General features: G+C 43.8%; 1 protein-coding gene across 3 annotated transcripts; it reads left to right on the top strand.

The window, feature by feature from the left end:
• The first annotated feature begins 21,740 nt into the window (after window positions 1–21,740).
• syne3 (spectrin repeat containing, nuclear envelope family member 3) lies at window positions 21,741–180,380 on the top strand. 3 transcript variants are annotated; one of them, XM_059963121.1, is made up of 13 exons: window positions 21,748–24,710; window positions 25,317–25,477; window positions 42,257–42,429; window positions 61,838–62,147; window positions 67,190–67,354; window positions 73,763–74,089; window positions 79,797–79,930; window positions 100,265–100,439; window positions 125,133–125,315; window positions 137,674–137,823; window positions 162,326–162,481; window positions 164,440–164,475; window positions 177,786–180,380. In XM_059963121.1, the coding sequence occupies exons 2-13, from the start codon at window positions 25,331–25,333 to the stop codon at window positions 177,978–177,980; spliced, it is 2,151 nt and encodes a 716-aa protein (XP_059819104.1). In that variant the 5' UTR covers window positions 21,748–24,710; window positions 25,317–25,330; the 3' UTR covers window positions 177,981–180,380. The 3 variants fall into 3 exon arrangements, with proteins under 3 accessions (XP_059819114.1, XP_059819119.1, XP_059819104.1); XM_059963131.1 differs by lacking the exons at window positions 162,326–162,481; window positions 164,440–164,475; window positions 177,786–180,380 and adding an exon at window positions 141,221–141,409 and having other exon boundaries at window positions 21,741–24,710; XM_059963136.1 differs by lacking the exons at window positions 162,326–162,481; window positions 164,440–164,475; window positions 177,786–180,380 and adding an exon at window positions 153,173–158,640 and having other exon boundaries at window positions 21,746–24,710.
• The last annotated feature ends 36,610 nt before the right edge of the window (window positions 180,381–216,990 follow it).

Genomic DNA, 216,990 nt, shown 5'->3' on the forward strand with positions numbered 1-216,990 from the left:
ATTCCTCCATTCTCTGGAACTCCTCCTTTGCCAGTCGGAGCTTGTCCGGGGGAAGCCGCCGAGCACGGGCATGGAGGGGTGGTCCCTGTGTCGGGATGTGGTGCTGTACGCCGTGCCTGGGCATGGCTGCTGTGAACTGCGGTGCCAGAACCGATGGGAACTCCGCCAGGACCCTGGCGAAATCGTTGTCGGACAGCGTGATGGAGCCGAGGTGAGGGGCTGGCAACTGGGCCGCGCCCAGGGAGAACGTCTGAAAGGTCTCGGCGTGTACCAGTCTCTTCCTGGGCAGGTCAACCAGCAGGCTGTGAGCTCGCAAAAAATCCGCACCCAGAAGCGGTTGGGCTACGGCGGCCAGTGTGAAGTCCCACGTGAACTGGCTGGGGCCGAACAGTAGCTGCACCTGACGGGTGCCATAGGTCCTTACTGTGCTGCCATTCACGGCCCTCAGGGGGGGACCCGGTGCCCTGCTGCGGGTGTCGTAACTCGTCGGAGGTAAAACGCTGATCTCAGCCCCAGTATCGACCAAAAACCGGCGTCCCGACCTTCTATCCCACACATACAGGAGGCTATCCCGATGGCCAGCCGCCGTAGCCATCAGCGGCGGCTGGCCCTGGCGTTTCCCGGGAACTTGCAGGGCGGGTGGCAACGGCGGGCTTCTGCGCCCCACCGCTGGTGGTAGAAGCACCAGTGGTCATTGGGCCGGGGGTTAGTGGGCTCTGCGGCCGGGCCTGGACTGGTTTGCTGCCGGGAGCGTGGCTGGGAGATCTGTGCGATGGACGCCCCGCTCACCTTTTTGGCGTTCCACAGCAAGTCCGCCCGGGCTGCCACCTTCCGGGGGTCACTGAAATCCGCGTCGGACAGCAGCAGGCGTATGTCCTCGGGCAGCTGCTCCAGGAATGCCGGCTCAAACATGAGGCCTGTGTGTCCCTCGGCCAGAGACAACATCTCATTCATTAAAGCCGATGGAGGTCTGTCGCCCAAGCCATCCAGGTGCAGTAAACGGGCAGCCCGCTCGCGCCGTGAGAGTCCGAAAGTCCTGAGGAGCAGGGCTTTGAATTCCGTGTACTTGCCGTCTGCCGGGGGCGACTGTACGAACTCCGCGACCTGGGCAGCTGTTGAGGGAGCCCACCACGTAGTAGTAGCGGGTGTCTTCTGAGGTGATCCGGCGAACGTGGAATTGGGCTTCGGCTTGCTGGAACCATAGGTCCGGGCGCTGTGTCCAGAAACCCGGCAGTTTCAACGAAACCGCATGAACAGAGGCGGCATCGGTCATTTCTGGTCCAAAAATCGTTTGGACCGTCGGGGTCACCAATTGTAGCGGTGTGCTACAAGCAGCGCTAAAATTACGACACGGAGTCGGTACTGCAGTCGAAGGAAAAACTTTATTCGAAAACTTCAGCCTCACTTTTAAGCCTCTGTCAACCGGCCCCCCATGGCGAAGAGGCTCCAAAGCTCTGTGCTCGCAAACCCCCGTAGGCTATCTAATTGTGAGTCGGTTCGGATACGCTAGGAAATGAGGCGCTACACCCTAATACAATTTAAGGTTGTACATAGAGCTTATATGTCTAAGGATAAACTTGCTCGATTTTATTCTTATGTTAATCCAACCTGTGACAGATGTCGTTCTGATGTTGCTTCATTGACCCACGTGTTTTGGTCTTGCCCTTGTTTGCAAAATTACTGGAAAGATATTTTCGGTATTATTTCAACAGTTCTGAATATCAATTTTCAATTGTATACTATTACTGCAATTTTCGGTTTACCAATGGCAGATAATAGTCGTTTATCCCCCTTATCTCAACGGATGATTGCATTTGTTACATTAATGGCTAGAAGATCTATTTTATTGAATTGGAAAGAAATTAATCCTCCAACTATATTTCAGTAGTTTTCTCAAACTATCTCTTGTTTGAGCTTAGAAAAAATTAGAAGTGTTGTCTTTGATCCTTCAGTTAAATTTGAAGAAACTTGGAGGCCATTTATTCAATATTTTCATGTGAGTTAAATTGTCTTTTCCTAAACCTCACTTTTATTATCCCGAATTACTTGGATGGAGGTTCGGAGTTTTTGGCACGACTGTATGTATTTGACATAATGCTATGGCCCATGTTGGTTAGTTTTTTTCTCTCTTTTTTTGGGTTTTTTTTACTTCTTTTGTTCACAATTACCATGAGTTTGGGAGGTTATTATATATTGATTATCATCTATTTGAATGGTTATTTAAACTATTAACTTTGTACTCTCAAACTCTCTGTATTCATGTTTCATTTATGTTTGTTTAAAAATTAATAAAAAGATTTAAAAAGAAAAAAAAGAAAGCAAGAAAGAGGGTTACCTCAAGCGGAGTGGCCTGTGGAAAGCGGCCAGTGAGTGAGTGGGCCAGTGAAGGAGTGGAGATTTGAGGCTTTGACTCGAGAGGCTATGATGAGAAAAGGCGGAGGACGAGCTTGTTCCCAGTTAGTCTTTACAATGCCTGCTGAGATGGTGATGTGCCTCTCCTGTGAGATGTGGCAGTCTTGGGGGAGCTCCCCTCTCCCGCAAAGTCACATCTGCCAGAAGAGCTTGCGGCTGGGCGATCTGGAAGACCGTGTGAGGAATCTGGAGCAGCAGCTGGATGACCTTCGACTCATAAGGGAGGATGAGGCAGACACAGATGAGAGCTACAGGGAGGTAGTCACACCTAGGCTGCCGGAAGCAGGTCGTTGGGTGACAGTCTGAGGGAGGAAAATGAAAGAGAGTAAACAGGTAGTGCAGAGCACCCCTGTAGCCATTCCCCTGAATAATAAGTTTACAATCCTGGATGCTGTTGGTGAGGACGACCGACCAGGTGTGAGCCACGGTGGCAGGGCCTCTGGCAATGAGTCTGACCCTGTGGTGCTGAAGGGTGGGACAGAGAAGAGGAGAGCTATTGTCATTGGAGACTCGATAGTCAGGGGAGCAGACAGGAGATTTTGTGGACGTGAGAAGGACACCCGCATGGTTTGTTGCCTCCCAGGTGCCAGGGTCCAGGACGTCTCTGACCGGGTGCATGACATCCTGGTATGAGAGGGAAAGCAACCAGAAGTCGTGATACATGTTGGTACCAACGACATAGGCAGGAAGAGGGATGAGGTCCTGAAGTGTGAGTTTCAGGAACTAGGCAGATGGCTGAAGAACAGGACCTCAAGGATGGCATTCTCAGGATTGCTGCCAGTGCTATGTGATAGTGATGGTAAGAATTGGGAGGAGATGGCAGTTGAATGCATGGCTGAGGAGTTGGTGCAGGGGGCAGAGTTTTAGATTTTTGGATCATTGGGATCTCTTCTGAGGAAGGTGGTACCTGTACAGATTGGATGGGTTGCACCTGAACTCAAGGGGAGCAATATCCTTGCTGGTAGGTTTGCTAGAATGGTTTGGGAGAGTTTAAAATAATTTGCAAGGGGGATGGGACCCGGAGCAATAGATCAGTGAAAGAAGTGCATAGAGTAAAGCCAGATCTAACATATAGAGAGGCTTTGAGGAAAGAGCAGCAGAATAAAGGGTATAAAGGTAGTAAGGTAGAAGGGCTAAAGTGTGTGTACTTCAATGCAAGAAGCATCAGGAACAAAGATGATGAACTGAGAGCTTGGATACATACATGGAATTATGATGTAGAGGCCATTATGGAGACTTGGCTGGCACCAGGGCAGCAATGGATTCTCAATATTCCTAGATTTCAGTCTTTTAAAAGGGATAGAGGTGGGGGATAGGGGAGGAGTGGGGGCATTACTGGTCAGGGATACTATTACAGCTTCAGAAAGGGTGGGTAATGTAGCAGGATCCAATTTTGAGTCAGTATGGGTGGAAGTCAGGAACAGGAAGGGAGCAGTTACTCTACTGGGGGTATTCTATAGGCCCCCTGGTAGCAGCAGAGATACCGAGGAGCAGATTGGGAGGCAGATTTTGGAAAGGTGCAAAAATAACAGGGTTGTTATCATGGGTGACTTTAACTTCCCTAATATTGATTGGCACTTGATTAGTTCCAAGGGTTTAGATGGGGCAGAGTTTGGACCAGGATGGATTCCTGTCACAGTATTTTGACAGACCGACTGGGGGAATGCCATACTAGATCTAGTATTAGGTAACGAACTGGGTCAGATCACAGATCTGTCAGTGGGTGAGCATCTGGGGGACAGTGATCACCGCTCCCTGACCTTTAGTATTATCATGGAAAAGGATAGAATCAGTGAGGATAGGAAAATTTTTAATTGGGGAAGGGCAAATTATGAGGCTATAAGGCTAGAACTTGCGGGTGTGAATTGGGATGATGTTTTTGCAGGTAAACGTACTATGGACATGTGGTCGATATTTAAGGATCTCTTGCAGGATGTTAGGGATAAATTTGTCCCAGTAAGGAAGATAAAGAATGGTAGGGTGAAGTAACCATGGGTGACAAGTGAAGTGGAAAATCTAGTCAGGTGGAAGAAGACAGCATACATGAGGTTTAGGAAGTAAGGATCAGATGGGTCTATTGAGTAATATAGGGTAGCAAGAAAGGAGCTTAAGAAGAGGCTGAGAAGAGCAAGAAGGGGGCATGAGAAGGCCTTGGCGAGTAGGGGAAAGGAAAACCCTAAGGCATTCTTCAAATATGTGAAGAACAAAAGGATGACAGGAGTGAAGGTAGAGATAAAAGTGGGAAGATGTGCCCGGAGGCTGTGGAAGTGAGCGAGGTCCTCAATGAATACTTCTCTTTGGTATTCACCATTTAGAGAGAACTGGATGATGGTGAGGACAATATGAGTGAGGTTGATGTTCTGCAGCATGTTGATATTAAGGGAGAGGAGGTGTTGGAGTTGTTAAAATACATTAGGACGGGTAAGTCCCTGGGGCCTGATGGAATATTCCCCAGGCTGCTCCACGATTGCTGAACCTCTGGCTAGGATCTTTATGTCTTCGTCCACGGGAATGGTACCGGAGGATTGGAGGGAGGCGAATGTTGTCCCCTTGTTCAAAAAAGGTAGTAGGGATAGTTCAGGTAATTATAGACAAGTGAGCCTTATGTCTGTGGTAGGAAAGCTGTTGGAAAAGATTCTTAGAGATAGGATCTATAGGCATTCAGAGAATCAAGGTCTGATCAGGGACAGTCAGCACGGCTTTGTGAAGGGCAGATCTTGCCTAACAAGCCTGATAAAGTTCTTTGAGGAGGTGACCAGGTATATAGATGAGGGTAGTGCAGTGGATGTGATCTACATGGATTTTAGTAAGGCATTTGACAAGGTTTCACACAGTAGGCTTATTCAGAAAGTCAGAAGGCATGGGATCCAGGGAAGTTTGGCCAGGTGGATTCAGAATTGGCTTGCCTGCAGAAGGCAGAGGGTCATGGTGGAGGGAGTACATTCAGATTAGAGGGTTGTGACTAGTGGTGTCCCACAAGGATCTGTTCTGGGACCTCTACTTTTTGTGATTTTTATTACCGACCTGGATGTGGGGGTAGAAGGGTGGGTTGACAATTTTGCAGACGACACAAAGGTTGGTGGTGTTGCAGATAGTGTAGAGGATTGTCAAAGGTTGCAGAGAGACATTGATAGGATGCAGAAGTGGGCTGAGAAGTGGCAGATGGAGTTCAACCCGGAGAAGTGTGAAGTGGTACACGAAGGAAGGACAAACTCCAAGGCAGAGTACAAAGTAAATGGCAGAATACTTGGTAGTGTGGAGGAGTAGAGGGATCTGGGGGTACATGACCACAGATCCCTGAAAGTTGCCCCACAGAGTAGTTAAGATAGCTTATAGGGTGTTGGCTTTCATAAGTTGAGGGATAGAGTTTAAGAGACGCAATGTAATGATGCAGCTCTATAAAACTCTAGTTAGGCCACACTTGGAGTACTGTATCCAGTTCTGGTCGCTTCAGTATATGAAGGATGTGGAAGCATTGGAAAGGGTACAGAGGAGATTTACCAGGATGCTGCCTGGTTTAGAGAGTATGGATTATGATCAGCGATTAAGGGAGCTAGGGCTTTACTCTTTGAAGCAAAGGAGGATGAGAGGAGACATGATAGAGGTGTGGTGAACTACATATACCTGTCTGGACACGCCCCTCTGCTGACTGCTCCTCTGGATCCTCTCACAGACCCCTGTATAAAGGCGATTGGAGGAACTGCTCCTCCCTCAATCTCCAAGATGTTGTGTGGTGGTCTCTTGCTGCTAATCGTGGTCTCTTGCAGCTAATAAATGCCTATCGTTCACCTCACGTCTCCGAGAGTTATTGATGGTGCCTCAATTTTATTAGCTGCAATTTTAAAACATGGAGAGCATTTTACAACCAGACAAATTGGACATTGATCCTCAATCTCCTGAAGCAGCCATTGCCTTTGAACTCTCGCTTGCATGCTTCCAAACATACCTGGAAGAGATTCGCGTGACTGACTCTGCTATCATGCACAGAGTTCTCCTCTCCAGAGTCAGTCCGCGGTTATACTCCCTAATCAAGGACCTGCCGACCTACCAAGGGGCGCTGGATGCCCTCAAAAGACAGTACTTGCGGCCGGTGAAAACCATCTACGCAAGGCATTGCTTAGTGACGTGGCAGCAGCAGGCCAGAGAGTCGAGCGCTGAGTTTGTTCGGGCCCTACAGACACTCGTGTGGGACTGTGACTGCAGGGGACTGACGGCGGAACAGCATGCGGAACTCCTGGTACGAGATGCCTTCGTTACGGGGATCAGGTCAGTGTACGTGCGCCAGCAGCTGCTGGAAATCGCTGATCTTACCTTACAGTCAGCGATCGAGCTGGCTGACATGCTGGAGGCTGCTCTGCACAACGCTGATCCTGTCCAGCCATGTGATCTCCCGCTGGTCCCATGGACGCTGCAGACCCCGCCACCCGCTGGCGAATCGACCACAGCTGCTGCCAGTCGTGAGCCTGTGAAGTCCCCGCAATCAACCATGGCTCCTGCTAGTCGCAAGTCCGTGCAGTGTTATTTCTGTGGACTCGAAAAGCACCCCTGAAAATGCAGCCCGGCCCGAGAAGCTATCTGCTCCAGCTGCGGAAAGAAGGGCCACTTCGCCAAGGCCTGTAAGCCTAAACCACAAGTGGGGTCGAGCAGCGTCACATGCGAGGCATGAGGGTCGCCATCTTGGTCACAGCCATCTTGCCTGCCTGTCTCGTGCGAGGCATGGGGGCAGCCATCTTTGTTGGCACCACCTCGCCACACCTCTGACCCATGGGTGCTTACTGGGCACCAAGACGGCGATTCAACTCTGGCCTCCGTAACCCTCGACCAAAGCGCTCCACACCAGCTTGCAAGGTCAATGATGGACATTCTGGTAGAGGGGCACTGGACTAGCTGCCTGTTTGACACGGGCAGCACTGAGAGTTTTATTCATCCCGACACAGTGCAACGCTGCGGACTCATGACAAGGTCGGTAAGCCAAAGGGTCACCATGGCTTCTGGATCGCATTCCACAGACATCCGGGGGGGTTGTGTAGCGACATTGGTGGTGCAGGGCACAGAATATTGGGACTTTGCGTTACTGGTCATGCCTCAACTGGGTGCCCCTGTGCTATTGGGGCTCGACTTCCAGAGCCACCTGAAAAGTGTGACAATGGAGTATGACGGGCCCCTCCTACCAATCACTGTCAGAAATCCTCAGTTTTGTGGGGCTTCATCATATACCCTGCTACTGACCACACACACACACACCGACCTGCACATCCCACCCAGCACCATACCAACAGCCGCGCTATCCTCAAGATCCCTCCCCCACCGCTGTTCGCCAACCTGAACCCCGACTGTAAACCTGTGGCAACTAAAAGCAAGAAGTACAGCGCGGGGGAGAGGGCCTTCATTAAGTCGGAGGGGCAGCGGCTGCTCAGGGAGGGGATCATTGAGCCAAGCACAAGTCCTTGGAGGGCCCAGGTGGTCGTTGTTCAGACAGGGCAGAAAAATAGGATGGTGGTGGACTATAGCCAGACCATCAATAGCTTCACGCAGCTTGACGCGTACCCCCTACCCCGCATCGTGGATATGGTTAATCAGATAGCTCAGTACAAGGTGTTCTCAACAATAGATCTGAAATCCGCTTACCACCAGCTCCCCATCCGCCCAGAGGACTGCCCCTACACCACCTTCGAGGCGGGCGGCAGGCTCTACCACTTCCTGTGTGTCCCCGTCTCTTCTTCCAGAGGGAAATGGACTGGATGGTGGACCAGTGCCAACTGAAGGCCACGTTCCCATATCTGGATAACATCACCATCTGCGGTCACGTCTGGCAGGATCACGACGCTAACCTCCAACGATTTTTCCAAAGCGGCCAAAGCTCTTAACCTTACCTATAACAGGGTCAAGTGTGTGTTTGGAACCACCCAACTTGCTATTCTTGGGTATGTCGCGGAGAACGGAGTCATTGGCCCTGACCCCGACCGTATGCGCCCCCTGTTGGAACTCCCTCTCCCCACCACCCTCAGAGCCCTCAAACGGTGCCTGGGCTTCTTTTCCTATTATTACGCCCAATGGGTCCCTCACTACACAGACAAGGCCCGCCCCCGGTCAAGTCCACCGTATTTCCCCTCTCAGCCAAGGCCTGTGCGGCCTTCAGCCACATTAAAGGGGATATTGCCAAAGCAACGATGCATGCGGTGGATAAGACCTTTCCCTTCCAAGTAGAGAGTGACGCCTCTGACTTTGCGCTGGCTGCTACCCTCAATCAGGCAGCAAGGCCGGTAGCATTCTTCTCTCGTACCCTTCAACGCCCTGAAATTCAGCACTCCATGGTGGAGAAAGAAGCCCAGGCCATAGTGGAAGCTATTAGGCACTGGATGCACTATCTCGCCGGCAAAAGGTTCACCTTGCTGACTGACCAGCGCTCAGTCACGTTCATGTTTAGCAACCAACAGTGGGGCAAAATCAAAAATGATAAAATTTTGCGATGGAGAATGGAACTCTCCACTTACAACTATGATATCCTGTACTGGCCTGGAAGGCTCAATGAGCCCCCTGATGCCCTATCCCGGGGAGCATGTGCCAGTGCGCAGCTCAACCAGCTTTACACCCTCCATGCAGATTTTTGCCACCTGGGGGTCACCCAATTTTACCATTTCGTGAAAGCCCAGAACCTGCCTTACTCCCTTGAGGACATCAGGACGATGACCAGGGACTGCCGAGTCTGTGCAGAGTGCAAACCGCACTTCTATCATCCTGAAAAGGCACAACTTATCAAGGCCACCCGCCCCTTTGAGCGACTGAGTGTCAACTTTAAGGGCCCCCTTCCCTCCACAGACCGCAATGTCTACTTTCTCAACATAATCGACGAGTACTCATGGTTCCCTTTTGCCATCCCTTGCCCCAATACCACTGCCACGTTCGTCATAAAAGCCCTGCGCCAGCTCTTCCCTCTGTTCAGATATCCCTGCTATATCCACATTGATAGAGGGTCCTCCTTTATGAGTGATGTGCTGCGCCAGTACCTGCTGGCTGGGGGTATTGTTATACTAGTAGGACCACGAGCTATAATCCCCGGGGAAATGGACAGGTGGAAAGGGAGAATGCCACTGTGTGGAAGGCCACACTCTTAGCCCTTAAGTCAAAGGGATTACCGGTCTCTCGCTGGCAGGAGGTCCTCCCCAAGGTGCTCCACTCCATCCACTCTCTGTTACGCACGTCCACCAATGCCACACTTCATGAGCCACTCTTTTCTTTTCCCAGGAAGTCTGCCACTGGGACAACCCTACTGGTTTGGCTGACGTCCCCAGGGCCAGAGCTGCTCTAGAAACATGCGAGGAGCAATAAATACTTCCCGATGGTTGAGAGGGTTCACCTGCTTCATGCAAACCCCCAGTATGCCTACGTGGTCTTACCTGATGGGCGGGAGGACACGGTCTCCGTCCGTGACCTGGTGCCCACAGGAGCACCAGACCCCTATGCCGAACACTCCACGGTGACTATGAACCCCATACCCACCGACGTGTATACCCACTAGACACCACGCACACCAAGCCCTACACAGACTCCTCACGACACTCCCATACCGGGCGCCTCGCACACGCATGAGGGATTGCTGATGCCTAATGGGCTGACACCTCAAGTCAGGCCGGAGCCAGCACAATCACCGTCACCGGTGCAATCACCACCAGCACTGGTGTAATCACCACCGGTGCTACGTAGATCGCAGCGACAGATTCGACCGCCTGATAGACTTAACCTGTAAATATACTTGTAAGAAACTTCGCCCCATGGGGACTCTCTTTTAAAACAAAGTGTGTGGGGGGGGGGGTGAATGTGGTGAACTACATATACCTGTCTGGACACGCCCCTCTGCTGACTGCTCCTGTGGCTCCTCCCACAGACCCCTGTATAAAGGCGATTGGAGGCACTGCCTCTCCTCAGTCTCCAGGATGTTGTATGGTGGTCTCTTGCAGCTAATAAAAGCCTATTGTTCGCCTCCCGTCTCTGAGAGTTATTGATGGTGCATCAAGAGGTGTACAAGATATTAAGAGGAATAGACAGAGTGGACAGCCAGTGCCTCTTCCCCAGGGCACCACTGCTCAGTACAAGAGGACATGGGTTTAAGGTAAGGGGAAGGAAGTTCAAGGGGGATATTAGAGTAAAGTTTTTTACTCAGAGAGTGGTTGGTGCGTGGCATGCACTGCCTGAGTCAGTGGTGGAGGCAGATACACTAGTAAAGTTTAAGAGACTACTAGACAGGTATATGGAGGAATTTAAGGTGGGGGGGGGTTATATGAGAGGCAGGGTTTGAGGGTCGGCACAACATTGTGGGCCGAAAGGCCTGTATTGTGCTGTACTATTCTATGTTCTATTTAACATAACATATTTTTCCCTCTGCAAGGCTTTTCTATTTTAGGGCCGTATGTTTTTTTTTTGTAACGGGGGAGGAATTAAGGAAAGCTTTTAAAATCACTATTATAAAATAGGCAGCTCACAGAGTATCTCTGTCCTTTACCCTATGGGATGCATTTCGGCTTTTTTTGTTGAATTTTGGGTTTTTTGGGGTGATGGGAGGTTTGGGGTTAGTTTTGAGTTATAGGATTAACTGTAGGATTAATTTTAGTTTTCTTTTATTTATTTTTTCCCATTACAGAGTTCCACAGCATGCATGTTTTGAATATGGTTATACTTATCACCACCAGTTTTGATTACCCCGCGCTGGTATGCGTGTATTTATGTGTTAAATGAAATAAAAATTTTTGATGGTAACTAAACAGATAAATGTTATAAGTTGGAACATACGTGATGGAAATCATCCTATTAAGCGAAAGAAGACTTTTAAAATCATTAATCGATTTCAACCCTATATAATTTTTGCTCAAGAAATGCATATCAAAACAGGCAATCAAAATAGATATTCTTAAATGTGGAAGGGCCTTCAATTTCACGCAACTTGTCAAAATAGAACAAGGGGTGTATCTATTTTTATTAAATCTAATATTTTATTCATCCAAGAAGACATTGTGTCAGATATTAATGGTAGATTTTAAATTGTTAAAGGAACAATTTGTAATAGAAACATTGTTCTGATTAACCTATATGGACCTAATGTAGATGATCCTACTTTTCTTAAAAATGTATTTGCTTTATTGCCAGATTTAAATGAATATATGTTGTTAATGGGGGGTGATTTTAACTGTTGTTTAAATCCTTTGATTGACAAAACTTCAACCAATCAGCGACTTCCAAGGTGTTCTGCATCACTTATTAACTTTTTTTAATTGATTTTGGCCTGGTTGAAATTTGGAGACATTTACATCCTAATGATAGCGATTATTCTTTTTTTTCACATGTTCACAAAAAGTATTCAAGAATCGATTATTTTATAGCTGATCCCCGATTTTTGTCCAAAGTCCAGAAATGTGAATATGATGCTATTGTTCCCTTGGATCATGCACCTTTAAGCTAAGCTTTTGAATTGAATGATGTCACTATTGCAAATTTGCCTTGGCGTTTTCCAGAAAATTTATTACAAAGTTTGGACTTTGTCAAATTTATTGAGACTCAGTTAAAAGATTTTTTTTCTTTTTAATAATACGGGAGATCTGTCAAAATTGATTATATGGGATACATTTAAAGCATATTTGCATGGTCAGATAATCTCCTGTGTAGCTAAGCTTAAGAAACAGACTAAAACAGAGTTAGATAAGATTTCCAAACAAATTAAAGACTTGGACAATATTTATGCAATCTCTCCTAACATTGACTTATTCAAAGAGTTGAACTCCAGTCACAATATAATTTATTATTAACATCCTATTGAAAGAAATTTGCTTAAATTGAAGAGTCAATTTTATGTGTTTGGAGATAAAAATAATAAGCTATTAGCATCTCAATTAAAAGCAGCTGGAGCTAAAAGACAAATTTTAAAACTTTGTAAGGGAGATGGAAGTTTAGAATGTAATTATGAAGATATTAATAAAAATTTTCAAGTCTTTTACATTGAACTTTATAAATCTCAGTTTCGAGTTGATTCTTCTAAAATGAATGCCTTTTTACAAAAGATCGATTTTCCTCGAATGTCTGTTGAAGATCAACAAACTCTTGATGCTCCTATTACTGAAAATGAAATTCAGAAAGCTATTTTTTCAATGCAATCTGAGAAAGCTCCTGGACTGGATGGTTATTCTGTAGGATTTTATAAACATTTTGAAAAATTGCTTTTTTGACAGACAGACAGACAGACATACATACTTTATTGATCCCTAGGGAAATTGGGTTTCGTTACAGCCGAACCAACCAAGAATAGTGAAGAAATATAGCAATATAAAACCATAAATAATTAAATAATAAGTTAATCATGCCAAGTGGAAATAAGTCCAGGAACAGCCTATTGGCTCAGGGTGTCTGACACTCTGAGGGAGGAGTTGTAAAGTTTGATGGCCACAGGTAGGAATGACTTCCTATGATGCTCAGTGTTACATCTCGGTGGAATGAGTCTCTGGCTGAAAGCACTCCTGTGCCTAACCAGTACATTATGGAGTGAATGGGAGTCATTGTCCAAGATGGCATGCAACTTGGACAGCATCCTCTTTTCAGACACCACCAACAGAGAGTCCAATTCCACCCCCGCAACATCACTGGCCTTACGAGTGAGTTTGTTGATTCTGTTTGTGTTTGCTACCCTCAGCCTGCTGCCCCAAAACACAACAGCAAACATGATAGCACTGGCCACCACAGACTTGTAGAACATCCTCAGCATCATCCGGCAGATGTTAAAGGACCTCAGTCTCCCCAGGAAATAGAGATGGCTCTGACCCTTCTTGTAGACAGCCTCAGTGTTCTTTGACCAGTCCAGTTTTTCCATATATGTTGGAAATGATTGAAGATTCTTTTTTGATAGGAGAGTTACCTCCCACATTTTATAAAGTTTCTATTCCTTTAATTCTTAAGAAAGACCCTACTGACTGCGCTTCATATAGACCTAGTTCATTATTAAATGTGGATGCTAAAATTCTTTCAAAAATAATGGCTAATTGGCTGGAAAATTTTATAGCTAAAATGATCTCTCAAGACCAAACAGGTTTTGTAAAGGTCAATTATTCCTTCTCTAATGTTCGGAGACTGTTAAATGTTATATATTCATCCTTTTCTAAGATTCCCCAATGTGTTTTCTCTCTTGATGCTGAAAAGGCATTTGACAGAGTTGAATGGAAATACTTATTTAATGTTTTAGAGAAGTTTGGCTTTGGTATTAATTTTAATAAGTGGATCAGAATGATATATAAAAGCCCTATTCAAGTCAAGTCAACTTTTATTGTCATTTCGACCATAACTGCTAGTACAGTGCATAGTAAAAATGAGACTTTTTCAGGACCATGGTGTTACATGACACACTACAAAAACTAGAGTAAACTACATAATAAAAAAAACCAACAGAGAAAGCTACACTAGACTACAGACCTGCACTGGTCTGCATAAAGTGCACAAAAACAGTGCAGGCATTACAATAAATAATCAACAGGACAGTAGGGCAAGGTGTCAGTCCAGGCTTTGGTATTGTGGAGTCTGATAGCGTGGGGGGGGAGGAACTGTTACATAGTCTGGTCATGAAAGCCTGAAAGCTTCGGAGCCTTTTTCCAGATGGCAGGAGGGAGGAGATTGTATGAGGGGTGCATGGGGTCCTTTATAATGCTGTTTCCTTTGCAGATGCAGTGTGTAGTGTAAATGTCTGTGATGGCAGGAAGAGAGACCTCGATGATCTTCTCAGCTGACCTCACTATCCGCTGCAGGGTCTTGCTATCCGAGATGCTATTTTCAAACCAGGCAGTGATGCAGCTGCTCAGGATGTTCTCAATACAACCCCTGTAGAATGTGATGAGGATGGGGGGGGGGGGGGGAGATGGACTTCCCTCAGCCTTCGCAAAAAGCAGAGACGTTGCTGGGCTTTCTTTGCTATGGAGCTGGTGTTGAGGGACCAGGTGAGATTCTCTGACAGGTGAACACCAAGAAATTTGATGCTCTTTACTTTCTCCACCGAGGGGCCGTCGATGTTCAGCGGGGAGTGGTCGCTCCGTGCCCTCCTGAAGTCAACAACAATCTCTTTTGTTTTGTTCTGTTTGCTACAATTGCTACTGTCATTACTAATAATTGCAGATCTCCTTTTCTTCGGCTTTTGCTGTGTATGAGACAAAGGTGTCATTATGTCCTTTGTTATTTAATTTGGTGCTTGAACCCTTGGCTATTGCACTTCGTGAAGCTAAAGATATTCATGGAATTCTCATAAATGGGACTGTTCATAAGATCTCCCTTTATACTGACAATCTCTTAGTTTATATTTCAAATCCTGAAGAATTCATTCCTAGATTACTGAAACTATTAAACAATTTTGGAAAGTTTTCAGGATATAAACTAAACCTTCATAAAAGTGAATTATTTCCCCTAAGTGACTCTGCTTCTATATATGTGATGACATTCCTTTGAGAGTTATGGACTCATTTAAATATTTAGGTATTATTATTACTAAAAATCATAAAGACCTTTATAAAGCTAATTTGGCTCCTTTAGTCGATTTTATGAAGCAATTATTTTGTAGATGTAATCCACTTACACTTTTGTTAGCTGGCCAAATTCATGCAGTTAAAATGGTGATTTTACCAAATTTTTATATGTATTTCAATATGTCCCTTTTTTTTAAAACTAAGAAGTTTTTTGATCAGGTTGATTCTATTATTTTATCTTTTGTTTGGAATAATAAAAGACCAAGAATTGGTAAATATCATTTACAAAAATTAAAATAACATGGAGGTCTTGCTCTGCCTAATTTAAGAATGCATTATTGGGCTGTTAATGTACATTATATGTGTTTTTGGTTATATTGGGCTGATAAAAATGAATGACCATTTGGGCTGATTCGCAACTGAATGCTTAGATTCTCTACCTGCACAACTGGCCAAAATTACTAATTTAAATTTATACTCTGTGATTAAACAGTCATTACGAATTTGGTTCCAATTTCGTAATTTTTTTAATCTTAAAAAATTTAAACTTTTTACTTTATCAAAATTATTTATTTAAACCTTCATTAAGTGATCCTACCTTTCTTCTTTGGAGGAATAAAGGAGTTTATTCCTTCATGGATCTGATCCAAGATGGCCAATTGATGTCTTTTGAGAAATTAGTAACTAAATATTCTCTCTCGTATTCACATTTCCTGCAATACCTTCAGGTCAGACACTTTTTACAAGAATATTTAAGTAATTTTCCATATATACAGGATTCTGACCTGTTAGATATTATCTTAAAAATGAATCCTTTAGTGAATGGTTTTATTGGAAAAAATTATAATTTATTGTTACAACAGCACAATTACCCTTCACTTAAGATTAAGCAAGATTGGGAGAGAAAGCTTAACGTGACCTTGATAACAGAAGATCCGTTGCGGATTTTGAAGTCGGTCAACTCTTTTTTAATCTGTGCCAGTCACTCTTTAATTCAATTTAAAATTGTAAGTCATTACTAATTGACAAAGGAGAGACTGTCTAAAAGGTTATCTAATGTTGATAGTCAGTGTGATAGATGTAAAACCGAGGCAGCCACATTGACACAACTGTTTTGGTTGTGTTCTGTATTGAAACATTTTTGGAAGTCTATTTTCTCTACAATTTCTAAAGTCTTAAAATTAATTTACAACCTAATAAGTTGACAGCTTTATGTGGAATAACCCCTCAATATATTCATGGTATTTCTCCATCAGACCAACAGGTAATTGCATTTGTTACATTATTGGCCAGAAGTTCCACATGGAAGGTTAGTTAAGAAGGTTCAGTCGTTAGGTATTAATGCTGGAGTAATAAAATGGATTCAACAGTGGCTAGATGGGAGATGCCAGAGAGTAGTGGTGGATAATTGTTTATCGGGATGGAGGCCGGTGACTAGCGGGGTGCCTCAGGGATCTGTTTTGGGCCCAATGTTGTTTGTAATATACATAAATGATCTGGATGATGGGGTGGTAAATTGGATTAGTAAGTATGCCGATGATACTAAGGTAGGAGGTGTTGTGGATAATGAGGTGGATTTTCAAAGCTTGCAGGGAGATTTATGCCGGTTAGAAGAATGGGCTGAACGTTGGCAGATGGAGTTTAATGCTGAGAAGTGTGAGGTTCTACATTTTGGCAGGAATAATCCAAATAGAACATACAGAGTAAATGGTAGGGCATTGAGGAATGCAGAGGAACAGAGAGATCTAGGAATAACTGTGCATAGTTCCCTGAAAGTGGAGTCTCATGTAGATAGGGTGGTGAAGAAGCCTTTTGGAACGCTGGCCTTTATAAATCAAAGCATTGAGTACAGAAGTTGGGATGTAATGCTAAAGTTGTACAAGGCATTGGTAAGGCCAAATTTGGAATATTGTGTGCAGTTCTGGTCACCGAATTATAGGAAAGATATCAATAAATTAGAGAGAGTGCAGAGACGATTTACTAGGATGTTACCTGGGTTTCAGCAATTAAGTTACAGAGAAAGGTTACAAGTTAGGTCTCTATTCATTGGAGCGTAGAAGGTTGAGGGGGGATTTGATCGAGGTATTTAAAATTTTGAGAGGGATAGATAGAGTTGACGTGAACAGGCTGTTTCCATTGAGAGTAGGGGAGATTCAAACGAGAGGACATGATTTGAGAGTTAGGGGGCAGAAGTTTAAGGGAAACACGAGGGGGTATTTCTTTACTCAAAGAGTGATAGCTGTGTGGAATGAGCTTCCTGTAGAAGTAGTAGAGGCCAGTTCAGTTGTGTCATTTAAGGTAAAATTGGATAGGTATATAGACAGGAAAGGAGTGGAGGGTTATGGGCTGAGTGCGGGTAGGTGGGACTAGGTGAGATTAAGGGTTCGGCACGGACTAGGAGGGCCAAGATGGCCTGTTTCCGCGCTGTGATTGTTATATGGTTATATGGTTAAGTGCTATTTTGTTGAAATGGAATGATGCTTCCGCTCCTACTTTGATGCAATGATTTTCTCAGGTGATGCTATGTCTTCCAGATGTTCCAGATGTTGGGAGAGTCCAGTACCAGAGGGCATGGATTGAAAATAAGAGGTCAGTTATTTAAAACAGAGTTGAGGAAGAGCTTCTTCTCCCAGAGAGTTGTGGAGGTGTGGAATGCACTTCCTCGGAAGACGGTGGAGGCCAATTCTCTGGATGCTTTCAAGAAGGAGCTAGATAGATATCTGATGGATAGGGGAATCAAGGGATATGGGGACAAGGCAGGGACTGGGTATTGATAGTGAATGATCAGCCATGATCTCAGAATGGCGGTGCAGACTCAAGGGGCCAAATGGTCTACTTCTGCACCTATTGTCTATTGTCTTAATTTGGAGAAAATCATAAGTCAAACTTTTGATCCTCAATTTGATTTTCAGAGAAGGTAGGGTTCATTTGCCCACTATTATCATCTGATTTGAGTTAATTAATATGGTTTCCTTCCAATTTTTCTTTAAATGGATTTGAGTTAGCAGATTGATGTTTTTCTTTTATGGAAGCTTGTATGATGTATAGCTCTGGGGTTGTGCTCCCAATGGGTATTTTTTTCTTTTTTTTCCAATTAGTACGGTTTTTTTTCTCTGAGTTAGTAGGGGTTCTTTTTTTCTTCTAAACATTTTTTTTCTTATTATTATTGATATATTGCTTAGCTTTGTTAATCAGTTATTTGCTAATTTAATTCTTCATTGTACATAATGACATATTGACTTAATGTATTTTTTGTTGATCTTCAATAATAAGTAATAAAAAAAATTTTTAAATGGGAATAAAGGAAGCCTTTTCTGGTTGGCTGTGATGACTAGTGGGGTTCCACAGGGGTCTGTGTTGGGACCGATTCTTTTTACATTATATGTCAATGATTTGGATGATGAAGTTGATGGCTTTGTTGCAAAGTCTGCAGACAATACAAAGATAGATCGAGGGGTAGGTAGTTTTGAGGAAGTAGACAGGCTACAGAAGGAATTAGATTTGGAGTATGGGATAAGAAATGGCAGATGGAATATAGTGCTGGAAGTGTATAATCATGCACTTTGGTAGAAGAATTGAAAGGGTTGACTATTTTCTAAATGGAGAGAAAATATAAAAAAACTGAGGCATAAAAGGGACTTGAGAGTCCCTGTGCAGGATTCCCTAAAGGTTAGTCAAGAACCAACTGCACAGGCACATGGACATCAGCAAGTTAGACCAGCAGAAAGAGTTTAAAAAGAAGACAACTTTATAGATCAGGTGATGTAGGAGCAGGCGACAAAGTAATGGGAGTCAGAGTAGGAGGGCTTTGTCTCAACGGGGCTTCGGCGATAACGGGTTGAGGTGAGGTAACTTACTTGTGAAGAATAGGAAGTAAGGCCTGTGTTTGGTACTGGGTGTTAGATGTAGGATGTCTGGGAGACTCCCAGCCTTCAGGATGGCCATATCTGCACCAGGTGCATCGAGCTTCAGTTCCTTAGGAACTGTGTTAGGGAACTGGACATGCAGCTCAATGACCTTCATCTGGTCAGGGAAATGTGAGGAGGTGATAGAGAGGAGCCATAGGCAAGTACTCACACTGGGGCCTTGGGAGACAGATAAGTGGGTTAGGGTTAGGAGTCAGGAGAGGGAAGGACAAGAGTCAGATACTACAGAGTACCCCTGTGGCTGTCCCCCTAAACAACAAGAACTCCTGTTTGTGTACTGTTGGTGGGGGAGGGGGAACCTACCTGGGGGAAGCAATAGTGGCCATGCCTCTGGCACAGAGTCTGACCCTGTGGCTCTGAAGGGTAGGGAAAGGAAGAAGATGGCAGCAGTGTTAGGGGACTCTATAGTTAGGGGGTCAGACAGGCAATTCTATGGACGCAGGAAAGAAACACGGATGGTAGTTTGCCTCCCAGGTGCCAGGGTCCAGATGTTTCTGATCATGTCCATGATATCCTGCGGTGGGAGGGAGAACAGCCAGAGGTCGTGGTATATATTGGTACCAACAACATAGATGGAAAAAGGGAGGAGGTCCTGAAAACAGACTACAGGGAGTTAAGAAGGAAGTTGCAAAAGGATTTAGAAGGAGTGGATTGGGACAATTTGCAAAAGGATTTAGAACGAGTGGATTGGGACAATTTGTTTTATGGGAAGGATGTAATAGAGAAATGGAGGTCATTTAAAGGAGAAATTTTGAGGGTACAGAATCTTTATGTTCCTGTTAGGTTGAAAGGAAAGGTTAAAAGTTTGAGAGAGCCATGGTTTTCAAGGGATATTGGAAACTTAGTTAGGAAAAAGAGAGAGATCTACAATAAATATAGGCAGCATGGAGTAAATGAGGTGCTCGAGGAACATAAAGAATGTAAAAAGAATCTTAAGAAAGAAATTAGAAAAGCTAAAAGAAGATACAAGGTTGCTTTGGCAAATAAGGTGAAAATAAATCCAAAGGGTTCCTACAGTTATATTAATAGCAAAAGGATAGTGAGGAATAAAATTGGTCCCTTAGAGAATCAGAGTGGACAGCTATGCGTGGAGCAGAAAGAGATGGGGGAGATTTTGAACAATTAGGGATTGTTCACTAAGGAGAAGGGTATTGAATTGTGTGAGGTAAGAGAAACAAGTATGGAAGTTATGGAAACTATGATGATTGAAGAGGAGGAAGTGCTGGCGCTTTTAAGGAATATAAAAATGGATAGATCTCCAGGTCCTGACAGGATATTCCCTAGGACCTTGAGGGAAGTTAGTGTAGAAATAGCAGGGGCTCTGACAGAAATATTTCAAATGTCATTAGAAATGGGGATGGTGCCGGAGGATTGGCGTATTGATCATGTAGTTCCATTGTTTAAAAAGGGTTCTAAGAGTAAACCTAGCAATTATAGGCCTGTAAGATTGATGTCAGTGGTGGGTAAATTAATGGAAAGTATTCTTAGAGATCGTATATATAATTATCTGGATAGACCGGGTCTGATTAGGAACAGTCAACATGGATTTGTGTGTGGAAGATCATGTTTGACAAAGCTTATTGAATTTTTTGAAGAGGTTACTAGCAACGTTGACAAGGGTAGAGCAGTGGATGTTGTCTATATAGACTTCAGTAAGGCCTTTGACAAGGTTCCACAAGGAAAGTTAGTTAGGAAGGTTCAATCTTTAGGTGTTAATATTGAAGTAGTAAAATGGATTCAACAGTGGCTGGATGGGAGAAGTCAGAGAGTAGTGATGGATAACTGTTTGTCAGGTTGGAGGCCGGTGACTAGTAGTGTGCCTCAGGGATCTGTATTGGGTCCAATGTTGTTTGTCATATACATTAATGATCTGGATGATGGGGTGGTAAATTGGATTAGTAAATATGAAGATGATACTAAGATAGGTGGCGTTGTGGATAATGAAGTAGGTTTTCAAAGCTTGCAGAGAGATTTAGGCCAGTTAGAAGAGTGGGGCTGAAAGAAGGCAGATGGAGTTTAAAGCTGATAAGTGTGAGGTGTTACATTTTGATAGAAATAATCAAAATAGGAAATACATGGTAAATGGTAGGGCATTGAAGAATGCAGTAGAACAGAGTGATCTAGGAATAATGGTGCATAGTTCCCTGAAGGTGGAATCTCAAATGGATAAGGTGGTGACGAAAGTTTTTGATGTGCTGGCCTTTATAAATCAGAGCATTGAGTATAGGAGTTGGAATGTAATGTTAAAATTGTACAAGGCATTGTTAAGGCCAAATTTGGAGTATTGTGTACAGTTCTGGTCACCAAATCATAGGAAAGTTGTCAACAAAATAGAGAGAGTACAGAGGAGATTTACTAGAATGTTAAAACAACACACACAAAATGCTGGTGGAACACAGCAGGCCAGGCAGCATCTATAGGAAGATGCACTGTCAACGTTTCAGTCCTGACGACGAGTCTCAGCCCGAAACATTGACACTGCTTCTTCCTATAGATACTGCCTGGCCTGCTGTGTTCCACCAGCATTTTGTGTGTGTTTGAATTTCCAGCATCTGCAGATTTCCTTGTGTTTACTAGAATGATACCTGGGTTTCAGCACCTAAGTTACAGAGAAAGGTTGAACAAGTTAGGTCTTTATTCTTTGGAGCATAGAAGGTTGAGGCGGGGACTTGATAGAGGTATTTAAATGTAACCCCTAGTAAGCCTCAGGCTCACTCAGCTCGCTTCCGTCTGCCGAGAGCAACCTTTGGCTCCGCCAAGCTGGGAAATCAGCTTGTGTGGATGCTGTGTGATGTCCCCAACACGCCAAATAACAGACAGTCACCATATACTATTAAATGAGTTTACTTTATAGATCTTATTGGAACTATGTACTTAATAGAGATACAATATAAAAGGAAAAGTAAAAGGCACCAAACTTATCAAAGTCCAAACCACTTCGTGCACAACCGTTGGAGCTCAATTAATGAAGTCTTTCGGCCACCATTTAATTCCTTCAGACCTCCTCGACTCATAGCTCAGAACCACCCGAAGTGATCAACCAAGCACCCCCGGCACATCCGTCTTCGTTTCCTCTCCTCGCCAAAAACCCTGGCCTCGGACCCCCACTCGGGGTCTGTTCTGTCGCCCAGCTTACAGCATTGTGTCCTCTCTCTCTCATCCCCTCGCACTGACTCCCTAAAAGCCCGCCAACAATAGATTACAGACCCAGAAGAGAGAATAACATCTATCCCAATTGGTTAACAAATGAATACAATTCTCGTTATCAGTAATTTTAACCCAAACAAGCTGCGAGAGAAAGCACTCTCTCTCCAGTTATCATAACAAAGAAGCATTCTTACTTTTAATAAAACAAAGAAGCCATTTTGATTAACATACACAGTAACATAAAGAAGAAACCCCTTACATAAAATTATGAGGGGGATAGATAGAGTTGACATTGATAGGCTTTTTCCATTGAGAGTAGGGGAGATTCAAACAAGAGGACATGAGTTGAGAGCTAGGGGGCAAAAGTTTAGGGGTAACATGAGGGGGAATTTCTTGACTCAGAGAGTGGTAGCCGTGTGGAACAAGCTTCCAGTATAAGTGGTAGAGGCAGGTTCGATATTGCCATTTAAAGTAAAATTGGATTGGTATATGGACAGGAAAGGAATGGAGGGTTATAGGCTGAGTGCAGGTAGGTGGGACTAGGTGAGAGTAAGCGTTTGGCACGGACTAGAAGGGCCCAGATGGCCTGTTTCTGTGCTGTAATTGTTATATGGTTATATTGAGAAGCAGGACAGCAAAGGTAGTAATCACAGGATTATTGTCTGTGCATGGCAACAATGAGTATTGGAATAGCGTGAGGTGGAGGATAAATGCGTGGCTGAGGGATTAGAGCAGGGGGCAGGAATTCAGATTGGGACCTCTTTTTGGGCAGAAGTGACCTATACAATTTGGACCAGTTGCACTTGAATCCAAGGGGGACCAATGTCCTGGCAGGGAAGTTTGCTAATGCTATTGGGGAGAGTTTAAACTAGAATTACTGGAGGGTGGGAACCAAACTGAAGAGACAGAGGGAGGGGAGTTTGTCTCACAAATAGAGAAAGCTTGTAGACAGTGTGAGAGGGAGGATAGGCAGGTGATAGAGAAGGGATGCTCTCAGACTGATGGTTTGAGATGTGTCTATTTTAATGCAAGGAGTATCATGAACTAACCGTGGAACAGTACTTGGAGTTATGATGTTGTGGCCATTACAGAGACTTGGATGGCTCAGGGGCAGGAATGGCTACTTAGAGTGCCAGGCTTTACATGTTTCAGAAAGGACAGGAGGGAGGCAAAAGAGATGAGGGCATAGCACTGTTGATCAGAGATAGCGTCACGGCAGCAGAAAAGGAGGAAGTCATGGAGAGGTTATCTACTGAGTCTCTGTGGGTGGAAGTTAGAAACAGGAAGGGGTCAATAACTCTCCTGGGAGATTTTTATAGACCACCCAATAGTAACAGGGACATCAAGGAGCAGATATTGAAACAGATTCTGGAAAGATGCAACAATAACAGGGTGGTCATGGTGGAAGATTTTAATTTAGAAACATAGAAAAACCGAAAAACTACGGCACAATACAGGGCCTTTGACCCACAATGTTGTGCCAAACATGTACTTAAGTTAAAAATGACCTAGGGTTACCCATAGCACTCTGTTTTTCTAAGCTCCATGCACCTCTCCAGGAGTCTCTTAAAAGACCCTATCATATCCACTTCTACCACCATTGCCGGCAGCCCATTCCTCACACTCACCACTCTCTACGTAGAAAAACTTTCCGACATCTCCTCTGTACCTACTTCCAAGCACCTTAAAACTGTGCCCTCTCGTGATAGCCATTTCAGCCCTGGGAAAAAGCCTCTGACCCCACAGTCCTCTGTATCCAGCATGTCATTCTCTAACATCTCCAGCAGGATCCTACCACCCCACAGACTGCTTTCCATAGGGATTACTCTCTATGTGATTCCCTTTTCCTCCCCACTTATCACTCTCCTGACACTTATCCCTGCAAATATGACAAGTGCTACACCTGCCCCTGAACCTCCACTCTCACCACTGTTCGGGATCCCAAACAGTCCTGCCAGGTGAGGCAACACTTTACCTGCTAGGATTGTATCCAGTGCTCCTGATGCAGTCCGGGGGACTGCTTTGTCGAGCACCTCGTTCTGTCCACTACTAAAAGGAGAATCTCCCAGTGACCACCCATTTTCAATTCCAATTCTGACATGTCAGTCCATGTCTCCGCAAGTCTCAGGTTAGAGAAGTTAACACCTCATATTCCAAATAGGTAGCCTGCAACCTGATGTCATGAACATTAATTTTTCTTACTTTTCATAACTTTTCCCCACTTTCCCTTCTTACTTTTATTTTTCCATTCCGGTTTCCACTCTTAACCCTTCTCCTCAATTGCCCATCACCTCCCTCTGGTTCTCCATTTTCCCTTTCTGCCACGTTCCTTTCTGTCCTCTCCTATCACCTCCCAGCTACCTTCCCCCTCACCGCTCACCTTCGCGCTTGTACTCCTTCTTGCTTTTTATTCTGGCATCTTCCCCCTTCCTTTCCTTTCCTTTCCTGTCCTGATGAAGCATCTCCGCCGGAAACATTGACTGTTCATTTCCAAAGGTACAGCTTGACCGACTTGAGTTCCTTCAGTATGCAGCCGCTCCGACTTTGCACTCCCATTACTCCAAAACTGCTGCCCTCCGCAGCAGTCCTAACCATCTCCTCGGCCCCAGCCCTCTAGTCCCGCCCACTGCTGCCCCAGCCCGGCCCCGACTCTACGTCCCCGGCGGAAGCGACGCGCTGGGAGTGGAGGAGTCGAGGCTGATTCGGTGGGAAAGGCCGGGAGTAACAGACGATATCGGAGGTCGGTTGGTCAGTCTGCGTCTTCCGGGAAGCGCGCGATAGATGCGGTGAATCCCGAGGTTGTTGCCGTTACATAGAGGGTGGGCCGTAGCTGTGGCTGTAGACGGAGGCAAGGCCGGAGAGAGGGAGGTGGATGAGGGCCGGATCTTTGGCCTTGACTGGTCAGGCATAGGCGAGACGCGCGGGGGAGGATGCTTCAGCTCGGACTGGATGTATTATGCCTCGATTTCTGCGGATTATTGGAGGAGTGGATTGGGCGGAGACTTTGTCCTTATGTTTTGTCTTCTGCACTATAAGCCCGAATTTCTCTTTGGATTCCGCTGCTCCCTGACTTCACTTTCCTTCTGGCAGTTGTTGTATTGGCTGTTTGTTCTGTTCTTCACACAGAGCCCCAGAAAACAGCACGTTGCTTTCCCATAGTAAACTACATCTGGCTGGAACACCTGGTTGGTAGGTGTGGACCCTATTCATCCAGTACAGTATGAGCATTCTCAACATTTTAGAAAAAAGCTTCTTCCCTTCCACCATCGGATTTCTGAATGGCCCATAAGCACTATCTTGGCATTCCTCAATGACAATAAATCTGGTTCTGATTCTCTCTTTGCAGTTCCAGTTACTGAAATGGTTGTGCAGGGAGAAGATGATGATTTTGAAACTTGCTACACAAAGGCTCAGTCCTGGATACAAACAATCCATGAACGTTTGCAAACCTGTGACAAGGTACAAGGGTCAAAGGAAATTCTTGAAGCCAGGCTGAAGGAGACAAAGGTGAGTAGCTAGTGCATTGTGGAGTTGCCTCTCCTGCATCCACGTGGATGTGTCTGATGTATATATTAGACTAAATAAAAAGTTTCTAGCACTTGAAGCAAATCATTTCTGAGTTTTCTCATGCTACATGGTAGGATAAGGATTAAAGTATGTCACTTGTACACAAAGACAGAGTATTTGTTAACATCAGCATTCAGCTGATGGCGTCGGAAGCCTAAAGTAAAGCAGACAGGGTGTTGTCTGAACCTTGTAGTGTTGTGCGATACAATAGCCCTCCATAATCTGGAAGCATACCCAGAGACACGTGCTTTAATATGATTTTTGTAAATGATTATATTATCTTTTATATGACAGAAATCTCACTGAATGTCTGGTCTCTCAATCCACCAGTAGCTTCTTCAGATGCCAAGTGGCAAAATGAAGTAACCCCTGCAAAAAAAACTCACTGGGTATGCTGTTGTAATGTCCCGTACCTCTGCCCTCACCCCATCCGCCCACCACGCCACTCGGGATAGGGTTCCCCTTGTCCTCACCTACCACCCCACCAGCCTCTGGATCCAATGTATAATTCTCCGTAACTTCTGCCATCTCCAACGGGATCCCACTACCAAGCATATCTTTCCCTACCCCCCCCTTCCTGCTTTCCGCAGGGATCGCTCCCTACGCAACTCCCTTGTCCGTTCATCCCCCCCCCCCCCCCCATTCCTTCCCAACGATCTCCCTCCTGGCACTTATCCTTGCAAACGGAACAAGTGCTACACCTGCCTTTACACTTCCTCCCTCACCACCATTCAGGGCCCCAGACAGTCCTTCCAGGACACTTCACCTGTGAGTCGGCTGGTGTGGTATACTGCTCCTGGTGTGGCCTTTTATATATTGGTGAGACCCAATGCAGACTGGGAGACCGTTTCGCTGAACACCTACGCTCTGTCCGCCAGAGAAAGCAGGATCTCCCAGTGGCCACACATTTTAATTCCACGTCGTATTCCCATTCTGATATGTCTATCCATGGTGGTCTCTACTGTCAAGATGTAGCCATACTCAGGTTGGAGGAACAACACCTTATATACCGGCTGGGTAGCCTCCAACCTGATGGCAAGAACATTGACTTCTCTAACTCCCGTTAATGCCCCTCCCCTTTTTACCCCATCCCCATATTTAGTTTTTTTCTCTCTCTCTGCCTGTTCTCCATCTCCCTCTGGTGCTCCCCTCCCTCTTTCTTTCCCCTTAGGACTCCCGTCCCATGATCCTTTCCCTTCTCTAGCTCTGTATCCCTTTTGCCAATCACCTGTCTGGCTCTCAGCTTCACCCCACCCCCTCCAGTCTTCTCCTGTCATTTTGCATTTTCCCCTCCCCCTCCTACTTTCAAATCTCTTACTATCTTGACGAAGGGTCTTGGCCCGAAACGTCGACAGTGCTTCTTCCTATAGATGCTGCCTGGCCTGCTGCATTCCACCAGCATTTTGTGTGTGTTGCTTGAATTTCGAGCATCTGCAGATTTTCTCGGGTATGCTGTTGTGATGTGTTCCACGGTTTAGGCATCATGGCCACAATTGCTTTTATGGTTGTTTTATTGTGATTCATAGCACAGGATGGTACATCATCCCTTCTGTCTGGTGTTTATTTCCCTTCACCGATGTTGCTTGACCTACTGAGTTAACTTAGTATTTGGGAATCCTCGTGCAGGATTCTGTAATGGTCAATTTGCAGGTTGAGTCAGTGAGGAAGGCAAATGCAGTGTTAGTCTTCATTTCAAGAAGACTATAAATAATCAGAATTAAATTTATTATCACCGGCATGTGACGTGAACTTTATTAACTTAGCAGCAACAGTTGAATGCAATACATAATCTAGCAGAGAGAGAGAAAAAAATAAAACATAATAAATGAACAAGTAAATCAATTACATATATTAAATATATTATAACCATATAACAATTACAGCACAAAAACAGGCCATCTTAGCCCTTCTAGTCTGTGCCGAACGCTTATCTCAGCTAGTCCCACTGGCCCGCACTCAGCCCATAATCCTCCATTCCTTTCCTGTCCATATACCTATCTAATTTTACTTCAGATGACAATGCCGAACCTGCCTCTACCACTTCTACTGGAAGCTCATTCCACACAGCTACCACTCTCTGAGTAATGAAGTTCCCCCTTGTGTTACCCTTAAACTTTTGCCCCCAGGTCTCAACTCATGTCCTCTTGTTTGAATCTCCCCACTCAATGGAAAAAGCCTATCCACGTCAACTCGATCTATCTCCCTCATACTTTTAAATACCTCTATCAAGTCCCCCCTCAACCTTCTACGCTCCAAAGAATAAAGACCTAACTTGTTCAACCTTTCCCTGTAACCTAGCTGCTGAAACCCAGGTAGCATTCTAGTAAATCTTCTCTATACTCTCTCGATTTTGTTGACATCTTTCCTATAATTCGGTGACCAGAACTGTACACAATACTCCAAATTTGGCCTTACCAATGCCTTGTACAATTTTAACATTACATCCCAAAATATATTATTTAAAAAATGTGCAAAAACAGAAATACTGTATATTAAAAAAGTGAGGTAGCGTCCAAAGCTTCAAAGTCCATTTAGGAATCGGATGGCAAAGGGGAAGAAGCTGTTCCTGAGTCCCTGAGTGTGTGCCTTCAGGCTTCTGTATCTCCTATGGTAAGAGTGAGAAAAGTTCATGCCCTGGCTGCTGGAGGTTTTTAATAATGGACGCTGCCTTTCTGAGACACTGCTTCCTCAAGTTGGCCTGGATACTTTGTAGGCTAGTGCCCAAGATGAACATGACTAGATTTATAACCCTCTGTAGCTTGTTTTTGTGCAGTAGCCCCTCCATACCAGACAGTGATGCAGCCTGTCAGAATGCTCTCCGCGGTGCAACTATAGAAGTTTTTGAGCATATTTGTTGACATGCCAAATCACTTCAAACTTCTAATAAAGGCAGCAAGACATAGAACATAGAATAGTACTGCACAATACAGGCTCTTCGGCCCACAATGTTGTGCTGACCCTCAAACCCTGCCTCCCATATAACCCCCCACCTTAAATTACTCCAAATACCTGTCTAGCAGTCTCTTCAACTTCACTAGTGTATCTGCCTCCACCACTGACTCAGGCACTACATTCCACGCACCAACCACTCTCTGAGTGAAAAACCTTTCTCTAATATACCCCTTGAACTTCCCTCCCCTTACCTTAAAGCCATGTCCTCTTGTATTGAGCAATGGTGCCCTGGGGAAGAGGCTCCACTCTATCTATTCCTCTTTATATCTTGTACATCTCTATCATGTCTCCTCTCATCCTCCTTCTCTCCAAAGAGTAAAGCCCTAGCTCCCTTAATCTCTGATCATAATCCATACTCTCTAAACCAGGCAGCATCCTGGTAAATCTCCTCTGTACCCTTTTCAAGACAGTGGCTATACTTTATGACTACATCAATATGCTGGTACCAGGTTAGATCCTTAGAGATCTTGACACCCAGGAACTTGAGGCTGCTCACTCTCTCTACTTCTGATTCCTCTATGAGGATTGGTACGTGTTCCTTCATCTTACCCTTCCTGAAGACCACAATCAGCTCTTTTGTCTTACGTTGAGTGCCAGGTTATTGCTGCAGCATCATTCCACTAGTTGGCATATCTCACTCCTGTACACCCCCTTGTCACCACCTGAGATTCTATCAACAATGGTTGTATCATCAGCAAATTTGTAGATGGTATTTGAGCTATGCAAATAAAAGCAAAGGTGTAACATTGAGACGTCACTTGAGTGTTGTGAGCATTTTTGGGTCCCTTATTTGCTGATTAGATCCTGAGGATCTACTGTAACCCCACTTTTTAAAAAAGGAGGGAGAGAAAAACTGGCAAATTATAGACCAGTTAGTCCAATATCGGTGATGGGGAAAATGCTAGAGTTGGTTATCAAAGATGTGATAACAGCACTTTTGGAAAGAGGTGAAATCATCGGACAAAGTCAGCATGGGTTTGTGAAAGGAAAATCATGTCTGACAAATCTTGTAGAATTCTTTGAAGATGTAACTAGTAGAGTGGATAGGGGAGAGCCAGTGGATGTGGTATATTTAGATTTTCAAAAGGCTTTTGACAAGGTCCCACACAGGAGATTAGTGTGCAAACTTAAAGCACACGGTATTGGGGGTATGGTATTGATGTGGATAGGAAATTGGTTGGCAGACAGGAAGCAAAGAGTGGGAGTAAACGGGACCTTTTCAGAATGGCAGGCAGTAACTAGTGGGATACCGCACTCAGTGCTGGGACCCCAGTTGTTTACAATATATAATAGTGATTTAGACGAGGGAATTAAATGCAGCATCTCCAAGTTTGTGGATGACACAAAGCTGGGCAGCAGTGTTAGCTGTGAGGAGGGTGCTAAGAGGATGCAGGGTGACTTGGATAGGTTAGGTGAGTCGGCGAATTCATGGCAGATGCAATTTAATGTGGATAAATGTGAGGTTATCCTCTGGTTGCAAGAACAGGAAAACAGATTATTATCTGAATGATGGCCGATTAGGAAAAGGAGAGATGCAATAAGACCTGGGTGTCATTGTACACCAGTCATTGAAGGTAGGCATGCAGGTACAGCAGGCGGTAAAAAAGGCAAATGGTATGTTGGCATTCATAGCAAAAGGATTTGAGTACAGGAGCAGGGAGGTTCTACTGCAGTTGTACAAGGCCTTGGTGAGACTGCACCTAGAATATTGTGTGCAGTTTTGGTCCCCTAATCTGAGGAAAGACATTCTTGCCATAGAGGGAGTCCAGAGAAGGTTCATCAGATTGACTCCTGGGATGGCAGGACTTTCATATGAAGAAAGACTGGATCGACTAGTCTTATACTCACTGGAATTTAGAAGATTGAGGGGGGATCTTATTGAAACATATAAAATTCTAAAGGGATTGGACAGGCTAGATGCAGGAAGATTGTTTACGATGTTGGGGAAGTCCAGAATGAGGGGTCATAGTTTAAGGATAAAGGGTAAGCCTTTTAGGACCGAGATGAGGAAAAACTTCTTCACACAGAGAGTGGTGAATCTGTGAAATTCTCTGCCACAGGAAACAGTTGAGGCTGTTTCATTGGCTATATTTAAGAGGAAGTTAGATATGGCCCTTGTGGCTAAAGGGATCAGGGGATATGGAGAGAAAGCAGGTACAGGGTTCTGAGTTGGATGATCAGCCATGATCATACTGAATGGTGGTGCAGGTTCGAAGGGCCAAATGGCCTACTCCTGCACCTATTTTCTATGTTATCTAAGAAAGGATATGTTGACATTGGAGAGAAATTAGAGGAGGTTCACAAGAGTGATTCTGAGAATAAAAGGGTTATAGTGGATCTTTCCTATAGTGAGAGAGTCTAAGACCAGGAGGCACAGTCTCAGACTAGGAAGACATCCATTTAGAACGGAGATGAAGAGGAATTTCTTTTTTTTGTAATTTATTTTGAGATGAGGAGGAATTTCATTAGCCAGAGAGTGGTGAATCTGTGGAATTCTTTGCCATAGGCAGTTGTGCAGACTAGGTTAATCAGTGTATTTTAAGTGGAGATGGATAGGTTCTTGATTAGTCACAGCATGAAAGGTTACGGGGATAAGGCAGAAGACTGGGAGTGAGAGGGAAATGGATCAATCTGAATGGTCCATGACCACCACCTTACAATTCTTTTTCACTCATTTATTTATTGTAACTTATTTTTTATATCTTGCACTGTACTACTGAAACAAATAGTCAGTGACAATAAACTTGGTTCTGATTCTGAGATTTGAGGCTCCAGGGATTGGTGCTAGTCCCACTGTTGTTTGTCATCTATATTAATAACTTGAATGATGTTGTTAATGTGGTTAGTAATTTTATGGATGATACTAAAATTGGTGGTGTAAAGAACAGTGAAGACTGTTGTCATCAGGATCTAGACGGACTGGGAAAGTGGGCCAAGGAATGGAAGATGGAATTTAACTCCAAGTGTGAAGTATTACTTTTTATTAAGTTAAACCAGGCAGTACTTGCACAGTAAATGGTCAAGTCTTGGAGAGTGTGATAGAATAGAGAGACGTATGGGTTCAGGTCCTTAGTTCTCTGAAAGTGGTGGCACAGGTTGACAGGGTGGTGAAGAGGCATTAGCGTACTTTCTTTCATCAGTGCGGACACTGAGTACAGGAGTTGGGACGTTATGTTGATGAGACTTGGAGTATTGTGTGTTGTTCTGGTCACCCAGCAATAGGAAGGATATCTTTAAACTGGAAAGAGTGCAAAAAATTCTGTAGAATGTTACTGGGACTGGAAGGCTTGATAATGAGAGGCTGAGGATGACCTTATTGAAGTTTATGAAGGTCAAAGTTTATGGTGGCCAGAGGTTTTTAATCACCAGGGTAGGGGAGTCAAACCACAATTGAGCTTTGACCAGTGACCAATCTGGACATCAGAGGTTTGAGAGGAAGGGATTTCACTCAGGTCCACTGATTTAATGAAAAAAGGCAGTGGCAAATCGAGGAAGTGTAATTGATCTTCGACCGATGAACATTTGGCATTTGGAATTGATTAGCAAGAGCAAATTTAAGGAAGGCAGGGCCGAGTGCTGTGGCCATCATCTGAATGGACAGATGATAGTGGTGATGTTGAGGCTTTAGCTCTTTGAGGCTTCAGTTTAAAACAAATAGTTCTATAACCATATAACAATTACAGCACGGAAATAGGCCATCTCGGCCCTTCTAGTCCGTGCCGGCTCTTACACTCACCTAGTCCTACTGGCCCGCACTCAGCCCATAACCCTCCATTCCTTTCCTGTCCATATACCTATCCAATTTTACTTTAAATGACAGTACTGAACCTGCCTCTACCACTTCTACTGGAAGCTCATTCCACACAGCTACCACTCTAAGTAAAGAAACTCCCCCTAGTGTTATCCTTAAACTTTTGCCCCCAACTCTCAAATCATGTCCTCTTGTTTGAATCTCCCCTACTCTCAATGGAAAAAGCCTATCCACATCAACTCGATCTATCCCCTGATTATTTTAAATACCTCTATCAAGTCTCCCCTCAACCTTCTACGCTCCAAAGAATAAAGACCTAACTTATTCAGCCTTTCCCTGTAACTTAGGTGCTGAAACCCAGGTAACATTCTAGTAAATCTCTGTACTCTCTCTATTCTGTTGATATCTTTCCTATAATTAGGTGACCAGAACTGTACACAAAAACTCCATGTAAAGTTTTTTTTCCTTCTCTTTATTATTGCTTAGTTAGGACAGTAGAGATGCCAGGCAGAATAGTCAAATGCTCCTCTTGCCGGATGTGGGAAGGCAGGGAGACCTGCAGTGTCCCTGACGACTACAACTGAGATATGTGCATCCAGCTGCACATGCTGGAACTGGACATTCGGGAGGAGGAAGGAGTGACAGTTAAGACTTTTAGAGAAGTAGTTACATCTAAGTTGCAGGACAGGAAACTGGGTGACAGTCGGCAGGGGAAAGAGATTAAGGAGCCATTGCAGAGTACTCCTGCAGTCATCCCCCTTAAAAACAAGTATACCACTTTGGATACTGTTTGGAGGATGACTTAAAGTCAAGCGGTTGGGTGTCTGGCATTGGCTCTGTGACTTAAAAGGGAAGGAGGTAGAAAAGGCATGCTCTGGTGATAGTGGACTCATTAGTTAGAGGAATGGACAGGAGGTTCTGTGGGCAAGAACAAGATTCCCAGATGGTATGTTGCCTCCTGGGTGCCAGGGTCTGGGATGTCTTGGATTGAATCCTTGGCATTCTTAAGAGGGAGGTTGAACAATCTTCCAGATAGAATTTGTCAGATGTATTCAGGAAAGTTTACTTCATCAGTACATGGAAGTCCTAACGAGAGAGTGTGTGATACTGGATCTGCTACTGGGGGAATGAGACAGGGAAGGTGACAGAAATTTGTGTAGGGGAACACTTTGCATTCAGTCACTGCGATGTCATTCGTTTCAAAGTAAATATACAGAAAGATAGGTCTGGACCATAGGTTGAGATTCTAAATTGGATTTTTTTCATAGTATAGAAAAAAAAACATAGAATAGTACAGCACAGTACAGGCCCTTCGGCCCACAATATTGTGTTAGAATATTGTATTACCAGTATATAGTATTAGAAATGATCTGGCTAATGTGGATTGGGACAGGCTGTTTTCTGGCAAAGATGTACTTGGAAAGTGGGAGGCCTTCAAATAAGAAATTTTGAGGGTACAAAGCTTGGATGTACCTGTCAGAAAAAAAGATAAACAAGTGCAGGGAACCTTCGTGTTCAGGAGATAGTGAAGTCCTGGTTAAGAGAAAAAAGGAGGTGCACAGCAGGTATAGGCAAGTAGGAATAAATGAGGTGCTGATGGAGTACAAGAAATGCAAGAGACACTTAAGACAGAAATCAGGAAGGCTACAAGAAGGTATGAAGTTGCTTTAGCAGACAAGGTGAGGAAGAATCCTAAGGGATTCTACAGATATATAAAGAGCAAAAGGATTGCAAGGGACAAAATTGGTCTTTTGGAAGACCATGTGTGTAGCCAAAACAGATGGGAGAGGTCTTAAATGAATTCTTTGTATCAGTATGATACTCGAGATGAATACAGAGTCAATAGGAGTGAGGCAAAGTAGCAACAACTTCAAGGGCCCTGTACAGATTACAGAAGAGGAGGTGTTTGCTACCCTGAGGTAGATCAGGGTGAATAGATCCCCAGGGCCTGACAAGGTGTTCCCCGAGACCCTATGGGAGGTGTGCAGAAATTGCCAGGATATTTAAAACATCCAGACCAACTGGAGAGGTACCAAAAGATTGGAGGATAGCCAATGTTGTTCTACAAGCCTACAAGAGGAGAGGCTGTACTTGATGTGGTATTGGGAAATGAACCTGGTCAGGTGTCAGATCTCTCGGTGGAAGAGCATTTTGGAGACAATTCTATCTCCTTACCATAGCATTGGAGAGGGATAAGAACAGACAAGTTAGGAAAGCATTTAATTGGGGTAAGAGGAAATAGGAAGCTTTCGGGCAGGAACTTGGAAGTGTAAATTGGGAACAGGATCTCAGGAATATGTATGACAGAAATGTGGCAAATGTTCAGGGGATATTTGTGTGGAGTTCTGCATAGGTATATTTCAATGATGGTAGGGTTGTCAGGAATGGGGGCCGAATGGACCCAAAAGCAGGATGCAGACACTGAAGTACTAGGGGGAGGACAGGATGGGGATGCCATGGCATGTAAGGGTTAATGCAGGCGGGGCTGGATCCAAGAGTTCAGACGAAGCAGGCAGGCAGGCGGAGCCCAGAGTTCAGACGAGGCAGGCGGATCCCACGTTTCGGGGCAGGCAGGCAGGTGGATTCCTCATGGCGGGCTGCATGGATCCTGGGCAGGGCCGCCTCCCAGGTGGCAACACAGAGGCCTGGGCCAGTCACGGACACCTGGGCAGGTGCGGGGCACAACCCACGGGAAACGAGGGGAGGAAAGGGTAGGAGTCCTTAGGGCGGGCCGCATGGATCCTGGACAGGGCCACCTTCCAGGCGGAAAATACGGAGGCCTGGGCCAGTCGCGGATACCTGGGCTGGTGTGGGGCACAACCCTTAGGGAGCAATAAGTGGAAGGGGCAGAACCTCTGCCAGGCAGCGGCAGTCCTGCTAGAGCCGCCCGACAGAGGCAACGGGTAGGAAGGGGCAGAACCCCTGCCGGGCAGCGGCAGTCTGGTCGGACCCACCCGACGGAGGCAATGGGTAGGAAGCTGGGTCCAGGGTAAGCAGCAAAACTACAGTGATCCGCCGGGTACATTGGTAGATTGGGAAAGGCAACCAACAGCATGGTAGCGCAAGCAAGGAGAATAAGGCAGAACAGCAGGGCCAGCACACAGGAGAGAAGCAGGGGAACAAGATTAACTGGATAGGGCATATACAGAACAGTCCAGCAACCAGGGCAGAGCAGGATTCCAAGCAGGGCAGCAACCAGGGTAGGACAGGATTCCAAGCAGGGCAGAACAGGATACAGAACAAAACAACCACCCGCCCAGTCTCCGTCCCACGGCCCCTTATAAACACTTGCAGCCAAATTGGCCACAGGTGTGCCTCCTTGATCCAGGCTGATCTTAACAGGCTCAAAGGGGCAGGGAAGGACAGCTGCAAGACCCGGAGTCCGGAGCACTCTTACCGGATCGAGACCCAGAATGCGGATTCTGGACCGGACCAGACCCTGACAAGGATAAAGGAACCGTGATGTACAAAGGCAGTTGAAAATCTAGTCAAGAAGAAAAGAAAAGCTTACGAAAGGTTTAAAAAAAAACTAGGTAATAATAGAGATCTACAAAATTATGAGGCTAGCAGGAAGGAGCTTAAGAATGAAATTAGGAGAGCCAGAAGGGGCCATGAGAAGGCCTTGGTGAGCAGGTTTAAAGAAAACCCCAATGCATTCTGCAAGTATGTGAAGAGCATGAGGATAAGATATGACAGAATAGGACCAAGCAAATGTGACAGTGGAAAAGTGTGTATGGAACCGGTGGAGATAGTGGAAGTATTTAATGAACTGCTTCAGTATTCACTACGGAAAAGGATCTTGGTGATGGTGGGGATGACTTACAACGGACTGAAAAGCTTGAGCATATAGACATTAAGAAAGAGCTTTTGGAAAGTATCAAATTGGATAAGTCACCAGGACCGGATGAGATATACCCCAGGCTACTGTGGGAGGCATATGAGGAGATTGCTGAGCCTCTGGCAATGATCTTTGCATCATCAGTGGGGATGGAAGAGGTTCCAGAGGATTGTATGGTTGCAGATGTTGTTCCCTTATTCAAGAAAAGGAGTAGAAATAGTCCAGGAAATTATAGACCGGTGAGTCTTACTTCAGTGGTTGGTAAGTTAACCATATAACAATTACAACACGGAAACGGGCCATCTCAGCACTTCTAGTCCATGCTTACTCTCACCTAGTCCCACCGACCTGCACTTAGCCCATAACCGTCCATTCCATTCCTGTCCATATACTTATCCAATTTTGTTGGAGAAGATCCTGAGAGGCAGGATTTATGAATATTTGGAGAGACATGATTAGGAATAGTCAGCATAGCTTTGTCAAAGGCAGGTCGTGCCTTACGAGCCTGATTGAATTTTTTGAGGATGTGCCTAAACACATTGAAGGTGGAGCTGTCGATATAGTGTACATGGATGTCAGCAGGGCACTTGATAAGGTTCCCCATGCAAGACTTATTGAGAAAGTAAGGAGGCATGGGATCCAAGGGGACTTTGTTTTGTGGATCCAGAATTGGCTTGCCCATGGAAAGCAAAGAGTGGTTGTAGATAGGTCATATTCTGCATGGAGGTCGGTGACCACTGGTGTGCCTTAGGGATCTGTTCTGAGACTCCTTCTCTTCGTGATTTTTATAAATGAGCTGAATGAAGAAGTGGAGGGATGGGTTAGTAAATTTGCTGATGACTAGATAGGACTGTATTCTGTAGAACTAAAAGATTGAGAGGAGATTTGATAGAGGTTTACAAATTTTGAGGGGTATAGATGGGGTAAATGCAAGCAGATTTTTTCCCTTTTGGGTGTGACTACAACTGGAGGTCATGGGTTAAGGGTGAAAGGTGAGAGGTTTAAGAGGAACATGAGGGGATATTTCTTCACTCATTGGTCATGAATGTGTGGAATGATACATGTGAGCTCAATGTCAATGTTTAAGAGAAGTTTGGATGGGTACATGGATAGTAGGTATACGTGGATATGGAGGGCTAGTGGCATTTGGACAGATACACTGATAGGAAAATATTGGCTAAATGCAGATAAGTAGGATGAATCTAAGTAACCTACTGTCAATTTGGGCTGAAGGGCATGTTTCTATGCTGTGTAACACTGATTCTACCTCCCTTACGGAACCCACAGAAGGCTGCTGGACCAGACAACATTCCTGGTAGAATGCTCAGAGGATGTGCAGACCAGCTAGCAGATGTTCTCACTGACACCTTCAACATCTCCCTGAGTGTGGCCATAGGGAGATCCTGCTTTCTCTGGCGGACCGAGCATAGGTGTTCAGCAAAACGGTCTCCCAGTCTGCGTTGCCCAGTGGCCACACATTTTAATTCCTTGTCCCATTCCCATTCTGATAAGTCTATCCATGGCCTCCTCTACTGTCAAAATGAATCCAAACTCAAGTTGAAGGAACAACACCTTATATACCGGCTGGGTAGCCTCCAACCTGATGGCATGAACAGTGACTTCTCTAACTTACGTTAATGCCCCTCCTCCCCTTCTTACCCCATCCCTGACATATTTAATTGTTTGCCTGTTCTCCATCTCCCTCTGGTGCTTCCCCCCCAACCTTTCTTTCTCCTGAGCCTCCTGTCCCATGATCTTTTCCCTTCTCCAGCTCTGTATCACTTTCGCCAATCACCTTTCCAGCTCTCAGCTTCATCCCACCCCCTCCGGTCTTCTACCATTTCGCATTTCCCCCTCCCCCCACTACTTTCAAATCTCTTAGTATCTTTCCTTTCAGTTAGGCCTGACGAAGGGTCTCGGCCTGAAACATCGACAGTGCTTCTCCTTACAGATGCTGCCTGGCCTGCTGTGTTCCACCAGCATTTTGTGTGTGTTGTTTGAATTTCCAGCATCTGCAGATTTCCTCATGTTTGCACATACATTCATAGACTTCAGTTCAGCATTCAACACAATCATCCCTCAGAAATTGATTGGAAAGCTGAGCCTACTGGGCCTGAACACCTCCCTCTGCATCTGGATCCTAGACTTCCTGACTGGGAGACCTCAGTCAGTCTGGATCAGGAGCAGCATCTCCAACACCATCAAACTGAGCACAGGCCCCCCCCCCCCCCCCGGGCTGTGTGCCCAGTTCACTGCTGTTCACTCTGCTGACCCACAACATCATCAACCCCTAACCACATCATCAAGTTCGTTGATGACACCACCGTGGTGGGTCTCATCAGCAAGAACGATGAGTCAGCTTACAGAGAGGAGGTGCAGCGGCTAATGGACTAGTGCAGAGCCAACAACCTGTTTCTGAATGTGAACAAAACAAAAGAGATGGTTGTTGACTTCAGGAGGGCACGGAGCGACCACTCCCCGCTGAACATTGACGGCCCCTAGGTAGAGATCGTTAAGAGCACCAAATTTTTTGGTGTTCTCCTGGCGGAGAATCTCACCTGGTCCCTCAACACCAGCTCCATAGCAAAGAAAGCATCGCTGCCTGGTTCGGAAATTGCACCATCTTGGATCGCAAGACCCTGCAGCGGATAGTGAGGTCAGCTGAGAAGATCATCAGGGTCTCTCTTCCCGCCATTATGGTCATTTACACTACACACTGCATCCGCAAAGCAAACAGCATTATGAAGGACCCCACGCACCCCTCATACAAACTCTTCTCTCTCCTGCCGTTTGGGAAAAGGCACTGAAGTATTCAGGCTCTCGCGACCAGACTATGTAACAGTTTCTTCCCGCAAGCTATCAGAACTCCTCAATACCCAGAGCCTGGACTGACACCTTACTGCCCTATTGTCCTGTTTATTATTTATTGTAATGCCTGCACTATTTTGTGCACTTTATGCAGTCCTGGGTAGGTCTAGTCTAGTGTAGTTTTGTGTTTTTTTTCCCCCTGTTGTTTTTTTACGTAGTTCAGTCTAGTTTTTGTACTGTGTCATGTAACACCATGATCCTGAAAAACGTTGTCTTATTTTTACTATGTACTGTACCAGCAGTTATGGTGGAAATGACAATGAAGTGACTTGACTTACTTTTCTTCTCAATTCTCCTGATTGTAACATTTCCTCTGAATGTCACCCCACCCTGGTCTTCTGCCTGCTCTGAACCTTTTTATTGCCAGCTGCCAGTAGGACATAATCCGTGTAGACTTTAACTCTCCTCTCTCCTATTCCAACCTCACTCCTTCCGAACGTTTGACTGTCCACTCCCTCTGTACCAATCCTAATCTCACCATCAAACCCACAGATAACGGAGGTTCAATTGTAGACTGGCGTACTGACCTTTACCTTGCTGAGGCCCAGAGCCAACTCTGAGACACCTCCTCTTACTTACGCCTCAAACAGAACCCACTCAGGAACACCATACCATTGTCTCCCACACCATCACCAACCTTAATGACTCTGGGTATCTCCCATCCACTGCCACCATCATCATTGTTCCTGCACCCTGCACCTCCCGTTTCTACCTCCTACCCAATATCGACAAACACGCTTGTCCAGGTAGACCCATTGTTTCAGCTTGTTCCTGCCCCACTGAACTCATATCGGCATACCTTAACTCTGTTTTATCCCCCCCAGTTCAGTTACTTCTTACCTACATCCATGACACCTCACGTGCTCTTGAACTTTTTGAGGAATTCAAGTTTCTGGCCCCCATCATCTTACTTTAACTATGTATGTCCAGTCCCTATACACATCCATCGTCCACCAGAAAGGCCTTAAAGCTCTTTTTTACTGGACATCAGACCTAACCAGTTCCCCTCCTCCACCACTCTCTGCCTAGTGGAACTTGTCCTCAATCTCAAAAATTTCTCCTTTGGCTCCTCCCACTTCCTTCAAAAAACGGGTAGCTATGGGCAATTGCCTGGGTGCCAGCTATGCCTACCTGTTTGTTAGCTACGTGCAACAGTCTGTGTTCCAAGCCTATACGGGACCGTCCTGCACTTTCCCTATGCTATATCAGTGACTGCATTGGTGCTGTTTCCTGCACCTGTGCTGAACTCATTGACTTCATCCACTTTGCCTCCGACTTTCACCCTGCCCTCAAGTTCACCTGGTCCCTTCCCTTTCGCAATCTTACTGTCTCTATCTACAGAGACAGCTTATCCACCAGTGTCTAGTACAAACCCATAGACTCTCACAGCTACCGGGACTAAACATTGTCCCACTCTGCTACTTGCAAAAATTCCATCCCATAAGACGTTATTAGGAGCGTTATTAGGCCATCTGGCCCATTGAGTCTGCTCTACCATTCAATCGTGGCTGATCCTTTTTTTTGCCTCTCCTCAACCCCAGTTTCTGGCTTTCTCCCTGTAACCATTGATACTATGTCTAATCAAGAACCTATCAATCTCTGCCTTAAATACACCCAATGACCTGGCCTCCACAGCTGCATGTGGCAACAAATTCCACAAATTCATCACCCTTTGGCTAAAGAGATTTCTCCGCATCTCTGTTTTGAAAGGGTGCTCCTCTATCCTGAGGCTGTGCCGACTTGTCCTAGTCTCTCCCACCATGGTAAACATCCTCTCCACATCTACTCTGTCTAGGCCTTTCAACGTTCAAAAGGGTTCAATGAGATCCTCCATCCTTTTGAACTCCATCAAACATTCCTCATATGATAACCCTCTCATTCCTGAAATCATCTTTGTGATCCTCCTCTGGACCATTTCCAATGCCAGCACATCTTTTCTAATATGAGGGGCCCAAAACTGTTAACAATACTCAAGGTGAGGCCTCAGCAGTGCCTTATAAAGCCTCAGCATCACATCCTTGTTCTTGTATTCTAGACCTCTTGGATGAGGCTTTACATTCCTGAACAAAGGAGATATCCTCCTTTTTCAAAGATAGGGGCTTCCCTTCCTCCACCATCAACGTTGCCCTCAACCGCATCTCTTCCATTTCATGTGGTCTACTCTTTGCCACCCTACCAGGGATAGGATTCCTCTTGTCCTCACCATCACCCCACCGACCTCCCCATCCAGCACATAATTCTCCAAAACTTCCACCACCTCCAACAGGTTCCCACCGCCAAGCACATCTTTCTCTCCCCACCCCCACATTCTGCATTCTGCAGGGATTGCTCCCTACGAGACTTCCTTGTTCATTTGTCCCTCCCCACTGATCTCCTTGCTGGCACTTGTCCTTCCAAGCAGAATAAGTGCTACACCTGCCCCTGCATCACCTCCCTCACCACCATTCAGAGCCCTAAGCAATCCTTCCAGGTGAGGTGACACTTCACCTGTGAGTCTGTTGGGGTCATTTACTGTGTTCAGTGTTCACGGTGTGGCCTCCTATATATCAGTGAGACCCAGCGTAGATTGGGAAACTGTTTAACCGAGCATTATGCTCAGTTCACCAGAACAAACAGGATTTCACAGTGGCCATCCATTTTAATTCCACTTCCCATTCCCAATCTGATATGTCCCTCCTCTTTTTCCTTCCATGACCTTCTATCTCTTTCACCAATCGACTTTGTGGCACTTTACTTCACCCTTTCCCTTCCATGTTTCACCTATCACCTTGTGTTTCTCTCTCCCCTTCCCCCACCTTTTAAATCTACTTCTCAGCTTTCTTTCTGCAGTTCTGCGGAAGGGTTTCGGCCTGAAAGGTCGACTACGTTTTTCTATAGATGCTGCCTGGCCTAAGTTCCTCCAGCATTTTGTGTGTGTTGCTTGGATTTCCAGCATCTGCAGATTTTCTTTTGTTTGTAACATTCAGCCTGGTTCTCACTAGAGTTAATCAGTTGTTAAAAATTGGCAACTTTTTATTTATGGCAACACAATAGCATAGTGGCCAATGATCAGGGTTCAATTCCTGCCACTGTTTGTTAGGAGCTTGTATGTTCTCCCCACAACTGTATGGGTTTCCTCTAGGTGTTCCAGGTTCCTCCAACATTCTGGTTAGGGTTAGTGTTAGTGTTGGTGCTGGAAGCATGTTGACACTTGTGGGCTGCCCCCAGAACACCTTGGAATGGTTTAGTTTATGATGAAAATGACACATTTCCATATATGTTTTGATGTACATGCCAATCTTTATCTCTTCCCTTATTTTTTGTTTGATAGGAAATTTTGGCTAAGGAACCTGAAGGAAGCATGTGGATACATAAGGTGCAGGTGAAGGCAGATTTATTGCTGGACCACATCAGTGAAGCCAAGAAGCAAGAGATCCATAGGGCACTGAGAGAGATCAAAACCACCTGGGAAGATACCCAGACCAATATGGTTCATTGTCACAGGTAGTGGTTCAGTGTCTGCTGTTCACTTTATCTCATTCACTCTGTCACTTGTTTGGCTTCCACATTTAAAACCAGAACAAGGTTGAGCTTTTACTGTTAGTTAAATGCATGCAAGGGGTGGGTGTGAGTGGATGCAAACTCTGGGGAGTTGAGAATTAGTGCATGAAACAGTGCTGAGTGGAAAGTTGGGGAAGGGTGTGTGTGTCTGTGTCTTTCAGTTTAAGATGATACTGGCGATGCCCAGCGATTACTGCAATGGAATTAAAATGACTACAATATATGCCTTTTTACTTTTTTTTCTTTTTTCTTTTTAAATCTTTTTATTAGTTTTAAACAAACATAAATGAAACATGAATACAAAATGTTGGAGAGTACATAATTAATAGTTTAAATAGACATTCAGATATGTAATAATAAAAATATATAACCTCTCAAACCCAGAACAATAATGAACAAAGAAGTAAAAAGAAAAAAAAAGGAAAAACCCCTCAAAAAAAAGAGAGAGAAAAAAACAAAAAAACACTTACCAACATGGGCCATTGAATAATATTAAGTACATATACAGTAGTGCCAATAACTCTGAACCTCCATCCAATTGATTAAGGATAATATAAGTAAGGTTTAGGAAAAGACAATTCAACTCATGTGAAAATGTTGAATAAAAGGTCTCTAAGTTTCTTCAAATTTAACTGAAGGTTCAAAAACCACACTTCTAATCTTTTCTAAACTCAAACAAGAAATAGTTTGAGAAAACCACTGAAATACAGTTGGAGGATTAATTTCTTTCCAATTCAATAATATAGATCTTCTGGCCATTAATGTAACAAATGCAATCATTCGTTGAGATGAAGCAGATAAACGATTATTATCCATCATTGGTAAACCGAAAATTGCAGTAAGAGGATGCGGTTGAAAATTAATTTTTAAGGCTTTTGAAATAATACTGAAGATATCTTTCCAATAATTTTGTAAACAAGGACAAGACCAGAACATATGAGTCAATGAAGCAACATCAGAATGACATCTATCACAGGTTGAGTTAAGATGAGAGTAAAATCGAGCCAGTTTATATATGCCTTTTTAATAACACTTGATTAATAACAATGGAGAGGCGAGTAAAGAGTTATCATGGCAAGCAGAGACAAGTGGTGGCAGATGTGCAGGGAAGAATGCTCTGCCAAGGACAGTGATGGAGGCCAAGTCCATGCGTATATTTAAGGCAGAAGTTGATTGTTTCCTGATCAGTCAGGCCATCAAAGGATATGGTGAGGAGGCAGGTGTTTGGGGTTGAGTGGCATCCAGGATCAGTCATGATGGATGGTGGAGCAGACTTGATGGGCTGAATGGCCAAATTCTGTTCCTATGTCTTAAGGTCTGGTTATGGCAAGTGTAATCAGGGTCAAAGGGGATTCAAGGCAGAATCATGGCACCCTGAGAGTGAGGAAATTAGTGACGTCTGATTCATTTGAACACTGGGCTGAATTGGAATGGTCAGGTACAGACTGGCAAAGTGCTCTGGGAGCAAGGAACAGCCCACTGTTTAGCCAGTTTAAGCACTGGGCCAGATTGAATAGGTCAAAGTGCTGGGACCAGAGGCGAAGGATGGGCCGGTTCTGCTTGCCAAGTCACGGCGTCTGCTTGGCTGTATGCTGGACTGCAGTGCTGGCTGCAGTAATGCCTGGTTTTGCTTCCATAGTCTAACAATGCTTACTTGGCTTTGGAATGGTTATGGCTGTTGCCTGCGCCTGTGCCAGTTGCAGTGATGCCTGGCTTTGTATCTTTCGTAAAACTCCAGTTCTGAAGCTATTCACTTGCTTTTGTTGTTTGCATGGTTTGTTTGTTTTTTCTTTCTCTGTGCACAGGGTATCTGACGCTTTTTTCAGGTTTCTTTGTTTTGTGGCTGCCTGTAAGGAGAGGAATCTCATGGTAAAATTGTGTATATGTGCATTAATGATAAATGTACTTTCAACTTGGAACTTTGTGTGTGCTCAGGAGGAGTGTGTGTGTGTAATTGTGTTACGGTATCAGTGAGGTGTGTGGGGTGCTTTCGGAGTGTCTGGACTTTTGGGAGGGGTGTGTGTGTTATGGTATTGAATGCCCATGTGTCAGGGTCTTGGCAGGGGCTAGGTGTACATGTATTAGACAAGTGAAGTAACATGCTACTTGTTGGGTAAAAGTAACTTCTCAACTCTCCAACCCTTGTAAAACTTTTATAGATCATGAGACCGTAAGACATGGAGCAGAATTAGGCCACTCAGCCTATCAAGACTGCTCCGCCATTCCATCATGGCTGATCCCGGATCCCACTCAACTTTATATACCTGCCTACTCGCATTATCCTTTGATGCCCTGACCAATCAGGATATGATCAACTTCCGCCCTAAATATACCCACAGACTTGGTCCCCACCATAGTCTGTGGCAGAGCATTCCACAGATACGCTACTCTCTGGCTAAAAGAAGTTCCTCCTTACTTCTGTTCTAAAGTGTTGCCCCTCAATCTTGAGGCTGTGCCTCTTAGTTCTGGATACCCCATCATAGAAAACATCCTCTCCACATCCACCCCATCGAGTCATATGAGTTTCAATGAGATCCCCCTGTATACTTCTAAATTTCAGTGAGTACAGGCCCAAAGTTGCTAAATGCTCTTCATATTTTAACCTCTTCATTTCCAGAATAGAATCATCTTCATGTACCTCCTTTGACTGACCCGAATAACAACACATCCTTTGAGATATGGGGCTCAAAACTGTTGTCAGTACTCCAATTGCCATCTGACTGGTGTCTAGAAACATAGAAAACCTACAGCACAATACAAGCCCTTCGACCCACAAAGCTGTCCCAAGCATGTCCTTACCTTAGAACTACCTAGGCTTTATCCATAGCCCTCTATTTTTATGAGCTCCATATATCTGTCCAGGAGTCTCTTAAAAGACTCTATTGTACCTGCCTCCACCACAGCATCCCATTCCATGCACTCACCACTCTCTGTGTGTAAAAAAAAAAAAAAAAATTACCCCTGACATCCTCTCTGTACCAACTTCCAAGTTCACTCAACCTATTGAGTGAATAGGTTGACAATCAAGATTTGAATAGCTCAGACTCAGCAGAAAGCAGCTGATTGGGCAATCGAGGTAAGGTGACCAAGCAGTTTGAAAAGCTCAAAGAAATAAATAGAGGGTTACCTCAAGTGGAGCGGCCTGTGGAAAGTGGCCAGTGAGTGAGTGGGCCAGTGAAGGAGTGGAGATTTGAGACTTTGACTCGAGAGGCTTTGACGAGAAGAGGCTGAGGACGAGCTTCACTAAGGCCGGGTAAGCTCCTTTCAAAGGAGAAAGTTTCAAAAGTTGAAGCAAGTATTGGGTAGGTCATGGCAGCTGAGATCGGCCCCATGGTTTGTTCATCCTGCAGCATGTGGGAAATCAGGGATACTTCCAGTGTCCCTGATGACTACCTGTGCAGGAAGTGTGTCCAACTGCAGCTTTTGGCAGACTGCATTGAGCGTCTGGAACTGCGATTGGATTCATTCTGGAGCATCCACGATGCTGAGAAAGTCGTGAATAGCATGTTCAGTGAGTTGGCCACACCGCAGGTAAAGGCTACACAGGCAGAAAGGGAAGGGGTGGCCACTAGACAGCGCAGCAGTAGGCAGGTAGTGCAGGAGTCCCCTGAGGTCATCTCCCTCCTAAACAGATATACTGTTTTGGATACTGTTGGGGGAGATGTCTCATCAGGAGAAGGCAGCAGCAGCCGAGTTCTTTGCACCACGGGTGGCTCTGCGGCACAGGAGGGAAGGAAAAGGAGTGGGAGAGCTATAGTGATAAGGGATTTGATTGTAAGGGGAACAGATAGATGTTTCTGCAGCCGCAAACGAGACTCCAGGATGATATGTTGCCTCCCTGGTGCAAGGGTCAAGGATGTCTCTGAGCAGCTGCAGGACATTCTGGAATGGGAGGGTGAACAGCCAGTGGTCATGGTGCACATAGGTACCAACGATAGGTAAAAAATGGGATGAGGTCCTACAAGGTGAATTTAGGGAGTTAGGAGATAAACTAAAAAGTAGGACCACAAAGGTAATAATCTCTGGATTACTACCAGTGCCACGTGTTAGTCAGAGTAGAAATAGGAGGATATTTCAGATGAATATGTGGCTTGAAAAATGGTGCAAGGGGGAGGAATTCAAATTTCTGGAGCATTGGAACCAGTTCTGGGGGAGGTGGGACTGGTATAAATAGGACTGTCTGCACCTGGGCTGGACTGGAACCAATGTCGTAGGGGGAGCATTTGCTACTGCTGTTCAGGAGGCTTTAAGCTAATGTGGCAGGGGGATGGGAACAAGTGCAGAGAGACAGAAGGGTGTAAAATGAGGGTAGAAGCAAAAAGTAGTAAGGTGAAAAGTAAAAGTGGCAGGCAGGCAAATTCAGGGCAAAAAGCAAAAAGAGCCACTTTTCAACATAATTGTACAAGGCTAAGAGTATTGTAAAAACAAGCCTGAAGGCTTTGTGTGTCAATGCGAGAAGCATTCGTAACAAGGTGGATGAATTGAATGTGCAGATAGTTATTAATGAATATGATAGAGTTGGGATCACAGAGACATGGCTCCAGGGTGACCAAGGATGGGAGCTCAACATCCAGGGATATTCAATCTTCAGGAGGGATAGACAGGAAAGAAAAGGAGGTGGGGTAGCATTGCTGGTTAGAGAGGAGATTCATTCATTCATGTTACACCCATCATCTACTTGTAAACCAGCTGGCTCATCCTTGGCTCTTTCATACTAATTCCCTTCCCCTTCCCATATTAGTTTAAACTTATAGATCTGGGATCCTTTGGTCTCTGATCTCTTTGCGAGGAATGCTCACCATCAGACATAGGAACAGAATTAGGCCATTCGGAATAAGTGATATAATGATCTAACTTGTGGCCTGGTGGAGGTATTACCATTCAAATAGGGTAACTAAACATTCTAATAGTTTTCTAATTATCGATCTAGTTAATAACAACCCAATTAGCGGTCAACAACAAAAAATCATTCCCGACTCACTCCTCAACTAGGCTAACTGACTAAGCATGAAAATGTAACTATGCTAATCTGCTTTTATCATGCCTCAGTCCAATTAATAGATTACCATACTATGTATGTGATGCACTATTAATAACTCCAAAAGACTGGAAGTGGAGTAAATACTGAAAGGCTTTTATTAGCCAGTAAAACGGAGCACGTCCATGCTGGATGACTGTGGGAGGAGCCACATGAGCAGTCAGCAGAGGGGCGTGTCCAGACAGATGTACATGATTTACCACAGTATGCTACAAAATACAATATAGATAGAAAACAAATACATAGTTCCTACATCCCAGCCCCTAATTATTACACTATAATATTGCAACTACATACTACTAAAATAGACATGAAATCTGCAAAGGCTAACATCTTAACATTAATGCAAATGCCCACTTTTTCTTCCTCCTCCTAGTCAAGTCATATAACAGTCATCTAGGCCAGAGGTTACTAGAACTTAGCCCAGTACAGAGTGTTCTTTACTACCACTCTAGCACTTAGCCTAGTACAGAGTGATCTTTACTACCACTCTAGCACTTCACCCAGTACAGTGATCTTTACTACCACTCTAGCATTTTGCCCAGTACAGTGTTCTTTACTGCCACTCTAGCACTTCACCCAGTACAGTGATCTTTACTACCTCTAGCACTTCGCCCAGTACAGTGTTCTTTACTACCACTCTAGCACTTCACCCAGTACAGTGATCTTTACTACCTCTAGCATTTTGCCCAGTATAGTGTTCTTTACTACCACTCTAGCACTTCACCCAGTACAGTGTTCTTTACTACCACTCTAGCACTTCGCCCAGTACAGTGTTCTTTACTACCACTCTAGCACTTCACCCAGTACAGTGTTCTTTACTACCACTCTAGCACTTCACCCAGTACAGTGATCTTTACTACCTCTAGCATTTTGCCCAGTACAGTGTTCTTTACTACCACTCAAGCACTTCGCCCAGTACAGTGTTCTTTACTGCCACTCTAGCACTTGGCCCGGTACGGAGTGTTCTTTACTACCACTCTAGCACTTCACCCAGTACAGTGATATTTACTGCCACTCTAGCACTTAGCCCGGTACGGAGTGTTCTTTACTACCACTCTAGCACTTCACCCAGTACAGTGTTCTTTACTACCACTTTCTCTCAAGTCAAAGTCATGAAGCTTCTGGAGCTGTAGCTCCTTAAACCTTTGCCTCCTGTTGAAGGCAGATCTTGATTATAGGCCTGTCCAGACAGCTGGTCTTTGTCTAGATGCGCATCTGCTGCACAACTCTTCTGTCTGGAAAGACTTGTGTGACTCTTCCCATTTCAAGGCCCTGTGTCATCAACCATAATATCTCCTGGGAGGAAATTGCACTTCTCACACTGAGCGCCAGCAAAATTTGTTGCATTATCAGAGTGTAGTTCACAAACGTGTCCTCGTCTTGCTATAAAGCGTCAAAGTGTATTAACAACGGAATATACGTCTAAAGAAGATGCCATTTCAGTATGGACAGGTCATACAGATGGACAGATAAATGTGACCCCATACCTCTTCACTGTACTCCTCTGATTTTTACCTTAAAAGCTCCAAAGTAGTTCCCTCCTGCACATGTAAACGTTCATCTGGAGAGATCCTGTCCAAAGGTACAACACACTTACACAGGATTCTTTTCACAGCTGTACTAGTACTGGGAATCCAGTATTTTTGGCGTAAACTGGACAACATGTGATTACAGTATGAGACTTACTCTTTGCAGATGACTGAGCTCTTGCAGTACCCAGTGAAAGGGACCTGCAGGAGCTGGCTGACTGCCTCGCTGTGGCAGCAAGAAAATTTGACCTAACCATCAGCCTGCAGAAGACAGAAGTTCTACTTCAACCTGCACCCTACAGCAACCTGGCAGAACCATGAATTAAGTTTGAAGGAACACAGCTCAACAATGTTGATGCCTTCACTTACCTGGGAAGTTGCCTCTCCACTTCCTGCAGTCTAGATTGAGAGGTCTGAAATAGACTTGCAAAAGCTGGGGCATCCTTTGGACATATGTGTGGGGAGAATATGGCATCTGGCTGAAGACCCAATTTGGCAGTCTACGGAGCAGACATCCTGACTTCCCTGCTGTATGGCTGTGAAACATGGACCCCATACTGCAGGCACATCAAGATGCTTGACCAGTGCCACCTGCGATGCCTTGGCAAGATCATGGGCATCTCATGGGAAGACAGAGACCCACCAAAGAAGTGCTACAAAGGGCTGATAGCTCTAGGACAGGCACTGATCATGAAGGCTCAACGTTGATGGGTTGGACATGTAGTCTGGATGGAAGACAATCACCCCACAAAGATCAGATTCTTTTCTGAGCTGGCACATGGCACCAGAAAGCAGGGAGGTTGCACAAAGCCCTATAAAGACTGTGTGGAAGCATCCTTAAAGGCATCCAGTATCCCTGTGACCAGTTAGGAAGTCATGGCCAAAGATCACAACACCTGCAAAGGCACCAGCACATTCAAAGAACAATGGCTGAAAGACCTCAATCAAAAGTGCCAAGACCGCTAGGAGAGACAACCTGACCCTTCAATGGCTGTAATGAATCGGACCTGCACTTCCCAGTTTTGACTTCGCTCTCATCAGAGACGTCACTGATGTAATTGTTTCCAACGGCTTCCAAGAAGAAAATGGCATGTCCCACTTTTTGATGTACATGCTTCAGAATGATGTCTGAGATATGAAGGTCCTTTGCCAGTATAACAGGATGTTTAGGCATGGCTGCTTTACTAAGCCATCCACCAACTCACAAAACACCATCTTCAAGTTCTAGATTGAGCTCGAAAATATGGCTGTACCTTTTCACATTTCCTCCCATTTGCAAATTTGAGAATTCACCTGGAAATCTATTTCTTTTTTATATAGATATTTTTATTGAAGCAAAAAAAACTGTATTTTTATAAACAGATTGTTACGTACCCTGTAACTGGGTTGTCAAACCAGCAGAAATGGAACACTTGTTGGAGTCTGTAATTACTAGAAACTAATAATGTTTATTAATAAATTAAGTAATACAGTACACTAAATACAAGGATATAAATGTAACAGGTTAGCAGTGATAATATACACATGTACACACAAATATTAGAATAGGAATCCGCCAAGCTCTATCGAAGTCTAGGGGTAAATGATCAGTTTTCAAGTGAAGCAGAGTTCAGTTCAGTTTAGAGAAGTTCAAGGTAGTTGTTGTGGAACCGTTGGGGGGAGAGAGAGAGAGTGAGAGATACAGTTGAGATTTCAGGCAAACCTTCCGAATGTGTCACCAACTGTGACTCCTCTGTTCTAGATGCGACCGTTCTTCTGTGGTGAACCCGTCACCCATCCAAGGGTGGACACACAACAGGTCCCCACCGGTCGTACCTTTACACCCTGTGAGCCTCTGACCGATTCCTGCGAATCGGTCCTCCAAACTCCCACCAACTTGTGGAGGCACAATGCTCTCTTCAGGGTCTTGTGGTGTGTCTGCAGTGTCTTAGCAAACCTGCTATTTTATTTCCCCCCCCCCCCCCGATGGGGTATCACCTGTCCCTCAAACTTCACCACTTCCTTTTGTCTCAACAGAAGTGTTAATGAGCAATTCATGTTCAAAGCAAAGTGTCCGTGGGAGATGCCAAAATACTGAATTATCTCTCTCTCTCCCTCTCCCTCTCCCTCTCCCTCTCCCTCTCCCTCTCCCTCTCCCTCTCCCTCTCCCTCTCCCTCTCCCTCTCCCTCTCCCTCTCCCTCTCCCTCTCCGTTATCTCTCTCATTAGCAGTTTTGAATGGCTCTCCCTTATCTCTCTCTTTTTAGCAGCATCTGTTCTGCAGCTCTGCTTGGCTTCACCCATAACAAGATACACATAAGAGAAAAAACAAACAAAACACAGACAAAAAACTCCCACCCACAACCCTGGTATGGTAAAAATTTCTTCCTCGTTCACAATTGAAAAATAGCAAAAATGAAATTGATCAACTAAGGTATGAGGTCCTAATGTATATTAATAAAGTATATATTACTACATTAAGCAAATAGTAGGAGCACAGGAAGACAGGTATCCATACTAATTCAGTAGCCAAGGAGGTGTAATGATGGTAATAAGGCCAAAAAGGAGCCCCATGTTTTTCATATGTTGCTGGTTTCCTCCTCACACTATACAAGATCTTTTCAGGTTTACTACTGGATGTTAACTCGTTTAACCACTGCCTGTGTGAGGGAGGAAATTAAGATTTCCAGTTTTGTAGGATACATTTTTTTCCAACTGCACTAATTTTAAACAGTAACTTGCCAATCTGTACTACAGAGTGATATTAAAAATAAGTGGGAATCAGATCTTGAAATGCAATTACAATGATGCTGATTGGTGTAATATCCTTCAAATGTCTCAAACTATATTAATTTCAACTAAACATAGACAAGTACAGTTTAATATCTTTAACAGGACCTACTACACCCCACATAGACTGCACAAAATATACCTTAGCAGCTCTCCTGATTGTCAGAGATGCAAATCTTGTGACGGAGACTTACTTCATATGCTTTGGAATTGCTCTTAACTGGAAGACTTTTGGAAATACATTGTTAGAATAATCTCAGATATTATAAAAACCGAAATTTCATTTGATCCTAGGGTCTGGATTTTGGGAGATCTATAAGGTCTTAATGTGAACTACAATAAAAAAAAACTTTATATTGCTTGTGGCTACAGCCTGGAAGTCTACTTCTTTGCCAAAACCCAGTGACCTACATTTCAGACTTTCTTAGCTCCTCCACTGAAAGTTAGTCTCAGCCGATCTGACCTTATGAGTTTCTGAAACTCTGTTTGCAATAAAGTTTAGAAACCTGGGAGTTTCATTCTTGATGTACTGCAGCACAGAAGTACTATCAGTCCAAAACGCTGAATCATTAAGCTGCATCTCCAAATCCTTCCTCCACAATGTGTCCAAATGGTTTGTCATTGCAACAGCAGTGAGCTCTATATAAGGGATGGAAACTGACTTCAATGGAGCTACCCTGGATTTTCCCATGCTAAAAGCACTGCACATCTGAGAGTGACTGTTGTGCAACTATAAGTAGATCACTGCTCCATAGCCATCTTCGTTAGCATTTGTAGAGTGGTGTAACTTGCAGTCATAACTTCTCCAAAATCCAGGGGTTTCAAATATCTCTAACAACCTTGAAGTCTCCCAACAGGCAGGGTTCTTCCAGCCAGCTTGTCCACTCATGAGCAATTGATGTTGGTATGGTGTCATCCCAGCCAAGCTCTTTCTTACATAGATCTTGTAAGATCTTCTTAACAGAGAGCACCACCAGACTCAAGATTCAGAAAGGGTCATAGATAGAACTAACTGTAGAGAGGATTCCCCTTCTGGTGAATGACCTATCTTGGATTGTGATCTTAAACTTTAAAGAATCAGAGTGAATGCATCATTGCACACCCAGTACTCTCTTCACTGAAGGAAGATCTTGATCCAAAACCAATTCCTTCATGTCTTTCACTCTGTTCTTCTGGTATAACAGTTAGCACATTATGTTTGTTGCTCATCCACTTTGAAAGCTGCTTTTAGCACAAATGGATAAAAGTTTATGATAAAGGCACAACTTCTTCCTCAGAGGACTGACACATGGCAGTAATTAACATAGAAGCAATTCAGCTCTTATCCATCATCTCACAGTTGAATTGTTCTTCATTGCCTTCTGCACATTTCTTAAGAGCAAAGTTGGCATAGCTTGGTGATGAAGTTGCTCCAAAGAGATGTACCACTATTCTAAAGTCCACCGTATCTTGGCTGAGGTCACCATCAGGCCACTAAAGAAACTTCAATAGATCTGCATCTTCCATTGGTTCTTTAATCTGATGAAAAAATTTATTTAATATCCACTGTGGTCACCACTGGCTCTTTTCTGAATCTGGTTATGACTCCAACCAGTGAGCTAGTATGATCTGGTCCCTGTAAAAGCTGAACATTAAGTGATATTCTTGGAAAGTCACTCCACAGTCAAACACAGCATGAAGTTTCCCTTTTCTAGGGTGATAAACACCAGGATGTGGAATATATCAAACTTTTTCATCATGGCGTTCTAGATCCTCTGCTAGCACTCAGCACAATCTTTGGAGATGACATCATTCATAAAATTGAATTGAATTGACTTTATTTCTTACATCCTTCGAATACATGAGTAAAAATCTTTGCATTATGTCTCTATCTCAATGTGTAATGAGCAATCATAGTAATTTATAATAATTTATTATAAATAGAACAGTCAATGTAATATTGAGTACACTCAAATCAGCTTGAGTTCATCAATCTGATAGCCTGCTGGTAGAAGCTGTCCCAGAGCCTGTTGGTCCTGGCTTTTATTCTGCAGTACCGTTTCCCAGATGTAGCAGCTGTAATAGATTGTGGTTGGGATGGCTTGGGTCCCCAATGATCCTTCTGGCCCTTTTTACACACCTGTTGTTGTAAATGTCCTGAATCATGGGAAGTTTACTACTACAGATGCGTTGGGCTGTCTTCACCACTTTCTGCAGAGTCCTGCGATTAAGGGAGGTACAGTTCCCATACCAGACAGTGATGCAGCCAGTCAGGATGCTCTCAACTGTGCCCCTGTAGGAAGTTCTTAGGATTCGGGGGCCCATGCCAAACTTCTTCAACCATCTGAGATGAAAGAGGCACTGTTGTGCCTTTTCACCACACATCTGGTGTGGACAGACCACTTGAGGTCCTCAGTGATATGGATGCTGAGGAACTCGAAGTTGTTTACCCTCTGAACCCCAGATCCATTGATGTTAATAGGGGTTAGCCTGTCTCCATTCCTCCTGTAATCTACAACCAGTTCCTTTGTTTTTGTGACGTTAAGGGAAAGGTGGTTTTCTTGACACTGTGTCAGAGCTGTGTAATCAGTATGAAATGACAATTCCGGTTTAATCCTCTTCCTTAGGTTTAGAACATGCTGTTCAGCAATCTTCCTATTATTTGGCATATCAACTTTCTTTCTCAAAGGTAAACTAATCTGGTAGTGGCCATCCACTAGTTTTGTGGAATTAGTAACCTGTTACATGAACTTGTGATCTTTTCTTGACAAGCTAGGTTGTTTATCCTGATTGCATTCAGAAATGTCTGCCTTAAACTGCTTCTGCCAAAGCTCATCCAAGTTCAAAACAGAGATCCTGTTAATTGTCAGCTCTGGCTGTGCACAGTCTCTTCCATCACCATTGTCTCCTTTCCACAGTGTATTCACAGTCCAATCTAATGTTGTTCTAATTGCATAGGTTCCGTCATTAACACTGCAAATCACTTGCAACAGCTCCAGTACTTTAGGCACATTTGTCCCTATCAGCAGCACAGTTTCTGAATCAATCTCTGGCAAATGGGCATGTTTCAGGTGAGACCATCCTTGGAGATCTCTCTGTCATGGAATGTTCCCTTTGTGGGCAGGCATACTTTTTTGTATATAGATATTAGGTAGTTCACAATAGTTTTCACCATCTAAGCCAACCACTTCCAATGCTGAAACAATGTTCCTACTCACGATCTTCTCTTCACCCATGGTAATAAGGAAAAGCGTGTCATTTATCCTGTGAGGTTGAGTTTGTTCATGAGTCCCAATGTGCAGAACTCTGCTATACTTCCTTGGTCCAGGAAAGCATAAGTAACCACTGTCTTTGTTACCTTTCTTAGACTTCACTTGTACTGAAACAATAGGAAAATCACCAACCCCTGTAAGACCATTAGTTATGAGAACACTACTCTCTACCAATTCTTTCATAGCTTGTTTTGATTCTGCAACCTTTTCATCATTGTGAATATGAAGTATGCTGGGATGCTTGCCACTGCATACCTTGCATGAAAGACACTCCCTACAATCCTTGTTGGTGTGCCCTGTCCACAATCAGCTAAAGCAGACATCGTTTTCCTTTAGTAAGACAATCTTCACACTATGAGTCCTCTTCTCCACCTGCGGGCATGAACCCAATGTGTGTTCACTCTCGCAAATCAGTCAAACCTTTTAGGCTGATGAACCATTTCCCTTCTGTTAGTTCCAGGTTCAGTTTTAGCTCTACTTTGCACTGTGGCCACAGCAGTGGCAAAGCTGCTGCCTTTAGCCTTAGAATGAAATTGTGACTTAGATTTGTTCACACCTTTGCTTATTGCTGGTGATGGAACTTCCTGAATATTCCCAAACACTGGGTGTGTAGCAATCTTTACTTGCGACACATGTAATCAACAATGTTAGTGAAAGAAGTTTTACGACTTGCCTTTTTTGCTGTTCACAGACCACAGTACTCCATCTACAGTGCCAATAAAAAGTATTCATTCCTCTTGGAAGTTTGCATGTTTTATTGTTTTAAAATATTGAATCACTGTGGATTTAATTTGGCTTTTGTTGACACTGATCAACAGTCAAAGTGAAAGCAAATTTCTACAAATTGGTCGAAATTTGTTACAATTATTAAACACAAAATAAATAATTGCCTAATTACTCACCCCATTCTATTAAGTATTTAGTAGATGCACCTTTGGCACCAACTACAGCCTTGAGTCTATGCAGATAGGTCTCTCAGCTTTGCACATCTGGACACTTTCTCCATTCTTCTTTACAAAACTGCTCAAACTCTTATCAGATTGCATAAGATCGTGAATGAACAGCCCTCTTAAGTCCAGCCACAAATTCTCAAGTGGGTTGAGGTCTGGAGTCTGATTGCCACTCCAGGATATAATTTTATTGTTGTTTTGGGGCTTGGGGCCATTGTCTTGCTGGAAAAAAAATCTTCTCCCAAGTTGTAGTTCTCTTGCATACTGTATCAAGTATTCCTCCAGGATTTCCCTGTATTTTTCTGTATTCATTTTACCTACTACCTTCACAAGCCTTTTAGGGCCTGCTGCAGCAAAACATCCCACAACATGATGCAGTCATCACCATGCTTCACCGTAGGGATGGTGTATTTTTGACGTGCGGTGCTTGGCAAACATAGCATTTACTCTAATGGCCAATAAGTGCAATTTTGATTTCATCAGACCATAAAACCTTCTAGCTGACTTCAGAGTCTTCCGCATGCCTTCTGGCAAACTGTAGCTGAGATTTCATTTGAGTTTTTTTCAACAGTGGCTTTCTGTTTGCCATTCTCCCACAAAGCTGCGACTGGTGGAACACCTAGGCAATAGTTGTTGTATGCACAGTCTCTCCATCTCAGCCATTGAATCTTGTAACTCCTTGAGAATTATCATAGGTCTCTTGGTGGCATCCCTCACTAGTCCCCCTTCTTGCAGTCACTCAGTTCTTGAGGATGGTCTGCTCTTGGCAGATTTACAGCTGTGCCATACAGGTAGTCCCCAAGTTACAAACGTCTGACTTACAGACAACTTGTACTTACGAACCGAGGAAGGAGAACACCATCTGCCATTTTAAGTCAGATCACGACGCCATCCGCCATTTTAAGCCGTTGCCGTTGATACTGTATTGAGTGTGTCACTTTGTATTTGGCTTAAATTTTTCTTAGCAAGATTCACCCTGACCCCGCCACGCCCCACCCCAGTGTCCGGTCAGCGCTGGGCTGGAGAATGGAGTTTCCTGAGTTCAATCCAGTGACAGACCGCTCCCGTGCTGGGCTGATATTGATCCAGTGACTCCCGTACCATCCGTGCCGGGTTGATGTTAAGCTCGCAACTCGACCTCGTAAAAAAAACCACTGCCACCTCCAGTTTAAATTCCCACGCGGAATATTGTGGAGGATCAAATACCCAAACCCAGCCCCCACTTGTCCCATTTAACCTGTGTCAGTGCAGTGGACTTTCGGACCTGGGGAATTCAGTGCGATAGTCCTTAGGACCTGGCGGAGGTGTGGACCCGCTGCCCGCAGTGTTTCTTTTCCATTGATGGGAAGCGATCGCGATTGAAAATAAAGTGGCAATAATAAAGTGTTTGGAAAGAGTTGAAACGCCATTAGTCATTGGAAAAACGTTAGGCTACAGTCAGTCAACGATCGGAACAATTTTAAAGGATAAAATGAGAATAATGGAGCATATGAATGGCCCTACCCCAATGAAAGCTACAATTATTACTAAGTAACGCAGTGGTTTAATTATTAGAATATGTATGTCTCTTAAGTGTTTTATATGCATAGAAAGATAAAATATATACCATATACTAAGACAAACATTTGACTAACTGGCACTAAATAATACTGGATGTTCTTGTTCCGACTTAAAGTCAGACTCAGGAACGGAACTTGTACGTAACCCAGGGACTGCCTGTATTCTTTACATTTCTTGATGATCGACTTAACTGTACCCTAGGGGATATTCAGTGACTTGGAAATTTTCTTATATCCATCTCCTGACTTGTGCTTTTCAATAATCTTTTCACAGAGTTGCTTAGAGTGTTATTTTGTCTTCATGGTCTAGTTTTTGCCAGGATACTGACTCACCAGCCATTGGACCTCCCAGATACAGGTGTATTTTTACAACAATCAATTGAAACACTTTGACTGCACACAGGTTTATATATAGCTGGGACACCTTAACTAATTATGTGACTTCTAAATCCATTTGGCTGCACCAGTGATGATTTGGTGTGTCAGATTAAAGGGGCTGAATATTTATGCAATCAATTCTTTTGTGTTTATATTTGCAATTAATTTAGATCACTTTATAGAGATCTGTTTTCACTTTGACATGAAAAAGTATTTTTCTGTTGATCAGTGTTTTAAAAAAAAGCCAAATTAAATCCACTATGATTCAATGTTGTAAAACAATAAGACATGCAAGCTTCCTTGGCAATGAATACTTTTTGTAGGCACTGTATCCTGAAGTATATAGGGCAATTCTCAAGAAGAAATTGCCCTATTGCCCTAAATTCCTCAAGGAGGAATTTCTTTTGCCAGAGAGCGATGAATGTATAGAATTCATTGCCACAGGCCAAGTCATTGGGTATATATAATGCAGAGTTTAATAGATTCTTGATTAATCAGGGCTTGAAGAGATACTGGGAGAAGACAGGAGATTGGAGCTGAGAGGGAAAATGGATCAGCCATGACAAAATGGTGGAGCAGACTCAATGGACCAAATGACCTAATTCTGCTCCTTTATCTTGTGGTCTTATGGACAATTGACATATTGGCAGGCATGTCCAGCACACATATGTACTGGCCCTCTACCATGGCATTGTAATAGCCTTTATGAAAAAGTCTGTAGTCTTGAAGAATTTTCATGTCTTCAGCTTTGATAGGTACCCAAGAAAGAGCCTTTTGCATATAGGTGGATGTAATTTTCTGTTCATTACTAAAGTGTTCCTGTCATGAAGGTTTAGCTTTTGGATATCCTTTCTTAGGGTTGACATCCTGGAAACTTCTGACGTTCTCTTTAGTGTACTGTTCAAGGAGATAGAGGCAGTCACTCCAGCTTTCTACTGTTTTCAAAACCCCTCATGAATGCATGATACTGAAATGGATGTCCATAGAAGATTTGAATCTCTCTTTTAGGCAATGATGAAATGCATTGCTGTTGTACCAATAAGGTTATTATTTCATTTTGCTTCCTCATAATATCTATAGTATTGTTTTGACCTCTATCATATAAAGCAAGTGTGTTTCCATGCTGTAGGTGAATATCCACATGAGCTATGGGATATGACATAGGTTGGAGTGCAGGCTGAGAGTAAGCACCCTGAACTACCTCATAGGGGTTTTGTTCATGTATCTCAACACACAAGGAACAAATGAATCAACATTGATATTAAGTGTATTGGTTTTTCTTTGTGCCTTTTCAATATAAGAATTCACACCATTGGTCTGACCTGCTGGAGCACTTTTAGCAGTTGTGACACTTGAAGCCCAAAGCACATAAACTTTAGCCATTTGTGTGGCAATGTCTTCCTCCAACTTAAGCTAATCCTTCCTTTTTCCATAGCTGTTCCTCTTGCTCTTCCATTGTATGCTTGTCCTTCAACTTAACCTGTTTCTTCCTTTTCTGTAGCTGTTCCTTTTGCTCTTCCAGCGCATTTTTGTCCTCAATAATCATTGATGTGCCATTAATACAGCTAAATCAGCCTCTGTTTTAATGTGTGCAGAGGAGGTAGTAGATGCAGAAGATTTCTTCCTGCAACAGAGCTTCAAGTGCTGACATTTGACACACTGTCATTCGGTTTCACATCCTGTTGTGGGTCATCTGTCAAATGCATAGTCAAAACATGCATTGGAGTTTGAGAAACATCGTCAGTTGGAAGGTGAGACACACATTCACTTGTTGCATCAATTTGACCTTCAATATAACATGTTAGGGTCAACAATTGGTTCTTATCCTCTATGAATGCACTGCAATCGTGATCAATATTTTAAAATAATGGTTTGGCACAGCCAAGAAGGGCCAAAAGGCCTGTTTCTGTGCTGTAATGTTCTATGGTTCTAAAAACGTTGGTTTTGTTTTCCTTGTTTGGCCTTGGGGAAGTAATGAATTAGCATGTGATGTTGCTGAACAACACTTCACAGGGATTAGTGAAGCCCTCAAGATGAGTTTGCATGTGAGGCATTTTCTTACGGTCATTAATTGATGTTATTAAACCTTCAATTTTGTTCACATTTGTTTCGTACTTTTGAAGTCTTTCAGTTAGATTAGCCGTAGCTTCAGTTTTAATTTCTCTTTTGCAAGCCCCAACTACAGAGTTGTTGCCACTTATTCCATGCTTTGATACACTCGTATTACTTTCTGTAGTTACTTTCTGTTTGTTCACTCGCATTGCTGGCAATATGTAATTCAATTAACGTAGTTAACAAACAAACAGTCGGTACTTTGACAACACTTAAACCAGACTGAACAAACAGCGTTGGCAAATGGAATATTTCAGCAGTTCAGTACAACAAAGTGATGAACCCTGAGGCAAACATCACGTAATTGAGGAACAGTCCTAATGGATGGACAGAGCTGACCATTCAAAAAGGTGTTCAAACTACAAACATACAGCATGAATTAACAAAAGGACAAAGATAATCCTACAGCAAGCTGCTCTTGTTTCTGACGTGTTATTCTTGGTGTTGCGATTTTAATTTTGCCAATGCGTCCAAGGCAGTCCTTTGTTGTACACTGGTGTTCATTTGCTATAACTTTTTTTGTTGACAAAATGTAGCGGTTACTTGAAAACAAACCAAAACCACTGAGGGACTAAGCCAAGATATGCAACACTGTGTGATGTTTAAGGTGTGTTTGATCCCTTGTTACATAACCAGCAAAGACAAATGATCTTGTAGCGACTTAAAAAAAATCTGACTAAACTAAATTACTGTTATAGTGATCTCAGTGTTCTAATTAGCAGCATCAGAATTAGCGTTTGGTATGTATTTTAGTGAAATTAGCGATCAAGTAAGCATTCTAATAACATCCCAGTTAGTGGTCAACAAAACAAAATATTCCCCATGGTTCAACCCCTCTCCACTAGACTAAACTAAACAACTAAGAAAGCAAAAGCATGAATACATGACTATGCTCATTCACTTTAACAACAGCCCAATTCATGTAACGGATTACCATAATAAAATGTGCCTCAAAATGAAGTACGGGCAGACACATACACATAGACACATGGCTCCTACAAGTCCATCGAGTCTTCTCCATTGTTCCATCATGGCTGATTTATTATCCCTCTCAACTTCATACTTCTTTCCATAATCTGTGATGCCCTTACTAATCAAAAACCTATAACCTTCTCTTTAAGTATACCCAGTGCTTGGTTTCTACAGCAGTCTGTGGTCATGAATTCCACAAATCTGCCAGCCCCTGGTAAATAGGAATTACAACGCTGTCCAGTCCCAGTAACATTCTGTTGATTTTTTTTTTCACTCTTTCCAGCTTAGTGATAGCCTCCTCTCTGTTTTATGTAAAACAAGCTGCCAGTGCAAGTGTAGATACAGGATTTAAACATTTAAGAGAAATTTGGATAGCTATGTTGATGGAGAGAAATGGAGGGCTGTGGTCCAACTGCATGGTTTGGCATTTATTAGATGAGCTGAAGGGGCTGTTCTTGTGCTGTGTTCTATGACTTTATGACCATGGCTAAAGAAATTCCTCCTCATCTCTGTTCTCAATGGATGCCCCTCTATTTTGAGGGTGTATCATCTGATCCTAGACTTTCCCCCACTTTTGTAAATATCCTCTCCACATCTACTGTCTAGGCCTTTCAAAGATCCTGTCAAAACAGCTGATTATTTTCATCATTATTAAATTCCATGCTGGTCTTCATTGTTCCAACAAAACAGCAGTGTGTAACCAGTCTCTCCCCCCAGTGAACGGCATCTCTGGCAAGGTCAGGAAGGACAAGTTTTGATTTCCACTGATGCTATCCTTCATTCCCTTGCAGTCGGATTGAATGGGTTTTACTGCACTGGTTGGAGTATTTGAAGGCAAGGGAAGACTATTTCTCGTGGTTGGTAAATATGAAACGAATGCTGGAGTCTGATCTTGAATTACAGCTGACCTTAAAGGAGAAGAAATTTCAGCTAAGTCATCACCAGACACTGCTCAGTAGCATCTTCAACCAGGCCGCTCTACTGGAGCGTCTCCTCCAAGAATCGGGCTCCTTATTTGCCACAACTGCAGATGAGACTCTCAATGAGAAAGGCCAACAGGAATTAAAAGCTAGTCATGAGGAACTTGAGCAGAAAGCAAAGGTGAGAATCTCTCCTTGCTTCTGAGTGTTTGCAAGGACGAATGTGTCAGCTGATGGCTGCTTCTGTGCTGTAAATTTCCAAGCAACTATTTGTTCTCATTTCTATCAAGAATCACTTAGATCACAACTGAAGCATTTTAAGATCTTGCTGCAACATTCCACCTTGTTCTGTCAGTGTGTTTCAGTGAGTATGTCAAGTCTTGGCAGTGCAGAAGAGATCTCCTGGGGTGGACCAGAGATGTGGAGGGGTGACTTGTGAAAAAGTGATAAATAGAAATGTTCATATTAAGAAGGATCAGTGATCACTGAACACAGATTGGCAGAGAACATCAAGGCTCCAAAGACATTTTATGTACATTAAGGGAAAATGTAGCTAGAGAGAGAATAGGGCCCCTCATGGTTAATGGGGATAGTCTGTATTAGTACAGAGGAGATGTTGGATGTGTTAATATGTATGAAGGTTGATAAATCTCCAGGGTCTAATGTGGTACAATACTGTGCAAAATTCTTATGTATATGTAAAAAAAATTCTGTAAAGCTTTCAAAATAATGAAATGATTTTTTTTTGAAATATAATAATCACAATAAAGACCAGAAAACAAAAAGAAATGAAATCAATATTTGGTGTGACCACCCTTTGTCTTTAAAACTGCATCGATTTTCTTACATATACTACTGTAAGAGAATCAGCTGGTAGATTGTTTCAAGCATACTTGGAGAACTTGCACAGTTTTTCTGCAGACCTTGACTGTCTCGCTTGCTTTCGTGTCTCCAGGTAATCCCAGACAGCCTAGAAGGTGTTGAGATTAGGGCTCTGTGGAGGCTATACCATCTGAAATCATATAAATAATCCAGGGCGCTCAAGACTTTTGCACAGTACTCTATATCCAAGAACATTGTAGGAAGTTAAAGAAGAAATTTCAGGAGCCTTGGCTGAGATATTTGTGTCATCATTAGAGATGGGAGGGGTGTTGGAAAACTGGAGGGTGGTGAATGTGGCTAATGTTGTGCCTTATTTAGGAAGGGTTGCACAGAAAAACCTGGGAACTATAGAACAGTAAATGTAACATCTGAGGTAGGTGTTAGTTATCCCTACCTCAAGAGATATGAAGGATAAGATGCATAACCAAGTTGACTAGGGGGAGTCAGCACAATGTTGTGCATGGAATATCGTGTCGCATGAATTTGAGTGGGTTTTTTGAAGTAGTTAAGAAGGATGATGAGGTGAGAGCAGTAGTTGTGCCTCTGTAGCCGAGCCTGAATCATATGTTCCACTAAAAGTTTGTTTTTTTTTGCTTCTTCTTTTCCTTGCCTATTTGTGTCTGACCAAATGCCTCTTTAATATAATGATTGAATATGATTATCATATAATGATTATTAAATATTATGATGTCCATAATGCACAGGAGCAGAATTAGGTCATTTGGCTCATCGTGTCTGCTCCACCATTTCATCATGACTGATCCATTTCTCTCTCAGTCCCAATCTCCTGTCATTTCCCTGTAACTCTTTCTTCATGCTCAAAATAATCAAGAACCTTTCAACATCTGCCTTAAATATACCCAATGACTTGGCCTCGTCAGCTGCCTGTGGCAACAAATTCCACAGATTCACCCCTCCCTGGCTAAAGAAATTCCTCTTTGTCTCCATTCTAAGTGAGAGTTCTACTATTCTGAGCCTGTGCCTTCTGGTCTTGGACTCCCCCACCATAGGAATCATCTCTCCATACCCACAGCATTAGAAACAGAAAATCTACAGCACAATACAGGCCCTTTGGCCCACAAAGCTGTGCTGAACATGTCCTTATCTTAGAAATTACCTAGGGCTACCCATAACCCTCTATTTTTCTAAGCTCCATGTACCTATCCAGGAGTCTTAAACAACACTTTTGTATCCACCTCCACCATGGCAGCCCATTCCACGCACTCACCACTCTCTGCGTTTTAAAAACAAAACAACTTACCCTGACATCTCCTCTGTACCTACTTTCAAGCACCTTAAAACTGTGCCCTCTCATGCTAGCCATTTCAGCCCTGGGGAAAAAGCCTCTAACTATCCACGTGATCAATGCCTTTCATCATCTTATACAACTCTATCAGGTCACCTCTCACCCTCTGTCGCTCTAAGGAGAAAAGGCCAAGTTCACTCAACCTATTCTCATAAGGCATGCTCCCCAATCCAGGCAACTTCCTTGTAAATGTCCTCTGCACCCTTTCTATGGTTTCCACATCCTTCCTGTAGTGAGGTGACCAGAACTGAGCACAGTACTCCAAGTGGGGTCTGACCAGGGTCCTAAATAGCTGTAACATTACCTCTCGGCCCCTAAGCCCAATCCCACAATTGATGAAGGCCAATGCACTGTATGCTTTCTTAACCACAGAGTCAACCTCTGCAACAGCTTTCAGTATCTTATAGACTTGGACCCCAGGATCCCTCTGAACTTCCACATTGCCAAGTGTCTTACCATTAATACTATATTCTGGCATCATATTTGACCTACCAAAATGAACCACCTCTGGGTTGAATTTCATTGAAGAAAGGCTCACTGGTCTATAATTCCCTGGGCTATATCTACTCCTTTCTTGAATAAGGGAACGACATTCGCAACCCTCCAATCCTCCGGAACCTCTCCTGTCCCATTGATTTTGCAAAGATCATTGCCAGAGGCTTAGCAATCTCCTCCCTCACCTCCCACCGTAGCCCGGGGTAAAGCTCATCTGGTTCCAGTGACTTATCCAACCTGATGCTTTCCAAAAGCTCTAGTACATCCTCTTTCTGAATGTACACATGCTCAAGCTTTTAAGTCTGCTGCAAGTCATCCCTACAATCGCCAAGATCCTTTTCCGTAGTGAACACTGAAGTAAAGTATTCATTAAGTACCTCTGCTTTCTCCTCCGGTTCCATATACACTTTCCCACTGTCACACTTGATAGGTCCTGTTCTTTCACATCTTATCCTCTTGCTCTTCACATACTTGTAGAATGCCTTGGGGTTTTCCTTAATCCTGTCTGCCAAGGCCTTCACATGGCCCCTTCTGGTTCTCCTAATTTTATTCTTAAGCTCCTTCCTGCTAGCCTTATAATCTTTTGGATCTCTATCTTTAACTAGTTTTTTGAATCTTTCATAAGCTCTTCATTTCTTCTTGACTAGATTTACAACAGCCTTTGTACAACACAGTTCCTGTACCCTACCATCTTTTTCTTGTTTCATTGGAACGTACCTTTGCAGAACTCCACACAAATATCCCCTGAGCATTTGCTATTTTTCTTCTGTACATTTCCACGAGAACATCTGTTCTCAATTTTTGCTTCCAAGTTCTTGCCCGATAGCCTCATATTTCCCCTTACTCCAATTAAACACTTTCCTAACCTGTCTAATCCTATCCCTCTCCTTTGGTGCCTTTCAATATTCAATAGGTTTTAATGAGGTCCCCACTCATTCTTCTGAATTCCAGTGGGTAGAGGCCCAGAGCTTTCAAACGCTCCTCATATGATAGGACTTTCAGTCCCAGAATAATTTTCGTGCACCTCCCTTGAACTTTCTTCAATGTCAGCACATCCTTCCTTAGATAAGGGGCCCAAAATTGCTTACAATAGTCTAAGCGAGCCTCACCAGTGACTGTAAAGCCTCAATATTACTTTCTTGCTTTTATTTTCTAGTCCTCTCAAAATGACATCATGTGCTAACATCACATGGCATGATTGTATCTGATTCTACAACCATCATCTTAAACAACTTCCTCTTGTCTTAAAACTCGTCGATGTTAATTGGGTTTTCAGAAGGCTTTTGACACGTTCTGGCTCACAAGACTGAAACAAGGTGGGCGTAGCAAGAAAATTTCCTTTTGTAAGAGAGGATCTAAGGGTACGACCTCTGAATAAAGGGATGACCCTTTCAAAGCAAGATGAGGAGGAATTCCTTCAGCCAGAGAGTGGTGAATCTATGGAACTCATTGCAATGAAGGGCTGTGGAAGACAAGTCATTGGGTATATTCACAATAGAGATTGACAGTTCTTGATTCGTAAAGGGGAGAATAAAAAAATAACAGCAAATCAGCCAGGAATGCTGGAGCAGGATCGATGGGCCAAATAGCTTAATTCTGCTACTATGTCTTATGCTGGTATACAGACTAAAGTACTCTTACGATGCCTGTCTACAGCACCTTCATGGAATCAGAATGAGAATCAAAATTAGGTTTATTATCACCGGCATGTGCCGTGAAATTTGTTAACTTAGAATGTGTAGAATGAACAGTCATGTTGATATTAATTCAGTCATAAGTTTATTGAGTCATTTCATGTAATGGTTATGGCTGAGTGATGCTTAACACTCAAGATAAAATAGCTGTCATTTAAAATTACAGAAGGGCTGGTGTAGCAGTTGAAACAGTAACACAGCTATATGTGCAAAGTATTTTGTGGCTGTGCTAAGTTCGATTGCTAAAAACTGAAGACTTCAAATATCGTTCTTTTCTCTTTTTGTTCAAAGATTTATAATCCCTATGATTGGATGATTAAAAAAAACTGATTATTATCTGCAAAACAATGACAGATCTGTGTACAACATCACACACAAAATGCTGGTGGAACACAGCAGGCCAGACAACATCTATAGGGAGAAGTGTTGTCGACGTTTCGGGCTGAGACGAAGGGTCCTGACGAAGGGTCTGGGCCCGAAACGTTGACAGTGCTTCTCCTTGTAGATGCTGCCTGGCCTGCTGCGTTCCACCAGCATTTTGTGTGTGTTGGTTGAATTTCCAGCATCTGCAGATTTCCCCGTGTTTGCTCTAAAGTACAACATGTTTAATTTCACAGAATAGAATGTCTAAAAATGGAAAACAATCAAAGTGAACACTTGATGTGAGTGATACAGGTGAGGAAGCAGGATCTAGCCTTTGTGTTTGAGAGAGAGGTGTGACACTGAGGAATGATGGGGAGTGATCCACATGACTGAAAGTGGGGAGACTTCTCATGGAAATAAAGAACCAGGTTGATGTTGATGGTAATTAATTCTGTGAGATTTCACAAAGTTTTCATATCTTAGCAAAAGGTGACTGTTTTGGAAGAAATAGTGAGAGATCACCAGCTTTACCTGGACAGTCTGGAGAAGTTCCAAAACTGGCTGCAGTTAATGACAGAAAAATATAACAGTTGCATCTCACACAAGAACTGCAAGGATCACGTGGATGGATCACTTAAGGAACTGACGGTAAATGATGCAACAGTTAATAATCATTTCTATCTGTAAACTAGATGAAGATTAAAGATCAGGAGAGATTGTGCAAGGGTGCTTCAGTTTTTGACCTTGTTCCTGGGATTGATCAAGGTATCCAGTAATGCCTATCTGTGAGTTAAGCAAGACAGTGACTTTAGGCAGCTTCTCAGTTTGACCTGCCAACTAGGCAGGCATTTCTGATCTCCAGCATATGTTGTGAAGCCACACTTTTCTTTGCATAGTAGAAAATGTTCCTCAACTCTCCTTAATCTTTTCACTCACTGATTTAAATCTATACCTTTGTTAATGGCCTGTGCTGGGGAAACGTCCTGCTGTTTTAGCCTTCTTTTATTCCATCTTTCACAATAGATTAGAGCAGTTCCCTACCACTGACCGTTGGCTTCTGAGTCCATAATCCTTTGCTTTTTTTCCTTTCTGAGGTGAGGCTGGATTGTATAGGAACTGGCCCTTCAGCCCAACTCATCCATCCTGATCAAATCTTCCTGAGCTTGTCCTGTTTGCCTACATTTGGCCCATAACCCCCTAACCCTTTTAATTCCATGTATCTGTGCAAGTGTGTCTCTACATCTTCCTGTGGCAGTTTTTTCTATATACTGTCCACCGTGTGTGGGAAATCTTGTTGCTTACCTACCCTTTTAAATTTTTCCTCTTTTACCTTTCACTTATGCCCTCTAGTTTGAGACTCCCCTACCTTGGGAAGAAGATTGTGACCATCCACCTTATCCCTGTGCTCAGGATTTTATAAACCTCCATATGTCACCATTCAGCCTCTTTCACTCTAGGGATAAACAGTCCCAGACCGTCCAGTCCTTAAAACTCAAGCCCTCAGTTCCTGTGAAACCTTTCTGCACCATCCCCAGATTAATCATATCCATTCTATAGAATGGCAACCAGAAAACACAATATGCCAGGTGTGGTCTCACCAACATTTTATACAGCAGTAACCTGACTTCCTAACTCTTGTACTTAGTGCCAATTGATTGAATGCCACTGTGTTATATGCCTTCTTTATCACCTTTCAAATGCTTTCAGGAAAGCCTGTATCTGTACCCCTCAGTCTCTCTGTTCTACAACACTTCTCAGAGCCCTGCCATTCAGTGTGCAAATCCTGCCCTGGTTTAACTTCCCAAAATGCGTCACCTCTACTTGTCAAAATTTATTTACTGTCAAAATATGTATGCAGTATAGGATGGTAAATGGAGATGCATCTCTGCCAAAGGATGTATAAGGTCCCTTTGCCAGCCTGCAGGTCACCTTTAGCCAAGGTGGAGCACCTTTGTAGCACCCCTTTTTCCACCCCCCACCCCCCCCCCCCCAACCCCACCATTCAGGGTTATGTGAATCCATGGTGGATGGTCATATGAGCAGCTGTTGCATATCACAAGTCCTAGTCATGCAACCACTGACATCAGGTAGACAATTTCTGAAGAGTAGTGATAATGACTAGGGTCACATGCCTTGTAAAGACACTGCCCAGAAGAAGACAATGACAAACGATTTCTGTAGAAACTTTTGCCAAGAACAATCATGGTCATGGGGTCATGATTGCCTACGTCATACAACACAGCACATGATGATGATGTGTGCAATATACAGCCTTGAGATCTGTCTTCCAGGTCACAGCCGCGAAACAAAGAAACACATTGGAACCCATTCAAAGAAAGCATGAAACATCAAATTCCTTCTGCCATTGTTCTCCTGAATTTTCCAGCTGATTGAGATATACTTGTAATCTTAGACAACCTTGTTCACTGTCAACCACACCACCAACCTGCATACTTATTACTAATGCCATCGATATCCTCATCCAGTTCATTAATGTAAATGACGAACAGCAGAGACGTAGAAACATAGAAAACCTACAGCACAGTACAGGCACTTTGACCCATAATGCTGTGACAAACATGTTCTTACTTTAGGAATTACCTAGGGTTACCCATTGCCCTATATTTTTCTAAACTCCATGTACCTATCCAAGAGCCTCTTAAAAGACCCTATTGTATCCGCCTCCACCACCATCCCCAGCAGCCCATTCCATGCACTCTGTGTAAATAAAAAACTTACCCCTGACATCACCTCTATACCTACTTCTAAACACCTTAAAACTGTACTCCCTCATGTTAGCCATTTCAGCCCCGGGAAAAAGCCTCTGACTATCCACACGACTGATGCCTCTCATCATCTTATACACCTCTATCAGGTCACCTCTCATTCTCCTTTGCTCCAAGGAGAAAATGCCAAGTTCACTCAGCCAGTTCTCATAAGGCATGCTCCCCAATCCAGGCAACATCCTTCTAAGTCTCCTCTACACCCTTTCTATATTTTCCACATCCTTCTTGTAGTGAGGTGACCAGACCAGTACGCCCAAGTGCGGTCTGACCTGGGTCCTACATAGCTGTACCATTACCTCTTGGCTCTTAATAGAAACATAGAAAATAGGTGCAGGAGTAGGCCATACAGCCCTTCGAGCCTGCACCATCATTCAGTATGATCATGGCTGATCATCCAACTCAGAACCCTGTACCTGCTTTCTTTCCATACCCCCGATCCCTTTAGCCATAAGGGCCATACCTAACTTCATCTTAAATATAGCCAATGAACCGGCCTCAACTGTTTCCTGTGGCAGAGAATTCCACAGATTCACCACTCTCTGTGTGAAGAAGTTTTTCCTCATCTCGGTCCTAAAAGGCTTCCCTTTTATCCTTAAACTGCGACCCCTCATTCTGGACTTCCCCAACATCAGAAACAATCTTCCTGCATCTAGCCTGACCAATCCCTTTAGAATTTTATACGTTTTGATAAGGTCCCCCCTCAATCTTCTAAATTCCAGTGAATATAAGTCTAGTCGATCCAGTCTTTCTTCATATGAAAGTCCTGCCATCCCAGGAATCAATTTGGTGAACCTTCTCTGGACTCCCTCTATGGCAAGAATGTCTTTCCTCAGATTAGGGGACCAAAACTGCACATAATATTCTAGGTGCGGTCTCACCAAGGTCTTGTACAACTGCAGTAGAACCTCCCCCCTGCTCCTGTACTCAAATTCTTTTGCTATGAATGCCAACATACCATTTGCTTTTTTCACCACCTGCTGTACCTGCATGCCCACCTTCAATGATTGGTGTACAATGACTCCCAGGTCTCGTTGCATCTCCCCTTTTCCTAATCGGCCACCGTTCAGATAATAATCTGTTTTCCTGTTCTTGCAACCAAAGTGGATAACCTCACATTTATCCACATAAAATTGCATCTGCCATGAATTTGCCCACTCACCTAACCTATCCAAGTCACCCTGCATCCTCTTAGCATCCTCCTCACAGCTAACACCGCCGTCCAGCTTTGTGTCATCCACAAACTTGGAGATGCTGCATTTAATTCCCTCATCTAAATCATTAATATATATTGTAAACAACTAGGGTCCCAGCACTGAGCCTTGCGGTACCCCACTAGTCACTGCTAGTGACTCAATCCTACGGTTGATGAAGGCCAGTATATCAGCCACTGTGCCGCCTTAGCCACAGAGTGAACCTGCGCAGCAGCTTTGAATGTCTTATGGACTTGGACCCCAAGATCCCAATGATCCTTCACACTGCCAGGAGTCTTACCATTAATACTATATTCTGGGATCATATTTGACCTACCAAAATGAATCACCTCATACTTAGCTGGGTTGAATTCCATCTGTCTGTTCTCAGCCTAGTTTTGCATCCTATCGATGTCCCACTGCAACCTCTGACAGCCCTCCAAACTATCCACAACACCCCCAACCTTTGTGTCATCAGCAAATTACTAACCCATCCTTCCACTTCCTCATCCAGGTCATTTGTAAAAATCACAAAGAGTAGGGGGTCCCAGAATAGATCCCTGAGGCACACCACTCGTCACCAACCTCCATGCAGAATATGACCCGTCTACAACCACTATTTACCTTCTGTGGGCAAGCCAGTTCTGGATCCACAAAGCAATGTCCCCTTGGATCCCATGCCACCTTACTTTCTCAATAAGCCTTGCATGGGGTACCTTATCAAATGCCTTGCTGAAATCCATATACACTACATCTACTGCTCTACCTTCATCAATGTGTTTAGTCACATCCTCAAAAAATTCAGGATCAGGATCTTCTCCATCAGCTTACCAACCACTGAAGTAAGACTCTGGTCTATAATTTCCTGAGCTATCTCTACTCCTTTTCTCGAATAAGGGAAAAACATCTGCAACCCTCCAATCCTCCAAACCCTCTCCTGTTCCCATGGATGATGCAAATATCTTTGCTCAGTAAACTCCTCCCTCACCTCTCACAGTAGCCTGGGGTATATCTTGTCTTGTCCCAGTGAGTTATACAACATGATGCTTTCCAAAAGCTCCAGCACATTCACTTTCTTAATGTATTTATGCTCAAACTTTTTAGTCCGTTGTGTCATCCCTACAATTGCCAAGGTCCTTTTCCATAGTGAATACTGAAGCAAAGTATTCATTAAGTACCTCCGCTATCTCCTCTAGTTCCATACACACTTTTCCACTGTCACACTTGATTGGTCCTATTCTCTCAGATCTTATCCTCTTGCTCTTCACATACTTGTAGAATGTCTTGGGATTTTCCTTAATCCTGTCCACCAGGCTTTCTCATTGCCACTTCTGGCTCTGCTAATTTCATTCTTAAGCTCCTTCCTGCTAGCCTTATAATCATCCAGATCTCTATCATTACCTAGTTTTTGAACCTTTCGTAAGCTCTTCTTCATGACTAGATTTACAACAGCCTTTGTACACCACGGTTCCTGTATGTTACCATCCTTTCCCTATTTCATTGGAACATACCTGTGCAGGATGCCACGCAAATATCAGACAGACAGACATACTTTATTGATCCCAAGGGAAATTGGGTTTCGTTACAGTCGCACCAACCAAGAATAGTGTAGAAATATAGCAATATTAAACCATAAATAATTAAATAATAATAAGTAAATTATGCCAAGTGGAAATAAATCCAGTACCAGCCTATTGGCTCAGGGTGTCTGACACTCTGAGGGAGGAGTTGTATAAGTTTGATGGCCACTGTTCAGGTGAAGTTTGATGACTTCCCTGAACATCCCCTGAACATTTGCCACATTTCTGCCGTATATTTTCCTAAGAACATTTGCTCCCAATTTATGCTTCCAAGTTCCTGACTAATAGCTTCATTTTTTTTCCCTTACTCTAGTTAAACATTTTCCTACCTTGGCTGTTCCTATCCCTCTCCAGTGCTATGGTAAAGGAGTTAGAATTGTGATCACTATCTCCAAAATGCTCGCCTACTGAGAGACCTGACACCTGACTAGGTTCATTTCCCAATACAGGATCAAGTACAGCCTCCCCTCTTGGAGGCTTATCTACATATTGTGTCAGAAAATCTTCCTGAACACACCTAACAAACTCCATCCTGTCTAAACCCTTCACTCTAGGGAGATGCCAATCAGTATTTGGGAAATTAAAATCGCCCACCTTGACAACCCTATTATTATTATTACACCTTTGTAGAATCTGTCTCCCTATCTGCTCCTTGATGTCCCTGTTCCTGTGCTGTACTGTTCTGTGTTCTGATAGAGTCATAGGAAAGTACAGCATAGAAACAGGCTCTTCGGCCGTGACAAAACTGCCAAAGTAGAAACTGCCTTAACTCTAACCTGCACGTGGACCATAGCCTTCCCTACCCCCTGCCAATCATGTATCTATCCAGACTTACATAATGAAATGGAGCTCACATGTACCAATTGTGCTGGCAGCTCATTGCATACTCTCAAGACCCTCGGAAAGAAGTTTCCCCTCCGGTTCCCCTTAAACTTTTCACTTTTCACCCTTAACTCATGACCTCTATTTGTAATCTCAGCCATCCTCAAAGGAAAAAGTCTGCTTGGATTTATACTCTCTCTACCCCTCATAATTTTGTATATCTCTATTAAATCTTCCTGCAATTTTCAATGTTCCAAGGAATAAAGTCCTAACCTATTCAATCTTTTCAACTCTGGTCTTCTGGTGCTGGCAATCACCTTTGTGACCTTACTGTTATCCTTATTTTCTTTTTATGTATCCCAAAAATGTTCATTTCTTGACTTATTCCCATAAAATTTAAATATGCCTTATCTTTGCTTTCTCCATGCGAGATGTGAATTGTCCATGGGTAGAGGAGCATGTCCTGGTTTACCCAGATAAGCACCAGTTTACAATGGCTGGAGGGAGGGGTGGGGAGAGGGAGTAGTGCATTTGTGGCTTTGTTTATAGAGCCATAGTATCAGAGGAAATACTGTAAATTTATTTTGTGAATGGACATAATGAACTTCAGCTTCTACATTCACAAACTGAGTTCTTCAGTTACTTAATTCACGTAAACTTCACCTTAAACACTTGCAGGAGTTGAGTGATGCTATCAGCAGTAAGGAAGGAGAGCTAGACAATCTGAAGAGCCAGGCTGAAGCTGTAATAAAAAACACATCTCCCAAGGGTGCTGAGGATATCAACAGAGACTTGGAGCAACTGAGGACAGACTGGGAAGACCTGCAACGGAAGTGTGAACAGCATCAGGCCCCGCAACAACGAGCACTGCAGAATGTGTTAGAACACCAATCCAGGACTCAGCAGCTGGAGAGAGAGCTGTCTGACATATTAGACCAATTACAGGCTCTGAAACTCGAGCCTCTAGATGAGAATGAACCTGAAATTGTGTGGCGTAACTGTCTGGTAAGTTGTGCCCAAGGGTCAGGGCTTTTTTGGTCTTTTTCCTGGTTGTGCCCCTTCCTGGTTGATGATCTGAGCTGGACCACGACATTTTACTTCACCTTGGAACTACGTTTCTGAAGTTTACCATCATTTTGTGCTCTGATGTTTAACACTTTTAATGTTCCTGGCTAGTCTCTTGTGTTTGCCTCCCAATCAACACCAAACACTTGGCCAACTCTCTCTGCTCCACTTTAAACTTTTGTGTAATGTTGATCATCCTTACATCTGTTCTCTTGCTTGTGGTGTACCTGTTCTGCTTCTAAATGTTGGCTTGTTCTTGCTTTCATTGTCGTGTACTTAGAGGAAATGGTTTTATTTTTTGAGGGGATTGAGTGTGTGGATACAATATAAATCCTCAATGGCTGTCGGGTGTTTTTAAGAATATTGTCATTTGAGTTGTCTAAATTGGCCAATGAAATCTAAAACAAGGCAATGCATGCTAAGATTTTACAGAACAATTGCTGAATTTAGAAACAAATAATACAATCCATTTTAGGCTCTTAGTTTTTGAGAAGTATTTCAAGACCTTAAGGAGGATGTTGAGGATGAGAGATTGCAGGGTCAGTAAAGATTCATGACTGTAGTAGCAGGTCTGAGTGAGAGTGTTGTCAAAGTGCAGGAGAGCAGTAGAAATCATAGACAGTGGGGGTAGATTTGTCACACACAACTCATGTCAGGGTTGAGGGAATTTGGGTATGCAGAGTTGCGAAGATCTAAGATTGTTCACTAGGAACAGGAAAAAATGTGAATATATTGTTCTACCATGAGCAGGAAATATTTACTGTTTTATCAGGAACAGGGAAGTTTGTGGATTTATTGTTCTACCAGGAACAGGGAAGACTTTATTTATCGTTCTTCTAGGAACAGGGAATACTGTTTATTTACTGTTCTGCCAGGAAAAAGGAGTACTGTATTTATTGTTCTACCAGAAACAGAGAATAGTAGACCATAAGACCATAAGATATAGGAGCACCATTTCATCATGGCTTAATTATTTTTCCTCTCAGCCCCAGTCTCCTGTCTTCTTCCCATTTCCATTCATGCCCTGAACAATCAAGAATCAATCAGCCTTTGCCATAGATGTACTTAAAGACCATAAGACATTGGAGCAGAATTAGGACATTTGGCTCATGAATCTGCTCCGCCATTAAATCATGACTGATTCTTTTTTACCCTTCTCAACCCCACTCCCCGGAATTGGCCCCATACCCTTTGATGCCATGTCCAATCATGAACCTATCAAGCTCTGCCTGAAATACACCCAATGACCTGGCCTCCACAGCTGCCTGCAGCAACAAATTTCACAAATTCACCACCCTTTGGCTAAAAAAAAAATTCTCTGCATTGGTTTTAAACGGATGCCCCTCTATCCCGAGGATGTGTCCTCTTGTCCTGGACTCCCCCACCATTTTCCACATCTACTCTGTCTAAGCCTTTCAACATTCAAAAGGTTTCAATGAGATCCCCATTCATCCTTCTAAATTCCAGTGAATACAGATCCAGCTATCAAATTTTTCTTGTATGATAACCCTTTCATTCCTGGCATCATCCTTGTGAACTTCCTCTGAATTTTCTTCAATGGCAGGCAGTCCTTTCTTAGATGAGGAGCCCAAACCTGTTCACAATACTCAAAGTGAGGCCTAAGTAGTACCTTGTAAAGCCTCAGCATCACATTCCTCCTCTTGTATTCCAGACTTCTTGAAATGAATGTGAACATTGCATTTGCCTTCCTAGTTGCAAGTTAACTATTGGGGTGTTCTGCACAAGGACTCCCAAGTACCTTTGCATCTCAGATTTTTGGATTTTCTCCCCATTTAGAAATAGTCTGCACATTTAGTTCTACTGCTAAAATGCATGAAGTTGCATTTTCCAACATTGAGTTTCATTTGCCACTTTCTTTCCCATTCTCCTAATCTATCTAAGTCCTTCTGCAGCCTACCTGTTCCTCAATACTACTTGCCCCTCCACCAATTTTTGTATTATCTATAAACTTGGCAACAAAGCCATCTATTCCATCATCTAAGTCATTGATATTCAGCAAAAAAGAAGCAGTCCCAACAGCATCCTCTGTGGAAAACCACTAGTTACTGGCAGCCAATCAGAAAAGGATCCTTTTTATTTCCCCTCACTGCCTCCTACCAATCAACCAATGCTTTAACCATGGCAGTAACTTTCCTGTAATACTTGGTAAGCAGCCTCATGTGTGGGACCTTGTCAAAAGCTTTCTGAAAGTCCAAATATGCAACATCTATTGCATCCCTTTTATCTATCCTACTTGTAATCTCCTCAAAGAATTCCAACTGGTTCGTCAGGCAAGACTGTCCCTTAAGGAAACCATGCTGACTTTGTCCTATCTTGTATATCCAAGTAATCCATAAAGATTTGGCCTCCACAACTGCCTGTGGCAAAGAATTATCTATCCCTAGCTGACCACCTTGAGCTCTATAGCTCTTCTGGTAAAGGTGCTCCCACAGTGCGGTTGGGTTGAAAGTTGAGATGAAGGAAAAGCAATTGAAGTTTCAAGTTTATGCTTAATTATTATTCAAACATACATGAATATAGCAGAACAGAACAGCATGACTCTGGGCCAAGGTGCAAAACACACATAGCATACTGCACATAGCACATACGGTTTAGATTTCTTAAAACATACAGTCACAAAAAAAAGAATAATATAGCCCAAGTCCCTGAGTGGCATTTTGTAGAATTGATGATAAGTTGTCCTGATCCAGCTTGTTCTTCCACCAAGCAAACACCAGATGGCAACACTGAATAAACACTGGAGAGCAGCACTAATTAGAGGGGCCAATTCCCAACTGCAGGCCCACACCGCTTCAGCATCTCCTCAACATCACATCCTTGCTCTTATATTCTAGACCTCTTGAAATGAATGCTAACATGGCATTTGCTTTCCTCACCACCGACTCAACCTACAAGATAACCTTCAGGATATTGTGCACAAGGACTCCCAAGTCTTTCTGCATCTCAGATTTTTGGATTTTCTCCCTGTTTAGAAAATAGTTTGCACATTTACTTCTGCTAACGAAGTGTATGACCATGCATTTTCCAACATTGTATTTCATTTGCCACTTTCTTGCCTGTTGTCCTAAATTAAGTCTTTCTATGTCTTACCTGTTTCCTCAACACTACCTGCCCCTCCACCAATCTTTGTATCATCTGCAAACTTGGCAATAAGGCCATCTATTCCATCATATGACTCCTTTATATACAGCATAAAAAGAAATGGTCCCAACACCAAGCCCTGAAGAACACCACTCATCACTTGTAGCCAACCACAGAAAAGGATCCTTTCATTCCCACTCTCTGCCTCCTACCAATCAGCCAGTGCTCTAACCATGTTAGTAACTTTCCTGTAATTCCATGGACTCTTAACTTGTTAAGCAGCCTTGTGTGTGGCACCTTATCAAAGGCCTCCTGAAAGTCCAAATATACAACATCCACTGCATCCACTTTATCTACCCTATTTGTAATCTCCTCAAAAGAATTCCAACAGGTTCGTCAGGCAGGATTTTCAATGAAGGAAACTATGCTGACTTTGTACTATCTTGTCCTGTGTCACCAAGTAGTCCCTTGCCTTTTCCTTAACAATTGACTCCCAACATCTTCCCAGCCAGTGAGGTCAGGCTAACTGGTCTATAATTTATTTTCTGCTACCTTCCTACTTAAAAAGTGGAGTGACATTTGCAACTTTCCATTCCTCTGCAGTATTCTACGTTACCAATATCCAACAGGGACTTGCGATCATAAACAAAACGCCTGAGACAATCACTTGAACATGTTAAGGTGACAACACAAGAATGGTACACTGTAAGTCCAGCTCCATCACTATTGGACAACTTGCTGATGAGATTGTCCTGCAGTACTTGCTGTTCTTAATGTCCATCAGTGACTTGCAATTTATAGGAAAGACATACAAGACAAAGAAATACACTTTTGATTAGACCTGGAGTAGCTGCTGAGTTCAAGTGCACCACCATCTTTCTAGAAGATCATTTCTGAGTTGGATAGAGTGGAAGTGGAGATGGCGTGAAATAAAAGCAAAAGTTGCTGGTATTATTCCACAGGTCAGATAATGTGTGTGGAAAGAGAAGCAGGTAGTGATTTGGTCCTGTTGTGCCACCATGCCTTTTGGATAAGTCAGTCCGGATCAGGAGCTGCATCTCCAACACCATCACACCGAGCACGGGGGCCCCCCCAGGGCTGTGTGCTCAGTCCACTGCTGTTCACTCTGCTGACCCATGACCGTGCTGCAACACACAGCTCAAACCACATCATCAAGTTTGCCGATGACACGACCGTGGTGAGTCTCATCAGCAAGAACGACGAGTCAGCTTACAGAGAGGACTGGTGCAGAGCCAACAACCTGTCTCTGAATGTGAACAAAACAAAAGAGATGGTTGTTGACTTTAGGAAGGCACGGAACGACCACTCCCCGCTGAACATCGATGGCTTCTCAGTAGAAATCGTTAAAAGCACCAAATTTCTTGGTGTTCACCTGGCAGAGAACCTCAACACCAGCTCCATAGCAAAGAAAGCCCAGCAGCGACTCTACTTTCTGTGAAGGCTGAGGAGAGTCCATCTCCTACCCCCCCCCCCCCATCCTCATCACATTCTACAGGGGTTGTACTGAGAGCAGCCTGAGCAGCTGCATCACTGCCTGGTTCGGAAATTGCACCATCTTGGATCGCAAGACCCTGCAGCAGATAGTGAGGTCAGCTGAGAAGATCATCAGGATTTATCTTCCCTCTATTATGGACATTTACACTACATGCTGCATCCGCAAAGCAAACAGCATTATGAAGGACCCCACGCACCCCTCATACAAACTCTTCTCCCTCCTGCTGTCTGGGAAAAGGCACCGAAGCATTTGGGCTTTCACGACCAGATTATGTAACAGTTTCTTCCCACAAGCTATCAGACTCCTCAATACCCAGAGACTGGACTGACACCTTTCTGCCCTATTGTCTTGTTTATTATTTATTGTAATGCCTGCACTATTTTATGCACTTTATGCAGTCCTGGGTAGGTCCGTAGTCTAATGTATTTTTTTTCCCTCTGTTGTTTTTTATGTAGTTCAGTCTAGTTTTTGTACTGTGTCATGTAACACCATGGTCCTGAAAAAACGTCTCATTTTTACTATGTACTGTATCGGCAGTTATGGTTGAAATGACAATAAAAGTGACAACTTGACTTGGATGATAGAGAGAGATTGAATGTGAGGGTAGGTGTCAGACTGATGGAAATGGCCATTGTGGATAATAGAGATTAAACATGAGGGTGTCAGACTGATGAAAATGGGCATCACCTAGCACTTAATTGGTGCAAATATTCTAGGCACATGTCTGCCCATGCCTGGACCTACGCTCTACTCCATTTGCAAGTTTTGTAAGTCCGGAAATTATTGGAAGAAAATTACATAATTAGCAAGGTAATGGGTGTGGGAATAAATTCCAGACTGTATCTTCTTGAACTCTAATTCTTGCCAAACCTCCCACTTCTGTTCCAATCATGTTGACAGACCTTGTCCAAATTAATGACTAAGCAGGAAATCAGGTCCAATGAGGTCTTTTTTTTTCGGTTTCGCCACCACAAACTGTCTGTTCTTAGTAAGATATTTTTACCTCACCCTCTTTCCTTCCTGATTTAGATCACCAGGTCTTCAATTTTAGCAGTGGAATCGCGAGTGGAAGAACTTCAGATGAAACTGAAAAATCTTGGCATATTCTCGCAGAACGACACTCTCTCTGCCAAGGTCCTGAATGTCATTCAGGAATTTAACAGGTAATGTTGCAGGCTTAGTTTCAAAAGCTAGATGTGCTAAAATTCTTGTGTGATGAATTTTCTTTGCACCTGTGTGGCTCAGAGGATTTAGAGATGTTCATACTTCAAAGCACATTTCTTATCAAAGTACGTGTATTTTATACAACTTTGAATTTTGACTCCTTACAAAAAGTCACAAAACAGAGAGAGTCGGTAAAACCCTGAAAAAAAGACTGCCATGGGTGTATTACAAATCCCTTAGTCAATAGGTGATAGAGGAAAAGATGTGCAAATAGCAAACAGATGCAATAACGTTAGGGTTGCAGTACTGGGGGTTTCAGTTCACTGAATATTAACTGGAAGTGCCTTGGCCTTTAAAGGTTCAGGGAGTGGAAATTTTTGAAATGTTTCCAGGAGAGCCTTTTGAGAGACCAACAATGGAAGGAGAATTACAGAACTTCATCTTGTGGAAATAGAGCTGGTCAAGTAGTGAAGGTTGAGGGCCTCCATTGGTCAGATTTGACCATGGATATTGCATCCTAGCTGTCTAGATACACAAGCCTGGGCAGTACCAAATGGAGAGCATGCTGTTGCTCATGCAGCAAGTTCCCTCTCTCCATGCATCTGATGAATCCGAAGGAATGACAGAGACCAATACAGTTTGGTACCAGCAGCATCGCTGGAGTTGCCAGTCAGCATTGAGCTCAATGTAGGACTGCTTAGGGACTCCAGCTCCTGATTTTTTCCTTGGTGTTTACTCCTAAAGCCTTCCCCATGTGTGGTTATAGACGCAAGGCAGCAGAGGCTTGAAATCAGTTTCCTTCTCCCAAATGAGCTGCTAACCTTGGCTGATGAACCGCATCTGCCTGAAGTGACTCGTTTTATGGTCTTCACGTACTAAGCTTGGTGGAACCATTTCTACTGACACAAGAAAGGGCAAAGGTGGGTTACTGGTGCCTTAAAACCCTACTTGTACATAGATTTGTGAGAATAAAATCAGGCCCTATGAGTCATTATGTAGTTAAACCATTTTTCCTAGTATGAATCAAATTGCTGCAGCTTATGATTAACAGATGCTGTTATCTTCTCCATTTTGTAAATGTCCATTGTAACTTCCATCCATGCATTTAAAGTTGGGCTCTCCTGTGATAACCATTTCCTACTAAGAGTCTTTTTACCAGCCATCAACAGTATATTCATTAAATATTTATCTCTTTTCAACCATTCTTGAGGTATATACCCAAAATATATGGTCTTACTCTCTAAGGGTATTTCACATTTAAAAATGTCTTGCAGGGCATTGTGTATCCCCCTCCAATAGTCTTTGATATCAGGGCAGTCCCAAAAAATATGATAATGATTTGCATTTTGATTGTCACAATTTCTCCAGCAAACAGAGAGATTACTATCATAATGGGATTTCTGAGAAGGTGTAATAAAATAACTTATCAAGTTTTTCCATCCGAACTCCCTCCATTTCTGTGAACTGGTACACTTCCATTGATACCTCCATATTGTTGTCCATTCTTCCTCAGATATAATTATCCCTCCTTCCTTCTCCCATTTTGTTTTAATGTATGAAGTTGAATGTGTTTTAAGATTTGACAGACCCTAAGATTCTACTACCGTTATCTGAATTATATGCTTTTCTAAATAGCTCTATCAAGCATGTACTTGCCTTGGTTACATTTTTAAGCGTCCTATTAACATATTGTCGCATCTGTAAATACCGATAAAAATCTTGTTTTTCTAATAAGTGTATCACTTTAAGCATTTCAAAACTGAACAGTGTTCCTTCTTTCATTATGTTGCAAAGAACTGTTATTCCTTTAGCTGTCCAGTCCTTAAATCTAGCATCTAATTTATTTGGTGTAAAATCCGAGTCATATGCACACCATTTAAGAATTGCAATATCTCCCTCTAGATTATATACTTTTATAGTAGTTTTCCATATTTTAAGAGTCAATTTCACCCATGGGTTATCAATAGTATTTATGTACTGTAACGTTCTCCTTCGCGTATAACGATAACGTCGAATTTAACGTCGAGATAAACCACAGTCAATGAAACCAGATCGCAGTAAGATTAACCATTTACTGTTCACTCTTCACATTAACATATGGTGAAAACTGTTGATAAAACAATACAAGATTGATACAGTATTTGTTCCTTCCTTAATATCACATTTCAAGTGTAAATACTTGCAAAGGTGACTATAACTACATTACACTAAGGTGCAGTATACAGGGAGAGTTTACCTGCTCCATTGACTACTTTAAATACACTTCCATGCAAACTATCCGCGGCTTTTTAACTAACGAAAGCATAAACATTATCTACCGTCGTTACTTCTAACAGGATCGGCATTAACATCTTAGTTCAATATATCGATTATCTATTAACTTACAGCGTTGCTCTCACTGTGATTTCTCATGCCTGCAAAACTACTTGTGCTCAGGTGAGCCTCGTGGAAAGCCCCCACCCTCGCGCTAATTTCAAACCGGTATTTTCCCACAAGACGCGGCGAAACCGGATGTGACGTCATCACATGCCGATATATTTTACATGCAATGAATATACTTTAAACACTCCTAATTCTAACTAGAAAATACTATTGAATGAATTACTAAGCGAAAATATTATAAACTAAATAACTGTCGTAAAGACAGCACATGTACCTTTGCAGGTTGTTATCAGCCAGAATTGCTTGTATGGGGATGGGAAGTACCCACTCCTCAATGTTTTTCCATTGAGCGTCATATGATGGGTTGCACCAACATATCACAGCTCTTAACTGTGTTGCAAAATAATAATCTCTAAGAGAAGGTAGGCCCCGTTCCCCCTGTTTTCCTTTGCTAATTGCAAAGTTTTGAAACAAACTCTAGGCCTTTTACCCTGCCAACTATACTTTGATAACATCTTGTTCCATTCATTGAATTGATTTTGATTAATCTCTATTGGCAGGGTCTGAAAGAGATATTACAGTCTGGTCAGTATATTCATTTTAATAGACTCAATCCTTGAACTGAAAAAAGGAATCAGGTTCCATCTTGCCATATTTTCCTTAATTTTTTTATATAAAGGCTTGTAGCAGTGTGCTACACGCAGCTCTGCAATAAACGACACGAGTCGGTGAGCTGCGGTTGCAAAACAGATTTATTCAAACTTCGCGGCTTCGCTTTAAAACCTTCCTGATCCCGACCTCCCCGGGCGGGAATGCTTTAGGGGGTACCTATTCACAGTCCTGTCCCGCGCGCGGGCTTTTCCCCTTGCCGATGAAGCAGGCTTGGCGCCCTTTTTGGGACTGGCCTCTATGCCGGCGCGCTCCACTTTGTGAGCCGGTTCGAGTGCGCTGGGAAGTGGGTCGCCATATAACCTCCCCCCTCCCCAAAGAACTGGCGATACACCCCCAATGTCCACAGTCTGGGTCGGACTCTGTTTGGGAGGTCTGCCTCTGCGCCGCGGTGCCAGAATCTCAACCGGCTGCGCCAAGTCCACATGGGCTGGTTTGAGACAGTTCACCGTGAAAACCTCCTTTTTCCCCCCACTGTCCAGTACGAATGTGGACCTGTTGTTTCTGATCACCGTAAATGGCCCCTCGTAGGGCCGCTGTAGCGGTGCCTGATGTCCGCCCCGTCGTACAGAAATGAACTTACAGTTTCGCAGGTCTTTGGGTACGCAGGTCAGGTTCTGCCCATGCTGCAAAGTGGGTATGTGGGCCAGGTTACCGAGCTGCTCACGTAGTCTGCCTAGGACTGCTGTGGGTTCTTTCTCTTGCCTCCTTGGGGCTGATATGAACTCCCCTGGGACGACCAGGGGTGCGCCATACACCAACTCAGCCGACGAGGTGTGCAGATCTTCTTTGGGCGCCGTGCGGATTCTGAGCAGGACCCAGGGAAGCTTGTCCACCCAGATAGGCCCTTTGAGGCGGGCCATGAGAGCCGACTTCAGGTGATGGTGGAAACGCTCCACCAGTCCGTTCAACTGTGGGTGGTAGGCAGTTGCGTAGTGCAGCTGCATTCCCAAAAGGCTGGCCATAGCTGACCACAGGCTGGAGGTGAACTGGGTTCCTCTGTCGGAGGTAATGTGGGCCGGTACACCAAAGCGAGATACCCAGGTGGCAATCATTGCCCGGGCGCAAGATTCAGAGGTGGTGTCGGTGAGTGGGACCACCTCTAGCCATCAGGAGGTGCCGCGCTCCTTGCGACACTGGCAGGGGGCCCACGGTATCCACATGAATGTGGTCGAAACGCTGGTGGACGGGGTGGAACTGCTGCGGCAGGGCTTTGGTGTGCCGCTGCACCTTGGCTGTTTGGCAGTGCATGCACGTTTTGGCCCATTCACTGACGGGCTTGCGGAGTCCGTGCCAAACAAACCTGTTGGAGACCATCCAGACTGTTGTCCTGATGGAGGGGTGCGCTAAGTTGTGAATGGAGTCGAAAACACGCCACCGCTAGGCTGCCGGGATGATGGGGCGGGGTTGGCCGGTGGTGACATCACAGAGTAGGGTCCTCTCACCTGGGCCTACGGGGAGGTCCTGGTGCTGCAAGCCAGAGACTGCAGTCCTGTAACTAGGGATCTCCTCGTCAGCCTGCTGCGCCTCCACCAGTACTTCATAGTCTATCCCCTGGGACAGGGCTAGGATGTTAGGGCAGGAGAGGGCGTCCGCCACGACATTGTCCTTTCCCAAGACGTGCCGGACATCCGTCGTGTATTCGGAGATGTAGGACAGATGTCGCTGCTGGCAGGACGACCAGGGGTCGGATGCCTTCGTGAACGCAAAGGTAAGCGGTTTGTGGTCCGTGAACACGGTGAAGGGCCTACCTTCCAAGAAGTACCTGAAATGCTGGATTGCCAGGTATAGCGCCAACAGTTCCCGGTCGAAAGCACTGTATTTGAGCTCGGGTGGTCATAGGTGTTTGCTGAAAAATGCCAGGGGTTGTCAGCGACCCTCGATGAGTTGTTCCAGCGCCCCACCGACTGCCGTGTTAGATGCGTCCACTGTGAGGGTGGTAGGGACATCCGTTCTGGGGTGCACTAACATCGCGGCATTTGCTAAGGCTTCTTTGGTTTTAATGTCCACCATCCTTTCCCAATTCAACTTTGATAGATTTTTCTGATATGATTTTTACCTTGAATCCTTGTCAGAAGGAATTTGTGGCTCTTATTTATAATATGATCATGAAGATACAACCAGAAGTATCAGGTAGAATTAAACAAGAGTGGGAAAAAGAACTTCAATATAATATATCAACAGAAAAAAGCAAAAAATTTTACAAATGGTTAATCCTTCTTCTATATGTGCTAAACATGCTTTAATACAATTTAAGGTTGTACATAGTGCTCATATGTCTAAAGATAAGCTTGCTTGATTTTATTCTCATATTAACCCTCAATGTGACAGATGCCATTCAGATGTGGCCTCATTAACCCACATGTTTTGGTCATGTCCCACCTTACATAACTATTGGAAGAACATATTTGCTACCATTTCCTCAATTTGGAATATTGATTTTCAACCTCAATTTATCACTGCAATTTTTGGTATACCAAATGAGGATGGTAGTCGACTTTCCCCTTCAATTAGACGAATGATCGCCTTTGCAACATTAATGGCCAGAAGGTCTATATTACAAAATTGGAAAGAATTAAATCCTCCTACCACGTTTCAGTGGTGCTCTCAAACTATCTCTTGTCTGAGCTTAGAAAAAATTTTTTCTAAAAAAAAATAGAAGTACTATTTTTGATTCATCAATTAAATTTGAAGAAACTTGGGGATCGTTCATTCGACACTTTCATATGAATTAATTTGGCCTCTTCCAGACCTTTTCTCTTTTTATTCTTGTTCTGGTATGGAGTTCCGGAGTTTTTGACACTATCATATACATATAAACTATTATTATTGCCCATGTTAGTTTAGGTTTTTTTTTTAATATACATTTTTTCTTGCATTTTTATATTTTTTTTCTTTTGATGACTATTCTTATTCTTTTTCATGTATAATCAATATAGGTTTGATTGATTATTGTACGATTTTTTTTGCTGATATTTTAATAAGATATTGTTATCTTATTACTAATTTAACTTCAAGTCTAGTGTATTGAGAACCTATTTAATATAATATTATGTTATGTTTTTTTTAATATATAAAATTTAATAAAAAGATTGAAAAAGAAAGAGGTTTTAATGAAAGCGGCAGCGGACTCCTTTCTTTCTTTCTTTTTCAATCTTTTTATTGAATTTCATATATAAAAGAAACATAATATAATAATAAATAGGTTATAAATGCATAAGACTTGAAATTGAATTAATAGTAGGATAACAATACCCTATTAAAATATCAACAGAAAAACATAGTACATTATCAATCAAGCCTATAATAATTATATGAAAAAAATAAAAATAATCATCAAAAGAAAAAGAAAAAATTATAAAAATACAGGCAAAAAATATAAAAAAAATACTAAACTAAACTAACATGGGCAATAATAACAGTTTATTTGTATATGATAGTGCCAAAAACTCCGGAACTCCATACCTGAACAAGAATAAGTAAAGAGAAGGTCTGGAAGAGGCCAAATTAATTCATATGAAAATGTCGAATGAACGGTCCCCAAGTTTCTTCAAATTTAATTGATGAGTCAAAAATAGTGCTTCTAATTTTTTCCAAGCTCAGAAAAATAGTTTGAGAGAACCACTGGAACGTGGTAGGAGGATTTACTTCTTTCCAATTTTGTAATATAGACCTTCTGGCCATTAATGTTACAAAAGCAATCATTCGTCTAATTGAAGGGGAAAACTGATTATCATCCTCATTTGGTATACCAAAAATTGCAGTAATAAAATGAGGTTGTAAATCGATATTCCAAATTGAGGAAATGGTAGCAAATATGTCCTTCCAATAGTTATGTAAAGTGGGACATGACCAAAACATGTGGGTCAATGAAGCCACATCTGAATGACATCTGTCACATTGAGGGTTAATATGATAATAGAATCGAGCAAGCTTATCTTTAGACATATGAGCTCTATGTACAATTTTAAATTGTATTAAAGCATGTTTAGCATATATAGAAGAAGAATTAACCATTTGTAAAATTTTTTCCCATTTTTCTATTGATATATTATATTGAAGTTCTTTTTCCCATACTTGTTTAATTCTACCTGATATTTCTGGTTGTATCTTCATAATCATATTTAAATAAAAGCCACTAATCCCTTCTGATAGGGATTTAAGGTAAAAATCATACCTAAAAAGTCCATTGAATTGGGGAAGGATGGTAGAATTTTATGTAAAAAATTTCTAATTTGTAAATATCTAAAAAAAGTTAGATTTAGGTAACTCAAATTTGTTGGAAAGTTGGTCGAAAGACATCAAACTACCTTTAAAGAAGAGATCACGAAAACATTTTATACCTTTCCTTTTCCATATGCTAAAGGCTTGATCTGTCAAAGAAGGTTTGAAAAACAAATTAAGTAAAGTAGGGCTATCAAGAACAAAGTTTTTCAGAGTAAAAAATTTACGAAATTGAAACCAAATTGGTAATGTATGTTTGACAACAGGGTTGGATATCTGTTTATTGAATTTAACTAAATCAGCAGAAAGAGAAGAACCCAGAACGGAGAATAGAGAATATCCCTGTGCCTCATTGCATTCTAAATTTACCCACTGTGGGCACAATGGTGAATCCAAATCTGATTTCCAACAAATTAAGTTACGAATATTATTCGCCCAATAGTAAAATCGAAAGTTAGGTCGAGCTAAACCACCATCTTTTTTAGATTTTTGTAATTGCCTTTTACTTAACCTAGGATTTTTATTTTGCCACATAAATGAAGAAATTTTTGAATCAATGTTATCAAAAAAAGATTTAGGAATAAAAATTGGTAAAGCTTGAAATAAATATAAAAATTTCGGTAGAATCATCATTTTAATAGCATTAATCCGACCAACTAATGATAAGGGAGACCATCTTGTAGTAAGTTGTTGAATTTGATAAAGCATAGGTAGAAAATTCAATGTAAATAAATCTTTATATTTCTTAGTAATTTTTATACCTAAATAGATAAAGTTACTCCTCGTCCCAGGTAATGTCCTTGCCCTTACCCGACATCAGGGCGAACAGGGGGCACATGATTTGGGCAGCTGAAGGGAGGAAGTAGTGGTAGAAATTTACCATACCCACGAATTTCTGAAGGCCTTTGATTATGTTGGGTCAAGGGAAATGGCGAACTGCGTCTACCTTGGCAGGCAGAGGGGTTGCCCTGTCTTTAGTAATCCTGTGGCCCAGGAAGTCGATGGTGTCGAGCCCGAACTGGTATTTGGCCAGGTTGATTGTCAAGCCGTATTCATTCAGTCGGGCATAGAGTTGATGGAGGTGGGACAGATGCTCCTGACGTCTACTGCTGGCTATGAGGATGTCGTCCAGATAGATGAAAGCGAAGTCCAGGTTGCATCCCACCGCGTCCATTAACCGCTGAAACATCTGTGCAGCATTCTCTAGGCTGAACGGCATGCGGAGGAACTCGAAAAGGCCGAATGGGGTGATGAGTGCCGTTTTGGGGACGTCGTCCGGATGCATCGGGATTTGATGGTATCCCAGGATGAGGCCTGCCTTGGAGAAGATCCGTGCACCGTGCAGGTTTGCTGCAAAGTCCTGAATGTGCAGCACAGGGTAGTGGTCCGGTGTTGTAGCCTTGTTCAGCCTGCCGTAGTCGCTGCATGGTCTCCAGCCCCCTGTTGCTTTGCAGGGGGGAGGCCCATGGGCTGTTGGACCACTGTATGATCCCCAATTCCTCCATCCTCTTGAACTCCTCCTTCACCAGTCGGAGCTTGTCCGGGGGAAGCCTTCGAGCACAGGCGTGGAGGGGTGGTCCCTGTGTCGGGATGTGGTGTTGTACGCCATGTCTGGGCATGGCTGCCATGAACTGCGGTGCCAGAACGGATGGGAAATCTGCCAGGACTCTGGTGAAGTCGTTGTCGGACAGAGTGATGGAGTCTAAGTGTGGGGCCGGCAACTGGGCTTCACCCAGGGAGAATGTTTGAAAGGTCTTGGCGTGGACCAGTCTCTTCCCTTGCAGGCGGACCAGTAGGCTGTGAGCCCACAAAAAATCCGCGCCCAGGAGCAGTTGGGCTACGGCGGCCAGTGTGAAGTTCCACGTGAACTGGCTGGAGCCGAACTGTAGCTGCACCGCATGGGTGCCATAGGTCCTTACTGTGCTGCCGTTCGTGGCCTTCAGGGTGGGACCCGGTGCCCTGTTGCGGGTGTCGTAACTCGTCGGAGGTAAGATGCTGATCTCGGCTCCGGTGTCGACCAAAAAGCGGCATCCCGACCACTTGTCCCACACATACAGGAGGCTATCCCAATGGCCAGCTGCCGTAGCCATCAGCGGCGGCTGGCCCTGGCGTTTCCTGGGAACTTGCAGGGCGGGCTACAGCGGCAGGTTTCTGCGCCCCACCGCTTGTGGTAGAAGCACCATTGTTCGTTCATTGGCCTCCTCACTCCTGCCTCTGGGGTTAGCGGTCTCTGCGGCCAGGCCTGGTCTGGTTTGCTGCTGGGAGCGTGGCCTGGTAATCTGTGCAATGGACTCCCCACTCTCCTTCTTGGCTTTCCACAGCACTTCCACCCGGGTCGCCACCTTCCGGGGGTCGCTGAAATCCGCATCGGACAGTAGCAGGCATATGTCCTCAGGCAGCTGCTCCAGGAATGTCTGCTCAAACATGTGTCCTCCGGCCAGGAAGAGCATCTCATTCATCAAAGCCGATGGCGGTCTGTCTCCCAAACCATCCAGGTGCAGTAAGCGGGCAGCTCGCTCGTTCCGTGAGAGTCCGAAAGTCCTTACGAGCAGGGCTTTGAATTCTGTGTATTTGCCGTCCACTGGGGGAGACTGTATGAACTCCTCAACCTGGGCCGCTGTTTCCTGGTCAAGGGAGCTCACTATGTAGTAGTAACGTGTGTCATCCGAGGTTATCTGCCGAATGTGGAATTGGGCTTCTGCTTGCTGGAATCATAGGTGAGGTCGCAGCGTCCAGAAGCTTGGCAGTTTTAACGAAACTGCATGAACAGATGCGGCATCGTTCATCTTCGGCCCAAATATCGTTTGGGCCATCGGGGTCACCAATTGTAGTGGTGTGCTACACGCAGCGCTGCAATAAACGACACGAGTTGGTGAGCTGCGGTTGCAAAAGAGATTTATTCAAACTTTGCAGCCTCGCTTTAAAACCTTCCTGATCCCGACTTCCCCGGGCAGGAATGCTTTAGGGGGTACGTATTCTTTTCTTTCTTTCTTTTTCAATCTTTTTATTGAATTTCATATATATAAAGAGAAACATAACATAATATAAATAGGTTATAAATGCATTAGATTTAAAGTTAAATTTATAATAGGATAACAATATCTTATTAAATATCAACCAAAGAAAAAACTTATAATAAACAATCAAACCTATTATGATTGAACGTGAAAAAGAATAAAAATAATCATCAAAAGAAAAAAAAAGTAAAAATGCACGAAGAAATGTATATTAAAAAAAACCTAAACTAACATGGGCAATAATACCAGTTTATATGAGTATGATAGTGTCAAAAACTCCGGAACTCCATACCAGAACAAGAATAAAAAGAGAAAAGGCCTGGAAGAGGCCAAATTAATTCATATGAAAGTGTCGAATGAACGGTCCCCAAGTTTCTTCAAATTTAATTGATGAATCGAAAATAGTACTTCTATTTTTTTCTAAACTCAGACAAGAGATAGTTTGAGAAAACCACTGAAATGTGGTAGGAGGGTTTACTTTCCATTTTTGTAATATAGACCTTCTGGCCATTAATGTTACAAAGGCGATCATTTGTCTAATTGAAGGGGAAAGTCGACTACCATCCTCATTTGGTATATCAAAAATTGCAGTAATAAAATGTTGTAAATCAATATTCCAAATTGAGGAAATGGTAGCAAATATGTCCTTCCAATAGTTATGTAAAGTGGGACAAGACCAAAACATATGGGTCAATGAGGCCACATCTGAATGACATCTGTCACATTGAGGGTTAATATGAGAATAGAATCGAGCAAGCTTATCTTTAGACATATGAGCTCTATGTACGACCTTAAATTGTATTAAAGCATGTTTAGCACATATAGAAGAAGAATTAACCATTTGTAGAATTTTTTCCCATTTTTCTGTTGATATATTATATTGAAGTTCTTTTTCCCACTCTTGTTTAATTCTACCTGATATTTCTGGTTGTATCTTCATAATCCTATTATAAATAAAAGCCACTAATCCTTTCTGACAAGGATTCAGGGTAAAAATCATGTCTGAAAAATCTATCAAAGTTGAATTGGGAAAGGATGGTAAAATTTTATATAAAAAATTTCTAATTTGTAAATATCTAAAAAAATTAGATTTAGGTAAATTAAATTTGTTGGAAAGTTGGTCAAAAGACATCAAACTACCTTCAAAAAAGAGATCACGAAAACATATTATACCTTTCCTTTTCCATATGCTAAAAGCTTGATCTGTTAAAGAAGGTTTAAAAAAGAAGTTAAGTAAGATAGGGCTATCAAGAACAAAGTTTTTCAGAGTAAAAAACTTAAGAAACTGAAACCAAATTCGTATTGTGTGTTTGACAATAGGATTGGATATCTGTTTATTGAGTTTAACTAAATCAACCGGAAGAGAAGAACCAAGAATGGAGAATAAAGAATATCCTTGTACAACATTACATTCTAAATTTACCCACTGTGGGCACAATGGTGAATCCAAATCTAGTTTCCAATATAATAAGTTTCGAATATTATTCGCCCAATAATAAAATCTAAAGTTAGGTAAAGCTAAACCACCATCTTTTTTAGATTTCTGTAACTGTCTTTTACTGAACCTGGGATTTTTATTTTGCCACACAAATGAGGAAATTTTTGAATCAATGTTATCGAAGAAAGATTTAGGAATAAAAGTTGGTAAGGCTTGAAATAAATATAAAAATTTTGGTAAAATCATCATTTTAATAACATTAATCGGACCAACTAATGATAAGGATAAAGGAGACCATCTAGTAGTAAGTTGTTGAATTTGATGAAGCATGGGTAAAAAATTCAATCTGAATAAATCTTTATACTTCTTAGTAATTTTTATACCTAAATAAATAAAGTTATCAGTAACAACTTTAAATGGTGTCCTGTCATTCAATAAAGTTTGCTCATTTAAAGGAAATATTTCACACTTATCCAAATTTAATTTATAACCAGAAAAACTACCAAATTGAACCAACAAAGATAGGATAGCGGGAATAGACCTATCAGGATCAGAAATATATAACAACAAGTCATCAGCATAAAGTGATAACTTGTATAACTTTTCATTACGAGTAATACCAAAAATATTAGGAGATTCACGAATACCAATGGCTAAAGGTTCTAATGCGATATTAAATAATAAAGGACTTAAGGGACAACCTTGTCTCGTACCACGAGATAATTGAAAAGAAGAGGATCTATAATTATTTGTAAGGACAGAAGCAACAGGTTTATAATATATTAATTTAATCCATGATATAAAATTAGAACTAAAATTAAAATTTTTCAAGGCATTAAATAAGTATGTCCATTCAACTCTATCAAAAGCTTTTTCAGCATCTAATGAGATAACACATTCTGAGGTTGTGGGTGAAGAAGTATAAATTATATTAATCAATTTTCTAACATTAAAAAGGGAATACCGATTCCTAATAAAACCAGTTTGGTCTACTGAAATAATCTGTGATAATACTTTTTCTAACCTAATCGCTAAAATTTTTGTAAGAGTCTTAGAGTCTACATTTAAAAGCGATATAAGGCGATAAGATGCACATAAAGTAGGATCTTTATCTTTTTTAAGAATTAGAGAGATAGTAGCTTCATAAAAAGACTGAGGTAATCTCTTCTTAGTAAATGCATCATTAAAGATTTCACATAACCAAGGGGAAAGCAAAGAAGAAAAAGTTTTTTAAAATTCTATAATAAAATCATCAGGACCAGGAGCTTTCCCTGAATTCATTGATGAGATAGCCTCTCCTACTTCGGCCATAGAAATAGGAGCATCAAACACACTTCGATCTTCATCTGTCAGTTTGGGAATATTTAAATTGTTAAAAAAATTATCCATCATGGACAGATCGCCATCAAATTCTGATTGATATAAAGATTTATAAAAATCTTGAAAAATATTATTAATTTCTTTATGATCAGTAGTCAGATTACCGTCTTGTTTACGAATTTTAATAATTTGTCGCCTAGTCGAATTAGCTTTTAATTGGTTAGCTAATAATTTACCAGTTCGATCACTATGAATATAAAATTGAGCCCTGGTCTTGATTAATTGATTCTCAATTGAAGAAGATAATAATAAGCTATGTTCCATTTGAAGCGCAACTCTCTTCTTATAAAGTTCTTTGGTAGGAGTAACGGAATAAATCTTGTCAATTTCTTTAATTTTATCCACCAATAAAGCTATATCTAAATATCTTTGTTTTCTTTTACCAACGGAATATGAGATAATTTGTCCACGGATAAAAGCCTTGAAAGAGTCCCAAAGTATTCTTCTGTCAATCTCTTCGGTATAGTTTGTTGAAAAAAATAAGTCAATTTGTTGTTTTATGAAGGTAATAAATTCTGGATCTTGAAGCAAAGTAGCGTTGAGTCTCCAAGATCTAGTATTAATGGAAGAGTCCGAAATCTTGATAAATAACTTCAAAGGTGCATGATCCGAAATGGCTATAGAATCATATTTACAATCAATAACATCTGTTAATAAACGATGATCAATAAGGAAATAATCAATTCTAGAATAACTATGATATACATGTGAAAAAAATGAAAATTCTTTATCTTTAGGGTTCAAAAACCGCCATATTTCAGTAATTCCCGAATCAACCATAAAAGAATTAATAAGTAAGGCTGATCTATTCGGAAGAGTTCGAATATGTTTAGATCTATCCATCAAAGGATTCAGACAACAATCAAAATCTCCACCCATTATCAACATATATTCATTTAGATTAGGAAGGGAAGTAAATAAACATTTAAAAAATTCAGAGCAGTCAAAGTTTGGAGCGTAAATATTAACTAGAACCACTTTTCGATTAAAAAGTGAACCAGTAATCAACAAAAATCTGCCCTGTGGGTCAGAAATAATTTCATGATGTGTAAACGAAATTGAGGGGTCTATAAAAATAGACACACCCCTAATTTTGGCGGTACAATTCAAGTGAAATTGTTGACCCTTCCAGAACCTAAAAAAGCGTTGATTATCCTCCCTCCTAATATGGGTCTCCTGTGCAAAGATAATATTAGCATTCAGTCTACGGAATACTTTAAATATTTTTTTCCGTTTAATCGGATGATTTAAACCATTAGTATTCCAAGAGATAAAATTAATAGACTTATCCATCATGCCAATATTGATTGTGTATATCATAAAAGGTTAAGAAGACACATAACCCATAATTCAGGAAGAAGAAAAAATGATTCAGGAGCAACCGGAGTAAATGACACCTCAACAATATTAATAATTTAAAGTTGGCCCATAAACTAAATGCAAAAAAATAAAAAGCAAAAGCGTGAGAAACGATCCCTACCCCCTCCCCCAACCCCTCGAAAAAAAGCCAAGCGGCAGGCGCACAAACTAATACTAATATTATCCCCATTTCAAGATGGCAACTCCATGAAAAGATAAAAAGAGATTATAAAACACCCAGATTTAAGTACAGGGTTGCAAAAAAAAAGAATATATATCAATCAAAATGGAAAAAAAGTAATATAATAAAGTAAAAGATCATTAATTAAAAAAGGATAGACGTTAAAGTTTGAAACAGTGTAATATGCCTTTAAAAAAAGATTCCATATTCAAATACAAAAAAATGACGTTTCAAAAGCAAAGACTTATGGAAAGAAGAAACGACATTTTGAAAAAGCCATATTACAAAATATAAATGTAAATTCACCAATCTATTAAAAAAAGTTTTAAAAAAATGTTATCAAAATAGAATTAAAAAAGGATTCAATAATCACTACAATATAAAAAAGGGTCCAAAAATCCAAAACATTCGTCCCATTCTCAAATACAAGCAAAGAAATGAATGCTTACGGAAAGCAAAGTCTTATGGGAAGAAGAAACGACATCTTAAAAAAAGAAATCATTATTACAAAATATAAACATGTATATCCAATTCAGAAAAAAAATAAGAAAAAAGACATTATAGTAAAATTAAAAGAGCATCTATAAACCATGATAGTAAAAAAAAACCGGGTCTACAGACCAAAGTAAAAAACTATAACGCAGCTTCACAAGTTAAAGCCCAAAACGAAATGGCGTCTTCTCTCCAAAAATTCTTCAACATAACACATAGTTCAGTTTATGCTGGAAGATCGATGTTCTTCAACGAATTTCTTCGCATCTTCCGGAGTATTAAAAAAGCGCTAAGTGTCGTCACTCAACGTAACTCTGAGATTCGCTGGGTATCTTAAAGCTTGTTTAAATCCAATCGAATGAATCTCTGCCATCACTGGTTTAAAAGCGATTCTTGCTTTCATTACTTCAAATGAATAATCTTCAACAATACGAAATGTGTTGCTTCTGTAAGAAATCATACCTTTCTGATGAGCTAGTCGGATTAAAAGTTCTTTCTCCCGAGGATAATGGAGGCGAACAATCACAGCTCGTGGCTTGTCTCTCGAGATCGAAAATCTCGAAACTCTGTGGGCATGATCAATAGTAGGTTTAGCTTTCAAAACATCAGCGCCAAAAACTTCCCATAATAGGTTAGAGAAAAATTCAGTTAAGTCACCAGATTCAACATTTTCGGGAAGCCCGATGATTCGCAAATTCTGTCTGCGAGATCAGTTTTCAAGATCGGTGATTTTAAACTTATAATGCTCTACTGTTTTAGCAGTCGACAGTACCTTCTTCTCCAGTGTTTCGATTGTACGTATTTTTTCACAAATTAACTTATCAAGAGCTGCGAACTTTTCTTCATGTCGTTCAATATCTGCTGCTTGCGATTGTAACTTGGTATCAAACGATCTAACAACTTCTTCGAGCCCAGACAATTTCGCAGTAAGCTTATTTTCCAGACTTGTTATTTTACTTTCCAAACTTGCAAGTTTAGTATCCAGAAGATTAGAAATTGCATCAATAGTTAGAGGCTCTTTAGACGATTTCTTAGGTGCAGACATTTTAAGTTTGGAAAGATTAAATCAAGTATTATTTTAGAAAAGAAATAAATCGTAAGTATCAACCCATGTAATAAAGATGAAAAGATTTGATTAAAGGGTGATTATAGTTTAAAAAATGAAGAGCGCCTAAAAGGCAGATGTTTACGTCGCCATCTTGAAACTCCGCCCCTAGGGGGTACGTATTCACAGTCCTGTCCTGCACGTGGGCTTTTCCCCTTGCTGGTGAAGCAGGCTCGGCGCCCTTTTTGGGACTGGCCTCTATGCCGGCGCACGCCACTTTGTGAGCTGGTTTGAGTGCGCTGGGAAGTGGGTCGCCACAGGCTGATAATTACATTCTGATAATTTTGCCAAATCTTTCGGCAAAATGATGCCCAAATATTTGAAAGACTCTGTGTGCCATGCCCAGGGATACCTACTTTCAATTTCTCTTGGTGGGCTTATAGTAATATGAAAGTAATTGGGTTTTATCTGTGTTGATCTTGTATCCTGATAATTGACCACATTGTTCAAAGGATTGCATCAATTTAGGTAAAGAGTATGTTGGTTGCCCTAGATAGATCAAAATCTCATCCGCGTAACAAGCCAATTTATGCTCTGTCCCTTTAATAGTAATTCCCCTGATATCTTCATTTTGTCATGTATTGAGCTAATGGTTCCAGATATAATGTTAAGAGTAGCAGTGACGATGCACAACCCTATCTCGTGCCCCTTTCTAGGGTAAGACTATTTGATAAATATCCATTGATTTTAATCCTAGCAGTAGGGGTGTCATATTGTGTCTGTATAGTTTTAATAATTGTGTCTTGGAAACCAAACCTATGTAAAACTCTGTAAAGAAAATTCCAATTAACTGAACCAAATGCCTTTTCAGCATTCACACTTATCACTATTGCTTCGATTTTATTTTTTTGTATATGATCCATAATGTGAAGTGTCCTTCATATATTGTCTTGTGTTTGGCGTTATCATATAAAATCTATCTGATCGTTACGTATCAGTATGGGTAGAAACTCCTCTAATCGTTTGGCCATGATCGAGGTAAATAATCTAAAATCTACATTAGGAACGGATATTCGTCTAAATGACCCGCATTCCATTTTATCTTTGCCTTCTTTTGGTATAGCTGAGATTATCGCTTCCTTCCAACTGGGTGGCATTTGTGCCTTTTTTAGAGCCCAGTTCAGTGTGGGGAGTAAAACAGGAATTAACTCATTTTTGAATTTTTTGTACTGTGCTGTATACCCATCTGATCCTGGTGACATGCTTAATTTAAGCCTACTAATTGCAGCTTTTAATTCAACTTCAGTTATGTCAGCAGTCATTATTCTATTTTGTTCTTCACTTAAAGTGGGTAACTCTAGAGAATTCAAGAAGGTGTCAATTTGGGTTATGCTTCCCCTGGAACTTTAGAATATAGAGTTTTGTAAAACACTTCAAAAGTTTCTTGTATTTCACTTAGCTTATTTTTTATCATTTTCGTTCTTGGGTCCCTAATGCTATGAATTGTATTTTCTGCTATCTTTTTTTTCAGTTTCCATGCCAGTATTTTCATAGATGTTGATCCACTTTCATAATGTCCGTTTCAGAAACATTAAATTTTTCCTGATTTCTTGCGTAGCCAAACTATTAATTTCATTCCTAATTCGTTTAATTTCCCCTACTGTATCCTGTGCCAGATTCAATTTGTGTTTTTTCTCTAGTTCCTTCAGCCTATTTTGTAATTCCTCTAATATTTTATTCCTTATTTTTTTCTTATATGAAGATAATGCTATAATTTTCAATCTTAAGACAGCCTTCAGAGTATCCCATAAAATGGGAGGTAAAACCTCTCCATTATCATTAAATTCTAAGCAGAGACCAATTTCTTTTTTAATTTGTTCCTTAAAGTACGGATCATTGAGTAGACTTGAATTTAGTTTCCAAATAGTATTCTTTGGTTGTAGGTCAAAACCAACAGATAAATATATAGGTGCATGGTCACTTACATCTATTGTCCCAATTCCACAGGTGTTTATTTTGTCTTTGTCTTTTCCAAATGTTATGAAATAGTCTATTCTTGTATATACAGAATGGGGAGCAGAATATTCCTTCTGTCGGGGAAAAGGTCCCTCCATATATCAATTAGACCAACATCCTCAAAAAGTGTATTAACTTTCTTATGTAAAGATTTTGTTCCATTGGTTTTTCTATTGGAAGAGTCTAAGTTTGGTTGTAATTGTAAATTTAAGTCTCCCCCACATATCAGGATTCCTTCTGTTTCCGTTACCATAATATCAGTAATATTTTGAAAGAAAGCAATATCACTTCCCAGGGGTGCATATATATTCAATAGAGTAACTGAATTTCTGTCTATATTCCCCCTTACCAGAACATATCTGCCCTCGTTTTCAAAATTTAGCTTACTTGAGATAAGAATAGCAAATCTTCTCCTATGTCCTGACTTATATGAGGAGAAAAACAAATTAGTGAAGCCCATTCTCTTTATTTTTCTATGCTCATTATCACTTAAATGAGTTTCCTGTAAATATACTACATAGGCTTTTTCTTTTTTCATTTTGGATAAAATTCTATTACATTTAATTGGATTTAATAGCCCATTGACATTAAAAGAAATGAATTTTGCTTTGTCCTTAGCCATCTGTATTTATCTGTCAATGTATCATTGAAATTAGCGGAATAAAACATAATTGATCTACTCCCTGAACAAATAAGAACCAAGAAATGCAAATAATAACAAAAATGGCAACGAACGTGTAATTCCAAGGCTGAGGTCTTTAGTAGATAACCCTGCGTTGAGCTAGAGGAAATGTCTAGCTGTGGGGGATAACCCCTCCTACTTGTGAGTTGAGGGCCCCCATTGCAGTATTCGTAAGTCAGTGAACAAATCCATTACACAGAAAAGATTTCCCTGTGTACTCGTATATATACACACACATACACACCCACGCACTTATATGCACACATATATATATTCTCATTTTGGTGGGGAAAAAGGAGTAAGTGAGCAAATAACAACTAAGTAATATAAAATCCACATTATAATAAGTATTTCTTGAGATAAGTATATCACCGTGTACTTTTGCTTCCGTTTAGCTTCTCAACATTTTTAAAGTTAGCCAAACCTTATGGCTCTTCTGGAGGGGATGAGGACTGTCTTTTGAAAACTCCCGGTCTCTTTCTGATATACTTCTCTCGGCCTTCTCCCGTTTCCTGCCTTCTCGATTCTCGCAGTATTTCACAAGCGGAGCGGGATAATCTTTCCCCTGCCAGGCTTTCCCTTAGTTTGATCACACTGATGGGCAACCCTCTGGCCTTCATGTCTGTAGTCGCCTCTTCCGCTGTCTGGTACAACCGCGTCGCGTCTTCATAAAACACTTGAAGTTCAGCAGGGTACGGAGTTTGAAATCTTGCTTTACTTCAGAATATTCTTTATGTTTCTGCAGGACCGCGTTGGGGGGGTAATCTTGGTTGAAATATATTAATTTATCGCCTCAAAAACCCTCTTCTTACCCCAGGCCCTTCATAGAATCTCCACCTTGGTACTGTACCAAAGGAATTTAATTATTATTGAGTGTGGCTTATCTCGGGTAGACTTCGGGACTAGCACGCGATGTGTTCTCTCGATTTCCAGCTCCATAGTTGAGAGAAGTTCCAGCGCGTCCCACAGCAATTTTCCGACAAACTCCGTCATAGACAAGCCCTCCACTCCTTCGGGAACGTTGTATATTCTGATATACAAGCCTGCATCCATCTTGACCATGCCTCAACCTCACTCCAACCACTTATCATCAGACATGCTGTAACCTTGCTCTGAATTTGCATTGTACCCGCATGCCTCAATTCTCAAGTCATCTTTGCATCCACTCATCTTTACGTTATTTACAGTGATCATTTACCACAGTTTTCCACAGAAGTGTTACTAATAAAGTATTTAGTTGTATTTCTTGCTTTAAGCTGTCGGTTGTCCTCAGTAGTGCTATCTTAAACCAGAACCTATAGGAGGTATGTCAGTTCAGATGGGGAATGTTATGATGAGTATTTGTGAGGTTGCACAAGGTCAGAGAAGAGGCTAATGTTCAGCATTGCTGGAGCTATGGTCTTCCAGTTTATTGTTATCACAAATTAGGTTTAATGTTTGCCTTTCAGAGTAAAAGGAAAGATAATGAGGAGGTGCAGCCAGTTAGTAGAGAATCTTCGCCAGGGCTTTCAGGAGCTGCTGAAAGAGTTTAAGCAATGGAAGAACAACACCAGGAATCTGCTGGACTCTGCCCTGGATACCAATGATGAAGCATTTGCCAACCTTTATCTACAGCGCATTGAGGTAATTGACAAACACGTACCAGACCTTGTATACGGTGCATTGACCTACAGTGCCTATAAAAAGTATTCATCCCTCTTGGAAGTTTGCATGTTTTATTGTTTTACGACATTGAATCACAGTGGATTGTATTTGGCTTTTTTTGACACTGATCAACAGAAAAAGACTTCCATGTCAAAGTGAAAACAGATCTCTACTAAGTGATATAAATTACTTACAAATATAAAACACAAAATAATTGCATAAGTATTCATCCCCTTTAATATGACATACCAAATCATCACTGGTGTAGCCAATTGTTTTTAGAAGTTACATAATTAGTTAAATAAAGACCATGCAAACTCTTCTCCCTCATGCCATCTGGCAAAAGGTACCAAAGCATTGGGGCTCTCATGACCAGACTGTGCAACAGTTTCTTCCCCCAAGCCATCAGACTCCTCAATACCCAGAGTCTAGACTGACATCTACATGATTTATTATTATATTGAAATTTGTCCTCTACTGTGCCTATTGTCTTGTTTATTAATTATTAATTAATTAATTTTTGTGCTGCCCTGAACTGTTTTCTGCACTTTATGTAGTCCTGTGTAGGTCTTAGTCTATTGTAGTTTTTGTGTTGTTTTATGTCGTCTAGTGTAATTTTTTGTTGTTTCATGTAGCACCGTGGTCCTGGAGGAACGTTGTTTCATTTTTACTGTGTACTGTACCAGCAGTTTATGGTCAAAATGACAATAAAAAGTGACTTGACTAGATGTGTGTATAGCCAAGGTGTTTCAAATGTTGTAAAAACGCACTTGTATCTGGAACGTTCAACTGCTGGTGAGTCAGTATCCTGGCAAAAACTACACCATGAAGTCAAAAGAGCACTCCAAGCAACTCCGTGAAAAGGTGATTGAAAAGCACAAGTCAGAAGATGGATACAAGAAAATTTCTAAGTCGCTCGCATTAGAGTTAGGGTACAGTTAAGTCGATCATCAAGAAATGGAAAGAATATGGCACAGCTGTAAATAGATAGATACCTTGACCTTGTCTTATGGTCTAATGGTCTTGTACTTTATTGATCTCAAAGGAAATTACAGTGTCACAGCAGCAGTACAAGTCCACAGATACAAATATTAGAAGAGAAGTAGAGAGAATAAAAAAAGTAAGCTATCACAAATAATTCTAATGGGGGGTGGGGGGGGGGGTGTCATCACTTCCCCGGCTATAGATTGACTCATAATAGAGCCTAATGGCTGAGGGTAAGAATGACTTCATATAACACTTTATAGAGCAGCACAGTTTTCTTTGTCTATTACTAAAAGTGCTCCTCTGTTCAGCCAAGGTGGCTTGCAGAGGGTGAGAAACATTGTCCAGAATTGCCAGGATTTTCCATAGGGTCCTTTGTTCTATCACACTTCCAGTGTGTCCAGTTTGACTCCTATAACAGAGCCATCCTTTTTATCTTTTTATTCAGTTTATGAAGCCTTTTGGCATCACCTGTGTTGATGCCATTGAACCAGCACACCACCGCATAGAAGATTGTACTGGGGACAACAGACTGGTAGAACTTGTGAAGGAGAGGCCTATATACTCCAGTCTCCTCAGGAAGTAGAGGTGACTCTTGCCATTCTTGTACACAGTTTCTGTGTTGGTGCTCCATTCCGATCATAAGACCATAAGACATAGGAGCAGAATTGGGCCATTTGGCCCATTGAGTCTGCTCTGCCATTCAATCATGGCTGATCGTTGTTTCCCCTCCTTAGCCCACTCCACAGCCTTCTTCCCATAACCTTTGATGCCATGTCCAATCAAGAAGCTATCAAACTCTGCCTTAAATACACCCAACGACCTGGCCTCCACAACTGCCTGTCATAATAAACTCCACAAATTCCCTACCCTCTGGCTAAAGAAATTTCTCTGCATCTCTTTTTTAAATGGATGTCCGTCCATCCAGAGGTTGTGCTCTCTTATCTTAGACTCACCTCCATTGGGAAACATCTTTTCCACACCTACTCTTCTCTAGGTCTTTCAACATTCAAAAGGTTTCAATGTGATCCCTCCTCATCCTTCTAAATTTCATCAAGTGCAGACCCAGAGCTATCAAATGTTCCTTGATTGATAACCCTTTCATTCCCAGAATCATCCTTGTGAACCACCTCTGAACCCTCGCCAATGCCAGCCAATCCTTTCTTAGATGAGGAGCGCAAAACTATTCACAATACTCAAGGTGAGGCCTCACCAGCGCAGTGTCACACATTGCTGTCCTTGGATTCCAGACCTCTTGAAATGAATGCTAACATTGCATTTGCCTTCCTCACCGCTGACTCTACCTGTAAGTTAACCTTCAGGGTGTTCTACACAAGGACTCTCAAGTCCATTTGCTTCTCAGATTTTTTTAATTTTCTCCCTGTTTAGAAAATGGTCTGTACATTTAATTCCACTATCAAAGTGCATGACCATTCATTTTCTAACATTGTATTTCATTCGCCACTTCCTTGCCCATTTTCCTAATCTGTCTGAGTCCTTTTGCAGACTACCTGTTTCCACAACACTACCTGCCCCTCCACCAATCTTCGTATCATCTGCAAACTTGGCAACAAAGCCATCTATTCTTTCATCTAGGTTATTGATAAGCACATAAAAGAAGCAGTTCCAACATTGACCCTGTGGAACTGGCCACTGGCAGCCAACCAGAAAAGGATCCTTCTATTCCCACTCGCTGCTTCCTATCAATTAGCCAATGCTCTAACTACGCAAGTAACTTTCCTGTAATACCATGAGCTCTTAACTTGGTAAGCAGCCTCATGTGTAGTGCCTTGTCAAATGCCTTCTGAAAGTCCAAATATACAACATCCACTGCGTCCCCTTTATCCATCCTACATGTATTCTCAACATTCCAACAGAATTCCAATAGGTTCGTCAGGCAAGATTTTCCCCGAAGAAAGCCATGTTGACTCTATCCGATCTTAGTCACTAAGTACTCCATCACTTCATCCTTAACAATTGATTCTAACATCTTCCCAACCACTGGGTCAAGCTAACTCAGGGGTCGGCAACCTTTACCACTGAAAGAGCCATTTGGACCCGTTTCCCACAGAAAAGAAAACACTGGGAGCCACAAAATCCGTTTGACATTTAAAATGAAATAACACTGCATACAACGTTTTTTTTTGCCTTTATGCTATGTATAAACAAACTATAATGTGTTGCATTTATGAAATCGATGAACTCCTGCAGAGAAAACGAAATTACATTTCTGCATGCAACAAAAACATATTGTTTTTGTTTGTCCGAAAAAAAGACGTTGGGTTGAAGGTTACTTTTAAGTAAAATACTCAATGCCTATTTGAGTCCTTCTTGTATTTCTGAAAAACGCCGAACTTAAATTGTCCGCCAGCAGCAAACCAAAAATAACGTCAGCCAGCTGTCAACCTGAAAAATAAAAGGACTATTTCACTGAACAATGAAAAAATATGGATGTACGTAAAATAATAGGCAATTAAAATATTTATCATACTTGGTTAATGGGATTTCTGCTCCTGGACCTCAGCGCACAGTGTCTGCACATCAGGGCTGTATGACGTCACAGGATCGCAAGCTGTCATCTGTGAGGCGTGCGTGATGTTTGTTTTTAATAAAGTTCATGTTGGAGAACACCTGCTCATATACATATGTGGATCCAAAGATCGACAGGACTCCAAGCGCGTACTTTTTAATGTTTAGATAAATGTCGGGGATAGCATTCCATGTTTCCAACACAAGTTTGTCCGGTTTAGGGAGGTTTTCAATATCACTCCATTTGTGATTCTGAGCAAGAACGGCCTTCTGACGGGCAACATCTTCAAGGTCTGCTGTCAAGCGTCTAAACTTGGACACCCATATGTCTTTGTCAGCTATGTCGGCCAGTTCCATCTCAAGATCAGGTTGACTCACACCTGCCAATGTAGTCGTATTCAGTAGGGATGAATCGATGCTTAGGGGAGTGACCGGGAAGGATAATGTGTTTTTTTCCTCTCTGAACTTACAGAAGCGTTTCCCAAACAATGTTTGCATTGCGATGATTGCAGAATGTAAATACTCCGAATTTATCATGTCGTGAGCTTGTTTGAACTCTCTCAAATTGGGGTAGTGAGACAATGTGCCTTTCTGTAAATCTCTGGCAAGCACTGTCAACTTGCGCTCAAATGCCAAAACATCCTCCAACATGTGCAGGGCTGTGCGTCCTTTCCCCTGAAGAGCTGTGTTCAGGTGCGCTGTCATGTCTACCATGAAGTGTAGCTTTTCCAGCCACTCTGGCTGTTCCAGCTCAGGAAAGGTGAGCCCTTTGCTGCCCAGGAAAGTTTTCACTTCTTCCAGACACGCGACAAAGTGTTTCAGCACCTCCCCTCTTGACAGCCACCGGACTTTGTTGTGCAGCAAGAGATCAGAATATGCGCTTTCCAGTTCGTCCAGTAACAAACGGAATTGATGGTGATTTAAACTTTTTGCCATTATTTTATTGACAATCTGAATGACAACATCCATTACTTCTGTACATTCCGGAGGGAATGTTTGAGCGCACAGTGCCTCTTGGTGCAAGATGCAGTGAAAAGTCAGCAGCTTTCTGTCCAGCGACTTTTGCAGTAAAGCCACAAATCCTTTGTGCGCTCCTGTCATACTTGGTGCCCCATCAGTAGCTACTGACACCAGGTGGGTAGTCTTTATTCCTTTGGCTCTTAAACAATTCAAGACAGCCTCACAGATGTCCTCCCCCCGTGTTTGGCCTTTGAGAGGTATCAACTCAATCATTTCTTCCTGTGGCCCGACAGACCGGCAGAACAGCGCTATTTGTTCAATATCACCTTTGTCTTTAGACTCGTCACAGGCAATCGAGTAGGCCACAGCTAAATTGATGTCTTTAATTTGCTGTCTTGTGATGTCTTCTGCCATTTTTATGGTTCTGTCTTTGACAGTCTTTGCAGAGAGGGGCATATCCCTGATTTTCTGCACAATTTCACTCTTGTTTTTAAAGTCCGTGAATAGATGTTCTGAAATCTTAATGAAAGATTCTTATGTATATTCACCATCTGTAAACTGCTTCCCGTGCCTGACTATTTCCTGAGCGGCAACAAAACTAGCATATGTAGTTGATTTTCCAGACTTCATCCACTTCTTGAAATGATTTTTGCTCAGATCAACCTTCCACATCAGTTCCGAAACGGCTTTTTTTCTCTCATCTCCATCCGGATATTTTTGAGCAAAGGCTGTGTGTTTATTCTGGAAATGTCTTGCGACTTTTGACTTTTTGTTGTTTGCTATTTTCTCATTGCATATTAAGCATACCGGTAAACCAGTCTCATCAGCAGTGAAAGCAAATGAATCTGCCCATGTATCATTAAATGTTCTGTTTTCTTCAGTCATTTTTCTTTTTTTAGAATTCTCCCATAGTTAGCCTATCTCGGATCGAAAAATTAAAGAAGTCGCACACTGGCGGGTGTCAGGCATTGGCAGTGGTGATGTATATTAATAGCGACAAAAAACACGTTTTATTTAGATTGTACAAGATCACCATAATCTTCAAATTTAGAATTACATTTCAAAAACTAACATAAAATACATTTTAATTAAATACTCATTTATGTTCCAAAACCACAGGGAGCCGCAGCACAGAGATGAAAGAGCCGCAGGTTGCCGACCTCTGAGCTAACTAGTGTATAATTTCCTTTCTGCTGCCTTCCTCCTTTCTTAAAGAGTGGAGTTACATTTGCAGTTTTCCAGTCCTCTGGCACCAGAGTCCAATGATTTTTGAAAGATCGTTACTAATGCCTCCACAATCTCCTTTGTCTTACCAACGTGGCTTCCAGGCATATCTAGATAGCAGTGATAGGATTGGGCCGAGCCAGCATGGATTTACGAAGGGTAAATCATGCTTGACTAATCTGTTGGAGTTTTTCGAGGATGTAACCAGGAAGTTAGACGGGGAGATCCAGTGGATGTAGTGTACCTCGATTTTCAGAAGGCATTTGATAAGGTCCCACATAGGAGATTGGTGGGTAAAATCAAAGCTCAGGGCATCGGGGGGAAGACATTGACATGGATAGAAAACTGGTTGGCAGATAGAAAGCAAAGGGTAGCGGTGAATGGGTGTTTCTCAGAATGGCAGGTGGTGACTAGTAGGGTGCCACAGAGCTCAGTATTGGGACCACAGCTGTTTACAACTTACGTCAACAATTTAGATGAAGGCATCGAGAATAACATCAGCAAATTTGCTGATGATACTAAGCTGGGTGGCAGTGTGACATATGATGAGGATGTTAGGAGAATTCAGGGTGACTTGGATAGGCTGGGTGAATGGGCAGATACTTGGCAGATGACGTTTAATGTAAATAAGTGTGAGGTTATCCACTTAGGGAGTAAGAACAGGAAGGCAGATTATTATCTGAACAGTGTAGAGTTAGGTAAGGGAGAAATACAAAGAGATCTAGGAGTCCTTATTCATCAGTCACTGAAGGTAGATATCTCCAAATCCGACACTTTATTGCTCCTTTAATTCCTAACTTTCCTGAAATGCCTGCGAAAAATGCTATGGCCCTATTTCTTTCCATGAATCCACTAGGTAAAGGCTTAATATCAATCATCCGAGATAAACTAGCAGCCTTACGACGGGCCCCCATGGATAAAATCAAAATGGCCTCGGAGCAGGATTTAAATATCTCCTTATCTGAGGAGAGCTGGGATTCAGTTCTCAAATCAGTTAACTCAACCTCTCTTTGTGCTCGCCACTGCCTTTTACAGTTTAAGATTGTTCATAGAGCCCATTTGTCTAAATCTAAACTATCTCGATTCTACCCTAGCGTTAGTCCGCTCTGTGATAAATGCAAGAGGGGCGTGGCCTCTCTCATCCATATGTACTGGTTCTCTCCTAGCTTGGAGAAATTCTGGAAAGATGTCTTCACTACGTTATCGTGTATTCTGAATCAGCACCTAGAACCAAACCCCTTAATTGCTCTGTTCAGTTTTTGGGGCGAGACAGATTTATGTCTGGGTCCGACCAAATGCCGAATATTATCCTTTGCCTCTCTCCTGGCTAGACGCTTGATCCTCCTCAGATGGAGAGATGTTGCCCCGCCCACTCATGCTCAATGGCTTAACGACATCATGGCCTGTTTGGACCTCGAAAAATTGATTATTCAGTTCTCAATTCGGATCTAAAGTTCCATAAGGTCTGGGGACCTTTTATCGAGTACTTTCATAACCTTCCTCTTGACTAGGGTTTTTTTTTCTTTTTGGTCCCTTGCTTTCAGCTTTTTTTTTCTGGTAGAAGGCATTATTACCCTCTGTTGCTGAGTGTATTCACAGTCTGGGAGTTTGGCTGTCCTGACTTATACTCTCTATATCGTTTTGTGGTTGGTCTGGAGTTGCTGTTGTTTTTTTCTTGTGTTGTGGGGCTGGGGAGGACACTAAGCTTACTTGTCTTTAATTCAGGTGCTTTTTTTTTGCTAAATTCTCTTCCTTTGTAGCATATTGTTATTGTATGCTTAATTTTGCACTGTTTTAATGTTCCTCATTGGGATTTGGTGTTTTTAATTTGTAAAATGTTTTGAAAAACTAATTTAAAAAATTTTTTTAAAAATCAGTCACTGAAGGTGATGAGCAAGTGCAGCAGGCACTGAAGGCTAATGGAATGTTGGCCTTTATTACAAAGGGAATTGAGTACAAGAGCAAGGAAATCCTCTTGCATTTGTACAGAGCCCTGGTGAGACCACACCTGGAGTATTGTATACAGTTTTGGTCTCCAGGGTTAAGGAAGGACATCCTGGCTGTAGAGGAAGTACAGCGTAGATTCACGAGGTTAATTCCAGGGATGTCAGGACTGTCTTACGCAGAGAGGTTAGAGAGACTGGGCTTGTACACACTGGAATTAAGGAGATTGAGAGGGGATCTGATTGCATCATATAAGATTATTAAGGGATTGGTCAAGATAGAGGCAGGAAGTATGTTCCAGATGCTGGGAGAGTCCAGTACCAGAGGGCATGGTTTAAGAATAAGGGGTAGGTCATTTAAGACAGAGTTAAGGAAAAACTTCCTCTCCCAGAGAGTTGTGGGGGTCTGGAATGCACTGCCTCGGAAGGCAGTGGAGGCCAGTTCTCTGGATGCTTTCAAGAAGGAGCTAGGTAGATATCTTATGGATAGGGGAATCAAGGGATATGGGGACAAGGCAGGAACCGGGTATTGATAGTAGATGATCAGCCATGATCTCAGAATGGCGGTGCAGGCTCAAAGGGCCGAATGGTCTACTTCTGCACCTATTGTCTATTGTCTGTTGAAAGACTGGATGGCAACCAAGGAAGGTCGGTGATGCTGGAGAGACAGCTGACCTCCAGGAAAGACTGGCATGGGCTCATAGGGCTAGCAACCTTGTGGGCAGCACTCGCAAGAGGGCACCACTCAAGCTATGATTGAACATGAAGAGCAATACCCCCAGAGTCTCCCAGGGGGCGGGGGGGAGGAAGAGGATGAAAGACTCAACAAGATGGTGAGAGGGCTCAAGATACACCAGAGCAGGTCTAGATGTGGATCAATGGTGACCCAAGTGCAGCCCACGGACTTAGTATCCGATGTGACAAAGGAGAATGTCAGCCAGGAAGCACCCCACAGAGCTGAAGGTCTCTCCGCATTTGAGTCGCCTCAGCACCAAACAACAGACCAAGTGAGTTCCCCTTTGGCTACCCCAATCCATTTGTCAAGGAAAGATAGGATCAAATGGCCTAGATTGTCAGACAATGTTACCTGGATGCAGTTCGATAATGATCTGGATGGCATCCTGGAAGTTGCCTTAGAAGGTCCAGTGCAAAGAAAGATCGACTCACTCACAGCCATAGCATACAATCTAGCTAAGGAACGATTTGGCCAAATGGAGTGGAGAAGCCAGCCTGAGTTACTGTGGCAACCAAGTTAATAAATAACTAAGTTAATGTCTTACAGTGGCCATGTCAAGTTCCAGACTTCAATCCAATTGAGAATTTGTGGTTGGACTTGAAAAGGGCTGTTCACTCATGATCCCCATGAAATCTGGCAGAGCTTGAGTGGTTTTGTAAAGAAGAATGGGGAAAAATTACAGTGTCCAGATATGCAAAGCTGATAGAGACCTATCCACACAGACTCAAGGCTGTAATTGCTGCCAAAGGTGCATTTACTCAATACTGACTTGAAAGGGGTGAGTAATTATGCAATGAATTATTTTGTGTTTAATAAATGTAATAAATTTAGACCAATTTGTAGAAATTTGTTTTTACTTTGACACAAAAGAGTCTTTATGTTGATCAGTGTCAAAAAAAGGTCAAATTAAATCCAGTGTGGTTCAATGATCAAAAACAATAAAAGATGAAAACTTCCAAGGGAAATGAATTCTTTATATAGGCACTATAATTGACAGACGCTGACCAGACCTTACCTATGGCACATCGAGGTCATTGACAGACAGCAAAAACTCAAAAGCTGACAACAACTAGAGCAATATACAGTGGCATGCAAAAGTTTGGGCAGCCCGATCAAAATTTGTGTTACTGTGAATAGCTAAGCAAGTAAAAGAGGACCTGATTTCTAAAAGGCTTAAAGTTAAAGATGACACATTTCTTTAATATTTTAAGCAAGATTTCTTTTTTATTTCCTTTTACAGTTTCAATATAACAAAAAAGGAAAAGGGCCCAAAGCAAAAGCTTGGGCACCCTGCATAGTCAGTACTTAGTAACACCCTCGTTGGCAAGTATCACAGCTTGTAAAGGCTTTCTGTAGCCAGCTAAGAGTCTTTCAATACTTGTTTGGGGGATTTTCGCCCATTCTTCCTTGCAAAAGGCTTCTAGTTCTTTGAAATTCTTGGGCCATCTTGCAAGCACTGCTCTTTTGAGGTCTATCCACAGATTTTCTATGATGTTTAGGTCGGGGGACTGTGAGAGCCATGACAAAACCTTCAGCTTGTGCCTCTTGAGGTAGTCCATTGTGGATTTTGAGGTGTGTTTAGGATCATTATCCTGTTATAGAAGCCATCCTCTTTTTATCTTCAGCTTTTTTTTTGTACAGACATCTTGTTTGCTTCCAGCATTTGCTGGTATTTAATTGAATTCATTCTTCCCTCTACCAGTGAAATGTTCCCCGTGCCACTAGCTGCAAAACAAGCCCAAAGCATGATCGATCCACCCCCGTGCTTAACAGTTGGAGAGGTGTTCTTTTCATGAAATTCTGCACCCTTTTTTTCTCCAAACATACCTTTGCTCATTGCGGCCAAGAAGTTATGTTTTAATTTCATCAGTCCACAGGACTTGTTTCCAAAATGCATCAGGCTTGTATAGATGTTCCTTTGCAAACTTCTGATGCTGAATTTTGTGGTGAGGACACAGGAAAGGTTTTCTTCTGATGACTCTTCCATGAAGATCATGTTTGTGCTGGGATCGCTGCACAGTAAAACAGTGCACCACCACTCCAGAGTCTGCTAAGTCTTCCTGAAGGTCTTTTGCAGTCAAACAAGGGTTTTGATTTGCCTTTCTAGCAATCCTATGAGCAGTTCTCTTGGAAAATTTTCTTGGTCTTCCAGACCTCAACTTGACCTCCACCAATCCTGTTAACTGCCATTTCTTAATTATGTTATGAACTGAGGAAACAGCTACCTAAAAATGCTTTGCTCTCTTCCTAAAGCCTTCTCCTGCTTTGTGGGCATCATTTATTTTAATTTCCAGAGTGCTAGGTAGCTGCTGATTGTTGGGACAAGGTTTGAGAAGTCAGGGTATTTATAAAGCTGTGAAATTTGCATCACCTGGCCTTTCCTAACAATGCCTGTGAACAAGCCATAGCCCTAACAAGCTAATTAAGGTCTGAGACCTTTGTCAAAGTTATCTGAGAGCTCAAATCTCTTGGCTTGCCCAAACTTCTGCATGGTGCTCCTTTCCTTCCCCCCCCCCACTCTAAAATTATACAAAACAAAAATAATACACTAATCTTGCTTAAAATGTTGAAAAGAATGTTTCATCTTTAACCTTGATTTTTGGAGATCAGTTCATCTTCTACTCACTTAACCATTCATAGCAACAGCAGAAATCTTGACCGGAGTGCCCAAACTTTTGCATGCCACTGTATCTGCCTTGCACTTCCCTCATTTTCTCAGAAATTCCAGCCATTGCTGCTCTTCTGTCCTTCCTGCTAGTATCCCTTTCCAGTCAACCTTGGCCAGTTCCCCTCTCATGACATTGTAATAATTTCTTTTTAATACTGACACATTTTAATTTAGTTTCTCCTTTCAGACTTCAAAGTGAACTCCGTCATATTGTGATCACTGTTCTCTAAGCGTTCCTGACATTAAACTCTCTTATTACCTTCGGATCATTGCACAACACCCAGTCCAGCATAACCAGTCCTCTAGTGGGCTCAGCAACAATTTGTTCTAAAAAGCCATCCCATAGACATTCAGCAAATTTTCTCTCTTGAGGTCCAGTACTGACCTGGTTTTCCCAATCCACTTTCATGTTAAAATCGCCAACGATAATCATGACCTTTCCCTCCTGATGCACCTTTTCTATCTCATGCTGTAATTTGTAATCCACATCCCGGCTGCTGTTTGGAGGCCTGTATACAACTGCCTTTACAGTCCTTTTACCCTTGCCATTTGTTAACTTAACTGATAGAGACTCTACACCTTCTGATCTTATGTCATTCTTTTCTAATGATTTAATATTATTTCTTATGCACTGGGCCCCTTCTGCCTACTAACCTATCTTTCTGATATACCATATCTGAAATGCTTGAGTATCTAGACATTAAGAAAGATTATTTCATCAGCAGTTTGAACGGGGCACAACTGCACAAGTGAGTGGAGGTCGGCCAGTGAAAATAGCGGGAAGAATTTAAAAGGAAGACAGAGTTTACAGAGCATGGGAAGGCTTTGGCTCAACAGGACTTAGGTGATAAAGGGTTGAGGCCAGATAGGTAATCTGTTTAAAGTAAAGACAGAAAGTATGTGTGTGAGACCAGTTTTCTGTGCTTGGTGTCAGATGTGGGAGGTCCTGGAGACTTCCAGACGACCACATCTGCACCAGGTGTGTCAAGCTGCAGCTCCTCAAGAGACCATGTTAGGGAACTGGAACTGGAACTGGTCAGGCAAAGTGAAGGAGGAGATAGAGAGGAGCTATAGGCAGGTAGTAACCTCAGGACCACAGGAGACTGAGAAGTGGGTAACAGTCAGGAGAGGGAAGGGCAAGAAGCAGTTACGAGAGAGTACCCCAGTGGCTGTCCCACATAACAATAAGTATTCCTGCCTGGGTACTGTTGGGGGAGAGGGGAGCGGCCTACCTGGGGGAAGCAACAATGGCCATGCCTCTGGCACAGAGTCTGGCCCTGTGGCTCGGAAGGGTAGGGAAAGGAAGAGGATGACTGCAGTGATAGGGGACTCTATAGTTAGGGGGTCAGACAGGTGATTCTGTGGATGCAGGAAAGAAACACGGATGGTAATTTATCCCCCAGGTGCCAGGATCCGGGATGTTTCTGATCGCGTCCACAATATCTTGAAGTGGGAAGGAGAACAGCCAGAGGTCGTGGTACATTTTGGTACCAATGACATAGGTAGGAAATGGGAGGAGGTCCTGAAAACAGACCACAGGGAGTTAGGAAAGAAGTTGAGAAGCAGGACCTCAAAAGTAGTAATCTTGGGATTACTGCCTGTGCCACGTGACAGTGAGTATAGGAATAGAATGAGGTGAAGGATAAATGCATGGCTGAGGGATTGGAGCAGGGGGCAGGGATTCAGATTTCTGGATCATTGGGACCTCTTCTGGGGCAGGTGTCACCTGTACAAAAAGGACAGGATACACTTGAATCTGAGGGGGACCAATATCCTGGCAGGAAGGTTTGCTAAGGCTCTTGGGGAGAGTTTAAACTAGAATTGCTGGGGGGTGGAAACTGAACTGAAGTGATGGAGAAAAGGGAGGTTGGCTCACAAATAGAGAAAGCTTGTAGACAGTGCAAAAGATAGAATAGGCTGGTGATAGAGAAGGGACGCGCTCAGTCCGATGGCTTAAGATGTGTCTATTTTAATGCGAGGACTATTATGAATAAAGCGGATGAGCTTAGAGCGTGGATCAGCACTTGGAGCTATGATGTTGTGGCCATTACAGAGATTTGGATGGTGCAGGAGCAAGAATGGCTACATCAAGTGCCAGGCTTTAAATGTTTCAGAAAGGAAAGGGAGAGAGGCAAAAGAGGTAGGGGCGAGGCATTGTTGATCAGAGATGGTGTCACGGCTGCAGAAAAGGTGGAAGTCATGGAGGGGTTGTCAACGGAGTCTCTGTGGGTAGAATTTAGGAATAGGAAGTTGTCAATAACTCACTGAGTGTTTTTAATAGACCATCCAATAGTAACAGCGACATCGAGAAGCAGATAGGGAGACAGATTCTGGAAAGGAGTAATAATAACAGGGTTATTGTGGTGGGAGATTTTAATTTCCTAAATATTAATTGGCATCTCCCTAGAGTAAGGTGTTTAGATGGGTTAGTGTTTGTTAAGTATGTTCAGGAAGGTTTCTTGACACAACATGTAGATAAGCCTACAAGATGAGAGGCTGTACTTAATCTGGTATTGCGAAATGAACCTGGTCAGGTGTCAGGTCTCTCAGTGGGAGAGCACTTTGGAGATAGTGATCACAATTCTATCTCCTTTACCATAGCATTGGAGAGGGATAGGAACAGACAAGTTTGGGAAATGTTTAATTGGAGTGAGAGGAAATATGAGGCTATCAGGCAGGGACTTGGAAGCATAAATTGGAAACAGATGTTTTCAGGGAAACATATGGAAGAAATGTGGCAGATGTTCAGGGGATATATGCGTGGGGTTCTGAGTAGGTACGTTTCAATGAGACATGGAAAGGTTGGTTGGGTACAAGACCCGTTGTGTACAAAGGCTGTTGTAATCTAGTCAAGAAGGACAAAAGAGCTTATGAAATGTTCAAAAAACTAGGTAATGATAGGAATCTAGAAGATTATAAGGCAAACAGGAAGGATCTTAAGAATGAAATCAGGAGAGCCAGAAGGGGCCATGAGAAGGCATTGGCGGACAGGATTAAGGAAAACCCCAAGGCATTCTACAAGTACGTGAAGAGCAAGAAAATTAGACGTGAGAGAATAGGACCAATCAAGTGTGGCAGTGGAAAAGTGTGTATGGAACCGGAGGAAATAGCAGAGGTACTTTATGAATACTTTGCTTCAGTTTTCACTGTAGAAAAGGATCTTTACGATTATAGGGATGACTTGCAGTGGACTGAAAAGCTTGAGAATGTACAAACTTGTAGATTTAAACTAGAATTGTTTGGAACTGAACTGAAGAGACTGGGGAAGAGGTAGTTGGCTCACAAACAGAGAAAGCTTGCAGACAGTATGAGAGGGAGGATAGGCAGGTGATAGAAAAGGGATGCACTCAGACCGAAGGCTTGAGATGTGTCGATTTTAACGCAAGGAGTGTTATGAACAAAGCGGATGAGTTTAGAGCATGAATCAGTACTTGGAGATATGATGTGGTGGCCATTACAGAGACTTGGACGGCTCAGGGACAGGATTGGTTACTTCAAAGTGCCAGGTCTTAGATGTTTCAGAAAGGAAAGGGAAGGAGGCAAAAGAGGTGAGGGCATGGCACTGTTGATCAGAGATAATGTTACAGCTGCAGAAAAGGTGGATGCCATGGAGGGATTGTCTATGGAATCTCTGTGGGTGGAGGGGAGGAACAGGAAGGGGTCAATAACTTCATGGGTGTTTTTTATAGGCCGCCTGATAGTAATAGGGATATCAAGGAGCAGATAGGGAAGCAGATAGAAACATAGAAAATAGGTGCAGGAGTAGGCCATTCGGCCCTTCGAGCCTGCACCATCATTCAGTATGATCATGGCTGATCATCCAACTCAGAACCCTGTACCTGCTTTCTCTCCATACCTCCTGATCCCTTTAGCCACAAGGGCCATATCGAACTTCCTCGATCCCTTTAGCCACAAGGGCCATATCTAACTTCCTCAATCCCTTTAGCCACAAGGGCCATATCTAACTTCCTCAAGATCCTGGAAAGGTGTAATAACAGAGTTGTCATGATGGGAGATCTTAATCTCCCTAGTGCAAGGGGTTTAGATGGGGTGGAGTTTGTTAGGTGTGTTCAGGAAGGTTTCTTGACACCGTATGTAGATAAGCCTACAAGAGGAGAGGCTGTACTTGATTTGGTATTGGGAAATGAACCTGGTCAGGTGTCAGATCTCTCAGTGGGAGAGCATTTTGGAGATAGTGAACCTAATTCTATCCCCTTTACAAAAACATTGGTGAGAGATAGGAACAGACAAATTAGAAAAGCGTTTAATTGGAGTGAGAGGAATTAAGAGGCTATCAGGCAGGAAATTAAAGGCTTAAATTAGAAACAGATGTTCTCAGGGAAAAGTATGGAAGAAATGTGGCAAATATTCAGGGAATATTTGTGTAGAACTCTGTATAGTTACATTCCAATGAGACAGGGAAGTTCTGATAGGGTACAGGAACCATGGTGTACAAAGGCTGTTAATAAATCTAGTCAAGAAGAAAAGAAAAGCTTACAAAAGGTTCAGAGAGCTAGGTAATGTTAGAGATCTAGAAGATTATAAGGCTACTAGGAAGGAGCCTAAGAAGGAAATTAGGAGAGCCAGAAGGGGCCATGAGAAGGCCTTGGCTGGCAGAATTAAAGAAAACCCCAAGGCATTCTACAAGTATGTGAAGAGCAAGAGGATAAGACGAGAAAGAATAGAACCTATCAAGTGTGACAGTGGGAAGTGTGTATGGAACTGGAGGAAATAGCAGAGGTACTTAATGAATATTTTACTTCAGTATTCACTGTGGAAAAGGATCTTAGTGATTGTAGTGATGACTTGCAGCAGACTGAAAAGCTTGAGAATGTAGATATTAAGAAAGAGGATGTGCTGGAGCTTTTGGAAAGCATCAAATTGGATAAGTCATTGGGACCAGACAAAATGTACCCCAGGCTACTGTGGGAGGCGAGAGAGGAGATTGCTGAGCCTCTGGCAATGATCTTTGCATCATCAGTGGGGATGGGTGAGGTTCCCGAGGATTGGAGGGTTGTGGATGTTGTTCCTTTATTTAAGAAAGGGAGTAGAGATAGCCCAGGAAATTATAAACCAGTAAATCTTACCTCAGTGATTGGTAAGTTGATGGAGAGGATCCTGAGAGGCAGGATTTATGAACATTCCAAGAGGGATAATATGATTAGGAGTAGTCAGCATGGCTTTGTAAAGGGTAGGTCATGCCTTACAAGCCTGATTGAATTTTTTGAGGACATGACTAAGCACATTGATGAAGGAAGAGCAGTAGATCTTCAAGATGGCGGCACGACGTAGTTTGCAGCAGCCTCTCCAGAGTTGATATCAGTTCAGTTTCAGTTTATTGTCAACTGAATTGCAGTTGTGGTTTCTAAATGACAATAAACCGAAATTCAATCAATTCAGATGTAGTGTATATGGATTTCAGCAAGGCATTTGATAAGGTGCTCCATGCAAGGCTTATTGAGACAGTAAGGAGGCATTGCCTTCTAAGGGGATATTGCTTTGTGGATCCAGAACCACAGAAGGCGAAGAGTGGTTGTAGATGGATCTTTTGGAAGAGGACAGCGAGGCTTTGAGAGGAAGTGTGGCGGCGGCCATTTTCAAATTGTCCAATTGCGTCTCAGATCGGAGTTCTGAGAGGTGGGACTGCGCAGGCGCGTGAAAGAGGCCTGGGAAGGCGGGAAGATATAAAAAGGAGAAGACTGAGTGAGGTAGTTCTTTTTTGGAAGAGGACAGCGAGGCTTTGAGAGGAAGTGCGGCAGCGGCCATTTTCAAATTGTCCAATTGCGTCTCAGATTGGAGTTCTGAGAGGCGGGACTGCGCAGGCACGTGAAGGAGGCCTGGGAAGGAGGGAAGATATAAAAAGAACGCAGCCTTAAGAAGCGGGCAGCAGAGTGCGCCGGGAGCAGAGTGTAGGGCTTGGGCTCAGGGGGCTTAGGCGGAAGAGGGAACAGTTGGCTTATCTTTTAGTTCTTGTTATTTTCAGTTATTTGGGAAGTATGAGTGTGAGGGCAGCTTGTTGTTCTCGGTGTCGGATGTGGGAGGTCCTGGAGTCTCCGAGCCTCCCGGAAGTCCACATCTGCGCCAGGTGCGCCGAACTGCAGCTCTTGAAGGACCGAGATAGGGAACTGGAGCTGCAGCTCGATGACCTTCGCCTGGTCAGGGAGAGTGAGGAGGTGATTGAGAGGAGTTACAGGCAGGTGGTCACTCCGGGGCCACGGGAGGCAGATAGGTGGGTCACGGTCAGGAAGGGGAAGAGGCAGGTACTAGAGAGTACCCCAGTGGCTGTACCCCTTGACAATAAGTACTCATGTTTGAGTACTGTTGGGGGGACAGCCTACCTGGTGGAAGTGACAGTGGCTGGGCCTCCGGCACAGAGGACGGCCCTGTAGCTCAGAAGGGTAGGGATAGAAGAAAGAGGACCATAGTAATAGGGGACTCGATAGTCAGGGGTTCAGGCAGGCGGTTCTGTGGAGGTGATCGGGAGTCCCAGATGGTAATTTGCCTCCCTGGTGCCAGGGTTCGGGATGTTTCTGATCGCGTCCAAGATATCCTGAAGTGGGAGGGTGAGGACCCAGAGGTCGTGGTTCATGTAGGTACCAATGACATAGGTAGGAAAGGGGAAGAGGTCCTGAAACGAGAGTAAAGGGAGTTAGGAAGGCAGTTAAGAAGAAGGACCGCAAAGGTAGTAATCTCGGGATTACTGCCTGTGCCACGCGACAGTGAGAGTAGAAATGGAATTAGGTGGAGGATGAATGCATGGCTGTGGGATTGGAGCAGGGGGCAGGGATTCAAGTTTCTGGATCATTGGGACCTCTTCTGGGGCAGGCATGACCTGTTCAAGAAGGACGGGTTACACTTGAATCCTGGGGGGACCAATATCCTAGCGGGGAGGTTTGCTAGGGCTACAGGGCAGACTTAAAACTAGTAAGATGGGGGGGCGGGAATCAATTTGAGGAATCTGTGGGAGAGGAGGTTAGTTCACCAGTAGAGCAAGTAAAGAGACAATGTGTGAGGGAGGAAAGGCAGGTGATGGAGAAGGGATGCGCTCAGCCCGAAGATGTAGGGGAGAAGAAAGAAAAGGATAATAAATTTGAATGCATTGTTAGGGATGAAAAGAGAGGAGGAGGTGGAGAGTATCTTAAATGTATCTATTTTAATGCTAGGAGCATTGTAAGAAAGGTGGATGAGCTTACAGCGTGGATTGATACCTGGAATTATGATGTTGTAGCTATTAGTGAATCATGGTTGCAGGAAGGGTGTGATTGGCAACTAAATATTCCTGGATTTAGTTGCTTCAGGTGTGATAGAGTAGGAGGGGCCAGAGGAGAAGGTGTTGCATTGCTTGTCCGAGAAAATCTTATGGCGGTGCTTTGGAAGGATAGATTAGAGAGCTTCTCTAGGGAGGCTATTTGGGTGGAGTTGAGGAATGTGAAAGGTGTAGTAACACTGATAGGAGTGTATTATAGGCCACCTAATGGGGAGCATGAGTTGGAAGAGCAGATGTTGGATTCAACAGTGGCTAGATGGGAGATGCCAGAGAGTAGGGATTCAACAGTGGCTAGATGGGAGATGCCAGAGAGTAGCAGTGGATAATTGTTTATCGGGATGGAGGCCGGTGACTAGCGGGGTGCCTCAGGGATCTGTTTTGGGCCCAATGTTGTTTGTAATATACATAAATGATCTGGATGATGGGGTGGTAAATTGGATTAGTAAGTATGCCGATGATACTAAGGTAGGAGGTGTTGTGGATAATGAGGTGGATTTTCAAAGCTTGCAGGGAGATTTATGCCGGTTAGAAGAATGGGCTGAACGTTGGCAGATGGAGTTTAATGCTGAGAAGTGTGAGGTTCTACATTTTGGCAGGAATAATCCAAATAGAACATACAGAGTAAATGGTAGGGCATTGAGGAATGCAGAGGAACAGAGAGATCTAGGAATAACTGTGCATAGTTCCCTGAAAGTGGAGTCTCATGTAGATAGGGTGGTGAAGAAGGCTTTTGGAACGCTGGCCTTTATAAATCAAAGCATTGAGTACAGAAGTTGGAATGTAATGCTAAAGTTGTACAAGGCATTGGTAAGGCCAACTTTGGAATATTGTGTGCAGTTCTGGTCACCGAATTATAGGAAAGATATCAATAAATTAGAGAGAGTGCAGAGACGATTTACTAGGATGTTACCTGGGTTTCAGCACTTAAGTTACAGAGAAAGGTTGAACAAGTTAGGTCTCTATTCATTGGAGCATAGAAGGTTGAGGGGGGATTTGATCGAGGTATTTAAAATTTTGAGAGGGATAGATAGAGTTGACGTGAATAGGCTGTTTCCATTGAGAGTAGGGGAGATTCAAACGAGAGGACATGATTTGAGAGTTAGGGGGCAAAAGTTTAAGGGAAACACGAGGGGGTATTTCTTTACTCAGAGAGTGATAGCTGTGTGGAATGAGCTTCCTGTAGAAGTAGTAGAGGCCAGTTCAGTTGTGTCATTTAAGGTAAAATTGGATAGGTATATGGACAGGAAAGGAGTGGAGGGTTATGGGCTGAGTGCGGGTAGGTGGGACTAGGTGAGATTAAGAGCTCGGCACGGACTAGGAGGGCCGAGATGGCCTGTTTCCGTGCTGTGATTGTTATATGGTTATATTCTGCATGGAGGTCGGTCCCAGTGGAGTGCCTGAGGGTCTGTTTTGGGACCCTTACTTTTCGTGATTTTTATAAATGACCTGGATAAGGAAGTGGAGGGATGGGTTAGGGGTTAGTAAATTTGCTGATGACACAAAGGTTGGGGGTGTTGTGGATAGTGTGGAGGGCTGTCAGAGGTTACAGCGGGATATTGTTAGGATGCAAAACTGGGCTGAGAAGTGGCAGATGGAGTTCAACCCAAATAAGTGTGAAGTGGTTCATTTTGGTAGGTCAAATATGATGGCAGAATATAGTATTCATGATAAGTCTCTGGCATTGTGGAGGATCAGAGGGATCTTGGGGTCCAAGTCCATAGGACGCTCGAAGCAGCTGCGCAGGTTGACTCTGTGGTTAATAAGTCGTATGGTGTATTGGCCTTCATCAATCGTGGAATTGAATTTTGGAGCTGAGAGGTAATGTTGCAGCTATATAGTACCCTGGTCAGACTCCACTTAGAGTACTGTGCGCAGTTCTGGTCACTTCACCATAGGAAGGATGTGGAAGCCATAGAAAGGGTGCAGAGGAGATTTACCAGGAAGTTGCCTGGATTGGGGAGCATGCCTTATGAGAATAGGTTAAGTGAACTTGGCCTTTTCTCCTTGGAGCAAAGGAGGATGAGAGGTGATATGATAGAGGTGTATAAGATGATGAGAGGCATTGATCATGTGGATAGTCAGAGGCTTTTTCCCAGGGCTGAAATGGTTGCCACAAGAGGACACAGGTAAGATGGTGGGGAGTAGGTACAGAGGAGATGTCAGGGGTAAGTTTTTTACTCGGAGAGTGGTGAGTGCATGGATTGGGTTTCCGGCAACAGTGGTGGAGGCGGATACGATAGGGTCTTTTAAGAGGCTTTTAGATAAGTACATGGAGCTTAGTAAAATGGAGGCCTACAGGTAAGCCTAGTAATTTCTAAGATAGGGATGTGTTCGGCACAACTTTGTGGGCTGAAGAGCTTGAATTGTGCTGTAGTTTTTCTATGTTTCTATATTAAGGAAGAGTATGTCCTGGAGCTTTTGGAAAGCATCAAGTTCGAGAAGTCACTGGGACATAAGAACGTAAGGAATAGGAGTAGGCTATCTTGCCCATCATGCATGCCCCGCCATTCAATAAGATCATGGCTGATCTGTCCATAAACTCAGCTCCATCGACCTGAATTTCCCCCATAACCCTTAATTCCCCTACTATGTAAAAATCTTAAATATATTTAGTGGACAAGTGTTAACTGCTTCCCTAGGCAGAAAATTCCACAGATTCACCACTCTCTGGGAAAAACAGTTTCTTCTTAAATCCATCCTAAATCTTCTCCCGTGAATCTTGAGGCAATGTCCCCTAGTTCTAGTCTCACCTACCAATGGAAACAACTTTCCTGCTTTCATATTATCTATCCCTTTCAAAATTTTGTATGTTTCTATAAGATCCCCCCTCATTCTTCTGAGCTCCAGGGAGTATAGTCCCAGGCGACTCAATCTCTCCTCATAGGTTAACCCCTTCATTCCTGCAATCAACCTGGTGTACTTCCTCTGCACTGCCTCAAAAGCCAGTATATCCTTCCTCAAGTATGACCAGAACTGCACACAGTACTCTAGGTGTGGCCTCACAAGTACCCTGTATAGTTGCAGCATGACCTCTGTGCTCTTGAATTCAATCCCTCTAGCAATGAAGGCCAACATTCCGTTAGCCTTCTTAATTACCTGTTGTACTTGCAAGCCAACTTTTTGCGATTTATGAACAAGCACTCCCAAGTTCCTCTGTACAACAGCATGCTGCAATCTTTCACACCATTTAAGTACTAATCTGCTCTTTTATTCCTTCCAAAGTGGATGATCTCGCACTTACCAATGGTGTATTCCATCTACCAGACCTTGGCCCACTCACTTAACCTATCTATATCCCTCTGCAGACTCTCCACATCCTCTGTACAATTGGCTTTTTCACTCAGTTTAGTGTCACCAGCAAATTTTGCTACACTACACTCAGTCCCCTCTTCCAAATCATCAATGTAAATGGTAAACAGCTACAGGTCCAGCACCGACCCCTGCAGCACCACACTCACCACTAACTGCCAACAAGAGAATCATCCATTTATACTAACTCTGTGCCTTCTATTGGTTAACCAATCCATTATCCATGCCAATACACTTTCTCCGACTCCATGCATCCGTAACTTATTTATAAGTCACTTGTGCGGCACCTTATCGAACGCTTTCTGGAAATCCAAGTGTATGACATCTACCTGTTCCCCTCTATCCACTGCACTCATTATGTCCTCAGAAAACTCCAGCAAGTTTGTCATATAGGACCTGCCCTTTCTGAATCCATGGTGCGTCTGTCTAATGGAACCACTCCTTTCTAAATGTTTCACTATTTCTTCCTTAATGACAGCTTTAAGCATTTTCCCAACTACAGATGTTAAGCTAACTGGCCTATAGTTGCCCATCTTTTGTCTACATCATTTTTTAAAAAGTGGCATAACATTTGCTGTCTTCCAGTCTGCCAGGACCTGCCCAGAGTCTAGAGAGTTTTGATAAATGATTACCAACGCATCTATTATAACCACCATCAATTCCTTTAGCACTCTGGGGTGCATCCCATCAGGACTAGGGGACATACCTACCTGCAGGCCTTCTGGTTTGCTTATCACTATCTGTTTAGTGACAGTGACTTTATTGAGGTCCTCACCTTCGTCCATAACATCCTTCTTTGGTATATTAGATGTGTCCTCCACCGTGAAGACTGACACAAAATAGTCATTCAATTACTCAGCCACTTCCTTATCACCCAATATGAATTTCCCCTTATCGTCTTCCAAGACTGGATGCGATGTACCCCAGGCTACTGTGAGAAGCGAGGGAGGAGACTGCTGAGCCTCTGGCAATGATCCTTGCATTATCAATGAGGGCAGGAGAGGTTCCGGAGGTTTGGAGGGTTGCGGATGTTATTCTCTTATTCAAGAAAGGGAGTAAGGATAGCCCAGGAAATTATTGGCCAGCGTGTCTTACTTCAGTGGTTGGTAAGTTGATGGAGAAGATCCTGAGAGTCAAGATTTCTGAACATTTGGAGAGGCATAATGTGATTAGGAATAGTCAGTATGGCTTTGTCAAAGGCAGGTTGTGCCTTACAAGCCTGACTGAATTTTGTGAGGATGTGACTAAACACATTTGATGAAAGTAGAGCCGTAGATGTAGTGTATATGGATTTTAGCAAGGCATTTGACAAGGTACCCCATGCAAGGCTTATTGAGAAAGTAAGAGAACATTGCTTTGTGGATGCAAAACTGCCTTGCCTTGTAGACAGGTCATATCTGTTGCCAGTCACACCCCTCCTGCAACCATGTTTCACTAATAGCTACAACATCATATTTCCAGATATCAATCCATGCTGTAAGCTCATCCACCTTTCTTACAATGCTCCTAGCATTAAAATAAATGCATTTAAGAAATTCTCCACCCCTTCCTCTCTGTTTATTTCTAACAGTACAAAGAACTTTACTGTCTTCTTTTTCTTCCTTCTCCCATACATCTGTTCCTACACTCCTCGTTCCTCTCCCCCCTCGTATCTAGTTTAAATTCACTAGAGCTTCTGCAGCAAACCTACCTGCAAGAATATTTGTCCCCCTCCAGTTCAGATGTAAACTGTCCCACCAGAACAGGTTCCACCTTCCCTGGAAAACTGCCCAATTTTCTATAAATCTGAAGCCCTCCCTCCTGCACCATGTCTTCAGCCACGTGTTGATCTGCACTATCTTACTATTTCTAAACCCATCTGCATATGGCACTGGTACCAATCCTGAGATTGCTATGCTGGAGGTCCTGTCCTTTAATTTGGCACCTAGCTCCCTAAACTCAACTTTCAAGACCTCCTCACTCTTCCTACCCATGTCATTGGTCCCTACATAAACCATGACATCCGGCTGCTCACCCTCCCTCTTGAGAATACTGAGAACTCGATCCGAGATATCACGGACCCTGGCACCAGGGAGGCAACAAAACATCTGGGATTCTCGATCTCTTCCACAGAACCTCCTATCTGTTCCCCTAACTATCAAATCCCTTATCACTACTGCTCTCCTCAACCCTCCTTCCCTTCTGAGCTAAGGGTCCAGTCTCGGTGCCAGAGATGCAACCACTGCAACTTGGATCTTTCCCTTCCCACTGCAAATTCCTCTGCAGGTCAGATAAGATGTCTCAAACCCAGGCACCTGGCAGGCAACACAGTCTTCGGGACTTCTATCCTTGCGACAGAGAACTCCAGCACTGTCTTTTGGATCCCAGTACCCACTTCACTCACACCCTCTTGCCACTGACCACAGACTGAATTTGAGGCAGCTAGTCTAATCTATCTTCTGAAACAGAGAATCCAGGTAACTCCCCCCAACCCCACCAACATGCTACAGTGTTTGAAGCTCAGATTTCAGGTCATCAACTTTGAGCCTGAGTTCCAGGAGCAGCTAACACTTGCTGCAGATGTAGTCACCAAGAATCACAGTGGGGTCCACCACCTTCCACATCATGCAGCTACAGCACATCACCTGAGCCTGCATTATCTCTTTATTTAATTAGCTGTAATTTAGTGACTTTTTATTCAACCATTTCAGAAGCCATACTTGCTACTTACCTGTGCCTCCTCACCAAAGCCTCAAGATCGTACTCTTACATTGGTCCCCTCATTCAATGGCTGCTCTGCTTTATTTATACTTGCTCCTGCCAATGAATCACATATTGATTGGTCTGCCACTAATTCGGCAAGCCCTACGAAACGCTCCTTTTATAAACTTTTCTCCCCGGCCTGTGCAAATCTCAATCAATCTCTCTCCCACTCCCGTTCCCTCTCCCGCTAATGTAATTGTGGGCTGAAGGGCCTGTTCTGTGCTGTTCATTTTAATTTGCAGAATTAGTATGGAGCTGGACTCGTGATTGTAATTCCACCTGAATGTTGACTTTCGGTTCATTCCTTCAGGACCAGTTGACCTGTAGCAGTGAACTACAGGTCAAACTTGACAGATTTCGGGTACTTGAGGGGATGCTGACCAAGGTTTTCAACAGTGAGCAGGCAGCAGCATTTGGAGCTGAACTGAGGGAAGCTTCGTGGCAGCGAGAATTCTTCACTGATCTCCTGATAAAGAGAAGGGGGCAGATACAGGTAATAACACTATCCAAAACACAGCAAGTAAGAAACCAATACACCTGTCTCCTCAGTGACTACAGCAGCTCGGTCACGCACATGAGTTGCTGATGTTTATGGTACAGGCTCACAAGCTGCTGATGCTGGATCAGTAACAACACAGAAAATGCTGGAAGAGCTCAGAACAATCAAGGTTTCTGGTTGAAATCCAGAAAAAGGATCTTGACTGGAAATGTCAACTATGATTTTCCTCCATCAATGCTGAGCTCCTCCAGTTCTTTAGTTTTGCTCAAAGAGGGTGTGGCCTGTCAGAGGACCAGACTTGGACTTTGTCCATTTCATCTACAGCAAAAATCTTTTGGCTCAAATGTTTTGGGAGCATGCAAGAAGCACAAAATTTATTTCTTGCCTTTCGATTCAGTGAGGCAGAGGTACTGCCCATGATCCCATCATCTCTGTGTGCTCTCCATATGTTGTATGTGTCCAGTCTCTGGAGGAGAATCTACGTAAAAACCTTTTCCCAGCATCAGTGTTAGAAACATAGTAAAATAAAACCTGACTTGCACTAACAGGCAGCACAAATTATGTGTACCTTTTGGAGTTCCCATTCTATTTCACAAGGATTTTGTGGATTGCAGGATCCATTGAGCCTGGCACTAATACTGATGCAGTAGAATTTGCCAGTGGTAGGACATCAGTAACCTGAGAATAGAAAAGGAGAAAGGCAGAGGGCAGTAAATTTGTAAAAAAAAGAGTTTGAAAAATGGAGAGAAAAAGATCCCAGTGAGCCTCATGCAGCAGAGAAGTACAGTACACCAACAGCCTTCAGCCCATGTCTTAGACCACATGTGAATTAGCAGGGAAGAGGTATTGGAGACTTTAAAGAAAATTTGAGTATGAGGTTAAAAACAGACGTATCAGTATTATAATGGAGTATAAGTAATTACGGAGGCATGAGAGAGGACCTGGCCTAAACTGGCTGGAAGGGAATACTTGTAGGGATGATGGCAGAACTGCAATGACAGGTGATTCTGGGGATACTTCAGAAGGCACAGGAAAGAAACAACTCAAATAGAAGAAGTATTCTAAAGGAAGTTTGGGGCTGACAAGGAATGTCAACGACAGCAGAAAAGCAAACGAGGGCATAAAATAAAGCAAAAATTATTGGGAAGTTTTTAAATACCAACAGAAGGCAACTAAAAAAGCCATAAAGAGAGAAAAGATGAAATATGAAGGTAAGCTAGCCAATAATATAAAAGAATATACTAAAAAAATTTAAAATATGATGAGTTAAAGAGAGGCGGAGGTGCATATTAGATCTCTGGAAAATGACACTGGAGAGATGACAATGCAGGGACAAAGAAATGGCGGAGGAACTTTTTAAATATTTTATAAGACCCTAAGATATAAGAGCAAAATTAGGCTGTTTGGCCTATCAAGTGTACTCCACAATTTCTTCATGATCCATTTTTCCTCTCAGCCCTAATCTCCTACCTTCCCCCCCCCCCATCCCTTCTGACCAATCAAAAATGTATCAACCTCTACCTTATATATACATAAAGACATGGCCTTCACAGCTGCCTGTGGCTAACAGTTCCACAGATTCGCCACTCTCTGGCTAAAAGATTCCTTCCCATCGCCATTCTAAAAGGATGCCCCTCTATTTTGAGGCTGTATCTTCTGGTTTTAGACTCTCCTACCACAGGAAGCGTCCACTCTACCAAGGCCTTTCAACATTTGATAGGTTTCAATGAGTTCACCTCTCATTCTTCTGAATTCTAGTGAAAGCAGACCCAGAGCCATCGGATGTTCTTTATATGACAAGCCATTCAAACCCAAAATCATTTTCATGAACCTCCTTTGAACCCCTATTTTTCTAAGATAAGGGACCCAAAACAGCTCACAATATTCCAAGTGAGGCCTCACCAGTGCTTTATATATAACATTTTTGCTTTTATATTCTAGTCCTCTTGAAATGAATGCTAACATTGCATTTGCTTTCCTCACCACAGATTCAACCTGCAAATTAACCTCTGGGAATCCTGCACAAGGACTTCCAAGTCCCTTTGCGCCTCAGATTTTTGTATTTTCTCTTCATTTATTAAATAGTCCACCCCTTTATTTCTTCAATGAAAGAGCATGACCATAAACTTCCCGACACTGTATTCCATCTGCCACTTCTTTGCCCATTCTCTTAATCTGTCTGAGTCCTTCTGTAGCCTCTCTGCTTCCTTAAAACTACCTACCCCTCCCCTATCTTCATAGTGTTTGCAAGCTATCAATTCTATACAAATCATTGATAACCTATCTTTGTCATCACAACCTTTGACTGCTCACCCTCCCTTCAAGAATATTCTGCAACTGTTCAGAGACATCTTGTACCCTAGCACCTGGGAGGCAACACACTATCCTGGCTTATTTTTTACTGTGCTGCAGAATTGCCTATCTTTCGAGTCCTGTATGACTACTGCTCTGTCTGACTTTATACTACCCTTCTGAGGCTCAGAGACAACCACAGTACTATTGGTATGGCTGCTGATGCCTTGTCCAGATAGGTCATCCCTCTCAGCAATATCCATACGGTTAGAGTTCCCCTGTTGTTGAGGGAAGTGGCCACAGAGGTACCCTGCACTGACTTCCTTCTCCCTTTACCTCTCTCAAGTCATAGGAGAGGGGTAGAGGTCCGCGCAGTAAGTTTAGGGAATTAAGAAAGAGACTGAAGAGCAGGACCTCCAAGGTGGTAATCTTTTGATTATTCCCTTTGCCATGAGCTAGTGAAGGTCAGAACAGGAAGAGACCATAAGATGTAGGAGCAGAATTAGGCCATTCAGCCCATCAAGTCTGCTCTGCCATTCCATCATGATTAATCCCAGATCCCACTCAACTCTATACACCTGCCTTCTCGCCACATCCTTTAATACCCTGACTGATCAGGAAACAATCAATTTGCGCCTTAAATATACCCATGGACTTGGCTTCCACCAGGTTCTGTAGCAGAGCATTCTACAGATTCACTTGTCTAGCTAAAAAAAACCTCCTTACCTCTGTTCTCAATTTTGAAACTGTACCCTCTAGTTCTAGATACCCTTACCATAGGAAACATTTTCTGCTCATCAACACTATCTCATCCTTTCAACATTTGGTTTTGCCTTCTCCTTGGCTTTTATGTTGGATTTGACTTCTCATATTAGCAAAAATTGTGTCATCTTTCTATGCATTTAGAATACATATATATACCCTGTGCCTTTGGAATTGTTTCCAGAAATTCCAGTTTGCTGCGCTGCCATCATCCCTGCCAGTGTTCTTTTCCAATCAATTCTGGCCAGTTTCTCTCTCATGCCTCTGTAATTTCCTTTGCTCTATTGTAATGCCAAATTATCTGACTTTAGCCTCTCCTGCTCAAATTCCTGAATTATATATATATTTAAGTTTAAAAAAAAAAGTAGTGAGGTAGTGTTCATGGCTTCAATGTCCATTCAGAAATCTGATGCAGAAGGTAAGAAGCTGATCCCAAATCACTGAGTGTGTACCTTCAGGCTTCAGTACCACCTTCCTGATGGTAGCAATTAGTAAAGGGCATGACCTAATTGGCTGCCTATGACTAGTGGTGTTCCTTAGAGGTCAGTATTGGGACTGCTGCTTTTCACACTGTTTGTCAGGGATTTGGATCATGGAATTGATGTATTTGTGGCAAAGCTTATGGATGATATGAAGATAGGTGGAGGTGTATGTGTTGCAATCGCAACAGGAAGACAAATTGGAAGAATAGACAAAAAGGTGACAGATGGAATGCGTAGAAGCATAGAAAACCAATAGCACAATACAGGCCCTTCGGCCCACATTACTATGCCAAACATGTACTTTAGAAGTTACCTATATTTACCCATAGCCGTCTATTTTTCTAAGCTCCATTTACGTATTCAGGAGGCTTTTAAAAGACCTTACTGTATCTATCTTCACCACTGTTGCGGGCAGCCCATTCCACACACTCACCACTCTCTGTGTAAAATAAAAAACAACTTATCCCTGACATTTCCTCTATACCTACTATCAAGCACCTTAAAATTGTGCCCTCTCGTGTTAGCCATTTCAGCCCTGGGAAAACGCATCTGACTATCCACACGATCAATGCCTCTCATCATCTTATACACCTCTTTCAGGTCACCTCTCATCCTCCGGCGCTCCAAGGAGAAAGGGCCAAGTTCACTCAATCTATTCTCGTAAGGCATGCTCCCCAATCCAGGCACCACACTTGTAAATTTCCTTTGCACCCTTTCTATAGTTTCCACATCCTTCCTGTAGTGAGATGACCAGAGCTGAGCACAATACTCTGTAGGGTCTGACCAGGGTTCTGTATAGCTGTAACATTACCTCTTGGCTCTTAAACTCAATCCCACGGTTGAAGAAGGCCAACGCACCATATGCCTTCTTAACCACAGAGTCAACCTGCACAGCAACTTTAAGTGTCCCATGGAGTCAGACCCCAAGATCCCTCTGATCCTCCACTCTGCCAAGATATTACAATTAATACCATATTTTGCCATCATATTTTACCTACCACAATACATGTTGAGAAATGTATGATAATACATTTTGGTAAAAGGAACCTCCTCTGGACTCTGTCCAATGACAACATTTTTGGGAAAAGGAACAATAGTGTGGACTGTTATCTAAATGGGGAGAAGGTTCGAACCTCAGAGGTGCAGGGGGACTTAGAAGACCTTGTTCAACACTCCCAGCAAATTTACAAGTTTACAGGTTGAGTCTGATAAAGAAGGCAAATGTAATTTTGGCATTTATTCAAGAGGAATTGAATGTAAAAGCAAGGAGATTATGCTGAGGCTTTATAAGGCCCGAGTCAGGCCACACTTAGAAACAGAGAAAACCTACAGCACAATGCAGGCCCTTCGGCCCACAATTCTGTGCCAAGCATGTACTTACTTTAGGAATTACCTAGGGTTACCCATAGCCCTTTATTTTTCTAAGCTCCATGTACCTATCCAGGAGTCTCTTAAAAGACCCTATCATATCCACCTCCACCACCATCGCCAGCAGTCCATTCCACACACTCACACTCACTGCATAAAAAAACTTACCCCTGACATCCCCCCTGTACCTACTTCCAAGCACCGTAGAACTGTGCCCTCCATGTTTCTATGAACTTACAAGAATGGGGGGAGATCTCTTTTGAAACATGCCAAGTGTTGAAAGGACGGGAAATGTGATTTTTTTGAGTTAATCTCCAATAAGATTGACAAGGGAGAGGCTGTGGATGATGTGTATTTGGATTTTCAAAAGGTCTTCGATAGGAGGCTGCTTAATAAGACGAGAGCCCATGGAATTACAGGAAAGATATTGGAATGAGTGGAGCATTGGCTGATAGACAGAAAGCAAAGGGTAGGAATAAAGGGATCCTATTCTGGTTGGTTGCTGGTTACTAGTTGTGTTCCGTAGGGATTGGTGTTGGGGCCACTTTTACACTGTATATCGATGACTTAGATTATGGATCAAATGGTTTTGTGGCTAAGTTTGCGGATGACACCAAGATAGGTGGAGGAGCAGGAAGTGTTGAAGAAACGGAAAGGTTGCAGGGAGACTTAGTCAGTTTAGGAGAGTGGGCAAAGAAATGGCAGATGAGATACAATGTTGAGAAATGTATAGTTGTACATTTTGGAAGAAGAAATAATTGGGCAGATTATTACTTAGATGGGGAGAAAATACAAAAATCGGAAGTGCAAAGGGACTTGGGGGTCCTCGTGCAGGATACCCTAAAGGTTAACCACCAGGTTGGATCGGCAGTAAGGAAAGCAAATATTATGTTGACATTCACTTCAAGAGGAATAGTGTATAAAAGTAAGGAGGTGTTGATGAGGCTCTATGGGGCACTCTACTGGTGAGACCTCATTTGGAATACTGTGTGCAGTTTTGGGCCCCCTATCTTAGAAGGGATATACTGATGTTGGAGAGTGTTCAGAGAAGATTTACAAGAATGATTCCTGGATTGCAGGGGTTAACATATGAGGAGCGTTTGTCAGTTCTTGGACTGTACTCATTATAGAAGAATGAGAGGAGATTTAATAGAAACATTTCGAATGTTGAAAGGGTTGGACAGAGTAGATGTGGAAAGGCTGTTCCCTTTGGTGGGTGAGTCCAGAACAAGAGGCCCCAGTCTTAGAATTAGAGGGTACCCATTTAAAACAGAGATGAGGAGAAATTTTTTCAGCCAGAGGGTCATGGATTTATGGCATTTGTTACCACATACAGCTGTGGAGGCCCAATCATTGAGAGTGTTTAAGGAGGAGATTGATAGGTATCTAATTAGTCAGGGTATATGGGGGAAAAAGCCGGAAATTGGAACTAGATGGGAGAATAGTTTAGCTCACGGTGGAGTGGCGGAGCAGACAATGGACCGAATGGCCTACTTCTGCTCCTTTGTCTTGTGATCTTGTGATTAGATGGGGTGGATATGGAGAGGATATTTCCTCTGGTGGGGGTGTCCAGATCTAGAAGGCACAGCCTCAAAATTGAGGGGTGGTCTTTTAGAACAGGTAAGGTGAGTTTTTTTTAGCCAGAGAGTAGTGAATCTGTGTAATGCTCTGCCTCAGAATGTGGTGGAGGCCATGTCTGTGGGTATATTTAAGTGGGAAGTTGATCATTTCCTGATCGGTCAGGGCATCAAAGGATATAGTGGTAAGGCAGGTATATGGGATTGAGTGGGATCCGGGATGGAATAGCGGGGTATGCGCAATAGACTGAATGGCCTAATTCTGCTCCATTGTCTTCTGGTCTTATGCTGCTGGATAATGGGGGTAGGTGATGATTGATGTCGCCTTTTTGAGGCATCACTTATTGAAGACGACCAGGATGATAGGGAGTCTATAGTGCCCACGATGGAACTCATTGAGTTTACAACTTTCTACAGATTGCTTCGATCCTTTCCAGTGCCCACCAGATGCTAGAGCAAAGATGCGTTCACCCAGATAGTTTAAGATGTATCTATTTTAATACAAGGAGCATGGATCAGTACGTGGAACTATGACATTGTAGCCATTAGAAACATAGAAAATAGGTGCAGGAGTAGGCCATTCGGCCCTTTGAGACTGCACCGCCATTCAGTATGATCATGGCTGATCATCCAACTCAGAACCCTGTACCTGCTTTCTCTTCATACCCCCAATCCCTTTAGCCACAAGGGCCGTATCTAACTTCCTCTTAAATATAGTCAATGAACCAGCCTCAACTGTTTCCTGTGGCAGAGAATTCCACAGATTCACCACTCTCTGTGTGAAGAAGTTTTTCCTCATCTTGGTCCTAAAAGGCTTCCCCTTTATCCTTAAACTGCGACCCCTCATTCTGGACTTCCCCAACATCGGAAACCATCTTCCTGTATCTTGCCTGTCCAATCCCTTTAGAATTTTATACGTTTCAATAAGATCCCCCCTCGACCTTCTAAATTCCAGTGAGTATAAGCCTAGTCAATCCAGTCTTTCTTCATATGAAAGTCCTGCCATCCCAGGAATCAATCTGGTGAGCCTTCTCTGTACTCCCTCTATGGCAAGAATGTCTTCCCTCAGATTAGGGGACCAGAACTGCACACAATATTCTAGGTGCAGTCTCACCAAGGCCTTGTACAACTGCAGTAGAACCTCCCTGCTCCTGTACTCAAATCCTTTTGCTATGAATGCCAACATACCATTTGCCTTTTTCACCACCTGCTGTACCTGCATGCCCACCTTTAATGACTGGTGTACAATGACACACAGGTCTCGTTGCATCTTCCCTTTTCCTAATCTGCCACTGTTCAGATAATAATCTGTTGTCCTGTTCTTGCAACCAAAGTGGATAACCTCACATTTATCCACATTAAATTGCATCTCCCATGAATTTGCCCACTCACCTAACCTATCCAAGTCACCCTGCATCCTCTTAGCATCCTCCTCACAGCTAACACCGCTGCCCAGCTTTGTGTCATCCGCAAACTTGGAGATGCTGCATTTAATTCCCTCGTCTAAATCATTAATATCTATTGTAAACAATTGGGGTCCCAGCACTGAGCCTTGTGGTACCCCACTAGTCACTGCCTGCCATTCTGAAAAGGTCCCGTTTACTCCCACTCTTTGCTTCCTGTCTGCCAACCAATTGTCTATCCGCATCAATACCGTACCCCCAATACTGTGTGCTTTAAGTTTGCACACAAATCTCCTGTGTGGGACCTTGTCAAAAGCCTTTTGAAAATCTAAATATACCACATCCACTGGCTCTCCCCTATCCACTCTACTAGTTACATCTTCAAAAACTTATATAAGATTTGTCAGACATGATTTTCCTTTCACAAATCCATGCTGACTTTGTCCGATGATTTCATCTCTTTCCAAATGTGCTGTTATCACATCTTTGATAACCGACTAACATTTTCCCCACCACCTATGTCAGACTAACCAGTCTATAATTCCCTGGTTTTTCTCTCCCTCCTTTTTTAAAAAGTGGGGTTACATTAGCCACCCTCCAATCCTCAGGAACTAATCCAGAATCTAAGGAGTTTTGAAAAATTATCACTAGTGCATCCACTATTTCTTGGTCTACTTCCTTAAGCACTCTGGGATGCAAACCATCTGGCCCTGGAGATTTATCTGCCTTTAATCCCTTCAATTTACCTAACACCACTTCCCTACTAACATGTATTTCCTTCAGTTCCTCCATCTCACTAGACCCTCAGTCCCTTACTATTTCCGGAAGATTATTTATGTCCTCCTTAGTGAAGACAGAACCAAAGTAGTTATTCAGTTGGTCTGTCATGTCTTTGTTCCCTATGATCAATTCACCTGTTTCTGACTGTAAAGGACCTACATTTGTCGTGACCAATCTTTTTCTTTTCATGTATCTATTGCAGAGACTTGGATGTCTCAGGGGCAGGAATGGCTGCTGAGTGTGCTGGTATTTAGGTGTTTCAAAAAGGACATGGAGGGAGGCAAAAGAAGTGGGGGAGTGGCATTGCTCATCAGGGATAGTAACTCAGCTGCAGAAAAGGAGGAAGTCATGGAGAGATTGCCTACTGAGTCAGTGTGGGTGGAAGTCATAAACAGGAAAGGGGCAATAGCTCTACTGGGTGTTTTTATAGACCTCCAATTGTAACAGAGACATTGATTCTGGAACGGTGCAATAATAATAGGGTTGTTGTGATGGGTAATTTTAACTTTCCTAATATTGAATAGCATCTCCTTGGCAATCGTGGGGATGACTTACTGTAGACTGAAATCCTTGAGTGTATAGGCATTAAGAAAGAGGATGTGCTGGAACTTTTGAAAAGTGTTTAGTTAGATAATTCACTGGGTCCATACGAGATATACCCCAGGCTGCAGTGTGAAGTGAGGGAGGAGATTGGACAGTGCTGTGGGTGTTAGCAGATCCAGCTAATGAGTCACATTTGCATATGAGCCTTGTGGCGGGGGGTGTTACACAGCAAGTGTATATATGTCTGTTAAATAGTTAAGTTAAAATATGTAGTGCAAGAAAGATTAAAAAGTAGTTGGCAACACACATAAAATGCTGGTGGAACACAGCAGGCCAAGCAGCATCTAAAAGGAGAAGCACTGTCGATGTTTTGGGCCGAGACCCTTCATCAGGACTGACTGAAAGGAAAGATATTAAGAGATTTGAAAGTAGGAGGGGGAGGGGAAAATGCGAAATGATAGGAGAAGATGGGAGGGGGTGGGGTGAAGCTGAGAGCCAGAAAGGTAATTGGCAAAAGGGATACAGAGATAGAGAAGGGAAAGGATCTTGGGATGGGAGGCCTAGGGAGAAAGAAAGGAGGAGGGGAGCACCAGAGGGAGATGGAGAACAGGCAGAGTGATGGGCAGAAAGAGAGGGAAAAAAAGGGAGGGGGGAAGAAAGCTAAATATATCAGGGATGGGCTAAGAAGGGGAGGAGGGACATTAACGAAAGTTAGAGAAGTCAATGTTCATGCCATCAGGTTGGAGGCTACTGAGACGGTATACAAGGTGTTGTTCCTCCAACCTGACTGTGGCTTCATCTTGACAGTAGAGGAGGCCATGGATAGACATATCAGAATGGGAAAAGTAGTTAGGTAGTCTTTACGGGTTCAGTGTCCATTTAGAAATCAGATGAGTATTGCAGGTGCCCTTGTCAATCCATGTTGTTAACAATTTGTTCAAACAGGATTACGTCTCTCACTGAGCCATGCTGTCTATATTTTTTTTTAATTCCTGCATTTCCAAGTGTATCTTAGTCCCATCCCTCATAAGGTATTTAGTAATTTCACAATAATGTTTACAGGTGGCAGTGTAGAGATCCATATCTACCAAAGGAGATAGAAGGCTCTCCTTCCCTCCACTAGCCTTCAGGTCACCCTTGGGCAAGGTGTAGCACAGGCATGGGCAAACTACGGCCCGCGAGCCATATGCGGCCCGTTAAGCTTTTTAATCCGGCCCGCAGAACTTGATGAAATTATATTAATAAACCTTGTTAATGTTTTTTCCCCGCAATTCTGGCATTTTCCCAATAGATGACGCACTCTATATACAGTTGTGGCGACCCATTTCCTGGCACATCCGAACCTACTCACAATTAGCCAGCGTTCCGGCTAAGGGAGATAGCCTGCAGGGATTTGCGAGCACAGAGCTTTGGAGCCTCTGCGCCACGGAGGGCAGGTTGAGGGAGACTTAAAAATGAGGCTGGGAATTTCAAATAAAGTTTTTTTCTTCGACTGCAGTTACCAACTCTGTGTCGTAATTTTAGCGCTGCATGTAGCACACCGCTACACATTGACCTTTGTCGAGGTGCAGCGTATTACTCCACATTTGCGCTTTACTCTTTGTTCGACTCGACCTATCTGTGTGAACAGGCGTTCAGCGTCATGAACATCAACAAAGCCAGCCACAGATCCAAGTTAACTGACCAACACCTCAGATCCATCCTGAGAATCGCCACAACAAAACTAAATCCAGACTTTGATGCGCTGGCTAAAAAGGGAGACCAACAACACTGTTCCCACTGAAATTAAAAATAAGTTTCTTCATTGTGTTATGTAAAAAATGCATTTGAAAATATTTTTTCCAATAAGCCTTACATGTTACATGTCAACATGTCATTTCTGTTAAGTGATAGACATGAGTAGTGCGCAGGTGCACGTGCGTTCTCAAAATAAAAAATGCGCTCCAGATCAAATAACGCGCTCCGCATACTGGCGCGCTGTCACTGTTCTGTCATTGTGCTGGTCGTTGTTGAGTTTTGGCACAGGGGATAATTGAATAAGAAGGAGCAGGACAAGTAGACCTGCATCTCCTACCGTTTTTGAAATAAAGACAGGCAGGAGGAGAGTGATGATGATAATATCTTGAAGGATGACAAAATTTTCAGTGCTTTAAAATAATAACTGTTACTATTAAAAAAGCTGTATTTTATTCATTTAATTTTCAGTGTTTTAAAAGTCATTTCAATAAATAGCTAAATACCATGGGACTTCAAAGACAGATATTTTGTTGTAATGCATTTGTTTATTTTCTCTTATGAGGTGTATTACCAAAATACTCCATCCATCTGCTCCTGGTCCGGCCCCCCTGTCAAATTTTAGAACCCTTTGTGGCCCACAAGTCAAAAAGTTTGCCCACCCCTGGTGCAGCACCTGCTTAGCCCCTGATCAAGGTCACTTGAAGCCATGGGAGCAGGAGATTGATGGTCATATGAGCAGTTGGTGCATATCACAATTCCTGGTTATCTCTTGAACAGTATTGATAGTGGTTGGAGTCACCCACTTTGTAAAGACACTGTGCAGAAGAAGGCAATGGAAAACCACTTCTGTAGAAAAATTTGCTAAGAACAATCGTGGTGATGGAAAGACCATAATTGCCCACGTCATTCAATCACTCAAGCTACACATTCTCCAAATTATTTTCACAGATAATAATGGTAATGATAATATTTGACTCAAAGCCCTGAGAAAGTTTCCCCTCTGTGAGCAAAGCCTCAAGATACCATCATTGGACTGAGATGAGGACTTTCTTCCTTCTGAGCTTTAAGATACTCTGGAGAGAAATTGAAGGCTCTGGATGAAGCTTGGGAATGTAACTGAGGCCAAATCTCATATAAGTAAGGTTCTAACTGAAAAGATGGAACAAGCAGGAGGAATGGAGAAACATCTTTTATACCGAATGAATGGTTTGGATATGGGAATGGTTTGAAGGATCACAGTGGAAGCATGTTTAATCAGAACTGTATTTCCATCCGAAGGAAAAGTGTTCAGGGCCATAGGGAGCAGCGGGGAGTGGAACTGACTGCACACTCAGAAGGAAAAGATATTAGATGAAATAGAACTGAAGAAGCCATTCAGCCAATGACAACTTCTCTTATTTTATTTCAGGCAAATAATCGAGACCTTGCTAATTACAAGCTACTGATGAAGAAGTTTGAAGATTGGCTAAAAGGTGAAGATCAAAAATTAACAAATATTTTGGCTGCCAACAATGCCAGGAGCAGTAGGGACAGGAAAAGAAGCAGACACATTTTGAAGGTAAATGAGGTTTTATGTTATTTTAGTGGCCAGCTGTTCACTTGGGCATTTTGTGACGGTGTATTCATCTTTTATTTCCATGTAACGTTGGCTATCTCTTAAATATTGAAATCAAACCTGCCAGTAGTTTGTTCCACACTCTTAACATCCTCTGACAGAATAAGTTCCCTCATGTTTCCCTTAAATATTTCTCCTTTCAGAATCAGATTTAATATCACTGGCATATGTTGTAAAGTTTGTTGTTTTGTGGCAGCAGTACAGTGCAATAAATAATAAAAACTATAAATTACAAAAAGAAAAATATCTGTAACGCCCTGTAATCTTAAGATTTCTACAGTTATGCTGGTTCTGTGCTGTTGTGTTTCATTTTAGCAGTTCTGTAAAAATACTGTGTTCTGCAGGTAGACTATGTTTGGTTTTGGCTAAAAGGTAAGGGGCAATGATGTTCAACTTCAGAATATTGTCTTAGCCATTCAGGATAGTGGAGTTGAGAGAAGGTTCTAGAGACAACTGGGCAGAGTGAGATTTATGACAGACAGTGTGATTCACGTTTTTTTTGGCGGGAGCTGCGGAGAGGACAGAATGGAAGATCGCTGAGGATGCAGTGGGAAGGAGCTTTGTGCAGATGAATGGCTCAAAGGAGGAAGGGCCAGTATCCCTGAAGAGTGGCTGTTGTTCAAGATGGATTTTGAGTGACTTTCAGAATCTGTGTGCTTTCAAGCAGACCATGGGTCCAGCGCGTGAGTAACTCGACAGCTTCAAGATGAGCTCCAAATTTATGTGCACATCAGCACTGGGTTAACTGTAAAGGGCCCTTTTATTTATTTTTTCTTTTTCCAAACTGTTCAATAAAGCTCAAATTTGTAAATATACTTTCTTTATAATTTGATGCGGTGTTCCATCTGTTATTTCTTGCCAACCAACAATTGTGTATGGGCCATATTTACAGAGGATTCTCAAATAGAGGATTCTTCAATTTAAACATGACTGCATTCCTGCTTGGTTGAATCCCTCGTGTGTGTATGTATGTGCAGAAGTATTGAATCCCTCGTGTGTGTATGTATGTGCAGAAGTATTGAGACCCAGCGTCAGATTCAGTGGCTGGGGCACGTGATAAGGATGCCCCCATGTCAGCTACCTCGTGGAGTGTTATACAGCCAGCTACATCATGGTCGCCACTCAGCTGGAGGGCCGAAGAAGAGCTATAAGGATTAGATGAAGAATGCTTTAAGGAAGTGCAAGATCAGACCTGAGGACCTGGCGGATGTTGCTGCTGACCGTAACACTTGGCGACAGCTGTGTAGGGACGGGGTTCATATTCTGGATATGGAAAGAACAATCAGAAGACAGCAGAAGAGAGCCAGGAGAAATGCAGCCATGGTTGCCATCACTACTACCCCTACCACATATACATGTCCCACCTGCAATAGAACTTGTGGGTCCAGGATAGGACTGTATAGTCATCAAATATCTCGCCGTTAAAAGGAGTGGAGCTCCATGTACCTAATAATAATACCCTATTGTATCATCCTATACTACCTTCACATCCACCACCCTCTGTGTGAAAAACTTACTTCTGACATCCCCCTTGTCCAGGCACCTTAAAACTATGCCCCCTTGTGTTGGCCATTTCAGCCCTGGGAAAAAGCCTCTGGCTATCCACATGATCAAAGCCTCTCATCATCTTATACACCTCCTTCAGGTCACCTCTCATCCTCCATCACTCCAAGGAGAAAAGGCTAAGTTGACTCAACCTATTCTCATAAGGCATGCACTCCAATCTAGGCAACGTCCTTGTAAATCTCCTCTGCACTCTCTCTATAGTATCCACATCGTTCATTCACTTTAGCCACCCTTCTCCATTTTATATAATTATACAAACTTTTACTATCTGTTTTTATATTTTGTGCTAGTTTATTTTCATAATCTATCTTCCCCTTCTTTATTGCTCACTTAATGGTTCTTTGTTGCTTCTTAAAGTTTTCCAAACTTTCAGTTTTCCACTACTCTTGGCAAATTTGTATGCACAAGTTTTTGGTTTTATGCCTCCTTTTATGTCCTTAGTTATCCAAGGCTGGCTCTCCCCACCCTTACTGTTCCTGCTTTTTTTGGCTCAGCATAACAAAACTTTCAATTTCCAGATACATTTATATTTATATATCTAGTATAGCAGACAAGTTTATCTCAAGTCAAGTCAGAGTAGAACAGAGTGATCTAGGAATAATGGTGCATAGTTCCCTGAAGGTGGAATCTCATGTGGATAGGGTGATGAAGAAAGCTTTTGGTATGCTGGCCTTTATAAATCAGAGCATTGAGTATAGGAGTTGGGATGTAATGTTAAAATTGTACAAGGCATTGGTGAGGCCAAATTTGGAGTATTGTGTACAGTTCTTGTCACCGAGTTATAGGAAAGATTGAGGAGATTTACTAGAATGTTACCTGGGTTTCAGCACCTAAGTTACAGAGAAAGGTTGAACAAGTTAGGTCTTTATTCTTTGGAGCGTAGAAGGTTGAGGGGAGACTTGAGAGAGGTATTTAAAATTATGAGGGGGATAGATATAGTTGACGTGGATAGGCTTTTTCTATTGAGAGTAGGGGAGATTCAAACAAGAGGACATGAGTTGAGAAGGGACAAAAGTTTAGGGGTAACATGAGGGGGAACTTCTTTACTTAGAGAGTGGTAGCTTTGTAGGACAAGCTTCTTGTAGAAGTGGTAGAGGCAGGTTCGGTATTGTCATTTAAAGTAAAATTGGATAGGTATATAGACAGGAAAGGAATGGAGGGTTATGGGCTGAGTGCAGGTAGGTGGGACTAGGTGAGAGTAAGCATTCAGCATGGAATAGAAAGGCCGGGATGGCCTGTTTCCATGCTGTAATTGTTATGTGGTCACTTAAGTCACTTGTTATTGTCATTTCAACTATAACTGCTGGTACAGTACATAGTAAAAACGAGACAACATTTTTCAGGACCATGGTGTTACATGACACAGTACAAAAACTAGACTGAACTACGTAAAAAACAACAGAGGGAAAAAAAACACACAACAACTACACTAGACTACAGACCTACCCAGGACTGCATAAAGTACACAAAACAGTGCAGGCATTACAATAAATAATAAACAGGACAATAGGGCAGTAAGGTGTCAGTCCAGGCTCTGGGTATTGAGGAGTCTGATAGCTTGTGGGAAAAAACTGTTACATAATCTGGTCGTGAGAGCCCGAATGCTTCGGTGCCTTTTCCCAGACAGCAGGAGGGAGAAGAGTTTGTATGAGGGGTGCGTGGGGTCCTTCATAATGCTGTTTGCTTTGCGGATGCAGCATGTAGTGTAAATGTCCATAATAGAGGGAAGATAAATCCCGATGATCTTCTCAGCTGACCTCACTATCTGCTGCAGGGTCTTGCGATCCAAGATGGTGCAATTTCCGAACCAGGCAGTGATGCAGCTGCTCAGGATGCTCTCAGTACAACCCCTGTAGAATGTGATGAGGATGGGGGGCGTGGGAGATGGACTCTCCTCAACCTTCGCAGAAAGTAGAGTCGCTGCTGGGCTTTCTTTGCTATGGAGCTGGTGTTGAGGGACCAGGTGAGATTCTCTGCCAGGTGAACACCAAGAAATTTGGTGCTTTTAACGATTTCTACCGAACAGCCGTTGATGTTCAGCGGGGAGTGGTCATTCCGTGCCTTCCTAAAGTCAACAACCATCTCTTTTGTTTTGTTCACATTCAGAGACAGGTTTTTGGCTCTGCACCAGTCTGTTAGATGCTGCCCCTCCTCTCTGTAAGCTGACTCGTTGTTCTTGCTGATGAAACCCACCACAGTCGTGTCATCGGCGAACTTGATGAAGTGGTTCGAGCAGTGTATTGCAGCACAGTCATAGGTCAGCAGAGTGAACAGCAGTGGACTGAGCACACAGCCCTGGGGGGCCCCTGTGCTCAGTGTGATGGTGTTGGAGATGCTGCCTCCCATCTGGACTGACTGAGGTCTGATGTGATGGTGTTGGAGATCTAGAATCCAGTTGCAGAGGGAGGTGTTCAGGCCCAGTAGGCTCAGCTTTCCAATCAGTTTCTGAGGGATGATTGTGTTGAATGCTGAACTGAAATATGTAAACAGCATTTGACCGTACGTGTCTTTTTTGTCCAGGTAGAGGGTGATGGCAATGGCATCATCTGTTGAGCGGTTGGGATGGTACTCAAACTGCAGGGGGTCCAGTGAGGGGGGAAGCAGGGTCTTGATCTCATGATGAGCCTCTCGAAACACTTCATGATGATGGATGTGAGTGCAACAGGATGGTAGTCAGTTAAGGAGGACACTGAAGACTTCTTCGGCATGGGGATGATGGTGGCGGCCTTGAAGCACGTTGGAACGGTGGCGCTGCTCAGGGAGATGTTGAAGATGTCAGTGAGAGTATCTGCTAGCTAGTCTGCACATCCTATGAGCACTCTACCAGGAATGTCTGGTCCAGCAGCCTTCTGTTGGTTGACCCTGCACGGGGTTCTTCTCACTTTGGCCACGGTGAGACACAGCACCTGGTCATTTGTAGGAGGGGTGGACTTACCCACCCCAACATCATTTTCCGCCTCAAATCGAGCATAGAAGTTATTCAGCGCATCTGGGAGGGAGGCATCACGCGCACAGTCAGGTGATGTTGTCCTGTAATTGGTGTTGTCCTGGATGCCCTTCCACATGCAGCCAGTGAGTGAGTGGGCCAATGAAGGAGTGGAGATTTGAGGCTTTGACTCAAGATATTCTGGCTGTTTTGGCAGTTGGACTGTGCAATCAAGATAATCAAGATTTGAATAGCTCAGCAGAAAGCCGTTGATGAGACAATCGAGATTTGAAAAGCTCAGACTCAGCAGAGAGCAGCCTGTGGAAAGCGGCCAGTGAGTGAGTGGACCAATGAAGGAGTGGAGATTTGAGGCTTTGACTCAAGTGGCTTTGATGAGAAGAGGCGGAGGACAAGTTTATTCCCAGTTAGTCTTTGACAGACAGACAGACATACTTTATTGATCCGGAGGGAAATTGGGTTTCGTTACAGCCATACCAACCATGAATAGTGAAGAAATATAGCAATATAAAACCATAAATAATTAAATAATAAGTTAATCATGAACAGGTAGGAATGCCTTCCTATGATGCTCAGTGTTACATCTCGGTGGAATGAGTCTCTGGCTGAATGTACTCCTGTGCCTAACCAGTACATTATGGAGTGGATGGGAGTCATTGTCCAAGATGGCATGCAACTTGGAAAGCATCCTCTTTTCAGACACCACCGTCAGAGAGTCCAGTTCCACCCTCACAACATCACTGGCCTTACGAATAAGTTTGTTGATCCTGTTGGTGTCTGCTACCCTCAGCCTGCTGCCCCAGCACACAACAGCAAACATGATAGCACTGGCCACCACAGCCTCATAGAACATCCTCAGCATCGTCCGGCAGATGTTTACAATGTCTCCTGAGACAGCGATGTGCCTCTCCTGTGAGATGTGGCAGACTTGGGGGAACTCCCCTCTCCCACAGTCACATCTGCCAGAAGTGCATGCGGCTGGGCGATCTGGAAGATCGTGTGAGGAATTTGGAGCAGCAGCTGGATGACCTTCGACTCATAAGGGAAAATGAGGCAGTCATAGATGAGAGCTACAGGGAGGTAGTCACACCTAGGCTGCCGGAAGCAGGTCGTTGGGTGACAGTCCGAGGGGGGAAAGCGAAGGTGAGTAGACAGGTAGTGCAGAGCACCTCTGTAGCCATTCCCCTGAATAATAAGTTTACCGTCCTGGATACTGTTGGCGAGGATGACCAACCAGTTGTGAGGGAAAGTGGCAGGGCCTCTGTGGTACGGAAGGATGGGACAGAGGAGAGCTTTCGTCATTGGAGACTCAATAGTCAGGGGAGCAGAAGGGCAATTTTGTGGATGTGAGGACACCCGCATGGTTTGTTGTCTCCCGGGTGCCAGGGTCCGGGTTGTCTCTGACTGGGTGCATGACATCCTGGTATGAGAGGGAAAGCAACCAGAAGTCGTGATACATGTTGGTACCAATGACATAGGCAGGAAGAGGGATGAGGTCCTGAAGTGTGAGTTTCGGGAACAAGGCAGAAGGCTGAAGAACAGGACCTCAAGGGTGGCGTTCTCAGGATTGCTGCCAGTGCTATGTGATAGTGATGGTAAGAATTGGAGGAGATGGCAGCTGAATGCGTGGCTGAGGATTTGGTGCAGGGGGCAGGGTTTTAGATTTTTGGATCATTGGGATCTCTTCTGGGGAAGGTGGGACCTGTACAGATTGGATGGGTTGCACCTGAACTCGAGGGGGAGCAATATCCTTGCAGGTAGGTTTGCTAGCATGGTTTGGGAGGGTTTAAACTAATTTGCAAGGGGGACGTGACCCGGAGTGATAGAGCAGTGAAAGAAGTGCATGGAGTAAAGCCAGATCTAGCAAATAGAGAGGCTTTGAGGAAAGAGAAAGGGCTAAAGTGTGTGTACTTCAATGCAAGAAGCATCAGGAACAAAGGTGATGAACTGAGAGCTTGAATACATACATGGAATTATGATGTAGTGACCATTACAGAGACTTGGCTGGCACCAGGGCAGGAATGGATTCTCAATATTCCTGGATTTCAGTGCTTTAAAGGGGATAGAGAAGGGGGAGAAGGGGTGGCATTACTGTTACAGCTACAGAAAGGGCGGGTAATGTAGCAGGATCCTCTTTTGAGTCAGTATGGGTGGAAATCAGGAACAGGAAGGGAGCAGTTACTCTACTGGGGGTATTCTATAGGCTCCCTGGTAGCCTCAGAGATGCTAAGGAGCAGATTGGGAGGCAAATTTAGAAAGGTGCAAATATAACAGGGTTGTTATCATGGGTGACTTTAACTTCCCTAATATTGATTGGCACTTGATTAGTTCCAAGGGTTTAGATGGGGCAGAGTTTGTTAAATGTGTCCAGGACGGATTCCTGTCACAGTATGTTGACAGGCCGACTAGGGGGAATGCCATACTAGATCTAGTATTAGGTAACAAACCTGGTCAGGTCACAGATCTGTCAGTGGGTGAGCATCTGGGGGACAGTGATCACAGCTCCCTGACCTTTAGCATTATCATGGAAAAGGATAGAATCAGAGAGGACAGGAAAATTTTTAATTCGGGAAGGACAAATTATAAGGCTATAAGGCTAGAACTTGCCGGTGTGAATTGGGATGATGTGGCCTAAGTAGAGTACATGTCCACAGCTCCCTGAAAGTTGCCTCACAGGTAGACAGGGTAGTTAAGAAAGCTTATGGGGTGTTAGCTTTCATAAGTCGAGGGACAGAGTTTAAGAGACACGATGTAATGCTGCAGCTCTATGAAACTCTAGTTAGGCCACACTTGGAGTACTGTGTCCATTTCTGATCGCCTCAGTATAGGAAGGATGTGGAAGCACTGGAAAGCCTGCAGAGGAGATCTACCAGGATGTTGCCTGGTTTAGAGAGTGTGGATTATGATGAGAGATTAAGGGAGCTAGGGCTTTACTCTTTGGAGAGAAGGAGGATGAGAGGAGAAATGATAGAGGTGTACAAGATATTAAGAGGAATAGACAAAGTGGACAGCCAGCGCCTCTTCCCCAGGACACCATTGCTCAGTACAAGAGGACATGGCTTTAAGGTAAGGGGAAGGAAATTCAAGGGCGATATCAGAGGAATGTTTTTCACTCAGAGAGTGGTTGGTGCGTGGAATGCACTGCCTGAGTCAGTGGTGAAGACAGATACACTAGTGAAGTTTAAGGGACTACTAGACAGGTATATGGAGGAATTTAAGGTTGGGGGGTTATATGGGAGGCAGGGTTTGAGGGTCGGCACAACATTGTGTGCTGAAGGGCCTGTAATGTGCTGTACTGTTCTATGTTCTATGCGCGCATGTTACTGCTGTCCTGGAAGTGGCTGTCAGTTTACTGGACGTGTGCACCCCTCTCCCCTCTGATGGCCCAGGACAGTTTAGCCCTTGCTGTTGTTAGGGCTGCCTTGTCGCCTGCTCTGAAGGCGGAGTCACAGGTCCTCAGCAGCGCACGCACCTCCACAGTTATCCATGGCTTCTGGTTAGCACGTTTAGTGATGGTCTTGGACAGAGTAACATCATCATTGCACTTGCTGATGTAGCTGGTCACTGATGCTGTGTACTTCTCTAAGTTGGTTGCAGCCATCAGTTGCAGCCTCCCTGAACATCTGCCAATCAGTGTGCTCTAAGCAGTCTTGAAGAGCAGAGATGGCTCCTGCTGGCCAGGTTTTCACCTGCTTCTGAACTGGTCTGGAGCGCCTGACAAGCAGTCTGTACGCTGGGATTAGCATAACAGCGATGTGGTCTGAGTAACCAACGTGGGGGCGGAGCTCCGCCCGATATGCGTTGGGTATGTTTGTGTGAACCAGGTCCAACACGTTCTCCCCCCTTGTTGCAAAGTCCACATACTGATGGAATTTGGGGAGCACTGACTTAAGGTTCGTGTGGTTAAAATTTCTGGCAACAATAAACAGTCCATCAAGGTGTACGTTCTGCAGTTCGTTAATAGCCCCGTACAGTTCACAGAGCGCCTCCTTAGCATTAGCGCTGAGGGGAATGTAGACACCGACTATGAGGACAGTGGTGAATTCCCGTGGTAAATAAAATGGTCTGCATCTAACAGCCACAAACTCCACTAGCGATGAGTAGTGTCTGGAAACCAGCACAGAGTTCTTGCAACATTCCGTATTGACGTAACCACACATGCCACCACCACAAGTCTTACCAGAGAGAGCTGCATCCCTGTCCATTCGAAACAAGGCAAGCCCGTCCAGCTGAATGGCAGCATCCGAAATTCCATCAGCGAGCCATGTCTCTATAAAAACGTATGCACAGCAGACTCTGTACTCACGCCAAGTATTTCATTGGAGTCAGATGTAGTCTGATTTATTGTCCAGGGAGCAGACATTGGAGAGCAGAATGGATGGGAGAGTCGGCCAACTAGGGTTTGCTTTTTGCCTGACACAGACCCCTGCCCGCTTGCCTCGCTTCCGCTTCCTCACACATTGCTTACGATGTCTCCATCTCCAGCCACCAGCATCAGGCAACTCCGAGGACTGTAGGCCCAATCTCCTCAGCAAGCCAAGGTCATGTAATTTAACCAGCAGATCTTCGTGAAGGTTTGTTTTTGGGCGATCTATGTATTGTAGTAGCATCTAGCAATGGTAAATAGTCACTCTGTTATCCATGTGCCCTAATCAAAAATTGTGTCTCAAACTTAAATTAGAAAATTAACTTAAAGTAACACCAGCTCTGAAAGGCTGCTGCTGCCATGCCGCGCCGTCTCATGGGAAAACATCTACATGCTGCAGAAAAGGTTGCCATGTTTTATGAAAACTATCTGTTTTTGAATGTACCATACACATCAAAGTCCAAAGGAATGTACTCTATGGTTAATTTACACCAACCAAAAAGTCTGGGGGCCTTATTGGATATCCAACAAAGTAAAATGTTCTTCCTCGCACAAAAAGTCAGAATGTTAAAAAGTTTTTTCTGATATGCATTAATAATATGACCGCTGGGTAAGCCTAAGAGAAAAGACACTGGGTCCAGTTCAAGCTCCATCTTCAGAATCTTTTCCATTTCATCCAAAATATCACTCCAGTATGCCTGAAGTTTGGAATGTCCAAAAACAGTGGGTGAAAGTTCCAGTATTTACCTTACATTTAGAACACTTTGGAGAAACCCCCGTCTTAAATTTCGAGAGATGATCAGGAGTCAGATGGGCTCTATGCAGAATTTTGAGTTGCAATGCTTTAGTTCTGTTACAAACTGAGATTTTCTTTGCATTATCGCAGATGTCTTCCCATGTTTCAGCTGTAATTTCTACTCCCAGCTCTTCCTCCCAGACCCTTCCCAGCTGCTCAACCTCTCCACAAGAACATTCCCACAGGATGCTCTAAAAAGTACTAATGGAGACTTCACCCTTAGAACAAAACACCCTCTTTTCTATGTCAGAACTATAGAAATCAGTTAACAATAATGTTTTATTCTGCATATAATCTTTTACCTGAAAGAAACAAAAAAGATCCTTGTTGGGTATGTTAAATTTCTGTACTATTTGACTAAAAGGCATCATCGTTCTTTCATCAAACAAATCTAGATGAAAAGTACCCTTAGAAATCCAAAGTTTAAATCCAGAATCCATTATACCAGGCTGAAAATCTGGACTGCTGGTTATTGGAGTGAAGGGTGATATTTTCACTGCGTTGCCCTCAATTTGTCGCACCACCCTCCAAGCCCTGACTGTATTAATTGTTATTGGATTGCGACAATATAACTGGAATATACTTTTGTTGTGCACCATGAAAACTCTCTTTGAAGGTCTTCCACTGTTCCTCAACCATCCCACCATATAGCCTGTGTTGCCAGTCTACACTAGCCAATTCCTTCCTCATCCCATTGTAGTCTACATTGTTTAGGCATAGTACTGTAGTGGTGTGCTACACGCAGCACTAAAATAACGACATGGAGTTGGTAAACTGCAGTCAAAGATAATTTTTATTCGAACTTCACAGCCTTGCTTTAAAGCCTCCCTCATCCCGCCCTCCCCAGGCGCGGATGCTCCAAGAGACACATACTCACAAACCCCTGCAGGCTTTTCTCCCTTTGTTGCGGACCTGGCCTTTGTGCCTGCACGCTGGCTATTTGTGAGCCAGTTCGAGTGTGCTAGGAAGTGAGTCACCACATAACCACCCCCCACCCCCAGAACCGGCGATACACCCCCCAATGTCCACAGTCTGGGCCGGACCCTGTTTGGGAGGTCGGCCTCTGCGCCATGGTGCTGGAAACTTGACTAGTTGCGCCAGGTCCACGTGGGCCGGTTTGAGTTGGTCCACCATGAAAACCTCTTCTCTCCCCCCCAGCGTCCAGCACAAACGTGGACCCATTGTTCCGGAGCACCATAAACGGCCCCTCGTAGGGCCGTTGCAGCGGTGGCCGATGCCCGCCCCTTTGTACAAACACAAACTTACAGTTCTGCAGGTCTTTGGGTACGCAGGTCGGGTTCTGCCCATGCTGCGAAGTGGGTATGGGGGCCAGGTCACCGAGCCTCTCGCGGAGTCTGCCCAGGACTGCTGCGGGTGCTTCCTCTTGCCCCCTTGGGGCTGGTATGAACTCCCCGGGGGCGACCAGGGGTGTGCCGTACACCAACTCGGCCGATGAGGCATGCAGATCGTCTTTGGGCGCCGTGCGGATGCCGAATAGGACCCAGGGAAGCTCGTCCGCCCAGTTAGCTCCTCGCAGGTGGGCCATGAGAGCCGACTTTAGGTGACGGTGGAAACGCTCCACTAGTCCGTTCGACTATGGGTGGTAGGCAGTGGTGTGGTGCAGCTGAGTCCACAAAAGGCTGGCCATAGCTGACCACAGGCTGGAGGTGAACTGAGCGCCTCTGTCGGAGGTAATGTGGGCCAGTACACCAAAGCGGGACACCCAGGTGGCGATCAGTGCCCGGGCGCAAGATTGGGAGGTGGTGTCGGTGAGTGGGATCGCCTCTGGCCATCTTGTGAACCGGTCCACGATAGTCAGGAGGTGCCATGCGACATTGGCAGGGGTGAGGCCTCACCTTGAGAGTATTGTGAACAATTTTAGACTTCTTATCTAAGAAAAGATGTGCTGATATTGGACAGGATGCAGAAGAGATTCACAAGGATGATTCTGGGATTAAAGGATTATCAAATGTGAACTTTTGATGGCACTGGGCCTGTACTCATTGGAATTTAGAAGAATGGGGGGGGGGAATCTCATTGAAACCTTTCAAACGCTGAAAGGCTTAGAGCACATATGGAATGGATGTTGCCCATGGTAGGGAGTCTCAGAAAAGAGGGCACTTCATTTAAAAGAGAGTTACAGTGAAGTGGTTCCTGAAGACTGGAAATTGCAAATGTTACTCCACTCCCCAAGAAGGGAGAGAAATAGAAGAAAGGAAACGGCAGGCCAGTTAGTCTGATCTCAGTGATTGAAAAAATGTTGGAGTTGATTATTAAGGATGAGATCTCAAGGTACTTGGAGGCACATGATAAAATGGGCTGTAGTCAGCATGGTTTCTTCAAAGGAAAACCTTGCATGACAAATCTGTTTTTGAAGAAATAACAAGTAGGATAGACGAAGGAGAATCGGTTGATGTTGTGTACTTGGATTTTCAGATTGTCTTTGACAAGGTTATGGTATTACAAGATAGATTTTTTTTAATTTTATTTTTATTTGGATCAGGTATTCACAAGGATTACATAAACTTTTTTTACATATAAAGCCTTTTCTATTTTTATATATGTATAAATCTATATATATTTATACATTCACAAGTACACACTGAGATGATATAAAAAAAATTAGGCACTTAAATAGATATTTATGTGGAATTGTAATTCCACACTATTAAACTAAATAATAATTGTTGTTAAAATTTAGTAATAGTAGTGGTTGTATAATAATTTCCATGTATCTTCTCGTCCATTTCTTTCTTGTCCAAATTAATGTGAGTAACCCTATGTAAATTCCATTGTATGTGTTTGTATCTTAACACGTTCATTTTTGCTGCTACCTATAAACATACAATTCTTGTGTACTTATTTACTTCAAATTATCTTTTTTTTCCCAAATCTTTTCCTTTACTTGTCTTAATTCCACATTTTCCAGAAATAAAACAGTAAACATTCAAACCAAGGGAGCTTATGTTAACACTATTAACGTGTTGATGAGAAAAGCAGTTTGAACCATTGGGAGAATCATCTAAAGTCTGCTCTCATTGCGGTTATAAATTCAATCCATTTATTCCAAATTTGATAAAATTTTTCTTTTGGAATTCTCAGGGAATAAGTCATCTTTTCCATTTTAAATATTTCCAAAATAATTTCATGCCAGTCTTCTAAAGTAGGTGATACTGGATTTAGCCACTTTCTGGTGATTGATTTCTTACTTGCCCGCTAAAAGGGTCTGCAGCAACTTTATATCTTTCTTCTGTTCCAAAAACAATATATGCCCTAAATAGAGAGTCACAAAGTCCAGAGGAATCTGTATCTTAGGGTTAGGGTTAGGGTCCGTATCTTAAATACCTTAACTAATGTTCTGTGAAACCTTTCCAATATAAACGTAATTTAGGGCAATCCCAAAAAATATGGAAATAATTTGCCTCCTTGGAGCCACATCTTCTCCAACATGCCACGTTTGTGTCTTTATATTTTTCCTGGAATGGGGTCTTGAAGTATCTTATAATATTTTTCAAGCAGTGTTCTCTCCAAACCAAAGAATTAGTTGAAGACCACTGAAAGCTCGTTATTTTCCCCCAAACCTCCTCTGAAAGTACCAACCCCACTTCTTTTCCCACTTCTCTTTTACATACAATGTGTTTTCATTTTTGGCATGAGAAAGGGCATTATGTAATCGAGAAATTGATTTACTTGGTATTAAGCTGTAAGCCAAATTCAAAATCTTGAAAATTTCTAATTCTGCTGTTGATAAGTCCGTACATCTACAACTCTGGTTAAAGTAGTGTCATACTTGAAGGTACCTAAAAAAAAAGTCATTGTGTTCTATACCGTGTTTGTCCTGCAGGGATTGAAAACTTTGTAATGCACTTTTATGTGTGAATGAGAGGTAGGTTGTAAGACCTTTCTTTATCCATAGTTCAAATCTTATATCTCCTCTGCTGGGAAAGAATTCGGTATCAGCAGCACACTATCTAAAAAAGTTTTAACGTTGTAAATTCCACACCTTCTGCCATGTTTTCAGTGTGAGATTTATACGGCTGTTTTTAATCTTTTCCAATTGGGCCATCGATCCTTTTTCCGCAATTGAGTCCTGTAGAGGAAAACTGTCAATTAATCCAAATTCTATTTCCTTCCATCTAGCCTTGTATTCCCCATTACACCAATATAACAGAGGAGTTATCTGTGAACCATAAAAGTAATTTGTCAAGCAAGGAAGTGCCATACCTCCTCTTTCCTTTCCTAACTGTAAGGTGTTAAATCGGATTCTAGGTTTCTTTCCTTGCCAAATAAAGCCATTCCCTAAATTGATTATTGTCTACCTCCACAGGTGAATTCCGGAAAAAGTAAAGTAACCAAGCGAGAATATTCATTTTTATGATATTTATCCTTGAATTTAAACTTAAAAGGGGATAATAAACTTTCTTGAAAGCTGAATCTTTCGAACACTTTATATAGGAATTCCCATCTCATCCCACTACTATTATCTCCGTCCCGTTCTTAGTAACCTGTTGTACTCTGTGTAAAGCTCTCCTTATGTTGTCCTGAATTTGTCTTTGCTGAATGAATCCAGTTTGGTCTGAGGCTATGTCCACACTAGACCGGATAATTTCGCAAATGTCGGTTTCGTGTAAAAATGATAGGCATCCACACTAATCGTTTTTTTGAAAATACTTCTGTCCACATTAAAACGGATATTTAGGTGAATCTCCTACTGCGCGTGTGCAGGACACATCTACCGAAAACAAGCGACATGTTTGGTGTTGAATTTCACCGTGAAAGACTTGGTGCGCGTTTGTTCAGTTACAGACTAGAAAAACTTAAATGACGGACAGCTGTTGGCTCTCACACAGGAGGACTTAAAATAAAAAAAACAAATACTGGAGCGTATGGAGGCAACCGACAGGAAGTTCACAGACAGTATGACCCGGCTGATGACGAACATTGAAATACTGACTAACTCTGTTGCATTAATAAAGCCCCTTGTTAAATGTATAAACATGTCTGCATCAGTATTATCTTGTATTTGCATACAATGTTACATTAGGCTGTTACACATCTATTGTCAGAGAAATACTTACATAAATAGGTAAACCACCTTCATACACGCAAGGACAGAAAACAGGGTAAAGTGAGTATACTTATTTATTCAATAAGTTATGGGTCAAAGTATTTGGTGAGTACATTTCTAACACTTCTGGCTTCAGTCTTGTTGCTGTCTGTTCTGAAATTGTTAGGTTGCGCTCAAGAAAACAGTGAAATGGTGCACTGCCGTCACCATCTGTTCCAACACGTAATGACAATGTTTTCAAATTTCTCTGGTTACCCTGTCCACATTGCTCTGCCCAAGTGGCATTATCAAAATTGCACACTCTGGAGAGTGTTTCTGAAAATTTCCATTTTTGGGGGACGCCATTTTAGTGTGGACAGAGAGTAAAAACAAAGAGAAAAAGCTTTGGTTATGGATTTATCCAGTTTAGTGTGGACGTAGCCTAAGTGGATGAAGCCAGGTAGAAGCTTTTCCAGTCTACGAGCTAATATAGATGTAAATATTTGTAATCCAAATTAAGAACACTAACTGGCCGATAATTACCGCATTCTAGTTTATCTTTACCCTCTTTAGGAATAACTGAGATGATCGCCTCTCTCCAAGAAGGTGGAATTTCTCCTCTCTAAGATCCAATTAAAGGTGTTAAGTAATAATGGAGCTAACTGTGACTTCAGCGATTTGTACCACTCTGAGGTAACCCATCAGACCCTGAAGACTTTCTGGCCTTTAATCTAGAGGTGGCCAGGTTCAGTATTTTGGCAGTTACTGGTTCTAATAAACATTCATTTTGTAAATTTGTGAGCTTGGGTAATTCTAAAGAATTCAGGAAAGTGTCTACATGGGTCTCATTGGAGGCCCGGGGTTGAGAGTACAGCTCTCGATAATATGTTTCAAAACTCTCTTGAATTTTCCCTATTGTACTCTCAACAAGCTTTGTTTTTAGATTCTTTATTTTATGAATTGTATTGCCTGCTTGTTGTTTACATAACTTATATGCTAATAATCTAGCTGATTTACCTCCTACTTCATAATTCTTTTGTCTCAGGTAAATAAAATTTCTTTGTTTGATCAATTTCACTTTGCAATTTCTTAATTTCCTGTTTTAAATTAGAATTTTTTTTTCATATAAGTGGTAATGGAAATAATTTTCCTCAGTACAGCTTTCCCATAAAATCATTGGTGATGTTTCTCCCATGTCATTAAGGTCTAGGTATTCTTTAATTTCTCCCCTTATTCTCTCCATTACTATCTGGTTATTGAGTATATGTGAATTTAACCTCCATAGTGTTTTCCTCATTTTCCTTTCCAGAATTAGAGACATACAGACTGGGCTATGATCCAACAGATCAATTGTTGCAATGTTGCATTCTTTTATTCTGAATCTATCTATCTTAAATATAAAAAATAGTCTATCCTTGAATGAGGGAATGAGTAATGTGTATAGTCTCTACTAGTGGGGTGTAATTCCCTCCACACATCTACTATTCCCAATTCCTCCATCAGTGATTTCACTTTCCTAGTTAGAGGTTTATTCTGAATAACTGTTCCTGAAAAATCTAATACAGGGTTTAATCTAACATTAAAATCCTCTCTGCAAATTACCACTTCTTGAGAGCTGGCCATTAGGTCAAAAATGTGACTATTCACAAAAAGAATGACCATTCACTACCTGGTGGAGCATAAAATTCAGAAATGTTATTTCAGTACCTTCTATTATTCCTGTAATCTTGACAAATCGTCCATCCTTGCCTTTAATCTCTGAAATATGTTCATAGTTAAGAGCACTTGATATTAAAATAGCTACTCCTCTTTTGTGGCTCAGTTTATATGATGAATAAGATAATGTTTAAAGCCCATTCTCTTTAATTTTGCATGTTCAGATTGGCTCTTGTGAGTTTCCTGAAAGAAAGCTATTTGTGCCCTCTCTTCTTTCAATTTAGACATAACCTTATTTCTCTTAATTGGATTCAAAACCCCATTAACATTATAGGAAATTATTTTTACCGGTTCAATTTGCATTTTTCTCTAGTAGAAAAGAAAACACTCCCCTTTTCCAAGCAAACAGTAAGCAATCCCTTTTCAACAGTGCACCAAAACACAAAACCAAACCCTGGGCATTTTTGAACATAGAACATTTGAGAAATTTCCCCGACTTCCAACAGTGAGGCCTGAGCACCGACCTGCCTCAGTTCAGAGGGAGAACCTGTATCTCCAGCCTGTGCTAGAGGGCCCTCTGCAATGTGAACAGTCATAGAGAATTCTCTCCTTTTCTTGTCTTGACCATATTGCTATCATTCAAGTTATTCCATCTAGTTTATTTTCAGTTACCAATTTTAATTTTACCTTTAAGTCTGATTTACTCTTATCAGTCATTTCTCTTAATTAAACTATACTCTCTGTACATTCGCATCTGAATGCGTAGCTTTTCCTTGTAGCTTGACACTCTGGTTCAAGTGGAGCATCCTCGCCGCATTGGCTACCATGACTTCTGCCATATCCTCTCCAGTAGTGACTCCAGTTAGGTGATAACTTTTATGGTCCGCAGTCCCCGGTCCGACGTTGCCTCCTCCACTATAGCGTAGGTTTTTGTCCCTTCGTCATAAAAAACTCTTAGCCGAGCTGGGTACAGGATCTAGAATCTGATATTGTTTTCCTTCAGGACCCTCCATGTTTTCGCATATTCCTTCCATCTGGCAAGGAACCCCGGAGCATAATCGTGGTCGAAGCTGATTTTACAGTTGCTCCACATAAAGCCTTTCTTTTGCCATGCCAGTTTAAGCACTTCTTCCTTCGTTCTGTAACTGAGCAATCTGACTAGAATCAATTTGGGCTGGGCTCCTGCCGGAGGCTGCAGTGCTAACATGCGGTGGGCCCTTTGTATCTGTAGGTCTTTTGCAACTGGTATATCAAGGTTCTGTCTAAGCAGTTTCTCCACGAAGGGAATCATCAATACCTTCAGCTCCTTCAGGAACTCCGTATATCCTCACATTTTCCCTTCTTGAGCGACCTTCTTGGTCTGTTAGCTTTAGCATTTCTGCTGTCACTTCCTCTGCATTTTGCAGCCTCTCCTCAGTCCCTACAATCCTCGCTTCAGCTTCATCTAGCCTCTAATTAGTTTTTGCTATCTCTCCTTTAATATCTTCCAGCTGTTTATTTATATCTTGTCAGAAATCATGAATCTCTCTGAAAATCAAAGTCAGGTTTTACTGATTCCTCCTCATGATCTCCTTCCTGGCTAGCCATGGAGAAGCTAAGCCCCTCATCTTGCTGTGTCTCATTGTTTTTATCAGCTTTCTGAATGGGCTTTTTATTCTTGTATTTAGACAACATCTTTGCCCCTTTTATTGATATAGTTATACAATACTAAATAATTGTCTAATTTTGACTTTGGGGCAGTTTACATTCTTTTTTGTCGTGAGACTTTTCCCTACGCCGTCATTCCCTTGGCGACCCAGAAGTCCTCTGGTATTACAAGATAGATTCAGTCATGGGTAAAGCAGAGGCTGATTGGCAGGAGGCAAAGAGTGGGAATAAAAGGATGCTTTTCTGGCTGGCTGCCAGTGACTAGGTCACAGGAGTCAGTGTTGGAACCAATTCCTTTTACGTAATGTGGTGGAATTGATAGCTATGTTGCAAAGTTTGCAGATGATATGAAGGTAAGTGGAGAGGAAGGTAATTTTGAGGAAGTAGAGAGGCTACAAGACAGAGTAGGAGGATGTGCAAAGAAATTGCAAATGGAATACAGTGATGGGAAGTGTATGGTCATGCACTTTGGTGGAAGAAATGAAAGGGTTGATCATTTTCTCAGTGGAGAGAGAGAAAATAGAAAAAAATGAGGTACATAGGAACTTGGGAGTCCTTGTGCAGGGTTTCCAAAGGGTTAATTTGGAGATGAGAACGGCAAATGCAATGTTTGCATTCATTTCAAGAGGACTAGAGTATAAAAGCAATGATTTAATGTTGAAACTTTATAAAGCAGTGCTGAGGTCTCACTTGGAGTTTTGTGAAGAGTTTAGGCCCCTTAGAAAGGTTGTGCTGAAACTGGAGAGAGTTCAGAGGAGGTTCAGGAAAATGTGGGAAATGTTCAGGGGATATTTGACAATAGACAATAGGTGCAGAAGTAGACCATTCGGCCCATCAAACCTGCACCACCATTCTGAGATCATGGCTGATCATCTACTATCAATACCTGGTTTGTGCCTTGTCCCCTTATCCCTTGATTTCCCTATCCATAAGATACCTACCTAGCTCCTTCTTGAAAGCATCCAGAGAATTGGCCTCCACTGCCTTCTGAGGCAGTGCATTCCAGACCCCCACAACTCTCTGGGAGAAGAAGTTTTTCCTTAACTCTGTTCTAAATGACCTACCCCTTATTCTTAAACCATGCCCTCTGGTACTGGACTCTCCCAGCATCTGGAACATATTTCCTCCCTCTATCTTGTCCAATCCCTTAATAATCTTATATGTTTCAATCAGATCCCCTCTCAATCTCCTTAATTCCAGTGTGTACAAGCCCAGTCTCTCTAACCTCTCTGCGTAAGACAGTCCGGACATCCCAGGAATTAACCTTGTGAATCCACACTGCACTTCCTCTACAGTCAGTATGTCCTTCCTTAACCCTGGAGACCAAAACTGTACACAATACTCCAGCAGAGGTCTCACCAGGGCCCTGTACAAATGCAAAAGGATTTCCTTGCTCTTGTACTCAATTCCCTTTGTAATATAGGCCAACATTCCATTAGTCTTCTTCACTGCCTGCTGCATTTGCTCATTCACCTTCAGTGACTGATGAACAAGGACTCCGAGATCTCTTTGTATTTCTCCCTTACCTAACTCTACACCATTCAGAAAATAATCTGCCTTCCTGTTCTTACTCCCAAAGTGGATAACCTCACACTTATTCACATTAAACGTCATCTGCCAAGTATCTGCCCACTCACCCAGCCTATCCAAGTCACCCTGAATTCTCCTAACATCCTCATCACATGTCACACTGCCACCCAGCTTAGTATCATCAGCAAACTTGCTGATGTTATTCTCAATGCCTTCATCTAAATCGTTGATGTAAATCGTAAACAGCTGTGGTCCCAATACCGAGCCCTGTGGCACCCCACTAGTCACCTCCTGCCATTTCGAGAAACCCCCGTTCACCGTTACCCTTTGCTTTCTATCTGCCAACCAGTTTTCTATCCATGTCAAGATCTTCTTCCCAATGCCATGAGCTCTGATTTTACTCACCAATCTCCTATATGAGACCTTATCAAATGCCTTCTGAAAATCAAGGTACACTACATCCACTGGATCTCCCTTGTCTAACTTCCTGGTTACATCCTCAAAAAACTCCAATAGATGAGTCAAACTTGATTGGCCCTTGGTAAATCCATGCTGGCTCGGCCCAATCCTATCACTGCTATCTAGATATGCCACTATTTCATCTTTAATAATGGACTCTAGCATCTTCCCCACTACTGATGTTAGGCTGACAGGACGATAGTTCTCTGTTTTCTCCCTCCCTCCTTTCTTAAAAAGTGGGATAACATTAGCCATTCTCCAATCCTCAGGAACTGATCCTGAATCTAAGGAACATTGGAAGATGATTACCAATGCATCCGCAATTTCCAGAGCCTACCTCCTTTAGTACCCTAGGATGCAGACCATCTGGACCTGGGGATTTGTCAGCCTTTTCAGTCCCATCAGTCTAGTTATCACCGTTTCCTTCCGAATGTCAGTCTGTTTCATTTCCTCTGTTACCCTATGTCCTTGGCCCATCCATACATCTGGGAGATTGCTTGTGTCTTCCCTAGTGAAGACAGATCTAAAGTACTTATTAAATTCTTCTGCCATTTCTCTGTTTCCCATAACAATTTCACCCAATTCATTCTTCAAGGGCCCAACATTGTTCTTAACCATCTTCTTTCTCTTCACATACCTAAAAAAGCTTTTGCTATCCTCCTTTATATTCCTGGCTAGCTTGCATTCGTACCTCATTTTTTCTCCCCATATTGCCTTTTTAGTTAAGTTCTGTTGTTCCTTAAAAATTTCCCAATCATCTGTCCTCCCACTCACCTTAGCTCTGTCATATTTCCTTTTTTTTTTCAATGCTATACAATCCCTGACTTCCTTTGTCAACCACTGTGGCCCCTTTCCCCCTTTTGAATCCTTCCTTCTCCGGGGGATGAACTGATTTTGCACCTTGTGCATTATTCCCAAGAATACCTGCCATTGCTGTTCCACTGTCTTTTCTGCTAGGATATCCATCCAGTTAACTTTGGCCAGCTCCTCCCTCATGGCTCCATAGTCTCCTTTGTTCAACTGCAACACTGACACCTCCGATCTGCCCTTATCCTTCTCAAATTGTAGATAAAAACATCATATCATGGTCACTACCTCCTAATGGCTCCTTTACTTCAAGATCACTTATCAAATCCTGTTCATTACACAACACTAAATCCAGAATAGCCTTGTCCCTGGTCAGCTCTCGTACAAGCTGTTCCAAGAATGCATCCCATAGGCACTCTACAAACTCCCTATCCTGGGGTCCAGCACCAACCTGATTCTCCCAGTTCACCTGCAAGTTGAAATCCCCCATAACCACTGCGTCATTACCTTTGCCACATGCCAATGTTAACTCTCTATTCAACTTGCACCCAATATCCATGCTACTGTTTGGTGGCCTGTAGACAACACCCATTAGGGTCTTTTTGCCCTTACTGTTCCTCAGTTCTATCCACGCAGACTCTACTTCTCCTGATCCTATGTCCCCCCCTTGCAAAGGACTGAATCTCATTCCTCACCAACAGGGGCACCCCACCCCCTCTGCCCACATTTCTGTCCCTACGATAGCACATACACCCTTGTACATTCATTTCCCAGGTCTGATCTCCCTGCAGCCATGTCTCCGTTATCCCAACAACATCATAGTTACCCATTCACACCTGAGCTTTAAGCTCATCCGTCTTATTTCTGACACTTTGTGCATTCAGATATAGAATTTTTAGCCCATTTCTCCTCTCTCTGTTTAAATCGCTGCCTATTGTGCTTAACCTAGCTCCCCAAACTCCCATCGGGCTATAAGCCCCTTGAATTTTATTGTCCTTCCTAAATTTACTTATTCTTTCTGCACATTTAACTCCCATGTTCCGTCAGACCATCCGTCTGTACATGTGTCCTCCTTATCACTTGTTCCGCCTCACCTTTCTCTACTACACACTTAATATTCTGGAACCGTGTAGTCCCCACCTGTCCTTTATTCTTCATCTCGCTATCCTCTCTCACATTCTGTTTCCCTGCCCCCTGCAAATTTAGTTTAAACTCCCCTGAGCAGCACTAGCAAACTTTCCTGCAAGAATGTTAGTACCACTCCAGTTCAGGTGTAAACCGAACCGTCGGAACAGATCCCACCTTTCCTGGAACAAAGCCCAATTATCTAAAAACCTATAGCCCTCCCTCCTGCACCATCCTCTCAGCCACGTATTAATCTGTATAATCCTTCTGTTCCTTGCTTCACTCACACATGGCACAGGTAGCAATCCTGAGATTGTTACCCTGGAGGTCCTGCCCTTCAGCTTCGCACCTAACTCCCTGAACACACTACGCAGGACCTCCTCACTCATCCTACCCACATCATTGGTCCCTACATGGACCACAACATCTGGGTTCTTGCCCTCCCTCTTGAGAATAACCTGCACCTGATCTGAGATGTCCCAGACCCCGGCACCAGGAATGCAACATACCATCCGAGACTCCCGATCTTCCCCACAAAATCTCCTATCTGCCCCCCTGACTATAGAATCCCCTATCACTACCACTCTCTTCTCTTCCTTCCTCCCCTTCCTAGTCGAGGGTCCAACCTCAGTGTCAGAGACAGGACCACTGCAACTTGTTACTGGTAGGTCATCCCCACCAACAGTATCCAAAACGGGATACTTAATTGTTGATGGGAACGACCACAGGGGTGCTCTGCTCTCTCTGTCTGCTCCCCCTGCCTGTCATGACTGCCACCCATTTGCCTACCTCCTGTCTTTTCGGTGTGACTACCTCCCAATAACTCTTATCTATCTCTGTCTCTGCCTCCCGAATGATCCATAGTTCATCTAGCTCCTGCTCCAATTCCCTAACTCGGTCTGATAGGAGCTGCAGCTGGATGCACCTTTTGCATGTGTGGTCATCAGGGACAACTGTGTTGACTCTGACCTCCCACATACTGCATACGGAGCACACCACTGCTCTAACTGTCTCCCCCATTACCTGATCCCAGATTAGTCAGAATAAGTGAAAAAAGAACCTACCGACCTCACCTTTTTTACCTCAGCAAGCACATACTCAGGCTCACTGATTTCCTCTCACCGAAGTCCCCTTGCGCCGAAGCCCACTGAGCCAAAGCCCAGCACTCCTTGCTCCCGCTCTGCTGCCTGCTGCTAGAAGTGGGCCTCTTTTTAAACTCCGCGCTCACCACTGATGTCACCCGCGACAGCGCAGTTTTACCTTCCTCCTCAGGTACTGTCCAGGTAGGTCCGACGGTCTCGGCCTACCTGCAATGGCTGATCCTTCGATCCTCTGATCTCCAGTCGTCTGTCAACCTCGAGCACTCCTTGCTCCCGCTCTACTGCCCACTCCTAAAAGTGGGCCTCTTTTTAAACTCTTTTTAAAAATAGAGGGCTATGGGTAAGCCTAGTAATTTCTAAGGTAGGGACATATTAGACACAACTTTGTGGGCCAAAGGGCCTGTATTGTGCTGTAGGTTTTCTGTGTTTCTATGAAAATGTTTCTAGGAATGAATGGTTTGGCGCATGAAGAGCATTTGATGACTCTGGGTTTATATTCATTAGAATTCGCAGTGGTGTCTGAAAAGAGGATGCTGTCGAAGTTGCATGCCATCTTGGACAATGACTCCCATCCACTCCATAATGTACTGATTAGGCACAGGAGTACATTCAGCCAGAGACTCATTCCACCAAGATGTAACACTGAGCATCATAGGAAGTCATTCCTACCTGTGGCCATCAAACTTTTCAACTCCTCTCGCGGAGTGTCAGACACCTTGAGCCAATAGGCTGGTCCTGGACTTATTTCCACTTGGCATTATTAACTTATTATTATTTAATTATTTTTGGTTTTTATATTGCTATATTTCTTCACTATTCTTGGTGCGGCTGTAATGAAACCCAGTTTCCCTCGGGATCAATAAGTATGTCTGTCTGTCTGTAATTCAGAAGAATGAGGGGTTACCTTATTGAAAGCTGTTGAATGGTAGAGGCTTTTGATAGAGTGGTTATGTAAAAGATGTTTTCTATGGTGGGAGAGTCTAAGACCAGAGGACACAGCCTCAGAATAGAGGGTTATCCATTTGGAACGGAGATAAGGAGGAATTTCTTTTGCTAGTGAGTGGTGAATCTGTGGAATTCTTTGCCACAGGCAGCTGTGAGGCGAAGTCTTTATGTATATTTGAGGCAGAAGTTGAATAGATACTTGATTGGTCAAAGCATGAAGGGATACAGGGAGTAAGTAGGTGATTGGGGCTGAGAGGAAAATTGGATCAATCATGATGAAATGGTGGAGCAGACTCAGTGGGCCAAATGGCCTCATACTGCTCTGCTCTTTTATGGTCTTTTGGTATACATGTTTATGGTTTAATGAAAATGAACTTGATGAGCTTCACTCCCTCTGAGCATGAATAAAGTAATGGGAGTTTCTAATTTTTTCAAATAAATGATAAATTGTTTCCAGGTGCTGAATTGCCATATACCTCATGGTCAGAAGATTTTTGAAGAGCTGATAGGTGTTGAGTGTGCCAGAGTGAATGAAGAAGAGAAACAGCTGGAAGATTTGCGATATCGATGGATTTTGTATAAGACAAAGCTCAGCGAAGCAGGTGACCTCCTGGTATGTCCTGTGGCTTAAATCGCATCCAAATACTTCAAAAGCTGTCACTGTTTTGATTTCTGTGTACTTGACTGGACACTTGACCCTTTTGTGCAACTGGTGACTTAAAGCTTTTGTTGTCAAACTCCATTCCCGGAGTTGAATAACTTGATTCTTTCTTGGAGGTTGAGTATCCAGTGTTCAAGGCTAATGTCTATTTGTATCTCTCTGCCATCTTGGTGCCCTGCATAGGTAAATTGTTTGACATCCAACTGTGGTTACCATAACATCAGCATTTCAAAGATGAAATGTATTGTCCTTGGTTTCTTCTTCAACTCCCACTCTGTGACTCATATGCACCAGCATATCAGTGTGCCTAGTGTGAAAGCTACTATAAAACAGCACAGCACAAAAATCCTTCTGACCACCATATTATGTTGAGCCAATTAAATATGTAACAACTAATCCCTTTTGCCTACACAATGTCCATGCACTTCCATTTCTTATACATTCATTTGCCTAATTGAGAGCCTTTTAAATACCTCTGGTGTATTCACCTCCACCACCGTCCCTGGCAGTGCCTTCCAGATGCCCCCACCACTCTGTGTATATGATGAAATAGCCATGTACATCTCCATTAGATCATCAAGACCAAAGATATAAGACCAGAATTAGGCCATTTGGCCCTTCGAGTCTGCTCCGCCTTTTCATTGTGGCTGATCCATTTTTCCTCTCAGCCCCCGTCTCCTGCCTTCTCCCTGTATTACTTCATGCTCTGACCAATCAAGAATCTATCATGGTTTTGTTTCTGCCGTCATCAACGATGCCCTTACCCGCATCTCCTCCATTTCCCGCACTTCAGCCCTCACCCCATCCTCCCGTCACCACAACAGGGACCGTGATCCCCTTGTCCTCACCTATAATCCCACCACCCTCCGGATCCAGCATATTATCCTCTGCAACTTCCGCCATCTTCAACAGGACCCCACCGCTAAGCACATCTTTCCCTCTCTACCCCTCTCTGCTTTTCGCAGGGATTGTTCCCTCTGCGACTGCCTGGTCCACACGTCCCTCCCCACAGATCTCCCACCTGGTACTTATCCCTGCAAGCTTAAGTGCTACACCTGTCCCTACACCTTCTCTCTTACCACCATTCAGGGCCCCAAACAGTGCTTTCAGGTGAGGCAACACTTGTGTTTCTGTTGGGGTAATCTATTGCATCCAGTCCTCCCGGTGCGGCCTCCTCTACATCAGCGAGACCAGACGCAGATTGGGGGACGGCTTCATCAAACACCTACGCTCCGTCCGCCACAACAGACAGGACCTCCCAGTTGCCACCCACTTCAACTCTGCTTCACATTCCCATTCAGATATATCCATACATGGCCTCCTCTACTGCCATGATGAGGCCAAACTCAGGTTGGAGGAGCAACACCTCATACACCGTCTGGGTAGTCTCCAGCCCCTTGGGATAAACATTGAATTCTCCAACTTCCGGTAATTCCCTCCCTCTCCCTTCCACCATCCCACTTTCACTCTGTCTACTCTTCTAGCTGCCTATCACCTCTCTCATGATTCTGCCACCTTCTACTACCCATAGTGCTTTCCCCTTAAATTCTTTCTTCACCTCTCCTGCCTATCACCTTCCTGCTTCCCCTCCCCCACCCCTTGATCTTTCCTCTGATTGGTTTTCCACCCTCTCGGTCCAAAACGTTGACTGCTCATTTCAACAGATGCTGCCCGACCTGCTGAGTTCATCCAGCTTTTGTAAGAGTTGATTTGTCCACAGCATCTGCAGTGTACTTTGTTTTAAGAATCTATCAGCCTCTGCCTTAAATATACATATATAAGGGCCTGTATTGTGCTGTAGGTTTTATATGTTTCTATACATAAGGACTGTCTTTTATGCCTGCATTCAGTCTGTTCAGTAGCTGATAGTTTTTTTTCTTTCACTGTCTATCTTGTGATTGTTTCTGCAGAGTCAAGGCCAAGATGAAGTTGAAGAATTTGGAAAGGTGATCACATTTCTTTAAATCTTCATGTTTCATTTGAATTGTGCCTTTGCAGCCAGTTTTAGTGAAATAGTTTTGTAATGTCCATGGAATGAATAGATTGAGTTTGTTTTCCTGTCGTCAGGAAGATTGGTAGGGGGGGAGGTATACAAACTGTTGAAGGGTGTATATAGGGTGAATGTTGAGAAATGTCCCTGAGCAGAAGTTTTTCTAACTACAGGCAAAGGAGATTTCAGGGGATTTGGTGGAAGAATTTCACCAAGGTATACATGCTGCCTGATGTATGGTGGAGGCAGAGACCATCACAGAACATGTAATGGTCCTATTACAGGAAAAGACCTCCGGCCCAAGGTGACCACATGGCCACAATACCAATCCAAACTAATCCTGTCTCCCTGCACATGGTTGAAATTCCTCATTCCCTGTTTATCTAAATGCCTCTTCTGTGCTGCTGTCATATCTGCTTTCACCACTTCCCCTGGCATTAGGGTGTTTCCCCTGTGTTTCAAGCAGCTACCATTCTGTGTTGTATATTTGCCTCACAAATCTCTTTTAAACTTTTTCCTCTCACACTGAGCCTATGTCAAAAGACCATAAGATACAGGAGCAGAATTAGGCCATTCAGCCTATCGAGTCTGCTCCACCATTCTATCATGGCTGATCCCAGATCCCACTCAACCCCATATCCTTTGATGCCCTCACCAATTAGGAAATGATCAACTTCCGCCTTAAATATACGCATGGACCTGGCATCCACCGCAAAGCATTTCACAAATTTACTACTCTGGTTAAAAAAATTCTTCCTTGCCTCTGTTCTAAAGGGTTGCCCCTTAATTTTGAGGCTGTGCCTTCTAGTTCTGGATACCCTCATCATAAGAAACTTCCTCTCCACATCCACCTTATCTTGTCCTTTCAAACTTTGTTAGTTTTCAATGAGATGAAAGCGGCCAGTGAGTGAGTGGGCCAGTGAAGGAGTGGAGATTTGAGGCTTTGACTCGAGAGGCTTCGACGAGAAGAGGCGGAGGACGAGCTTGTTCCCAGTTAGTCTTTACAATGTCTCCTGAAACAGTGATGTGCCTCTCCTGTGAGATGTGGCAGTCTTGGGGGAACTCCCCTCTCCCGCAATCACATCTGCCAGAAGTGCATGCAGCTGGGTGATCTGGAAGACCGTGTGAGGAGTCTGGAGCAGCAGCTGGATGACCTTCGACTCATAAGGGAAAATGAAGCAGTCATAGATGAGAGCTACAGGGAGGTAGTCACACCTAGGCTGCCGGAAGCAGGTTGTTGGGTGACAGTCAGAGGGGGGAAAACGTAGACAGGTAGTGCAGAGCACCCCTGTAGCCATTTCCCTGAATAAGTTTACCATCCTGGATACCGTTGGCGAGGACATCCGACCAGGTGTGAGCCAAGGTGGCAGGGCCTCTGGCACTGAGTCTGACCCTGTGGTGCTGAAGGATGGGACGGAGAAGAGGAGAGCTGTCATCATTGGAGACTCAATAGTCGGGGAGCAGAAAGGCAATTTTGTGGATGTGAGAAGGACACCTGCATGGTTTGTTGTCTCCCGGGTGCCAGAGTCCGGGATGTCTCTGACCGGGTGTATGACATCCTGGTACGAGAGGAAAGCAACCAGAAGTCATGATACATGTTGGAACCAATGACATAGGCAGGAAGAGGGATGAGGTCCTGAAGTGTGAGTTTCGGGAACAAGGCAGTAGGCTGAAGAACAGGACCTCAAGGGCGGCGTTCTCAGGATTGCTGCCAGTGCTATGTGATCGTGATGGTACGAATTGGAGGAGATGGCAGCTGAATGCGTGGCTGAGGATTTGGTGCAGGGGACAGGGTTTTTGATTTTTGGATCATTGGGATCTCTTCTGGGGAAGGTGGGACCTGTACAGATTGGATGGGTTGCACCTGAACTCAAGGGGGAGCAATATCCTTGCAGGTAGATTTGCTAGCATGGTTCGGGAGGGTTTAAACTAATTTGCAAGGGGGATGTGACCCGGAGTGATAGAGCAGTGAAAGAAGTGCATGGAGTAAAGCCAGATCTAGCAAATAGAGAGGCTTTGAGGAAAGAGAAAGGTGAAAAGGGTGTAAAGGTAGTAAGGTAGAAGGGTTAAAGTGTGTGTACTTCAATGCAAGAAGCATCAGGAACAAAGGTGATGAACTGAGAGCTTGGATACATACATGGAATTATGATGTAGTGGCCATTACAGAGACTTGGCTGGCACCAAGGCAGGAATGGATTCTCAATATTCCTGGATTTCAGTACTTTAAACGGGATAGAGAGGGGGGGGAAGGGGAGGAGGGGTGGCATTACTGGTCAGGGATAAAATTACAGCTACAGAAAGGGTGGGTAATGTAGCAGGATCCTCCTTTGAGTCAGTATGAGTGGAAGTCAGGAACAGGAAGGGAGCAGTTACTCTACTGCGGGGAATTCTATAGGCCCCCTGGTAGCCTCAGAGATACTGAGGAGTAGATTGGGAGGCAAATTTTGGAAAGGTGCAAAAATAACAGGGTTGTTATCATGGGTGACTTTAACTTCCCTAATATTGATTGGCACTTGATTAGTTCCAAGGGTTTAGATGGGGCAGAGTTTTAAGTGTGTCCAGGATGGATTCCTGCCACAGTATGTTGACAGGCCGACTAGGGGGAATGCCATACTAGATCTAGTATGAGGTAACAAACCGGGTCAGGTCACAGATCTGTCAGTGGGTGAGCATCTGGGGGACCGCTCCCTGGCATTTAGCATTATCGTGGTGAAGGATAGAATCAGAGAGGACAGGAAATTTTTTAATTGGGGAAGGGCAAATTATGAGGCTATAAGGCTAGAACTTGCGGGTGTGAATTGGGATGATGTTTTTTCAGGGAAATGTACTATGGACATGTGGTCGATGTTTAAGGATCTCTTGCAGGATGTTAGGGATAAATTTGTCCCAGTGAGGAAGATAAAGAATGGTGGGGTGAAGGAACCATGGGTGACAAGTGAGGTGGAAAATCTAGTCAGGTGGAAGAAGGCAGCATACATGAGGTTTAGGAAGCAAGGATCAGATGGGTCTAATGAGGAATATAGGGTAGCAAGAAATGAGCTTAAGAAGGGGCTGAGAAGAGCAAGAAGGGGGTATGAGAAGGCCTTGGCGAGTAGGGTAAAGGAAAACCCCAAGGCATTCTTCAATTATGTGAAGAACAAAAGGATGACAGGACTGAAGGTAGGACCAATTAGAGATAAAAGTGGGAAGATGATCCTGGAGGCTGTGGAAGTGAGTGAGGTCCCCAATGAATACTTCTCTTCAGTATTCACCAATGAGAGTGAACTTGATGATGGTGAGGACAATATGAGTGAGGTTGATGTTCTGGAGCATGTTGATATTAAGGGAGAGGTGGTGTTGGAGTTGTTAAAATACATTAGGACGGATAAGTCCCCGGGGCCTGACAGAATATTCCCCAGGCTGCTCCACAGGGCGAGGGAAGAGATTGCTGAGCCTCTGGCTAGGATCTTTATGTCCTCGTTGTCCACGGGAATGGTACCAGAGGATTGGAGGGAGGCGAATGTTGTCCCCTTGTTCAAAAAAGTTAGTAGGGATAGTCCGGGTAATTATAGACCAGTGAGCCTTACATCTGTGGTGGGAAAGCTGTTGAAAAAGATTCTTAGAGATAGGATCTGTGGGCATTTAGAGAATCATGATGTGATCAGGGACAGTCATCATGGCTTTGTGAAGGGCAGATCGTGTCTCACAAGCCTGATAGAGTTCTTTGAGGAGGTGACCAGGCATATAGATGAGGGTAGTGCAGTGGATGTGATCTACATGGATTTTAGTAAGGCATTTGACAAGATTCCACACGGTAGGCTTATTCAGAAAGTCAGAAGGCATGGGATCCAGGGAAATTTGGCCAGGTGGATTCAGAATTGGCTTGCCTGCAGAAGGCAGAGGGTCATGGTGGAGGGAGTACATTCAGATTAGAGGGTTGTGACTAGTGGTGTCCCACAAGGATCTGTTCTGGGACCTCTACTTTTCGTGATTTTAATTAACAACCTGGATGTGGGGGTAGAAGGCAAATTTGCAGACGACACAAAGGTTGGTGGTGTTGTAGATAGTGTAGAGGATTGTCGAAGATTGCAGAGAGACATTGATAGGATCCAGAAGTGGGCTGAGAAGTGGCAGATGGAGTTCAACCCAGAGAAGTGTGAGGTGGTACACTTTGGAAGGACGAACTCCAGGGCAGAGTATAAAGTAAATGGCAGGACACTTGGTAGTATGAAGGAGCAGAGGGATCTGGGGGTACATGTCCACAGATCCCTGAAAGTTGCCCCACAGAGTAGTTAAGATAGCTTATAGGGTGTTGGCTTTCATAAGTCAAGGGACAGAGTTTAAGAGACGCGATGTAGTTATGCAGCTCTATAAAACTCTGGTTAGGCCACACTTGGAGTACTGCATCCATTTCTGGTCGCCTCACTATAGGAAGGATGTGGAAGCATTGGAAAGGGTACAGAGGAGATCTACCAGGATGCTGCCTGGTTTAGAGAGTATGGATTATGATCAGAGATTAAGGGAGCTAGGGCTTTACTCTTTGGAAAGAAGGAGGATGAGAGGAGACATGATAGAGGTGTACAAAATATCAAGAGGAATAGACAGAGTGGACAGCCAGCGCCTCTTCCCCAGGGCACCACAGCTCGGTACAAGAGGACATGGCTTTAAGGTAAAGGGAGGGAAGTTCAAGGGGGATATTAGAGGAAGGTTTTTCACTCAGAGAGTGGTTTGTGCCTGGAATGCACTGCCTGAGTCAGTGGTGGAGGCAGATACATTAGTGAAGTTTAAGAGACTACTAGACAGGTATATGGAGGAATTTAAGGTAGGGGGTTATACGGGAAGCAGGGTTTGAGGGTCAGCACAACATTGTGGGCCAAAGGGCCAGTAATGTACCATACTATTCTATGTTCTATGAGATCCCCCCCGCATTCTTCTAAATTCCAATGAATACAGGCCCAAAGCTGCCAAACACTCCTCATATATTAACCCCCTCATTCCTGAATCATCCACACAAACATGCTCTGGACTCTCTCCAATGACAACACGTCCTTTCTAAGATATGGGGCCCAAAACTGTTGACAATACACTAAGTGGCCTGACCAGTGTCTTAAAAACCTCAGCACTATCTCCTTGCTTTTATATTCTCTTTCCCTTGAAATAAATGCCGGTATTGCATTTGCCTCCTTTACCACAGACTCAACCTGTAAATTAACCTTCTGGGTTTCTTGCACAAGAACTCCCAAGTACCTCTGCACTTCTAATGTTTGAACCTTCTCCCCATTTAGATAATCATCCGCACTTTTGTTCCTTTTACCAAAATGCATTATCGTACACTTACGAACACTGTATTCCATCTGCCACTATTTGGCCCATTCTTCCAAGTCCTGCTGTGATTGCATTGCTTCCTCAGCACAACCTACCCTCCACCTATCTTCGTATCATCCACAAACTTTGCCCCAAAGCTAGCAATTCCATTATCTAAATCAAAGTCATGCACTTTGGTGGTAAAAATAAATGTGCAGACTATTTTCTAAACGGGGAGAAAATCCCAAAATCTCTAGTCAAGTCAAGTCACTTTTATTGTCATTTCGACCATAACTGCTGGTACAGTACATAGTAAAAATGAGACGTTTTTCAGGACCATGGTGTTACATGACACAGTACAAAAACTAGACTGAACTACATAAAAAAAAACATACAACAACTACACTAGACTACTGACCTACCCAGGACTGCATAAAGTGCACAAAACAGTGCAGGCATTACAATAAATAATAAACAGGACAATAGGGCAGTAAGGTGTCAGTCCAGGCTCTGGATATTGAGGAGTTTGATAGCTTGCAGGAAGAAAGTGTTACATAGTCTGGTCGTGAGAGCTCGAATGCTTCAGTGCCTTTTCCCAGATGGCAGGAGGGAGAAGAGATTGTATGAGGGGTGTATGGGGTCCTTCATAATGCTGTTTGCTTTGCGGATGCAGCATGTAGTGTAAATGTCCATGATGGCGGGGAGAGAGACCCCGATGATCTCAGCTGACCTCACTATCCGCTGCAGGGTCTTGCGATCCGAGAAGGTGCAATTTCCGAACCAGGCAGTGATGCAGCTGCTCAGGATGCTCTCAGTACAACCCTTGTAGAATGTGATGAGGATGGGGGGTCAGTGGGAGATGGACTTTCCTCAGCCTTTGCAGAAAGTAGAGATGCTGCTGGGCTTTCTTTGCTATGGACCTGTTGTTGAGGGACCAGATGAGATTCTCCATCAGGTGAACACCAAGAAATTTGGTGCTCTTAACGATCTCTACCGAGGGGCCATCAGTGTTCAGCGGGGGGTGGTCGCTCCGTGCCCTCCTGAAGTCAACAACCATCTCTTTTGTTTCGTTCACATTCAGAGACAGGTTTTTGGCTCTGTACCAGTCCATTAACTGCTGCCCCTCCTCTCTGTAAGCTGACTCGTTGTTCTTGCTGATGAGACCTACCACAGTCGTGTCATCAGCGAACTTGATGATGTGGTTCGAGCTGTGTGTTGCAGCACAGTTGTGGGTCAGCAGAGTGAACAGCAGTGGACTGAGCACACAGCCCTGGGGAGCCCCTGTGCTTATTGTGATGGTGTAGAGATGCTGCTCCCGATCCAGACTGACTGTCTCCCAGTCAGAAAGTCTGGGATCCAGTTGCAGAGGGAGGTGTTCAGGCCCAGTAGGCTCAGCTTTCCAATCAGTTTCCGAGGGATGCAAAGGGACTTGGGAATCATTGCGCAGAACACCCTGAAGGTTGACTTGCTGGTCGAGTCAGTGGTGAGGAAGGCAAATGCCATGTTAGCATTCACTTCAAGAGATTTAGAATACAAGAGCAAGGATGTGATGCTGAGGCTTTATAAGGCACTGGTGAGGCCACACTTTGAGTATTGTGAACAATTTTGGGCCCCTCTTCTTAGAAAAGATGTGCTGGCATTGGAGAGGGTCCAGAGGAGGTTCACAAGGATGATTCCAGGAATGAAAGGGTTATCGTAGAAGGAACATTTGATGGCTCTTGAATCTGTACTCACTGGAAATCAGAAGGATGAGGGAGGATCTTACTGAAACTTTTTGTATGTTGAAAGGCCTAGGCAGAGTAGACGTGGAGAAGGATATTTCCCATGGTAGGAGAGTCTAGGACAAGAGGACACAGCCTCAGGATAGAGAGGCGCCCTTTCCAAACAGAGATGCAGAGAACTTTTCTTAGCCAAAGGATGGTGAATTTGTGGAATTTGTTGCCACATGCAGCTGTGGCCCAGTTTTTGGGTGTATTTAAGGCAGAGATTGATAGGTTCTTGATTGGATGTGGCATCAAAGATTACGGGGAGAAGGCCAGGAACTGGGGGTTGAGGAGGAAAATAAAAAGAATCAGCTTGAATGGTGGAGCAGACCCGATGGGCTAGATGGCTGAATTCTGCTTCTATGTCTTACGGCCTAAATCATTGACAAACAATGCCAAAAGCACAGTCCCAATACAGACCACTAGTCACTGGCAGCCAACCAGAAAAGGCCCCTTTTTTCCCCACTCACTGCCTCCTGCCTGTCAGCAATTCAGCTATCCACGTCAGTATTTTTCTGTATCACCATGTTATTATCTTGATAATCAGCTTCATATGTGGCAGTTTATCAAACTACTGAAAATCCTACTAAAAGATATTCACTGCCGCTCCTTTGTCCACCCTGCCTGTTACTTCCTCGAAGAATTCTTAACAGATTGTCAGGCAAGATTTCCCTTGCTGACTTTGACTTATTTTATCATTAGCTTCCAAGTACCTCAAAACCTCATGCCTAATAAAGGATTAACCTAATAGACTCCCAACACTACTGTTTAACACTTTCCCAACCACTGAGGATTTATAGGCTAACTGGCCTATAATTTCCTTTCTTTTGCCTTCCTCCCTTCTTAAAGAGTTGAGTGACATTTGCAATCTTCCAGTCCTCTGGGAGCATGCCAGAATCAAGTGTTTTTTGAAAGATCATGATCAATGCATCTGTTATCTCTTCCTCAACCTCTCTCAGGACTCTGGGATGTAGTCCATCTGGCCCGGGTGACTTATCCACCTTGAGACCTTTGACTATGACTAGTACTCTTTCCTTTATAATAGCAATGGCACTCATTCCTGTTCCCTGACACTCACTTCTGGCATATTGTTAGTGCCTTCCCCAGTACCCAGTAAGTTTATCTCACTAAAGAGAAAATCTGCAGATGCTGGAAATCCAAGCAACACACACAAAATGCTGGAGGAACTCAGCAGGCCTGGCAGCATCTAAGAAAAGAGTACAATTGATATTTCGGCCCGAAACCCTTTGGCAGAAACTAAGTTCATCTGCCATTTTTTTGTCCCTATTACCACCTCACCTGCATTATTTTCCAGTGGTTCAATATGAACTCTCATCTCCATTTTACTCTTCCTGTAACTGAAAAATCTTTTGGTATCTTGCTTTATATTATTGGCTAGTCTGCCTTCATATTTCATCTTTTCCCTTCTTGTAGCTTTTTTAGTTGCCCTTTGTTGGATTTTAAAAGCTTCCCAATCATCCAGCTTATTTCACATTTTTGCTACATTATATGCCCTTTCCTTGGCTTTTATGCAGTCCTTAACTTCCTTGTCAACCACAGATGCCTACCCTGCCATTTGAGAACTTATTCCTCTGTGGGTGATATTTTCTTTATAGGGGCCCTACCCCCTCCTTCTTCAGTCCTGACCAAGGGTCTCGGCCCGAAATTTTGACTTCTTGTTACCACGGATGCTGCCCAACCTGCTGAATTCCTCCAGCTAGTTTGTATGTGTTGATCTATCCTGCGTCTTGTGAACTATTCCTAGAAACTTCAGCCATCTCTGCTCTACCATCATATCCCGCCAGTATACTCCTCCAATCCAATACACTCCTCTCTCTTCACTCTAGAATTCACTTTATTCCATTGTGTTACAAATACCTTTCAGTTATGCTTCTCCCTCTCAAATTGCAGTATTAATTCTATCATATAATGATCTCTGCCTCCACAGATTTCCTTTATGTTAAGCTCCCTATTAAGATCTGGCTTATTACACAACACCCAATTGAAGACAGCCTTTCTCTGAGTAGGCTCAAGCACAATCTGCTTAAAAAGCAGCTCATAGGCATTCAACAAATTCACTCTCTTGCAATAGTCACCGACCTGATTTTCCAATCTCCTTGCATATTGAAGTTCCCCCATTACAATTGTGTCATTACCCTTATTACATACCTTTTCCAGCCTCCCTTTGCAATCTCAAACCCACTTCTTGGCTACTATTTGGAGGCCTAAATATGATTCCCATAATGATTTTTTTTTACCTTTGTAATTTTTTTTAACTCCATCCACAAAGATTCACCTATATCACCTCTTTATAAAAGTGTAATTTCATCTCTTACCAATAGAGCCACACCACCTCCTATGTCTTTGTGCCTGTCCTTTTGATACAAAGTATATCCTTTGATGTTGAGCTCCCAACTATGGCCTTTCAGCTACGATTCAGTGATGCCCACAACGTCATACTGACCAGTCTCTAATTGCGCCACGAGTTCGTCCACCCTATTCCACATTTAAACGCAGCAGCTTCAGTCCTGCATTCTTTACTCTTGAATTTTGCTTCTGTGGTACAATTTAACTCTTTGCTCTGTTGGCATTTGTATCCAATCATTGGCTTGTCCTTCCTTATGTTCATGTTACATCCATCATCTACTTGTAAACCTCCTGGCTCATCCTCAGCTTTGTCATACTGGTTCCAATCCCCCTGCCATATTAGTTTAAACCACTCCCAATAGCTCTAGTAAACCTCACGTGCAATCTGTCCCTTTTGTACAGGTCCCACCTGCCCCAGAAAAGGTTTCAATGATCCAGAAATCTGAATCCCTGCCCCCTGCTCCAATTCTTCAGCCACACATTTATTTGCCACCTCATTCTATTCCTATCCTCACTGTCACATGACACAGACAGCAATCCTGAGATTATTACCCTTGAGGTCCTGCTTTTCAGCTTCCTTCCTAACTCCCTATTTTGTTTTCTTCAGGATCTCCTCCCTTTTTCCTTTATTTTTAGTAGCAATATGTACCATGACTTCTGGCTGCTCACCCTTCCTTTTCAGGATATTGTGGACATGTTCAGAAACATCATAGACCCTGGCACCTGGGAGGCAAACTAACAACCGTGTTTCCTTTTTGCCTCTACAGAATCACCTATCTGTCCCCCTAGCTATAGAATCTGCTATAACTGCTGTCATCGTCTTCAATTCCCTACCCTTCTGAGCCACAGGGTCAGACTCAGTGCCAGAGGCACAGCCGCTATTGCTTCCCGCAGGTGGGTCATTCCCCCCCATATCCCCCAGCAGTACTCAAAAAGGAGTACCTATTGTTGAGGGAAGACAGCCACAGGGGTGCTCTTCACTATCTGATGTTCTCCCCTCTTTCTCCTGACAGTCACTCTTTTATCTGTTTCCTGAAGCCTTTGGGTGACTACCTCCCTGTAGCTCCTGTCTATCTCTGCCTCACTTACCCTAACAAGAAGATCATCAAGCTGCAGCTCTAGTTCCCTAACACTATCTCTAAGGAGCTGCATCTTGATGCACCTGGCACAGATATGGCCATGAGGGAGGCTGGGAGTGTCTTGGAAATCCCACATCTGACACCCAGAACAGAACCCTGGCTCTGTAGACATACCCTCTATTGTCTCTCGAGTTTAATAAAAAATAAGGAATGAACTTACCTAGCCTCCCCCTGTTCTCACGGAAGCCTTCTTGAGCCAAAACCTTCCTACTCTGACTTAGGATACTACAACGACAACAGCCGCTCCCACGATAACTGCTTTGCTAGGCGTTACCTCTCTTTTATGAGAATGGGTTTTTAAAAGCTCTTTGTCAGACCTGCATGGGGATGCCCTCTAGTATTTGACATTTCCACACTGGAGAAAAAGATTGTCTGCCCTATGTGTAATAATTTTATATGCTAGCAGGTCTTCTCAGTCTCTTATGTTCCAAAGAAGCCAGTCCAAGTTGTTCTATCTTCTCTTTGTAGCGAAAACATTCTTCAAATGAGCTTTGAAATACCATGGCTTATAAGACTGATGCTGTGTACTCACAGATGGATTTTGTACAGATAAAATTTTGGAAATCTTGACTAACATATTTAAAGTTCAAGAGAAACTGAACAGGTCAGGCAGCATTTATGAAGGGAAAAAAACAGTTCAAGTTTTTGGGCCAAGACCCTTTGACTGGGAAGAAAGGAGGCAGAAGCCAGAATAAGAAGGTGGGAGAGGAGACGGAGGATAAGCTGACAGGTGATAAGTGAGACCAGGTGAGGGGGAAGTTAGGTAGGTGGAGGAGGGGTGATGAGCTCCTGGAAGGGGAAAGAAGAAGAGCTCCTGAAGAAGAAAAAATCTAATAGAAGAGGAAATTGGGCAATAGAATCAAGGGAGGAGGAGGGGAACCGGAGAGAGATGATGAGGTCAAGGTAAGAGAAGAGAAGGGAGTGAGATGGTAACCAGAATGGGGAATAGTAAAAGAGAAATGGGAAGATAGAGCAACAGTGGTGAGCAATGAACATGTTAGAGAAATCAATGTAAATGCCATCAGGTTGGGGGCTGAAGAGGCAGCAGTGCACAGACTTGTCAGAATGGGAGTGCTTAGTTAAATTGAAATAGATGGCACCAGGAGATTCAGGCTATTGTAGTGTAAGCCTATCTCTAATATCTGCTTCCGTGTTGTATGGCCATATCTCTCCAATTAGAGATGCTTATTGAATGTGAAGACCGGTGGGTTGGAGAGTGAGGGCAAGTGGATTTTTGTTTTTTGTGCAGATGGAGGATTTCAGAAGAGAGAAAGTCACAGTTAAATGAAAAGAAAGACATCTGTACAGTTTTGGTCTGTATCCAGGCTAGATGGGATGGGCCAAAGATCTTTTTTCCATGTTGCAGTTCTCAGTGACTATCTGTGAAGTATTCGTGTGTATTATGTCATTGGTGCAGATCTGTTGTTGACTTGTTCATTGAATCACGATTAGGAAAATAAGCCTTGTGCTAAATATTAGGAAATTAAATGTCATCTTCCTGCCTCCTCCCACCACATGACATTGAACCTAGAGTGTAAAAGCCTAGATTATGTGAACCCTTTCCGTATTTTGAGAGCTATTGTTACTCTGATGCATTAGTATGACCTTTAGCCATTGAGGAAAGAAATGTTTGCGAATGCATGGTGTCTGACTACCTGAAATGAAGGAGCGTCAAGGAAGACAAGGAGGTCCCCCCATTTCATGCTCAGGAGCATGAACAGTGGAAAGTTTGCACTGCCTCCAAAATTACCCACTGGCTGCATCAACCACCAGCAACTTCACGTGCAGCACACCAATGGAAGACTATCAGGGCCTCAGCAATTCCCTTCCTCTTTCCTGAGCAGCCAGTGAATAGCATCATAAAGCATGAGTGACCCCTTTTGGCCTAACTTACTGGCCTTGATCTTTGCTCATTCCATCTGTTGCATTAGACCCATATCTCTCCACACTTTATCTAGGTACCTGTACAAATGTTTTCTAACTCCAGCTGACCTTAAGCTCGCCATTCCCACACAAGGGCCATAGCCAACACTGCAGTTGCAGGTTCCAGCTGAAGGTGCATACTATCCCATTTGGAATATACTGTCATTCCTTCATTGTTTCTGGGTTTAAATCCTGGAACTCTCACCCAGCACCACTGTGGGGAATCAACTGTGAAGAACAAAAGTGGTTTAACAGCTTCAATGATAGGGAGAGATGCACAATTAGTGTTGAATGTGCAGGTAACACACAGAATATTGCATGTTCTTTAGTTTTGATGAATCAAGCTTTGTGTGTGCTTGGTGTTAAGCAGATACTTTAATACACACCTGTATTTCATGTGAAACCAGTGGATTTTGATTTGTTAGAGAGTGTTGGACTCTGCTTGTTTTCATAATTTATTAATTTTTTGACATTTCTATTGCTGTGAAACAAAACGTGTTTGTTATTCCATCTCACTCGTACTGCTGCAGCTTGGTACTGTGAATGCAACATTAGGCATTAAAGGTTCTATTGATATAAGGTACCAGATAACCTATCAGAAATGACTACTGATTTACTTCAATATTTTTCCCGTGTGTAGCTGGAAACAAATATTTAATATGCTGTGAAGTCCTACATTTTAAAGCCTGATAATTGATTATGCAAAGCAAAACCATATTAAAATGCCTGTGTTTCAGTGTGGAATGGAAGGTTGAGCATTGTAACCAGTTTTGCTTCTTATTTCCCTGCAGCTTTCGGGAGGGATCTGCCACTACCTTTCTCGTGCCTGTTGTGCTGCACTCCCTCTTCAATTGCTCTTGCTGTTTTTATTGCTGCTTGCTTTCCTCCTGCCTCTCATCGACGAACAGGACAGCTGCAGCGTGGTCAACAACTTTGCACGGTCGTTTTACCTGATGCTACGATATCAGGGTCCACCTCCAACGTAGCCAGATGTGTTCTCATTCCTCAGTACATCCAGTGCAAGCAGCTCCCTTATCTCACTCTGAACGCTGTATCCAGTATAGCCAGCCTATAACTGACTGGTGTCCGTTTCATCAGATATGCTGCAAAATTTACTCCATTTTCTTGTCGTCGTCATTATAACAAAGCAGTATTCATCTCTTATGCCTGACAGTATGTGGCAGAAGATTTTTTTAAAGTGCTGAAGCAGTGAGATAATAAGATCTGCTTTGCTTAACATTCATTAATGGTAATTAGCTGATATTTCTCGTACAATAACATTGGATTATTTTATAAACTTTTTTAAAATTTATAAGCTAAAAATAATTTATTAGGAAGGATGTTTAATCATGTTGAAGTTTCAGGCTAATATTTGAGATTGTGATCCTCACCTTATATTGAAACAATGAGGTCTGATTTTTATTTGTAGAACTTTAAGGAGTGTATCCTCATGAATTTTGTGGCCTTTTTTTGTTTATTAATGGCCAGAAAAGCATATGTCTGTTAAAATTGAAGTTTTCTCAACTGCAGAGCAGTTGTGTAAATTAGAAATGATGAGATAAATGATAAGTTCAGTTATAAATGATACTGTCAATTATAGACAATAGGTGCAGAAGTAGACCATTCGGCCCTTCATGCCTGCACCGCCATTCTGAGATCATGGCTGATCATCTACTATCAATACCTGGTTCCTGCCTTGTCCCCATATCCCTTGATTCCCCTATCCATAAGATACCTATCTAGCTCCTTCTTGAAAGCATCCAGAGAATTGGCCTCCACTGCCTTCCGAGGCAGTGCATTCCAGACCCCCACAACTCTCTGGGAGAAGAAGTTTTTCCTTAACTCTGTCCTAAATGACCTACCCCTTATTCTCAAACCATGCCCTCTGATACTGGACTCTCCCAGCATCTGGAACATATTTCCTGCCTCTATCTTGTCCAATCCCTTAATAATCTTATATGTTGCAATCAGGTCCCCTCTCAATCTCCTTAATTCCAGCATGTACAAGCCCAGTCTCTCTAACCTCTCTGCGTAAGACAGTCCTGACATCCCAGGAATTAACCTCGTGAATCTACGCTGCACTTTCTGTACAGCCAGGATGTCCTTCCTTAACCCTGGAGTTCAAAACCTGGTCTCACCAGGGCCCTGTACAAATGCAAAAGGATTTCCTTGCTCTTGTACTCAATTTCCTTTGTAATAAAGGCCAACATTCCACTAGCCTTCTTCACTGCCTGCTGCACTTGCTCATTCACCTTCAGTGACTGATGAACAAGGACTCCTAGATCTCTTTGTATTTCTCCCTTACCTATCTCTACACCATTCAGATAATAATCTGCCTTCCTGTTCTTACTCCCAAAGTGGATAACCTCACACTTATTCACATTAAATGTCATCTGCCAAGTATCTGCCCACTCACCCAGCCTATCCAAGTCACCCTGAATTCTCCTAACATCCTCATCATATGTCACACTGCCACCCAGTTTAGTATCATCAGCAAACTTGCTGATGTTATTCTCAATGCTTTCATCTAAATCATTGATGTAAATTGTAAACAGCTGTGGTCCCAATACCAAGCCCTATGGCACCCCACTAGTCACCACCTGCCATTCCGAGAAACACCCATTCACCGCTACCCTTTGCTTTCTATCTGCCAACCAGTTTTCTATCCATGTCAATGTCTTCCCCCCCAATGCCATGAGCTTTGATTTTACCCACCAATCTCCTATGTGGGACCTTATCAAATGCCTTCTGAAAATATGGTTAATGTTTGGCCACCTCGTTGTTGTCACTTCCAAAGACTTTAATTATTTAGAATCTCACAGAAGAAACGATTGTTCAGCCTGTCTTACTTGGGTAAAAATTTGAAGGAGCTTCACAATTACAGTAGTTCCAGTCCCCTGAAATTAAGACAAGACATAGGAGCTGAATTAGGCCATTTGGTTCATCAAGTTTGCTCCATCATGGCCTTCCATCATGGCTGGTTTCTTTCCAGACAATTTCTCTCTGTTATTACTGATCAGTTTCCATTCCTCTCAAACAGATTTCAGGTTGTAATGGAACTGATTAACTTGAGAATAAAGAATTATCAGTTAACTGGAATCCACTGACTAAAAGGTGGCAAATTAGTTTCAGTAACTTGAAGTAGAATTGGACTTACATTTGAGGTGAAAAAATTGCAGGACTGCAGAGAAGTAGTTAAAAAATGGGATTGATTTGGAATGCTCTTGAATAGAAAAAAACAAAGTCAAAAGCATAATTTATTGTCATCTGCGCAGGTGCAATGAAAAACTTACTTGCAGCAGCATTGTAGGTACATAGAATCAGACGTGTACCTGAAATGTAATGTTTTTATATTAACATTTCTATAATATAGTGACTGAACTTTATGGAAATTTTTTATTGATTACTTGTGAATGAATGGATATTCAAAATCATAGTTAATCATTCTCTACTTAAAAGAGAATGAAGCAGTAGAATAGCAGTTGGCAGTAAGCCTCTTGCTATTACAGCACCCGCAATCCAGGTTAAATTCAGCTGCTATCTTAAGGAGTTTGTACATCTCCCTGTGATCACATGGGTTTTTTCTCGATGCTCTGGTTTCCTCCCACATTCCAGAGACATATGGTTAGTAGGTTAATTGGTCATGTGGGTGTAATTGGGTGGCTTGGGCTGGAAGGACCTGCTACCATGCTATATCTCTAAATAAAAACCAAGTTATTTGAGACACCAGCCAGGCTGGTTTCTATTCTGCACCATCTCCAAAGCCTCCACATCCTTCCTGTAGTGGGGTGACCAGAATTAGATCATAAGACGGGAGGAGAATTAGGCCATTTGGCCCATTGAGCCTGCTCCTCCATCCATCATAGCTAATTTATTATCCCTCTCAATCCCATTCCCCTGCCTTCTCGCCATAACCTTTCACACCTGGCTTAATCAAGAACCTGTCAACCTCTACCTTAAATAACCCTCATTTCCAGAGTCAGGCTACCCTCTGACTAAAGAAAATTTTTCCTCAACACACACAAAATCCTGGTAGAATGCAGCAGGCCAGGCAGCATCTATAGGAAGAAGTACAGTTGATGTTTTGGGCCAAGACCCTTTGTCAGGACTAACTGAAAGAAAAGATAGCAAGAGATTTGAGAGGGAGAGGGGGAGATCCAAAATGATAGGAGAAGACAGGAGGGAAGGAATGAAGCAAAGAGCTCGAAAGTTGATTGGCAAAAGGGATACACCACTGGAGAAGGGAAAGGATCATGGGACGAGAGGCCTAGGGGGAAAGAAAGGGAGAGGGGAGCACCAGAGGGAGATGGAGAGCAGGCAAGGAGTGATTGTGAGAGGGGCAGAGAGAGGAAAAGGGGGGGGGGGGTTAATAAATAAATAAAGGATGGAGTAAGAAGGGGAGGAGGGGCATTAATGGAAGTTAGAGAAATCAATGTTCATGTCATCAGGTTAGAGGCTACCAAGACGGAATATAAAGTGTTGTTCCTCCAACCTGAGTGTGGCTTCATCTTGATAGGAGAGGAAGCCATGGACAGACATATCAGAATGGGATGTGGAATTAAAATGTGTGGCCACTGGGAGATCCTGCTTTCTTTGGTGGACAGAGCATAGGTGCTCAGCGAAACGGTCTCCCAGTCTGTGTCGGGTCTCACCAATATATAAAAGGCCACACCAGGAGCACCAGACACAGTATACCACACTGGCCGACTCACAAGTGAAGTGTTGCCTCACCTGGAAGGACTGGGGGCCTGAATGGTGGCGAAGGAGGAAGTGTAAGGGCTTACACTTGTTGTGCTTACAAGGATAAGTGCCAGGAGGGAGATCGTTGTGAAGGGATAGGGGAGAGGAATGAACAAGGGAGTCACATAGGGAGTGATTCCTGCAGAAAGGGGAGGAGGGTAAGATGTGCTTGGTAGTGGGATCCCATCGGAAGTTACGGAGAATTATATGTTGGACCTGGAAGCTGGTGGGATGGTAGGTGAGGACAAGGGGAACCTATCCCGAGTGGGGTGACGGGCAGATGGGGTGAGAGCAGATGTGCATGAAATGGGAGAGATGCATTTGAGAGCAGAGTTGATGCTGGAGGAAGGGAAGCCCCTTTCTTTAAAAAACGAAGACATTTCCTTTGTCCTGGAATGAAAAGCCTCATCCTGAGAGCAGATGCAGCAGGGACAGAGGAATTGCGAGAAGGGGGTGGCATTTTTGCAAGAGACAGGGTGGAAAGAGAAATAGTCCAGGTAGCTGTGAGAGCCAGTAGGCTTATAGTAGGTATCAGTAGATAAGCCGTCTCCCAAGATGGCGACAGAAAAATCAAGAAAAGGGAGGGAGGTGTCAGAAATGGACCAGGTAAATTTGAGGGCAGGGTTGAAGTTGGAGGCAAAGTTAATGAAGTCAACAAGCTCAGCTTGTGTGCAGGAGACAGCGCCAATGCAGTCTTCAATGTAGCGAAGGAAAAGAGGGGGACGGATATTTGTATAGGCTAGGAACATGGACTTCCACAAAGCCAACAAAAAGGCAAGCATAGCTGGGACCCATACAGGTGCCCATGGCTACACCTTTGGTTTGGAGGAAGTGGGAGGAGCCAAAGGAGAAATTATTGAGGGTAAGGAGTAATTCTGCTAGACGGAGGAGAGTGGTTGTAGAGGGGAACTGGTTAGGTCTGGAATCCAAAAAGAAGCGGAGAGCTTTGAGACCTTCCTGGTGGGGGATGCAGGTATATAGAGACTGGATGTCTATGGTGAAAATAAGGAGGTGGGGGCCAGGGAATGTAAAATCACTGAAAAAATTCAAAGCATGAGAAGTGTCGCAAACATAGGTGGGAAGGGATTGAACAAGTGGGGATAAAACAGTGTCAAGGTAATAGGCTACATAGTGTAATTAAAACAATGATGTCACATGGGTAGTATGCTAATACTTAGCCAGTGACAAATGAGAAAGGCAGTAAAGGGTCAGTTTAGCTGTTACGCCGCTTTCTGCCAGTGAATGGGGATGACCCACCACATACTGTGAAAAATACGAGTTTGTTAAAAAGTAAAAATTTTATAGGAAGTATTTTTTAAAACTGGTTTCCAACAAAACTAATCTCGTATCTTCATAGGGTTAGGATGCGAGTATACGGGCAGTGAGCAAAATAACCCTCTAGTGTTTGTGGATCTTGTACTATAAATGTAGTATCACTTCACCCTGCCACTTTGTTTTTGGCCCACCTTGTCATCATCTCAGTCCCCGACTTACCTTTATTGGGATCTTGTTAGCCTCCATTCTGGAGTTTAAGTCAAAATTGTGGAGTTATTGCTAATGGATAGTGACTTGGATCTGTGTTTTTTTCTATAGGGACTGAGTGCTGTGATCTGGGGTTTGTGCAGCAGCTAATTGCAGGGTGTTGTGGGGAGGGACCAGCCTGGGGGTAGAGTTAGGTAATGGGGGTTGAGAATTCGCAGCGAAGGGAGGTGGGGTGAGGTGGCAAATGACATTGTGGGGGGGGGGGGGGTTGGACTCTTACATTAGGAGGGAGGACTGGAATAGGAGCCTACTGGTGATATTGGGTGAATTTGCCCCCTTGATGGCTTGGGTTTATGGAGGTGTGTAACAGGGTTGGGGTGAAGGTTAGTTTTGGGGATGTTTGTGGGGTGGTGTAGTACTGGTGATGTAGAGTGAACTTGGTGTCCTTGTGGGGAGAGGGTTCAGGATTATGGGGGAGTGTAGGAGGGTTCTAGGTGTTAGGATTAGGGGTATGGCTGGGAGGTGGGGCTGCAGGACCTTGCAGTGGTAAGAGTGGTAGAAAGAGCACCCGGGCCATGTGGGGGCCGGTGTTACATAAACTAGCCTAACTGCTGGTGATATTGGGTGAATTTGGCCCCTTGATGGCTTGGGTTTATGGGGGTGTGTAGCAGGGTTGGAGATGTTAGGGTTAGGGTTGATGCCGGGGTGGGGTGCAAGAGGGGACAGTGTGGGCCAGTGTTAGGATTAGGGGTATGGCTGTTAGGTGAGGCTGCAGGACTTTGCAGTGCAGTGAGTGGTTGAGAGCGCACCCAGGCTGTTGGTGGGGTGGGTGCGAGAGGGGATGGTGGGGGTCAGTGTTATGTAAACACCTCGCATTCGGATTAAGGTTAGGGTTAGGTTGAGAATATTCGGGCAGTGGACGAATCAGACCTCTTGCGCTTTTTGATCTCGTCACTTGAGATTCAATTTCCAACAACCCTGTCACTTTGACCTGGCCCACGCCTTCATTAACCAGGTCCAACACTTGCCTTTGTTGGACCTTGCCACTCCTGACACAGGACATCAGGATTGTGGGGGGTTTGACCATGGTTAATCGGGGTGTGTTTAGCATTGTGGGGCTGTGGTCAAGGGGAGATTAGTGTGCAAGCATAAAGCACACAGTATTGGGGGTATGGTATTGATGCAGATAGACAATTGGTTGGCAGACAGGAAGCAAAGAGTGGGAGTAAACAGGACCTTTTCAGAATGGCAGGCAGTGACTAGTGGGGTACCGCAAGGCTCAATGCTGGGTCCCCAGTTGTTTACAATTTATATTAATGATTTAGACGAGGGAATTAAATGCAGCATCTCCAATTTTGTGGATGACACGAAGCTGGGTGGCAGTGTTAGCTGTGAGGAGGATGCTAAGAGGATGCAGGGTGACTTGGATAGGTTAGGTGAGTGGGCAAATGCAATTTAATGTGGATAAATGTGAGGTTATCCATTTTGGTTGCAAGAACAGGAAAACAGATTATTATCTGAACGGTGGCCGATTAGGAAAAGGGGAGATGCAACGAGACCTGGGTGTCATTGTACACCAGTCATTGAAGGTGGGCATGTAGGTACAGCAGGCAGTGAAAAAGGCAAATGGTATGTTGGCATTCATAGCAAAAGAATTTGAGTACAGGAACAGGGAGGTTCTACTCCAGTTGTACAAGGCCTTGGTGAGACCGCACCTAGAATATTGTGTGCAGTTTTGGTCCCCTAATCTGAGGAAAGACATTCTTGCCATAGAGGGAGTACAGAGAAGGTTCACCAGATTGATTCCTGGGATGGCAGGACTTTCATATGAAGAAAGACTGGATCGACTAGGCTTATACTCACTGGAATTTAGAAGATTGAGGGGGGGGGTCTTATTGAAACATATAAAATTCTAAAGGGATTGGACAGGCTAGATGCAGGAAGATTGTTTCCGATGTTGGGGAAGTCCAGAACGAGGGGTCACAGTCTAAGGATAAAAGGAAAGCCTTTTATGACCGAGATGAGGAAAAATTTCTTCACACAGAGAGTGGTGAATCTGTGGAATTCTCCGCCACAGGCCGGTTCATTGGCTATATTTAAGAAGAAGTTAGATATGGCCCTTGTGGCTAAAGGGATCAGGGGGTATGGAGTGAAAGCAGGTACAGGGTTCTGAGTTGGATGATCAGCCATGATCATACTGAATGATGGTACAGGCTTGAAGGGCCGAATGGCCTATTCCTGCACCTATTTTCTATGTTAATCAGGATGTGCATAGGGTTTGTGGGGTTGCGTACCACTTTTTTGGACTTTAGGGTTAGGATTGAGTGTTGGGCTGGTGGATGTATATGTGTGGCTGGAAGAGGGTTAGGGTTAGCGTTAGGTTGAGAGTATGTGGGCAGTGGACAAATCAGCCCTCTTGTGCTTTTTGATCTCATCACTTGAGATTCTATTTCACGCAACCCTGCCACTTTGATCTGGCCTTCGTTAACCAGGTCCAGCACTCGGCTTTTTTTGAATCTTGCCCCTCCTGACATCGGACATCGGGCTTGTGGGGGTTTAGCTAGGGTTAATCGAGGTGTGCTTAGGGTTTGTGGGGCTGAAGCCACAGTTAATTGGGAAGTGCCAAGGGTTTGTGGGGGTGTGTGCCCTTTTGATGCATAGGATTAAGTTTAGATGTTGGACTGGTTAATATATATGTTTGGCTGGGAGAGGTAAGGCTGCAGAGTTTGAAGTGGTGACGTATGAGGTGCTATGGTGGACAGGCTCCATGGTGGAGCCAGGTTAATCTGGCCCATGCCTTTCATTATCGTGGTCTGACACCACTTGGTTCAATGGACCGGGTGTGCACTGGGGCACATCGTCAGTAATGCATCCTCAGATTGTCAGGTGTTTTGGACCTTTCATCATTAGACACGCTCCCCGAGGTGGTCCAACAGGGTCTGCTCAGATCCTGCTTGTGTTTTTCCCATGGACCAGGATAATCAGAGGCAATTAATTCTGAAGGTAATGATATTTTTAAACATCATTACCTAGCATATGTATGCCTGCAATTGCATGGCTTAAATTGACAGTGTTTACTAGGCATTGAGAATAAATGCACCTGAGTTTAGTACTGACTTGTTTTCTGTAGCCCCATCTTGGGTGTAATTTACTGGTTCTCTCTCGCCTTGTGGGTATCTGGACTTTCTTATTAGCATTTCGTGGGCCAGGAGAATGAAGAGCATGTCACTGTAAGGTTAGGCTGAGAGTTTGTGGGCAGTGGGGGAATTAGCCATTGTGCTTTTTGATCTCATCACTTGAGATTCAGTTTCACATGACCTACGCCTTCATTAATCAGGTCCAACAATTGCCTTTATTGAATCTTGCCCCTCCTGACATAGGACATCGGGTTTGTGGGGGGTTGTCAAGGGTTAATCGGGGTGTGCTTAGGGTCTGTGGAGCTGAAGCCATGGTTAATTGGGACATGCCTAGGGTTTGCCCATTTTGGATCTTAAGATTAGGTTTGAGTGTTGGACTGGTGGAAGTATATGTATGGCAGGCAGAGGTAAGGTTGCAGACTTTTGAGTGGTGATGTGTGAACTGCTATGGTGGATGGACTCAATAGACAATAGGTGCAGAAGTAGACCATTTGGCCCTTCGAGCCTGCACCACCATTCTGGGATCATGGCTGATCATCTACTATCAATACCCGGTTCCCATATCCCTTGATTCCCCTATCCATAAGATACCTATCTAGCTCCTTCTTGAAAGCATCCAGAGAATTGGCCTCCACTGCCTTCCGAGGCAGTGCATTCCAGACCCCCACAACTCTCTGGGAGAAGAAGTTTTTCCTTAACTCTGTTCTAAATGACCTACCCCTTATTCTTAAACCATGCCCTCTGGTACTGGACTCTCCCAGCATCTGGAACATATTTCCTCCCTCTATCTTGTCCAATCCTTAATAATCTTATATGTTTCGATCAGATCCCCTCTCAATCTCCTTAATTCCAGTGTGTACAAGCCCAGTCTCTCTAACCTCTCTGCGTAAGACAGTCCGGACATCCCAGGAATTAACCTTGTGAATCCACACTGCACTTCCTCTACAGCCAGGATGTCCTTCCTTAACCCTGGAGACCAAAACTGTACACAATACTCCAGCAGAGGTCTCACCAGAGCCCTGTACAAATACAAAAAGATTTCTTTGCTCTTGTACTCAATTCCCTTAGGCAACATTCCATTAGCCTTCTTCACTGCCTGCTGCACTTGCTCATTCACCTTCAGTGACTGATGAACAAGGACTCCTAGATCTCTTTGTATTTCTCCCTTACCTAACTATACACCGTTCAGAAAATAATCTGCCTTCCTGTTCTTACTCCCAAAGTGGATAACCTCACACTTATTCACATTAAACGTCATCTGCCAAGTATCTGCCCACTCACCCAGCCTATCCAAGTCACCCTGAATTCTCCTAACATCCTCATCACATGTCACACTGCCACCCAGCTTCGTATCATCAGCAAACTTGCTGATGTTATTCTCAATGCCTTCATCTAAATCATTGGTGTAAATTGTAAACAGCTGTGGTCCCAATACCGAGCCCTGTGGCACCCCACTAGTCACCACCTGCCATTTCGAGAAACACCCATTCACCGTTACCCTTTGCATTCTATCTGCCAACCAGTTTTCTATCCATGTCAATGTCTTCCCCCCCCAATGCCATGAGCTTTGATTTTACCCACCAATCTCCTATATGGGACCTTATCAAATGCCTTCTGAAAATCAAGGTACACTACATCCACTGGATCTCCCTTGTCTAACTTCCTGGTTACATCCTCGAAAAACTCCAATAGATTAGTCAAACTTGATTTGCCCTTGGTAAGTCCTTGCTGGCTCGGCCCAATCCTATCACTGCTATCTAGATATGCCACTATTTCATCTTTAATGATGGACTCTAGCATCTTCCCCACTACTGATGTTAGGCTGACAGGACGATAGTTCTCTGTTTTCTCCCTCCCTCCTTTCTTAAAAAGTGGGATAACATTAGCCATTCTCCAATCCTCAGGAACTGATCCTGAATCTAAGGAACATTGGAAAATGATTACCAATGCATCCGCAATTTCCAGGGCCACCTCCTTTAGTACCCTAGGGTGCAGACCATCTGGACCTGGGGATTTGTCAGCCTTCAGTCCCATCACTCTACTCATCACCATTTCCTTCCTAATGTCAATTTGTTTCATTTCCTCTGTTACCCTATGTCCTTGACCATCCATACATCCGGGAGATTGCTTGTGTCTTTCCTAGTAAAGACAGATCTAAAGTACTTATTAAATTTTTCTGCCATTTCTCTGTTTCCCATAACAATTTCACCCAATGCATTCTTCAAGGGCCCAACATTGTTCTTAACTATCTTCTTTCTCTGCACATACCTAAAAAAGCTTTTGCTATCCTCCTCTATATTCCTGGCTAGCTTGCATTCGTACCTCATTTTTGCTCCCCGTATTGCCTTTTTAGTTAAGTTCTGTTGTTCCTTAAAAATTTCCCTATCATCTGTCCTCCCACTCACCTCAGCTCTGTCATATTTCTTTTTTTTTAATGCTATGCAATCCCTGACTTCCTTTGTCAACCACTGTGGCCCCTTTCCCCCTTTTGAATCCTTCCTTCTCTGGGGGATGAATTGATTTTGCATCTTGTGCATTATTCCCAAGAATACCTGCCATTGCTGTTCCACTGTCTTTTCTGCTAGGATATCCATCCAGTTAACTTTGGCCAGCTCCTCCCTCATGGCTCCATAGTCTCCTTTGTTCAACTGCAACACTGACACCTCCGATCTGCCCTTATCCTTCTCAAATTGCAGATAAAAACTTATCATATTATGGTCACTACCTCCTAATGGCTCCTTTATTTTAAGATCGCTTATCAAATCCTGTTCATTACACAACACTAAATCCAGAATAGCCTTGTCCCTGTTCAGCTCTCGTACAAGCTGTTCCAAGAATGCATCCCATAGGCACTCTACAAACTCCCTATCCTGGGGTCCAGCACCAACCTGATTCTCCCAGTTCACCTGCATGTTGAAATCCTGCATAACTACTGCAACATTACCTCAAGGCTCGCATTAGAGTTCAGGTTAGGGTTAGGTTGCAGAACTGTCATTGTGACAGGTCACCACCAGGTGGGAGTTCTGTCCTCACCTGACCCTTCAGTGCAACAAGTCACCACCAGGTGGGAGTCATGTCCACACTGGACCTGTCATTAAGGCTGTCCTGGACCAGTGGAAATGTTGTCCACAGTGGATCTGCTGTTACAGCAGAACACCACCAGATGGGAGTGTTCTCCATAGACTGGTTTTCATTACGGCAGGACACCCAGTTGAAATGTTGTCCAAGGCGGTCCTGTCATTGCGGCAGGACACCACAAGGTGGGAGTATTGTCCACGGATGAACTGTCAATGTGGCAGGACACCACCAGGTGGGAGTATTGTCCATGGATGAACTGTCATTGTGGCAGGACACCACAAGGTGGGAGTGTGGTCTATAAAGGATCTGCCCTTGTGGCAGGACACCAACAGGTCAAAGTGTTGTACTCAGCCGGACTGTCATTCTGGAAGGCACGACAAGGTGGGAGTATTATCTGCAAGAGATCAGTTCCTCCGGCAGGACACCAACAGGTGGGAATGTTGTCCACACCGAAACTGACATCGCGGCAGGCCACTACCAGGTGGGAATGTTATACACACCGCACATGTCATTGTGGCAGGACACCACCAGGTGTGATTGTTGACCCACATCTAATGTGTTGTTACAGCAGGACACCACCAAGTGGGAGTATTGTTCACATCTAACCTATCATAATGGCAGGACACCACCAGGTGGGACTGTTAGCCACAGAGGACATGCAATTGTCGGAGGACACCACCAGCTGGGACTATTATCAACAGTGGAACTGTCATTGTGACACGATGCCATCAGGTTGGAGGGTAGTGCACATCTCACCTGTCGTTATGGCAGGACACAACCAGGTGGGAGTGCTCTCCACATCACATTAGGGTTAGGGTTAGGTTGAGAGTATGCGGGCAGTGGGCAGATCACACACTTCTGCTTTTTGAGCTCGTCACTTGAGATTCAGTCTCACACGACACTGCCACTTTGATCTGCCCATGCCTTCATCAACCAGGTCCAGCACTTGCCTTTGTTGAATCTTGCCCCTCTTGACATAGGTCATTGGGGTTTAGCAAGGGTTAATCGGGGTGTGTTTAGGACAATTGGGACTGAAGCCAGGGTTAATTGGGAAGTGCCAAGGGATTCTGGGCTTCTGTGCCCTTTTTGGACTTTAGGATTAGGTTTGGAAGTTGGACTAGTGGATATATATGTTTGGCTGGGAGAGGTAAGGCTGCAGAGTGGTGAAGGATGAGGTGCTATGGCGGATGGGCTAGTATGGTGAAGCCAGGATAATCTGGCCCAACCCTTTCATTATCGTGGTCCGACACCACTTGGTTCAATGAACCGGGTGTGCACTGGGACACATCGTCAGTAATACATCCTCGGATCGTCAGGTGTTTCGGGCCTTCAAACACTTGACATCCTCCCTGAGGTGGCCCAACAGTGTCCGGCTCAGACACTGCTTGTGTTTTTCCCAGGAACCAAGATAATGAGAGGCATGTAATTCTGAGGGTAATGATATTTTTAAACATCATTACCTGGCATCTGTATCCCTGGGATTGCATGGGTTAAGTTGACAGTGTTTACTGGGCATTCAGCAGAACTGCACCTGAGTTTAGCACTGACTTGTCTGTCATCCCATCTTGGGTTTAATTTACTGGTTCTCTCTCACCTTGTGTGTATCTGGGCTTTCTTATTGGCACTTCATGGACCGGGAGAATGAAGAGCGTGTCACTGATAGGTTAGGTTGAAATTATGCGGGCAGTGGGCGAATCAGCCCTCTTGTGATTTTTGATCTCGTCACTTGAGATTCAGTTTCATGCGACCCTGCCACTTTGAACTAGCCCACGCCTTCATTAACCAGGTCCAACACTTGCCTTTGTTGAATTTTGCCCCTCCTGACATAGGACATCAGGTTTGTGGGGGTTAGCAAGGGTTAATCAGGGTATGCTTTGGATTTGTGGGGCTGAAGCCAGGGTTAATCGGTGAGTGCCTAGGGTTTCTGCGGGTGTGTACCCCTTCTGGACTTTAGGATTAGGTTTGAGTTAGGTTGAGATTATGTGGGCAGTGGGCGAATCAACCCTCTTGTGCTTTTTGATCTCGTCACCTGAGATTCAGTTTCACGCAAACCTGCCACTTTGATCTGGCCCACACCTACATTAACTAGGTCCAACACATTGCCTTTGTTGAATCTTGCCCCACTTGACATAGAATATCCGGTATGTGGGGGTTTAGCAAGGGTTAATCGGGGTGTGCTTAGGGTTTGTGGGGCCGAAGCCAGGGTAAATCGGGGAGTGCCTAGGGTTTGTGGGGGTGTGTGTCCCTTTAGGACTTTAGGATTAGGTTTGAGTGTTGGGCTGGTGGAGGTAAAAATCGGGTTTCTGGGGGTTTCGTAAGGGTTAATTGGGGCTGAAGCCAGGGCTAATCGGGAAGTTGCCTAGGGTTTGTGGGGGTGGGTTAGGGTTAGGGTTAGGTTGGGATTATGCAGGCAGTGGGCTAATTAGCCCCCTTGTGATTTTTGATCTCGCCACTTGAGATTCAGTTTCACGTGACCCTGCCACTTTGATCCGGTCCACGCTTTCATTAACCAGGTCCAATACTTGCCTTTGTTGAATCTTGTTCCCCTTGACATAGGATATCCAGTTTGTGGGGGTTTAGCAAGGTTTAATAGGGGTGTGTTTAGGGCTTGTGGAGCCAAAGTCAGGGTTAATCGGGGAGTGCCTAGGGTTTGTGGGGCTGTGTGTCCCTTTTGGACTTCAGGATTAGGTTTGTGTGCTGGGCTGGTGGAGGTATATATCGGGTATGTGCGGGTTTATCAGGGGTCAATCGGGGTGAGCTTAGGGTTTTTGGGGCTGGAGCCAGGGCTAGTCGGGAAGTGCTTAGGGTTTGTGGGGGTGTGTACCCCTTTTGGACTTTAGGGTTAGGTTTGAGTGTTGGGCTGGTGGATGTATATATATATCGGGTTTGTGGTGTTTAGAAAGGGTTAATTGCGGTGTGCTTAGGGTTTATGGGGCTGAAGCCAGGGTTGGTCGGGAAGTGCCTAGGGTTTGTGGGGGTGTCTGCCCCTTTTGGGTTAGGGTTAGGGTTAGGTAGCGATTATGCGGGCAATGGGCTAATTAGGGTTAGGTTGGGTTAGGGTTAGGGTTAGGTTGGGATTATGCGGGCAGTGGGCTAATTAGCCCCCTTGTGATTTTTGATCTCGCCACTTGAGATTCAGTTTCACGTGACCCTGCCACTTTGATCTGGCCCATGCTTTCATTAACCAGGTCCAATACTTGCCTTTGTTGAATCTTATTCCCCTTGACATAGGATATCCAGTTTGTGGGGGTTTAGCAAGGTTTAATAGGGGTGTGTTTATGGTTTGTGGGGCTGGAGCCAGGTCTGGTCGGGAAGTGTTTAGGGTTTGTGGGGGTGTGTGCCCCTTTTGGACTTTAGGGTTAGGTTTGAGTGTTGGGCTGGTGGATGTATATATATCGGGTTTGTGGGGTTTAGAAAGGGTTAATCGGGGTGTGCTTAGAGTTTGTGGGGATGAAGCCAGGGTTGATCGGGAAGTGCCTAGGGTTTGTGGGGGGGGTGCCCCTTTTGGACCTTAGGATTAGGCCTGAGTGTAGGGCTGGTGGATGTATATGTTTGATCCGGTTTGTGGGAATCTAGTAGGGGTTAATCGGGGTGTGCTTAGGTTTTTGTGGGGCTGTGTGCCCCCTTTGGACTTAGGGTTAAGTTTGTGTGTAGGGCTGGTGGGTGTTTATGTTTGGCTGAGTGGGGTTAGGCTGCAGAGTTTGAAATATGAGCTGCTATGTTTAGGGTTTGTGGGGCTGAAGCCAGGGTTGAACGGGAAGTGCCTAGGGTTTGTGGGGGTGTGTGCCCCTTTTGGGTTAGGGTTAGGTTGAAATTATGCAGGCAGTGGGCTAAAAAGCCCTCTTGTGATTTTTGATCCCCTCACTTGAGATTCCGTTTCACGTGACCCTGCCACTTTGATCTGGCCCATGCCTTCATTAACCAGGTCCCACACTTGCCTTTGTTGAATCTTGCCCCTCTCGACATAGGATATCCGGTTTGTGGGAGTTTAGCAAGGGTTAGGGTTAGGTTGAAATTATGCGGGCAGTGGGCTAAAAAGCCCTCTTGTGATTTTTGATCTCCTCACTTGAGATTCCGTTTCACATCACCCTGCCACTTTGATCTGGCCCACGCCTTCATTAACCAGGTCCCACACTTGCCTTTGTTAAATCTTGTCCCTCTCAACATAGGGTATCCTGTTTGTGGGGGTTTGAAGTATGAGCTGCTATGTTGGCTAGGCTTGTACAGGGAAGTCAGGTTAATCTGGCCCATGCCTTTCATTATCGTGGTCCGACACGTTACGTTGAAATTATGCGGGCAGAGGGCTAAAAAGCCCTCTTGTGATTTTTGATCTCCTCACTTGAGATTCCGTTTAATGTGACCCTGCCACTTTGATCTGGCCCACGCTTTCATTAACCAGGTCCCACACTTGCCTTTGTTGAATCTTGCCCCTCTCGACATAGGATATCCGGTTTGTGGGAGTTTAGCAAGGGTTAGGGTTAGGTTGAAATTATGCGGGCAGTGGGCTAAAAAGCCCTCTTGTGATTTTTGATCTGCTCACTTGAGATTCCGTTTCACATCACCCTGCCACTTTGATCTGGCCCACGCCTTCATTAACCAGGTCCCACACTTGCCTTTGTTAAATCTTGTCCCTCTCAACATAGGGTATCCGGTTTGTGGGGGTTTGAAGTATGAGCTGCTATGTTGGCTAGGCTTGTACAGGGAAGTCAGGTTAATCTGGCCCATGCCTTTCATTATCGTGGTCCGACACGTTACGTTGAAATTATGCGGGCAGAGGGCTAAAAAGCCCTCTTGTGATTTTTGATCTCCTCACTTGAGATTCCGTTTAATGTGGCCCTGCCACTTTGATCTGGCCCACGCTTTCATTAACCAGGTCCCACACTTGCCTTTTTTGAATCTTGCCCTCTCCGGTTCGTTGGGGATTAGCAAGGGTTAATCGGGGAGTGCCTAGGGTTTGTGGGGGTGTGTGCCCCTTTTGGAATTTGCCTAGGGTTTGTGGGGGTGTGTGCCCCTTTTGCACTTTAGGATTTGGTTTGAGTGTTCAGCTGGTGGATGCATATATGTGGCAGTCACAGGTAAGGCTGTCGAGTTTTGAGCAGTGATCTATGAACTGCTATGGCGGATAGGCTCGCATGAGGGTAAGGGTTAGGGTTAGGGTTAGGTTGAGATTATGCGGGCAGTGGGCTGAAATGCCCTCTTGTGATTTTTGATCTCGCCACTTGAGATTCAGTTTCACGTGACCCTGCCACTTTGATCCGGCCCACGCTCTCATTAACCAGGTCCAACACTTGCCTTTGTTGAATCTTGTTCCCCTTGATATAGGATTTCCAGTTTGTGGGGGTTTAGCAAGGTTTCTTGATATAGGGTTAGGTTGAGATTATGCGGGCAGTGGGCTAAAATGCCCTCTTGTGATTTTTGATCTCCTCACTTGAGATTCCGTTTCACGTGACCCTGCCACTTTGATCTGGCCCACGCCTTCATTAACCAGGTCCCACAATTGCCTTTTTTGAATCTTGCCCCTCTCGACATAGGATATCCGGTTTGTGGGGGTTTAGCAAGGGTTAATCAGGGAGTGCCTAGGGTTTATGGGGGTGTGTGCCCCCCTTGGAAGTTGCTTAGGGTTTGTGGGGGTGTGTGCCACTTTTGCACTTTAGGATTAGGTTTGAGTGTAGGGCTGGTGGATCTACATGTTTGGCTGGCAGAGGTTAGGCTGCACAATTTGAAGTATGAGTTGCTATGCTGGCTAGGCTTGTACAGGGAAGTCAGGTTAATCTGGGCCATGCCTTTCAATATCGTAGTCCGACACCACTTGGTTCAGCGAACCGGGTGTGCACTGGGGCACATCATCAGTAGTGAGCATTCGGATACTCGGCAGTTTCGGGCCTTTAATCACTAGACAGCCTACAGAAGCGGCCCAACAGTGTCCGACTCAGACACTGCCTGTATTTTTCCCAGGGACCAATAATGAGAGGCATGTAATTCTGAGGATAATGATATTTTTAAATACCATTACCTGGCAGCTGTATGCCTGGGATTGCATGGGTTAAATTGAGAGCGTTTACTAGGCATTATGCAAAGCTGTACCTGAGTTTAGCACTGACCTGTCTGTCGTCCCCATCCGGGGTTTAATTTACTGGTTCTCTCTCGCCTTGTGTGTACCTGGGCTTTCTTATTGGCCTTTCGTGGACCGGGAGAATGAAGAGCGTGTCACTGATAGGTTAGGTTGAGATTATGCGGGCAGTGGGCTAAAATGCCCTCTTGTGATTTTTGATCTCCTCACTTGAGATTCCGTTTCACGTGACCCTGCCACTTTGATCTGGCCCACGCCTTCATTAACCAGGTCCCACAATTGCCTTTTTTGAATCTTGCCCCTCTCGACATAGGATATCCGGTTTGTGGGGGTTTAGCAAGGGTTAATCGGGGAGTGCCTAGGGTTTGTGGGGGTGTGTGCCCCTTTCGGAAGTTGCCTAGGGTTTGTGGGGGTGTCTGCCCCTTTTGGAATTTGCCTAGGGTTTGTGGGGGTGTGTGCCCCTTTTGCACTTTAGGATTTGGTTTGAGTGTTCAGCTGGTTGATGTATATATGTGGCAGTCACAGGTAAGGCTGTCGAGTTTTGAGCAGTGATGTATGAACTGCTATTGCGGATAGGCTCGCATGAGGGTAAGGGTTAGGGTTAGGGTTAGGGTTAGGTTGAGATTATGCGGGAAGTGGGCTGAAATGCCCTCTTGTGATTTTTGATCTCGCCAATTGAAATTCAGTTTCACATCACCCTGCCACTTTGATCCGGCCCACGCTCTCATTAACCAGGTCCAACACTTGCCTTTGTTGAATCTTGTTCCCCTTGATATAGGATATACAGTTTGTGGGGGTTTAGCAAGGTTTCTTGATATAGGGTTAAGTTGAGATTATGCGGGCAGTGGGCTGAAATGCCCTCTTGTGATTTTTGATATCGCCACTTGAGATTCAGTTTCACGTGACCCTGCCACTTTGATCTGGCCCATGCTTTCATTAACCAGGTCCAACACTTGCCCTTGTTGAATCTTGTTCCCCTTGATATAGGATATCCAGTTTGTGGGGGTTTAGCAAGGTTTAATAGGGGTGTGTTTAGGGTTTGTGGGGCCAAAGCCAGGGTTAGTCGGGGAGTGCCTGGGGTTTGTGGGGGTGTGTGCCCCTTTTGCACTTTAGGATTTGGTTTGAGTGTTGAGCTGGTGGATGTATATATGTGGCAGTCACAGGTCAGGCTGTCGAGTTTTGAGCAGTGTTGTATGAACTGCTATGGCGGATAGGCTCGCATGAGGGTAAGGGTTAGGATTTTGTTGCAAAACTGTCATACCGATAGGTCACCACTAGGTGGGATTTCTGTCTTCACCTAATCCTTCATTGTGACAGGACACCACCAGGTGGGAGTATTGTCTACGGACGAACTGTCATTGTGGAAGGACACCACCAGGTGGGAGTATTCTCCACATCTCATCTGTCATGGCGGCAGGACACCAGCAGGTGGGAGTGTTGTACACATCTGATCTGTCGTTATGACCGGACAACACCAGGTTGGAGTATTGTCCGCATCTGATCTGTCGTTATGACAGGACACCACCAGGTGGGAGTATTGTCTACGGACGAATAGTCATTGTGGCAGGACACCACCAGGTGGGAGTATTCTCCACATCTGATCTGTCATGGCGGCAGGACACCACCAGGTGGGAGTATTGTCCGCATCTGATCTGTCATTATGACAGGACACCACCAGGTGGGAGTATTGTCTACGGACGAGCTGTCATTGCGGCAGGACCCCCAAGGTGGGAGTGTTGTCAACAAGGGATCAGTCCTTGCCGCAGGACAGCTGCAGCTGTAAATGTTGTACACAGCCAAACTGTCATTAGGTTTAGGGTTAGGGTTAGGTTGAAATTGGGTTAGGTTGAGATCATGCGGGCAGTGGGCTAAAAAGCCCTCTTGTGATTTTTGATCTCCTCACTTGAGATTCCGTTTCACTTCACCCTGCCACTTTGATCTGGCCCACGCCTTCATTAACCAGGTCCCACACCTGCCCTTGTTGAATCTTGCCCCTCTCGACATGGGATATCTGGTTTGTGGGGGTTTAGCAAGGGTTACTCGGGGAGTGCCTAGGGTTTGTGGGGGTGTGTGCCCCTTTTGGAATTTAGGATTAGGTTTGAGTGTAGGGCTGGTGGATCTACATGTTTGGCTGGCAGAGGTTAGTCTGCAGAGTTTGAAGTCTGAGCTTCTATGCTGGCTAGGCTTGGACAGGGAAGTCAGGTTAATCTGGGCCATGCCTTTCAATATCGTAGTCCGACACCACTTGGTTCAGCGAACTGGGTGTGCACTGGGGCACATCATCAGTAGTGAGCATTAGGGCTAGGGCTAGGGCTAGGGCATTAGGGCTAGGGCATTAGGGCTAGGGCATTAGGGCTAGGGCATTAGGGCTAGGGCATTAGGGCTAGGGCATTAGGGCTAGGGCTAGGGTTAGGTTGAAATTATGCGGGCAGTGGGCTAAAAAGCCCTCTTGTGATTTCTGATCTCCTCACTTGAGATTCTGTTTCACATCACCCTGCCACTTTGATCTGGCCCACGCCTTCATTAACCAGGTCCCACACTTGCCCTTATTAAATCCTACCCCTCTCAGAATATCTAATTTATGGGGATTTAGCAAAGGTTCCTAGGGTTTGTGGGGGTGTATGCCCCCCTTGGAAGTTGCCTAGGGTTTGTGGGGGTGACTACCCCTCTTGGAATTTGCCTATTTATGGGGGTGTATGCCCCTTTTGGACTTTAGGATTAGGTTTAAGTGTAGGGCTGGTGGATCTATATGTTTAGCTGGCAAAGGTTAGTCTGCAGAATTTAAAGTCTGAGCTCCTAAGCCAGCTGCTTGTATAGGAAAATCGAAACCTCTCATTATCATGTGCCAGGACACATCATCAGTAATGCACTCTCGGATCGTCGGGTGTTTCGAGCCTTTACATTAGACACCCTCCCCGAGCCGGCTCCGTCAAGTTGATCAAGCTTGCCGTGTGTATTACCCCTGGACCAGACAATGAAAGGCGACACCTCCCCTGAAATGGCTTAAACCAAGCCAATCACGCTTGGCGTATGTACTACCCCCTAGACCAGACAACGAAAGGCACAAAATTGTACAGGTCATACTACTTCTAAGGGTTTAATTCCAGGGCGGCCTAGCTCCTTGGGCCTCATTCAGGCCATGCGGAGAATCTGTAGGCCTACTTCTTAATTCCCTTTAGTAGTTGGGACTATTTTTCCAGAATTTTCACATAATGAAAGTTCTGGACTATTTTTAACCTGACCGTGGTTAAGAAGGAATCCCCAGGGACACTAACCAGAGTTACCCACTCGCCCACGTGGCAGGTTAGGGTTAGGGTTAGGGTTAGGGTTAGGGTTAGGGTTAGGGTTAGGGTTAGGGTTAGGGTTAGGGTTAGGGTTAGGGTTAGGGTTAGGGTTAGGGTTAGGGTTAGGGTTAGGGTTAGGGTTAGGGTTAGGTTGAAATTATGCGGGCAGTGGGCTAAAAAGCCCTCTTGTGATTTCTGATCTCCTCACTTGAGATTCTGTTTCACATCACCCTGCCACTTTGATCTGGCCCACGCCTTCATTAACCAGGTCCCACACTTGCCCTTGTTGAATCCTACCCCTCTCAGAATATCAAAAGTTAATCGGGGAATGCCTAGGGTTTGTGGGGGTGTATGCCCCCCTTGGAAGTTGCCTAGGGTTTATGGGGGTGACTACCCCTCTTGGAATTTGCCTATTTATGGGGGTGTATGCCCCTTTTGGACTTTAGGATTAGGTTTAAGTGTAGGGCTGGTGGATCTATATGTTTAGCTGGCAAAGGTTAGTCTGCAGAATTTAAAGTCTGAGCTCCTAAGCCAGCTGCTTGTATAGGAAAATCGAAACCTCTCATTATCATGTGCCAGGACACATCATCAGTAATGCACTCTCGGATCTTCGGGTGTTTCGAGCCTTTACATTAGACACCCTCCTCGAGCCGGCTCCGTCAAGTTGATCCTTGCCGTGTGTATTACCCCTGGACCAGACAATGAAAGGCGACACCTCCCCTGAAATGGCTTAAACCAAGCCAATCACGCTTGGCGTATGTACTACCCCCTAGACCAGACAACGAAAGGCACAAAATTGTACAGGTCATACTACTTCTAAGGGTTTAATTCCAGGGCGGCCTAGCTCCTTGGGCCTCATTCAGGCCATGCGGAGAATCTGTAGGCCTACTTCTTAATTCCCTTTAGTAGTTGGGACTATTTTTCCAGAATTTTCACATAATGAAAGTTCTGGACTATTTTTAACCTGACCGTGGTTAAGAAGGAATCCCCAGGGACACTAACCAGAGTTACCCACTCGCCCACGTGGCAGGTATCGATCCACACAACCTCTCCTATCCTTGCCTTTCCACATCATTAAGACAATAATGTAAGTAAGACAATAAATAAAAGAATAATGTTCCTACTGCTTATCTTGCGTCTGCGATTTCGACTCCAACCAATTGCCTTCAAAAAAGCGTGATTCCCGACCGGAAGGTCCAACTCGACTCTCGTCCGTCACTCGGGTCTTCTGTGGAGTCTCTAAACCCAGACAGTACTGCTATCCAGTTAAAACATCCCTCACCTTCTTCCCCCCGCAGGGCCTCTTTTAACTAATGTGATACTAAAACCTAATTGTCCACCTACTGCAAACCTGGCTGTTGCTAGGAGACCGGCTCACCTCAGCCCTTAAAGGTACATTAGCTGCTAATTGGTGAACCTCTCCATTCTTTTAACTATGAATTTTTTAACGCCCGATAGGTGAAATAAAATATCTGGGTTTTCTTATTGGCCTTTCTGGGGCCGGGAGAATGAAGAGCGTGTCACTGATAGGTTAGGTTGAAATTATGCGGGCAGTGGGCTAAAAAGCCCTCTTGTGATTTCTGATCTCCCCACTTGAGATTCTGTTTCACATCACCCTGCCACTTTGATCTGGCCCACGCCTTCATTAACCAGGTCCCACACTTGCCCTTGTTGAATCCTACCCCTCTCAGAATATCAAAAGTTAATCGGGGAATGCCTAGGGTTTGTGGGGGTGTATGCCCCCCTTGGAAGTTGCCTAGGGTTTATGGGGGTGACTACCCCTCTTGGAATTTGCCTATTTATGGGGGTGTATGCCCCTTTTGGACTTTAGGATTAGGTTTAAGTGTAGGGCTGGTGGATCTATATGTTTAGCTGGCAAAGGTTAGTCTGCAGAATTTAAAGTCTGAGCTCCTAAGCCAGCTGCTTGTATAGGAAAATCGAAACCTCTCATTATCATGTGCCAGGACACATCATCAGTAATGCACTCTCGGATCTTCGGGTGTTTCGAGCCTTTACATTAGACACCCTCCTCGAGCCGGCTCCGTCAAGTTGATCAAGCTTGCCGTGTGTATTACCCCTGGACCAGACAATGAAAGGCGACACCTCCCCTGAAATGGCTTAAACCAAGCCAATCACGCTTGGCGTATGTACTACCCCCTAGACCAGACAACGAAAGGCACAAAATTGTACAGGTCATACTACTTCTAAGGGTTTAATTCCAGGGCGGCCTAGCTCCTTGGGCCTCATTCAGGCCATGCGGAGAATCTGTAGGCCTACTTCTTAATTCCCTTTAGTAGTTGGGACTATTTTTCCAGAATTTTCACATAATGAAAGTTCTGGACTATTTTTAACCTGACCGTGGTTAAGAAGGAATCCCCAGGGACACTAACCAGAGTTACCCACTCGCCCACGTGGCAGGTATCGATCCACACAACCTCTCCTATCCTTGCCTTTCCACATCATTAAGACAATAATGTAAGTAAGACAATAAATAAAAGAATAATGTTCCTACTGCTTATCTTGCGTCTGCGATTTCGACTCCAACCAATTGCCTTCAAAAAAGCGTGATTCCCGACCGGAAGGTCCAACTCGACTCTCGTCCGTCACTCGGGTCTTCTGTGGAGTCTCTAAACCCAGACAGTACTGCTATCCAGTTAAAACATCCCTCACCTTCTTCCCCCCGCAGGGCCTCTTTTAACTAATGTGATACTAAAACCTAATTGTCCACCTACTGCAAACCTGGCTGTTGCTAGGAGACCGGCTCACCTCAGCCCTTAAAGGTACATTAGCTGCTAATTGGTGAACCTCTCCATTCTTTTAACTATGAATTTTTTAACGCCCGATAGGTGAAATAAAATATCTGGGTTTTCTTATTGGCCTTTCTGGGGCCGGGAGAATGAAGAGCGTGTCACTGATAGGTTAGGTTGAAATTATGCGGGCAGTGGGCTAAAAAGCCCTCTTGTGATTTCTGATCTCCCCACTTGAGATTCTGTTTCACATCACCCTGCCACTTTGATCTGGCCCACGCCTTCATTAACCAGGTCCCACACTTGCCCTTGTTGAATCCTACCCCTCTCAGAATATCAAAAGTTAATCGGGGAATGCCTAGGGTTTGTGGGGGTGTATGCCCCCCTTGGAAGTTGCCTAGGGTTTATGGGGGTGACTACCCCTCTTGGAATTTGCCTATTTATGGGGGTGTATGCCCCTTTTGGACTTTAGGATTAGGTTTAAGTGTAGGGCTGGTGGATCTATATGTTTAGCTGGCAAAGGTTAGTCTGCAGAATTTAAAGTCTGAGCTCCTAAGCCAGCTGCTTGTATAGGAAAATCGAAACCTCTCACTATCATGTGCCAGGACACATCATCAGTAATGCACTCTCGGATCTTCGGGTGTTTCGAGCCTTTACATTAGACACCCTCCTCGAGCCGGCTCCGTCAAGTTGATCAAGCTTGCCGTGTGTATTACCCCTGGACCAGACAATGAAAGGCGACACCTCCCCTGAAATGGCTTAAACCAAGCCAATCACGCTTGGCGTATGTACTACCCCCTAGACCAGACAACGAAAGGCACAAAATTGTACAGGTCATACTACTTCTAAGGGTTTAATTCCAGGGCGGCCTAGCTCCTTGGGCCTCATTCAGGCCATGCGGAGAATCTGTAGGCCTACTTCTTAATTCCCTTTAGTAGTTGGGACTATTTTTCCAGAATTTTCACATAATGAAAGTTCTGGACTATTTTTAACCTGACCGTGGTTAAGAAGGAATCCCCAGGGACACTAACCAGAGTTACCCACTCGCCCACGTGGCAGGTATCGATCCACACAACCTCTCCTATCCTTGCCTTTCCACATCATTAAGACAATAATGTAAGTAAGACAATAAATAAAAGAATAATGTTCCTACTGCTTATCTTGCGTCTGCGATTTCGACTCCAACCAATTGCCTTCAAAAAAGCGTGATTCCCGACCGGAAGGTCCAACTCGACTCTCGTCCGTCACTCGGGTCTTCTGTGGAGTCTCTAAACCCAGACAGTACTGCTATCCAGTTAAAACATCCCTCACCTTCTTCCCCCCGCAGGGCCTCTTTTAACTAATGTGATACTAAAACCTAATTGTCCACCTACTGCAAACCTGGCTGTTGCTAGGAGACCGGCTCACCTCAGCCCTTAAAGGTACATTAGCTGCTAATTGGTGAACCTCTCCATTCTTTTAACTATGAATTTTTTAACGCCCGATAGGTGAAATAAAATATCTGGGTTTTCTTATTGGCCTTTCTGGGGCCGGGAGAATGAAGAGCGTGTCACTGATAGGTTAGGTTGAAATTATGCGGGCAGTGGGCTAAAAAGCCCTCTTGTGATTTCTGATCTCCCCACTTGAGATTCTGTTTCACATCACCCTGCCACTTTGATCTGGCCCACGCCTTCATTAACCAGGTCCCACACTTGCCCTTGTTGAATCCTACCCCTCTCAGAATATCAAAAGTTAATCGGGGAATGCCTAGGGTTTGTGGGGGTGTATGCCCCCCTTGGAAGTTGCCTAGGGTTTATGGGGGTGACTACCCCTCTTGGAATTTGCCTATTTATGGGGGTGTATGCCCCTTTTGGACTTTAGGATTAGGTTTAAGTGTAGGGCTGGTGGATCTATATGTTTAGCTGGCAAAGGTTAGTCTGCAGAATTTAAAGTCTGAGCTCCTAAGCCAGCTGCTTGTATAGGAAAATCGAAACCTCTCATTATCATGTGCCAGGACACATCATCAGTAATGCACTCTCGGATCTTCGGGTGTTTCGAGCCTTTACATTAGACACCCTCCTCGAGCCGGCTCCGTCAAGTTGATCAAGCTTGCCGTGTGTATTACCCCTGGACCAGACAATGAAAGGCGACACCTCCCCTGAAATGGCTTAAACCAAGCCAATCACGCTTGGCGTATGTACTACCCCCTAGACCAGACAACGAAAGGCACAAAATTGTACAGGTCATACTACTTCTAAGGGTTTAATTCCAGGGCGGCCTAGCTCCTTGGGCCTCATTCAGGCCATGCGGAGAATCTGTAGGCCTACTTCTTAATTCCCTTTAGTAGTTGGGACTATTTTTCCAGAATTTTCACATAATGAAAGTTCTGGACTATTTTTAACCTGACCGTGGTTAAGAAGGAATCCCCAGGGACACTAACCAGAGTTACCCACTCGCCCACGTGGCAGGTATCGATCCACACAACCTCTCCTATCCTTGCCTTTCCACATCATTAAGACAATAATGTAAGTAAGACAATAAATAAAAGAATAATGTTCCTACTGCTTATCTTGCGTCTGCGATTTCGACTCCAACCAATTGCCTTCAAAAAAGCGTGATTCCCGACCGGAAGGTCCAACTCGACTCTCGTCCGTCACTCGGGTCTTCTGTGGAGTCTCTAAACCCAGACAGTACTGCTATCCAGTTAAAACATCCCTCACCTTCTTCCCCCCGCAGGGCCTCTTTTAACTAATGTGATACTAAAACCTAATTGTCCACCTACTGCAAACCTGGCTGTTGCTAGGAGACCGGCTCACCTCAGCCCTTAAAGGTACATTAGCTGCTAATTGGTGAACCTCTCCATTCTTTTAACTATGAATTTTTTAACGCCCGATAGGTGAAATAAAATATCTGGGTTTTCTTATTGGCCTTTCTGGGGCCGGGAGAATGAAGAGCGTGTCACTGATAGGTTAGGTTGAAATTATGCGGGCAGTGGGCTAAAAAGCCCTCTTGTGATTTCTGATCTCCCCACTTGAGATTCTGTTTCACATCACCCTGCCACTTTGATCTGGCCCACGCCTTCATTAACCAGGTCCCACACTTGCCCTTGTTGAATCCTACCCCTCTCAGAATATCAAAAGTTAATCGGGGAATGCCTAGGGTTTGTGGGGGTGTATGCCCCCCTTGGAAGTTGCCTAGGGTTTATGGGGGTGACTACCCCTCTTGGAATTTGCCTATTTATGGGGGTGTATGCCCCTTTTGGACTTTAGGATTAGGTTTAAGTGTAGGGCTGGTGGATCTATATGTTTAGCTGGCAAAGGTTAGTCTGCAGAATTTAAAGTCTGAGCTCCTAAGCCAGCTGCTTGTATAGGAAAATCGAAACCTCTCATTATCATGTGCCAGGACACATCATCAGTAATGCACTCTCGGATCTTCGGGTGTTTCGAGCCTTTACATTAGACACCCTCCTCGAGCCGGCTCCGTCAAGTTGATCAAGCTTGCCGTGTGTATTACCCCTGGACCAGACAATGAAAGGCGACACCTCCCCTGAAATGGCTTAAACCAAGCCAATCACGCTTGGCGTATGTACTACCCCCTAGACCAGACAACGAAAGGCACAAAATTGTACAGGTCATACTACTTCTAAGGGTTTAATTCCAGGGCGGCCTAGCTCCTTGGGCCTCATTCAGGCCATGCGGAGAATCTGTAGGCCTACTTCTTAATTCCCTTTAGTAGTTGGGACTATTTTTCCAGAATTTTCACATAATGAAAGTTCTGGACTATTTTTAACCTGACCGTGGTTAAGAAGGAATCCCCAGGGACACTAACCAGAGTTACCCACTCGCCCACGTGGCAGGTATCGATCCACACAACCTCTCCTATCCTTGCCTTTCCACATCATTAAGACAATAATGTAAGTAAGACAATAAATAAAAGAATAATGTTCCTACTGCTTATCTTGCGTCTGCGATTTCGACTCCAACCAATTGCCTTCAAAAAAGCGTGATTCCCGACCGGAAGGTCCAACTCGACTCTCGTCCGTCACTCGGGTCTTCTGTGGAGTCTCTAAACCCAGACAGTACTGCTATCCAGTTAAAACATCCCTCACCTTCTTCCCCCCGCAGGGCCTCTTTTAACTAATGTGATACTAAAACCTAATTGTCCACCTACTGCAAACCTGGCTGTTGCTAGGAGACCGGCTCACCTCAGCCCTTAAAGGTACATTAGCTGCTAATTGGTGAACCTCTCCATTCTTTTAACTATGAATTTTTTAACGCCCGATAGGTGAAATAAAATATCTGGGTTTTCTTATTGGCCTTTCTGGGGCCGGGAGAATGAAGAGCGTGTCACTGATAGGTTAGGTTGAAATTATGCGGGCAGTGGGCTAAAAAGCCCTCTTGTGATTTCTGATCTCCCCACTTGAGATTCTGTTTCACATCACCCTGCCACTTTGATCTGGCCCACGCCTTCATTAACCAGGTCCCACACTTGCCCTTGTTGAATCCTACCCCTCTCAGAATATCAAAAGTTAATCGGGGAATGCCTAGGGTTTGTGGGGGTGTATGCCCCCCTTGGAAGTTGCCTAGGGTTTATGGGGGTGACTACCCCTCTTGGAATTTGCCTATTTATGGGGGTGTATGCCCCTTTTGGACTTTAGGATTAGGTTTAAGTGTAGGGCTGGTGGATCTATATGTTTAGCTGGCAAAGGTTAGTCTGCAGAATTTAAAGTCTGAGCTCCTAAGCCAGCTGCTTGTATAGGAAAATCGAAACCTCTCATTATCATGTGCCAGGACACATCATCAGTAATGCACTCTCGGATCTTCGGGTGTTTCGAGCCTTTACATTAGACACCCTCCTCGAGCCGGCTCCGTCAAGTTGATCAAGCTTGCCGTGTGTATTACCCCTGGACCAGACAATGAAAGGCGACACCTCCCCTGAAATGGCTTAAACCAAGCCAATCACGCTTGGCGTATGTACTACCCCCTAGACCAGACAACGAAAGGCACAAAATTGTACAGGTCATACTACTTCTAAGGGTTTAATTCCAGGGCGGCCTAGCTCCTTGGGCCTCATTCAGGCCATGCGGAGAATCTGTAGGCCTACTTCTTAATTCCCTTTAGTAGTTGGGACTATTTTTCCAGAATTTTCACATAATGAAAGTTCTGGACTATTTTTAACCTGACCGTGGTTAAGAAGGAATCCCCAGGGACACTAACCAGAGTTACCCACTCGCCCACGTGGCAGGTATCGATCCACACAACCTCTCCTATCCTTGCCTTTCCACATCATTAAGACAATAATGTAAGTAAGACAATAAATAAAAGAATAATGTTCCTACTGCTTATCTTGCGTCTGCGATTTCGACTCCAACCAATTGCCTTCAAAAAAGCGTGATTCCCGACCGGAAGGTCCAACTCGACTCTCGTCCGTCACTCGGGTCTTCTGTGGAGTCTCTAAACCCAGACAGTACTGCTATCCAGTTAAAACATCCCTCACCTTCTTCCCCCCGCAGGGCCTCTTTTAACTAATGTGATACTAAAACCTAATTGTCCACCTACTGCAAACCTGGCTGTTGCTAGGAGACCGGCTCACCTCAGCCCTTAAAGGTACATTAGCTGCTAATTGGTGAACCTCTCCATTCTTTTAACTATGAATTTTTTAACGCCCGATAGGTGAAATAAAATATCTGGGTTTTCTTATTGGCCTTTCTGGGGCCGGGAGAATGAAGAGCGTGTCACTGATAGGTTAGGTTGAAATTATGCGGGCAGTGGGCTAAAAAGCCCTCTTGTGATTTCTGATCTCCCCACTTGAGATTCTGTTTCACATCACCCTGCCACTTTGATCTGGCCCACGCCTTCATTAACCAGGTCCCACACTTGCCCTTGTTGAATCCTACCCCTCTCAGAATATCAAAAGTTAATCGGGGAATGCCTAGGGTTTGTGGGGGTGTATGCCCCCCTTGGAAGTTGCCTAGGGTTTATGGGGGTGACTACCCCTCTTGGAATTTGCCTATTTATGGGGGTGTATGCCCCTTTTGGACTTTAGGATTAGGTTTAAGTGTAGGGCTGGTGGATCTATATGTTTAGCTGGCAAAGGTTAGTCTGCAGAATTTAAAGTCTGAGCTCCTAAGCCAGCTGCTTGTATAGGAAAATCGAAACCTCTCATTATCATGTGCCAGGACACATCATCAGTAATGCACTCTCGGATCTTCGGGTGTTTCGAGCCTTTACATTAGACACCCTCCTCGAGCCGGCTCCGTCAAGTTGATCAAGCTTGCCGTGTGTATTACCCCTGGACCAGACAATGAAAGGCGACACCTCCCCTGAAATGGCTTAAACCAAGCCAATCACGCTTGGCGTATGTACTACCCCCTAGACCAGACAACGAAAGGCACAAAATTGTACAGGTCATACTACTTCTAAGGGTTTAATTCCAGGGCGGCCTAGCTCCTTGGGCCTCATTCAGGCCATGCGGAGAATCTGTAGGCCTACTTCTTAATTCCCTTTAGTAGTTGGGACTATTTTTCCAGAATTTTCACATAATGAAAGTTCTGGACTATTTTTAACCTGACCGTGGTTAAGAAGGAATCCCCAGGGACACTAACCAGAGTTACCCACTCGCCCACGTGGCAGGTATCGATCCACACAACCTCTCCTATCCTTGCCTTTCCACATCATTAAGACAATAATGTAAGTAAGACAATAAATAAAAGAATAATGTTCCTACTGCTTATCTTGCGTCTGCGATTTCGACTCCAACCAATTGCCTTCAAAAAAGCGTGATTCCCGACCGGAAGGTCCAACTCGACTCTCGTCCGTCACTCGGGTCTTCTGTGGAGTCTCTAAACCCAGACAGTACTGCTATCCAGTTAAAACATCCCTCACCTTCTTCCCCCCGCAGGGCCTCTTTTAACTAATGTGATACTAAAACCTAATTGTCCACCTACTGCAAACCTGGCTGTTGCTAGGAGACCGGCTCACCTCAGCCCTTAAAGGTACATTAGCTGCTAATTGGTGAACCTCTCCATTCTTTTAACTATGAATTTTTTAACGCCCGATAGGTGAAATAAAATATCTGGGTTTTCTTATTGGCCTTTCTGGGGCCGGGAGAATGAAGAGCGTGTCACTGATAGGTTAGGTTGAAATTATGCGGGCAGTGGGCTAAAAAGCCCTCTTGTGATTTCTGATCTCCCCACTTGAGATTCTGTTTCACATCACCCTGCCACTTTGATCTGGCCCACGCCTTCATTAACCAGGTCCCACACTTGCCCTTGTTGAATCCTACCCCTCTCAGAATATCAAAAGTTAATCGGGGAATGCCTAGGGTTTGTGGGGGTGTATGCCCCCCTTGGAAGTTGCCTAGGGTTTATGGGGGTGACTACCCCTCTTGGAATTTGCCTATTTATGGGGGTGTATGCCCCTTTTGGACTTTAGGATTAGGTTTAAGTGTAGGGCTGGTGGATCTATATGTTTAGCTGGCAAAGGTTAGTCTGCAGAATTTAAAGTCTGAGCTCCTAAGCCAGCTGCTTGTATAGGAAAATCGAAACCTCTCATTATCATGTGCCAGGACACATCATCAGTAATGCACTCTCGGATCTTCGGGTGTTTCGAGCCTTTACATTAGACACCCTCCTCGAGCCGGCTCCGTCAAGTTGATCAAGCTTGCCGTGTGTATTACCCCTGGACCAGACAATGAAAGGCGACACCTCCCCTGAAATGGCTTAAACCAAGCCAATCACGCTTGGCGTATGTACTACCCCCTAGACCAGACAACGAAAGGCACAAAATTGTACAGGTCATACTACTTCTAAGGGTTTAATTCCAGGGCGGCCTAGCTCCTTGGGCCTCATTCAGGCCATGCGGAGAATCTGTAGGCCTACTTCTTAATTCCCTTTAGTAGTTGGGACTATTTTTCCAGAATTTTCACATAATGAAAGTTCTGGACTATTTTTAACCTGACCGTGGTTAAGAAGGAATCCCCAGGGACACTAACCAGAGTTACCCACTCGCCCACGTGGCAGGTATCGATCCACACAACCTCTCCTATCCTTGCCTTTCCACATCATTAAGACAATAATGTAAGTAAGACAATAAATAAAAGAATAATGTTCCTACTGCTTATCTTGCGTCTGCGATTTCGACTCCAACCAATTGCCTTCAAAAAAGCGTGATTCCCGACCGGAAGGTCCAACTCGACTCTCGTCCGTCACTCGGGTCTTCTGTGGAGTCTCTAAACCCAGACAGTACTGCTATCCAGTTAAAACATCCCTCACCTTCTTCCCCCCGCAGGGCCTCTTTTAACTAATGTGATACTAAAACCTAATTGTCCACCTACTGCAAACCTGGCTGTTGCTAGGAGACCGGCTCACCTCAGCCCTTAAAGGTACATTAGCTGCTAATTGGTGAACCTCTCCATTCTTTTAACTATGAATTTTTTAACGCCCGATAGGTGAAATAAAATATCTGGGTTTTCTTATTGGCCTTTCTGGGGCCGGGAGAATGAAGAGCGTGTCACTGATAGGTTAGGTTGAAATTATGCGGGCAGTGGGCTAAAAAGCCCTCTTGTGATTTCTGATCTCCCCACTTGAGATTCTGTTTCACATCACCCTGCCACTTTGATCTGGCCCACGCCTTCATTAACCAGGTCCCACACTTGCCCTTGTTGAATCCTACCCCTCTCAGAATATCAAAAGTTAATCGGGGAATGCCTAGGGTTTGTGGGGGTGTATGCCCCCCTTGGAAGTTGCCTAGGGTTTATGGGGGTGACTACCCCTCTTGGAATTTGCCTATTTATGGGGGTGTATGCCCCTTTTGGACTTTAGGATTAGGTTTAAGTGTAGGGCTGGTGGATCTATATGTTTAGCTGGCAAAGGTTAGTCTGCAGAATTTAAAGTCTGAGCTCCTAAGCCAGCTGCTTGTATAGGAAAATCGAAACCTCTCATTATCATGTGCCAGGACACATCATCAGTAATGCACTCTCGGATCTTCGGGTGTTTCGAGCCTTTACATTAGACACCCTCCTCGAGCCGGCTCCGTCAAGTTGATCAAGCTTGCCGTGTGTATTACCCCTGGACCAGACAATGAAAGGCGACACCTCCCCTGAAATGGCTTAAACCAAGCCAATCACGCTTGGCGTATGTACTACCCCCTAGACCAGACAACGAAAGGCACAAAATTGTACAGGTCATACTACTTCTAAGGGTTTAATTCCAGGGCGGCCTAGCTCCTTGGGCCTCATTCAGGCCATGCGGAGAATCTGTAGGCCTACTTCTTAATTCCCTTTAGTAGTTGGGACTATTTTTCCAGAATTTTCACATAATGAAAGTTCTGGACTATTTTTAACCTGACCGTGGTTAAGAAGGAATCCCCAGGGACACTAACCAGAGTTACCCACTCGCCCACGTGGCAGGTATCGATCCACACAACCTCTCCTATCCTTGCCTTTCCACATCATTAAGACAATAATGTAAGTAAGACAATAAATAAAAGAATAATGTTCCTACTGCTTATCTTGCGTCTGCGATTTCGACTCCAACCAATTGCCTTCAAAAAAGCGTGATTCCCGACCGGAAGGTCCAACTCGACTCTCGTCCGTCACTCGGGTCTTCTGTGGAGTCTCTAAACCCAGACAGTACTGCTATCCAGTTAAAACATCCCTCACCTTCTTCCCCCCGCAGGGCCTCTTTTAACTAATGTGATACTAAAACCTAATTGTCCACCTACTGCAAACCTGGCTGTTGCTAGGAGACCGGCTCACCTCAGCCCTTAAAGGTACATTAGCTGCTAATTGGTGAACCTCTCCATTCTTTTAACTATGAATTTTTTAACGCCCGATAGGTGAAATAAAATATCTGGGTTTTCTTATTGGCCTTTCTGGGGCCGGGAGAATGAAGAGCGTGTCACTGATAGGTTAGGTTGAAATTATGCGGGCAGTGGGCTAAAAAGCCCTCTTGTGATTTCTGATCTCCCCACTTGAGATTCTGTTTCACATCACCCTGCCACTTTGATCTGGCCCACGCCTTCATTAACCAGGTCCCACACTTGCCCTTGTTGAATCCTACCCCTCTCAGAATATCAAAAGTTAATCGGGGAATGCCTAGGGTTTGTGGGGGTGTATGCCCCCCTTGGAAGTTGCCTAGGGTTTATGGGGGTGACTACCCCTCTTGGAATTTGCCTATTTATGGGGGTGTATGCCCCTTTTGGACTTTAGGATTAGGTTTAAGTGTAGGGCTGGTGGATCTATATGTTTAGCTGGCAAAGGTTAGTCTGCAGAATTTAAAGTCTGAGCTCCTAAGCCAGCTGCTTGTATAGGAAAATCGAAACCTCTCATTATCATGTGCCAGGACACATCATCAGTAATGCACTCTCGGATCTTCGGGTGTTTCGAGCCTTTACATTAGACACCCTCCTCGAGCCGGCTCCGTCAAGTTGATCAAGCTTGCCGTGTGTATTACCCCTGGACCAGACAATGAAAGGCGACACCTCCCCTGAAATGGCTTAAACCAAGCCAATCACGCTTGGCGTATGTACTACCCCCTAGACCAGACAACGAAAGGCACAAAATTGTACAGGTCATACTACTTCTAAGGGTTTAATTCCAGGGCGGCCTAGCTCCTTGGGCCTCATTCAGGCCATGCGGAGAATCTGTAGGCCTACTTCTTAATTCCCTTTAGTAGTTGGGACTATTTTTCCAGAATTTTCACATAATGAAAGTTCTGGACTATTTTTAACCTGACCGTGGTTAAGAAGGAATCCCCAGGGACACTAACCAGAGTTACCCACTCGCCCACGTGGCAGGTATCGATCCACACAACCTCTCCTATCCTTGCCTTTCCACATCATTAAGACAATAATGTAAGTAAGACAATAAATAAAAGAATAATGTTCCTACTGCTTATCTTGCGTCTGCGATTTCGACTCCAACCAATTGCCTTCAAAAAAGCGTGATTCCCGACCGGAAGGTCCAACTCGACTCTCGTCCGTCACTCGGGTCTTCTGTGGAGTCTCTAAACCCAGACAGTACTGCTATCCAGTTAAAACATCCCTCACCTTCTTCCCCCCGCAGGGCCTCTTTTAACTAATGTGATACTAAAACCTAATTGTCCACCTACTGCAAACCTGGCTGTTGCTAGGAGACCGGCTCACCTCAGCCCTTAAAGGTACATTAGCTGCTAATTGGTGAACCTCTCCATTCTTTTAACTATGAATTTTTTAACGCCCGATAGGTGAAATAAAATATCTGGGTTTTCTTATTGGCCTTTCTGGGGCCGGGAGAATGAAGAGCGTGTCACTGATAGGTTAGGTTGAAATTATGCGGGCAGTGGGCTAAAAAGCCCTCTTGTGATTTCTGATCTCCCCACTTGAGATTCTGTTTCACATCACCCTGCCACTTTGATCTGGCCCACGCCTTCATTAACCAGGTCCCACACTTGCCCTTGTTGAATCCTACCCCTCTCAGAATATCAAAAGTTAATCGGGGAATGCCTAGGGTTTGTGGGGGTGTATGCCCCCCTTGGAAGTTGCCTAGGGTTTATGGGGGTGACTACCCCTCTTGGAATTTGCCTATTTATGGGGGTGTATGCCCCTTTTGGACTTTAGGATTAGGTTTAAGTGTAGGGCTGGTGGATCTATATGTTTAGCTGGCAAAGGTTAGTCTGCAGAATTTAAAGTCTGAGCTCCTAAGCCAGCTGCTTGTATAGGAAAATCGAAACCTCTCATTATCATGTGCCAGGACACATCATCAGTAATGCACTCTCGGATCTTCGGGTGTTTCGAGCCTTTACATTAGACACCCTCCTCGAGCCGGCTCCGTCAAGTTGATCAAGCTTGCCGTGTGTATTACCCCTGGACCAGACAATGAAAGGCGACACCTCCCCTGAAATGGCTTAAACCAAGCCAATCACGCTTGGCGTATGTACTACCCCCTAGACCAGACAACGAAAGGCACAAAATTGTACAGGTCATACTACTTCTAAGGGTTTAATTCCAGGGCGGCCTAGCTCCTTGGGCCTCATTCAGGCCATGCGGAGAATCTGTAGGCCTACTTCTTAATTCCCTTTAGTAGTTGGGACTATTTTTCCAGAATTTTCACATAATGAAAGTTCTGGACTATTTTTAACCTGACCGTGGTTAAGAAGGAATCCCCAGGGACACTAACCAGAGTTACCCACTCGCCCACGTGGCAGGTATCGATCCACACAACCTCTCCTATCCTTGCCTTTCCACATCATTAAGACAATAATGTAAGTAAGACAATAAATAAAAGAATAATGTTCCTACTGCTTATCTTGCGTCTGCGATTTCGACTCCAACCAATTGCCTTCAAAAAAGCGTGATTCCCGACCGGAAGGTCCAACTCGACTCTCGTCCGTCACTCGGGTCTTCTGTGGAGTCTCTAAACCCAGACAGTACTGCTATCCAGTTAAAACATCCCTCACCTTCTTCCCCCCGCAGGGCCTCTTTTAACTAATGTGATACTAAAACCTAATTGTCCACCTACTGCAAACCTGGCTGTTGCTAGGAGACCGGCTCACCTCAGCCCTTAAAGGTACATTAGCTGCTAATTGGTGAACCTCTCCATTCTTTTAACTATGAATTTTTTAACGCCCGATAGGTGAAATAAAATATCTGGGTTTTCTTATTGGCCTTTCTGGGGCCGGGAGAATGAAGAGCGTGTCACTGATAGGTTAGGTTGAAATTATGCGGGCAGTGGGCTAAAAAGCCCTCTTGTGATTTCTGATCTCCCCACTTGAGATTCTGTTTCACATCACCCTGCCACTTTGATCTGGCCCACGCCTTCATTAACCAGGTCCCACACTTGCCCTTGTTGAATCCTACCCCTCTCAGAATATCAAAAGTTAATCGGGGAATGCCTAGGGTTTGTGGGGGTGTATGCCCCCCTTGGAAGTTGCCTAGGGTTTATGGGGGTGACTACCCCTCTTGGAATTTGCCTATTTATGGGGGTGTATGCCCCTTTTGGACTTTAGGATTAGGTTTAAGTGTAGGGCTGGTGGATCTATATGTTTAGCTGGCAAAGGTTAGTCTGCAGAATTTAAAGTCTGAGCTCCTAAGCCAGCTGCTTGTATAGGAAAATCGAAACCTCTCATTATCATGTGCCAGGACACATCATCAGTAATGCACTCTCGGATCTTCGGGTGTTTCGAGCCTTTACATTAGACACCCTCCTCGAGCCGGCTCCGTCAAGTTGATCAAGCTTGCCGTGTGTATTACCCCTGGACCAGACAATGAAAGGCGACACCTCCCCGCATTAGGGTTAGGTTGAAATTATGCGGGCAGTGGGCTAAAAAGCCCTCTTGTGATTTCTGATCTCCCCACTTGAGATTCTGTTTCACATCACCCTGCCACTTTGATCTGGCCCACGCCTTCATTAACCAGGTCCCACACTTGCCCTTGTTGAATCCTACCCCTCTCAGAATATCAAAAGTTAATCGGGGAATGCCTAGGGTTTGTGGGGGTGTATGCCCCCCTTGGAAGTTGCCTAGGGTTTATGGGGGTGACTACCCCTCTTGGAATTTGCCTATTTATGGGGGTGTATGCCCCTTTTGGACTTTAGGATTAGGTTTAAGTGTAGGGCTGGTGGATAGGGTTAGGGTTAGGGTTAGGTTGAAATTATGCGGGCAGTGGGCTAAAAAGCCCTCTTGTGATTTCTGATCTCCCCACTTGAGATTCTGTTTCACATCACCCTGCCACTTTGATCTGGCCCACGCCTTCATTAACCAGGTCCCACACTTGCCCTTGTTGAATCCTACCCCTCTCAGAATATCAAAAGTTAATCGGGGAATGCCTAGGGTTTGTGGGGGTGTATGCCCCCCTTGGAAGTTGCCTAGGGTTTATGGGGGTGCCTACCCCTCTTGGAATTTGCCTATTTATGGGGGTGTATGCCCCTTTTGGACTTTAGGATTAGGTTTAAGTGTAGGGCTGGTGGATCTATATGTTTAGCTGGCAAAGGTTAGTCTGCAGAATTTAAAGTCTGAGCTCCTAAGCCAGCTGCTTGTATAGGAAAATCGAAACCTCTCATTATCATGTGCCAGGACACATCATCAGTAATGCACTCTCGGATCTTCGGGTGTTTCGAGCCTTTACATTAGACACCCTCCTCGAGCCGGCTCCGTCAAGTTGATCAAGCTTGCCGTGTGTATTACCCCTGGACCAGACAATGAAAGGCGACACCTCCCCTGAAATGGCTTAAACCAAGCCAATCACGCTTGGCGTATGTACTACCCCCTAGACCAGACAACGAAAGGCACAAAATTGTACAGGTCATACTACTTCTAAGGGTTTAATTCCAGGGCGGCCTAGCTCCTTGGGCCTCACTCAGGCCATGCGGAGAATCTGTAGGCCTACTTCTTAATTCCCTTAGGTAGTTGGGACTATTTTTCCAGAATTTTCACATAATGAAAGTTCTGGACTATTTTTAACCTGACCGTGGTTAAGAAGGAATCCCCAGGGACACTAACCAGAGTTACCCACTCGCCCACGTGGCAGGTATCGATCCACACAACCTCTCCTATCTTTGCCTTTCCACATCATTAAGACAATAATGTAAGTAAGACAATAAATAAAAGAATAATGTTCCTACTGCTTATCTTGCGTCTGCGATTTCGACTCCAACCAATTGCCTTCAAAAAAGCGTGATTCCCGACCGGAAGGTCCAACTCGACTCTCGTCCGTCACTCGGGTCTTCTGTGGAGTCTCTAAACCCAGACAGTACTGCTATCCAGTTAAAACATCCCTCACCTTCTTCCCCCCGCAGGGCCTCTTTTAACTAATGTGATACTAAAACCTAATTGTCCACCTACTGCAAACCTGGCTGTTGCTAGGAGACCGGCTCACCTCAGCCCTTAAAGGTACATTAGCTGCTAATTGGTGAACCTCTCCATTCTTTTAACTATGAATTTTTTAACACCCGATAGGTGAAATAAAATATCTGGGTTTTCTTATTGGCCTTTCTGGGGCCGGGAGAATGAAGAGCGTGTCACTGATAGGTTAGGTTGAAATTATGCGGGCAGTGGGCTAAAAAGCCCTCTTGTGATTTCTGATCTCCCCACTTGAGATTCTGTTTCACATCACCCTGCCACTTTGATCTGGCCCACGCCTTCATTAACCAGGTCCCACACTTGCCCTTGTTGAATCCTACCCCTCTCAGAATATCAAAAGTTAATCGGGGAATGCCTAGGGTTTGTGGGGGTGTATGCCCCCCTTGGAAGTTGCCTAGGGTTTATGGGGGTGCCTACCCCTCTTGGAATTTGCCTATTTATGGGGGTGTATGCCCCTTTTGGACTTTAGGATTAGGTTTAAGTGTAGGGCTGGTGGATCTATATGTTTAGCTGGCAAAGGTTAGTCTGCAGAATTTAAAGTCTGAGCTCCTAAGCCAGCTGCTTGTATAGGAAAATCGAAACCTCTCATTATCATGTGCCAGGACACATCATCAGTAATGCACTCTCGGATCTTCGGGTGTTT

The sequence above is a fragment of the Hypanus sabinus genome, chromosome 2 (genome assembly GCF_030144855.1).
Source record: "Hypanus sabinus isolate sHypSab1 chromosome 2, sHypSab1.hap1, whole genome shotgun sequence".
In the NCBI taxonomy this organism is placed as follows: Eukaryota; Metazoa; Chordata; class Chondrichthyes; order Myliobatiformes; family Dasyatidae; genus Hypanus; species Hypanus sabinus.

Excerpts from the sequence above, each read along its gene's own strand:
- syne3 (XM_059963121.1), top strand. The coding sequence starts at position 25,331 with ATGGTTGTGCAGGGAGAAGATGATGATTTTGAAACTTGCTACACAAAG. Across the intron at positions 100,440-125,132 it reads TTTATCTACAGCGCATTGAG|GACCAGTTGACCTGTAGCAG; the intron begins GTAATTGACAAA and ends TCATTCCTTCAG. Across the intron at positions 164,476-177,785 it reads AAGTTGAAGAATTTGGAAAG|CTTTCGGGAGGGATCTGCCA; the intron begins GTGATCACATTT and ends ATTTCCCTGCAG.